Consider the following 288358-nt stretch of genomic DNA (forward strand, 5'->3'; position numbering starts at 1 on the left):
TTCGACTTTTGCGAATGCTACCTCCTAAGTTCTGCTTTCACCTCCTTTCCCCTTCTTTCCCTCTCTCTCCTTATCGAGAGATACACTAATCTGTGCCTGGTCCTTTCTTTCATCATCACGTCTCTCCTTGTCCCTTGGAACTGCGGAGATAAGATTCTTCTCCTGATCCTTCCCTTTATTTTCATCACTACTGTACGTAGGTGACTCATATGCGGGGTTGCTATACCCTGTGGCTGCCTTAAGCTCTCTTAATAGGTAGAGTCCCTCAGGCTTACTTCCCTCGGTTTCTGTTTCAGGCGGGGCAGGTGGCGTGGTAGGCGTCTCAGCCACCTCCATACATACGTTTAATATCCAGTCTGCAGGTGGCTCTTCCTCTTTCGACTGTTTGAACATTTTCCAAAGTTCTAGAACAGCAAGGCGTTTCTCTAGTTTCTTGCCTGTATATTGCATGCAAGTAAGTCGTCATATGCTGCAAGACGGCTTTAGATAAGGACCCATTTTGTGGCCACGGCATAAACATCTTGTGGGCGGTACCCTTAACCCACTCAGTGCTGTATTTCTTAAGCTTGGGTGCATGTTCCGGCAGTTGTTTACATAAGTGTGCTAATGGAGTAATGTCTTCCATGCTTAGATCTGTTTCTAACAATGCTTTCATGCAACTTCACCACTCCCAACAATATGAGCAAGCACCAAATACTGCAAGCTCCAATCCAACTTTTTCCCGCCAAACTTTTATACCATCAATTTCAGTGCGATCCTCTCTCAACTATAGCATCGCGTAAAAACCCTACTTAATTTAAAAATACAAGGAGACAAAATTCCTTACATGTGACATGCAGCAGAACACGTAACACAGACAATTGACAGACTAGCCAGACACCAGCTGGACACAAATATCTCTGCCTTCTAATTAATACCCCGACATGGAGTTTCAACGAACTCCTTTTACAACGTCTTTAAACGTGGTAGTAGTCTAGTCGTCTCCTATTATGTGGGCTCTGAATTCACGTTTCCTCTGACCGCTATATTAAAGCGCAGGAATAAGGCGTATCCTATCTCTTCATCTGAGGTGTCCGCCCTGGTATATTCTCTCTTCTCAGGTGTCTGCCCTGGCAATCTCTGTTTTCTCGGGTGTCTACCCCGGTAGCCGCTATTTTTTCAATTATACCCGAGTCATTATCCCCTTATATATACATATACGGTCTTCTCTTCTTCTGATTATTTTGTTTTTTCCGCCTTCCACTGTTACCTGTTCCCTTACTTGTTCTAACGCCTATAACATTTGCCAAAGCATTCCATTTTTTGTTTCACTCACCGCTCGCATCGTTCCTCTCTGGATCTCGGGATCACCACCTCCGTTATCGCCTTCTTTAGTCTTTTGCCTGATCCACTGCCCGTAGGAATGGAAGGGTTTATGTTTTTAAAACAGGTCCCTTCAAACCCACTGCAGTTTTTTGGAAAAGTTTAAACTATCATTGTCCACGGGAAGCTTCACAGTCTACTCGGCCAAATGGCAAAGGACTCGTGATATTGCCAAAGACCTAGAGTTACGTTGTGTCGACAGTCAATATGTGTCTTATCAATAATCAATAGTTGATGGTCAAAACCATCCTCCTCGTTACCAAGTGTACAGGAGGGCGGAGAGACCTCTGACGGGCCCATAGGATCAGATCTCACCCTTAAGTACTTTAAGACGAGATAGCTGCACCTGGAGGCGGATGGGGTGCAGGATTCTCTTACTCCAACACCACGCAAATAAGGACAACTCAATGGTTTGGCAAAGGGAGTCCATTTAATGACAAGTACAAAAAACGGGGAACCGATGGAAATCGCTGCAACTCCCAAAATCTTCATTCAGACAGCAATAGTTATAGCAAATTCTCGTCATCATTGATGTGTAACACTCATAAGGTTGTCATGCAATTCTATTGGTTAAAAAGATAACTTAGGTATAGGTGCTATATCTGTATATGGTAACAGAGTGTGAGGATTGGATAATTCTTATTGGGTGGGCATCTACGCCCATCCCTCTACATCACTTGTGCTCAACGTCATTTCAAGTACAACATCTCATTGGTTCTACTAGCTATAGGACCCCAGATTATTTGGTCCATTGTGATTGGGTAGGTTACACCCCTAGGTATAAATCTCCACTTTAATTAGCAGCATGCAGAATGTTCACCCAGATGCGGTGTGCCCCACAATTCACCCTGCCTCCCTTCCATCAATCAGTACTTTAGGGCTATGTGTCAATTAGTTGGCTGGGGTTGGCCTCGAAACTGTAGCTTCTTATCAGGAAAAGTTATGGCATCCTCTGGTTTGGGTGACATCAGACGTTGATACCTTTTCAGCTTGGCTGGTCACGTGTTAGTACACCGTGAATCTGCTTCATTTTCCCTCTATTTGCATATTTGATTCTCCCTTTGGCCTCGCCACCTGCCTGGGCCTCTTTATCTCGACCTTCACGGGGCAGGCTGCTTTGCTCTTAAGTTTCGTTTTTTCGAAGTTGCCGCTCTCCTCCCTTCCTGGAGTTGACCTCGAATTCCCAGGCATGAGCTGCATCTTGCTAAGTTTCAATTCCGCTGTTTCTTCTAGTTTAGCTGGAGTATGAATCTTGGCCTGTTTGACCCCTACCATCCTGGGCTTAATTCTGCTTTTGTAAAATGGAGTCGCACTTGTAAAATGTGCTTCATAGAGGTAGGTGTAGTTGCCGCTTGCCGCTCTATTCTTCTACTAAGCATAGCAAGCCATACTGTTTTCTTAGCTTCTTGCGTTCCGAGTCTATTTACAGGTATTAGCTAGTTGCATATTTTCATCTTACTTCATGGTTACCTTTCTTTATATGTCGACATTGTTTCTTCTTCCACGTCCCTTACATCATTATTCTTTACATTTCGTCCTTGTGTGTCATCTTTCGATTGTCGTTTATGTTCCTCTGTACGTCTGTCCGGGCTCTTGTGTCATCACCATTCGCCTTCCATTAAGGCCCTTTGGGTCTCTTCGGGGACAGTTTGTAAGTAGTCTTCATTTCGTGTCAGCTGCTGATACGGTTGTCTCAATGGGTACCGTGCTGCCCATGGTTGCCTGGTTATCGGCACTTCAACAGGTATTGCTCTTCTGATGGGCACTGGGCAGAGCCCTAGTGCAGCTCTCTGTTGGTTCATTTGCTCCTCATACGTCACATATCTGGGTGAGTATGTTCCTGGTATTTCCTAATGGGTGGCTGGAGTGTAGGCCATATCGGGGACCTCCTCTACACTCTCCATCCAAGACATGGAAAACTGGTGTAAAGGGTATCTGGAAGATTAAGGTAAAGCACTAAGCTTCACATTCTGGGCATGCAATATATCTTTTAAATAAACACAATTTTCCACCTGCGGAGATTCAACAGAATGCAAAAACTACAACCAAGCATTTTTAAGGGAATATTGGGTCACTTGACAAAACATGCAAGTCTGGAAAATGGAACTGAAAGTAGGTCTAAAATAAAGTGTTTAAAACAGCCCAATTATTTGAACTTAAAATTTGGAATTTTATTTTAACTGAGACGTGGAACTAAAAATATAATGGCACATGTCCTGGACACATTTGGAAATAAAAAATGTGTACTATTTGGTTTGTCGACCCTGAAATGATTAAAACCATGCTAGCCTTATTTGTATGTTCGTCACCTGCAAAACAAATATTTGTATTTAGTTATTATTACACACCATAAACGATTTGGAGGGCAGAGTAAAGTAAATTATGTTAGGCATTAATGAATTAATGAATTCTCCTGTCTTAACTGCGGGGGTCATAGTTTTGGGCAGGTCATGGAGAGACTTTTAATCCCCAATGTATCATCACTTGGAAATGGCATCCTTAGACTCGTCCAAGCTGGAGGACAGAATCTGTTGAACTCACGGGCAGAAGCCCTCATTTTGTTCCCGACTCTTAATTGGTGTTTTCAAATATAACACTAAATCATAATGAGTTACAATGTAAAACCCTCCCAAATTCCTACCTCCTCCCAATTCCCAAGATACAATCCCCAAGGAGAAATGTGATCTATTGTCCAATGAGTTCACAAGTAAAACCAGTTAAAGGCATGCTGCCTCGTTGGGAAACGCAACACCACAGAATCCTTAGTGGAAAGTTAAATGATGTCAGACCTTCTAGCATGAAATCCAAGAGTTACGAATAGCATGTGTCTTCCTCTCCATTAACAGCACCTCTCGTCAGTCATTGTCATGGGCGCTACTCCAGAGGGGCCAGGACTGGCCCAGCGCCCTCGGAAGCAGACCCGTCTTCCACTACTCTGGACCCAGCAGACCCCTACAGGGGCCCTTTGGACCGTGTCCTGGCGCCTTTGGCACCAGGCTCATGAAGGGTTTCAGTCCCGGCGCCATAGGCGCCGGGCTCATATTGATAAACAGTGTAATAATGCTTGGGTGGACTTACCTGAGGCAGACCATGCTGCATATTTACCCAGAACAATCCAGTCTGGTTGAAGTCCCCAGCCATCAGGGCTGGGAGGAACTATTCCCTCCATTCAGGAACTCTTTTCTTACCTGGGTGGAACCGGTGGAAGAACACACACTGGAAGCACTTCTCTGCTATTTAAACCACGCCCGATGGAAAACACGTGCTTCGCGTTATTCTGCAGCAGCAGCAGCAGGACGCTCACCGAGTCGGCTCCTGCATTCCAGGTCCAGAGTCATCTTCAGCTTCCGTGCAGCAACCTGTGGATGAAGAAGGACACAGAACAATACTTACCAGATCCCAGAATCCAGTCACCGGCAAAACCTGCAAAGAATAAACATAAGGTTAGAAAAGTGCAACTCGCTCGCAGCCACGCCCGCTTACCTGATCCATCCGTGATTGCAACGGAGCTAACCACGGCCTTCTCTTCGGCAGCTTCTCTGCACCTGAAAGGCAAAGGACATAATTAAAAAGGGGTTCGGGTGAAGGCAGTCGCATTCATCTTAACTTACCAGTTCTTGCACGCGCAGTAGCGGCCGCATCAACCTCAGCATCCCGGCACCTGAAAAACAGGAAAAAGACATTATTTGAGGTGCCATTAAAAGCGGCCAACGATCATTATACTTATGTGCATCGGCACGTGCAGTGGCAACGGATATAAAGCCTGCAGCATCCCGGCACCTGAAAACTAGAAAAAGGACATTATTAGAGGTGCCATTAAAAGCGGCCAACGAACATTATACTTACGTGCATCGGCACGTGCAGCGGCAATGGAAAACTACGCCCACAGCATCCCAAGGCCTGAAACAAAGGAAAAGGGACATTATTGAGGTGCCCATCTTTTAAAGCCTAAAGACTACAGTATACTTACAGGCATCCGCTCGTGCAGTAACGGCGGCATCGCTCTTCGGCATCCCAGCACCAGTGCCACAACTAAGGCCGCAAAAGACTTGAGCCTCAACACTGAACTCATCCAGTGACGTAACTGGAATCCACGCACCCCTGCACCAGACGCAGGATGGAGAGCTCAGCATTTATACGCCTAAGGTGAGAGCTCGCCGAGACAAGTAGAAAGCTAGGCTGTGGGAGAAACTGGCGATTGGTGGGAGAAGGAATCCCATCAAACGGTGATTAACCCTTTTTCTTCCACCTGCAGAAAACTTACCCTGCAAGTCAGACATACTGTCAAGGTGCAGGCCTTGGGATCACTTAAAAGGGGGTCTGGAGTGAGTTGTGGACGTGGTCCACACATGGACAAACACGAAAAACTCCAGCGCAAAGGGATATTGCCTTATCGAAGGCTTCTGTGCCCTCTCTGCAGGAACAAAGGCCTACAGACTTCAACTCCCAGCAGGCTCTGGGCCAGAAACTACAAAACCCCACCCACGTCGGGTGGAGCTCATCCGCGCATGCGCGCGCGCACGTTAGCACGGGGCTTGTGCTCGAACTCCCGAACGAAGAGGACGTGTTCACTGCAGCTCCGAGGAAGGGGATACACGCGAGGGGCCACGCCCCAGCCAGCCATCACTCGGGCCCCTCACACGCCTGAGATAAGTGCAGCAAGCGCAGGGGAGCAGCTACAGCAAGAGCTGGGAAAGACGCGCTGGGGCAGCAAAGCCGCGATCAGGGGCGTCCAGTCAGGATTCTCTCACGCGCAGCAGGGCACACGCAAGGGGGCATCGCCCAGACTCCTCAGTCCCCTTGTTCAGCAAAAGATAAGTCCCGTGCAAAACTCAAGCTGAGACTCGCGCAAGACTGGCACCGAAGCGCAGCGACCCCACGAGCAGTGCAAATTATTGCATGCATAACTAACCCGTGCATTAGCTAAGGGAATCGCTATTGGGAGCACAGCGGCGTGGCTTGTACAGAAGTCGCACTGCGCCACATGCGGCTAGCGGCATGTTTATTATTTAATCTTCGTGTGAATAATAACACGTGGATCAGCATTGCGGGGCCACGTGCGGCTTAACCGCATATTCGGGTGAAACTCACTCACGGGGGCATATGAGTTAGAGCGTGGGGGTGCATGAAGGAATGTCGTTGACCCACTGATGCATCTGTTGTGTGTGTGAAGAAACACTCACAAGGTAGTAACTCATAACTCTCTTTGCAGCATTTATCTGCTCCGGAGACCGGACCTGAGAGTGCGCAGGCAGGAGGCCAGCACTCAAAAACAGAGATAAGTCCTTTTGCTCTAATTGCCTCATTGATGACAGTCTGTAATGTGGGCATGTAATGTATCTGTAAGGTTGGAATGCATGTTTAATTGTTAGTTTGTATTTACCCTATCATCCCCCAGTCCTGTCCACCTTCCCTCTCCTAACCCTTGTTCCGGTTATCCTGAAAAAACAGTTCCTGTCCAACCATCGATTCCCTAACCCTCTTTCCCCGCCGGGGTCTCGGAGGTCTGTGTAAGCTGTGACTTGCAGGCACTCGGACCGCGGAGGGGGTGGTTGGTTCGTGCCACTCCTGCGCTTGAAGGTTGGAGCCTGACATTCGATAAGAGGAAGCCCAGTCCAGAGAGTCGTCCGAGCTCTACGCTTCTCAATTGAAGAAACGATAGCAGCCCAGCCGAGATCAGCGCCTCTGTGGGAATCAGGTGAGCGTTACAGAACGCGAAGCCCACTAATAACCTCCTACCCAGGCGCTATGGAAACTTCCGACACAGACCAATTGGCCCAGTTATTAGGGGAATTAAGAGCTGAAGTTCATGCTGCCCGCCAGGAAACGAATGCCCTTAGGAGGGAATTGATAATATCAAAAGAACAAACTGATGATCTCGCCAGACAGTTATTACAGACACAAGCGGGGCAAACCCCGCTACCTAATTCAGGAGGGAGCTATATCCCAGCGGCTTCAGCCAATCCTGTTCAAATCAACCTACCCGGAAATGTGCCATTGGCACCGCCTGAACGCTTCTCTGGTGACCCTAAAAGGTTTGCGGTGTTTATAAATCAATGCCGATTGCACTTTCTTTGTAGACCTGCAGCCTTTCCAACTGACCAGACTAAGGTAGCCTTTGTGCTTTCGTATCTTAGCGGCAGTGCCGCTGATTGGTCGATCCCTCTGGTTACACAGGATGACCCGATCCTTCGTGATTTCCGACCTTCCAGGCAAATATGGAAAGATTTTTTGCAAGGCATTCCCAGGGGCAGGCCCTGGACAACAAACTCCTTTCCCTACAACAGGGCAATCAAGATCTTTTGGCCTACATTGCATCATTCAATAGGCTAATTGTGGAAAGCAGATGGCCTGAGGACAAAAGAATCACGCTTTTTCACAGGGGTTTGCGTGGCCAACTCAAAGACGTCCTTGCCCAGGTAGTGAATCCTCCTCAGGATTGTTCAGAGTACATTGATTTGGTGGTCCAATTGGATCACAGACTACAAAACAGAAAGGCGGATCGATCCAGGTTTGAAACACGAGTGTTCCCTAAGCCTTAAAGTCACACCAAAGGAGTTGAAGCCGTCAAACCTATGCAAATTGGGGTTGTAAAGGGTCCCCTAACCCAGAAAGAACGCGACAGGAGACGACAAATGCAACTATGTCTCTATTGTGGAAATCCAGGACATTTTCTTCGAGATTGCCTGGTGAAACCACCTAAGAAGACAGTGGGAGCTTCTGATAAGAGTTCCGAAAAGCCTGAGCCGGGAAACGACCTCGCCCGACAAGTGTAGAGGTCCGCTTGCCGAGCGTAAAAACCAGTTCTTTGACCTCGCACTTCATAATGCCAATGGTCCTCGTAAACCCAGAGCAACCGGATCGTTTGCATGCAATTAAGGCATACATTGATAGCGGAGCAGTTGGAAATTATGTGGACCGCGAATTGGCTTCCAGGATGAACTTACCTCTTTGTCCAAAGGTGGTTAAAGACGTCATTACCACGGTGGATGGGATGGAAATCGCCTCCGGACCAGTGACCCATACCACTACTGAAGTGACGATACTAGGCCAAGAGGGGCATCAGGAGGTAATTGTGTTCGACGTGATCAAGGCTCCTCAATTCCAAGTAATTCTAGGGATTCCTTGGTTGGAGAAACACAATCCTCAGATTGATTGGCGAGCAAAGACGATAAAGTTCCCAGAGTGCACACCAACTTGTTATCCACGACCCAACATTGGCCTAGCGTCAGTAACGGCTGATGGTCCACAATTACCTCTAGAGTATCGAGAGTTCCAAGATGTTTTTCAAAAACAGGCTAACACCTTGCCACCCCACAGATCATACGATTGTCAGATAGATTTGCTACCCGGTGCAACTCCCCCTTGCAGTAGGATTTATGCCCTTACCGAGCCTGAGAACCTTCATCTGCGACAGTATTTAGACCAGTACCTGGCCAATGGCTTAATCCGTCCGTCGAAGTCCCCTGCATCCTCGGCTCTGTTCTTCGTACCAAAAAAAGAAGGTGACCTCAGAACCTGTATAGATTATCGTGCTCTGAACCAGATAACAGTAAAAAACCGGTACCCCTTACCTCTGATCCCGGAACTCCTTGACCAGGTAAAAAACGCCTGTATTTATACTAAGCTTGATCTCCGGGGAGCTTATCACTTGGTACGGGTCAAGGAAGGAGATGAATGGAAGACGGCCTTTCGCACTAAGTATGGGCTATTTGAATACCAAGTGATGCCCTTTGGACTATGCAATGCACCGGCCGCCTTCCAATATTTTATGAATGATGTCCTCAGAGAGCTCATTGATGTCTGCGTTGTCGTCTACATAGATGACATTCTTGTGTACTCATCTTCAGAAGCTGACCATCGAAATCATGTTAGGACGGTCCTTGAAAAACTTTGCCAACATAAACTTTTTGCCAAGCTCGAAAAATGTCTTTTTCATGTCACTGAGGTCGAATTTTTGGGATTTATTCTGACACCCAAAGGAGTCCATATGGACTTGAGAAAAGTAGACGCTATCCTCAAATGGCCGTCTCCTACTTCCGTGAAAGGCGTTCAAAGCATGCTAGGCTTTGCCAATTTTTACCGTAGATTTATTCCAGAGTTTTCACGAGTGGTACAACCCATTACCGCCCTCTTAAGAAAAAATAAACGCTTTGAATGGTCCGCAGAAGCAGAACAAGCCTTCCAAGAGCTAAAGGCTAAATTCACCTCAGCGCCAATACTGAAACACCCACGCCCGGACCTCCCTTACATCGTTGAAACCGACGCCTCCAGCTTAGCAATGGGAGCAGTCCTATCACAAAGAGATCCAGAGGCTAACCAACTGCATCCTGTGGCATTCTGGTCTCGGAAGTTCTCAGCGCCTGAGATCAACTACACCATCACAGACAAAGAGCTTCTAGCGATTAAATCAGCCTTTAAGGCATGGCGGCATTATCTCCTCAGGGCCAGACACACCGTCACAGTGATCACCGATCATCGAAATCTGCAGTATCTGAAAACTGCCAAGGCTCAATCCTCTAGACAGCTTCGCTGGGCTCTATTCTTTGCTGAATTTGACTTCGTGATCACTTATCGCCCCGGAAACAAGAACGGCAAAGCGGATGCTCTTTCCCGAATTGGAATGGGAGATAACGTTGCCCATCCAGAACCTGTACCAATAATTCCTGAACAAAGGATCGTGGGTCTGATTTCTTCACAATCCATTGAGGATATTGAAGAAAAAACTAAACAACTTGTAACCTCACCAGACCTACTGAACTGGTTACAAAAAGGAAAAGATTTCACCGTAAGCAATGACTTGCCTTATTTCCAAGGACGATTGTTCCTACCACACGCCGATTTACAAAGACAGGTAATCTCCTGCTATCATGATTCATTAATTGAGGGTCACCCTGGCATTGCCAAAACCACAGAAAAGGTGAAGAGACACTTCTGGTGGCCTTCGTGGAGAAAAGACATAAAGGAATTTGTGATGTCCTGCGGTGTGTGCGCTCAAAACAAGGGTCAGAAGAAGAGGCCGGCTGGTCTTCTGCAACCATTAGACATCCCACCGTGTCCCTGGCATACCCTTTCCATGGACTTCATCACAGACTTACCCTCCTGTTCCGGGTACAACACCATTCTTGTTATTGTGGACCTGTTTTCTAAAATGGCCCACTTCATTCCGCTAAAAGGCTTACCTTCAGCATCAGTCCTAGCCAAAGTATTTCTTGAAAACATCGTCCGGCTACACGGCTTCCCGTCAGTACTAATCTCAGATAGGGGGAACCAGTTCATTTCCCACTTTTGGCGTAGCTGTTGTCGATTAGCTCAAATTGATGTAAGACTTTCGACCAGCCATCATCCCCAGACCGACGGGCAAACCGAGAGAACAAACCAGACTCTCGAGCAATATTTACGATGCATGCTACAACAGTCGGAGAGTAACTGGAAGGACTTCCTTTGGATAGCTGAATATGCTTACAACAATTCAGTTCATTCGGGTACCGGGAAGAGTCCCTTCTACATCTTGTATGGGATTCATCCTCGAACCTCCAACCTTGATCCACCTCAAGATCTTGGAACACCCGCCGTGGATCAATTGCACACCGTTATTACCCAAGCTTTTAAGGAAGCGACTGCACATCTACAACAAGCTAAAGAGAGGTACAAAAAAGGAGCAGATCAACACCAAAGCAATGCTCCTCAATACCAGGTTGGGGATCAAGTCTGGCTGTCCACCAAACATTTATCGCTTAAAGGGCCTCGCACCTTCAACCCCAAATACCTGGGACCATATCCAATTACGGCCATAATTAATCCAGTGGCCGTTAAATTAGAATTGCCAACCCATATGAGAATACATCCTGTATTTCACGTATCTCTTTTGAAACCCATGCAACCTGGAACCAGATTGACCAATCCTCCAGAGCCCATTCAAGTGAATGGGGAGCCCGAATTTGAAGTAAAAGACATTTTGGACTCTAAAATCATCAGATCGAAGCTATTCTACCTAATCGACTGGAAAGGCTACGGACCTCAGGAAAGGTCATGGGAACCCTATGACCACGTCCATGCTCCTCGTCTAGTCCAGAAATTTCACCGAACCTTTCCCGATAAACCAAAACCCCCGGGGAGGACAAGTTTGGGAGGGGCCTTGAGGGGGGGTGCTGTCATGGGCGCTACTCCCGAGGGGCCAGGACTGGCCCAGCGCCCGCGGAAGCAGACCCGTCTTCCACTACTCCGGAACCAGCAGACCCCTACAGGGGTCCTTTGGACCATGTCCTGGCGCCTTTGGCGCCAGGCTCATGAAGGGTTTCAGTCCTGGCGCCATAGGCGCCGGGCTCATATTGATAAACAGTGTAATAATGCTTGGGTGGACTTACCTGAGGCAGACCATGCTGCATATTTACCCAGAACAATCCAGTCTGGTTGAAGTCCCCAGCCATCAGGGCTGGGAGGAACTATTCCCTCCATTCAGGAACTCTTTTCTTACCTGGGTGGAACCGGTAGAAGAACACACACTGGAAGCACTTCTCTGCTATTTAAACCACGCCCGATGGAAAACACGTGCTTCGCGTTATTCTGCAGCAGCAGCAGGACGCTCACCGAGTCGGCTCCTGCATTCCAGGTCCAGAGTCATCTTCAGCTTCCGTGCAGCAACCTGTGGATGAAGAAGGACACAGAACAATACTTACCAGATCCCAGAATCCAGTCACCGGCAAAACCTGCAAAGAATAAACATAAGGTTAGAAAAGTGCAACTCGCTCGCAGCCACGCCCGCTTACCTGATCCATCCGTGATTGCAACGGAGCTACCCGCGGCCTTCTCTTCGGCAGCTTCTCTGCACCTGAAAGGCAAAGGACATAATTAAAAAGGGGTTCGGGTGAAGGCAGTCGCATTCATCTTAACTTACCAGTTCTTGCACGCGCAGTAGCGGCCGCATCAACCTCAGCATCCCGGCACCTGAAAAACAGGAAAAAGACATTATTTGAGGTGCCATTAAAAGCGGCCAACGATCATTATACTTACGTGCATCGGCACGTGCAGTGGCAACGGATATAAAGCCTGCAGCATCCCGGCACCTGAAAACTAGAAAAAGGACATTATTAGAGGTGCCATTAAAAGCGGCCAACGAACATTATACTTACGTGCATCGGCACGTGCAGCGGCAACGGAAAACTACGCCCACAGCATCCCGAGGCCTGAAACAAAGGAAAAGGGACATTATTGAGGTGCCCATCTTTTAAAGCCTAAAGACTACAGTATACTTACAGACATCCGCTCGTGCAGTAACGGCGGCATCGCTCTTCGGCATCCCAGCACCAGTGCCACAACTAAGGCCGCAAAAGACTTGAGCCTCAACACTGAACTCATCCAGTGACATAACTGGAATCCACGCACCCCTGCACCAGACGCAGGATGGAGAGCTCAGCATTTATACGCCTAAGGTGAGAGCTCGCCGAGACAAGTAGAAAGCTAGGCTGTGGGAGAAACTGGCGATTGGTGGAAGAAGGAATCCCATCAAACGGTGATTAACCCTTTTTCTTCCACCTGCAGAAAACTTACCCTGCAAGTCAGACATTCGATAAGAGGAAGCCCAGTCCAGAGAGTCGTCCGAGCTCTACGCTTCTCAATTGAAGAAACGATAGCAGCCCAGCCGAGATCAGCGCCTCCGTGGGAATCAGGTGAGCGTTACAGAACGCGAAGCCCACCAATAACCTCCTACCCAGGCGCTATGGAAACTTCTGACACAGACCAATTGGCCCAGTTATTAGGGGAATTAAGAGCTGAAGTTCATGCTGCCCGCCAGGAAACGAATGCCCTTAGGAGGGAATTGATAATATCAAAAGAACAAACTGATGATCTCGCCAGACAGTTATTACAGACACAAGCGGGGCAAACCCCGCTACCTAATTCAGGAGGGAGCTATATCCCAGCGGCTTCAGCCAATCCTGTTCAAATCAACCTACCCGGAAATGTGCCATTGGCACCGCCTGAACGCTTCTCTGGTGACCCTAAAAGGTTTGCGGTGTTTATAAATCAATGCCGATTGCACTTTCTTTGTAGACCTGCAGCCTTTCCAACTGACCAGACTAAGGTAGCCTTTGTGCTTTCGTATCTTAGCGGCAGTGCCGCTGATTGGTCGATCCCTCTGGTTACACAGGATGACCCGATCCTTCGTGATTTCCCGACCTTCCAGGCAAATATGGAAAGATTTTTTGCAAGGCATTCCCAGGGGCAGGCCCTGGACAACGAACTCCTTTCCCTACGACAGGGCAATCAAGATCTTTTGGCCTACATTGCATCATTCAATAGGCTAATCGTGGAAAGCAGATGGCCTGAGGACAAAAGAATCACGCTTTTTCACAGGGGTTTGCGTGGAGAACTCAAAGACGTCCTTGCCCAGGTAGTGAATCCTCCTCAGGATTGTTCAGAGTACATTGATTTGGTGGTCCAATTGGATCACAGACTACAAAACAGAAAGGCGGATCGATCCAGGTTTGAAACACGAGTGTTCCCTAAGCCTCAAAGTCACACCAAAGGAGTTGAAGCCGTCGAACCTATGCAAATTGGGGTTGTAAAGGGTCCCCTAACCGAGAAAGAACGCGACAGGAGACGACAAATGAAACTATGTCTCTATTGTGGAAATTCAGGACATTTTCTTCGAGATTGCCCGGTGAAACCACCTAAGAAGACAGTGGGAGCTTCTGATAAGAGTTCCGAAAAGCCTGAGCCGGGAAACGACCTCGCCCGACAAGTGTAGAGGTCCGCTTGCCGAGCGTAAAAACCAGTTCTTTGACCTCGCACTTCATAATGCCAATGGTCCTCGTAAACCCAGAGCAACCGGATCGTTTGCATGCAATTAAGGCATATATTGATAGCGGAGCAGTTGGAAATTATGTGGACCGCGAATTGGCTTCCAGGATGAACTTACCTCTTTGTCCAAAGGTGGTTAAAGACGTCATTACCACGGTGGATGGGATGGAAATCGCCTCCGGACCAGTGACCCATACCACTACTGAAGTGACGATACTAGGCCAAGACGGGCATCAGGAGGTAATTGTGTTCGACGTGATCAAGGCTCCTCAATTCCAAGTAATTCTAGGGATTCCTTGGTTGGAGAAACACAATCCTCAGATTGATTGGCGAGCAAAGACGATAAAGTTCCCAGAGTGCACACCAACTTGTTATCCACGACCCAACATTGGCCTAGCGTCAGTAACGGCTGACGGTCCACAATTACCTCTAGAGTATCGAGAGTTCCAAGATGTTTTTCAAAAACAGGCTAACACCTTGCCACCCCACAGATCATACGATTGTCAGATAGATTTGCTACCCGGTGCAACTCCCCCTTGCAGTAGGATTTATGCCCTTACCGAGCCTGAGAACCTTCATCTGCGACAGTATTTAGACCAGTACCTGGCCAATGGCTTTATCCGTCCGTCGAAGTCCCCTGCATCCTCGGCTCTGTTCTTCGTACCAAAAAAAGAAGGTGACCTCAGAACCTGTATAGATTATCGTGCTCTGAACCAGATAACAGTAAAAAAACGGTATGCCTTACCTCTGATCCCGGAACTCCTTGACCAGGTAAAAAACGCCTGTATTTATACTAAGCTTGATCTCCGGGGAGCTTATCACTTGGTACGGGTCAAGGAAGGAGATGAATGGAAGACGGCCTTTCGCACTAAGTATGGGCTATTTGAATACCAAGTGATGCCCTTTGGACTATGCAATGCACCGGCCGCCTTCCAATATTTTATGAATGATGTCCTCAGAGAGCTCATTGATGTCTGCGTTGTCGTCTACATAGATGACATTCTTGTGTACTCATCTTCAGAAGCTGACCATCGAAATCATGTTAGGGCGGTCCTTGAAAAACTTTGCCAACATAAACTTTTTGCCAAGCTCGAAAAATGTGTTTTTCATGTCACTGAGGTCGAATTTTTGGGATTTATTCTGACACCCAAAGGAGTCCATATGGACTCGAGAAAAGTAGACGCTATCCTCAAATGGCCGTCTCCTACTTCCGTGAAAGGCGTTCAAAGCATGCTAGGCTTTGCCAATTTTTACCGTAGATTTATTCCAGAGTTTTCACGAGTGGTACAACCCATTACCGCCCTCTTAAGAAAAAATAAACGCTTTGAATGGTCCGCAGAAGCAGAACAAGCCTTCCAAGAGCTAAAGGCTAAATTCACCTCGGCGCCAATACTGAAACACCCACGCCCGGACCTCCCTTACATCGTTGAAACCGACGCCTCCAGCTTAGCAATGGGAGCAGTCCTATCACAAAGAGATCCAGAGACTAACCAACTGCATCCTGTGGCATTCTGGTCTCGGAAGTTCTCGGCGCCTGAGATCAACTACACCATCACAGACAAAGAGCTTCTAGCGATTAAATCAGCCTTTAAGGCATGGCGGCATTATCTCCTCGGGGCCAGACACACCGTCACAGTGATCACCGATCATCGAAATCTGCAGTATCTGAAAACCGCCAAGGCTCAATCCTCTAGACAGCTTCGCTGGGCTCTATTCTTTGCTGAATTTGACTTTGTGATCACTTATCGCCCCGGAAACAAGAACGGCAAAGCGGATGCTCTTTCCCGAATTGGAATGGGAGATAACGTTGCCCATCCAGAACCTGTACCAATAATTCCTGAACAAAGGATCGTGGGTCTGATTTCTTCACAATCCATTGAGGATATTGAAGAAAAAACTAAACAACTTGTAACCTCACCAGACCTACTGAACTGGTTACAAAAAGGAAAAGATTTCACCGTAAGCAATGACTTGCCTTATTTCCAAGGACGATTGTTCCTACCACACGCCGATTTACAAAGACAGGTAATCTCCTGCTATCATGATTCATTAATTGAGGGTCACCCTGGCATTGCCAAAACCACAGAAAAGGTGAAGAGACACTTCTGGTGGCCTTCGTGGAGAAAAGACATAAAGGAATTTGTGATGTCCTGCGGTGTGTGCGCTCAAAACAAGGGTCAGAAGAAGAGGCCGGCTGGTCTTCTGCAACCATTAGACATCCCACCGTGTCCCTGGCATACCCTTTCCATGGACTTCATCACATACTTACCCTCCTGTTCCGGGTACAACACCATTCTTGTTATTGTGGACCTGTTTTCTAAAATGGCCCACTTCATTCCGCTAAAAGGCTTACCTTCAGCATCAGTCCTAGCCAAAGTATTTCTTGAAAACATCGTCCGGCTACACGGCTTCCCGTCAGTACTAATCTCAGATAGGGGGAGCCAGTTCATTTCCCACTTTTGGCGTAGCTGTTGTCGATTAGCTCAAATTGATGTAAGACTTTCGACCAGCCATCATCCCCAGACCGACGGGCAAACCGAGAGAACAAACCAGACTCTCGAGCAATATTTACGATGCATGCTACAACAGTCGGAGAGTAACTAGAAGGACATCCTTTGGATAGCTGAATATGCTTACAACAATTCAGTTGATTCGGGTACTGGGAAGAGTCCCTTCTACATCTTGTATGGGATTCATCCTCGAACCTCCAACCTTGATCCACCTCAAGATCTTGGAACACCCGCCGTGGATCAATTGCACACCGTTATTACCCAAGCTTTTAAGGAAGTGACTGCACATCTACAACAAGCTAAAGAGAGGTACAAAAAAGGAGCAGATCAACACCGAAGCAATGCCCCTCAATACCAGGTTGGGGATCAAGTCTGGGTGTCCACCAAACATTTGTCGCTTAAAGGGCCTCGCACCTTCAACCCCAAATACCTGGGACCATATCCAATTACGGCCATAATTAATCCAGTGGCCGTTAAATTAGAATTGCCAACCCATATGAGAATACATCCTGTATTTCACGTATCTCTTTTGAAACCCATGCAACCTGGAACCAGATTGACCAATCCTCCAGAGCCCATTCAAGTGAATGGGGAGCCCGAATTTGAAGTAAAAGACATTTTGGACTCTGAAATCATCAGATCGAAGCTATTCTACCTAATCGACTGGAAAGGCTACGGACCTCAGGAAAGGTCATGGGAACCCTATGACCAGGTCCATGCTCCTCGTCTAGTCCAGAAATTTCACCGAACCTTTCCCGATAAACCAAAACCCCCGGGGAGGACAAGTTTGGGAGGGGCCTTGAGGGGGGGGTGCTGTCATGGGCGCTACTCCCGAGGGGCAAGGACTGACCCAGCGCCCTCGGAAGCAGACCCGTCTTCCACTACTCCGGACCCAGCAGACCCCTACAGGGGCCCTTTGGACCATGTCCTGGCGCCTTTGGCGCCAGGCTCATGAATGGTTTCAGTCCCGGCGCCATAGGCGCCGGGCTCATATTGATAAACAGTGTAATAATGCTTGGGTGGACTTACCTGAGGCAGACCATGCTGCATATTTACCCAGAACAATCCAGTCTGGTTGAAGTCCCCAGCCATCAGGGCTGGGAGAAACTATTCCCTCCATTCAGGAACTCTTTTCTTACCTGGGTGGAACCGGTGGAAGAACACACACTGGAAGCACTTCTCTGCTATTTAAACCACGCCCGATGGAAAACACGTGCTTCGCGTTATTCTGCAGCAGCAGCAGGACGCTCACCGAGTCGGCTCCTGCATTCCAGGTCCAGAGTCATCTTCAGCTTCCGTGCAGCAACCTGTGGATGAAGAAGGACACAGAACAATACTTACCAGATCCCAGAATCCATTCACCGGCAAAACCTGCTAAGAATAAACATAAGGTTAGAAAAGTGCAACTCGCTCGCAGCCACGCCCGCTTACCTGATCCATCCGTGATTGCAACGAAGCTAACCGCGGCCTTCTCTTCGGCAGCTTCTCTGCACCTGAAAGGCAAAGGACATAATTAAAAAGGGGTTCGGGTGAAGGCAGTCGCATTCATCTTAACTTACCAGTTCTTGCACGCGCAGTAGCGGCCGCATCAACCTCAGCATCCCGGCACCTGAAAAACAGGAAAAAGACATTATTTGAGGTGCCATTAAAAGCGGCCAACGATCATTATACTTACGTGCATCGGCATGTGCAGTGGCAACGGATATAAAGCCTGCAGCATCCCGGCACCTGAAAACTAGAAAAAGGACATTATTAGAGGTGCCATTAAAAGCGGCCAACGAACATTATACTTACGTGCATCGGCACGTGCAGCGGCAACGGAAAACTACGCCCACAGCATCCCGAGGCCTGAAACAAAGGAAAAGGGACATTATTGAGGTGCCCATCTTTTAAAGCCTAAAGACTACAGTATACTTACAGGCATCCGCTCGTGCAGTAACGGCGGCATCGCTCTTCGGCATCCCAGCACCAGTGCCACAACTAAGGCCGCAAAAGACTTGAGCCTCAACACTGAACTCATCCAGTGATGTAACTGGAATCCACGCACCCCTGCACCAGACGCAGGATGGAGAGCTCAGCATTTATACGCCTAAGGTGAGAGCTCGCCGAGACAAGTAGAAAGCTAGGCTGTGGGAGAAACTGGCGATTGGTGGGAGAAGGAATCCCATCAAACGGTGATTAACCCTTTTTCTTCCACCTGCAGAAAACTTACCCTGCAAAGTCAGACATTCGATAAGAGGAAGCCCAGTCCAGAGAGTCGTCCGAGCTCTACGCTTCTCAATTGAAGAAACGATAGCAGCCCAGCCAAGATCAGCGCCTCCGTGGGAATCAGGTGAGCGTTACAGTCATAGTATGTTAAAAGGAGAGTCATTCTTTGCCCCATAATATAGCACTGCAACATTTAGAAGCTAATGTTAGAGGGTTCACAAGCTGCACATCCATTATTGGGTTGGCTTAATCGTCAGCCAAGGTAGGACCCACAAGGAGAAACAAGAGGTGATCAGGGATGGGATAAGCTATGATTTTGCTTTTTGTGGATCTGGTCTTCAGACAAAAGTATGGCAAATGCAGGCACTCCCACCAGATATTCAGTAGGTAGGTAGGTGCCCTCAGCTTCACACCCACTTCAACTTTGACACAATGTATCCAGATGGAATCTGTGTAATCTGTCTGGAGTATAATGTGATTTAGAAATAATGTTGTAATTGATTTCAAGAACCTGAACACTAACCGTGGATTTTGTAGTACTAGGACATATCTGTTCCCATGTAGCCTCGTCTATTGGTTTCACGATATCGCTATTCCTTCAAACCCTATACTATTCCCTTGTTTTGGAAAACCCTATATAAATGGATCAAATCAAACTCTGCATTAAAGAGGAATTTTGTGTTTTTGTTTTTTTGGAGTATGTTTTTAATATCTATCAGTTTCCTGCATCCACACCATGCAGGTGTGCTGCTGTGCCCAACAAAGTAACTGCCAATATTGTTCTTGATGGTTCTCAGTGATGCTGAGTCCCTTTTTACAATCTTTAGATTTTCTGATTCCTCCCCTCCTAAAAACATCACCCAATTGGGCACATCCTCTTCTTACCCAGGCAGCAAATGCCCTGGTTGCTATCCCAATAATGAAGAATGAGTTTTAGAATTTGCGGGTAACTGAAGAATGGAGCGTGGTCATCGCCCCACTACAACCTCCTCATCCCGGTTGCCCATTGTATTTTTGGAGATCGGGTAAACACTTAAAGATTTAAGGTGGTCCTCCCGGGACAGTCAAGGCAGCTTCCAGATATGTGAGCATGCAACTGCCTACTCCATAAAGACCCATTCTTTCTCTGACACTTTCTTCATCCACGCCTCCAATACTCTGATTTGGGTTGCACAGAAATAGTTAAGTAGCTTTTGGGCAACCCAAGCCCCTTAGAGATTTATGTTGAAGAGGAATGGGCTTTCCTACCCTCTATCTTTTCTTGTCCAAATGAGGATCATGATGTGTGCCTGTAGCAGATTTAAATCCCTGTTGGGTAACTGTATGGGAAGGCACTGGAAATGATAAAAAAAATATGTGGTAAGACATTCATTTGATTATTGGAGATTCTGCCCATCGACAAAAACGCTTAGCTCTGCCATCTGGACAAACTCTTCCCTAATTTCCTCAAAAAGCCTTGGGTAGTTAGCCTTTCATGATTCTACAAATCCACCCAGATACCTAAGAGAGTGCCTAACTCGGGAGAATGACAGAGATGAATTTAGGGCTACCACTCCCTTGTGAGTCGAGTTTAAGGTTAAGGCCACGTGGTGTTGATTTTGGTCATTATCTCCAAAAGATGGAGCGTTGGGTGGGTGATCATCAAAGGTATATGCTTCCCAAACAGGCATATTTTGTGTGCATTCCCTGCTCATCAAGTTCCTTATATGGCATGATGTTCCCTTACTTAGGTAGCAAAGGGATCCATGACTAACACAAAAAGAAAAGGAGAGGCTAGAGGGGACACATATGTTTTGAACTAATCGTTTATGAAGAAGAGGTTGTAAGTGACCAGGGATTCCTACCTTATCCTTGGGAGACTGATCATTAGTGAGTGTCGCGTAGATCACTATTGGGTCAAATTCACATTTTTAAAGAATTTCTGACATAAAACCCCATACCACTACACAAGTAAAGAGAGCGCCTGTACTGTTTGAAAACACTTGACTTAATGGCTAATCATTTTAGTGAAATGTAGAACAATTCATGATTTAGAAAATAGAAAAACTAACCCGCTTCCATCACAAGATCTGCAATTTTTCTGGTGAGATGTACTGCAAACAATCTGGAAGCTCCTTAAGACTTTAAGGCTCCTTAAGATTTGTGGATGCCTTCCCTTCTTCTCTCCTCTGCTAATCCCACAGTTGCTGTGATTGGTGTCCGGGGCCCTTATGCATCCCCGGGGCCCTGAACTCCCACACCCAATCAGCCCAGCTCCCGTCTACCCTCAGCACTTGCATTGGCACACCCTCTGTCCTGGAGGTTCACACTTACACCTAACGCAGCTCTAGGCCATGTAGGACTCTACATTCTTAGCACTTCATCTGTGGCTTGCACATGACCTTGAACTCCCCAGCACTTAACCCCTCTGTCCTCTTCCTTGCTTCAATTGCACGTTTTGAATACTCACAAGGCATAGTAGGTTCCTCCTTTTTTCCTTTTGACCTTTTTTCCCTCTCACTGCTCTTAAATATTGTGTTTTGGAATGTGTTTCACTTCCCTTGTACCCTCCCTTCGCCCTGTGGGTGCTTTGAAACAGTATTTTACTTGCTGTATAATCGCTTAACAATAAAATAAATAAATAAACTTTCACGCAACCACACTCTCATTCATATTGACACATATGTCTGGCCCAAAAACAAATGCAAATTGTGAAATTTTAACAAGAAGAAAAACTTGAAAATAAAAAAATAACAATAATTAGGAAATATAGAAAGTAAACTTAGCTGGAAGCTGAATATTCTAATCAAATCCCCTTATCTGGTGTACAAATCCAGCAAGAGCTGTTAATAGTGAATAGTCTGCACCATTATTCTGTAGAACGTGGCGTGTGAGTGAGTATAACACCTACATCACAATGGTTGTAAAGGTTATAAAACAATGCTCATGCAGTTAGAAAACTCTAATCATGTAAAGACAGAACTAGTTGACTAGTGCCAACTCGAGTTCCGGCCATCGGGATGACCATGACTGTGTGGATCACGTACAGCTTTCTTGAGGGCATGAAAAATGGAAAGCATGGAGGCTGGTTGTAAAAATGATCAGAGATATCTCTGCGGGTGGACCACATGAGCACTCGTGTTGCTCGGGCTGTGCAATACGTCTGGAGAACAGGCTCTTGTCAAGTTTGGTGTGTAGCTGAACTAAAGTGCTGCGTCCGCGGTCAGCTGAATGAATTCATGTGTTGACCCCTGCGGTGCTGCAGGGCTCTACTGGTTTCTAAGCTCCCTGCCATGCACAGCCTGAAAGAACCCCATACCACCAGGTCAAATTCCTTTTCGGGGTTCAATGCCAAACATTCTGCCTTAACCAATGGCCTATGCACCTTGACAATTATATGAAGGGTTTTTATAACATTATTATAACTACGCCTTTGCAAAATATAACCTGATTGTTCTGGGTCCATTAGGAGAGGTATAGAATTCTCAATTCAACTAACCAATAATCTAGTGAATAACTTACCTTTACTGTCAATCAGAACTATAGACCTGTTGTGTCTTTACCCGGTTTGGGGCTCAAGGTGACATGAGCCTTCCTCATATTAATTATAATCATATATGGAGCACAAATCAATTGGTCCTTCCTCCGATTTGTGGATGCATAATTATACTTAACCAGAGTCCAAACACTACATAAATTAACAGAAATACAACTCTGTTTTGAAGTAAGCCCAATTGATAAGGCTTGCTTGAGAACTATCAACTGCACAAGTGTGGTCTTCATAACAAGTCAGTAGAGACGCATAGCTGGAACTTTACCAGATGTATGCTGAGCAATCTGCATGTTCCAGGTGTCATCTTACCCAGAGTGCATTTCTTTGTTGTTAGAACCAGATGCTAATTTGACATAGGGACAATTTGGCCGGACATCTTTCTGACCCAGAATGTTTAGACACGCTTGTTCAGTTGAAAAAGTTTACCCTAGGTCATCGTGGCACAAGCAGAGACCAATATGGATGGTCCACCGTAACATGGACTTTTCAACTCTCTCTGTATGGCCCGAGTTGTAGGTGATATGTAATGGAAGAGTTGAATTATATTGTCTAAAGAGTCCATTTGCTTAAGCATCCTTGTTGCAGACATTATTTTTTCATTGGTGCTGAAGTCTTTGACTTTAACCAAAATGCCTCGGGTTGGTGCCTCTGGGTTCCTTCTGATGTGACGAACCGTGAAGGCTCTCTGTATGGAAATGAGAATGTTAGGTTAATCTCTAAGAAACAAGAAAAACATTCCCTCTGTCAGTTATTGATATTCTTTCCTTTGAGACCTTCAGCGTTTGATGTGAATATTGTCTCTGCTGGACTTGTTCTCAGTACCTCCTCACATATACATGATTAATTTAACTGTGTCCCAAAGAACTGACCTCAGAGGAGATGTGCAGAATTCCTTCACGCATGTTTCTTAAATCATTTTCACAAGCATCGACCCTGACTAGTGAGTCAATTTCTTTACCGTTGTCAATGAGGGCATGAATGAGATTTGCCCTGAGATTACCCTGCTCCATCTGAATGAAGGACGTGAAGTGGTTGTTCAGTGGGAGGAGAGAGTTCTCGAAAACATGTCCCTTGAAGGCACCATTGTTTCGGGTGGAGTCCTCAGCAGCAGACATGGGGCCATCATTGTCTATAGCCTCACATGGAGGTCCAACCACAGAGTTCTTATGCTTGGCTGCTAACAAAGTAGAGCTGTTCAACGCCACAGCCTTCTTCCCTTTCCTGGTCCTTCTATGCACACAGCAAATTGGGAGAATAGTCCTATTCTGCTTCTCCAGGTTTGCGTTGTCCCTTAATTAGAGTAGGCCTCGTCTCACCATGTAAGTGACCTTGAGAAATATGCTTCCTGCAGTGAATGGACTTGTCACCAACACCTGATTCACGCCGTAACCACTGTTGCTTGTCCAGGTAGTTTGGAGGTAACAGATCTAGACCCCACCAGCATCTCCATAGGTGCCCCACTTCAATGACACCAGATGGACCCCAACCTCGCAACCACAGTTCCCCACTCCTTTTACAAGTCTCCCAGGGTAGGCTTAGCAACCCCACACTGTCTTTCGAGTTTAGGGTTACATATGATATGATATGACGTGGCATTTATAACGCACCTGTACACAAGTGTTTCTAAGCATGACAAGACAAGGAAGGGGAAACAAGGGAGGAAAAAATAACGTTCTTACTGGGCCTTGTGTCATACACCTTAAACCTCAGCTAAGAAAACGTAGCTTGGTATCAGCTCTACCTCCTCTGGAAAGTCAAGCCCTTCTCCCTCCAGAGTGCTTTAGATCCACCGTTCAAGCACTGGTCCTATCCCACCTGAATGGAGGTAATTACCTCCTCGAAGGCCTCCCGTCATCCTCCCTTGTGTCCTTGAGAACTGTCCTACATCCCGCTGCACGCCTCATCAAGGGTCTACACAGATACGTCCACATCACCCCAGCCCTCATTGACCTTCAGAGGCTCCCACTGCACGCACAAATCACCTTCAAGTATTGCTGCATCATCTATAAGGCAGTCGCCCTCAAATCACCCAGCTACCTCGCAGAGAGACTCAGCATCTCTGGTGGACAGCGCATCACCAGAAGCCAGGACACATGCAGACTTGAAATTTGCTGCTGCAAAAAGGAAAGGACCAGAGAACAAGCCTTCTCTGCCTATGCCCCAAGACTATGGAACCTTCTTCCCATCAGCAACAGACTCGCCCCCACGCTCCTACAATACAGAAAGTAACTCAAGACCCACCTCTTCAAGGAGTCTCTCCTCCTCAACACCTAGGCCATCACGTTTGCCTCTTGAGCGACCTGACTCGCTAGACTCTGGCCACCCCTCTCCTCCCCGGCACCCGGTGCAGCAGTACCCCTTCTCTGTGCCCCTCTGTATCCTACTCCCCGCTGTATATCTGTTCTGATGTTACCTCTGAAAAACTCTCCATGCATCTGTACAGTTGAATACCTCTGTTAAGTGTTCTGTTGTGTATCTGTATTGTTGTATACCTCTATAAAGTGCTCTGTTGCTTCTCGAAGCTAAGTCCGAGCTGAATAAATACCATCATAATAATAATAGTAATAATAATAATAATAATAAACAATAAATAAATGATGACATGCAAGACTGGAACAGAGAACTGAAAATAGGTCTAAAATAAAGTGTGTAAAACAGAGCAATTGATTGAACTTAAAAGTTGACATTTTAGCTGAGACGTGAAACAAAAAATATAATGGCACACTTAAAAAGAAAAAAGTTGTACTATTAGTTCTGCTGACCCTGACTTGATTAAAACCACACTAACCTTATTTGTGTGTTCATCAATGCAAGATTACTGCCTCTGTTGACCCCAGTGCTGTGGCGAGTCCGGAAATACTTGTGCATGCCCCCATCATTGCCCACAGTGACAGGGACTCCGGCAAGGCACCAACCCATGATCTAACATCAACCTCCTCAGATGTGTTATAGAGGTCCCAGTGCCACAATCTCCCTGTAGACTCATGCTCATGAACCATGAACTGTGTTGGATAAATGGCAACCTCTACACTGTGTGACCACAAAAGTGATGGGTGGAAGGTTTTGAACTAATCTGTACCCCTGGCAATCCTCTGGGCAACCTTCCACACCACCGTTTTTTAGCCCGTCTGCGCCATTGCAAAAAGGGGTCCAGCCATATGCAAATCAGTCAGGTACTGCCACCAATGGTAGCATTCCAGCCCGAACTGCTAGGCCAGGTCCCCTCTGCACGGAAACACAAGCAACCCCAGACGTGTTTCGGCCTTGTTGGGCCTCCTCAGTGAGGTGCAGCTTGGTTCCCTATGGTGCAGCGAGTAAGGGACCCATGTCTGGGCATACCCTCTCTCACATAGTGAGACAAACTGTGACCACAAAAGTGATGGGTGGAAGGTTTTGAAATAATCTGTACCACTGGCAATGCTCTGGGCAACCTTCCACACCACCGTTTTTTAGCCCGCATGCACCATTGCAAAAAGGGGTCCAGCCATATGCAAATCAGCCAGGTACTGCCACCAATGGTAGCAGCCCAGCCCAAACTGCTAGGCCAGGTCCCCTCTGCATGGAAACACAAGCAACCCCAGGCATGTTTCGGCCTTGTTGGGCCTCCTCGGTGAGGTTCAGCTTGGTTCCCTATGGTGCAGCGAGCAAGGGACCCACGTCTGGGCATACCCTCTCTCACATAGTGAGACAAACTGTGACCACGAAAGTGATGGGTGGAAGGTTTTGAACTAATATGTACCACTGGCACTGCTGTGGGCAACCTTCCACAGCACCGTTTTTTAGCCCGTCTGCGCCATTGCAAAAAGGGGTCCAGCCATATACAAATCAGTCAGGTACTGCCACCAATGGTAGCAGCCCAGCCCGAACTGCTAGGCCAGGTCCCCTCTGCACGGAAACACAAGCAACCCGAAACATGTTTCGGCCTTGTTGGGCCTCCTCAGTGAGGTGCAGCTTGGTTCCCTATGGCGCAGCGAGCAAGGGACCCATGTCTGGGAATACCCTCTCTCACATAGTGAGACAAACTGTGACCACAAAAGTGATGGGTGGAAGGTTTTGAACTAATCTGTACCACTGGCAATGCTCTGGGCAACCTTCCACAACACCGTTTTTTAGCCTGTCTGCGCCATTGCAAAAAGGGGTCCAGCCATATGCAAATCAGTCAGGTACTGCCACCAATGGTAGCAGCCCAGCCCGAACTGCTAGGCCAGGTCCCCTCTGCACAGAAACAAGCAAACCCAGACATGTTTTGGCCTTGTTGGGCCTCCTCAGTGAGGTGCAGCTTGGTTCCCTATGGCGCAGCGAGCAAGGAACCCACGTCTGGGCATACCCTCTCTCACATAGTGAGACAAACTGTAACCACAAAAGTAATGGGTGGAAGGTTTTGAACTAATCTGTACCACTGGCAATGCTCTGGGCAACCTTGCACACCACCGTTTTTTAGCCCGTCTGCGCCATTGCAAAAAGGGGTCCAGCCATATGCAAATCAGTCAGGTACTGCCACCAATGGTAGCAGCCCAGCCCGAACTGCTAGGCCAGGTCCCCTCTGCACGGAAACACAAGCAACCCCAGACATGTTTCGGCCTTGTTGGGCCTCCTCAGTGAGGTGCAGCTTGGTTCCCTATGGCGCAGCGAGCAAGGGACCCACGTCTGGGCATACCCTCTCTCACATAGTGAGACAAACTGTGACCACAAAAGTGATGGGTGGAAGGTTTTGAACTAATGTGTACCACTGGCAATGCTCTGGACAACCTTCCACAGCACCGTTTTTTAGCCCGTCTGCGCCATTGCAAAAAGGGGTCCAGCCATATGCAAATCAGTCAGGTACTGCCACCAATGGTAGCAGCCCAGCCCGAACTGCAAGGCCAGGTCCCCTCTGCACAGAAACACAAGCAAACCCAGACATGTTTCGGCCTTGTTGGGCCTCCTCAGTGAGGTGCAGCTTGGTTCCCTATGGCGCAGCGAGCAAGGAACCCATGTCTGGGCATACCCTCTCTCAAATAGTGAGACAAACTGTGACCACAAAAATGATTGGTGGAAGGTTTTGAACTAATCTGTACCACCGGCAATGCTCTGGGCAACCTTCCACACCACCGTTTTTTAGCCCGTCTGCGTCATTGCAAAAAGGGGTCCAGCCATATGCAAATCAGTCAGGTACTGCCACCAATGGTAGCAGCCCAGCCCGAACTGCTAGGCCAGGTCCCCTCTGCACGGAAACACAAGCACCCCCAGACATGTTTCGGCCTTGTTGGGCCTCCTCAGTGAGGTGCAGCTTGGTTCCCTATGGCGTAGCGAGCAAAGGACCCACGTCTGGGCATACCCTCTCTCACAAAGTGAGACAAACTGTGACCACAAAAGTGATGGGTGGAAGGTTTTGAAATAATCTGTACCACTGGCAATGCTCTGGGCAACCTTCCACACCACCGTTTTTTAGCCCGTCTGCGCCATTGCAAAAAGGGGTCCAGCCATACGTAAATCAGTCAGGTACTGCCACCAATGGTAGCAGCCCAGCCGGAACTGCAAGGCCAGGTCCCCTCTGCACAGAAACACAAGCAACCCGAGACATGTTTCGGCCTTGTTGGGCCTCCTCAGTGAGGTGCAGCTGGTTCCCTATGGTGCAGCGAGCAAGGGAACCATGTCTGGGCATACCCTCTCTCACATAGTGAGACAAACTGTGACCACAAAAGTGATGGGTGGAAGGTTTTGAACTAATCTGTACCACTGGCAATGCTCTGGGCAACCTTCCACACCACCATTTTTTGGCCCGTCTGCGCCATTGCAAAAAGGGGTCCAGCCATATGCAAATCAGTCAGGTACTGCCACCAATGGTAGCAGCCCAGCCCGAACTGCAAGGCCAGGTCCCCTCTGCACAGAAACACAAGCAAACCCAGACATGTTTCGGCCTTGTTGGGCCTCCTCAGTGAGGTGCAGCTTGGTTCCCTATGGCGCAGCGAGCAAGGAACCCACGTCTGGGCATACCCTCTCTCACATAGTGAGACAAACTGTGACCACAAAAGTGATGGGTGGAAGGTTTTGAACTAAACTGTACCACCGGCAATGCTCTGGGCAACCTTCCACACCACCGTTTTTTAGCCTGTCTGCGTCATTGCAAAAAGGGGTCCAGCCATATGCAAATCAGTCAGGTACTGCCACCAATGGTAGCAGCCCAGCCCGAACTGCTAGGCCAGGTCCCCTCTGCACGGAAACACAAGCACCCCCAGACATGTTTCGGCCTTGTTGGGCCTCCTCAGTGAGGTGCAGCTTGGTTCCCTATGGCGTAGCGAGCAAGGGACCCACGTCTGGGCATACCCTCTCTCACAAAGTGAGACAAACTGTGACCACAAAAGTGATGGGTGGAAGGTTTTGAAATAATCTGTACCACTGGCAATGCTCTGGGCAACCTTCCACACCACCGTTTTTTAGCCCGTCTGCGCCATTGCAAAAAGGGGTCCAGCCATATGTAAATCAGTCAGGTACTGCCACCAATGGTAGCAGCCCAGCCCGAACTGCAAGGCCAGGTCCCCTCTGCACAGAAACACAAGCAACCCGAGACATGTTTCGGCCTTGTTGGGCCTCCTCAGTGAGGTGCAGCTGGTTCCCTATGGCGCAGCGAGCAAGGGACCCATGTCTGGGCATACCCTCATTCACATAGTGAGACAAACTGTGACCACAAAAGGGATGGGTGGAAGGTTTTGAACTAATCTGTACCACTGGCAATGCTCTGGGCAACCTTCCACACCACCGTTTTTAAGCCCGTCTGCGTCATTGCAAAAAGGGGTCCAGCCATATGCAAATCAGTCAGGTACTGCCACCAATGGTAGCAGCCCAGCCCGAACTGCTAGGCCAGGTCCCCTCTGCACGGAAACACAAACAACCCCAGACACGTTTCGGCCTTGTTGGGCCTCCTCAGTCAGGTGCAGCTTGGTTCCCTATGGCGCAGCGAGAAAGGAACCCACGTCTGGGCATACCCTCTCTCACATAGTGAGACAAACTGTGACCACAAAAGTGATGGGTGGAAGGTTTTGAACTAATCTGTACCACTGTCAATGCTCTGGGCAACCTTCCACACCAACGTTTTTTAGCCCGTCTGCGCTATTGCAAAAGGGGGTCCAGCCATATGCAAATCAGTCAGGTACTGCCACCAATGGTAGCAGCCCAGCCCGAACAGCTAGGCCAGGTCCCCTCTGCACAGAAACACAAGCAACCCCAGACATGTTTCGGCCTTGTTGTGCCTCCTCAGTGAGGTGCAGCTTGGTTCCCTATGTTTGGGGATGCTTGTGGTCTCGTGAAGAAGGGATGTGACCTAGCAGTTCGGGCTGGACTGCCCCTTTTGGGGTGGGGCCAAGCCTGATTTGCATATGGTCTTTCCCCTTCTGTAATGGCTTGGCAGGCGAAGAATGGTGGTCTGGGGTGTTACCCAAAACAATGCCAGTGGTTAAGATTCATTCTAAACCTTACAGCCATCACCTCTTTGTTTTTGCTTTGTCACCCCGAGTGGGACGGGTATGCCCAGACGTGGGTCCCGTGCCTGCTGGGCCTAGAGACCCAAGCTACTCCTCACTGATGAGCCCCAACAAGGGCGAAACATGTTTGGGGATGCTTGTGATCTCGTGCAGAAGGGATGTGACCTAGCAGTTCGGGCTGGACTGCCCCTTTTGGGGTGGGGCCAAGTCTGATTTGCACATGGTCTTTCCCCTTCTGTAATGGCTTGGCAGGCGAAGAACGGTGGTCTGGAGGGTTGCCCAGAGCAATGCCAGTGGTTAAGATTCATTCTAAACCTTTCAGCCATCACCTCTTTGTTTTAACCTCCACACTGTGCTATTGCGCTCCTCACGGGAGATTGCTGTCACTCTTACTTCTCTGTGGAGAAGTGGGTCTGGGATACCCCTGAATATCCGCACTTGCTGCAATTCCATTCCAGTAAATGGTGGCATGCTGACTCAAAGTACCGATGAGAGCCCAGCAGCAGCGCTCACTGTTCTACTGGATTAAATCTGGGATCACATTGTGCTTCTTTCCTGTGCATTTCTCGCTATCTTTGGGTTAGATGCCTGCAAGCGCCATGCTTATGCCTGATGTGTGTGTCTGGGTGGAGGGGAAAGATCCTTACTGTGCCACCGGCCTGGTGCCCTTTAACATCCGGCAGCAGACAGCTCTGGCACGGTCAGTACATCAGAGGAGAAAAGTGGCTGCGGGGTCCATACACTATTAGCAAGGGGGAGGCAAATCATCTCATGCCGACATTTGTCAGGTTATGTTTATGGGTCTTGTACCACATGCTGTCACCACTTGCGTGGTGTCTTGGCGCTCATGCGGATCTGCAATGGAAGGGTGTTAGGAGGTTGTTAGTGGGGTTGAGAGGGAAAATAGCAAGAGAGCTTGATGTTCTGTTGGCAGCTTCAGTTCAGAGAAACCGGTCATTGAGCGTTGGTGCGTATTCAGTCAGTAGCCGTCTTGTGGTGTTGAGGTCTGGTTGTATATGGTTTGGTTTCATGTTGGGTGTTGTGAAGTGTGTGCGATTTGTGGTGCAGTAGAGGTATGGTTGTGTTTAGTTCAGAGTTTGAAGGCGAGTATGCAGAATGGTGAGTTTTTTTAGCATGGTTAGTTCGTAGCAATACATTTCCTACCCCCAACCATTCATCTAGGTGTGACACCTTAATGTTCCCATTAATCCATCTAAGTGGGGTGCATTTCCTACCCCCAACAATCCATGTAGGTGAGGTACATTTCCTACCTTCGCAATCCATGTAAGTGTGATACATGTTCCCAACAGTCCATCTAAATATGTTACATATCCCACCACCAACAATCTAAGTGTGAACTATCTAGTGTGACTTATTAATGTTCTGAACAGTCTAAGTGTTGCACATTACCTAGCACCAAAAATCCATCTAATTGTGATAATTGTTCCTACACTCAACAATCCATCTAAGTGCGACACAGTAAAGTTTCCAACAATCCATCTAAGTGTGGTACATTTCCTCCCCCCAAGTGTGGTAAAATACAATTCTCTCTCATGTTCTTTTTTTGCCTTTTTGAAGTAGATTGTGGAATTGGTACATCACCTGACAGATAAGGGCAGGAAAGGGGACCTACTTCCCAATTAGAGTAACAAAAACAATCATTAAGAATGTTTACGTATGATGTACATCCTAACATCACAATGATCATTGCATATTGGTTGCTCAATGTATGTTTCTTGACATAATTTGTATAATTGTTTTATCTTATTTCCCTAATTGGCACGATATTAATATGAAATTAAAAGTCGGTAAGTGTGCAGAACGATAAATGTTGGCGACATAAAGAGCGGACATTTATGCTTTGAATTAAATTACAGAATGTGTGAAGTGGCACTATACAGACACAGCGCCAATATATCTTGTTAAATTTCTCTCAAACTAGTCAATGCCAAAATTATGCCATTTCACTGTCATAAAAAGCAATGAATAAAACGTTTTAATTGTTCCCAAAATAGACATAGGATTTCAAATTTATTAGGATTAGTGACATTAGAAATCAGTATATGGATTGGTAGAGAAGATAAATACATCTTTGAAAAAATATGCAAACGGATTGGGTGAATATGTGTTAAACCTAAAGAACATTTTGTGTTAATTGTTTTAAATGTTTCCTGCTAACATGACTGTGATCCCTCCATTTAGTTTTTTCCATTAGGTTTCATTATTAATGTGTTGTGATAGAACAATTCTTGGTGCTATCATTTTTTTGTGTCAATGAGAAATAGAACTATAAAATGTATTTAAAATAACAGTGGGGCTAATGGGTTTTTGGGGAACAAAGAACACATAAGTTAAGTGCCTTGCATTTGCTTTTTAAATTGTAAATTATGGTATCTGATTGAAGAAAAACATTTGCGTAATACTGATTCAATAAATAAAATGTGCTTGGAAAGGAAGTTTTAGCCATATACGTGCCAAATCATAGAATTCCGTGCAGAAGTAGCGCAAGCGCCTGGCGCAGAGAGGGAGAGTGCGCCACGCATGCACCAGGCGCAGAGAGGGAACGTGCGCCACGTGTGCGCCAGGCGCAGCGCAAAACAGCATTTTGGTGGACTGTGTATTCATGGCTTTCCCGAGCCATTTGCATCCATGGCGCAGCAAAAGTCCAGCAGCGCCAGTTAGCCCCCAAGAACGCCCCTTGCGCCAGAAAAAGCCATAGAAATCTCCAATACGGCACAAAGGACCGCCGCTAACCCTGGAGCAGCATACAGCCCCCTACACCATATTCGCATAAAAAACAGCTTGCACGCCGCTGGCGGCAGCCAAATCGCCCACAGGCAGCCCACACCACAAGGGACCCCCATCACCCGTGACCATGCCCGCAGGCAGCTCACACCACAAGGGACCCCATTACCTGTGACCATGCCCGCAGGCAGCCCACACCACAAGGGACCCTCCATCACCCGTGACCATGCCCATAGGCTGCCCACACCACAAGGGACACCCCATCACCATTCACCATGCCTGCAGGCACCCCACACTACAAGGGACCCCCCCATCACCCGTCACCATGCCTGCAGGCAGCCTACATGGCACCATACACCGCAAGCATGCCCCGACTCATGTCCCCCACCCCACCAGTGACGTCAACCTGCAGGCAGGCCCCGACTCATGTCCCCCCACCCCACCAGTGAAGGCAACCTGCAGGCAGGCCCGACTAATGTCCCCCCCACCCCACCATTGATGGCAACCTGCAGGCAGGCCCCAACTCATGTTCCCCCACCCCACCCATAACGGGAACCTGCAGGCAGGCCCCGACTCATGTCCCCCCCATCCCACCAGTGACGGCAACCTATAAGCAGGCCCCCACCCATGTCCCCCTGCCCCACCAGTGACGGCAAGCTGCAGGCAGGCCCCGACTCATGTCACCTCACCCCACCAGTGATGGCAACCTGCAAGCAGACCTCCACTCATGTCTCCCACCAAACACATTGTCACAACATACAATCATGCAGCAAATGTCAACCCAAATGCCAGACCACACTGCCCCCCCACAGTGCAACTCCACACCCATCCATTAGCCCCACTTCCCAGTACAGGCCCCATGGCATGTTATTCACAAAAGCACACATGAATGCACCCAAAGACATGCCCAATATGGCCCCACCGCAGTGACACATGACTGAGCCAATGACAATTGCCACATGCCCCAAACAAATGACTACAGACAACACATAGATTGAACTGCATGAAAATGTATTAACAAAAGCAAAATACACCAAATGAAAATCAAACATGAGAAGGAAAATTAAATGAATGCAAAGAGAAATGAAATCCAAATCCAAAAAGAAAATCCCAAAACGTGAAAATCCACAAAGTTCTCTTTGTCCAAAGTAATGTTTTCCGTTCCAAACGTAAACCATAAAAAACCATTACAACATGTGAACAAAAAAATCAAAAAATCAAACGAAGCCCAACTATATACAATGAAAGGATGAAGGGTCCATGATCCCAAAAGTCTGAATAATGTACGAAAAAACACCACAAAAAACAAACTACATAAAAAAGTGGAGCAATGTCCATGGACTCCAAAGAAAAAAGAAAAAGAAAGGAAACCCAACACTAAAGAACTATTTACAATGGCGGCGGGCTAGTCCTACGGCTCACCGTTGTTACCAAGAGTTTTGGCCATGGCATCATCGAACTCTGTGTCTATAGCCCAGAGGCGGGACTGTGCTCTATCCTCGAGGGCTCGCAGGGACGCCGCCATGCTCTCCACCAACTCCCTGCGAGTCTCCTCGAGGAACTCTGTGCACCTCAATACCCGCCGCATGGAGTTCTCAGTCCTGACCATGGTGAGCCATGCCCTCTCGGCCCGCTGCCACTCTGCACCTATTTGCCAGCCCATCCGCTGCCACACGGAAGACACACTTTGTCCAGGGCCCTCCTGCCCTCTGGCCGATGCCTGCCCCCGTGATGTAGTTGACCCTGAGTCCTGATGCCTCCTATGTCGAGCCTGCTGCTGCCTTGATGCCATCTGCCTGTGCAACCACGACTGCCTCCGGGAAGATGCCGACCCCCGGGGCCGTCGTGCACTTGCCCTGCTCGAAGGTGTCTGCACAACCTCCATTGCCAGGGGTCCTGTTGCTGGGGTGACCACCTCTGCTGGACTCCCGACTGCCACAGGGATGGGATCTCCACTAGCCTGGCCACGGTGGCTGGGGTAGGTCCACAGGGGTCCCTGGTGGCATCTGAGCCAGAAGAGGAGGAGGGGTCACAAGAGCGCCCAGCACATGGAGGAAACCCCCGACAATGAGCCATCCTAGCCAGTCCAGGATGGCACACACCTGTTTGTGATGATATGCGTGGTCCTGCCAGGAAGCACGCACATCATCACGAATGACCGTTGTGCGCATCACGATACCGACTAGGACGGACTCAACCCTGTCACGGATTGCCTCATCCGCAGGTAGAGGAATGTCAGTTGAGGTGTACCCTTCCCCTAACTGCGTACGGGCCTGGACTGAGGCATCTGTGCCGGTGCAGAGTGATGCAGTCTCAGGAACTGGATTAGGCACAGGCCCCACCGTGGCGAACTGTGCTGCTCCAGCCCCAGGACTGCACCATTTGCACTGGTGGCATCACCCCCTCCAGCTCCTATGTGCAGGTCTGATGCGGCCTCCTCCTCCACCTCAACCACCACCGACCTGGATGCCTCTGCACCGTCTTCCACACAGGATTGCCCCTGTGGGGGCTCACCTGCCCCTTCCGCTGCAGCCGTGGCACCAGTCCCCTTGCTCCCGGAAGATGATATAACCTGGGAGGGTGACTGGGCCTTGCGTCTCTGCCTGGTGGAGGCATCCCCGCCGCTTTGCTCCACAGCGTCGTCTCCGCCCTCTTCCTCAATCGCCGCTGTAGATAGGGAGACATTGAACACAAGCATCAGGGCACTGAACAATAGTCTGCTAGACACAAAGCAATTGCACATGAGTGTCACTGGCAAACGTCACTACCATTGTCACCCTCCACAACACACGGGTCAGTGCAAGCAACACACATGCACAAACAAGCATAGCACGTGCAACAGACATTTGCATCCATGTCCAAGGCACTGTTGGAACATCAGAAAGGGGGCTGAACGTCACATGCATCATGGGACATGGCGATCACATGCACACCCACCACCGGACAGTCATGCATCTGGTCATGTCGACCTCCTGTCACAGAGCTCACATTGGCAACTGTGCCGCATCAGTCAATCAGGCATTGAGATGGCCATGTGTCATGCATCCATGGCGATTCCCAGTCACACACCCACCACTCAGACACACGCACATGTACACCGTGCACGTCCATGAAGGTGACATAAGGATCCATGTCTCACACTCCAAACATGGCAAGTACAGACACAGGCATTAAAACATGTGTGCGTCGTCACATGCTGGTGCACATCATGCATTGCAACATAGACACCATTGATGTGGAACACGCTTGACTGGACTCACATGCAGCACTGTCATGTCCCTGCACACAGACATACATACATGGGGAATGCAAGTTTGTTTTGTTTTTTGGGGTGCCTGAGCGTTGCCTGACCCGTCTTTTTTCACCAGGGGTCACAGACAGCCTCGCAGACAGCTACAAAACCATTATATTAAAAAAAGACAGTCACAAGGGGGCACAGGGGTGCATCTACCATCACGTACCCTGCCCCCTTCACCCCATTGGTAATAGTCTATCTGTGCCATGATTGTGAGGCCACCAAAGGGAAGGGTGGCAAATCTGGGCGACCTCCCAGGGCTGGGCGTGGTGAGGCACGTGACCGGGGTGGCCAGGTAGTCCAGGAAGTCCAGGGAGGCCAAGGTGGATGTGGAGGGGGTGTGGTCAGGGTGTTCCACAGGGGCAAGATGTCCAGCCACATGCTGGGACAGCCACGCCACCACCCCCAACGGCTCAGGGAGATACTGCTGTTGCAGACATCCCCGGCGCACATCTGGCCCCACAGCCAGTGTCATCAGCTGGCACGGGCCACCAGGTAGTGGAAGCTGCAGGTGCAGCTACGGCAACCACTCCCATGCAGATTTTCAGGTCAGGAAGGCCAAGCCCCATGTGCTTAAGGTTTCTGTGATCAATTCACATGTATCTGGGGCAGTGGTGACATCTGCTGCCCCGAGTAGCCAGGTGGTGGGAGCTGCATGGGCAGATGCAGCCAACACCACCCCGGCTGTTAGTCTGCCAGCCAGGACTGTGTCGGTCACAGCCCTTGGCACTGAGGCAGTTGTGCTGCTGGGTCCTGGCAACAGCACCCAGCAGCCAATGACTCAAGTCAGGCCTTCCATCCTCACGCCATCGACTACTGCGATAGGCCACTCCACCAGCCCACTGCCCCTAGTGAAGGGCGGCATTAGTCACTCAGGGTCCGCACAACCCGCAAAGAGGAGGAAGTGTGTTTCTGCACAAGAGGCTGGGACTCCAGACATGACTCCGGCCTCCGGCACGTCAAGGAAGAAGTCTTTCAATAAGGAAGAACTTAACTTCCTTTTGGGCTACATGTCTGCACAGGGTTCCATTCTACGCCTGCCCAGCGTCAGGTCCACTGGCAGTGCATTGCGGAAAGTGTCAGTGCCATGGGATTTGAGAGGCACAAAGCTTATGATTGCTACAAGCGTTGGACCAACCTCCGACGCTGTGCAAAACAAAAGCGGGCCGCTAATTACACCTTCACTCTGGTGACTGGCAGTGGACCACCACCAGAGGAGGATGAACTCACTCAGCACAAGGAAATCGCTGCAGAGTTCATCACCGAAGGACTAATCGAGGGAGTGGGAGAGATGCCGGATTATGATGCAACGATCGGTGAGTGTTGATGCGTGTGTGTCCAGATCATGTGTGTTTTGCTTGTGTGATGTGTTGTGATTGACTGCCAGTTCAGGCTATGTATTCATGAGTGCACATGCAATGCTTGACTGATGAGTGCTTGTCGTGATGCAATCTGCATGCAGGCCATGTGCTGCACACAGGGGCAGTCCTCATCACCACACATGCACCCTACTTACATGCAAGTCACTCGGCAGCCTCTCCTGTCCATGTTCAAGCTCACTGACATGTTTGCATATAGCCTGTGGTGTTGTTACACTCAACTCCTCTTTGCTTCTGGTTTCTCTCCCCCTCTCCCCTGCTGAATTCCTGGTTGAAACTGATATTGCACTGGTTAGCTAGCCACCCTTCTGATCCCGGGCCCAGGCCCCGCCAGTTGCACACCTGCACTGCTACCCTGTCAACCACAGCACTTGGTGACTGTCTCTGTATCCCTTCAGTCCCCCTACCAGCACTTATGTCTGCACTTACCTTGCACTTGCCCCAGTTTGCCGTATTTGTATTTCTCTATTTATTCTTTTAAACCATGTACTGCACTGTCCCCCGCTTCCCCCTTGCTCTTTTCCCCTTCCCCCTTCCTATGCACGTGAGCGATATGAATGACACTGGGCCTAGTAAGATCATTGTCTGTCTTCCCTCTGTTCCCCCTCCCTTGCACCGTCGCACCTTGAAACACTTGTGTAGAGACGCATTATAAATGCCATATCGTATCATAACACTCGGCCTATGTTGTCACATGACTCACAGCTATGTGAGGTCACCCTGCAAGCTGCTCCTCCTCACGGGCATGCTTCCTTGCCTCTACACCACCCTGGAGCTCACTTTCTCGATGGTACTGGCGATTTCCATGTTGGACTTCTGCAATGGCCTGTTCCCCATTCCTGTGTACATGCACACTTCCATCAGCAACCTTGCCAAACCTGTACTGTGGGGTACATCTTTTGTCCTTGATGCAGGGTGTCTCACCTGGACCGTGCAGATGGCACAGGCTCACAGTGGACATGAGTGTTCATTCATGGACCATGTGCATTCCCTGCAAGCCCCTATGGGTTTGTGACAGGCTACTCATTGTACTACATCTCTGGTATTTTATTTGTCTCATGGTATTTGGTCATCCATATCATGCTCACTCAGGGTCACTTCCTCATCACGCACATGTTTAGGATGTCCTTGTCTGTCTCGAGCACAGGCCTCCCTCTGTTACAGCCACCCTGCCTCTAGGCAACTGGTGTTGTGGCTTCTGTGTGTATAAATGTACTTCTGATGGTTCCTCATTTGTCCAGCTTTCTGTCCCCCTCTCATCGGCTGTAGTCTCAGTTGACTGAGATGATGCAATTGACACCTGCCAACACTGTCTGCAACTTCACAGTACTCTGGTCAGCCATTCAGAGCCATGCAATGCCTCTCTGCCATTCCCCAGGGGGGGGGGGGGGTGAGGAAGGGTTCACTGTATCCCTGTCGAAATTGATATAATATTGTTTCGTCTTCATTGTATATGTTGGCCTATGCCCAGTCACTTTGCGAGGAAATCCGTATTGCAAGGTCGTGACCTTAAGTTAATCAAGCCTCCATTTTAGGTTAAAGCCCCCATTTTGGTTCGTCGTGCAAAGTCACCCTGTGGCCTAAAATGGCCGACCTGTGTTCTCTTGTTCTTACTTTAACCTCTTCAACCTCTGTAGGCCAGTTAATGTCCAACCTGCCTGCAGGCTACATGTTAGGGTCATGTAGACCTTGTCCTTTGTTGACCTCGGGATCAGGGGATTATTTGAATCGACGATGTTAACCTACAAATATACAAGAACAATAATGCTATTTAAACATGATATGCGAAACATCTGTTTGACCTGCATTGAAGCAAATGTGTAAAGAGTGTAAAGTCACATCCAGAGAATAATAGTACTTGCTAGTAAATGTATTAATAAGTAAACCACATGCACGAGATATGTAAATTAGGAATGAACCTGGCGCGAACCCTAGCCCAGTACATGATTAACTCGTAAGAGGCTGGACATCGTTACAAAGAAACTGTGTAAATATGCTGATGTCCAGCTAGCAATTCCTGTTCACTGCTCACATTGAATCTGCTGGTGGTCTCTGTGAAGTACTGACGGCCAAATAGCTATTTGTGTACTTTGTTTTGTAAACTGTTCAGTGTTGCAATAAAGATTCTGGGAATCTTTACAAGCCCGTGTTGGTGTATTTCTCTTTGCATGGTGTAAAAGCCTTAATATTGTATTTTATGATTCCACAGATGGCGCCCGAATAGGGACCCTCAAGATTGACTTTGTCTCGGTGAAGGTTGGCTCAGCTATCGGACCGGGATCGGACGGTGTCGACAAAAAGGCCCCTCTGGACGACAAGCGAATTCCTCGACAGAACAGCACGATCCGAGCCCTGAACGGTGAGCTGTAGGCCGAGACGACGTCTTGACGAGGGTCCATATATCGAGGTGGATAAATTTGCCGAAATCACCAGACACGTGGGTCCTTAGATTGTCCTTAGTAACCCGATCGGGCCTCTCAGTCCTTTGGTCAGGTGAATCGTGACCCGATTCTTAATTTAACCCTGACAATTTGAATTTGGCGCATTGTACTCGCGAGCACAATTATTTGACCAGGTAACACCAGAATTCTCATATGCCTGGGAAATTGTCTGCCTGTTTCAGGGCATTATTCCGCAGCGACAGACAATCTTTGGAAGTTAGCTGCCCCGCACCGCAGGAGGGGTCGCCGACATGTACTATGTACTGTAAGAAAGGCTTTGGTAGTATAGCATTTAATGATATTTGGCACAGAAAGACCAGACATAACCCTACTCTTCGGTGGCCAACCAATGGTAGCTTTGAAATCCTTCGGTTAGAATATTTAGAGTCTGTATTGATAAAGAAACAGGCTAGACCTGCAGCATTTGACGCATTGCACAGTTGGAAAACAGAAGCTTTGCAGCAACAAAAGAGTAGAGAAAAACATATGCGTCGACATATGACGAATGCCGAAAAAGCACTGTCATATGATCAAGATAAACAATTGGAATCAGTTAGGAACACGGACAGGGCGTTCCAATTAGGCATTCAGAAAATGTACCGAAAGATGTTCCTACGTCCGATGAATTGATTAACAAACTTTTGCATGAACGAAGGCCTGATGCCTCTGCGCCACCCAGGTACGTCCCTCCTCCTGGTGCTTTGCCTCTACCTGTCGTTATTCCTCCTCCTATAGCCCCCCGGTCCTTCCTATAGTTCTTCCTGTTGTTCCTCCAGTCATCGCTCCTTTGCCTGCCCCCTTGCCTCCACCTATTGACATTCAGACTGTGCCTACTCTTCCTCTTCCAAGTGATTCCGCATCGCTTGTAGTAGACCAGGGAGCGGGATCAAGGGTTGTGACTTATAATACTGTGTCCCCAGATAAAAAGAATGAATTAATTGCTTGGGCTAAACATTGTATGGACAAGGGTGAACAAGCTGATGTTTTTTCCACACTCGAAAATCTAAAACGTATTCCTGAGAAAAATGTTTTTATTGAAGGACTAGGAATTCATTTGAGCATAATGGGGAATAGATTAAACGATGTAGATCTCCCACAAGGGTTATGGGATTTGAACACCTTAGCGTTGTCTAGGGATATTGCAGAGAAAGTATATGAGCATGTCAAGAGGATTTTTGTGTATAGGAAGAAGTTGGAAGAGTTACAGAATGAAGAAGCAGATGGTGATAGCTTAGGCACTATATTCTTACAGAAACGGTTTTTCACCTCGCCGTGAATTGGTAGGTGAGGAAGCGCAAATTTGTACAAAGGATGCGATAAGATGGATTTCGGATATGTCGATAACTCCAGATGAAGTATATGACAAGTATGGTCAGTATACGTTAGAAATACAAAAGAAAATGATACAGGTTATGGTAGAATACCTGCAGGATGAGTGTGTAAAAAGAAAGATTTGTTGTCCCGCAGAATTGTTGGGTGTTTATAAGAGAGCCTTTTCGATTGATACCTCTTCGACTGCCTTAGCGCTTGATTTGGCTCTGTTGCTTAGTAAGCGTTCGGAGCTACCTACTTCTCAGTTGCCTATGAGAGAGGTCCCTCTGACATTTGTCCCAAAAGTTGAGATTGCGGCCGATGCTGCACGAGGTATAGTCGCTGTGGACATTCCTGCACATTATGTATCGCAGTTTGTTCACGTCCCGTTCTCGAGACAGGAAGTGAACACCATAAAGCAATCTATTCCTGATATAAGAAAGAATCTGACGGGGTTCTATAAAGAAATAGAGTCAGTCTTACAATCATCGGTATTCACCTTAAGCAATATTGATTTATTATTTCCTGTACTCCTGCCAGTTGATTTGTGGAAACAGATTAGGACTGTAGATGATGTACCTGGGTTAGGAGATACATGGGATAATATGGTTAGGCTCGACAGAGAAAGACCAGCTGGAGAGAGACCGCCCAAGTGATATTAACTTTGCCTGATAGGATTATTGTAAAGTTGACAACCATAGTTCCTGAAAAAAGAATTATTTGGGACAAGCATACGGCCTGTGTCCAAGGAAAGTCTGAGGGTGCTACAGAGTTCTTCAATCGGTTTGAACAGGTATTTTCAGATTTCAGTGGACAAGACTAAGGCACAGAATCAGGGAAAAGGCTGTTTGACGACAAATTTGTACGTGGATTGCTGCCTGACATCCAGTTACAGATTATGTCCTCTGAAAGCGCTTGGCCGAAGTCTCAATCAGAAGTACTGCACATGGCTCAGTACTATGAAAATCGTGTGAATAATGAAAAGGAAAAACTTCAGAAAAGAAAGGGTGACCTGAAAACAAAAGTACTATTACAACAGATTGTTAGAAGCCCTAGAGGAGGTAATACGCAATTTAGAGGTCAATACGTTCCACAGGGAAGTACCCCCTGGCTCCGGTAACCATTAACCAGTGTGCCTATTGTCGACAGGAAGGTCACTGGCCCGCACAATGTCCGACCTTGCAGCAAAGGTCATTTGGGAACATGGGTAGAAGATCCAGAGGTCGCCCTGGTGTAGGAGGCCCTGGTAGAGGCCAGTTTGCACCAGAATCACAGCAACCTTCTTCACAGGATAAACAAGTATCAAGTGTGGATAATAGAAACATTTTTGATCATCCTTCTGCCGCGTACCTCTCTGAAGAACTTCCTTTTGATAACATTCTGTTTCGTTAGGATTCAGATAGCTAAACAAACTGCCACTGATTTTAGTTCAGAAATGTATGCTGTCGGGGAAACTGTAAATGTCTGCATCTTTGGTGAAAGTATTGATTCTGTAAAAAACATTCAAGCAGATGCTACTTTAGAGGAGACCAAGAAATGGGTCGAGGGTACAGGGAGATTGGATGGTGATGGGTGTTGGGTGGACAATGTTGAAGGAAAATGGTTACTCCCTGATGCCTATATTACAATGATAGTCATTATGGCTCATGGTCCGACCCATGTCTGTGTGCGTAAATTGACTAAAATGTTACACAGTGTATGGGCCAATGATAAAATCTTCAAAATTGCGGAGCGCTTTGTCCAAGGGTGCATGGTCTGTTTGCAGCACAATGTAGGAAAAGGTACCTCGACTCCTAGAGGAAGTTTCGCTCCACCTTCTGTTCCATTTGAGGTCATCCACTTTTATTGAGATGGAACGTTGCAACAATCTTAAATACGTGTTGGTTGTCATTTGTGCATTTAGCAAGTGGGTTGAGGCCTTCCCTGTTAGAGATGCAACGGCCATAACCACGGCAAAGACTCTGTTGAAAGAGTTCTTTCCTAGGTTCGGGCTGCCGAGAGTCATCTGGTCGGATAAGGGGCCACACTTTATCGCTGCTGTAATCCTACAAATATGTGAAGGATTGCAGATTGATAAACGGTTCCATTCAGCCAGACATGCCCAAAGTGCCGGATTAGTGGAAAGGCATAACGGCATTATAAAGAACAAGCTCGCTAAGACATGTGCTGGCACCAAGTTAAAATGGCTGGACGCCTTACCGATCGTGTTGCTGTCGATGAGAACAACCCCTCAAACTAGGACTGGTCTCTCTCCCTTTGAGGTGGTGATGGGGAGGCCTGCTAATATTTGGGGTATGCCAAAGAGTCGCTCATTGCGGGATGTAGAGAATGTGCTTCTTTCAGATTACTGTAACAAGTTGACTAAAAATCAAATTAATAAAGTTTTCGAAAGGTCGTCTTGCCTTGCACCTCGGTGGAGGGGTCCCTACCAGGTCCTGCTAGTCACCCAGACTGCGGTGCGGGTAGCAGGGCGGAAGAACTGGATACACACAACGCACACCAAACGGATCCCGCAGCCCGTGCCATACGATACAGAAGACACTGAATCCCTTTCCAATGCTGTAACCAATGTGCCCGAAACAGCAACAACCAACAAGAGAGTATCGGAGACTGTTTCAGAATTCGTAAGGCCAGACAAAACGGCCATCTTGTTTCCGCACTCTCCAACAGTGGTACTTCCGGATCATCCATTTTCTGATCCCATTTCCGTTCACTCGCCAACTCCAGTGGAAAGTGACAACACACTGCTTTCTGATCCTTCAGCACCGGAAATTGTGAAATATAATTTACATCCTAGAAGATAGACGTACGGCACGGTTTGACTGTGCGATTGGAGAAATCATTTGAGGGCTTGCCTTTTAGCCCGACTATACGAAAGGATTCTGTTGGCTAAGGGTTGTGGAAAAGACATTGAGATGACGCACTCGCGACTGGAGTCGCCAGCAAACAAACAATTGGTGTTTTTCGATTGAAGACTACGATGCCTGCACCCTCTACCGCTCGTACCGAACTTTTAGATAAATATGTGACTAGCAGAGACAATGAGCAAGGGTTTAAGGGGACCCCGAAAACGTATTGTTGCCTTTTTTTTAATAATAACTGGGTTTTTAGTAACTACTGGTTTTGGGTTGTGGTACCTGGAGGAAGCATATCCGCTAGAGGACTTTTTACCTGTTGAAAATGTATCTGTTATACCCACTCCTTCCGTGCAATTGCATACCTTTTCGCCTAGAGATTCTTCGCATAGACGGAACTATCAGAATAATACTCTTTTGTTAATAATGAATGGCACTCATGCAATTTTTAATAGGACCAACTGCTGGATCTGCTCGCATTTACCACAACATGGGGATAAGGGGCTAGGTTGGTACATTCATCCTTTACCTTTGACAACTGCTTGTTATGCTTCTCTTAGAGCACTATTCTTTGGCCGTTGGAATGACAGCATCTCAAGGAACTTTGATGGTACAAATTTGAATAGTTTTGAAAAACGTGTTTTGATGCCCCTGGGATGCTCGCTTTTTGCAAATAGGAGTAAGACAAACGTTGCTTCTGTTAGGCCCTCTGATAGATTGTCTCGTCCTTTTCAGTCTTTGATCTCTTTCAAAATGGCTCCTATAGGCAATAAGGATGCCACGCCTCCGTCTTATTCTGTTAACCATAGCCCCGATTCAGTTTCCTTCTGCATACAGAGGAATGGAACACGGTCAATGGGTGATTTTAGAAGTTGCGCCAATGTTGCAAATTTGACTAGTGAGAACAGACCTCTGTATGTAGGTGAACCTGTCTATTTTGTTTGCGGTAATGAGGCATTTTCATGGTTGACCAGGGATTGGCAAGAAACTTGCTATTTAGGGATTCTATTACCTGGGGTATTTATTGCCAGTACTGCAGAAATTTCGAAGACTCGTCCACGACGAAATGTGAAGGGGGATACTCCAGCGCAAACTCTAGGAGACATAATGAAATCCTTTGTGCCATTTTTTTGGGCAAATTATGAATTCAGAAGATATCAGGGGACTAGCGAGAGTACTGGAGAGAACCATCAACCGGACCACTGATATACTCTATAATATGACGTTAGAACAGAAAGCGATAAGATTAGTAGCTCTTCAGAACCGGATGGCATTAGATGTCATTCTGGCTGAGCGCGGAGGAGTATGTAAATTAGTGGGGTCCGCTTGCTGCATTTACGTACCAGACTCCTCTCCAACGATCTTTAGGACGATCCAAAATCTACATGTTCTTAGTTCGGAAGTGCATGTTCCTGAGGGAAACTGGGAACTTAGTGCATGGTTTTAGGATCTCCTATGGGCGTGGGGATGGAAGTTGCTTTCGGCCTTGCTGATTATTTTGGGTAGTTTACTGTTCCTTTGTTGTTGTATACAGTGTCTCCCTGGTATATGTTCAGTATTAGGGGGATGTTGTGCGCAAGCAACAAGTGTATTAGGCCATATAATATACGCCCCAGATAAGGTTTCCAAGGAGTACGTGTTGAAAGAAACTCTAGTGTCTGATCTAATGGCAGTAGATATGTCTGATAATGATTCGGGGTACATAGACATTGAAATGTGGAGTTAGTCGTAAAGTGATCGAAGGTAGTTTAGTGCTTGGCATAGGCCAAAAGGAGGGTTTGTCTAAACTGATATAATATTGTTTCGTCTTCATTGTATATGTTGGCCTATGCCCAGTCGCTTTGCGAGGAAATCCGTATTGCAAGGTCGTGACCTTAAGTTAATCAAGCCTCCATTTTAGGTTAAAGCCGCCATTTTGGTTTGTCGTGCAAAGTCACCCTGTTGCCTAAAATGGCCTACCTGTGTTCTCTTGTTCTTACTTTAACCTCTTCAACCTCTGTAGGCCAGTTAATGTCCAACCTGCCTGCAGGCTACATGTTAGGGTCATGTAGACCTTGTCCTTTGTTGACCTCGGGATCAGGGGATTATTTGAATCAACGATGTTAACCTACACGTATACAAGAACAATAATGCTATTTAAACATGATATGCGAAACATCTGTTTGACCTGCATTGAAGCAAATGTGTAAAGAGTGTAAAGTCACATCCAGAGAATAATAGTACTTGTTAGTAAATGTATTAAGAAGTAAGCCACATGTACGAGATATGTAAATTAGGAATAAACCTGGCGTGAACCCTAGCCCAGTACATGATTAACTCGTAAGAGGCTGGCCATCGTTACGAAGAAACTGTATAAATATGCTGATGTCCAGCTAGCAATTCCTGTTCACTGCTCACATTGAACCTGCTGGTGGTCTCTGTGAAGTACTGATGGCCAAATAGCTATTTGTGTACTTTGTTTTGTAAACTGTTCAGTGTTGCAATAAAGATTCTGGGAATCTTTACAAGCCCGTGTTGGTGTATTTCTCTTTGCATGGTGTAAAAGCCTTAATAATGTATTTTATGATTCCAAATCCCTACAACCCACTACCAACACTTTGCACATGATGACTGCTCTTGCCCTTACACTTCCGTCATGTAACGAGATTGACATCACCACGTTTTTCTTTATGTTGATAGTTGAGGACGTACACATGTACTGCACTGCACCCACGCACTTCTGAGCCATGTTTCACCCTTCAACATGCCTTTTCACTTGTGTGATGTCAAAGAGACCAGGCATGTATGTATCCATGTGCCTCCCTTCACTGTATTTCAATGCACTTGCGTTGTTGCATCCTGTGACACGTGTACTTTTTTAAATATGTATTTTCTCGTAGTGCATGTTGACATGCATTTTACATGTGTCATGGACAGTTCTATTTAACTTACTGCTTTGTCTATTTGGGGATTCTGCCATGGATATGCTACATGCTATCTCTTTGTTGCCATCTGTCATTTTTGGCTAAAATCTATGCCTGCCGGAAGGTTCTGTGTGATGCAGGTTATATGCAGTACATGTGTGGGCTTCACATTTGACACGCATCCATGTCTGCTTTCAGGGTCCCCTTCCATTTCATTGCCACTGCATGCATGCCAGAGTTTGTGTTGTATGTGACATGGCTGCTTCATGTGTTGGTTGTCAATATTGTGATGTCTATGGGCCTCATTACGAATCCGGCGGTAGCCGAGGCGGTAAAACTGCCTGGTTACCGCCGGACTCGTATTACCATTCCGCCTCCGTGATTCCCGGAATTACCGGGGCATTACAACCCTGGTTTTCCGGGAATCACAGAGGCGGAATGGTGTTAATCCCCATTCCCATTGAGTCCTATTGGACTCAATGGGAATGGAGATCATGGAAACACCGGCATCATCTCGTTATGCTGCCAGTGTTTCCTTGTCCAGCTGCAGGCGGGCAGTGTTAAACCCGCCAGGTCAAACCTGGCGGGAACATCACCTCCCGCCTGCAGGAGACGGGATCAGACGGTCCGGAAACAACGGTGGGGCGGTTTTACCGCCACCGTTATTTCCGGACCGCCTGATTTGTAATGAGGCCCTATGTGTCTGATGTTGAATCGGATGCTCATCAATCCATGCCGTCAACGGTGAGTGATTCTGCAGTGGATCCTGATCTGTCTGCAACACCTGCAGTGGGGGTAGACCCCTCAATGGGCCAGTCAGTATTGAAATGTCCGCCTGTGTTGGTTACAGGTGCAGGGTCACGCTCCACACCAGTTGCTCCTGTTCCTGGGGCAGCAGATCGATGGAGGAATGCAGTCCTGCAGCCACAGGCAGTGCCAGCACAGCAAGGACTACGTCTCCTTGGGCCCAACAGGTGTGGTGTCCAGCAACACGGTGGCCGTGCGCCACCGGGGAACACTGGGTGGGAGAATGTCATGTATGCCATTGCAAAGCAAAAGGGGGGAGCGACTGAGATGTTGGCTCAAGGCATGGAACGTGTGGCCGATTCCATTCTCCTCCCTGATAGGCAGTTGGAGCTCCAGCAGCAGGCACCGCAGTCCAGGTGCTGCTCACTCAGGCTGGGCACAGCGGCCTCCAACAGGGCCCACCAGGCTGAACTGGTGGCTCTGCGCACAGATATTGCTGCTGAGGCAGAGGCCCACAGGGAAGCCCTGAGGGACGATAACACCTCACTCAGAACTACTCTGGCTGCTCTCATGATGAGGCAGACAACACGGATAGAACAGAGGATGGACCAGCTGGAATGCACCATCTCGGCTGAATTCCATGCAAGCCGGGAGGAGGTCTGTCTGTCACATGAGGGCTCGCAGGCAGAACTTCGTGCTGCACGTGAGACCTTGCAGGAGGAACTCCGTGTTTCACGTGAGGTGCTGCATGGGGACCTCTGTGCCATATTCCTGCAGAACCAGGCTTACCAGGCCTGCATGCTTGCTGCCGTGAAGGGGCTTGCTGGGGCTATGAGTGGTCAGGCACCTGTATCATGTGCACCTCCTGATGTACAACCAGAGGGTGACAACGACGACGAATCTCTCACTCAGGTCGGCCCGTGAAGACCATGAGCCTATGGAGGATTTTTTTTTGTCTCAACATCAACACATGTGGGTGTTGAGGTGCAACCTGCACCTTCCCCCTCCTGGGTGCCCCCCCCATCCTCCTGGGTCGACTATGGCCATTTTTATTTTTAATTTTTTTTGTGTATTGTGCATTCATGTCACAGTGTGGTGCTTTGTGGCATCCAAAGGCATCCACTGTGTGTTCTGGCTGGGCCCATAAAGGCTTGTCTCGTGTTTGTGGCTTGGCGTCCAGACACATATGACACTCCTGTTTCCCCTTTCCATGGGCTCGCAAGGATGGCACTGTGTGACAGTAATTTACACAGAGGCATTGGACTTCCGTCATATATGCGGACAGTCTGATGTCCAGCATGTGTATACACCTCTAATGGGGATTCATGATGGTTTCTCCAGTGCATGGTTAGACTGCATTTTGGTGAGTATATTGTTGACTATGCATGATTTCATGGTGCTTATTCATGTATTGCCTTGACTGTATACATTGTTGATGCACTTCATGCTGTATGCGGTCCCATGCCCCCTTTGGCTGTCGAAGTCACTCTCATGTTGGAAGGGGGACGTGTGGTGGCAATGTCACATTGTGGCACTTGTGCTATGGTGATTCGTCAATGTCTGACATTGTCACTGTTGGGTCCTGTGTTCATGATATGTTATGCTGGTAAATTGATAGTCCTGTGTTGGTTTTGCTTATGATGTGTCACGGGATCGGCAATAGGTTTCCTTTGCAGATGTGTCCACAATGGAGTAGTTCACATAGAAAATGTACGCAACACTGAAGGTTCATGCATTTCCCATGCTAACATGCATTGAATAGCCCTGCAAACACCCCCCACAACACACACAACACACCCCTACCCCCAACCCCAACACCACCCCAACATCCCACCCCGCACACACTACTTGCCTTCTAAGACATGCTGTGTCTCTGCTGCACAAGTTCACTTTGACTTTTTAGATCGTGTACTGGCACCACTGGCTAATGTTTTTGCTTTGTTTTTTTATCCAGCTGCAGGGGTTTCCAGGCCGCAAACGGCACTCACTGTACAGTGTTGTGTAGTGAGCGGGGTGTTGCGGGGACACCCCCGCAGCACCTGCATTTTCTTTTCTTTTTTGGGATGCATTTACATCCTTTTAGTTTAGGTTGGATATTTTTTCTCACTCTTTTCTTCAGAGTCCATGTCTGAGGGAATTGTCTGTGGCCTGTTTCCATTTGTGACAGTGCACTTTGTGACTGTTGTGTCAAGTGTTGATATTTGTATTGAAGTTTTCACATTGCATGCCATGGCATGGTGTGTCAATTGGGTGACATGGGGTTGAGGGAGGTTTAGGTGACCTACCAGCATTTGGTTGTGCTATTTTGCATGGGGGTGAGTGGAATCTGTAGCTTGCATGTGTGCCTTTTGGTCACACAGGATTGTGTTTAAGTGGCTAGGGATGCACACAATGCTGCAATTCTAAGGACACATTCTCAGGGTGTTAAGGTTGTTACAGTTGACTGTCCCTTTGTCATCATCAATTGTCACCTGGAATGTGCCAGGCCTGTATGCACTCCGCAGGGGGGGTTAGGTGAAAAATGGAGCCACAAGCTGGCTGCGGGCCGCCTCGCCACGTGCCCTTTCCCCTCCCATGCGCAGCGGGCGTGCATGTGGTTGGGGATGTGGGGGCTCCACCATGTCCAGCGGTATGCTCCGCCGGGTTGCAATGTTGTGCAGGACACATGCTGCCACAATGATCCTGCACACTACTGGGGGTGCATATAGTAGCTGCCCAAGAGAGCGGTCAAGGGAGCAGAAATGTAACTTGAGCACTCCGAATGTGTGCTCCACTATGCCCCTGGTTGCAATATGGGCTGCATTATATCTTGTAACAACAATGGGAGTCGAAAGGTGATCACCTTATGCGAATGGATATTTCTCCGCTGGGAAGGGTGCAATGAGCTAAAACGTGGTTGTAGACCCTACTGAGTGCACGAAATCCCATATAACAGGGTATTTCCCCCATGTTTGTTCTCAGTAGAGGGGCTCCTACACTCTTGTTGCATTTCTTTTTGAGTTAACTGGCCTTTCCTTCCCCATCTTGAACTGAATACATCATCAAACGGTATGCCAACCGGGCAATATGTATGGTTCTTTACAATCTGGGATTCGCCTGGTGGATGGGTACGTCTACACACAGTAGGAGACATACATTAGGATATCCTCCTTACCTTCAATTTCCCCTTTCTCGCCCATAATGCACATGCCCCTATGCTGCATTGACCATCAGAGAATAACTAATACCTGGAACCCTTTATTGCCTATAGGCAACACCCCGGTACAGAACACAAATATCAAATTATGAATCGGGTTAGTCTAGAGTTTAACTAGAGAAAATGTTGAGGGCAATTTCAGGCTTGAACATGTTTTAACAGGTAACACAAACTGTCCAGAACTGCCCCTTACCACACTAGAATCTTTACGTATGTGGACCGTATGTGTCATTGCCCCCTGTGTAGTATAATTATCTCAATGAAGACAGGAGCCTCTGATCTGGTGTAGATGTATTTATTTACTCAACCAGATTTATGCAATATGCACCCAACGTGAGTGCATTAATGATAAAGGCCAACGGGCCTAAAGTAGCAGAGAGAAAGTTCCTGTTGGTCCAAGTGAAAGCCGTGTAAGGAGCGGGCCCCCGTAGCAGGAGGGCTATGTGGGACGCACCTTATCGCGTCGCCCGCTCGTCCCATCATGCGCGCGAGGCGCGCGGGGGCGGAGCTTGATGCAGTGGCGAGACCTCGCGAGAGCGCGGGCTCTCGCGATGTCTCTACACATCTCCCCTTTTCAAACGCAAGTCAAACTCATTGTAAAACATAGTCATTATATCTCACCGGTCTTCTGTATTCCCTTCTGGGACGATCAACAGTCCGGGTGAAATTCTCTTGTTGCTCCTGATCGGGATCTTCACTCAATGGTTCCAGTTCAACTCTCTCTGTCGTCTCCTTCTGGTTCTCCTTCCTCGCCTGCTCCGAAGTCCCTTTCGGTTTCCGCCGGTGGTCTCTCTGGTGTCTTCGCTCTTCCTCGATTCTTTTGGTATAATGCTACCCTTTCTAAATTCCACGCTCGCCCGTCTTCCGTGCGAATGTGGTTTGCCCCTTTGTGAGTCACTCTGATGGGTCGGCTAAACCGAGACCCTGTGCTTTGTTCTTTCTTCGGTAACTGGATTTTAACCAAGTCTCCCTCTCCAATGTCTGCCGTCTGCTTTGTCCTTCTTCTTCGATCGCTCCATGATTTCATGCGTGCCTTATCGCTTTCGATTCTCCAGACTACTTCTGCCATGTCCACCGCTTCATCCTCTCGTATTTTTGACAACCATGGTGGGATCAGCGTGGATGCTGCACTCCTCCCTCTCAACATTTTGAACGGGGATATTTGGGTGATCCCATTGGGTGTGAGTCTGTGGGCTGCTATGGCCTCCTTGGTAATCTTGAGCGGGTCCATGCCCGAAGCTGTCGCCAAGTGGATGGCGCCCTTTATGAACCTGTTGGCCCTTTCGACAAGCCCATTTGCTTGTGGGTGATACAGGGCTGCTTTCTTTTGTTTTATGTGGTTTCTTTTTAAGAACTCCATGTCTTTTGAGACTAGTTGCACCCCATTGTCGGTGACTACTTCCTTTGGAAGACCTTCCCTCTGAAAAATTTCTGTAAGTACTTCTATAACCGTTGCCGTGGTTATGTTCGGGACGAACGCGGCCTCCACCCACTTGGATAGGTAGTCAACCAGTACTACACCATACCGGTGTTCAGGTGCCATTGTTTCCAAAGGTCCTATGAAGTCAATGCCGACCTTTGACCATACCGCTTCTGGAATTTCTGTGGGTATAAGGGGTGCTTGGCGAACCTTGAGTCTCTTGTCGCTGTTGAGGCATTCATGGCAACGTTCTATCATGGATCGAATTTCCTGGTCCATGGATGGCCACCAGTAGGCCTCTCTCACTCTGCGACGGGTCATGGTGTTTCCCAGGTGGCCCGCGTGGGCTCTACCTAGGATGATTCTTCTCATTCCTGTGGGAGGAATAATCTGGTCTGACTTCATGATTATTCCCTCCGTTTCCGATAGTTCATTCGACACCTTCCAGTAGGGTCTCATGCCCTCAGGTAACGCCTTTTCACTTGGCCAACCTTCCTTTGTCCATTTGCGGATCATGGCCATGGTGGGGTCTTTTCCATCTTCCTCTTCCCAGTGTCTCTCACTGAGTTCCAGGTACTCTGGCGCTCTCACGTCCATAATCGATGCTACTATGCATTCTCCATGGAGGAAAGTGGTGGCTTTATCCTTGCCCTCCGGCAGTCTCGACATGCAGTCGGCTTGTGAATTTTTCCAGCCTGAAATATGCTGGATCTCGAACGTGTACTCTTGCAGCTTGGCTGCGATGCGTGCCAATCTGGGCGTGGATACTTTTGTGCCTCCTGGGCTAAGCATATGGATCAAGGGCTTATGATCCGTCACCAACTTGAATTTTGTGCCCCATACATATGTCCTGAAATGTTCCACCGCCCATGCGCAGGCCAACATTTCTTTTTCGATGGTGGAATAGTTCTGTTCTGCCTCTGATAATGCTTTCGATGCAAAGGCCACCACATGTTCGGTGTCGCCTTTCTTTTGTGTTAGCACTGCTCCCAGTCCATAGGCACTGGCGTCGGTGGTGACAACTGTTTCCCACGCGGGATTAAACGGTTGGAGGCATGGTGCTTCTACGATGTGCTGCTTTATCTTCACCATTGCTGTCTTTTGGGGTTCTTGCCACACAAATTCCGAGCCCTTTTTGAGAACTTCTCTAAGGGGTGCCGTGGTTTTGGAAAACTTTGGTATGAACTTCGCATAGTACTCAGCCAGCCCCAGAAATGACCTTACTTCCTCTTTGCTGACTGGTTCCGGTGCTTTAATGATTGCTTGTATGAGATTCTGTTTGGGACTGATCCCTTTTTCTGAAATCTTATATCCTAAGTATTCAACTTCTTTGACTCTGAGCAGACATTTCTCATAGCGCAACCGCACCCCTGCCTCTTGTAGTTTGTTTAAGGCAATTCTCAACGTGGCATTGTGCGTCTGTTCATCCTCCGCATAGACGAGGATGTCGTCCTGGAAGTACACTACGTTTTTGACTTTCTTCAGCAAGACGTCCATCATGCGTTGGAACGCCGACGCTGCCGATGACAACCCGAATGGCATTTTGGTGAATTGGTATGTGCCAAATGGAGTGATGAATGCCGTGAGGGGTTTCGATTCGTCATGTAGCTGTATTTGATGATATGCATTCCTCATGTCCAGTTTCGAAAATATCTTGGCTTCTTTCATTAGCAGAATGAGTTCATTTATGCTTGGAAGGGGGTAGTTATCAGTGACGACTTCCAGGTTTAAGCTGCGTAAGTCTATGCATACCCTGAGTTCTTGTGATTGGGGTTCCTTTATGAGCACGACAGGGCTCAGCCATTCAGATGCTTCGATTTCTTCTATGACGCCCTCCATTTTCATCTTTTCCAGCTGACTTCTAAGGGTATCCCTTGCCGTGGCTGGTACTGGCCTCACTCGGTGCTTTACAGGGACAGCATTCTTTTTGAGTATTATCTTGTGGAGAAATCCCTTGATGTGCCCCGGCTCCTCTGAGAACAGAGTTGGGTAGTCGCTTTTGACCACGGGTCCTCTTGTCGCCCTGACTGACAGGACTTGTTCTTCAGTGCTGGGATCCAGTCTGATTTTCAGCTTGTCCTGGTCGTCCCACCCTGCTGGGCCTTCATGACTGAAATAGACCCTGGTCGTGGTTTCCCTTCCTTTAAATTCGACTTTGGCGTTGATGTATCCTAATAGATCGACTGACGCCCCTCCAAACACTGTGGGTTTGTGCTTTGTTGTGAGCACTTGCACCTTTTCCTTTCCCACCATGTCCTTATACGTGCGAAGGGGGAGGATCGTTAGATCGGACCCTGAATCCGCCATGACCCTAGTTTCTATTCCATCTATTTTGATCACGCAGTGGGGCTTCTCTCTCCTCGCTCTTATGCTGTTAACCATGATGACAGTGGGTCTCCCTTCATTGTCGGAGGATGACTCTTTCTCCGGATTGCGATCTGCATTGAGGCTGGAGACTTTCTTGTTCCTCCACCGACACACGATGGAGAAATGGCCAATGCGTTTGCAAATGGAGCACTCCTTGTCTCTGGCTGGGCACTCCCTGTCAAACGCCAGGTGTTTCGTGCTGGTGCATCTGTGACACTTTAGGGGTTCTTTTCTGTTCCCTCTCCCTTCTTTCGTGTCAGCAGCCAGCCTCTCTCTTCTTGCATGGTAACCCACTGCTTGTATTTCTGCCGAACTCTGGGCCCCAGTAAGCTCCTTACGTCTTCCTGCCGTTTCTTCGACTGCCCTGGCTATCTCAATCGCTTTCTCCAACTGCAGTTCTTTTTCAATTATAAACTTATCTTGGACCTTCCGGCTGTTAGTGTGGACGACCAACATGTCACAAATGAGACTCTCCGCGTTGTTGCCAAAGTTACACAGCGCCGCTAATTCCCTCAGCTTGGTGACGTAATCGTCGACTGGTTCAGATATTTCTTGCTTTCGTGTGTAAAACCGTATTCGGTGGAGCACTGTGTTCTCTTTACTGGCAAACCTTTTTACGATTCTCCTGACCGCCTCCTTGAAAACATCGTAATTGTCGCCAGCCACTGGTATCGGGGTGAGACTCTCGAATATTCTCTGTCCTTCCACCCCCAGGGCATTTAATAGCATGGCCCTGCGCCTCACCGCGGAAAACCCCGCCCCTCCTAGGGCCTCCACATATGTCGTGAATAGGGGCTGCCATTGTGGCCATGGAATGGCAGGCCTACCTGGAGTCTGGAGAAATGGCGGCGGTGGCGTTGCTCCTTGCATGTTCTTCCGTGGGGTCTGGTGGTGGTCCTCGTCGCCAATTTATGTAGTATAATTATCTCAATGAAGACAGGAGCCTCTGATCTGGCGTAGATGTATTTATTTACTCAACCAGATTTATGCAATATGCACCCAACGTGAGTGCATTAATGATAAAGGCCAACGGGCCTAAAGTAGCAGAGAGAAAGTTCCTGTTGGTCCAAGTGAAAGCCGTGTAAGGAGCGGGCCCCCGTAGCAGGAGGGCTATGTGGGACGCACCTTATCGCGTCGCCCGCTCGTCCCATCATGCGCGCGAGGCGCACGGGGGCGGAGCTTGATGCAGTGGCGAGACCTCGCGAGAGCGCGGGCTCTCGCGATGTCTTTACAACCTGCTATAAAGTCAAAGGCATCGAACCCATAATTAAAGAAAGGTAATACATGATTTCAATTGGAGCTGGCCATGATGAAAAGGCACAATAGAAACCCCTTCACAATGTAGACAAGCATAATTCCAAGATCAGGACTAGATCTTATCATATGCTGATCGAATGGAAGAAAAGAGCTTTGTTCAAAACTTCATCATGATGGCCAACAATACAACAACTGAGGCATTCAGAACAAACTCTGCAATTAGCAATCCCCAACACACTAACACTTATCCTGTACCTTATCTGGAATTAGCTAACAAGTTAGCTATAGCATTCCAGGAAACTGTCAAACTCAAGACTCACTCTGACTAAACACCATGTCAGACCACCTATGGCGACCCAGGCCACTGTACACTTTACTGTCATGTGTTGATCCCTAGGGCAGACCATAAGCAGCCAACTCTCAACGCTAAACTCACACACTCCCTGAAAGCAGTTAGATAAACACCAATAATCCCTATATACACTTGTAATCATTCTGCTCTTCCCAAAGGTTGTAGTGTTCACTTCGCTAGCTCTCTATTGTAGGCAAGTATGCATGCAAGGCAGCTATTTTTTACATCTCTTTGTTGATGCATGCTAAACCTGCGGTGTTCTCACACACACCACAAAATGCAATTGAGATGAATGGGTCAAAATGAAATGAAACAATTTTTTCATCAAATTTCCTTTCCCCTTTTAATGTAAAAAAAAACACAGATCTGCGATTTCAGTTAGGTCATCACAAAAACCCTTTATTCACTCTGCAACATCGCTGCTGGAGATTGATCCAAGAACCAACAGAGTTCCACCATGAAATCTGGAGAGTCCCCAAGCCTTCTTTTAATAGCTTATATAGATTTCATGATCTCATAGTGGAATATAAGAGTACATGAACATTTCAGTGATGTCAGGGAACGAAATAACATTTCTTGAAATTGAAAATGTTATTTTAATGAATACAATAGTCGTCTGTTCTGTCCTGAGCACTTGAGGTTGTATACTATACCAGAAGATAAGCATAAAAAAGAGGGGGGTATGTTCGGTTAGTCTGATATAACTTGGCTTTTGAAGTTGAGCATGCTATTCAGCAGAAGCAAAGGAACATTATCACTAAGTGCACTCCTTACAACTTCACCTATGAGTATGGTCGATCTAGCTAGGTCTGTTTGTGCAGCAATTTCAAACGTGCATGAGTATACATATTAGAAAAAACAGCAGGGTACACCACGAGCTTCCCACCTCTACCACACACCAGTACTGGGTAAAACCTACTCACAACAAATGGTACAAACCATTAAATGCAACAGAAGGGCCTCATATCAAAACAGACATATTTTAATATTTATACATCAGACAATATGCTGACATAAAACATATAAAAAAAACTACTATATGCAGGTGTAGCTTGAAGAGCAACACAACAACACCATGGGAATTCACCCACAGGGAGAGCTGTTTATAAATGAACTGCAAAGATTATTCATTTGGAGTAACGTGATGTTAGTAGTAGTGACTTCAACAAAGTAACAATGTTTATCCCACATGAATTAGGGCAGTATCAAATACAGGTATTCATCCAACATGGATTAAGACAGCGTCTACACTTAAATGTGTTTCTGGGACAAGGAACAACACTTCTGTGGTCTAACTTTGGTTAGTGCAGTTCCGAGACCCGTCTTCAGGACGCAGAAAAGTAATGGCAGTGTTCAACTATGGTGCCTGGAGCCTGTGCATCATAGTTAGAACCTACAAAACAGGTAAAAACAAATTCAATTAAAAAAAATGCCTATAGAAAAACGCAACATGCTATATGCATTATGCAGAAAGAGAGTAGGGATACCACTGACCTGGTAAACAATTTATTTTTAGGTGTGGCGGGAAATTTATTTAGACTTTGAGATTAACCGTCATGTACATTCGGCATCTAAAGAAGTCCATGATTCTAAAAATGAAATAAAGTGGACATCAGGCATGTCTTTGTCCTTTGAAGCCAATCATAGAGTTTGTATTACTTGTAGGAAAAGGTATATTAATTACCAGATTTGATTTGATGATTTCTAAGTCGCGTTCCCTCGGCAGGAAAGTGCAAACAGCATTACCCATAATGCATCATTTGTCCTGTAGGGTCACAAATACAAGACACGGGACACCTATTAGTCACCTGTGTCATCATTGGGATTATCAAAATATATACACCGCGGTGAAAGCCACTTACTTGCTGTCCGCATGTCATAATATAAGACAGGAAGATTTCTCAACTCGTGTAACTGCACGAAATTCAACGCGCGGCCAAGATGCTATCAGCCTACATTTTGGACACTCGCACCGCTGTGGAAATGGAAATGAGGAATTTTTTCAGGTCCTTAAGGCTTAAATACTTCTTTCGTAATGCAAAAGAAAGAATATCTCAAGAAGAGAATAAATCTGGGTTAAAACTCACTTCCTATTTTACACCAACGACAATGATGATCTCCCCGGAGATCCTTACCTTTGAAAATAAAATATTAAGAGAACTACAATATCTTTTTAAAAAATAAAAATCAACATGAAGACAATATGTCTAAGATGGAACGGAAGGCATTGAAAGACCTAGAAAACAACTCTTCTTTCGTAATAAAGCCCACAGAAAAGGGGGTGGTATTGTGTTATGGGACACCACTGCATACAATACCACGGTTAACAAACAATTGGGAGATGTGAAATTTTATTAAAAACTACCCAATAATCCCACTTTGGCATTACATGCTTATGATCATAAATGGATCTGTAAGGATGAATTTGCCTTTCTGACTAAGGCGAACCCGATGATGCTGGCCTTTTATGTACTGCCCAAAATGCATAAGAATGCAGTTACTCCCCCTGGGCATCCAATTGTGTCCGCAATTGGTTCGCTGTTAGAACCATTATCCATCTATGCAGATTCTTTTCTCAGACCTTTTGTCACAAGGATGCAATCTTACATCCAAGACACTACTGCGATGATCCATATCATTTTACAGGTTCAGATGGGAGCCCATGACATTCTGGTGACACTAGATGTCGAATCTTTGTATACTAATATCCCACAAGATCATTGTGTAGAGGTTATGCACCAATATCTAGAAAGAAGGACAGACCAGGCAGTACCCTCCAATTTTATTGCTGAGTGTATTAGACTGGTGTTAACTAAGAACTTCTTCTTGTGCAGTAATTCGTTCTACCAACAAAAACATGGCACATCCATGGGAGCGACTTTTGCCCCAGACCTAGCAAATTTATATATGGACCATTATGAAGAAAACACCATCTTCACGCAGACAAATCCCTTCCACGGGCAGATCACATCGTGGCATCGTTATACTGACAATGTGTTCATGCTATGGAACGGTACCCAAGGAGACCTTTTTGACTTTGTGACATGGTTAAACAGACAAGCGCCAACCATGAAATTCACAATGACCTTTGACAACCAAAGTATTGCATTCTTAGACCTCATGATTTTCAAAAAAGAGGGCAACATACTAGGCACCACCTTATATAAAAAGCCTACGGGTAAGAATACACTCTTGCTTTTTAGTACCTTTCATCCTCAAAGCCTCCGGGAGAATTTGCCCTATGGGCAATTCCTGAGGATTCTTCGTAACTGCAGCGAGATTGATGACCTCAAAAAAAATAGCAGTGAATTAAGCACGAAATTGCTCAATAGGCTATACCCAGCAAGGATCATAAAGAGATCAATGAAACGTACTCGGAACATTAACCGGGACATAACTTTGAATCAACAAAAAAGACCACATGAAGAGAGAATCACATGCATCTCCTCTTTTTCACCATTGAGTAATGACCTTAAAAGGACTATACTAAAAAACTGGAAGATCATCCAAACTGATGACTTCAGGCCAAATAGCCCTAGGTTTGCATTTAAGAGGATGCCTAACCTTCGGGACAAATTGGTTCATACTTACCCTGTGAACAAACCAGCCAGACCTACTCAAACGCCACTATGGGACTTACCGCCCGTACTCGGCCACTTCAAGTGTGGACAATGCTCGGTATGCCATCTGACCAATAACATCAAACAAATTGATCTAAATGGTCGTATCTGGAAATATAAATCTTTCTCGAATTGCCTGACGAAATGGGTAGTCTATGGGATAAAATGTCCATGTGGGCTCCTATATGTGGGTAAAACGATCAGACCGGTTAAACAGCGAATTGGGGAACATCGATCGGCAATCAGAAATGAAACACCAGATAAACCTCTTGTGGCTCACTTTAAAGAAGCTAAGCACACAAGTGAAGATATCTTCTGGTTTGTTATACAAACAACCAAGGCGCACCCACGAGTCAAAGACTGAGATTTGGCTCTTAAAAAACTTGAACAAAAATGGATATATGACCTTAAAACAGCTCAGGTTGGATTAAATATTGCTGTGGAATGGAACTTATTTGCCCACTGATGTGATCAGTTACCCAGTGGGTCAAGCACCAAGGGCATTTTAACTTTGCTGCCCAGATGATATTTATATTGCAGATCCAAAAAATTCTTTGAATTATTTATTTTCTAGAATTTTTAATTGAATCTTTTTCTATATTGGTTGTCGCCCTTACCCTCCCGCTTATTATCGTGGTAGGTTGGGAAACACATGGATGTTGTGGCACATGTGCGAGCTCCCCTGCACCTTTTTGATATCTGCTGTTTCGGTGTCAAGTGTGAAATGCCTGATTAGTATTACCAACATTCTATAAGTTGGGCTGTGTAACTGGTTTTGGTATGTATTTGCAAACCAAGTGGTTGCTTGTAATCACCCATACATTGGTGACATAATATCAGCCAAGCTTCTGGGCAGTTCCTGACCACTGCATGATGGTGTTCTGCTCTGCTGCAAACACTACGAGGCACTGTGCGAACCGTCTATAGTGTTTAGCATTATGAAGGGGTGGGTTAGGATAAGTATGTATCTTGGTCTTGGCTACCAAGTGCATGTGGGTGCACTCTGGTGTGCTAACAAACACAAGTTCAGCCGCTAAGGGCTGCCCAAGTGTCTGCTGCTTTTCGAATGAATACATTCTTAGGATTTTAATGGGTTTTCTCCGTCTGGCAGGTGCAGGTATGTTTTTTAAAATACTGGAGGGTGAACACTTTATTCTCCAGTGGGTTCCTCTTTTTTTATATATGCATTCATACAAATTGAAGAATTTTATTGGACCCTTAGTGTTCAATAATAGAGGTTCCTAATTCGGAAAAGCTGCCTGTGCTTTTTCCATGGGCACTAGGTCAGGTCTTCCAATAGCCGACCGGTTTCTGTGGTAAAGAGTAGTTACACCACATTCCTCAGGGATTTTGGGAGGCAACAATGTGGGTGCCTTGTGGGTTACAATGGCAGCGTGGTCTGCATAATTCAATAGCCTCTCCCTGTACGGATGACTGGAGGGGTGGGGGGAAAAAACAAGAGGGGAGGGCATATTAATAAATAAAATGGTGCCCGCCTTTCTAGTCTTAACATGTGGTTATTATTAAACACACTGCACATGAATAGTACAAAGTAAATGGAAGGGATCTTACCTTTTCCATGTAGCTAGTAGTTCTGTGCACGGGAGGGTGAGGCAGCCTGAGACCTAGGGGCCAAACATAGTTGTCAATATCGAGTTGATGTGCGTTCACTCGCATTTGTAGGCATAAGCGAGATGCATATTAGCATACTGACATCTTTTTAGAAAGATGGCAGTATGTCATTCATGAACCAAGATTGCAAGTGATTTGCCGTGAGGAGATGGCCGCGCACTGGCGTGCCATCTCTTTCACCTGCCAGACGGAGAAAACCCATTGAAATCCTAAGAATGTATTCATCCGAAAAGCAGCAGACACTTGGGCAGCCCTTAGCGGCTGAACTTGTGTTTTTTAGCATGCCAGAGTGCACCCACATGCACTTGTAAGCCAAGACCAAGATACATACTTATCCCAACCCACCCCAGCAAAGAAACTGTGTGTTCCTGAGTGTGACTACAGTATTGGGTAACCCACAGTAGGAAAACCCACAACAGTCCCTTGTGTTTTGTATAGCATTATGAAGGTCCAATCGCAGGACAGCGGGCTCTTTACAAACGAGCCGCGCTCAAATGAATAGTCCTTTGTCTATTTTTACATGCGACACGGAATCCAAAGATGCCGATTAGGTGCGGTAAAGTAAGCGCCTTTCTGCGAGAGAATAAGTCTCCCTTTGAGGTTGATCTCAATTTATATTACTGAAACTAAGGGGTAATACCTGCTTTTCTCTCATGCAGGCTCATGAAAAGTAATTACAGATCTGCGGATCACAGCGGTGCGAGTGTCCATAACGTGGGCTGATAGCATCTTGGCCGCGGGTTGAATTTCGTGCAGTTACACGAGTTGAGAAATCTTCCTGTCTTATATTATGACATGCGGACTGCATGTGTATATATTTTGATAATCCCAATGATGACACAGGTGACTAATAGGTGACCCGTGTCTTGTTATTGTGACCCTACAGGACAAATGATGTATTATGGGTAATGCTGTTTGCACTTTCCTGCCGAGGCAACGCGAGACTGATTATAAGAAATCATCAAATCGAGTCTGGTAATTAATATACCTTTTCCTACAAGTAATACAAACTGTATGATTGGCTTCAAAGGACAAAGACATGCCTGATGTCCACTTTATTTCATTTTAGAATCATGGACTTCTTTAGATGCCAAATGTACATGACGGTTAATCTCAAAGTCTAAATAAATTTCCCGCCACACCTAAAAAGAAATTGTTTACCAGGTCAGTGGTATCCCTACTCTCTTTCTGCATAATGCATATAGCATGTTGCATTTTTCTATAGGCCTTTTTTTAAATTGAATTCGTTTTTACCTGTTTTGTAGGTTCTAACTATGATGCACAGGCTCCAGGCACCATAGTTGAACACTGCCACTATTTTTCTGCGTCCTGAAGACGGGTCTCGGAACTGCACTAACCAAAGTTAGACCACTGAAGTGTTGTTCCTTGTCCCAGAAACACATTTAAGTGTAGACGCTGTCTTAATCCATGTTGGATGAATACCTGTATTTGATACTGCCCTAATTCATGTGGGACAAACATTGTTACTTTGTTGAAGTTACTACTACTAACATCATGTTACTCCAAATGAATAATCTTTGCAGTTCATTTATAAACAGCTCTCCCTGTGGGTGAATTCCCATGGTGTTGTTGTGTTGCTCTTCAAGCTACACCTGCATATAGTAGTGTTTTATATGTTTTATGTGAGCATACTGTCTGATGTATAAATATTAAAATATTCCTGTTTTGATATGAGGCCCTTCAGTTGAATTTAATGGTTTGTACCATTTGTTGTGAGTAGGTTTTGCCCAGTACTGGTGTGTGGTAGAGGTGTGAAGCTAGTGGTATACCCTGCTGTTTTTTCTATTTTGATTCCTCCAATACCACAGCCCCCATATAAAAAAGAGGAACCCCCTATTGCTCAATTCTCTTCTTCACTGAGTATACATATTTACATGTTTACTTTTCACTGTGCACCATCCAAAACGTATACCAACTGAAAGGCCAGTTCTTACACAACAGGACTGTGTACAACTAACATCTTCTACACATCATAATATAAAATTCAGATATATTTCTTCCTTTCCTATGCCAACTTCGACTCAAATTGTCTATAAATGAAAGTTGTTTCAGTTGTACTATAACTGTATGATGAAGATACCAGTGTGATATTGAAAGCACGCAGACACAATTATGGAATTATTAGTTGCTTTCTAAAAGAAAAAACATTATTATAATTAGTTATTTATAACACGCTTATACCGAAATGATTCTAAGCCGGGATCTGGTGTTCAAACCTGTGTTGCTACGTGTTGGCTTGCTTCCAAGGTCAGGAGCTATCCTCCCGGCCCATGAAATTCAAGGTTTAAACTGAGCAAAGACATATCTGCCTAGCTAACCTATTGAAGCAATCAATTGGTTTTGATAGTACAACCCATAACAGTTTTTTGCAATGCCAGTTCTACAGTGGGATGGGGCATACCTCCCTCAAAGCTGTTGTAATTACATCCCTGCTCTAGAAACCCAGCAAAAAACCTTTGCCCTAATTCCAATATTCCATTTCTCATAATAAAAAAAACCCTCTGGAAAAGATCACCTCCATTCAACTAAAGAATTTCTGGCAAATCTAACATAACTTTGCATGCCAAGCAATCACACAGCGGATCAGAATGCACTGGTCCTACTGGTATCTCTACATATTATCCCCACCAAAAATATCTGTACATATGGTCATTTGTCTCGCCATAGGTGATATTGTTGGGGGGGGATAATTTGTGGGAGCTGGGGTTGCGGGGGTGTCCCCCACCTATTTAAAAATAATGGAGAGGTTGCGGGGGTGTCCCCCGCAGGATGCATGGGTCAATATTGCTGCAAAAATATGGCGATATTTTTGTATCACGATATTTTTGTGGGAATTATTAACACAAGGAACCGTACTACTTGAATTTTCATCACCATTTGATACAGTTCACGACCTGCTATTGGATTAACCGAGAAACACCACTGGCATCCAGGGCCTTGCCTTGAAGCTGATCATATGTTGTCTGCAAGACCAGTCCACGCAAGTAACTTCATGTGTTTTCAAATCCATTGCGAGTCCTCTGAGAAGCAACGTACCTGGGGGCTCTATCATCTCCCTGGGTAATGTAATGTCTCTGTTACATCCGAAGCAGAGTTCATTGCGCTTTACCACTACTTTCCAAATGTACCAAGAGGAGTCACATGACTCACAGACATTTCACCAAAGGGCACTGATAATATACCTATTACATCCTGACTACAAAGTGTCCTATCCTAGTGGACCATTTGTGTTTTAGTGCAGAGAAAACTGTTTCGTTGATTTAATCCTGTTTCACTACCATAAAAATGGACAGAACACTGGGAATGGCCCCTCCTCGAACCCAAGAAGCTAAAAACGTGGGCATCCTGTTTGAAAACTTGCTCTCATGCATTCCTTAAATCAATATGACTGCACAGAAGACTAATTGCTAATTCCAGGTGACCATGACAATCTTACCTTGTTTTACAATGTCATAGAAAATTGCTGCAGACTAGGCTGGATTAACTGGGCCTCGGTAAGTAGCTGATGCATGGACTGTGACTTCTGCTGAATAAGGCAGCAACATTGTCATTTTTCAATTGAATCTTGTGATACAATAACCACAGCCTTGAAGACCCTACATTTAACTGTTAAATACGTGTCGTACTGTACTACCTTATTCTTCATTTTCTGTTGTCATTCTTTACTATTGTTAATTTACCAACTGTTTATGTTATTTTTAATCTGTAACATTCTGTTATGCGCCCATATACCCCAGGGTTTGGTGCACTTCATAAATCAATAAAACAAACAAACATTGGCTCCCCAGTGAACAGATAAACTAATTTTAAGATGCTTTGGACCTCATTACGAGTACATTGGTAAAGAAAGCACAATTCTGTGGTATGGCAATACTGTTGCCGCCATCCCATGCGGTGGAATTAGCACCATTTTAGGAGGCCACAGATGTGTTGTGAAAGGTTAGGTGGGTACGGTAATTCTCGTATTTCGAATTACTGCCAGTAAGCTATCGCCATGAGTCAATTTCTGCAAATTGCAGTGGAATTAGAATTATCACCAATAGAAGCAGAGAAGTTATTGAATTGCAATGGCATCCATATTTGTGTGGAATTATCAACGGGACATAGAATCATCTCAGGAAAGGAAGTTGAGCAGAGGCCATCTTCAAAAATCCAATCCAATCCAAATCATACATTTCCTTTACCCATCCAAGGTAGGAGGCAAATACTATGTCAGGGAGAAATGGCAAATCATTCATTTCAGGTATTGGCAGATAAGGTGGTATGGCATGCAGAGCAACTGTTTGGCGGCCATCTTTGCAAAAGCTCGTAAATAAGGAACACAGTGGTGGTAGTCAGCATTGTGCCTAGCGACACAGAGCACAATAAAACATGAGGGAATGGCTTGAAGGCCATTGTGCGCTCCTTTGTTGCACATGATTGAACAGAGACTGTTTCCATAAGCGGAGGCACGGTGGAACCAGCGAAACTACAGCCATGGGTAGAAAAGGTCAAAAGCAGCCTCGACATGCCTGACCAAGAAGGAATTGGAGATGCAGGGGTTTGAGCATTCAGCGATGTGGACCCGGGTAAGTACATGCAAATTCCCATGTGAAAGTGCAATGCCAAACACACCCATAGGCATTCTCACATGCATGTGATTGTGATGTCTATGGTGAGACCCCATCAACAATACTTTGGGAGCAGTCGTGAGGGTGCAAGGAGCTGACAGTTAGACACATGAAGAGAATCTGGGGTAACTCCGTGAATAGCTGAACTGACATTGCAGTGTGCTGCCATGCAACCTGAAATTGCCTCAGTACCGTCCCTGACCACTTCTTCACACTCCAAAGCAACCACTAGAAATCCCAGCAGACACAATGCAAGGCAGACCATCAGGCCCCTATCTGACATGTGGCCGGCATCCCTATGCAGTGCTCGACGAATGTCAACATGTACTAACTACATTTCCATGCATGCCCCAATATCAAATGGGCAGGAGCCAGTGTACACATCAAAAACATACATCATGGCACACGCTACCATAATACCTAACTGGTGTCCACAGACATGGCAGTGGCCATAAGAGCAGACATCACCCAAAGGGGTCTGCCGAGACATATGTATTGTTGAAGATTTACAAACAAAATAAAACATCCATATGGCCACTCATAATCAAGTCTATTAAGCACATAATAATGCATACCCAAAGCCTTTCCAAAGAAAACAAGAGTCAACTGAGGCCAAAATAGGCAGTCCAAGATGACCATATTGTGTACAGACCCCAATCCATAAAAAGCAGGCCGTCATCCACAGACCGAATGCCTGAATACAGATGAATGGCCATGTCAACAGGGCAAGTGACAGCATGTCACAACTCTCCCAACATGCACTCAATGCAGTCATGGAGAGGATGACAGTAGCAGCAAATCTGGAACCTCAGTTACACCAACAACCACCTCAGTCACCATTTCATTCACTACCACTATGGCAGCAGGATACAGGTCTGGTGGCCAAACCACTGTGAGCAGCAAGGGAAAACAGCCATCCCTGTGGCAAAGGCCCCCAACCCAGCGACCAAGGAACCTGCAGTGCGTGTCTCCACTGAAACACCTACCACCATTACAGGTCCTACATTGCTGCTGGCTTTGGTGCCCAAGCCCCCGCTACTTAGGGTTTTATAGAGATGCCAAGTAAAGCACTGTTCCCATGGAACCATCTCCAGCAGTGCCATCAACAACCGCTGCATGTGAGGACCAGCAAAGAACTGCAACATCCATGGACACCACCAAACTGCCACCTAAAGTTCCATGAATGCGCCTATGCACTCATTCCGTGGACATTGGTGAAGAAGCCACTCCCCATCCTTCCCTCTTCCATCTCCACACAAGTCCCTCACCCTTATCCACTGCTCAGGTGCCACTGTGGCAAGACCATCAGGTATCTGACATTCCTCATGATGATGATGATGATGATGCAGCAGATGAAGGGGCAGTAGGTGCAGTAGGTACCTAAGGTTGCCATTATCCGGTGACCACACAGACCCTGGCCCACCATATCGGACAGGCTGATCCAAATATAACAGGGCAGGAAACCATGAGGCCACTTGCAGAGGAATAACTTGCAAACTTACAACAAGCGAGATGTGGTTCAGGGGGCATGACACAGAATGACACAAACGTTGGACCACCAGTGCTGGTGGATGTCACAGGAAACGTTTGCCATTGCAGTGGCACATCAGAGGATGTGGGAGACTACTGTACTGAGGCCATCTCTACAGAGCAGGAAACATTGATCCATGCTGTGATGTGCTCTGTCTGCGACACACACACAGAGCTCAGTGGCAAGCAGAATACAGCGCAGATCACAGTGCAAAACCTCCTAGCATAAACCACCTGTCAATCCAAGAAGGGACAACCGCTCCTGGATGTACCTCTGGATGAGGTTGATGGTGGTGGAAGGGCATGGGTGTTGGGAAGGTAGATGGTGAGATTGCATTGGAGGTGGAGCTTTGGGTGAGGAATCAGAGGTTGGGAGGGAGGGCGTGGATGTTGGTGGTGGGAAGCTCTGGGTGTTATTGGATTTGAATAATTACTTTGGTGTTGCACACAATATAATATCAATGAATAGGTACATAATGGTTGATTGGTGGAAAAGTATATGTTCCTAAAATAATTGTCAATGATTTATTTGCAAACAAGGCGCACCCCTTTCCTCTGCATGGTCACCAATAGGTTGCAAGAGGCAACCTTCATCATCACCATAACTGTCTGTGTCATGGTTTGCAATTTCAGATTGAAGCATGAGGCACACAATGACAATCTTGCCCACTTCATCAGAGCTTTATATGAGACCCCTAGCCCAAGTCCAGTCCATGCATCGGAACCTTGCCTTCTGTGGTCTGAAAGTATGTTCTGTCAAGACGGTATTACCCAAATTTCTCGAACACAATTGTTCAAATTACCTTATTGACCGAAATTCAAGGGTCCAAATTGACCTTTGCACAATTGACCGTATATATATATATATATATATATATATATATATATATATATATATATATATATATATATGTATGTATATATTTATATATATATTGGTTTGGTTTTATATATATGTATATATATATATATTTATTCAAAAGAATGTCAGGAAAAAATGCACAATAAACAATGCATGTTGCCTACAACTTTAACCAAAGCTTTGCCCAAGCACTCACGACCATTAGCTGAGTTTAAAAGTTTCTTTAATTATCAAAAGTAGTGCACAAAATCATTTAAAAAAGCATACAAGGCAATGTCTAGTCAGCCCAGGCATGAAGCAGCACTCACCCCAACGGGTGGAAAAACGCCACGCATTCTGCTCGACTTGCGAGCTTCTTCAGGCTTATAGTTGATTCCAACTACTGAACTCTCATTTTTAAATAGCCTCGCAGGCCGTGTGTTAGGCTCCTCCCACTTTACAATTACATGTCATGTGATCACCAGTTAGGTATATTCTACAATAGAACTCTATGGTTGAAGTCGATGGTAAATCCACCACCTTGAAGTATCCAACCATTTTAATGCAATTAGTAAATACATAATGCTTAAAACTGGTTTTTATGGGCCAACTAAATAGTTAGCCAGGACATGCGATTAGAAAGTCTCGGAGGAGCCCAATCTCCATGCCTAAGCGATAATGCAATGCAGCAATAATATTATGAGATATTGCGCAAGTGCGCTACTGTAATTTTCGTTACGTCACCTTGAAAGAAAGAAATTTCTCCAAGGTGTGGCAAACAATCCGCAAGATGGATTAAATGCAACAAAGCGACCGCGGCTACTACTGCCAGGCTTTAGCTGTTTCCTGCTCGCACAGAATGTGAACGTAATTTAAAATGTCTCAGTGTATTTATAATGAAAGGGGAATATACTTTTCAGGCTGAAAGCAGTGCATGATGGTACTGCTAGTCCAAAATTCGCCAACCTCATGCAAGTGCATGATTGGTGAAATAATGCGTCAAACATGATAGGAAAGTGCTAGTGCATATCATCCTATGTCAAGTAATGCAGTATTAATGTTATCACGGTTTCAACGTGTATAAAGTGCCAGTGCATTGATAAAAAACGACCTACATTTTTCTCTTAGGGACAAATGTCCTTAATGCTTTACAACATTGTGCAGCGAGCACGCTGAAGCCTGACAGTCTATTCTGACTGATCCAATTAATGGACGCTTGATACTAATACGCGCCCAGCATAACATACAACATTTCACAAGTCAATAATTCATTATTAAAAACCGTACAAAATGGTTCTCAATCAAAATGTGTAAAAAAGGTGCATAAAAGCTAGAAAAAGGGTTAGTGTTTCTAAAAGTACTTAGCATCTAGTGTAAATTGAAGTTTCGACATGTTGTCGCTAGATGAAAACAGTGCAGAAAACAAATGTAGCATCACTTGCTTAATGGTTACAAGGACAGAATTCAAGGGAGAGATGAATAGTAAGTGTGGATAAATGAAAAAGCATGGTTAATCATATAAAAAGACATATAACTCTGAATCCACATTCAAACCATTGGGTTTTAAGGTATCAAATTTACAGATTAGCTTGGCTTCCAATTGGCGTAGCTTCAATTCTCTATTGCCAAGTCTTCTGTGTAGTGGTATGTGTGCTAGTCCCACAAAGCTCATTTCAGATGCATTGCTGTTATGTTTTTCACCAAAATGTACCGCCAGTGGGAATGTCGGATCTCCATTTTTAATCGCTCTGTAGTTTTGCAAAATTCGCAATTTCAGTGGGCCTATGGTGGATCCTATATAGTGTAATCCACAACTGAATGTGATCATATAGACTACAAAATTAGTTAGGCACGTTATTTTTTGCTTATATTTCCACTGTTTTCCATTCACACTAATGGGAGATTCTTTAGAGACATGTTTACACATTTTGCATTTACCACATTTCTTAAACCCCACAATTTCACGATTACCAGGAAGCCAACTAGATTGTGTTACTTCAGTTACCACAGTACTTGGTGCCAAAATATTTTTTATCGTTTGAGCTCTGCGGAAGGACACACTGGTTTTAGGCTCTAATACTTCACACAGATCTCTATCAGTTGTTAATATATTCCAGTGTCTCTTCATGATTGCTCTAATATTTTTGGCTTGCTGGTGCTGTGGGGCTAGAGCGGGCTGGGCTCTACAAATTCAAAGAATGTCAGGAAAAAATGCAGTATAAACAATGCATGTTGCCTACAACTTTAACCAAAGCTTTGCCCAAGCACTCACGACCATTAGCTGAGTTTAAAAGTTTGCCTATTACTACACAGCTGCCAGGATAGATCTCTTCAAGTTTACGCGAAAACTGAAGCTCACCAAGTTCTTCTCAACTCAAGTTGGGCATAAAACGAAAAAGAAAGATCTAGACACAGAAATTGCGTCCATTTTATCAGAAAAAGATATAGCCACTTTATCATGCATAGAAGAATTGGACTCTACTCCCAATTCTGAAAACATGAATATAGAGGCAATGGATGACAATATATTGGCAGAACGGTATGGTATCAATACTAACATGAGCTGCTTTAGCAAATTTAAGCCTATATCAACCTTCTGCCCCAATATTGAATGTAGCCCCATTGATATTTTTGAAAAACTGGTGATGAGAGACCTGAAGAACCTATCGAATTCAACCAATATGGAACATAAAAATCTTAGATCTACACAAAGATGTGCGTTGGAAATATTGAAAAATGACCGCAACATAGTAATTCAACCCTCAGACAAGGGAGGTAGTATAGTTGTCATGGATAGCATCAGCTATTTCAAAGAAGCCAAGAGACAACTGGATGACACCTCATGCTATGAACTAGCGGATAAATCAATTCTAGCGATTACCAACAATGAATATTATGAATTACTGTTCCATTGGTGTGAAGCAGACCTATTAAATGAAGATGAATATCATTTCCTCAAACATGCTCATCCCATCACCCCCATGATCTATTTTAATCCAAAGATTCATAAGACTTTGATGGATCCTCCAGGACGTCCCATAGTGTCTTCAATAGGCAGTCTTTTAGAAAATACGTCCAAGTTCCTGGACTATTTTCTTCAGCCATTCGTGCTAAGTCTTAATTCATATATTCGAGACACATCAGATCTTTTATTGAGATTGAACGAGGTCAATTGGGAGCCCAATTATTTTCTTGTCTCCCTAGATGTGGTGTCCCTGTACACCTCTATACAACACCAGCATGGATTGAATGCATGCCGCCACTTCTTGAACAGCAGATCTGTGAGTTATCGAGAGCACAACAAGATGCTGCTAGATATGCTGAAATTCTGTCTGGAACACAATTTTTTTCTGCACACTGAAGCCATATATAGACAAACCCAGGGCACTGCTATGGGGTCCTGCATGGCGCCCACTTACGCTAATCTTTATTTGGGATGGTGGGAAACGACAGTTGCGTGGAGTGAAGAGCTTGATACATTTACTAACCATATAGTGATGTGGCATCGATTTATTGATGACCTGTTCCTGATATGGGATGGCACTGAGAAAGATTTAGAGAAATATATCACTATCTTCAACACCAATGCACTTAATTTGAAATTAACTAGTACTGTTAGTAAGGATGCATTGGTTTTTCTAGACGTCTCCCTACGCATTGATCAGAATGAATTAATAACCACTTTGTTTAGGAAAGAAGCGAGCTCTAATTCCACGCTTCATGCTCGTAGCCACCACCCAGTAGCTCTTAAAAAATCAATTCCCTATGGAGAATTCCTTAGGGCAAAGAGAGTATGTAGTAAAGAGGCAGATTTCCAGAAAGAAGCCAAAAATATAGGCAACCGATTCGTGTACAGAGGATATTCGAAAAGTACAGTGACAGAATGATTTGAGAAAGCAGATCAAAAATCGAGGAGAGATTTATTCAAACCTAATCCGAAACCTAAGAATGAAACTATAAGATTCATAACAGGTTACTACAACCAGCAAGCCAAAAATATTAGAGCAATCATCAAGAGACACTGGAATATATTAACAACTGATAGAGATCTATGTGAAGTATTAGAGCCTAAACCCAGTGTGACCTTCCGCAGAGCTCAAACGAAAAAAATATTTTGGCACCAAGTACTGTGGTAACTGAAGTAACACAATCTAGTTGGCTTCCTGGTAATCGTGAAATTGTGGGGTTTAAGAAATGTGGTAAATGCAAAATGTGTAAACATGTCTCTAAAGAATCTCCCATTAGTGTGAATGGAAAACAGTGGAAATATAAGCAAAAAATAACGTGCCTAACTAATTTTGTAGTCTATATGATCACATGCAGTTGTGGATTACACTATATAGGATCCACCATAGGCCCACTGAAATTGCGAATTTTGCAAAACTACAGAGCGATTAAAAATGGAGATCCGACATACCCACTGGCGGTACATTTTGGTGAAAAACAGAACAGCAATGCATCTGAAATGAGCTTTGTGGGACTAGCACACATACCACTACACAGAAGACTTGGCAATAGAGAATTGAAGCTACGCCAATTGGAAGCCAAGCTAATCTGTAAATTTGATACCTTAAAACCCAATGGTTTGAATGTGGATTCAGAGTTATATGTCTTTTTATATGATTAACCATGCTTTTTCATTTATCCACACTTACTATTCATCTCTCCCTTGAATTCTGTCCTTGTAACCATTAAGCAAGTGATGCTACATTTGTTTTCTACACTGTTTTCATATAGCGACAACATGTCGAAACTTCAATTTACACTAGATGCTAAGTACTTTTAGAAACACTAACCCTTTTTCTAGCTTTTATGCACCTTTTTTACACATTTTGATTGAGAACCATTTTGTACGGTTTTTAATAATGAATTATTGACTTGTGAAATGTTGTATGTTATGCTGGGCGCGTATTAGTATCAAGCGTCCATTAATTGGATCAGTCAGAATAGACTGTCAGGCTTCGGCGTGCTCGCTGCACAATGTTGTAAAGCATTAAGGACATTTGTCCCTAAGAGAAAAATGTAGGTCGTTTTTTATCAATGCACTGGCACTTTATACACGTTGAAACCGTGATAACATTAATACTGCATTACTTGACATAGGATGATATGCACTAGCACTTTCCTATCATGTTTGACGCATTATTTCACCAATCATGCACTTGCATGAGGTTGGCGAATTTTGGACTAGCAGTACCATCATGCACTGCTTTCAGCCTGAAAAGTATATTCCCCTTTCATTATAAATACACTGAGACATTTTAAATTACGTTCACATTCTGTGCGAGCAGGAAACAGCTAAAGCCTGGCAGTAGTAGCCGCGGTCGCTTTGTTGCATTTAATCCATCTTGCGGATTGTTTGCCACACCTTGGAGATATTTATTTCTTTCAAGGTGAGGTAACGAAAATTACAGTAGCGCACTTGCGCAATATCCCGTAATATTATTGCTGCATTGCATTATCGCTTAGGCATGGAGATTGGGCTCCTCCGAGACTTTCTAATCGCATGTCCTGGCTAACTATTTAGTTGGCCTATAAAAAACAGTTTTAAGCATTATGTATTAACTAATTGCATTAAAATGGTTGGATACTTCAAGGTGGTGGATTTACCATCGACTTTAACCATAGAGTTCTATTGTAGAATATACCTAACTGGTGATCACATGACATGTGATTGTAAAGTGGGAGGAGCCTAACACACGGCCTGCGAGGCTATTAAAAACGAGAGTTCAGTAGTTGGAATCAACTATAAGCCTGAAGAAGCTCGCGAGTCGAGCGGAACGCGTGGCGTTTTTCCACCCGTTGGGGTGAGTGCTGCTTCAATGATTTTGTGCACTACTTTTGATAATTAACGAAACTTTTAAACTCAGCTAATGGTCGTGAGTGCTTGGGCAAAGCTTTGGTTAAAGTTGTAGGCAACATGCATTGTTTATCCTGCATTTTTTCCTGACATTCTTTTGAATTTGTAGAGCCTAGCCCGCTCTAGCCCCACAGCACCAGCTCATTAATGAGGCAGAGCGCAGTTTTGAGGCCAATTCCCGTTTTTTCAAGATATATATATATTCACATATATAATGGGGGTTGCGGGGGTTGCGGGGGTTCACCCTGCATATATGTAACAATTGACCTTCACAATTCGGTCAATTGTGCAAAGGTCAATTGTAATTCCAACAATTGTAGTTCGAACAATTCGTATACAACCGTCAAGACGCTGATCCGGGAGTCTGCATTTTTCTATTTTGCCTCCTGCACTGTTACAGAGTTCTGAATGGGAGTCATGAGCCAAGGTAGGTGGAGATATCTTAAGTCTCCTCCAATGGAAATGATTTTGTATTAGTGCATTGACAAGAGATGTGAGTAGAACCCCTAAAGCAGCAACACCCTATGTTGACTATAGTTGTCCTTTACTCCATAAAATCCACACAGCATCAATCCCTGCAGAAGGACCTATGCCATCTTTCATGCCCTCTTTACTTTTTCCCAGGGTCAGTTTCCTATTACGTATTTTACATTCCCTCGGAGGGAGTAATAGGCTGATTTGCAGAGATGGCCTGGTGCCCTAATAGTTGTATGGTGTTCATTTGGTTAATTTAAATGCCTTCTCAGATTGCATTGCATAACCAGAGTTGTTTGTAGGAGCACTTGGTCCATGCACATCTATGCAATCCTGCACTCACACTGCTAAAGTACAAGACCTGCCAATTCATCCATGGTCATGAATTTCGATGGGTTGCATTTTTGCATTGTGGTTAATTCCAAATATTTACATCTCATTTGCTCCAAACACATTGTTCTAGATTCAACGTTCATGTATTATTTGACTGTGTATATGCTCGGTAGAATTGTACTATTATGGTCGAATGGACTATGAGGCCATGTCACTAAGAATGCTAGTCTGCCCTATACACATGAATACACTTTAACTGGTCCTTTCCTGAGCACGTTCCTGGACTGCATAGTATGTTATTAAGTGCCATGTGGGGGTTGTAGTTCTGACATTGCTACTATGTGGAACTGAATGCAATTTCTAGTAGGCTATGGTCTCATTCAGATTTACATGGCCAGGTGGCATCAATTGTATTGCTGGCCCAGAACCAAGTGGTTAATGTCCTTCCAGTTACTGGTGTGGATTCCCTGGAATTGAGGGAGTAAAGGATAGGCATTCTTATGTTTTCTGATGATGTTTTAGTGATATCCTAAAATGTTCATGGACATACTTCTGCAAGCCTGTATACAGGCACGCTGAAAGATAGGCATGATGGACAAATGTCCCTTTTGTGGTAATAAAGTAGAGACCCTACAACATTTTCTGTTCCTGTGCCAAGCTTATAAGAACATCTTGGGCACTTGGCAATTTGGTTTCAGACAGGCACATGGGACAGAGACAGCGTTGTTAGATTTGAAGGCAAATATATTGCAAGCAATGGATCAGGGCAGTATTGTGTTGTTAATGTTACGGCAGCTTGTTAGGGAGAACTCCCAGGCAAGCAGGTTGGGCTGCTATGAGTTCGCAGACTCCGAACTCATGGAAGGCCTGACTCGTTCCCTTTCCCAAAAGGAACTAAGGTCCAGACAGGTAGCAAGTTCAACTGTGGTTTATTACAGAACAACAAGCCAACAGGGATAGCACGTGGATAGAAGTCCAGGCGCATACACTCGCTGAACAATGGCTTGCAGGCCAGTTTTTAGGCAAATCTACATCACAAAAGCATCACAACCTGGGCCCTTCTCCAGAAAACCTATTGCCGGACCTGATTGGTCCTCGAGTAGTAGTCCCCTTATTGCGGTTCCTATAGAGGTTATTCTACTGGCCCTCCCACATCAAGTGTCTGGCCTGGATCAGCCCCGAAAATGTCACTTTCTACATTGTTTCAGTATATGGACCCAATGATTGGTTGGTGACCCCCCCGTTACCCATCTCTAGGGCCACGAATGGTGATTGGCTGAGCCACTTGCCCCCAGGCCTGGCACTCAAGTTGGTTCTCAGCTTGGAGTGTACCTGTTCAAGGTAACATGTGCAACTTTGTGTCTGCGTTATACTCGTGTGTGAACCACCTTTGCCTATGAGAGCACTCATTTCCCATCGTTTGGCTTTGGCTCTGGTCATAACACCTTTGTTGCCAGCCTCTGTCCAGCCCATGAGATTTCTGCTCTTCTCAGCCGTCAATTCTTGGCTCGCCATCAGCTCGGCCAGACCATGTGTCCAGAGACCGCAGTTGTGGGCTTCTGGGCTCTGAATTAGTTTGAATTTAGGAGATTTATTCGGGCCTGCTCTTCCAGTGTTACTCCAGGTCAGGGGGAAGAATGTTGCCTGCAACAATGCCACCATGACGAGAGTCCTGCTCAATACATGGCAGCTCCCAGATTCGTGCTGTAGTCAGTTTAGCTTTAGCTTTGTGGGCCTGTTGTGGCCTACTGTGTCTTCCTGAGCCATAGTCTAGTCTCCATCATATGTGATTTTCCATATTCTGTAGGTTAATTGACCCTGGCACTTCGACGTCCCTCGGAGGTTGTGCTCTGGAGGGTTGTTTGCATATAAGCATCTGCAAACATTAACACCATCTCTTCCTTGCTTCTTGTGGTTTCTGTGTTGCTGCAGCAAGCTAGTGACAAATATGTATCTTCCTGTCCTCTAGCTAATAGAACTGTACGCCTGTGTTCTTCGTGTAATTGGGTGCATGGTTGTGTCCCGAAGTGCAGACGACATGTGTGCTTCGTGTCTAATGCTACAATGTTGTGTTGCCTCTAATGGCTAGATGCATGACTTCCTGGCGATTTAGTTGAGACTGTACATGGAGTTGTCTTTGACATCGTCCTGCAGGGTTTCTTCCACCTTGCGTAATGTTCGCACCGCTCTGGGGTGATAAGATTGGCTCAGAGAGTACCTTTCGTTGTACTTGTCCATCAGAGGTGCAGTGGGGGAGCGGTGAGGGTTTGTGCAATTAGTGGCCATATTGTCTGTGGCTTTTCTTCCGGTTTGGGTGTTTGACGGATTGGGGGGACAGGGCCTGATTTCAAACTTTCCGCTTCAGTCTATCAACTGCATTTGGTATGGACGACCATACTATTCTGGTTGATAGGTTAATACACTCGCTGACTTCATGGCATCAGCAACAAATTGGGCAGAGTCATTTCTATCCGACTGATCAGCTAGGGTATTCAGGACTACTGCAATAGCTGATGTGGTCAAACTACCATATGGTGTTCCATAAGTATCCTGTTTATCGCCCACACTGTATAATATCTTCACCATGCCATTGTTCGAACGCTGGATAAGAGGGGGTCATTTACAACAACTACGCTGACAACACACAGTGCCTGATTCCCATTTCAGGAGACTGTGAGAAGGACACAGAACTCATCAACTAAGTTTACTCCCTTATTAAAGAATATGGCCCTGAATGACTCAACAGATTAACTAAACTATGTGCTGAATGTGACAGCTTTACTGTGGCTGGGTGCACCATTTCAGTGCATTAAAAAGTGAAAACCTTGGCCATTATCCTTGACTCTGAGCTGAGTATGAAAGTGCAGGGGAACAATATAGTTTCGACATCTACCTATTATCTCAGACTGCTGAGACAGCTTTTCTAACAGGAGCTGCACTCTGATAGCCAGAACATTAATTGGTGCTAAACCCGACTATTGCAGTAGCCTACTTCAAGGGATCAACAAGGGAAGGATTGCAAAGCTGCAAATGCTTCAGAACAGTGCAGTTTGCATGATCAGGGTCTAGGTAGGAGGGAGCACGTATCAGAAGCCAGGAATGCACTGCACTGGTCACCAATGGAATGCAGTTTTCTGTTTCGAGTTTTGACATTAACGCATAAAAGCCTTTGTGGCATTAGCCAAGCTACCTCTCAAAAAGCATCTCCTGGCTGCCTGTTTGCAGGACCTTAAGATCAAATTTTACAAACCTTCTGTTTGTCACCCAAGCAAATATGGATGCTTTGAGCGAGCAAGCCTTCTTTACAGCGGCCCCTCAATTGTGGAATGTTCTGCCATCAGATCTGAGGGGCTGTAGGTCCCCATCAGTGTTCAAACGTCTCCTAAAGACTCACCTATTTGGCATAAGCACTCAGTATGCCTTTTGAACTTTGTCTCTGATCAGGCTTATGTTGTCTTTTGAATTAATGTATGTTTATATGTTGTACGTTGTTATGAGCGCTCTGATGGCCACAGGTTTGCTTGTCTTGGTGCTATATAAATAAATTAAATTAAATATAAGAGAGTGTATGCAAAACTACAGAATTCATGATCTGAGCAGCGCAGAGGCTTTTTGTAAAAGTTAGAACTATCTAGAAGTGACATTTGCAGTCTGCACTTTCCTCTATCACGCGCGATCAAAACACACCAGAATTTTAACATTTTAAAAGCTCTTAATTGTCTTGATGAAACTGAATATGTTTTTGTTATTATGTGATGTGCCTATGAATTGAATGGAATGTTTATGCAACTGCACTTTGTTCTGCTGTAATTTCTTTTTGCCCTAAAATGTGTTATTTTAGGAGATTTTAGATGTATCACTTTTTTGGGTGTTGAATCTGAATTCAAGTATGAAATGCCATGAGTTGAGGGACGCACTGCTATCATCTTTTATTGTTTATGACAAGTTGTTTTATTTTTGTTAGCTGTTCAATTATGTACTTTTCTGTGTATACTTGCTGCTTCAGTAGGGCAGTGGGTTATTGTGCATGCCATTTACATACTTTTATCGTACATCAAATCCTTTTGTCCTTTTCTTCCCAAATCTTTCCCACCACATGCAACATTTGTTTGTGGCACAGTTCTATACTCAAAATGTAGGTTGGCTGTCCTCTGGGGGTGTACATAAATCCCAGCAGTGCTGTTGCCTACCACCAATACATCCTGGGCGGAGCCAGGAAAACGAGCAAAGTGGTGAGTCAATGTCAGGTCTGTCTTACAGTACATTTTGTATATTCATCATGTGCCTGTTTCAGGTTCTGTAACACCCCCCGCACCCCCCCCCCCCCAGTGTAGTCCAATGCTTGGGGAAATGTGCAATGCTGTAGAAGCATCCTTTGTTGGCATTCACCTCTGTTGGGGTGGAAGGCAGCGGGATATGCTGGTGTGCATGTTGCACTTTTGCACTGAGAAATTATTCCAGGCTACACTGAATGTTGGCTGGGACATGCCATGCAGCATTCCAACAGTGTGATGCAATGCCTCGGAGGCACATAAATGCAGGACAAACACCATCTTCAATGGGGGAGGCGAGGTGGCAGTTTGGATATTAATCCCACTGGTGGGGTCATGCTGTATCAGGGTGCGCTGGTCCGAGATGGTGTCAGCGTTGAGATGGTACAGGGAGATGAACTGCCCATCAGTGAGTACTCAAGTGGCACAGAATTAGGCGTCCCAATCTCTCCTAATCTTGGGCTGTGGTGATTTCCTTTGTGCCTCCTGCATGCCCCTGCAGGTTGATACAGAGCAATTATTTGTGAATGTCAGTACTTGTGTCCGGTAGGGGCTGCACGTTGGTGGGAATTGAGTTAGGTGAAGCTTTTGGGGCAAACTAATACGGTCAGTAACTTTCCGAATGGTATTGCTAATGTCTTCTCGTCGGGTTGTTCTTGAATACATTGTTGATGTGTACTGCTGAGCAATCATTTTGACGTTTTAATTGCAAAATAGGGTGTTTATACTTAAACCCTTGTATATTTCTGCATCTGTTCCTGCGGAATTGATGCAATAGGAGCTGTTGATCTTTTTCTTCATTGCACTTTGTAGTATTTATTTTACCTTGTTTGAATGTAGGTCTCTCATTTATCTGCGCATGCCTCTTATGCATGGAAAGCGCTGCAAACTGCTGGTTTTCATAAAGCTGCTCAGACCAGTTCATGGCGTCCCACTTGTCTTTGCCTCTTTTCCTCTTTGTCTTCTACCATTTCACCCATTCAGGACACAAAGTCTCCCAAACTCTCAAAGGTACACCTTTGAATTGACTAATGTATCTTTATTCCCCTTTTGGCTGTCATGTGCTAATGGGAGGGCCTTCTCTCTTGTTTGATATCCCAGGGCTGCTCAATGGGAGTAGCAAATCTATAGTAAAACCTCTTTTAATCTCTTGTGGTGGTCCAAACACAAACACAGTGTAGGAGGACAGAGATGTGCTGGTATGCTACCAGATTCTCGATACATTTTGCAGGAAAAGGCAAAATTGCAGGAAAGACATTTCATAAAGGGAAGAAAACAGAAATAAAATCACTCCCTAAGGTCACCTTTGGCTGTGCCTGGCCCTCACCAACACATAGGCTCCTGCATCAAACCAACAGCATATAGTTTAACAAGCCCCAGTATAGTTTCCAATAGGGCCTCATTAGCTGAATCACTAATTTAAGTGGATTGAATTAATTGCTACTGCTAGTCGACTGGTCCAATTTTCTCACACGATTGAATACTTTTCAATGCATATTAAAGCACAAGCAACTACCGAACAAAGATGACCTTCTTTCACCTACTAATAACACGACATATTGACTATATGTGAAATTATTATGCCCCAAAATGTAGTGTTCAATTATGGTGGACAAATGTATGTATTAGAGTTAGTTAAAATGTTCTTGTAAGCTCTCGTGTGCAGTTAATTGTTGCGTGGGAGATGCTGTAGTGCAGTAAGAGAACATTTAATTGATGTTAATTTCCCATTTTAAAGTGTATTGTCAACCTTTCATTTTACACCAGGTGTAGAAACAAGAAAAAAAACATTTGCATTTAGTAATTTCACAACTTATGTTGTAAATACAACCACAGACAACAGAATCAATGGCATTAGCTATCTGTCCCCACACAGCTGTATTGTTTTCTAAATTGTGCAAAATAACACAGGAATATAAACATATAAGGCCAGTGATAACCTCCCTATAGGCAGTGCTCTTTTTAGGCAGCCTATCACTTTGGCGCTGATTGAAGAATGTACACACAAAACTTCTACAGAAAATATAGACCGGATTCTGAATTTTTGGGGAAGGTTTTGTGTGGTTTACTCAAGAGGACGAGTTTTAGGCAAGGTCCCAAAAGGTACGTTTTCCCATTCATTGTGTCACAACTACCAATGAAAGCAGTGGACGGATTTATGTCAACTATTCAAGAGGACTTTGTGTCTTGCCTGACTCTCAATTCTTTTGTGATTTGGTGCAAATCCATCCAGCGGTTTCTTTTCAAATGACTCAAAAGTAGGCAAACATCAATTAATGATATCTGGGTTCCCCTCCTATGGAGCAGGAGCTCCTTCACTGCAGGAGCAGTGACCCCGCTTCGGAATAGAGTTGGGGATTCCAGTTCCAGCGCGAGGTAGGCTTTGTGGCACTTATGCCACACCTTGCGCTCAAATCAGCGTTTTTTTTAAAAATCAAAACATCGCCTTACAATTCTCTGTATGTGACACCTAGGCATGCTAAATCATTTTCGTGGCCAGAAAATACCCCAAAGGATCCAGCCGAGCACATACTCCGAGCTACCATTGCCACACACGAGGTTGCCCCAATGAAAATGGCCGCCGGGCTTTGCCGTGCAGCTGCCTGACCTGCCCCTGCTTCCTGATCCTGGCCGGATCACCCATTGGCCCACACTCCTTCATAGCAGCCAATCGGGCGCCGGAAGGCGAACGCCGGACCATCCCACGAAGGAGCACACACAAAGGAGCAGGACCTGTCCTGAGCCTGTCAGGAGCATGGCTGGAGGCTAGGCCGGAACCCCTGCTCCTTGATCACTACATCGCCAGCCCAATAAGCTATGATTTAATCCATGATATGGTAAGCGTAATAACACGCTCCTTAACTCTAGTATTATCTAGCCATTTGTCGCTCCAAAATAACTCGTATACTGCTCAGATATCGCCAGTAACACTCTCCTTTGAGTGTCTGCAAAAAAACCCCAAAAAAAAACGACACTATCATGGAACACTATACCATCTCATGGTTACCCGTCTTGACTATAGTCACTGCCCTGCAAACTGTACTTACTTTGAACATGACCCTATGTGCACCCTCGTATCAATTGGCACCTTCTGTCTGCATATTATAACCCAGTCCCCAAAAACGCTGTAAAGCTAGGTGACTCCCCATTTCTCAACAGCTGTTGCTTGCACATGCCAAAGTTAGCATTTGCCACTTTAACCTCTATTGCGATTTTCGATTTTTGGTTAACACTTACTGCTCAATTGATACCTGCCATCTCTACCCTAGTGGGATCTATTGCTTCAAGGTGAACCTGTACTGTTTGATTTGCATCTGTTTGCACATGTCACCTTAACCCAGTCTTGCCTCTACATATTGCCCATGCCAGACTGCCCTATTGCCTTATCTAGATTTTTGATGGCTCATAATGCATGCATATCCTGCCTACAGGTCATTATTGCTTGCTAGCCACCAGTGCTCCTAGACTACCTCCAAGTGCACCAAACCAATCCGCTTTCTTCTATATAATGTCCGCCTCTCATGCTGGCATAGCACTGCCAATGCATGGTCAGCTCCTTTACAGTGCCTACTGATGCTCTGTCATTGCCTGTGCAAGAGATACACGCCTCAAGAGCACTGAGACGACCTACTCCCTTAACTGAGGTCAGCTCCTCTCCCTGCCCCGCGACAAGTCCATTGCCATTGCACAGTCCAAGAGACTTATCCTTCCATCGACCCAAGTCCAAGTATCTCTCCCAAGCACCAGACCAATTACCCTCCATGAACATACTTGCTATAACTTCTTAGCATGTCTCCCCTGTTTATTTGCCTGTCTGCCTGCTCCTTGCTCCTTATAAATATTATAGTACTATTCAGCATGCCACCCCAACATCCACTCAATATGTATTCTACTATACCTAACATTAAATCTTCCAGTAGCTCTCCTCCAGATATAAATGGTATAAGTGGTGACTCACTTCCAGTGCTACCTAATAGCCGCCCTTGCCTCACCATAGACAGGAACTCAAGACTCAGAGCTAGACTAGCTAAAATCTACGAGCCACTCGACTCGCCCATTTAATGCCTCAAAGACTAAGATCCACGACTACTAGCCTAAACACCCCTAAACCCAACTCATCTCAGAATGACCACCCTAAACCCCCTCACAGTCCCACCACTCTGAGCAGTACTAAAATAACACAGGAATCTACTCCCACCACAACTACAGCGAGACCTAAAATCAAGGGAGCCCTGATTAACGCCAGATCGCTAGTAGCTCATGCAACTGAAATTGCAGACCTGATTCTTAAAGAAGACCTTGACTTCCTTGCTATCACTGAGACTTGGCTCCATCCGGCAGCTGGCCCTATGCTTATGCTTGCAGTCCCAGAAAACTACTCCATCCTGAGACAAGACAGACCCAACTCTAGAGGAGGAGGTGTGGCCATTATCCATAAATGTAGTCTTACTATGAGATTGGCTACCACCATCAATGCCCCCTCTTGCGAATTACTCTCAGTTAAAGTTCCCATTAACAATGCCCAAACTCTTAACATTCATGTGATCTATCGCCCTCCAGGCCCAATAGGCACTTTTGACGAGGACATTAATACCATCCTCTCCACCAACCTTAAAAATTCCACCCAGGTACTCACCCTTGGAGACTTTAACATGGGCTTCAATGACCCAGAAGACCAACCTGCCATCACCACGCTTAATACGCTTACCAAACTAGGATTCACCCAAAGAAGCATGAAACCTACCCATACCAAAGGTTGAATACTCGACTGGGTGGTGGTCTATAACTGTCTAGCTAACATTACCGACATTTCACCACTTGCTTGGACTGACCACCACCTGGTATCGTTCTTGCTCTCCACCACTAGACCTCCACCTATGCCGACCAGCAGGGCTCCACCCACACTCATGAGAAATAAAAAGAGTATCACTGTGGAGCGACTCATCCCGAATTTACTCCCCACACTTAATACACTCCCTGACAACTTGGACCCTGAGACTTTGGTCGAAGAATACAACAAAATTATGTCCACCTCACTGGACTTAATCACCCCTCTTAAACCTAGACCAAGCAAGCCCAAAATGCATCTGAATAAATGGTAAACACCATTCCTTAAAAACTTAAGACAAAAAAGAAACTGCAAGGCTACTTGGAAAAAAGTCCCTTCAGCAGCCAATAAAATCAAACTCACTAAACTAGCGGCCTTGTACAAAAAAGAAATCTTCCTAGCTAAATGTACATCCTTCGACTCCCGTATCTCCCAAGCTAAATCAAATATGAAGGAATTATTATCTATCCTAAAAGAAGTAGAAACCCCCATAGCACCACCAGATACATGCATTAAAGATAAGCATTGGTGTTCAGAAATCCAAAATGCTCTAGCCAATAAAATTGCTACTCTACAAAACAAAATCTCCTGTAAAAAAGCATCCTTGAATAACCCCTACCAGGCCAAACCACCTGGAAAGCAGACCTCAAGAGAAACCACCCGCTTCAACTTCACTAAAGTGACCGTACTTGAAGTTGAAAAAACCATCCTGTCTTTGAAACCCTCCAACTGCCAGGGAGACTTGTGCCTGGCACAGTTTATCAAAGACGCTGCCCGCGACTTATCCCCTTTCATCACAAAGTTAATCAACGCCTCCTTTTCTACCGGATCTATCCCAATCAATCTAAAACAATCCTGGGTACTGCCTCTTCTGAAAAAAACCACACTCGACCCAGCCACTCCCACAAACTATAGACCCATAACGACTGTACCATTTCTGCTAAAAATTCTGGACAAGGTCGCCTAGGTACAAATACAGAAGCACCTGGAAGAACAGCACCTGCTAGGAGCCAGACAATCAGGCTTCCGTCCCCAACATGGGACTGAGACGGCTCTTATTGACCTTAAAACACAGATCGACATGCTCAGAGATAATGGCCAAGCTTCCCTACTCCTCCTCCTCGACCTCTCTGCAGCATTTGACCTGGTCGACCACTCTGTCCTCTGCACACACCTACACACATCAGCTCACTTCTCCGCCGAGGCCATCACATGGATTAGATCATTCCTTAACAGCAGAACCATGAGGGTTTTTTCACCCACAGATGCAGCAGACCCCATACCCATCACTTGTGGTGTACCACAGGGATCCAGCCTCTCCCCCACACTGTACAATATATTTATGAAGCCCCTTTTTGATGATTTGGATCATCTCGGTATCACCTACACTAACTATGCAGATGATACCCAGATCCTCCTTCCGCTTTCTGGAGATTATGGGAAGGATTTGGCCTTAGTGAATAGGGTGTACATCATCATCCAGGCATGGATGGCCACACATGGACTATGCCTGAATGATGATAAAACCGAACTCATCACCCTGGGCACTTCGGCTAGCCTAAAGAAACTAAGCCCTGCCTATTCATCGTTCGTGATCGATGGCAACACTATCAGGGTAGGACACAAAGTTAAAACTTTGGGCTTCGACTTAGATTCCAACTTCTCCTACAATAGACAGGTGAATTCATTAGCCTCCTCCACTGCCTACACATGCAAATTGATCCATGCAGCCAAACCCTTTCTATCTGACTACAGCTGCTTGACCCTTGCCAGAGCCCTTAAATTGTCCCGTCTGGACTACTGCAACGCTCTTTATCTTGGGTCCTCAAAAGCTACCACTGGTAAATTACAAATTCTCCAGAATAACGCTCATAGAGCAGTGCTAGGCATCTCTAGAAGGGACCACATCACAGTATAGAGCCAACAGAACAATTGGATATCCATCAAGGATAAAATTCTCCTTAAAACTGCTTCACTTACCCATAAGTTCCTCAATAATGCTGCTCCTATTTACCTCATCGACAGATTTCACAGACAGACATTTCTGAGACCCACAAGATCAGTATATAGAGGATGCCTCTCTGTCCCCAACTACAAACGCTCCACCATAGGAGGCAACAGCTTCCCAGTAAAAACCGGCCAAATTGTGGAACTCCCTACCACCAACTCGAGAATGGACTTACCTTCCGTTCCAAGATCTCTTGGCTGAAGACGCAAGCTATCTAATACTCAGAGTCCCTATGTCTTCAATATCCCTGGCCAATTGTACATGATGTATTCACCTGTGTTAATTTGTATATTTGTATATATTCTTGCCATTTTTTTGTGCTCATGTGTATGTACATATTTTCGTTGATGTAACTAAGTTTCGCAAATCCATGTTACTGCTGCGCCCTGTTACCTTAGGGTATTCTGGCGCATTACAAATAATAAACAAACAAAAAAACCCAGTACAATCTGCATACCTACTTATAGGATATTAGCAAACTGTGGGCTTGGATTTGTGGACCTGTTTGCGGTCCCAGTAAGGGGAAACTAGATAGACTGGTTGAAAAACAATACATCTGATTGGTTGGGGACTTGACAAATGTTTCCACCAGTTGCCACTTTGATACAAAGCCTTTTAGACCGTCCTGCAGACCCTCTGCTAAAAAACGTGGAAAATGAGCATATTGTCTTGGCGGTTCCCATGTACCTAAGGTGAATGGGTGTTCACCCATGTAGAATATGGCCCAGAAAATGCAATAAACTGTAGGGTTATTTAGCCGAGCTTGCAGACCCAATTGCAAAGGCCATGCATGCGTCTTTGAGGACATTGGCCTTGGCCTCAGACTACAGCAAGTGGCAAACAGACCTACAATTGAGGAAAGTGGCCTCATGGCCACTGGCAACTTGGTAGAGCCTGGAGCACAGTCAAAGGCCACGTTTGGTGATGTGGTGTGAGATGGGGCATTTATTTTATTTATTTATTTGTAAGGTGCCGTAGCCCGCAGGCATCAGGGCGCCAAAACATAAACACACAGACGATAGGCAAAACAGGACAGCAGGTGGAGTCATCACCATGGCTTAGTTGAATAGAACGGTCTTCAATTTCCAACGAAACATATTGAATTCCTTCAAAAGTCTGAGGTCTAAGGGAAAGGAGTTCCAGACTTAGCAGCCACAACAAGGAAGGATCTACCTAAGCTGTTAGCAAGGTTGAATGTAGGGTTTTTAACCAGCACTATGGCCGATTAGCACAGTTTTCTTGGGAGATCATAAGGAGAGACAAGCTCTTTGATGTATGATGGGGAGTGCTGCGTAGGGCCTTGTGGACAAGTGAGGCTACTTTTAATTCTAGGCACGCAGTGACAGGAAGCGAGTGGAGATCTCTACGGCTGTCTGAGATGTGGTCTCTTTTAGATTTCCTTTTTAGAATGCGGACAGCATTGTTTTGGATCTCTGGTAAGGCCTCTATATTCTTCTTATGAGTCCCAATCAAGAGCGCATTTCCAAAGTCAAGTCTGGGTAGAATAACTGCCCGAGCCACAGATGAGCAGTTGGATTCGGACAGAAAGGGGCAGAGGTTCCTCAGCAGCCTGAGGTAATAGGTACCGTTTTTCACGATTTCTGATTAACTGGTTTCTGATTAACATGGGCCTCAACGCTAAGCAGAGTGTCCAGGTAAGAACCTAAAGTCTTAACACTCTGAGACCTGGATGGGGCATCCATGAATGTGGAAAGACTGATATTTGGGACCAAGCTTAGATTTTGAATGTGCAGTAACAAATGTCAGAAGCTCCGTTTTATTCCCGTTGAGACACATCCAGTTGGTGTTCATCCAGGCTTCGGTGTGACTGTAGGTGGTCTGAAGTAGGGTCGCATCGTGATGGTAATCTCCTGTGAGTTCAACAACCAACTGGGTGTCATCAGTGTAGCTAGTAAAAACAATTTGAGCTTGTCCAGAAGGTAGCAAAAAATGCCAGATTTACAAATTAAACAGCAGGGGTGACATGCACGCTCCCTGAGGAGCCCCACAAGAGATGGGGGCGAAGGGTGAAGTGGCATTGTCCCAACATACTCTAGAAGAGCGATGTGAGGGGAAAGATTGAATCCATTGGGTGGTGTCCAAGTTGCAATGGCCAGTATTTTTTACGGTAAACAATAGTCGATCATGGTCTAGGAGGTTGAATGCGGCCAATAGGTCCAATAGGACCAGCATGCTGGTGTGACCTACGTCAGAGATTCTCAACATATGAGTTAGAAGGTCCAAACGTGCCGCATCTGTGCCATAGTGGGGCCGAAAACCGGACTGCCAAGGGTGCAAAATATTCAATTTTTCAATAAAGGCTTGAAGTTGGGTGTTGGCACATTTGTCCAGTATTTTTTGAAGAAAATGGCAATTTGTGATGGGGCGCAGGTTGTTAGTTTATTTTAAATCTAGACCGTGTTTCTTAATCAGTGGGGTAATGGTGGGCTTTTAATGGAATCGGGGACCTGATTATTAGCAAATGATGAGTTAAGTTAACTAGTGCAACAAAGAAAGGTGCAAAGATTTCTTTATGATACAACATAAGATTGGGTGGGACAATGGTTTCCGGACACTGGGAGGGGCACAAGGAGGACAAAATGTTCATCATGTCTGAAACAGTGATGGATGTAAAATTGAATATGCAAGTACTATCTTTAGTGTCTGTAGAACGACGGGGAGACCGCATTGGCGAATCTTTAGGTGGTTCAATCCTAATTCTAGAATGTGTATTATCCACCTTTGCTTGAAAAGCACATTGTATTTCAAGACACTTTTGCTCATTAGAGCCAATGGGCATGGAAATAGTACTAGGTTTCTCTAAAGATTTCATAATATCGAAGAGCTTTTCCTTTTTGGTATTATTGCTAGCCTCTTCAATCTGCTTATTGTAGAAGTTTTCATTTGTTTCGTAAATAGCTAATCTATAGACTTTTTCTAGAGCCTTTCATAGACTTCTATTTTCTGCTGTGTGGCATTTTAGCCACTTTGTCTCAGCTTGTCTTTTATCTGTTTTCATCAGGCTTAGGTCTTGGGTATACCAAATTCTTATGCGAGGCACTGCTTTATTCCTGATGGGGCTGCTTTTTTCCTTATGGGGCTCCTTTATCCAGCATAGCGCGCATCACTTGAGTAAAGTGGTCAGTTAATATGTAACAAGGGTCTAGATATGAGGTTGAGGTCATGATATCATCCAGACAATCTTCCAGATCTTCCACCGTGACTTTTTTAAAGTTACGTTTCTTTACCATTTTCACAGGGTTATTACTTTTGGAAGGTGAATTTTGAATAAGGATATCAAAAATAATGAACCAATGGTCAGACCAGTTGCAAGGAAGGGTATCCACAAAACTAACTCTGAGGTTCCTAGCCACTACCCAGTCGAGAGTATGCCCTTTATTATGGGTAGGTTTGTCGTTGAGTAAATTGTAGTCGACAATGTTTAGTGTTTTTTTTTTATTTTTCCAAGCCAATTGCTTGGCTGTCAGCACTGTCATTACACCATCTATTGAAATACCTGACTATCAGTGTGGAGCAGTTGGGGCCATGTAGTCCATTAAGAATTTGAACAAGATAATCCTCAAAGTTAGGCATGTCTATAGGAGGGTGGTACACTAACACGAAGTTAATACAACTATGCTCCGTAGGTGCCATTTTAACATGCATAATTTTGCAGTTAGTGTAGGAATAAGGTGATCGGAATAGTTTCAGATGGTCTTTGGCGATAATGGCTACCCCTTCCCCATTGCCTAAAGGGCAGTTCTGGCAGATCGTTGTGTAGCCTGAAGGTGAGGGTAAAGCAATTATTGGGCCACTGGTCATGGCGGCAGGTCAATTGCCCATGGACAAACCATGGGGCAAAGTGGCCACTGTTCCTTTCTTCAGTTCTAAAACAACCATAACTTTGCCAATGCCATGGAGTGCTCATGATACCACATACACCAACAAAAATAGCAGGTATGTTACCAAACTTCAACAGCGATATATATATATATATATATATATATATATATATATATATATATATATATATATATATATATATATATATATATATATATATATTTCTTTTTTTAAGGGCCTATGGTCTGTTTATATTTCATGTGAAGGTTTAAAGAAAAAAATAATAACATGTATGCTTTCTTTTATATTTCATATGAGGAACAACACAAAAAATACCCCCTTATAAGCATGTATTGAGTTCCCACAAGTCCACACACAACCTTAATTCTCCACTAGCCTTCTTCACTTCCACCAAAGGGGACACACTTTCCACACACACAGCAGGTTCTATCACACCCAACTCTCAATTTTTTTAATTCCATTTTCACTCCCTCCCTCAACACCATTGGAACAGGACATACTTTTTCAGCTGCAGGAACACTCCCTTCCTTAAGAACAATGTTATGCTTCATACCCTTTAAACTCCCTATTTCTTTTGAAAACACTTTGGGGAATCTCTCTACCATGTCACATTCCCGATGTGTAGCACTTGCTCTTCAGTATTGGGGTCTAACCTTATCTTCAAACCCCTCTGTTCCCTCCACCCCAACAGTGTTTCACCACTCTTGGTGATGTGCATTTTTCCATGGGTCTCTCTACCCTTGAATTTCAGATGCGCAACAAAATATCCAATGCTGTCTATTTTGCTCAAATTATATCCTCCTGGCTTTTGTCAGAAGGTAACAAGTCACAAACCTTCCCACCCACCTCCTTCTCATACACATCACGAGACATCAAGGACAATTCTGCTCCAGAATCTGCCATCATCCGAACACTCCTCCCTTCCACCATCATTTCTGCAAATGGGCCATCACATTCATCATCCCCATCACATTTGACCATGTTAACAGTAGTTACTTCTACTTGTTCATCATCATCATCGTCCAATGACTGTTGTGCTTCCTCATTGACATATAATGCCTTTTCTACTTCCCCCAATGGAATACGTTTTGCAACAGTTGGCATAGTGGCCTCAGCTTTTGCACTTGGAACATGTCCCTTTCCTCCCAGGGCACACGGGCGACATGGCAAAATGGTTTGCACTGGCACATCGAAAGCAGAGTTGTTCCTCCATTTTCTGCCCTTTTGGCTTATCCCCTTTATTATTACATGCTTCACGAGAGCCTTGCCCACCTGCTCTACCCCTCTTTTTCCTTCCTTTACCTGCACCTTTTCCTTGTTCCCCCACCCTCAATATCCCACTGGAGTTGTTTTTATTTTGCTTTTTATTTAGCTTAGCCACAACTGCCATAGAATGTGCTACCCGTTTGGCAACTGTTACCACTTCATCTAAATTTGGCTCATCTTTGAGCCACAGCTCCTCCCTTATTTTATCATTGCAGCAATGGCTCATTAACTGATCCTTAATATGCTCTTCCAATTTTTCACCAAATTTACAAGAGAGAGATAAATGCAGAGACAAAGCAGTTCCTCAACTGTCTCCCCTCCTTCCTGCACTCTCACTCCAAAATGTTACCTTTCTCAAATGGTGCTGGTTTCAATGTTAAAATGTAAGTCACGCTTATGCAAAGCTGCATCAAATTCATTGCACACACCCCCTTCATCCCATCCTCGTCGGCCAGTGTAATAAAGGTGACACCACTCTTTAGAAGTCAGGTTGACAGTAGTAATTTATTCAGCAAGTTCCATGCAGCAAACCCCCACAGCACTGTCAGCCACTGTCTTCCACTTCACCAACTGCTTTTTCCAATGATAACATATCCTTCTAGGGCGTACTGCTGTATTCCATAGGGGTTCCATTGGAACACAGAAGCTGCACCCAGATCTAGGCACAATACAACACTTACAATTATAAAAATGAATTAGAACAACTGATTTCCCTGCTGAATTACCATATGGAGAAACTTCATTAAAAGAGCCTGTTGGTGGCTGAATTATGGTTGTTTCATGTAAGGGGACCCACAGTAATGATTGATTTATAACTGCCTTTACACCACCATCGGTTTTCCCTCTGTATTTAACATAGGTAAACATCCAACCCTGAATTAGATTGACAATAATTCTGTCATTATCGGGCAAATGCCACTCATATCACAGTTAACCCCCCAAAACGTAATGAACACGCAATTTCCAGATGTTTTGAAGCTCAGAGTCATGAATAAAGTTCTACAAAGATTGGTTGTCACTTCTACGTATAAGAAATAACCAGTACCAAATGTGGTGGAAGATTCTTTCACATTCTTTCTACCCACATGGTATGGTTTTAATTGCCACTGCAGGACGAAAGTCTAGTAGAAGCAAATGAGATTATTTAAGGATGGAGGATACGATTGTTGGGAAGGATCACAGGTACCATGTGCAGGTGTTGATGGTTAGATTTCTCTTGAAAACATCAAATAGCGCAGAGGGAATGCCTAGAGAAAAAGGTTACATTTTGTCTCATTTGAAAAGCACATGGGGCGAGTCTCTTGCCTCCAACTCGAAGTGCCAGCATTATTCTTTTGGTAGATGATTTGCTTTAAACATGTAGGGGAAGACTGGTCCAGGAGACCCCTCTCGCCTGCGTTTTCTCCCCAGGTGAGGGCTATGGCTCATTGGGCGTTCCCTCGTGCCACCCGGGCCCAGGTGGTGGAGGGCTCACCCGCTGGAGACATTGCCCACACGTATTGATTGCCCATACAAATTTAGCTAGGCCCAGAAACCATTTTTTGTCTGGTAAAGATGGTGTGAGCTCAGCGCACTGTAGCGCGGCCCCCACCCTTGGAGAGTCTCATCCCTGTTGCCGCAGCACCCTGGCAGATCCGCTGCGAGCACGTTCCCACGAACAAGACGGACATGAGCTAGCGCAATACGCTAACATTGTAACAGTTCACCTCCCGCAGTGTACTATCACTATCAGCATGACCCAGCCAGCAGGCCTGAACAATGAGAAGAACGGTAAAATGGTCATCTGATGGCAGACAGTCTTAATATATATCTATATAGTAATGTCAAGACCACTTGCAAAGTATGCTTCTTCCACAAAATCTCTTATATTACAAACGCCTGTAGAATGTATTAAAATGAGAGAGCATGCTCCCATGATATAAGCAATGGCGAGCTCACACCATTACAGGTGGATGCTAATAATAAAGGAACGCTCCAGGGATCTGTTTGTTGCGTTTATCACTGGGCAGCCTACCTCCCATGGTTTTGCGCCATAACTAAGCTAATGCTGCTAGAGTACACGAGAAAGCGAATGCAACTATACTATGAACTCATGTAAAGGATGCGCGAGAATGCACTTATCATGTGTGTATGTCTAAGCCCCTTATGTGCCACCACCGTCACGTACAGTGGCGGGTCGTTTTCTATGTACTCCACCGACCCAACTACTACCTCATTTACTGCGAATGTATATGCATGTAACTAAAATACTGTAGCTGCTAGAATATAATGTACAAATATGGTGCTCGGACTGGGTATAATCGAGACACATCCAGCAAAGTTTAAATGCATGTTTTGAAGCGATGTTGAATAAGTATTATAGAAAGTGTTCAAATGTTTGTGATGTCTTTACCTACATTCAGCAACACACGAGGGAGATACCTTTGTGAATGCGTACAAGGCCATTTCCCCCTCCCACCCTGCGAAGGCTGCCAAGACATGAGAACAGAGGCCCGCTCTGCGCTATCCCACCTCCCCCGACCGGACTGGAGCCGCTTCAAAGATTTGTAGCCCCACTGCAGCACCCAAGGCCGCAACCAGCCACCTGCATTATTTACAGCACAGCAGTAAACCTTTGTCTAAACTCACGCGCCCCCTCGTAAACCCCACAACCCACCGGACCGTCTTAGACTTATGGCCCTGTGCAATCAGGACACCCAACACTTTGACAACACACAGCGGAACATCCATAACAACTTCTAACAAGACAGAAAGACCTGTACCACCCGTCCCAGGCCCCGAAGCTTAGCCCCTCGACCTATGGCCCCGGTCAGCAGGACACGGGTAACCAGGCCTCGATGTATTACCTCCAGACCCCTCACAAGGTGCATTCCTCCTGTGTTGCATTAACCTATAAAATAACCTATTGGAAGATTTACTAAAGAGAATAACACTGTAAATGACTGAATGACTGCGGTGTGCATGGCCGAGGGCAAGTAAGTCAGGAAAGGCATTCATCTCTGCCACAGGCCGCCTTGGCACACCAACACCGCCCGGATGAACTCAAGCCGACCTGCCAGGCCCAGCCCAACCCACGAGGGTGACCAGTGACGTCCTCCAGCCAAGACCAACCACGCCGCAGCAGCACCTATAGTTAGTCGTCGCCACCCAATCCCAATGAACTTGTGCCCCCTATAGTATGTAGGTTTTGATGACGTTTTTTGTAAATATATACGCCTGTCTTTGCTATTGTCAGACAGAGCGCTCTCGGAGTTTGCAGAGTTCTTTGCATGCCCAATTCTGATTGATAAACTCCCATTTACGCTCACCCGCACTCTGTCTTGGCCTTATTCCCATTTTGGGAGAGTCCTTCATTGTCTCTCATTGCGGGGAGGATCGTGCTGTTTGGGGACGCTTGCTTTCAGTGGTGACCCCGATAGCGTGATTTTTATTCCTTCCTAACTCCTTATAACCGTCCCCTTTTGGCACGAGAATCTCCGGTCGAAAAGGGATACGCACGGGGAGCCGGCTCAGGGAGGCTGCCCGCCAGCGGCGACCGGTACACTAAGAAGTGCGCACTCAATAGAGAGGGGGTACGGGATCCCGGTTGAAAAATCCCCTTTGAGTACCGCTCGCCGGAGCCGGGGCTGACTGTTGAGCTGACGGCGACACTGCCTGGACGGACCCAGTTTCGGAGAGTATCGGTTCAAGACGGGCACGTGAGTACTGAGTGCGAGCGATTTTAAAGGGAGCGGGGAGAGAAGTGTAGGACAGGAAACGAAGAGGGGGTACGCAGATCTACTAAGGATCATCTTAAATTTTCCTTGCTTTTTCTTTGCATATGGCCATTAGGATTAAGAGGTGAATACGAGATAAAAGTGACGAGAACCTAGCTCCGAAAGGGGGTGGAAGGCGGCGCCGCATAGTGCTATCTTGACTAGTACTGGGAATGAAGAAGTGGAGTATAAAATAAAAATGTTCAGCAAAAGGGGACACTGAGAGTACATTAGTGACCGCTATTACTTTTTTCCTTTCTTTTCTTTAAGGGTAGGGGGAGAATAAAGAACTGTGATTAGCACAAACTTAGGGAGACAGTAGGAGAAGAAGAGTCCTACTAGAAAGGGGGGAAAACAGGTTAATATCTATATACATACGCATCCAGATATTCAAATAAGACGAACAGGGACAGCCGGCTAGGGAGGAAAGGGAGGGCAGCTTGAATGGTGAATTGAGTGGTGCCAAGGGGTGTGTGCACCTCGTATGTGCTAGAAGACATTTTTGATGTTGTGAATGTGTAAAGCGGTTATACATGCATAATAGTTAAATGGTCATGGTAAGTGTGGTTGGATAAAACTTTTTCCCTTTTAAGACAACGTCAATATAGTGAAGTGAGTGAGTACCTTTTTGATTTCCAGGCTGACATTGTCAAAATAAAGGATGGGTTGCTCTTGTATGTGCCCCCCAAAGAGAACAGAATAGACATTGTGTACGGCCAGTTTTGTATTGTGCAGTCAGGGGGGGGGAGAGCCCAAAGGGACCCAACATTGAATGTGAAGTGAAATATAAAGAATAATATTGATGCTACATTTACATTGTAGTTGCAAACACACTGAGACACACCAGCACTAGGAGGGCACAGAGATGGGGGCTGAAACACCCTTATCACATATTTGTAAGAATCTCCCGGGATACGTGGAGCGGATTAAAAAATATCACGACCAATGGGTGACCGAGCTAAAGGGGGAGGGGTTACCTCAGATTTGGCCCGAGGGAGGGTCATTTGATAAAAGTGTTCTGGATACGGTGGCCACATGCATTTTTCTAAAATACAAAGGAAAGCAGCTGCAAAATAGGAGGGAAATATTAGATCTTTGGAGGTTATTTGAAGAGATACCACCGCCTAAAACACCAGCATTAAATCCTGATCTCCCGTCCACCACAGACAATCCACTACTAATACAAAGAGATGTCAAAGAAGGGTCAAGTGTAGCGCCACCAGTAGAGGTAATAAGTTTGTACCCGATATTAAAGAAGCCTGTGCCCGCAGAGGGGTACAGTGACCCCACTTACATACCTCCCCCGAAAGATACTACACCCCACCGGCCCACGGCACCTCCGCCATATGAAAGCACGAGGGAGCGAGCCCAGGCAGGCACACAAAGGGTAGATATAGAGAAGCTCACAGATGATTTAGAATCAAGACTGACGATAGCAAAGGATGAGCTCTCGAGGATAAAAGACATATGCGAACGAACAGCACTAGATGCAACTAGATCAGGGCGTACGTCCAGAGCACCAGGTGAAAATAGAAAGCCCGAAGAGGGGTGGAAAAAGGGCGAGATTCTGTTCAGAATTGAGGAAGAACCAACGCGAATAATAGAAGTAGGGCCCCGAGAGGGAGATGTTGTAAACGAAGAAAGGCTTGGGGGAATTAGAGAGGAATTGCTGTGTGATATAAGGGACGAGTTAGAAGAAAGCGACAGGTTGAGTATGGCGATGGGAGGGGGAAGCGAGGGGGAGGAAGGTACATGTTCAATGAGAACCCTGGATGATGAGTGGACGGGGCGACTAAGGAACAGAGTGGGAAAAATGGCATCACTGGGAACATCAGCAGCCACAACGGGTCCGGACGCAACGACGAAAGGAAGGTTACAGCTCCCGTTGATACACAGGGGAGGAGGGAGGCCTAATTATATCCCATGGGCACAGATGGACAAAGCCAATTTATTAAAGCTATTGCCCCCGTTGTCAGGAGGGGCAAGTAAGTGGATATATGCCTTTGAGAAACATACTGCTGGGGTACCCCTAGCCATAGGAGATGTAAAAAGTCTACTCGTATCAGCAGTGGGCGATCAGGCTGAAAGGGTATGGGTTAAGGCCGGTTTCCCGGGAGTAACGCTAGACTGTGACCGCCATGATGGGGCCTCCTTTAACACAGTGCGTGCTAGGGTGTGGGATGCCTTACGCAACACATTCCCAGATACACCGGACCTACAGTCAGTGATGCAGTGTACAATGAATGACGGGGAGGAGGCTATGGATTACATTTTTCGGGTCCAAGAGATGTGGAGAGCAGAAACGGGCACGCCCTGGTATCAATCGACATCTTTATTTTATTTTATTATAAAGAGAGGGCTCCCAAAGGAAGTGCAGAAGGCGCTTGACAAGATAGCAGGTATTGAAGCAAAGGGATGGCCAGAAATTCAGAGCATAATAGTACACCATTGTAAACGAATCAAGGAGAGGGAGAAGGAGGTGGCGCAGAAAAGATTGGCAGACGAGGCGAAGTTAGTACAGTCAAAGCTAGTGAAGGTTGCAGCAGCAGTAGCCGCGCTCCCACACAGTAGAGAGGGAGATGATGAGGAGGAGGGGCTGATAGCACTCCAAGGAAGGGTGGCAACTAATTGGGCGGGAACAGCACAACGGCAGTGGACTGAGCAGGAGCAAGGTGGAAGCCCACAGTGGCAAGAGTGGACCCCTCGAGGGGGACGAGGTGGGTACAGGGGCCGGAGAGGAGGCGGACAGGGGTACGGGGGAATGGGAGGAAACGGATGGCAGGGTCCCAGGGGCCCCCAGGGGAGTTGCTGGAACTGTGGACGATGGGGGCATTACTCCAGGGAGTGCAGAAGTAGACAACACAATGGGTTCCAGGAGGAGGAGACATATGGTCATCCACACCCAGGGAGCCCATATGGTCTCCCAATGGGACAGCAGCAACTAAGAAACCCCGGCCAGGGTACCACGGGCCAGCAGCAGGGACACCAGTATAGGACACAGAACCACCCACAAAACAATGACAGTATGCAATACACGCCAGGTAACCCTTTCGCGACAACAGCAAACGGGGCCCCCACGCCAGCACCTTATAGCGGCATGTCAGTGGTTTCAGGGAGTGTCTTTAATGAAGGAGGGGCGATGAGACACCCCGCATAGGACAGCCCACAGAGAACACTTGCGTGTCCAGTTCTATCCACCACCTACAATGCAGCAGAGGAACCATTGGTAGGGGCGCAGATAGGAGACAAGCAGTTTATATTCATGGTAGATTCGGGAGCGGAGAAATCATGTATCAGAGAGGGCCGATTCCCGTTATCTAACAGGAAGTTAGAGACGCAGGGGTTCTCTGGGGCTGTAATTGAAGTTCCTTACACAGAAGCATTGGATGTAACAGTAGGGGGTAAAACTGTAAAAGCACCCTTGCTGTATTATGAGCATTCGCCCATAAATCTATTAGGGAGGGATCTCCTAAGCAAACTTAACATGACCATATCATTTACCGAGAGAGGGATAGTGTGCTCTACACCCGGGATATGCCCCTTGCGTGCAATGTTGGTAGTGCAAGCCTACACAACCACACAGGAAATACGAGGGCTGCCACAAAATGAGGAAATGTTTATCAAAGGGCTGAAGACTCTGGCCCTCATAATTCCCGAGCTAAGAAGCATGGACTGGAGGATTCCGGCGGAGTTCCTCTTCCGCCCCATAGTATGTCCCAACACAGCACCAGGATCAGTGGTATCATTAGACTTGCACGCTGTACAAGTGTCAGCAAAGAGGATCGCTGTGATTGGAGTGGACGAGGAAGGGTGTGAGTGGCGCACAGTGCTGTGCACAAACGCCAACATCGCCCTACGAGAGGTAACAGATGAGGATCTCTTTTCAGACACGGAAGGGGATGGTGAGATAGTAATGGAAATAGCGATGCCCTGTGACATTTTAATACAAGCAAGGGAGACCCCCGTCCAATTGATGACAGTGGTAGGAGCACCACCGTCATTTTTTGATGACGACATGAGGCTCGTACCAAACAACTTATGGACAACAGGCCCCCATGATGTGGGACTGTTGCATGGAGTACAGCCTGTGGTAATAAAGCTAAAGCAAGGAGCAATTTTACCGCGAGTTAAACAGTATCCTTTGTCTCATGAAGCTGAAGAAGGGATAAAAGAGACAATAAATGCCCTACTAGCACAAGGGATAATAGTGCCTTCAAACTCCCCATGTAACACCTGTATTTATCCAATCAAAAAAGCAAAAGGGGGGTCTTGGAGGATGATACAGGACTTACGCCCCCTCAATGATGTAATTCAGAAGGAGTTCCCTCTAGTCCCGAACCCGGCATCAATACTATGCAGCATGCCGAAAGAGGCATCACATTTCACAGTAGTAGATTTGAAAAACGCATTTTTCTCCATACCCCTGGCTGAAGAGAGTAGATACCTTACCGCCTTCACACTGGGGGGTAAAAGATATGAACATTGCAGATTACCACAGGGTTACTGCGAGAGCCCGAGCATCTTCAATCGCGTATTACATGAAGACCTAGGAAACCTATCAGTTGAGAGCACCATTATTCAGTACGTAGACGATTTACTAGTCTGCGCACAAAACGAAGAGAAATGCAGAACAGATTCCATAACATTACTGACTTTGCTGGCCAACAAGGGGTACAAAGTGGACAAGGGAAAGCTACAATACTGTCTGACAGAGGTCCTGTACCTAGGACAGCTGATTTCAAGAGATGGGAAAAGAATAATACCAGACAGAGTAGAAGCCATAAGATCAGTAAGAGAACCCACAACAGTAAAAGATATGCAGACATTTTTGGGAATGTGCAATTACTGCCGAGCATGGATATTAGATTATGCGGCATACACCAGGCCCCTATTACAAGCATTAAAGGTGGCCCAACAGGAGAACAGGAAGATGGAATGGACGGAAGAGATGAGTTCCTCTTTCCAAACATTAAAAGATTTGATTTCAAGCGCCCCAGTACTCGCAAACCCTGATTATGGACGCGAGTTTTACCTATTCTCACACTGCAAAGAAACACTGATGACGGCAGTCCTGACACAAAAAACGTCCTTAGGACACAAGCCATTGGCTTACTATAGTGGTACTTTAGATGCCGTGATGCAGGGCCATTTCGCGTGCGAGCAATCACTCGCTGCAGCCGCGTTCGCGATTGAGAAAAGTGCCACCATAGTAATGGGTTGCCCGGTGACATTGTTTGTGGAACATTCATTATTTGCAATATTAGAAAGATCAAAAAGCACACTGACCACACAGCGGGCGACAGCCTACGAGATTATATTGTCCAGTGCCAACATCCATATAGTAAGATGCAAGACAGTGAACCCCGCCACATTCATTACAGAAGCGTGCACGCTCGAAGACATGCGGAACCACGATTGCGCAACCTACACAGGAGAAAGAGGGGAGGAGACAGTGGTGTGTGAGAACGCTCTAAGCGAGGGGGAAGTGTACTTTGTGGATGGGTCCGCATCAATTGACGTGGACACGGGAGAAAAACACGTTGGCATGGCAGTAGTGAGGTTAGAAGACGGTGAGTATGAAACACTGGCACAATACCGCCTCCCATCACATTACTCCGCACAGGCAGCAGAACTGATTGCGCTCATAGAAGCGCTGCATGCAGCAAAGGGTTGTGCAGTGACAATATACACAGACTCAGCTTACATGACAACGACAGTACATGGAGGACTGGCGAGATGGGGGCGTAGGGGATTTAGGCGGGCAGACGGAACACCAGTACAGCATGCAGAATTGTTGAAAGAGTTAATTGAGGCCCTGCAAAACCCCACTGCAGTAGCAATAGTAAAGTGCCAAGCACATACGTCCAACACAGATGTTGTGTCTTTAGGGAACGCAGCAGCGGACGCTGCCGCCAAGGAGGCTTCCTATTTTCAGAAAAATGACACAGGTGAGTACATGATTAAGAACAAGAGAAACGACGAGACCCCAGAAGGATATAATATGATGCCCATACCACAAATAATAGAATTACAAGAAGGAGCCAGTGCAGAGGAAAAATTAATGTGGACAAAACGAGGGTGCAGCAAGTCAGGAACAGACCTGCTGTGGCGGCAAAATAACTCGGGGAAAGTGGTAATGCCAATACAGCTATTAGAGATTGCATTTCAACAGCTACACTTCCCTGCACATAACACCAAACAGCACATCGCAGCAGAAATACAGGAAGAATGGTTCGTGCCCTGTCTCCAGGAGCATGTGTCTCGATTGGCAATGGAATGTACAACATGCCAAATATACAATTCAGGAATGACATTACGCACTCTCCGGGGAACAATTCCTAAACCCATTGGCCCATTCAAGGAACTACATATAGATTACGCAGACATGGGGGAAAGGTGTAATGGCGCACGGTACATGATCGTGGTTGTGTGCCCATTTTCAAGGTGGGTGGAAGCAGGACCCTGCGCACGACCCGATGCCAAGAGCCCCGCCGAGTTCCTAGTAAGGGAATATTCCCGCGCTGGGGAATTTGTGACATGATTCGCTCAGACAATGGCACTCATTTTGTGAATGAGCTTTTTAAGGAAGTGACTACATTATTGGGAATAAAACATAAATTATGTTCAATTTATCATCCTCAAAGTAATGGCGTAGTGGAAAAGATGAACGGACTGTTGAAGGGCAGGTTATCAAAACTATGCTTCTCATTAAAGAAGAATTGGATTTACTGCCTACCCCTTGCGCTATTTGAATTAAGAAACCAGCCAAGCAAAGACCACCATTTGTCCCCGCACGAGATCGTGACTGGGAGACGGATGAACACAGCACATTCACCACTGCGCGAACACTCAGACGCTCACAGAAGCGCCGCGATATTGGGAGATGAGTTCACAGACTATTTAAAGAAATTGACAAGGGCAGCGCGCGTGATATCAAAGCAACTCTCCCCACCCTTCACTAGAGAAGAGGGAAATGTAACAGGCGCTGTCACGGAGCCAGGGCAACAGCTACAGCTAATGCCAGGCGACTGGATTTATGTCAGAAGCTTTGTGCGTCGGTGGAATGCACCACGATTCCATGGCCCATACGAAGTAATATTTTGCACGCCCACGGCAGTAAAGGTCAAAGGGTTGAGGTACTGGGTGCACTTGACCGATGTACGGAAGGCATATAGCAGTACAAGAGGAGGTAGATGAGGAGGCACAGACAACAGCAAACGCTGCAACTGAGCAGAATGACTGAATATGAACTTGTGTGTATGTGTTGGTACTAAACTTGAATAAATGCACAACTGATAAAGATACAAAAAAAAAAAGGAAAATGTTTTAACTTTTATCTTGTTGAGTGTGTATATATATATTTAATGGAATGCCAAATTATAAGCTTGTATACACCCTTGTCTGTGAATACCCCTCCCCGTATCCCCACCCGCTTCCATTCCCCGTCACATGTATATTGGCACTGATGGTGCTAGCAAAATGTTTACATGTATGCACTCAATGCACTTTTATATCTTAAACAGGAGCTTCCATGGCATCTAACGGGCAGCCTGCAACGGATAGATTTACTAGAATTAGAGAGTGGTTAACTGAGAAATGCATATATTCGTATGAATGTGGACTATCTGCATGCATCGTATTGTTTTTTACATTGATGTTTGGTCTGGTTACATACTGGTTCATAGCGTTCATCTCTATCGAGATGAACGAGGGGGGAGGGAACAACACAACTACTGGGACCAATACAACTGCAATTGTCAATGCCAATACAAGGGAAGGTGATTTTTTGGTATGGGACGGAACTAAACTTGTGTGGGGCTACTATACTACGCCATCCAATGTTGTCATCTCACAAGATGGAGGGCCAAAGGGTAAAAGGCAAAATAACACACTGTCCCCACCTGAGATGTCTAATTACAATGCTCACAGCTTAAACGACCGAAACCCCTCTGCCATATCCTGGTTGTATAACACCCCCACCAGCCAACCTGCCCCCATGGCCATAGACAATCAAAGAATGAAAGCAACACATGAAATATTATATGATGACTGGGTGAAGGGGGGCGGGAAGGGGAAAGGGGGGTCTGTTTTGCCCTTCGTTCAGGAGGTTGGGAAGCGCCAAAGGAACAAGAATAACAGACGGAAGAGGGAAGCAGGGAGGAGGAAGTATGATGAGTACTATGGGCTAGGTCTAGATAAAATGGAAGACCCACGACACCCCCACCAAACAAATAAGTGGTATGCAGATATGAGTGCCACAGCTAAACAAACAACAAACGAGAGCTGTTATGTCTGCTCCCTTATTCCTCACGCATCAGGTACACCCAAAGTACTGTTACCCAAAGAGTTGCCAATTATAGACGCCCAATGTCTCCTTCATCTTACGTTATGCAGAATTAAGAACACCTTCCAGGCACATGAAGTGACTTTTCAAATGCTACAGAACGAGAAAACGTGCTACCCAAAACCATCAGGGGTTGTATGTCTGCAAGAACCGTTTTTTGTAATTGGAGGGACACTTTTTTCTGACAACAAGTGGAAGGACGAAGAAGTAATGTGTAAAGCTGAAGCACTGAGGGGTGTGGCACCGGTGAAGTTGCAATGGATAGAAGAAACGTGCACACCCGTATGGAAGGAACACATTTCAAAACTAACCTGGGTTACGCCCATCGAAAAGCCTTTCAAGCTGCAGAGTGAAATAGACTATGAACTATGTTTCGAAGGAGAAGGGAGAACGTCCATGGGGACGAACAAGAAGTGCAACAAAACCCTCACCATCCCAGATCTAAGAAAAGGGACTGCGGCCCTTATGGACACATACTGGGTATGTGGCAACCAGGCATACCTACACCTCCCCCCGTCGTGGAGTGGCAGCTGCTCAATGGCCACTCTGCACTCAGCTCTAATGGTGATACCAGAAAGCCACATCGATGGAAGCAAAAGGACACAGGAACGCACGCAACAGAGTGTGGCCCAACCAACTGCAGAATCACAAATGTATGTCCTGTCTTCCGGAAGCAAGGGAGAGGTGCTAACCCGTCACAGACGAGCATCAAATTACATCTCACAGGCATCATCAGAACTATTGGCTCAGATCCCAGACAAATATCGATTATTCAGCTCAGCAGAAACATTTTTTGCCTCACTCGTATCAAGTGTCCAAGCAAGGGCAAACGCAAAATGGCTCCAGATAACCCGTTGGGAATTGATTCAGCTGGCAAACGACACTGAAGAAGGATTTAACATAATAAAGGTCGAACTAAGAGCTTTGCGACTGATGACCATGCAAAACAGGTATGTCCTGGACCTGTTGACGGCAATGGACGGCGGTGTTTGCCGAAAAATAGGAAGTGCCTGCTGCACTTTCGTACCTTCTGAAGACGCAGAGAACGGCTCCCTGTCCCATGTGATCGAAGCAGTCCACAACCTAGGAGAAAAAATGAAGATGGAAGGCGGAGCAGAAGATAGTACATGGTTCGATAACATCTTCTCCTGGGTCCCCTCATGGCTTGGAACAACTGTGAAATTTTTGATGCCAGCTGTGGTGTTCCTCCTTTTGATTTTCTGCCTGTGCCAGGTGGGTCTTCGAGTCTGTGCTAACGCAGTACCAAATGGTGCAATGATGATGGTGACAATGGGCAACTCACACGGTACAATAAAAACAATGCAAGAAGCACAAATACAAACAGGGATAGATAACACACCCAGGTACCAATTGGTGCCCATGTACCACGACAAGGATATTGTAGATAAGCTGTGGCACACCACCATCAAAGAGCCCCGCATACTAGAATGGTACGAGGAAGTTTGGGTAGATTTGGAGGGAGATGGTGGGTGTATATATCTCACGTGTACTCCAGATGAATACGCCAGGAGAGGTGAGAGCTTAAGGGGGGTGTGCAGAGCATGGATGCCTATCAAAGGAACTCCTGCATGGGATGAGGCGGTTATGGACGAAGCAGAATGTAGGAGGATAGAAGAGCTAAAGAATTCGTTACTTAAGTAACGAAAGGGGGGAAATGTAGGGGAAGACTGGTCCAGGAGACCCCTCTCGCCTGCGTTTTCTCCCCAGGTGAGGGCTATGGCTCATTGGGCGTTCCCTCGTGCCACCCGGGCCCAGGTGGTGGAGGGCTCACCCGCTGGAGACATTGCCCACACGTATTGATTGCCCATACAAATTTAGCTAGGCCCAGAAACCATTTTTTGTCTGGTAAAGATGGTGTGAGCTCAGCGCACTGTAGCGCGGCCCCCACCCTTGGAGAGTCTCATCCCTGTTGCCGCAGCACCCTGGCAGATCCGCTGCGAGCACGTTCCCACGAACAAGACGGACATGAGCTAGCGCAATACGCTAACATTGTAACAGTTCACCTCCCGCAGTGTACTATCACTATCAGCATGACCTGGCCAGCAGGCCTGAACAATGAGAAGAACGGTAAAATGGTCATCTGATGGCAGACAGTCTTAATATATATGTATATAGTAATGTCAAGACCACTTGCAAAGTATGCTTCTTCCACAAAATCTCTTATATTACAAACGCCTGTAGAATGTATTAAAATGAGAGAGCATGCTCCCATGATATAAGCAATGGCGAGCTCACACCATTACAGGTGGATGCTAATAATAAAGGAACGCTCCAGGGATCTGTTTGTTGCGTGTATCACTGGGCAGCCTACCTCCCATGGTTTTGCGCCATAACTAAGCTAATGCTGCAAGAGTACACGAGAAAGCGAATGCAACTATACTATGAACTCATGTAAAGGATGCGCGAGAATGCACTTATCATGTGTGTATGTCTAAGCCCCTTATGTGCCACCACCGTCACGTACAGTGGCGGGTCGTTTTCTATGTACTCCACCGACCCAACTACTACCTCATTTACTGCGAATGTATATGCATGTAACTAAAATACTGTAGCTGCTAGAATATAATGTACAAATATGGTGCTCGGACTGGGTATAATCGAGACACATCCAGCAAAGTTTAAATGCATGTTTTGAAGCGATGTTGAATAAGTATTATAGAAAGTGTTCAAATGTTTGTGATGTCTTTACCTACATTCAGCAACACACGAGGGAGATACCTTTGTGAATGCGTACAAGGCCATTTCCCCCTCCCACCCTGCAAAGGCTGCCAAGACATGAGAACAGAGGCCCGCTCTGCGCTATCCCACCTCCCCCGACCGGACTGGAGCCGCTTCAAAGATTTGTAGCCCCACTGCAGCACCCAAGGCCGCGACCAGCTACCTGCATTATTTACAGCACAGCAGTAAACCTTTGTCTAAACTCACGCGCCCCCTCGTAAACCCCACAACCCACCGGACCGTCTTAGACTTATGGCCCTGTGCAATCAGGACACCCAACACTTTGACAACACACAGCGGAACATCCATAACAACTTCTAACAAGACAGAAAGACCTGTACCACCCGTCCCAGGCCCCGAAGCTTAGCCCCTCGACCTATGGCCCCGGTCAGCAGGACACGGGTAACCAGGCCTCGATGTATTACCTCCAGACCCCTCACAAGGTGCATTCCTCCTGTGTTGCATTAACCTATAAAATAACCTATTGGAAGATTTACTAAAGAGAATAACACTGTAAATGACTGAATGACTGCGGTGTGCATGGCCGAGGGCAAGTAAGTCAGGAAAGGCATTCATCTCTGCCACAGGCCGCCTTGGCACACCAACACCGCCCGGATGAACTCAAGCCGACCTGCCAGGCCCAGCCCAACCCACGAGGGTGACCAGTGACGTCCTCCAGCCAAGACCAACCACGCCGCAGCAGCACCTATAGTTAGTCGTCGCCACCCAATCCCAATGAACTTGTGCCCCCTATAGTATGTAGGTTTTGATGACGTTTTTTGTAAATATATACGCCTGTCTTTGCTATTGTCAGACAGAGCGCTCTCGGAGTTTGCAGAGTTCTTTGCATGCCCAATTCTGATTGATAAACTCCCATTTACGCTCACCCGCACTCTGTCTTGGCCTTATTCCCATTTTGGGAGAGTCCTTCATTGTCTCTCATTGCGGGGAGGATCGTGCTGTTTGGGGACGCTTGCTTTCAAACATCTTCATAATAGTCCAAGCTGTGCAGTGGAAAGTTAAGAATCTTGACTCAGCTGCCGAGGATAAGGCTTTTTATTTTCAGGGGGCTTGCCACATGTCTAACTATTCATTTAGAATCTTGAGGGTTTTGTGTCTTGATATTCGGAAGGGGGTGTGAGGATCATAACTTTGGAAAAGAGAAAGCATTCTACCCCACCCAAAGGTATGTGTTGAGATAAGCCATATTTGGCAGTTTAGTGGGAAGTTGTCAATTCTGACGGTTTTATTATATGAAGGCGAGCAATACTTTATGTGGGTCATTGTTTGTGAACTAAAATGAATGCCTTCCAGGAAGCAATGTATCTCCTAGGATAATTACCTTATCAGATAGCTTTTTATGAAACCTATTCACTGCCCCTAAGACGTATCCCATAGGAAATAATTTAATTCCCAGTGCTCTGAGGATTAACGTACTAAGGAGCATGATAATGCTATATTGATTAATGGGTACTGTTTTGACATGGATCCAAAGGGGTGAGGAATGTCCTCTGGTTTCTCTTCAAGGCATCTAACTTAATGGCAAGCAATGGAAACAGATGGTGATGGAAGGAATTGGGGGCAGGTCATGGTATCGCTGCCCCAATACCGCACCCCTTCTTACTATTCCGTTGGAGCAGAGAAGGGCTTTGAGGTGGGAGTTAGGGGAAAATATCAATGGAAGAGTAGGGTTCAGGGGGTGTCCCGATTGGAAATATTGGATGAAAAGCATGGATCACTGATATGTGTCCTGTAAAACGCACCCCCTGCAGCAGCGAGCAGACAACATCAATGGTGGATTCAGAGGTACCCCATCTGAGTGGCTTCTATGGATGCACCCAAGCGCTGATCAGCATTAGTAGGGACGTTTATCAACCAAAAAAGAAGAAGATTTCGATAATAGAAGGTAGGTGACAGGAAATGGGGAGATCCAGCCTAAGGAGATGTGGAGTGGCTGCAGAGTAGTGTGGTGATGGCAGAGATGGCTGCAAACCCAAGAGCAACATGATCCAAAGTATGCTTGCCCTAGTCAAAGAAATGAAGTCGATTTAGGCCGCCCAATGTTTTTTGATTGCTGGAATTCGTATTGCATGGTGTGCAGCGTTTCTGGTTTTCTTGTTTGATAATAGACATTTTGTAATTATTGAGGCAAAGGGCAGAAGAATAAATTGGTCACTCTCATTAGTAACATGAATATTGTATATTTGATGGTAGGAGTAATTGTCATCAACCACACAAGGATAGATGTTTGGAAGACCACTTAAGAGATAGGTCCTGATCGGTTTGGATTACTAGCTTCTCATTACAGTCATCTGAGAAAAGTGTCTTTGGTGAAGTGTCAGCTCAGTAATTTGACTTTGAATTGTCAGATGGTGAAAGCCTGCACTTCATAAGTTCAAATCCCAATCAAGGATGGCTCAGCCCTTGAAAGATTCTGTGGGAGGTTCCTCAAGAATTTTGCTCTTGACCCTTTCGTCGAACGTGGGTGATAAAAACAGCTGTTATTACAGAGCATAGAAGCAGGTGGAACCTGGCATGAAGCCCTATATTACAAAAAATGTATTATTATGGCATTATGTGTCTTATTATATGTTGTAATAGTCTGGTATTCTTTGTGTCTTTTCTATTTTTGCTGAATACAAACTAGGAGGGGTGACTGATCGATGGATTAATCGAGGAATCGCATGCATCTTATGATCGAAATTTAATAAGGATATGGGTCTGCAGTTGGATGTTATTTGGGAATCTTTACCTTGCTTTGGAAAATGGCTTTGGCAGTCGTACCTGGGATTCAACATTTTGAGCAGATCCAGTAATAATAATCTGACAGTTTCAGAATCAATATGTAAAAGGCATGCATGATTGCATCGGAATCTGGCACCTTTTCTATATGTTTGGCAGTGGTTGTTTTGTCTTTGCATATGAGGGCATCTAGTATGGGTCTGTTTGTGGTATGGTTGACATTGCATTGTCTTTTTCTAATATTGTATTTATTAGTTTTGTGCAAACATTCCGAGATAGCATTCCACTAATCAATTAGAGAGAAGTTATTACCCAGAAATACAATACAGTAACATCAGATGTTCACAAAATCAACCATCCATTCGATCTTAACCTTCCCCGCTAGCTGATACCTTACTGTTCTCCTCCTTGAACCCGTAACTGCATGTGATTGTCCACGGAACTAAATCCCTGGGATCCGCACCCCTTCCCGAAACTCACAACCTTTCCAACCCTCAGGGCCCTCATCATCACTGCTCAGTCAACATTCCTCCTCACAGCGGCATCAAATCAGGAGAGGAAGTTAGTATGTTTAACAATTGTCTCCAATCTAGGACCATACCCTCCTATGACTCCAAATCCACATTAGTATGCAGTATCTCCATCTCTGCCAGTCCCCATCTCTTAATATCTGTGCCCCATTGTTGCAAGAGTAGCCACTTGAACCCTTCCAAGATATTGCAATCTTACATTTGTATGTTTCCCCTTTTTACCCCGGGGCAAATTCCCAACTAAACATATCTTTGATGTGCGTTGTAATGAACTGCGAAGTAACATTTATTCTATCCACCACCTCCCTCCAGTAGGTCTGGATAATTGCACATTCCCACACCACATGCCATAATCCTGCTGAATCCCGGCTGCATCTAGGACAACTATGTGGCAAGTGTTTATTAATGGCATGCACCTTTGCTGGTCTCATATATACACTGTGCAGAAAATTATATTAAACCAGCTTGAAGCGAGCATTTCTCGATACCTCCTTCACCTGTTCCCACATCCCGCACCCCTCCTGGTCTCACAGCACTTATCACTTTTCGGCTTGGATTTTACTGTCAACAACAGGGGGGGAGGGTCTTCCATTGACCAACGTCCCATAGATGGTTGAAACCAGTCCCTTACATCCCCTATCTCAAGGAGAGCTTGAGGTAACATATTCGTTTCAGGCTCATCAAGAATGCTATCCCATAATTCCGCCATTCTCCTTACCACCCTGCCAGAAGACAGAGAGTGTCCCTTTATAATTCCGTAATTGCACGACCATTACTCGAATGTAAATAAAACTCTATACTTGAAAAAATCCCCCATATTTCTGCATCCCTTAGTCTGCAAAGTCAAAAGACTCTTATTTCTAAGTGTGCTTAAAATCGTAATGTCTAAAGTGAACGGTAGTTCTGGGCTATAACCACCCATCATGCAAAACTTCAGAGATACCCATTTGCATACTGATTGCAAAACATTGACTATGCATTTGTTCTGTATGTCACCCATCAGCTCCCAAAACCTCAAAATCTGGTACTGCCAGTCCCTCTTCCTTGTGTAATCCCCACAGAGTCCCCAACGCCACCTTACCTGTTCACCTAAACAGTACCACTATTTTAGTACCCAACATTCAAAAGATTATGGCCCTCATTACGACCCTGGCGGTAAGGGGTTTACGCCAGCGTTAGCTGCGCCGACCCCTTACCGCCAACTACGAGTTTCCAGAGCGCCATGGACATTTTTCCGCCCGCTTTTTGCGGGCGTAAAAATCCATGGCGCTATGGGAACTCGGCGTTAATTACGCCACCGTAGTGTACGGTGGCGTAATTAACGCCTTCCCCACTCCCATTGAGCCCTATGGGGCCGAAATGGGAATGGGGAAGGGTAAATGGGACAATGGGGACTTACCGCCCCGCCAACCTCGGAATGGGGCGGTAAGTCCGCCATCCGCCATGGCGTAAAGGGACTTTGCGCCATGGCGGAAAAGTCCGCCGATGGCGGAAAAAATCCGCCAGGGTCGTAATGAGGGCCTATCTGTTTTATCATATCAGGAATAGTAGTAAGTAAATACAACAGTCTAGGTAGAATTACCATTTTACACAATGAGACTCTTCTACAACAAATGTTTCTTCCACTTTGTGAAAGATTTGGATTCATAGATATTTAAAAGAATCACATTTCCATTTTATTTGCATTGTCTTTTAAATAGTTCTCTAAAAGCTTATTCAGTGGGTTGGTGATTCAGATGATAAGTTATGATTGAAGGTTTGTAGTGTATCAGCAAAGTTGCAGTTTTGGTGATGAGAGTACCTCTTGCGGTATTGAAGGAAGCAATGGTCCTGCAGGCTGATTATTATTTCAGGTAGTTATCTAGTAAATGTGCTAATTTATTAGTAAAGCAGAGTTGTTTAGTGTTTTGTGCTTGAATCCATACTTCTGCTATATTATTGATTAGTTTAGTGTAATTATATTTGAGAGATTTGAAGTGTACAGACATTGTATTGGATTTAAAAAACATGTCTAAAATCTATAAGTCTTAAATCTTTTTTCTAGATATTCTATTTCTTTTTTAATAATATAATTTTCATAAGCCAATGAGTGTGCTTCCTATGGAGGGTTTCATGGCATCCCAGATGATTGTGAACCCGCAGGCCCTTTAAGCGAGGTAGCGCTATATGGGATGGGTGGGGATGCAGATCCTACTCTGACATCAATAATAAGACCAGCTCAGGTAGTTGGCAAAAACATAACTGTTTTATATGCAATTGTCTAAAACAGGGAGTACAGCGGACATCAACGGACATCTTACAAGCATTCTCAAACATTTTGCATAAAAAACACATTTATATAACAAAATTCGTCATCACTGACATCATACTATGTGGCAAAATAAGAAAACCTACTTGAAGTTGTGCTAGACTTAAGGGGACCATCTAGGTATACTTTCTATAAGGGATAGGATTATGATTGGATCTCTAAGGTCAGGTGGACAGCTATGCCCACCCCTAGTGCAAGTCATCTTCCAAGTCATAGAATAAACAACGTTTCATTGGCTTTCAAACAATAGCTCTCTCTCTGCTACATGGCCCTCTATGATTGGTTGGCACGCTTGTACCCTTCTTGAGTATTCCACTCGCTAGCAGCACACAAGCTGGTACTCCAGGTGCTTGTGGGTTGGCTTGTCCATGCCTTCCCACCCAATTAGCCCACCATCCATCATCTCTCCAACTGTCTACCATTAAAATTGTCTTTTGAACTCGGCCTTGGAAGTTTCACTGTGCCTGAGAATAAAAGGGTGTGTGAGCACAGCCTTATCTCTAGTCTCATTGTGTTTTGCCCAAAGTCTATTTTCATCTGGACCATGTAGCAGAAGACCGCGGTTGAACTCCCTTTCTTCATATTTAATACATTTAAATGAATAAGACTTGGCACCCATAGTGTTTTTCCATTGCACCTCAAACAGGAGCACATCTCACTTCTCACGTTCATTGGATCTTCTCAAATAGATGACTAGTTTCTTGGCTGCCTCAACCCTTGACACTGGGCAGACAAGCCTTCTCAAATCTTCCTTCATCGTCTGCTGTTTTTCTTTGTTGCGCCACACTACCAGTCCTTTTGGTCGTGGGGTTCTTAGTTTACTAAAAATATGCCATGGAACATCCAGATTCCAAACATAAAAATATATATTGGCGGCACCGCCTGCAGTCTATTCACTACGTATAGCCAGCTCTGTGATTACTTAGTCTACTTGCGTTTCGGCATCTGTCCAGTTATAAAACGATTTGCATTTTCTTCAGTGCTTTTCGCATGTGCAATCTTCATTCCCGCACATGCAATGTCACTCAATTCTTCACTTCGCCATCAGAATCTATAAGGTCTATATACCTTCTTCATTGGCATCTCTTCTGGGTGCATCATTTCTGCTTCATGTAACGTCACCAGTCTTCTCTTTCACTCATCTTCACACTTCTTCCGGAATTTGCTTCAGAAGACTGTCATTTCCTCGCAGATACATCATGTGGGGTTTTCTCAATGGATACCTTGTGTCAACGACTCTTTGTGGTATAGGTACCATCACTGGTTTTGCGCATGTTGCAATTTCCAGTTTCAAACATATAGGCAAAATGGGGGCGGGACTTCCGGTATAGGCATTTGGCGCCTCCTCTACAATAGTGTGCACATTTGAAAAACATTGTCTTGAAAGAATCCTTCTAGAATATATTAATGTATACACCATATCTGCTGGCAGATAGTTTGAACATATTAATCAACAAGAGAATTCAGGCTTGATCTGAGAAAGAAATCGCCTCTTTTGTTGGATTTGAGGTTTGGGGAATGTATGGGCAGTTGTTGAAGAGGAATTGTAGTCCTTAATAGCGCTGGTGCAAAGAAGAGAAAAAGGTGAATTATTGATCCATTGGATCGTTCATATTAAATGCTTTTATAAGGATTGACATTTCCCACCATGCTGACTCTACAACCTGGCAGGACTAGTGATAGGAGATTTGTCCATAAATATTCAAAAGGTACATGTTGGCTTCCTCATTATGCAAATAACAGAGAAGCAGTTCCTATCATGTGAAAATAATTTAAAATTCCCCTTTTTTAGATCAATTAATTTACCGTTATTTTGTTGACTGCATTAGACAATAAGGACATGATCTATATTTGTTTTGCATTTTTCTTTCTTCTTTTTCCCTGTTGGACTTTTTTGGATGTAGGAAAATGTCATCTTTCAATTCAGAAATAGTTTCTGCTTGGTCGGATGATTGAGTTCTGTCACATTTAGTAAAAGTTAGTGTGGACCATTTGGTGACATCTTTGAGGGAAATATTTTGAATAGGTGACACTTGGTGTGTGAAATCTTGGTTTTCATTTAGAAAAATGACTTGAAATGCTTTGAAGATGAACAATGAATAAAAATGTCTGAAACATAAACCAAGTTAATCCATATAAATAATGACGGTGTCCAGTGAAAGAAATAACTCAAATTTAAAAATGTGTGGATGTCGACCTTCCAAGCCACCATACAGTAACACGACTGTATTAACGTATACCAGCACATTACTGCCCCAGCCAACTACGAGGTTGCCAGTGAGGAAGTGGAATGACTTCCAGCTAAGAGTTGGAGGTCATTCCGCCACCTTAATGGCAAACATCACCGGTATTACAGGCGCTAGTAAAATTGGCAACTGTAATACTGGCAAAATCCCCCATGGAGTCCAATGGGTCTCCATGAAATGGGAAGTTACACCAACTGCCGCCACTCATAATCCGGTCCGCATTCCACTGGACCGAGTGGTGGTAGATAAATCTGTTTGCCAGTATTCTGGTGGATTTACCACCAGAATACCAGCAAACTTGTAATGAGCCCCAAAGTCATTCTAAGAACATCATAAATAACCAAGGCCCAACCGGAAGCATTCATTACTTGGAACATCGGACAGGGATAAATGTACACGATGCAGCTATCTCCTCTTTTCTATTATTAATGTTATTGCATATTTGGGAAATAGTAAGTAACCGAGTAATCAATTGAACAAATAGGAAAGTACATAGGGTGCAAGTAAGCAAAATGTAATTACGACCCATTTACAGTCCAGTCTGTATTACTGGACAGCTAATGCTCCGTTGAGCATTTACAAATTTTGAATAGCATGCTAAGTTACTTACTGAATGAAAGTATTGATAGGAGTGGTTATGGTGCAATACATGCTTTGGGTAACAATTGATATCTATGAATGATTGTTGAGAACAAGTACAAAGTTCAAATGTTTCCTTTAGTAATATTAAATAGATTACAAGTTAGTAATAGCAAAAGGATTTCATGTATAACCTTGTTATGTAGGGAAGGGATGGTATCACAAGTATTGACACTGACACAATGGATACAATTTATAAAACCTTTATTGATAATGTTGGGGTTGAAGAAACTCCTACTCTGCCCTAGTCTCGACCATCAAACGATAAACAAAACAGTCCTAGTGGAGTCTGATAAATCAGAAATTGCCTATACTAACAATACCTAATGCCTTCCCTATTTCTTGCACAGAAAATGTAAAAAGGAGAAAATGTGTGCAAAAGGAAAAGTCAGTGCTCAAATGATAATGTGGCTGAACCAGCTCTCCTCCCCACGTTAGGCTGCATGAGGTAAGGCGATCCTTGAAGGCAGGATGACACACTATGGCTCAGTTTCCAACACAGTGCACAGTTTATAACCGTGGGTCGAGGCCTGAATGACCTTCCATGTTTAAAGTTCCTTACTCTGGCTTTCAAAATAATGTTTCAACCAAAACGTTCACAAAGGTCCCCCTCTGCCGGGCTCAGACCTCTCACGATAGAGTCCACACAAATTTGCTAGGGGACTCCCTTCCACAAGCTTAATATACATATCGGGTCTGCCTCCATCGGGCTTGCACCACCTTCAGATGTTGAAGTCTTTCGAATGTAAGTGTAACGCTCACCTGGTTCCCCCGGAGGCGCAGGTCTTGAACTGGCGAGGATACTGTCTTCAGTGTTAGGCGCAGGGTTCGTTTTGCTCCCGGACTGGGCCCCCTTCCAACCGACAGTTTAAGCTGAAGAGTGGGATGTCTGCAAGGGTAAACCAAGGTATTAGTGTTTGGAAGGTTTGGAAAGTTCCTTGCCCCTCTCGCCCTTTCTTTCCCCGTGGAACTGGGTTGATATTGCGCTTACCTTATATAGGTAATTGCCGGGCTCTCCATCCTGCGTCTTGTGCAGGGGCGCTGGGTCCAGTTGCTTCACTGGATGCGAGCTCTGCCTCTTGATAGCAGAGGATTTGCTGAGAGCGAAGACGCCGTTAATGCACGAGCGTGCCTTGTAAGTAATAAAGTTCCTTTTAGATTGTTCTCTTCTCTTTCAAAAGTCTTAAGTCTTTAAAGTCTATGGCCCTCATTACGACCCTGGCGGAAATCGAAAAACGATGGCGGAAATGCAACACCGCCATCGAATAGCGCTCGGTGCGATTAAGACCCGTCACCGCAAAGTACGATGCCATTAGCGACACCGCAGTGAACGGCAACGCTAACTGCACCAAGTACGCGCGCGCCATGCCAAACCGCAAATACCACCATGGCGCAACGGTACGCAAATTCTGACCCCAGCGGACATGCACCTAACGCCATCAAGCACGGCGGAAAGTACCATTCCGCCATGGCGAGAAGTACGGCATCGCGAACCAACCGTAAACGGCCCTACTGAGTGCCTGTACACCGCTCCCTGGCCACATTGTACAACTCCCCATAGGTGCAATGAAGCCACACAATGCAACCAATGAAATGTACAAGTCATCCATGCCTGCCAACGAACAAATGAATCTCAAGAGGGGCCAATGGGAGCTGCAGGGCACAGATGGCACGAATACAGAAGCCACACAAATGGACATGACCTCAGTCTCCCTCCAAGAAACGCACGCAAACACAGGCACCTGTGACCAGCCATATTCTGATAATCACATCATACCACCAATCCAACTGGCTGACCGGCATCTGTTACACAAAAGCCATTCCCCCGCCCCTGAGCATCACATCATCAAAACAGTCACATTGGCAGCCCTCATCCCTGACCTCACTGGGCTTCGTAGGCAAACGCGCCCAGCACAGTACCACGCAACTATACTCCGAAGCTGGAACCCAATGCAGATCTTCTCACAATACATCGCTCCACAAATAGGAATATGACACATCAGCTGCAAAGAAGAACGCTACACGGTTCATATCAGAATAGGAATTTAATGCACAACAAATTCACCAAGCCCATACAGCCATCAGGCCATGAACTCCAAAATACATTTCACCATTGTGGGCTGCATCCGCAATAAATGACCAGCTACATCTCGTGTGACGCCCTGTACCCTCATGGCACACAGGGGCTACATTCTCGTACGAAAAGGCAACATGGAAGCGCCTCGACCCGCAGGGCCGTCCCAATAGGGAGGCACTAGTCCAGCTGAAAGGCCGAAATGTTGCTCCTAGCCACTAGTACTGCGTAAGGGCATGTGGCCCATCGGCGATCGTCCCATAAGATCGTAATGCTGCTCCACTGATGAACACGAAGCAGCAGGTGTCGGGAGTAAAATCCATCTGCAGGAGTGGCATACAGATGGCAGTGGCAAAAGGGGAGGAGATACCTGTCACCCAAACGAAATGAAAAAGAATAGTATGGCCATCAGAACTACATTTGAATTACTCACTTCAATGATCACACCAAATCCACAGCCATATGCATGCTAGCCCACTCCAAAGGATCATCACCAACCAAAAACCACTTGCGAATCATAACTATCTATATCGAGGTGAAAACACCATCACAAACGCCTGCTTCCATACTCACATGACATGTGAAACTTCCATTGAGTCTGTGCGTAATGCAGCCTGCAAAATCCACTGTGCCCCAGCCCGTAATTCCAGTGTTGTGAAGCAACATGTAATTGGGAACTTCCGGCCTGATCGCCCACTTCGCTATTGCGCATCCCATACTATTCATATCAATCATTGCATCCTCGCCATGGCCCCTGTCCCAAGGACATTGAACAATAGAACGTTATATTTGCAGTCAGACCTGTGGGCATCTCCTCGCCGCTAGCTGAAAACCGAAAGCGCCGTCCTTCGAATTCCTCATTTGCAACATCACGTCGAAAAGGCACCTGTGGCCGCTCGAAATCACAAATTAATCCATCTAGTGCGGCTGTGTGTGAAAATGGCAACTGCCTTCACTCACAAATGGGACGCCCCGCCCGTCGGTGAACCTCGGTGCAGTGTTGCATGAGGGTCCACCGTTACTCGAGTACTACGTTCCACTGACCCTTCACAAGTCTGTTCGCGACTGCAAAGATAGCATGTGAAACAATGGGACCAAAGCAGAATGAACATATCAACCAATGTAACACTGCCATCGGGTACAAATACATGATTGCAATGGCAAGATGCCATTCGTCGAATTGCAGCGTTGTGTGCGGGACGTGCTCGCCCAAAGGGGAGAGCAGCTTGCACAGGTGGAATGAATCACCACAGGTGGAGGCCATACAGCCTGGAAACACATAAATTGCACACCCAACCCCCTCCCACAACCACACCCACTCCGAAATGCTACCGGCAGGACTAGCCATGTTGGCCCTGGGGGACCTGATAGCACTGCAAGTACTCCAACTTCAAGAAGAAGACGAAACTGACTACAACCGGCCGCACGGAGGAGACGCAGGAGGAGGAGGAGGGCAAGGCAGGGCCGGCAAGGGCCACCAGCACAGCCACTACCACCACGCAGGCAGCCCGCAATCCCACGCCTCCGAGCACATCCGTTCGACCTCACTGATGAGCAGATCCACACCCTCTACCGTTTGGACCGGGACACCATAACCGCCATTGTGGACATGACACAGGCTGACCTTGCCAGCATGATAGATAGCCCAACCGCCATCCCACCCCTACTGAAGGTGGTGTCTGTACTACACTTCCTGGCCACAGGCACCTACCAGCACACAGTCGGACAGTTGCATGGCATTTCACAGCCACTGTTCTCACGGACACTATTGCAAGTGCTCGATGCCCTCCTGAGGCACGCAGACGACTACATCTCTCTACCACGCTCGGAGCAGGAAATTACAAACACAAAAGTGGGATTCCATGCACTTGCCGGCATACCGGGTTGCATTGGTGCCATCGACTGCACCCATGTGGAATTGGTCGTCCCACATGCCATGGAGGCCCAGTACCGCAACCGAAAACAATTTCATTCTCTAAATGTACAAATGGTGTGTGACTCCAACAGGATCATTACACATTGTTGTGCCCGATTCCCTGGATCAACCCATGATTCTATGGTCTTGAGGAACTCTACAATACCACGCTACATGGAGCGACACGCAGGGAACAGATCCTGGCTACTCGGTGAGTCTCATTTCAAGCATGATGATGTGGGGTATGTGATGCGCCAATGACCTAGCAGGAAGGGGGGGGGTGCGTACGTAGCAATGGCATTCCTCAAACATCCTTTATTGTCCACATACAGGTGATGCCGGGTATCCACTGAAGAGATGGCTCCTTACACCACTCCGGAACCCACGGGACCAGCATGAGGAGGACTACAACCATGCCCACTCACGTACCCGTGTAGTCATAGAACAGGCATTCGGCCTACTGAAGACTCGTTTCCGCTGCCTCAGCAGGTCTGGCGGGGCACTCCTGTACCGCCATGAGAAGGTTGCAAAGATGGTCATGGCATGTGTCATGCTACACAACATGTGCGTACGTAGAAATGTGCCCATGCCCCCTGACGCAGAACTGCAAGCACCTGAAGATGGTCATGATGAGGGTGGGGATGTGGCAGCACCTCAAGGAGTCCCCGAGGCACAGGAGGGCCGTGACATTCGTCAGCATATCATAGATGCATGCTTCTAGCACTCACGCCTGGTGGCTGATACATGGACACGGGACTTGTGGCACTGTGTGTGTCTGGGACATGCACAATATGGACTGTACGCATATAATGGCCTCGAACACAAAGATCAATGTCCACACATCTCATTGGATAATCGTGCATTGTTTATGGCATATGTGAAATCATGTTACACACCCCATCGACCCGCCACCCAAGTGAGCCCAACACACCCCCTCCACCCTCCTACCTCCCCCCCGAACACCAGTGTCCATAGATGCTCATTGTCAGTGGGCAGTCACTATTGCAAGCCCCCTCTCCGGCTATCAGGGGCACCCCTGCCTGTGGAGCGCAGGTTCCTCCCTGATCTACGTTGGGGGCTGCCCTGGACGGAACTTGCAACGGATGATGTCTCTGCCTGCTCACGTCCATGCATGTCCCTAAGGGTTTGTGAGAGCTCAGTGAGCACACGGCGCACAGCGGCAAGTTCGGCACATACGTCTTTGGACGTCGCATGCAGTTCCCCCCTCAGGCTCTCGGTGCTTCTCTCCATTTGTACTCTCAGGCTCTCGGTGCTACTCTCCAATTGTGCCCTTAGTGTCTCTGTACTTCTCTCCATTTCTGCCCTAAGTGTCTCAGTTGATGTTTCTATGGCTGCCTTAGTACCCCCACATTCATCAGCATGGTCCTTGAGGAGCGTGGCCAGTTGCTGCTGTTGCACGATTACCTGGTCGAGGGACTGTTGCCTCTGCTGGGCCATGGCCATTTGCGGTGGTGTCACAGAGGGGCTGGTCACCTCATGTTGCCTTGCCACAGGGCTTGTGGGGGATGGCCAGTCGTCGTCTTGTGGGTGCCCCTGCGTGGTATCCTCATGGTGTACGGGATGGAACAGACAGGGGGATTGAGACAGGTCATGGATGGATCTGACTTCGACATCCCCGTTTTCTGTGTCTGAGCATGCTGCCATTAATGCAGTGTCACCTATGGTGCTGCTGCCACCAGAAGCAGTGCCTACTGTGGCATCCATTGGGGGGACCTGTGGTGGTGCTGTTGTGGGCATGCTGGCTGCTGGGGTGCCTGTTGGAGTTCCCTCCTGTGTGCTGCCACTTGATTTGTCCTGCTGCCGTGTCTTGATGCGTGCAGCTGAGGTGGAGGGTCTTTGGCCGTCGGTCTTGGCCCTCTTTGCAGGTGTGCTGGTAGGGGTGTCCTGGAGCTCGTCGTTTGAATCGGACCCTGTGGTGGAGTAGAAGAGGGCGAGCGTTATTGATGGGTCTGTGGGAATTGGAATGGCAATGTATCACATGCATTGGGGTGGTACCTGAGGGTGATTTGGGTTGGGGCCTTGGAGGTGGTTTCTTTTCTGTGTGGAGTGAGGGTGCAGTTGTTTTGCAGCCTGCAGTTAGGGTGTGCCTGCTGCACGTGTAGAGGGTGTTTTTAGGATTTTTAATTATTTATGTATTTAATGTGAGTTTTAAAGTGTGCTATCGGGCCTATGTATGTGGCCGTTCTCCTGGACATGTGTTACTGTTGCACTATGTGGACACGTGGTACTTCACATGATTGGAAATTGTGGTTTTAGCATTGTTTTATTTGGGACACCTACCTGATTCTTCGGATGTCTGCACTCCTTTCTCCATCCCTCCGACTCCCTCGATACTCTCCATTCCAATGGTGGAGGCACAGATTTCTTCCCAGCGGGTCAGCTTGATGGGTGATTCCGATCCTCCCCCGGTAGCTGTGGCAATGTTGCGGTTGGCAGAAAGTATGCTACGGACGCGTATCCGCAAGTCGTCCCATCGCTTTCTGCATTGCTGTGGGTTGCGGGGTGCGGTCCCCACCGCACTTACCCGTTGTGCCACCAGGGCCCATATGGCCTTCTTGTTCGCAAGTGCCGTCCTGGTCATTTGCGTGGAGAAAGACGATGGCAGCATTCTCCTGGAGGGTCTCTGTGAGCACGGTGAGTTCCTCACGGGAGAAGTGGACCTGCCGCTTGCGGTCGCACGCTTTCTTCGCTACTTTTCCCATTTTTCTTGGTTTCACTAGGGTGGATGTCGGGTTGGGATGTGTCTCAGGGTAGTATTTTTAATGGTTGTGTGGAAATAGTGTTTTTATAGGTGTACGGCGTGATGTTTCCCGTTCCGGGACCATGTTTTTACTTCCGTTTCCGTATATTTACGGTCACCGTACTTTCCGATTGCCGCTAATTGCGGTGACTGCTAAGAGGGGTGGCGGAATTGCACCTAGGGCGCCGTACGGCGGCGGTGTGGGCCGTTTTGGGGTCATTTCCGCCATCGCGGACTTTGCACTTCCGCCATGGCGTGGTGCTCGTGCCCGATGGGTCGGAATGAGCCGCACTTTGCTCCGTCGTGCAATGGCGGAAACGCTATTTACGCTATGGCGGTCCGGTCGGTTGCTTTCCGCCAGGGTCGTAATGAGGGCCAATGTCTTTTCCCTTTTCAGATGCTGTGGCGATGAAGATTATCCTTCTAATGGCACGTAAGTAGAGAGACTGTTCTAGCGCTCTAGAATGCACCGTAATGTCTCTTTTGTCTTTGCAGGTGCCGAGGAGCCGCGCGAACAGATTGGAAGCAAACGTAACACAGGTGAGCAGTCTTGTAACTAAGCGTTACTAACCGAAATATCTTGCCTTGCAGGTGCCGGAATGCAGCGCGAGCTGAGTTGGTATGGGCGTACCACAGGTAAGCAGACTCTGTAGTTAAATATTACTGACCGATGTTCTTTCTCTTTGCAGATGTCGGATGCCGGAAGAGAAAGGCAGAAAAAGGCGCTTCGGATGCTGCCGTTGGATTAGGTAAGTAGATTCGCTGCCTTTGCCTTAGCCTAACCTGTGCCCTTGTCTTGCAGGAGCTGCAGAAGACTGAAGAAGACTGAAGGTTGGATCCCAGCAGGTTATTTTGTATTCACAGGATCTGGAGCTGGAGGTTTCCTGGAGCTGACACAGTGAGCGTCCTGCTGCAGATGCAGAATAACGCGAAGCACGTGAAACCAATCGGGTGTGATTTAAATAGCCTTCTGTAGTGCTTAGGCGTCTTCTTCCACGGCCCCACCCAGGTAAGAAAAGAGTTCCAGATTTCTAGAAGAGTTCCTGTGTTCTGCTTCCAGGGTGTGACTCCTGCTCCACCCAGACACAAAAGTAGTCCCAGGCAGAGAAGGATCAGGAGACCAGTTAGCTGGTAAGTAAGCAGCATGGTCTGCTACAGGTAGGTCCACCAAGCACTCTTACCTAATATGAGATATGAGCCCGGCGCTTCCAGTGCCGGGACCGGTCACCATCATGAGCCTGGCGCCACTGACGCAAGGACAAGGTCCAAAAGGTCCCAATCGGGACTGGCTGGTTCCTGGGATCAGAGTTATGGGCCTGCTTCCAAGGTCGTGGGGCAAGTCCTGACCACTTGGAAGCAGGGATCATGACAGTAAGTGGCTTTCATTATAGACCACTGCAGAACCAATTTAATTCAACGTTCACTATTTACTTTCACTCTGGCTGTTTGTTCGCCCTTTTGTTTCAAACATTGCACCTTTCACTGAGACTTTCGAATGGGCTACTTCCTTTCACTGGACCACTCCATTACTTAGTATGCCTTATCTTGCAGCTGTATTTCACTTTAAAGTTCATTCACGGGTCTGGCTTCCTTCGCGTTTCATCCACATGCCTGCAGCGTTCACTTTAAAACACAACGGTCCCTCAGGTTGCTTGCCAACCCACTGGCTGTGTACGCTTCTTTTTTGTTTGGCTTTTTTCCGATTTTCAAGTCAAGGTTCACTATAGTACATACTGCCATTCCTTATCGTCCACTAAGACTGGTAATACTTGAGCAATAGCTGCCGATTTATACTACCATGGACCTGTATTTTGCTATGTTACTATTCCAATGCCCCTAGAAATGCCTAATAACACTTGCATTAGCATGACCTACTTTGTTGAGCCCTATAGCCTCATACTGCCTACATAACTTACAGATATTTGTGTTGAGGACCCTCTGATTGTACCTACGTGCATTACCCCAACTTAGCACTGCTAGAAACCCAATTTATAAATACTAAATATGTACTTGGTGGCACCTGTATTATGCTTAAATGAGTTTAAACTAAACACCCATGGTACTTGTTAGCATGTGGTAAGCATTTACGCCTATATTGTGTTATCTGCTCACCATAGCACTGCACCATTTTACACCCATGACTAGTTACCTGTACCTCTGATACCAGAAAACCATATCGCTGCCAATCAGTTAGAAGAGTGTGCTTACCCCCATGGAACCTTTCTGCCAACCCTCCCATCCTCAAATGGCCATCACCAGTGCCACCCCTGCCCTCAGGCATGGAGTACCTAGTCTCCAAGACTACGACTGGCCCATGTCTAGGCCAACAATTAGACACACCGCACACCCAGTAATTGTTAAAACTGGAATATAGTGACAAGAAGGTAAGGCTCCTCTCACCATCTGCCCGCTGCATGTACCGAAGGAAACCACTGCCCCCTGGGATAATTTGTACCAAGGCACACCCAGCGCTTGGCAGTGTGTGGAAGCATACATGCAGGTCAGAAACGGCCTTGTACGTCTCTATTGCCTACGCCATACCCTTACCCCATGCCCTACTCCCTTCCTCCCTAAAGCCTCCCCATTTGCAGTTTCCTTTACGCCAATATCAGATGATTGGCTATTAACCAGTTACCCCAGCCCCACTGAAGTCCTAGAACACTCGACCAGCAACACCACCATCACCCTAGTAACTAGCCCTATACCTGAGCCCCTCTCATCTTTCCAAACTAATCAGCCAACCACCCCCACACAGTTCCAATAACCTTTATCTATGCCTACCGAAATGCCCTCCGAGCATAACCCAATACCACCCGTAAAACGACCACACCCCTTAAACAGACATGCAAGCTGTATACTCGCTCCAATTGTTCTGATACAGCAGCGAATATAACTGCACAGCCAGCAAACACTGCTTCATACACAGACACAACTTGTCTTGTGTGCCCCAGCATCACAACATTAGTAACCCAGCACTACAGCACCATACCCGTACTAGGACCAGCCAGACATGCCAGACTTTCGTCACGAACAGGCCAGAACTACCATCATACCTACCCCACTACCCTCACTCCCACTGATCCCTCACATACCACTAACATCATACTGTTATACACACGAGCTAGCATATTACATGATGAACCCCTCTGGCCACAGCAGGAGCAAGGGATGATATCACCCAAGGTTCCCATCCTAATAGCCCCCACCACCACTGATTTGGATTCCCCACTTCACACAACAGCCTCCAACACCAGACTCAAAGGTGCACTGTTAAACGCACGTTCCATAGGAGCACATGCCACTGATATCCACAATTTACGTCTGGATCATAATCTAGACTCCCTAGCTATCACAGAATGTATGGCTACAACTGGCTTCAGGCCCATCTCTCGCACTAGCCATCCTCCCCAACTATACTATCCTCAGGACAGATCGCCAGGATAACATAGGGGGTAGAGTAGCAATAATCTACAAAATCACTATGCAGTTTAGATCATGCCCCATTGATCCAGTTCCAGGATTTGAACTCCTGCTCTTGAAGCTTGCCACAGACCCGAAAACCACTTTTAATTTCTTATTCATGTATAGACAACCTTATACCACCAACAAACCCATACTTCACATCCTTTGCGCATCACTCCCCTCTTGAAACCACTGACCAAATGTATTATTTTAGGAGATATTAACCTTGGATTTGACGACAAACATGACCGTAAAGCTACTGTCCAATCCTCGGCCCTCCATGACCTGCACTTCACACAAATTGCCAACGCTCCAACTCACACTAAAGGTAGAATCCTCTATGCAACTATAAACCTAGAATCCATCTCGGATGTTACCTGGTCTGACCAATTCTTAATACAATTTTACTTCCACACCATGAAGCCACAAGACTTACCACTGGCCAGTCATAGACCTATTTCCATTAGAAATACCTGTAAGCTCACAGCAGAAAATCTCATCCCTATACTCACAGACGTGTAGAAGACCCACTCATCCGCAGATACTAACCCCGATAGCATAGCCACGCCTGCCTCAAAACTACCCTCGACCCAGTATCCCCTCTCACATCCAAAATCCAGCACAAACCGAAGCTAGTTAACTTCTGGTTTGATGAAGAACTGGTACTCCTACGAAAAAAACAAAAGAGCCTTGGAGCACCTACACAACAAGAACCCCTCCAACAATACAGCTTTTGCGTTTGCCACAACCACTAAAATGTACAAATCGACAGTGGTAGCTCATAAAGCAAATTCCCTTAACACCTGCATCACTAGCGCCTCCTCAAATGCTAAAGAATTATTCTCCATACTTAAGGAGTTAGAATCTCCCATACCCATTATAGCATCTGCCCACTCAGACAAAGCCTGGTGTACCACCTTTCAAAATGCACCGGCACACAAAATCCTTACTTTGCAAGAGAAAATAAATAACAAAAGAAATGTACTATCCAGCAGAAATATGCCTTCTCACTTACCTAGCATTAATACTGTCACTTTGGTACCCCAATTAAAATTCAGTAACGTTTCCCAGGATCAAGTCTTGGCTACCATCTTCACCCTCAAACCCTCCAATTGCAAAGTCGACAGTTTCCACGCCAGGTTGGTCAAACTATGTGCACCAGCCATAGTGCCCATTATCACAGACTTTACCAATGCCTCATTTACATCCACCTCAGTCCCGTCCGACATCAAAGCAACCTGGGTAACCCCACTTCTCAAGAAACCTCCCCTCAACCCTGCTATACCTACCAACTATCACCCTATCACTACTGTTCCCTTCCTTCTGAAGACAATTGACCAAGTAGCCTATACTCAAATCCAACACTTCTTGGAAAGCAACCAGCTGTTAGGAGCCAGACAATCATGTTTCCGCCCTAAACACAGCACGGAAACAGCATTTCTAGAGTTATAAATCCAAATGGACAGCATCTGAGAATCAGGTAATGTAGCCATCTTACTCTTACTTGACGTCTCAGTGGTGTTCGACTTGGTAGACCACGACATTTTGTGCCACACTCTGGCTGAAAACTTTCGTTTTTCTCCAGAAGCCACCCTTTGGATCAAATCCTTTTTATCGGAATGAACCTCCACAGTCTTTACTGGCGATGAGGCTGCTGATCCTATCAAAGTACCTTCAGGTATCCCCTATCTCCTACATTGTACAATACTTACAATAAATTACTTTTTGCAGCACTTGATGTCATGGGAATCATCTATGCTAACTTTGCTGACAACACCCAGATACTGAGTTCCATCGCTGGAGACTATAAACAAAACACAACCACCATCAACAACATCTATGCAATCATCCAAAATTGGATGGCCACGCACACACCTTTGCTTAAATTATGAGAAAACAGAGATCCTCATCGTAGGCTCTCATGCCTGCCTAAAATCTCTGGGAGATAGCTACTCTGCCATATATATTGACAGTACCTCCATCTCAATCCCGAAAGAAGTTAAAACTCTAGGCATATACCTAGATGCTAACCTGACCATGACCAAGCACATTAATGCCCTATCCTCATCCACTGCCTATACCACAAAACTCATCTCACTTAGTCGACAATTCCTCATTTCTCAGAACTGCCTTACCCTAGCTTGAGCCCTCATCCTCTCAAAACTAGACTACTGTAACATAGTGCTACTGGGTACCAAGTCCACTAACATTTCGAAACTACAACTACTTCAAAATAAAGCCCTAGAGGAAGCCCTTGGCTTAAAACGGAATTACCACACCAGAAAAGAAACTCATTGGCTCCCCGTCAAAGCAAGAATCCAATTTATGACCCTGATTACTGCCCATAAATGTATCCTTAATGATGCTCCCATCTAACTGAATAACAGTATAAACCAAAAGGTATCCACCTGTTCCTCAAGCACCAGCACTGCCCTACCCTGAATGTCCCCCGCTACAAGAGCAAAAGGGCAGGAGGCTCCAGCTTCACAGTAGTTGCACCATCACTTTGGAATATGTTACCGGCCCACATTAGAAATTAGCAGTCCCACCAGCATTTTAAGAGCAAAAGGGCGGGAGGCTCCAGCTTCACAGTAGTTGCACCATCACTTTGGAATATGTTACTGGCCCACATTAGAAATGAGCCCTCCCACCAGCGTTTTAAGAAAACAATCAAAACCTGGCTCTTTGACAAATTTGACTAATCCTAATCAAACTTGTCAAGCACTCTAATTTACAGAATCTGAATGTACTGTAAGTAGCCCAACCCTAAGACTGCTTAATTTCATTATCATGTTGATACCCAAGGTATGTATTTAACCAGTACCTATGATTGTAATTATCTAAGTATTCTCTATACCTCTGTTGCCTTTGGAGTTGGAGTTCCCATTGCATTCTATATTGTTCGGGTCCTTCTCGATCTCCTTCCTTTGGGCCCGTTCCAAGGAGTTCTGCGATGCAGTCACAGATATCCTCTTCTGATCATAGTTGTATCCTGCTAGTTCCGTGCTCGAAAGTGAGGGAGAAGGGGTATCCCCACCTGTATCGGGTGCCTTGCTCTTTAAGCCACTTCGTCAGTGGATTACAGAGGCGTCTCAATGTCAGGGTGATCGAGGATAGGTCCTGGAAGATGGTTATCTGGGCTCCACCAAGGGTGAGGGGGCCTACAGATCTGGATTTCTCCAGTATCCTGGCTCTGTCCTGGTATCGGTGGAATCTAGCGAGGATCGATCTTGGGCCGCCAGGTGGGCCTCCGGCTCTGTGTATTCTCTCTGTTTTAAGTTCGTTGATGTCCTCGTCCGCCGTCAAGATTTTGATGATGTTGTGGATTGTTTTTTTGAGGTCTTTTTCCGTTTCCCCTTCGTGTTTATAGAATGCCAAAAAAACGCAGGTTGTTTCTTCTCTCGCTATTTTCCAAATCATCCATTTTTAGTCAAAATTCCTCCTCTCTTTTCTCAATCTCTCGTATTCTGAGGTCCATTTGAGTTTCGAGGGTGTCTATGGAGGCTTGATTATTCTCGACTCCTTCTAATCTTTCCTCAATGTTGTCCATTCTCTGTGTTATTTTATCTATTTTACCACCCAGGTTGGCACCCATATTTTTTATTTCATTCAAGAGGGCTGCTATGTCCCCTTTGTTGGCTGCTGCACCCACCTCGGAGGCTTCCATTTTCTCTTTGGTCTTGAACCCTGGGGTTGGCTGAGGTGGGATATAGGTGTATCTGGCCAGTCTTCCCTTAATGTTCATGGGGTGTTTGCGGGGCCCAACCCTCTGCACTTAGGCGTGCCCGGATGGCTCTAGAATGATTCCAGTTTATTGGCCGGGTGTCAGCACTACCGTGTGGGCAGAGGTCTGATTGATGTGGGGTGGGTAGGTATCTGTGGTTGACCTTACGCACCGTCCGGCCTGCTTGTGGTCATGAGTTGCTTTGGTCGTCTGCCGAGTCCTGGGTGGGTGCTGCTTGGACTTCCTCCCAATGCTTGGTACAGCTATTTATTCTGAATAGCCTATTTTGCTTATGGTCAAGTGGTACACTTTGCTCCGGTGGGAGGTATCAATCTGGTTTGCTTCGCTCCATTGTTATTTTGTGTTCCTCATTGGGGCCCTATATGAGTGTGCATGGACCCGAGCATAGGTGATCCTGTCCCTTCTTTCGGGTGACCACTCCGCCACCCCTTGGACAATGTGGGTGTGTCGACTGGATCTGTGCACATACCAGTGTTGGGGCTCGATGGTAAACAGGTGAAGGAACCACCCAGTGCCTCCACAGTCCTTTCCACCTGTGCACCGATTACAATGGCACATAGCTTCCCACTTTGCGGCTCTCATGTAGGCCCACAGATTATCACACAAACGTAGATGTACACTTTTTCTTTTCACTCGTACGCTGCCCGCACACGACTCATGTGAGGATCACAACGTTCCGTATGGAGGGGGTCTGTGCACCACTTGTACTAAGCGAGGGTGGGTGGGGGGAGACTCCAGAGGTTTGCCACTCACCACGCAGGGACCAGGGATATAATCACTGCATATCGCGTTGTTCATGGCAAGCGTTTCACAATAGTTCCACGCTCTGGGGCTCTGGGCAGGCACAAGTATCCAGCTGGGGAGGGGAGTGAAACAGGGGAGTGAAACAAAGCCACGGTCGTCCTCCAGTACCTAGGACAAGCGAAGGCACGGCACGATCTGTGGGAGCGTGGTACAGCCACAGCGGCTGTTCCTGGGGGCAAGCAGGACTCACCGCCAGCCGTCCTTCTCCCCTGTTATCCGGTAGCGCGTAGGATTAATGCTTCTTTAACTCAACTGAGGCGGCAGTCACAAGGCTGATGGTCTCAGTGAGTGTTTCACTCCGGAGCTGCCATTCGATTGATCATGGAAGTCCTGTGAAGATGAGGCATGCGGTCCACCTCGGTGCAAAGAGTTTGGTGCCACAAAGAAGACTCAGTGATGAGTGTAGGACCAGCCGCGGGCGTCAGGTTTTGGGAGATGCTTTGGCAGTCCTCTGGCTTGTCGGTGCTGCGGTCTCAGCACGTACCTCGGCATAGCTTTGGCGATCGGGACCCAACCATGGGTCGGACTGCGGACGTTTTTGTCAGCGTCTGGTGGCAGGAAACCCACCGGTGGACTTTCCTCGGTAGCCGACAACCTCGACTTTCTCCAGCAGGACAAATCGCTCGACGGTGATGGCAAGGGAGCTCATCGTTAAAATGTTCTTAGTCAAAGGTGGAGCATTTTCCTAAAGAGTCTTGATGGACCCTTTCACTGGTCGACAGCCTTTCGGTACTGGCATCCAGGGTACCTCGAAGAGGATCAGCTTTTGCATGATGTTCCCTTGTAGCTCGGGGAGAGGTCTCCTAGTGAGGTTCTCTCTCAGATCAGTCCTCGACAGACTTGACAGCTTTTCGATTTCGTCAAAGGAAAGCAGCAGCAATTCTTCTTCTTCCAGCTGTGCTTCAAGGATAAGCAGCTTTAAGTTTCAACTTCAGCTTCTGAACAAATTGGGATGCGAGAGCTCCCCAGATAAACACATCTGTCGCTCATTCACTCTGGTTGAGCCAGGCTCAGTCAGCTAATCGCAGAGAAGGTCATTCATGCAATCAGGCAGCCAATCAGACTGACATGCATTCAGGATATTCACTTCCATCCAGACACCCATAACAAGGAATGTGGATTAGGGCAAGCACCCAGCCTTTCAGCACACCACACTGCATTCATGTCAGTTTCAAGCAGGGCTGTCTCATTCATTGTGTCACACACACAGAAACCAGACACCCATAACATAGAATGCTTATTGGTCACACACGCTATTCAAACAGGTTCCATCCCAAGGCTCTACCCATGACATACAGTACCTGGGAATGCTCCAGCCAGTCTGGCCTGGACATCCCCACAATGCCATATATGGTTCTTCCACCAAACAGCCAGTCAGGGGAAGGGAGAGAGTCAGGGTTTCCCAGGAACTTGGGAAAACAAGGTAACAGGCAATAGAAATTGTTAGGAAAGATTCCCATTTATGTGAAGTTTTCACTCCAGTTGTGTACTCCCCAACTTTTGCTGCTGTTTAAACACCATAGTCTGACTTTGCCAGTGGAGCACAGCCTTCAGCTGCACTCCCGTGGGCTTTTTCGCTCACTTTATTATGGGGAAACTGACATGCCCTTAAAGACAGTCAGTACTGGGAGACTTTGTTTCCCTGAGTCCTTTCCAATGTTGTAACTTTCTGCAACATGTTACAAGTGCACAATGTACCTTACAGTACAGTGTGCTTGGGTCTCCTGTAACTTCCAAAGGCCCTAGACACCCTCGAAGGATTTTTTATGAGAAGTGCATATGTGTCTTGGACAGGGCTGGTGGCAGCTTATCTTTTCATGTATTTTTAACCCTTTCTTGCCATGCAAACCGCCTTTACCGCGGTTGGCACAGAAAGCTGGCCTGGCTCAAAAATGGTCAATGCCACAAGGTTCTTTGTCCTGCGCTTTGGCCATTTTGCCCCTTCACCTTCTCCAGGTCAAGCCGACCTGGGTCAGTTCTTATTTCGGCATGTATTCTCCCGCGAAACGCCAAGCTTTCGCAAGCTTCTTCTTGCCTTGTGTGTGTGCTTCCAGGATGTGGGTTGGATTGTCTAGTTCCAATACACATCCTGGGTGCCAGAGAGTCTGGTGTGCTGTGAATGACTGGGACCACCGTGGTCCGTGATTGGTCCACGTCTGTTGTGCCTGTATGTGAGTAGATCTCCCACTGGGTCCTCATCATTTTGGCGCGAGCGAGATTCTGAATAAGAGAGGGCTCTAAACACCCATACCAGGTCGATCTCTGGAGTTCTCACTGAACAAAGGATAGGATCCAAGTATCCTGAAACTTAGAAGCCCAGTCGAGGAACCGCTGGTGACCCGCTGGAAGATTTGGCACCCTGAGCCCACAGTTGTCCCGCTGGACCCCTCTGCATCTGATCAAAATAGAAGGCCTGCGAAGATGCTTCAGCCCAATAGAATAGTGGGACCAACTATTCTCAGCACCTTCATCGAACCCTGAAAGTAAGCATTCTCAGAAGTGGCTCGGACCCAACCAGTGGGTTGACCAGCTTGCGCAGGATCTTTGCTCTGACACCGCCGCCGTTTCGAGGAGACCCATGTAACTTAGGACATCGCAAGCTCTGTGTTCAAGGCACTCTCACACTGAATTTTGTACACTTGGCATTCCCAGGTCTGAAGTAAAGAGAGAGTACCCGAACCAGAGTACATGTGGTTACTGTGTCACCCAGCTGTGGTGACGAACTTTGCGGGTGCCTTGCTGCTCTGCCCCTCTGTGCTATGAAGCCTGCTACAGTGAATCTGGCCTGATCCATCCAGCAGGACCGGAGAAATCACCACTGTTTGAGAACCAACGCTGTAACTTCGCTGCTGTAACTTCGCAGCTGAAAGCCGCATAACTGCCACATTAGAACCCGCAACCAAAGTGGGCTCGACACCCGAAGTTTGATCTTGAGTGTGCCGGGGGTCAGTGAGTACTTGCAAACTTTACTGGTGTCACCTAGCGCATCCACTAATTTTTGCGCACAAGTGTCCCCTGAGGGCCACTCTCCTTTCCACAGAGAGCCTGAGCTATCGAACCATTCCCAACTCCTGGAACCTGTTCTGCCCTGTTGGGGAGACCCTGCACGAATAGCGGGAGCTTAGTCTGCATCACCTCACCCACCTTCCTGATCTGCTACAGACCCTACAAGAGACCCTGGTTTCGCCCTTCTGCACTATCGCGTGCACCAGCACCTGAAAGTACATTTGAGCACTAGGCTCCTCTCAACGTAAGGACTGGACTGCCTTTCAGTTAGGTATGGAACTTTGCAGAACTTTCTAAAGATAATTTGCACTGCTTGCTTCCTTCCCTTACAGGTTGTGGACCCATTCTGTGCGTTTAACCCTTTAGGCCACTTGGTCTTGTATATATGTATTGTAGTAGGATCGTATTGGTTTAAAAATATTACTGTTGATAATTACTGTGTGTTGAAACTCAAAGGCCTTGAATACATCTATTTGTATTTTTAATATATATACACACCTGACTGGGAGTGATTTGTAAGTGTCCTTTACTCTGTGTGTTCATTGAGGTCTTTCAGTCACCCACACCCCTCCTGAGACCTAGTCTTGACCGCTGCCAATGCTACCTTGATTGGTCTGGCTTGTCCAGAAGGTTACCCTGTTCCAAGAAACTAGGCCGGCCTTCTGAACCTCTGCCCACCTGATCAGAGTTCAGAAATCCATCTTAACAGAAATCAAGAGGCCACAGGGGCCATCTTGCCTTCTACCAGGAATCCACTGATTCATATGGCAGGGCCTGGGTATGCCAGGAGTCCCAACTGGACTACTGTGCAGAAAACAACACAGAACACACATGATAAGGGAGTACAGGGCAAGGACATGGAGTCCGTGTCCCTCCAATGCATTTCCAGCATCACACCCTTCCTTCCACCCTATGAATCTCCCTCACCAAAAGGAAAATCCAACAACCCCTCCACATCTGCTAAACCTATTAGGAAAAGGAGAAGACAGATGGAAACAAGAAATAACACCTTGGGAGTACAAGTGGGGTAATTAAGATGCATTCTTCACCACAACATAACTGTCCCCTTTATCCTGAAAATGTTCTGTATAACATTCTTATGATTTCTATACCAAACTACAACTTCCATGATCCCTGTTTTCACTATAGAGATCAACCAGTGTTAATTCATTTCTCAAACCCACTTTCTAACAGATTTAATTCTTACCCTGAGACATGAAACTACCTTTCCCAAAATCCACAGATGCCATTTGACCATCCCAATGTTAAAAGAGGGATCAGCTATTTTCCACAATATCATCCAACCCCTCTTCCCAATTATTCCTCACCATACTGCTATTTTGGGACACTATCATTCCTGTTCTGTTACCCCTTTGTCATTCTCCACATGTATCAAAAACAATCCACACCACTTAAACCCAAACCCAGTTGCATTGGGAAACCACATCTCCCAGAATCTCTATTCTCCTGTTGACTGCCAGAGTACTCCACTTTCACAACAACACACCTATTCTTCTTTTTCTGACAACAAATTATATAATCTCTCTAAAAATCCATGAAAACACTACCACTCCCACAATCCTTACATTCCCACTGTTATGGTAAGGAACGGAAGGACAGATCATGGACACTTTACCTTTTGTGAGTTGCCTTGGCTCTTCTTCACTGACAAGAGTCAGGCAAGTCAGGCTAAACAAGCCCAGAAAACACACCTGAGACTTGTTAACTCTGCCCACCTGGATAAAAGGCAGAGATCAGAAGTACACGCTGAGCAAGGCGAACAAAGCGGCATAAGAGCAGTGCGCAGCAGGAAGAGGCGACCCTGGATGCAGAAGCGAGTTGGTGAGGCGGTGCAAGGAAGACTATGGCCGACTATGGCCGTACAGGAGGGTTGTGATAGAGGCCTCAAAGAAAACTCCTCCACTTTGTTCAAGGATAACCAGCATCTCCTTTGGGTTAACAAGCGATTTGGAAGCAGACAGCTGCTTTGGTATCAGGAACCTTGACCTCAAAAGAGAGAACCATGATAGAATACATTGTATGCCACCGGTGAGTGAGAAGTGTTACGAGAGACCGGTGTGCATAGTTTGAGAAACCTGAAGGTGTCTCACCCGCTAGTCCCCGGAGATCTGTCATGCAGGTGGCCAGGACACGGCCTTTGCTATTGGATCCAGTTCCTGTGGGTGGACCAGTGGGGCAGGATCACCTGGATGAGGGGTCTTCAGGGAGTGGAAGTGGGACACCAAAAGTTGAGACGCAGTCCCCCCCCCTTCCTTGTAATACCTTTTCCCCATCCTACCCTGTAGGATATTTAGAAGCTCTACCCCCACCCCCCACCCCGCTTTTCCGACATGAACATTTTCTTACTCTATAACAGACAACGCACTAACACCACAGCCGTTTACCTGACATGTCCCAACACACGGGTCAGGCAGTGTCAGGCAATTGACAATAACCCCACACACCTGACAGCCCTTTACCTTCCCCACAGAGATAAAAGGCGGAGCACGAGAGCACACTACGAGCAAGGCCAAACACATGAGAAAACAGGTACATCAGACCAGCAGTTCAAACGGAAGAGAAAGGTGGCGAGACCTGAAGGGACGATGAAGGGGGAACTGGCCTTTCCCTTTTCAAATCAGACCCACAAAGCCTCCGAAAGAGAAATCATAAAACCGGGATTCACAGCTGCCGTCTGGAGTAATCAATGTCAACAGTGCACGGGGCCTCCAGCATTGACAGCAGAGGCAGGGAGGCATGCTGGCTACCATGGTACCATCATTGACTCCAGAAGCAAGACAAGCAAACAGGTTCAGCACAGCCGGTGAGTCGGGGGAAGCTGATAGCAAAACACACTGTGTTTGAGCCCAAGGTTGCAAGTGGCAACATTGTATGAATGCAAGGACCTTGGGAACAAAGAACCTGTGTGTGTTTGAACTTTGGGGAAAGCCCTGACAAAAGCCAGCTGCAGAGTTGTCAGGCGCCGCAGCAGTGTTCATTCGAAGGACTCTCGCTGGCCCCATTTGTTTTGTGTTGAAACTGCAAGCAACAAAAGGCACTAGGAAAGGGTAGCATGAGGTGTCAAAATGGTCCTACAAGGGTCACATCAAATCCCTTGTACAATCGAAAATCTCTGACCCATTGCCAAGAAAAGGCTAGGAAGAGGGAAACCACGCTTTCTGAGGAGATGAAGCAAATCATGAACTGTGTTAGAAATTCATGAACTGTGTTAAAGATGGCTATGTGAACGCGACGGAGGGATGTCAAAGGAAAAGTTAAGAGAAGTAAATCCTGCATCGTGTTAGTATTGCTATACAGAGTGAAAGGCCGTAGTGAACCCGGCTGAGGGCGGCCCACGTTGCAAGAAGGATCCGAGTCCGGCAGAGGGCGATCGAAGGGGCGAAAAGCAATCACCCAATGTGCAAGATCACCGAAGGAACTTTTGTTTGTTTGTTGTTTTTGATCCAGCACACCTTCAAAGACAAGAGACTTTGTGGAAAGAGACCTGGCCCCTGAAGGTTCTGATTTTGTTGAATGGAATTTGGAGCCTTGTGCCAGAGAGGCCCAGGAGTGTGCTGCGCTCAGGAGTTCCGCCTCGTCCCATGCTTAAAACGTAGGGGAAGGGAGTCCCAGCCATACCATCCTGACTTATCATTTTGTGAACATTTCGTTCTATTCTGGTGAACAGTATCCCACACTCTTTTGTAACTTAGTGGCAAGGATTGGCAATAGGTTTTTTAGTATAGGCCCTTTTTATTTGACATTACGCCACTAGCCTTATAATTTGATGGTTGTAGCTTGCTCCCATCTTAGCTTTAGGTTTAGATTAGGTTTTATTCTCACCCATGCATCCAGTTTAATAAACACCCTTAAACTGTGGTCACTTGTGTCTGTCTACTGTTGCCACTATGAGTTCCTTATAGTAGACAATCGAGTGATAAACTTGCAGGAGAGGGCTGAGTGTGTACCGTGCTATTGCGAGCGAAATCAAGAAGTTTGTACATAGTAACGCTGAAGCGAAGGCTGCGTGTGTGCCAAGAAACCACCAGAGAAGCAAAGTGAACAATCGTGTGAAAGAGAAAGAGATATAATAACGGGGTGATCCGGTGAAAGGATTTACCTTGTTGAAAGTCTCTGAGCGAACAATAGCAAAGGAAAAAGTGAAATTACGAATAGCAAGAGGCCATAGGAGAGGTCAATGAAAAGTCAGTGATAAAGTGGTCGTGTGAGGGAAAGCGAATGCGAAAGACACCTCGTACTGTCGAAAGTCTTTGACAAGTGTTGAATGTGAACTATTGTTGAGGCAAACGTGAACCTGATCGAGGGATGCCGGGAGGACTGTGTTATTGGAATTGTTCTTATGGCAAATGAAAACACGACTGAAGGATGCCATGGAAAGTTGGGAATAGTGAATCCCACATTATGAAGGAAGTTTGAGCCCAGCTGGGAGGAACCTCCAAAATTGTGAAAACTGAACTGAGTTAACATCAAGGAACTTTAGAACCGTGAATTTGTCGACATTGACTAAGGAACTGTCTGAGCTAAAGAGCCAAAGCTGGGTTGAAGTGCTAGCAAACCAGAGTGTGCCCCACTGCCAACAATTTCTACCTACCGGAATGCCTTTAACTTGGGGAAGGGAGTTAATACTGCCATATCCAGCTAATGTGATATTTGCTTTGAGACACATTGCTCTTTTTTCTTTGCTCCTTGAAAACCTGAACACTCTTTTCTTTGAGATCACTATCCCCATTATTATTATGAGAAGCTGTATTACTCCTGTCACTTTCTTTTGTATTAGACAGTGGGCAGGAAATAGGTTTATTTAGTTTAGGCCTTTTAAGTTGACTAGACTGACCAGGACTGTCTTTTCATTTGTGTTGTTGGTCGAGAATGCTCCCATTTTATCATTAAGGCAAGATAAGCAAACTGTTGAATAAACATCCTTGAACTTGAACCACTTGTCTTATATTCTTACTTGTGATACCATGCCATCCTTACACTACCTTGTAGCTTTATTGGAGTGCATTGTGACTCCCTGCAGCCATAGCTATAGTTAATTGCAAGGGGCACGACCTCCCCCAGTCCTTCATTGCCCTAGGAAATACTTTAGTTGATGGTGCAGCTCGCTCAGTGGTACTGAAAGGGCCCCTGGCTCCTAATGAATGTCTTGTTGTGTTGGAGTTCCATGGTCACCCATTCCATCCCTTCCCAGTCTGGCGATTCTCCAAGATTAAGCTCTGAAGACTGAGAAGATGACCTGGTGCATCATAGGTATAGCCTGGGAATAGACTCCCTGTGGTGTTCACCTAACAGCTGCCTGGTGGGGTGCAAGATACTACTTCCTTATTGAGTTTGTGAAGATCATGGGGTGGCCCATTGAAGTAAAAATGTCATGACCATGTTACTCCTGGATAGCCCCTGGTTTAGCTTCCATAGCCCAATATTACTGTGAAAGCTATGTAACATGTCTTTCGTATTAATATCAGGAGAGCAGTGCATATGAAGGTATCTGCATGTTCCGTACCGGAAGGTCAATTTATATGCCTGCAAATATACTTCATACAGCGCCCCTCCTCTATGACTTATCCTTACTGTCTGGTTTTGGTCGATGTATTCTCAGGGTGGGTGTAGGCTCACCCATGTAGAAAGGCAGATGCGATCACTGTAGACAAGTAACTGCTCGCCGAGTTTATACCTCGGTTTGGACTGCCCCTCAATATTGACAGAGATTGAGGTACCCATTTTACCAGACAGGTCATTAGTGAAGTCTGTAAGGCTCTAAGAATAGTACACCAGTTCCATTGTGCTTACCACCTGCATTCTATCATGCACGTAGAACTCTGCAACAGCGACCTTAAATTGAGACTGTCTAAAGTGTGTAAAGAAACAGGGCTGAAGTGTCTGAATGTGTTTCTGTGTGTTTTGCTACCTGCCCAGAGTGCCATGTTACAGCTCCTTTCTTCCCGTGGGAGCTGCTGAAGAAAACTGTGCTGCTGTGTCTTCAAGGATTTGGGCTTAAAACACCCAGCCTTATGCAAAGTGTTGCAAAGTGTCCGGAAATGTTTCTGTGTGTTCCGGTGTGGTGCAGGGGAACGAGGAAAAGTGAGTAATTACATCAGTCGTTCCAGATTACGTGCCCCCACGACTCTCAACGTACCCCAACGTACCTCACTCGAAAGTAAGGTAAAGTGACAGACCTTATACTGTACCTGGAAATGTACTTGGAACTGTTTTAGTATAATATGCTGCAGTCTAGGAAGAGCCTTACACCATTGTTTCATTGTGCTTGACTCACGCTTGGAGTGTGGTGATCAAATGGTCTGTGGGTGGTCCAGATTTGGGATTTCCTCTCTTTTGACGGCTTGTTCTCTTAGGGCGTGTCGCTTCTGGTCACAGCCCAGACCATGGGTGAGGAGTCGCTCCACGTATGAGGGGCAAGTCACGCCTTAAAAGTGAGGCAGCCTTTCTAAAGAAATCAGCCCTACCTCAGTCGAGGGAGGATACAGCACTGGACTTTGAAATTGTCTACCCAGTAAAATTGCCCACGGGTGCAATTATGGAAGGGTGATGTGTCACAGTGAACTTGCATGGTGGGCTAGAGGCAGTTGCTGCCAATGCGCTGCAACCAACTCTGGCCCAGGTGGACTTTGTTGCTAACTCCCTTGAAAGTGACCCATTGATTGCTTTCCCGATTCCCTATGGCACTCTAACGCCAGTCGCCTTGCTCAAAGGGGCTGATATGAGTAAAACTCTACTGGAAACAGGGCTTAAAGCAGTTATGGGGAGCCTAGAGGGAAATACAATTGACCCCAGAACTACAAAATAGAAGCATGGGACTGCATCCTCCTCCCTTCACCTGAAAAGAAAGCTCTCTCAGAGGGTGATAGTGACTGGTTAAAAAGGAAACGTTTCTTCTTTAAAAAAAAACCATTGGGAAATAGACACGAAGCTGTCGATAATGAAATAGATGACCGGGTCCTGTTGGTGTCGGCAGTCAGGGTGGAACAGAACATACAGTGGGGTGTATCCCCTTCTTGCCCGGTGGCAACACATTTGCAAACAAATAAAGCTCAGCCCCTTCCTTCGAACAGTGGAGGACGCCCAATGCCCGGGTGGCTCTAAACTATCTAATAGTGAAAAGGGCCACATGACTGGTAAGAATGGCCTTGAGGTCTGCATTCTCCTCTCCTATAGGGCCCGGGCAACCAAAACTCACCCACCAATGGTCAAACCATGTAAAGCAGCTAAAGTTCAAAATGTCTGCAACAAGGATTTAATGGCATTGTCTACGAAGGAGGCTGAAAATACACAGTTCACTCTGGAGCTCCTGAGTGAAGAAATGAGTAGTCACCAAGAAAAAGGGGACGGGTTAATTGCAGGCTCACATGTCGGTGAACCTTTTGAGCCTCACATTCTCTTGAGCGACATCGCTATTGATGGTGTCCGGGTGGTACACCAGGTTACAAAAAAGTAGCCGGCTCCTTAAAAGTGGAGAGGTCGCAAGTTTTGCATATTCATCAACTGCTGTCATCCTCTTCAGAAAGCTCAGCATCTTCTGAAATCTATACCCCCTTGAGGGTGGTGGATGGTAGAAGACTGAAAAGACGGGCCCTGTATAATATGTAAAAATAACCCAAAAGAAGAAACCGGTGGGGGAAGAGGGGAACATGGTCTTCATGTCAGCTCTGAACATAGCTATGGTCCCATTCATAAAATTGTACGAGGTTTTCAACAACAGCCTAAAAGACCAGTCCACTATGTTAGTCATGATGTACTCAAAGCTGATTGTTTTGCAAGGCTTTGTGACTTCATCCCAGGGTGCATATGAAAAAGCATGGAGGCAAATGCATACTCACTCAAAACGACATTGGAATCTTTGATTCAAGAATGCAAAAAAAGGAAATTACTCAGATAAGAGTCCGTGGATGTTAGTTATTGCCCTGAACCTAAGGCAGAAAGGAAGAAGAGCTTGGCCGTAGGGCCCATGGTCCCCTGTGATGGGCCGGGTCGCAACCTGTTGGAGAGTGGTTCTGCAAAGGTATCCCCCCAGCTCAGTAAGGGCTCTGCCCCAGGGTCGGTGACAGCGGTCCACAGGTTGGGAGACCAGCCCTGAGGAGAAGTCAGTCGAAGAGTCGCCCTGTTTCTACTCCAAGTCAATTCTGCCCGAGGTCATTGAAATCATGTAAGATCGGAATCCCTTGGAGAGGGAAGTGGACAACCATCTCCATAAAGAGTATTCCATTTTTGGCAAGAAAAAGCTGAAAAAATCAACATCGAGATGCTGACAGCTCCTGCCTGGCAAGAAATCAAAAAATGAACCACCAGAAAAAAAAGATGTAATGGAGCAAGAACAAATTTGAGGAACCTATCTCTACCCAGTTCCCCAGAACAGACCAGAAGGAGCAGACCTGATGAAGGTGAAGGGGGTGCAAAAGCTGAATGGCTGCAATGCCAAGAGCTTGTGATCAACCAGGCCGGTGCAATTTCTGAATGCGAACCATCCCCAACAGATTCAATTAAGCTGCTCCGGAGTATTTCACACACCTCCTGGAGTCACAACGTACAAGAGGACGATCTGACAGTCCCTGCTTGTGCTGCATTGTCGGCAACCATCTGAGTGGTCTCTCAGGCATTGACGGTGGGTTCAAACCCCGAGACCACTCCACAGTTTTCGGTGGACAAAGCTTTTTCTCACACAGAAACATCAATTGAGGTTGCATCAACGGAAAGAAATACCAAGGGAAAGGATGGTGCAATACTGAAACACAATCGTGCGGAGGCGGACAACAATTGCTCCATCCTTCCATGTGCCTTGGAACCTTTCATGACGCCTGAACAAAAGTGTCAGGCCCTGTCAAACATACGCATAAGGGCGTTGAATTCACCTCATGAAGAAGCCTGCCCCGCTGCACACCTGGCACTTGGAAATCTATTAAGCACAGAGGGAGCTGGGGCTTTAGGATGTACAGCGGTGTCCATTTGTCCGGTCTCATACATAAAAATGGCACCGGGCAATTTGAGCAGTGGTGCCCCTAAACCCCCCATCCTCTCCAGCTATCGGAGGTGTGTGTTGTGCCGGTTAGGGGAAAAGATCCAAATCCATCGTGCGGCTAAAGACGGGGTGCATATTGTGACCAGCCTAAGTCCCTGAAGGATCTCAAGAACGGGTATGTCTGGAACGCTGCCGGATGATCTTATCCTGAATAGATACAACATCCTAAGACTTTTTCATTACATCCCTAAACTGCGACCTATTGAAACCTGGGACATTGACCTTGTGGTCTTTCCTTACAATAATTGTGCAGATAGAGTGCACATAGACTTGGCAACCAACCACGTGAAATGTTTATTATTGGATGAGGCTGTGGGTTTGCTTTCTTTGGGTTTTGATTTAACAAATTTGGATGATACTTGGGCCGCACAAGTGGGGGATGAGGGAACGATGGGCCATGGAGCACGGGGGGGACCTCCACCAATTCACATTCGCGGGGGACAGTGTACACTTGAGGCGTCGAGGAATCCCATTCTAGAGGAAGATCAGTGGATGAACAGCCCTCTCAAGTTGCATGTGGGTAAAGAGCTCAAGCCCATAATATTTACTGTAATGGTGGGCAATAGTTTGTCACACTAGAGAAAAGTGATTACGGGGGAAAACGTCAAACAGGGGCCTTGACCACATTGCCTCTTGGGCTTGGGTTCCAGAGGCTTTATCGGTCCAAAAACCAAAGAACTAAGATGAGAGAGGAGGAGAGAAACCATAAGCAAAGAGGTGCTTCCGGAACCGGAGATGGTTCTCCTCAAGTTCCAGGGGGGCAGGGAGGCTGTTCCAGAGGGAGGCCCCAGCCGAAGAAAGAAATCTACCACCAACTCATTGATTGGAGAAGCAACTGACCCAAATGAGTTGGAGGCAGATGAGCGAAGAGCTTGAGAAGGAAGATATTTAGGAAGAGAGAGTTGAAGGTATGGAGGCCCCAGGCTCCAGAAGGCCTTGTGGACAGACAGTACAGAGTGTTTTGAACGTAATCCTCGCAGCCACTGGGAGCCAGTGCAGATATTTCAGTCCTGGAGTGATATTATTCCTAGGCTTGTGGCCAAAGACAAGTCTCTCAGTCCTGTTCTGGATGAGTTGTAGAGGCAGAGAGTAGAAGCAGGTAGATTTAGAAAGAGGCCGTTGCAGTAGTCCAGCCTAGAGAGAACCAGAGCTCTGGAGACAGTGAGCTTCTGGGGGAAGGAGAGGAAAGCAAAAATACCTCTGAGGAGGTGCAGCTGGTAGTGTGACTTCATAGAGACGTCAGAGATGTGAGGAGAGAAGGAGAGTGTGGAGTCGAAGATGACCTCGAGTTTTTTAGCCTCACAGGTGAGAGCTGGAAGAGGCCCAAGAGAGGCCGACCAGAGAGTCACAGGAAAGGAGGGAGCAGATGTGCCGATGAGGAGAATCCCAGTCCTACTGGCGTTAAGGCAGAGATCATTGGCGGCACACCACTCCTGGATAGCAGACAGACAGTCAAAGATGGGAGAAGGAGAAGTAGTGGTGGAAGGGGGCCTGAAAATGAGTTGAGTGTCATCCGCATAGCACTGAAAGTTGGGACAGAGAGCAGCAATGCGGTGGGCAAGAAGTGCCAGGTATTGGTTGAACAGCCAGGGAGAGAGGTTACACCCCTGGGGAACACCACAGGCAGAGATAGAGGAGAGGAAGGACCCAAGTTGGACCTGGGAGGGTCGATCAAAGAGGAAAGAGGTCAGCCAAACCAGGGACTGATCAGTGATACCCAGGTTATCACAGAGATGGTTGAGCAGGATGGCATGGTTGACTGTGTCAAAGGCAGAAGAGAGATCAAGTAAAATGAGGACACAGGAGTTGTTGGAATCGAGGTTGGAAAGCAGGTCCTCACAGATGTTCAGGAGAGCAGTTTACGTGCTTCTGGCAGCTCTGAAGCCAGACTGATGGTCATAGAGACAACCAACAGATTCAGTGTGAAGATTAAGCTGGGAGATGGCCAGCTTTTCCAGGAGTTTGCCCAGGAAAGGAGTGATGGAGATTGGGCAATAGTAAGCCGGGCAGGACGGGTCGGCAGAGGGTTTCTTAAGAAGAAGGTGCCCAAGGGAGTGCTTCAGGGGGGAAGGGAAGACCCCAGTGGTGAATGGGTGGTTGCAGAGTCAGCCAGAGCAGGGGCCAAGGTATCAATATGGTCCTTGATGGTTTTAGAGGAACAGGGGTGAACCTGTTATGACAAGACTTTCATAAATCGGACTTGTCTAGAAACCTCGTCAGGGGTGAATAGGGGAAAGCAGAGAAGGTGGGAGGAGAGGAATCTGAAGAAGGGCCAGAGGAGGAACAGGGAGTAGAGGGGGCAAGGGGAGAGGAAGAGAGAGATAGCCTTTATTGGAACCCGGTGTGAACCGAAAAGTTTATGGATACTTTTGCAGACACTTTAAACAAATGTCTGGAAGCCCATCCAGATTCTGAGATCGAAGTGTGTGGCGACTTTAACATGGCTGACTTTGAAGTGCTTGGAGGTAAGAGGATGGGGGACAGATCTGAGAGGGGGTTGTAGGCCCAAGAAACCCGCAACAGAAATGTACATAAACTCAATGGCCTGGTAGCAGGGGACATCCCAGGGAAAGCCACATGGAAAGGTCAGGGCAGTCCCAGTACAATTGATTATGTTTTTTGGATCTGAGAGACTCCTGGGGCTTGTTAAAAGGTTTGAACTGAGAGATTCCTCTAGAAGCGACCATAACATGTTATATGCTTGTTGGTCTACCAAGCAGGCCTCACCCAAACAAAGATTTTTCCCTGGCATGGAGGTTAATCCCAGGCGTAACAGACTCCGAATGACATCTAGGGAAATCAAGATTCTCCACAAGAGATTATGGGGATCCAGGAAAAAAACAAGTGAGTGGTCGGATGGGGTTGATATTAACTACCCCAAAATCCTGTTAGGCTTTTTTCAGTGGGGGCACGCCCGACTAAAATTGACTTCCTTCCGAAACATCCCTTTAGTGGGGATGTCAAAAATGAAAAGAGGATCTTGAGAGCTGATATTAGACATCTTGGAGGACCTGAGAGGAAACACTGTCAGAAATATTGCAACTGGCTGAGAAGGTTTAAATGGAGGTTAGATCTAGCTGACTCCAAATCCATGCTAGCACAGATGAAAAACAAAATGTTGCTGAGATGTGGAAACTGATAAATTCAGGGGGGTCGGATCCTAGAGCGATCCAAGTGAATGCGGTTTCTGAACAGCATTGGTTGAAACATTTTTCTGACCTATTCGGGTGCCAGAAAAAGGGGTGGATTCTCCCCAAACCTCTAACGCGAGCCCAGGGTCCTTGGAATTCAAAACAAATTATATCTATCAGATAATAACCAAGGCGAGAAATTCACAAGCTCCAGGGCCGGGTGGTCTTACCAATACAATGCTTAAAGCTGAACCACAAGCGGGGGCTGATTTGCTTTGGGTGCTTCGTGGGAAGATTGAGCAGCAGGGGAGGGTCCCAGACTCATGCAAAGCATCTATAATAGTGCCTATTTTTAAAAAGGGAGTCTGGGACAACCGTACAAAATACTGGCCCATTGCATTGCTGGACGTCATCAGCAAAATGTATGCAGCACTGGTATTAAAGAGCTTGAAGCAGTGGATTTTGAACTCTGCAAACTTTTAAAACAGATGGGGACTGCCCTAAATGTATTCTTATTGAACATCTTGAAGACTAAGAACTTTTCGAGCAAAAAAATATATACCTGGCGTTCGTCGACCTCGAACAGGCCTTCGACTCGATAGATCACCAAATCGTAAACCTGGAGCCCGCTGCTGGGAAGAAAAAATCTAGACCCGCATGACATTTAAACGGGGAATGAATAGAGGAGACCACCTCCTTCGTCTATCTGGGCATGTTGATAAACATAAGCTTGAATGATGGTCCAAGGATTGCCCAACTGAAAACAAGGGTAACCCACCTGGCATCACAAGCACAAATCTTGTTAAAAGAATGTGGTCACTTTTCTATGACCCCGGTGATCCAATTCTACAAGGCCATGGTGATGACCATTGCCACGTATGGCGCCAAGGTTTTCCTGGCTACGGACTTTGTATGGTGGAAGGCACTGGAGGGTAGGTTTTGGAGGAGAATGCTGGACCTTCCAAGGTGCACACCAATGGCAGCAATCAGGTACAGAAAGTGCAGAATGGATCCCCCAACCCGAGGTTTTAAGATCCTGAATGAGGACCTATAGGGTAGTAGTGAACCTATTTTAAACGTGAAGGTGTTGGGAGCCTCTGAATCAGATCTGTTGAGTCACCCTGAGGCTACTAAAATCAAGCTATGGAAGAAATATTGGTTGGACACTATTTCAGCCAGTGAGCAGTACAAGACCTATTGCAACTTTAAGGTGGAATGTAGACAGAGGAACTCCATCCTGAGTTATCTGAGGCTATTCCCATGCAGTTTAATGTAAGCAAGATTTCTGACTCAGGCTGAATCTACTCCCAACAAAGGAGGTCTTGATAAATAGGAAAATGTGGTAGGAGTTGGATGTCAATTGCAGATTCTGTAAAAAATCGGACACTAAAGAATCTCTCTATCACCTAATGTTGCGCTGTCAGGGGCTGATTGAGAAAAGAACACTACACTTGGGCAAAATACGCAACAGCCTAACCTTGCTGTCTCCAGATGAATAGTGGTGTAAGCTCATAAGTGGAGAAAGTGTGAGCAAAACCACTGCCTTGCTTAGATTTATGGATGACATTTTCCTGGGGTTGGCCTAACACGCATAAGGGATCTCATGGTGGTACGATGGGCAGTGAACAGGGTTGTACCCCTGGGGATCGACATGCACAAGGGCTGGTCAATAAAGGAAGTGGTTGTTACAGCTATGCTGTTCGGGACAGAATTAAGATCTTATGTGTCATGGGAACGTTAGGGGCCTTATGAATGCTCTTCTTTCCTTTTGTACACATAAAATAATTGGGGATTTGTGGTTTGTTGATTGGTTTTAACTTGTTTTATTGTATTTAAGTGAAGGGTGGATTTGTGGATATTGTTGTGTTTTTAACTTGGTTTTATTTGAATTCAATGTGAAAGGTTTCTTGTAAACCGAACACTAATAAATAAAATTTTTAAAAAGAAGTGGCCCCACTTCTAGTTTTGTTAGCTAAGAGAAATGACCCTCAGCCTAAAAATAGATTGTCCATTAACGCAAACCTCACAGGACGCCGAATGAGAATGGGAACTGCCCCACCTACAGCTCCCTGAGTCAAAGGTTTAGCACTAGAGGATGACACGTTAATTCAGCTCTGTTGCACGTTGATTAAAACGGTTAGATCTCTCCATGCACAGGTCCGCGAGGACCTGCCTGAACCAACCGCGGGACCATGCCACCCTCTGCCGTCAGGACACTGGGTCCTGGTGAAGATCCAACAGCGGAAGTCAGCGATTCAACCGAGGTGGCACTGTCAGTTTCAGGTTCTTCTCACTACAAACTCTGCTGTCAAGTATGATGGGATCCTGGCCTGGATCCACACGGCACACTGCTGCAAGGTCCCCACTCCAGCCGATGGCATCGCCACTGAGAGCACCGATCTTCCTCAGGCATGCACCAGACCTGCCGAGACCACCAACACCACCTTCTATGATGCCACCAGCCCTGTGCCGGTGCCAGAGTCACCCTGTGTTCCTGGACCAGAACAAACTGTACCAGAGAGTGAGGGCAATGAACAAAGAATTACAATAGACCAGTTGTGAATCAATACAATTTTAGAAGTAGTTCAGGTAGGGATAACCTTTCCCTGTCTTTCACTTATATAGGCGGCTCATCACCACCGACTTGGGATAGTACACCCTCATATACAGGGAAAGTTAGAGTCTGTGCAGGGACAGCTAGCCAGTTGTTAGGTTGATTAAATGAAGTTATAGTCCCTCTCTCAATAGTGTTTTCATGATATGATTAGGACACTAGAGAGGTTAACATGCCCTACAGGCCCTTCAGTTTGTTTTTCTGTTTCTTCAGCCAGTTCATGCTGGTGGCTTTAGGCATTAAGCATCCACAGACAATATACATAACATTGAAATACTAGTACTACAAGCAGGAGGCATGGGAAGTACAAGTGCAGAATGTCAGAGAATAATTATCTGGCCTTTGCGAAGGAGCTAGTGGAAGGAATCCTGGCAGCTCCCTCACTACTAGAAACCTCAACAATTCCCCAGACAATTATAGAAGGTGACGAGTGGAATTAACTTGCGGCCCTAAGTAAATGTCTTATAAGGACAGAGCTCCATGGAGCCCTTATGAGAAGAATATTTGCGCTCACACACAGCGCAGAATGGTCTCTTAATACATATAGAGCTAAGAATATTTTTGGAAAATATTAAATTCAGGAAAGATTGGTCCTTCCTAGCAAACAAATTCACAAGAAACTGGCTAATTTTGATAATTAGCACAGGACAAAAAGTATCAGAAGTCCTCCTATGACAGATTCTACACAAACAAGATGACTCAAAACAAAAACAATGATTGACCACTGCAATGGAAAATTAGAAGAACTAGACACTGGAGCTCATTACGGGTCCAGCGGCAACCGTGCCAGTGCTACCAATGGGTTGCCGCCGGACCCATAAATATTTACCGGTGCCTGACCTCCGGGTGCCACCAGGGGACTACAGCCCTGGTGGCCCAGAAAGTAAGGCACCAGTAAAATGTTGTTCCTCATTCCTATAGGGACCACAGAATCACTGGCATCGTTGCTAACAGTGCCAGTGCTTCCGTAACCGTCTGCCTACTGTTTAGGCAGGAGTTTAACCTGATGAAGAAAATACCCAAATTGAAAAAGGGCACTAAAACCTTCTCTCACGAGAAAGTTTATCAATACACTACAGAAACTTACTACACAGAGATAAATCAACCTGACCAAACAAGAGTCATCAATAAAGGAACAACCAGAAATGGAATAAACAAAAGGTATAGGATAAACCCAACCCCAGGGAATTAGAGCTTTTCAGGTATCAGCTCAGAAGAGGACAACAGGGCTGTACATCAAATCAGGCACAGAACACCAGCCGAAACAATGGAGGTGCACAAAGGAATATACACTTTCAAACAGACTTACAAGCTCAGCACAATGCACAGAATCCCACTGCTCCCCTTTTCTACGACAGAGGGGCCAAGGCAGGTAAGAACGGCAGAACAACCCCCCCCCCTGCATCACGAGGAGCAAAGGCAGAGGCAGGTTCCTGCCACAGAATTATCAGTGGTAAACATTTCTACATACGTTCTGAATGCAACAGAGATCGATGTGCTACAGAAAGGCTTGTCGTTTGTACCTACAGCAACATATGATCCTTTCACAGCCAGATTGGAAATTGCAAAGCTCCTTAGGAAAATATGGCAAACTATTTTTGGGCAACAATGATACCGGAACTGAGAGGGACACAGCAGGTCTACACACTCCCCCCACTTTCTACCCACCAGGAGGCAACATCACAGTAGAATCAATCACATTCGAAAAGGCCCTATTCAAATCTTTGGAACGACTTGAAAAAGACCACAAACCCAGTTTCACCAACTGCTGTAAAAAAGAGATAGTGGCCCTTATAGGCCTTTCTAACAACACTGAGATCACAATCAAACCACCAGGTAAGGGTGGTGCTGTAGTTATCACGGACTCCACAAAGTACAGCAACATGGTAAATGCAAGTGCATTTACCATGAGGATAGAGTGAGCTATATCCCATTAGTGACTGACCCAACCTCCACACTGAGGATTCTTATCAACCCCTTAGTGAAAGAGACACTTGCAGAGGGATGGATCAGTAGAAAACAAGCAGAGTTCTTGACGCCCAATAACCCGCGCATACCAGCTCTGTGTGTTTTAATGAAGATCCACAAGGGAATTGTTACCCCACCAGCAAGACCCATAGTGTCAGGCATAGGGCCACTCCTAGAACTCCTCTTGCAGTTTTCTGACTTTATTCTCAAAGGAGAAGTTTGGAAGAGTAGATCCTATGTAAAAGACACCACATCCATGCTGACTCTCCTGAACATCAAAACCATTTGATGCTAACACACAATGGCTAGTTACTCTTGACATTGAATGTCTGTATACGAAGATCCCGCAACAAGAAACACTAACAGTGATTCAGAAAGTCTTTGAAAAGTGTAGACCCCCTCTGGCTGTTCCAATCCAATTATTTTACATTTTACAGAAATTGTACTGACCAACAATTTCATTGTATACAACAGACAGTTTTACCAACAAGCATCAGGCACCGTGATGGGAGAAACTTTTACCCCCAGCCTTGCCAATATATATGCAAGTGCCTTTGAGGAAGACATGATATATGAAAATAATCCCTTTGCACAACATGTAACTACGTGGCGAAGGTACATTGATGACATTTTTATTATCTCACAGGCAGTGAAGCACAACTGCTTGTTTTTTTTTTAATTGCTAACCATAAGGAACGCAAACTTACACTTTACAATGACAAAAGCAAAATAGCAATCCAATTCTTAGATCTATGGATCTCAGTAGAGGAAGGGGTCATACAAACCATGGTCTTTCACAAACCCACAGACCGCAATTCCTTATCAAAATTTGACAGTTATCATACCCTGAGCTTGAGACAGAACCTACTGTTTGGGAAATTCCTATGTTACAGAAGAAATTGTTCCAGCAAGCTTGAATATGAACAACAAGCAGCGCAACTGAGTACTAAACTAAGGGCACGAGGATATCCTAAAAAGATATGTCAGGCAAGCAAAAGGGCAGGCAACATACCAAGAGAGGTAACATTACAGCAACACCATCGACCCAGCACATCCAAAAAGGAAATCACAGCCGTTCTGAGAAACTACCCATTGGTCAACCAACTCAAAAAATAAATTAATCCACTATGGCCGATGCTCAATGTGGGAGATTATAACCTTGAATGACCTAGGTTTGTAATAAAAAGACAAAAAATATGTGATTATCTTGTACGCAGCTACCGACAAAAAACAGTGCAAAACCTTGCTCAGATAACCTTATGGTCCACTGAACGGGCAATGGGACATACACCTTGTGGTGCTTGCTCAGTATGCAAACAAACATGCAGAAGTACATCAATAGACATAGGTTGGACCACTCCATGGTTACAAAATAGTTTTACCAATCGCAACTCACTGCATGTGGTGTACCTAATTATGTGTCCTTGCAACCTCCGATATTTGGGTATGACAGCCCAGAAGATCAGGCAGAGAATTGTGGAGCACAAATCGTGCATCCGTGCCAAAAAAAAAGACACCGCCAATGGTGGAAACATTGAGAAAGAGATTTTAAATGGACAATCATTGAACAGGTCAAATTGCCACCAAGTAGTGGTGACATGGGCTGACTTCTGCTGTTAATAAAACAAAAGTGGATATTCAGATTAAACACAAACAAGAATGGTCTCAACAAAGGTATCCCTTGGCAACACTTAGCCATAGCATGACTTATTGCTTTAAATGACAGTCAATTTTTCACCTAAATTTCCTCCCTGAATTTAAGTGTCCCGCTCAGGTGTTTCAAACCTCACCAGCTAAACTGCTCACTATGTTTCATGGTACCTATAATCTTCATCAACTCTGAGTCCTTCCTCCTCATCTCAGTAGCACAGGCATTATAGGTTCTGAAGTCCATCATGTTTTTGTCTTTTTATATTTAATTAACTTTAACTGATTTGTGAACTGAGAGTTTTGAAGTTTATGGGAGGTTGTGAAAAGAGGATGTGAGTTACCCTTGTTTTTAAAACCTCTATATAAGGCAGAATCATAACAATTTGGGGTTATCATATTTACTTCCTGAACCTCCAATGTACCAACTTTATATTGTTTAGCAGACTTTTCCTACTCTGTGCGTTGGGTAGTTCTAGGAGAGGGAATTGTAAATGGACAGCATGCCATTAGGTATTTGGGTATTATGGGAATCTCATCCTCAAAAGAGGATGAATGCTGCGTCTCTCCTAGAAGAGTCACCAATTGCCCATGACAGCCTCCCATGTGATCCTCCCACACATTACCACCCCCAGGGTTAGGATCAGGTAGTAGATGCCTTCCCCTGGCCACATGGGAGGAAACTTTAGGCTGGGGTTTAGTGATGATTCAACAGAAGTCATCAAATTCCCGAACTAAGATTAGATGCCACTGCTGTTTTGTCGCATGCATCTATGAGTTTTTGGCACGGTGCTATCACTAGTTGGTCTTCCTCTTTGTGACCATGACCCTCATATTCGTCTGGGTCTGGTACTTGCAGATGTAGTAGTGCATATAACAGTAGCCGGAGCCTGAAACTTTCGAACATTTAAACTTTGAAACATTTGAACTTTGGAACTCTGCTTCTCAGTCAGTGACAACCTACAAAGTCTGACAGCCTGAGTGACAGGATTGTCCCTATTCATGTTTCTCCACCTGCACCTAGAATCTCACTGGACCCAACCAACTCGGGTGAACGTCCTCCACATCACAAACTGTCCCTCAGAAAATACCGAAGATCCCCAGTACTGGAAGAATCCAAGGAGAGGCTCACAGAATGCACCATGTCTGTATATATCTCTGTTATTGTAGTGATAGTAAGACTGTTGGATATTTTGTCTTTGGGGCTAATTCCTGATTTGGCAGTATTTTAGTATCGTGGTATTTTGGCAGTAAATCGGCCTTACCATTGGTGGTAGTTTAGTATTACCCTATTTTGGTAATAGTTCAGAACTATCTTATTCTGGTGGTAATTTAGTGTTTGTTTACTTGGATGGTAATTTTTTGTGGTGTCTTATTTTTGTAGTATAGTGGTAATTTTAGCGGTGAGCATACCTTCCATCAGACAGCCCTATGATAAAACAAACCTTCCCTCTTTATAATTATGACCCAAATTTGGCTGACAATAAAGAACCTTTGGACCTGGCACACTTTCAGGGAACCCAGTAAGATTATACAGAATGCAACTTATTGCATGTAGCTCATGTTACTGATTTATTTACATCAGTAACATATGTGCCTTGGAGGGCACCGCTTTCTCTTCAGCATGCAGAGAAAACCCATTCACACACACAACCTTCTATATTGCATATGTATATTCTTCCTTGTTTCCTAAATTTACCTTTGGTGGGAACAAAAGTGGTAAATGTGTTACCACTGTGGTGAAATCATCAAAACCTCCCAACCAACCACTCTGCTGAGTTCTGGGTTTTAGCAAAATGACTCTGACATCAAGGTGTGGATGAGTAACTTCTTTAATCAGTTTCCAAATGTAACATCCAGTTTCTAGAGTCATTATTCATCAGATGGTAAAGTCCAGTTCTCATAGACAAGTACCGGCATCCTCTCCCTCAGGATACATCTCTCAACTCCCTCAAGAGAACTCCAGTCACACATAAACATTCTAACCAGTAACATTCCATTGTCAATCATGACACTCACTCCAGATTCCATTAGGATGCAGGATAAGACCAGATCCTTACATAGCTCCCCTCCTTATAGATATGAAAAAGACAACCAGTTAACTCAAGCATAACAGCTATAAACAGCACACACAAACACCCACAAGTTCGATGCACATGCATCATCTCTCCAAACTAAGAACATTCTGCTAACCACTTCCTATATTCCATGAACATCCACACCGCCGTGTGACACAATTACAACCAATGTCCCTTCCTCTTTCTACTAAGTGAAGAATAGCATCCAAATACTGAAAACCATTAATACACTTTACAAACATAGAAGCACCCATACCTCTCATCCACATCTTAACTCCAACGTCCCCCAATAGAACACACACACAACTCCCTCACACCTTTCAATCGCAAACTGGTATGTGCCTCAACACATACCATCTCCAACTAGGCTGAGTATCCCTGATACTCGGGTATCCACTTCATTACTCAGTGACTCCATTACCCCAATTGTGCCCATGTTAAAAGTATTCCTCAGTACATCAAACTCCTTTTTGGGAGAACCCCACTTCATACACCCAAGCAACACACAAACATCAATAACTCTGCTAAAATCCTCAGATTATCATGACAAATACTGTAAAGTTTCTAAGCACAACAACCATTAACTTTGCTTAACCATCAGCACATATACACTTTAACATAACCAAACTCTCATTAATTCTGCATTATAAAAGTCCCAAAAGTCCCACCTGTGTAGAAAAACATTAGTGCAGAGAAACTCTAGTTTAGTTTCCACATACCAAACTCTAGCAATACTGACTACGCAACCTAGACTTCAATAAAAAGTCCATCTGTGGAAGGAAATGTGTGTTAGTTAAACATGCCAGTAACACTCTATTCCACTACTAAGCATTTGTTAACAGAGGCCACGGCTTTTACACTCCATCCGTGCACACCAATCAATATCACGCACCACCACTTGCAACAGGCCCCCATCACAAATGTTCTTAAAACACAAATACTGAGCAACATTTCAAAATATCACTAGAACTACGCATGTTTCAATCACTTACTTCAAAAATGTCACTTTAAACCTCCTTTAAAACCCTTCACATCAGGATTTAAATCCTGCACACCCCTGGCTGACTGAGCACAAACACCTTTGAAACCTAAACTCAAAACAAAATTTGTAAACAAAAATTGTAAACCTTGTTCTCTGCTCCTCAGCATTCGACCACTTTGATGGAGCACCCAAATATCTGGACAACATATCCCACAAGAAACTACAATCATCAATTTCAAGCTCACACTCTCACACACTCACGCTCTTTAAATGTTATACAGTCATCAGATGATATTGATCACCAAACTGAACTTAATCTGCTATTCCACTAATAAACAAATCCTCAAAAGCAAAGAAAAACAAATAACTCTGCTGTTCCTTGCTCCTCGTGTCCACATCTTTAAACAAACAGTACCTTCGGGGACACTGCCCCTCCTCGTGTCCACTTCATTAAACTAAAATACCTTCAGGGACACAGCCCCTCCTCATGTCCACATCTTTAAACTAAAAGTACCTTCAGGGACAAGGCCCCTCTTCCGGCTCAATGATGCAGTGCTCTGCATCTTTGCGATACTGCTTTCATAACAATGCGACAGCAGCACACCATAATCCGATCCCTACTTCAGAGCGCAGACTCTTCCAACGTCTCCTTTTTACACTCTTAACAAGAAAACCTCCTACACAGCGCAGGCCGCTCCCTGCACTTCTCGCTGGCACACATTTTGCAAGTGTGTCACTCCGCCTGAAAACAGGCAGTTCCAGAGCCTGATATATGCATCCTTTTCTCCTCAGCAAAGCCAGAATTAAGAGCCCCTTCCAGCGCTGTAATGGGCTCTAACTCCCTTATGGTGCTGCTGCATATTGGCTCCGAGCCCCTTCTTAAGCACATTTGTGACTCCGAATACCTCCAACTGTGCCATGGGCTCCAAGACCCCAAGTGTATTCACGGGCTACAAGTCCCTTAGGTGCAGGTACGGGCTCCAATCCCTCTCAAACGCTGCAATGGCCCCCAGGACCCTTCTCTGCTCCAGGCGCTTTGTACCTTCGCCCAAACCCCTTCAAAAAAATTTCCCTGTCACTTCTTGGCGCAGCTTAGGTTCACAACCTTTTCTGATGCTGCTGTCCTGGGCTCCAAGCCCCCAGCTGCGCTGCATGGCTTCCTAATAATCCGGGTGTAACTTAAACCGCCAGGCCTCTTCAAATTGCTACTGCCTTGGGCACCAATCCCTCCATGTCGCAGCTTGGGTTACCAACCCCTTAAAACCGTCTTTGGGCCCTCAGCCCTGCCAAAGTCTCTTGACTTTCTCTGTGCTTGACCTGTCTAACTACTGACAGACCAGCTGGCCCCTGGCTTTGGTGCATCTCCTTATTTTCTGCGCCTGTGCCCTTTGTGCTGGGCCCTTCTGCGCCTATAGCATTAAGCGCTCTTCCTACCTGAGAGAGAGGGTCTTCCATTGTTTGGGGGGCGGTGCTTGTCTCTTCTTCTGTGCTGTTCCCCCAGCACAACCAGCATCCTCGTCGCCAATGTGGAGTTCTGGGTTTAGCAAAATGACTCTGACATCAAGGTGTGGATGAGTAACTTCTTTAATCAGTTTCCAAATGTAACATCCAGTTTCTAGAGTCATTATTCATCAGATGGTAAAGTCCAGTTCTCATAGAGAAGCACCGGCATCCTCTCTCTCAGGCTACATCTCTCAACTCCTTCAAGAGAACACCAGTCACACATAAACATTTCAACCAGGAACATTTCATTGTCAATCATGACACTCACTCCAGATTCCATTAGGAGGCAGGATAAGACCAGATCCTTACACACTCTTTCCCCTTGAAACAGTATTCATTAGAGGCATGAAATAAAACCAGAAAATGCACCAGCTTTGCTTTTGTTATGATGTTTGTTCTTATTATACACAAAGGTAAAATGTTGCATCTCATAATATTACAGTTACATATATTCTTACCAACAGCAATCACAACTTCGACCCTCTAAAAGATAAAAAGAGAGAAAAACACAAGCACAGGGCAACATGGAAGAGTCTGTAAACGTGTGCAATTTTTCTTTTAAACAAATGCAGACAGAAAGCAACAAAAATAAAGCATTTTGTTTTATAACCTAGCACCCTCAGCTAATTGATCGCATGTCACCGATCCCACATGCTGCTCAATTAACTTGACTTACAATTATTTTGAAGTCTGCTTCTATGTTCCACCTGCATCTCTTGCTGCCGGAGCTTATCTGCACGACCTCACACAGCCCACGGACAAAGCCCTCGGAATTCCAGTCACTCTGAAGCCAGGACAACACTCAATCTGCCCTGTCTTCTAGCTTTCTTCAAGCTGCAGCGCCCAGAGCACCCCATCCCACAGTGTGCAGATAGCATCCGAATCTCAGACTGACTACACCCCCCAGCTCAGCTGCTTAAATGTCCTCTGTCCATCACACATTAACTCAGCCTTCCCTGACATGGTTCTAACACCCACAGACTTCTACCAATCACATTACAAGGGCCTGCATGTAACTATTCACTTCCTATGAGAACAATGGGAGCTTTGGTTATGCAAGAAACTGTTACCCATCTAGTTTCCTACTGTGCATATTTGCTCTTCTCCATAGAAGAGCACTAAAACCGAATGAATTTTCATCTGTGTTTACCAACTGCATTACAATGTTAATTTGGGACAATTAGTTTGTTAATGGGCTTTTGGTTAGTATATTCTGTTACATAGGTTATTTCCACAATGCAGTTTGTCACAGATAGATATACTTAATTTGTACATATGCACATTGAAACCCTGTCATCCTGTTGTTGTTTTTTGTTATGTAACCCTAATGTGACATTTCACCTGCTCCATGTAATGTCCCAACTCTTCTCTACCTCCAGGCTAATCCCATTACCATGCTGAACTGTACCCCTAATTTGCACCCAATTTAAAATAACTGCCTGTTTCATTTAGTATTTCTAAAAATGAACATCCATTTTACTGGCTGCTACTGAAACATGAACATCCATTTTACTGGCTGCATCTGAGAAAAGCCGCCATTTGCACCCATTACGAAATGGCTGCTTTTAAACACTGCCAATAAAACACCCATTTTGCTTCCCTTAGAATCTGTATACATATGCTGTTATTTGCATGAATTAGCCTGAGTGACAGGACTGGCCCTATTCAAGCTTCTCCACCTGCACCTTGAATCTCACTGGATCCAACCAACTGGGGTGAACGTCCTCCACACCACAAACTGTCCCTCAGAAAATACTGAAGAACCCCAGTACTGGAAGAATCCAAGGAGAGCCTCATAGAGCGCACTGTGTCAGTATATATCTCTGTTATTGTAATGATAGTAACTCTCATGATTTTTTCCTGTGTAATTGTGTCTGATTGTTTCCACACCACATGTCATGAGAATGAGGATCCAGATGGACACCCCTTGGCAGTATGCCTGCATTTACAACCTAACCAATTGCTGGGTGTGTGCCTACCTACCCCATGATCTGTCTTCTTGATTTCTCATCACACCCATTCCTTTCCTATTGAGATACATCTGTCTGGATCTGAAGCTGGTGACACAGGGTGTAGTCCTTGGGCACTAATTCGCACCTGGGTTTCAACTGACCCCCACATTTCTTCACCTCGGAGCAAGTACAGGTCAAACCAGCCGCTCTTCATCTATCATCTGTGGTGACTTGTCTCCTGCGTTATACCAACTCAGGGTCTCTATACATGGGAACTAGCAAATGGCGACATTACATGTCGACCAACCCTAGTGATTAATAATGTCACTTTTGCCTTTGTCCCCAGATTTTCATTCTCCCAGTCTGGGTACTCCACTTATTCTGTAACTTACTGCATCTGCTGGGCTAAAGCTTGTCCATGGTTGCCGATCAATTTGAGTGGGAGCTGTTACAATGGGATATATCTTATCTGCAGTGCGACATTTCCCTATGCTTCCTGGTCCACCCCGTTCCTAGAGGAGCACTGATTGGGAACGCTTAGTTGCAGGGGTGGTATATCAAACAGAGACCGGATTGACTTGTCCGGTTTAGTCAAAGGTATTGCCAATGGCACCTCTGCATCATTGTCCTTGCTTTACCACAAACAGTTGGCAATCCGAACCATTGTACTCCATACCATATGGCTCTTGATAGCATTATAGCCTCGCAAGAAGGTGTCTGTGCAGTCGTAAAAAGTGAATGCTGAACTTTTATACCAAATTACGCAAGCAATATCACCAATGTCATCACTCAGATATGACACACTGTAACCCTTCTACACCGTAGCGCTGAGAACACCTTGTCCTTTGGGTCTTGGATTGTAGGGTTACTAGGACCGGTAGGCACGTCCATTGGTCAGATCCTGCTCATAGCCGTAGTAGTAATATTATGCTTGTCATGTCTGTCAATGGTCTGTAAATGCCTCTGTCAACGAGCAATCAGTTCATGTTCTGATGTTTCCCAAACTGTTCAAATAATGTATTGTCAAGTTACTGAAGACACAATTCGCTATGATATTCCTGGTTGGGAGTTGTGCTCCATTAGAAATGTGTGTAAAGAGACTGAGAGAAGGTCTCATAGGAGGGGACTGTGGAGAAAAGTTAAGTAACAAGTGTAAGGGTGCAGAAGGAAGGCTCAGACACAAAAGTGCCATATTTATGGCTATAAACCTTTATTAACCAATAAAAGGATGGGGAAAATGCCTCTCTATCCCTAAATATTATGGGTGGTTTCCCTGCCTCAAATGAAACTAAGGAATACATCAGGATTGCAAAATGAAATGTCTGTTACCGTCATGTCCCAAAAACCTATTTCTGTCTCTAACACTAATAACCTAGATCAACTGCATAGGGTTACTTCCTTGCAAAGTAAAGTGTTCATGATAACTCTTGCAAAAAGAAAAGTTCCCAATGTCTTAGGTGGCCCAAAAGACAAAAGAAATGTTCGACCAGGTAAAAGGCCCAGGGTGCTAGGGGATTTACTCCTTTACCCTGGATTCCTTCTGGTTATACATTCCTTTTCTTTGGGTCCTAAAGACCCTGTGTCTTCTCAAGTATATATCACTGTATTTGATATCTTTATAAGGGTGTGAGTCCCAGCCTTGAAATTATTTATAATACCAGCTTGGTGTATTTCCTTGCCAAGCATGGGTTTTTCATCAAAACAGTCTCTCTTGTCTTCAGGGGCCCCAACACTTCTATTCTTTAACTCTCTTTTGGGTGCGAATCCCAGAATCGCGATGGTTGAACATAATAACTTGGTTCACTCTTACAAGTATATGTCCAGCTTGGTTCACTCTCCTGCCAAGCGTATGTCCTCTCATGGACTGTCTTTACATCCTTCATGGTCCCAGACCCTCTTATTCTGAGGCTTCCATATGGATGAAGGACCCAAACTTGCACTGTTCTGTTGCAATGGCTTGGTTTACTCTCCTGCCAAGTATGTGCCCCTTTCTGCAGTGTATCTGCTTTTTATTTAGGGTACCAGAACCCCTGTCTCTCTTATTCTTATGTGTGTGCAGGTTGCAGACTCGCAGTGCTCTGTTGCAATGGCTTGGTATACTCTTCTGCCTAGAATATGCTTCCTTCTCCACTTTCTTGTCTTCTCTTAGAGTCCCAAACCCTCTCACTCTCTTGTCTTCATATGGGTGCGGGTCTCAGACTCACAATGAATGGGCGCAATAGCTTGGTTTACTCTCATGCCAAGCATATGCCCCCTTCTGCACTCTCTCTGCTTCTCCTGGGGTCTCTGACCCTCTCACTCTCTTGTTTCTGTTGCTCCCTGACACCTCCCAGATCTTCAGCACCTTCAGGTCTGCCCACATACGCGTTTCCCTGGTGCATGTCTTCTAGGCAACGCTGCTTCCTTCTGGGGCTCTGGTAGTATTCAGTTGCTTGTTTTGGTTGGCGGTGGCCTGACCATCAGTTTCTCTTCGGTTTCTCGTTGGCAGCCACTCCGGCAGTCGCTTCGAACTTCATAGGACAGGGCTTTGCTTCCTGTTGGGTTCCCGGGCTTTAGGACGCCCGGAGGCTCATTTGGGCAGCAGACAAAGGAGCTCCTCTTCTGCTTGCTTGCTCGCTCCCGAGTCAGCTCTGTGCACAGCGACTCAGTTTCCGGGGCATCGAGTCGCGTCTGCCCAGCTTCCTCACTCAAGTACTACTCTTCCCATCTTGTTTTCCCTCTACCTTTTTGTAATCATCATACTCCTGATCCTCTTCTTCGTCACAGTAGTCATGGTAAAGCTAAACAAAATACCTCCCATGTAGCTCTATCATACTGAGTGGTTTAGCCTTACAATAACATATCTTAGCACTGCCTGGAGAAAGGTGGGGGGGGACTTGATTTAGGGTAGAAGGGAGGGTCTAGTAAGGCAGTGGGATACCACGCTGGGAATCGCATGTCACGGTTCCATCTTGCCATGATTCCTTTGCTTCACCCTCTCCCCGGCAGAGACCTTCACTCCGTTTGTTCCAGCCTGGGGAATCCCCCTTCTTTTGCCGTTGGAGATTGCCATGGCGACTCGCTGCCCATAGAGCATGCACACGCTACTCTACAACGGTGCGTTCCACTGCAGCACGGTTTGCGGTTCGGAATAGTCACATGACCGGCCTCGCTGCTCCGCAATGCAAGGTCCCCCCATTTCGCTCCCATAAGGCACTTTCAGTCATTAATCAAGACGCTTCTGATTGAGGTTAGTGCTTTTGTAGTATTCTACCCAAGATTCGAGTTTCCGATCTGAAGTTTTCCTGGTACCGGACTCCATCTGCCTACTGAATTTGCTCTGTCTGCTGACCGGAAGGAAATTGAACCTAACGTGCTTGTTCCGCGGACTGCCTTTGCCTTCTGAATTGTTCTGTGTCCTGACAGCACAGTATTGAACCCAAACTGCTCGTCCCACGGACTGCCTCTGCCTTCTGAATGTGTTCTGTCTCCTGACCGCACAGTATTGAACCCAACCTGCTCGTCCCATGGATTGCCTTTTACTTTCCCACTAGTGTTGCAGTACTTTTGACCCTCTGCTTGAAACCTTACACGAGAATACGCTTAAGTGCACAGAACTATGCAATGATTTCCTCATGCACCAATCCATTACGAGTGCGTCACTCGTGCCGGCCGGGTTTCTAGTTCCTTCCTGGCCCCCCACCCCTCTTTTGCCTTATGTGTTCGATTGCTTCTTGGAGTTTTGGACACCCTCTTCCGCATCACTTTTCCTCTGATTGTTTCCTACTATGGCTCTCTAGGTAAGACCCCATGTTTTGTCAAGCCTTCCTTCTGTAAATTGGTGTCATAGGAAGTTACGAATGACTCCTGTTGTTTCATAGGGGTGAGAACCGAAGTGGAAGTATGACTTACATCATCCAGAAATAGACAAAGTCCGATGCCTAGACTTGTAAGGTTAGTTCTCCTGCCACGTATTTCCAGTAGATCTTGATTCTATAACTTTATTCTAAGACCTGCTCCTTTCTCTTGCAGCCTGGCGCACGTCTGGTGGTGTTTGCACCTCCCTGCTCTTTCAATTGATTTACTCCTCTGTTCTTGTGTATTCCCAATGACTAGAGGGGCCTTTCATTGGAAAGAACACCCTCAGTGAGGAGACTTGGGCCAAATCTGGTTCAAGTTACGCTATGCAGCAGTACCCAGTCCACCTACCTTCTGCTCTAGACGTGGTGAGTACTGACAGACGTTCCTAATCCCATGAGAGGCTTCCCTCTCCCATGTGATCCTCCCTGACGCACCACCCTCAGGGGGACTATTGTACTGTGGCTGCAATGCCATGGCCCCATGTGAAGGATCTCCCCCTCGGGGAGAAGGGACATCATCCTCAGATTTGTCTACTCATGTATGTACCCCCCTGCTATAAGGATACTGTATACCATTATATTCTGTTTGCCACTCACCATGTTTAAACCACTGTCTCTAGCTTTCATAAAATGAGATGTTAGATTGCATTGCGTATGTCACAGTTAGAAAAGCGTTTTGCCCACTGTGAAAGAATGCTTGCCTTCACTATTCACGCTTCTGATGTATACCCCTTCTAGCATGGCTAAGCGGGTTCTCTGCTCTTGATTTCATACTCAGACTTTAGCTGGTGGAAGTCATCATATTGCAAGGACTCTTGTCTGCCTCAAAGTGGGTGTGAAGTTTTAGGGAGTATATTCACCTTGGAGTAATATATTACGCTATGCTGTCTTCACGGATAACACTACCTAGCACAGCAGCTGGCATCAATGGCCGCATAATGAGGTTTTGGTCTGTGTCAGCAAAATGTAGCTAGGTGTGACCTTGCCAGGTTGTGACCAACCACCCTTGCCTATGGAAATCATGTATTCATGTGGTTATAAGAGAACAGGTACAGGAAGGAGGGGGGATCACTTGTGTCAACGTCCTGTGTTGCCGTTGGTTATGTGTTTGCTATTGCTTTACTAATAAAGGGTTCACTAATCTGCCAGAATCGTAAGTGGTCTTTTCTTCCATCACATGTGGAAGCAAATTATCCTGCTATTCTCACACACCCAGACAGGTCATGATAACCCAATGCTCAGAGCTCACCAATTTGGTTTCAGACAAGTGTCTCACATGCTAGGCATGATGGTGCACACATTGGACCAGTGCAGTCGGCCTCAGAGATAATCAAAAACACAGATCTACATTCTAAAATGGCAGACAAGCTAGACATAGACCTGGGCCAGAATTGTGAACTACCTCAACCCCAGCTGTACATAGGGAAGTAGTGAATCACAGAGCCATTCCATCAGTGTTCACTTGTGCAAACGCTCAAGTTAAGGGCCACCCTTGGAATGTAAAAACCCTCTACAAATAATGCCAGCCACTATGGAAAAGTGTGTGTTGCAGAAGGTTCGACTTTGGAGGAGGCTGGAAGCTTGAGAACAGTAGAAAAAGCAGAGGCTAAGGAGACGGAAGAGCTGGAGGAGGGTGGAAGTGGAGAGTTTAATGAGGCGGTAACATCCAGAGCAGTGACTGATGTTAAGCAGGTGGTAGTAGTTGGAAAGACACCAGAGGAATTGTCAAGAGCAAATGAAAAGATGTGATAGTCACAGGAGGAGGTATATACATCAAGGGTAAAAGTGTAGGGATGGTGGTGGTCGTATCAGAAGGAAGGGCCCCGAAGGAGGCAGGTACACTAGTGGTAGAGGAGGAATAGATAGAAGTGGTAGCAAGAAAGGTCTGGAAGTACGCACTACCACTGAAGCAACAGCAAAGAGGGGAGGTGTTTATTTTTATCATTTAAAGCATGGAACTAGATCAAGAGTGTGGGTAGCCAGTGTTTGGGCCAGCATCTCTTAACAGTAGCACAGTACTGTGAGTTGAGGTCTGTGTGTCATTATGTGCATCAATTGGGATTAGTTCTTGGTCAGGTGTTGTTGAAAAATCCATGTTTTGCAAGATTTTCATAGTTGGAGAATTTTGGGGGCATTCCGAGCCAATACCAGGAACAAGTTGCAGACGGTGGGTGCATGAAAAGAGAAGGATAGTTTGCTGATCCTCACTTTTCAGACGAGTTGTGATTGAAGCCAGTTGGTTGATTTGCTGAGGAGTGTAAGCACCAGATTTGTGTAGCTTATCCTCCAGGTATGCTGGTGTGCTAACCGTGACCACTTTGTAGATGATTCATGCAGCCTTGGACAGTATCCTGGCCTGAAGAAGAAGCCAATGTATGTGTCATTTCTGATTGACACGTGCCACTACATCTTCCAAACACCCCGGCAGGCCCCCTGCTACACAGCTCACTAGTCCTGCCACCCATGTATCATTGGAAAAAGGTGCTCCGTCCATTTTCAGAAATGGTCTTATTTTGCAACAGGCTTCTTCTTTCTTCTTGGCACATTCTTCAGGATCCCTGTCCGTTATTACTGCTTGGGCCATGTGCCTTTGTAAAAGACTTCATACTCTGCGCATAGCCAGGTGTACTAAACATTGAGCTATAAGAGGCAGCATTTCTTGGGGGTATAAACAACTTGGATGTGCTCGTCGCATGAGGGATCAAAGAGCATACATAGCAGCTCTTGTATGATCCCTCCCTCCCCACTTCGTGCATGTGATTATACCAAATGTTATCCAACTTGGGGTGATGCACATCTGCCACAGTATCCAGTATTACCCCTTTATACTGATTATATTCTATCTATGCCTCACTTCTCTCCTGGTTCGTGTCATCCCCAAAGATAAATCTGTGTTGTTTTCATTTCAATAGCTCCCCTTTATATGCCCCAACCACATAAAATAAATACACAGAAACACTATACCTATTCCATAAAGAAAACAGCATATACAGTATAGCACATATAGTACACACCGGTTATAGTGTGGAATGCGCTAGGGATAGAATGAAGAAGAAAAATATGCGGGAAAATCCAAACTTCTCATTATTGTATAGGGAATGATCAATTGTAATATTGTATGGAAACGTGTTGCAAAGTATACTTTAATATTACTCAATGACTTGTTCATTCTCAGGAAAAGGTGGAGCAGTGGTGAGTGCTTTTTGAACATCAGATAAGCAGACCCATTACCTCAACTCCTTCACTCGAACTGCAAATGATGTAGCAAAGACAACAGTAAACAGCCCTTGGAAATGGTGGTTGTTCCAGCGCTGGATGAAGTTCCTGTAGAAGATCTGGTCACCGGAATACATCTGAGGCACAGGTAAGTCCAGTGGATCCGCTTGCGATTCTTCAGCTGTATCTTCTCTTCTTGGAATAATCTGTTGAGACAAAATCTTTATGCTTTATGCTCCCTCAAGTACCCCTGAAATTCCTCCCCCAATATACTGACTGCCCTGTGAGCATCTGAAGCTTTGCAGGTAGGTGTAAGAGGTGTGTCCATTCTTTGCCCCATCACTGTCTTGAGCAAGGGCCAGTGGTGACCTGAACTGGGCTGCCTACTCAGGCTAAACAAAGCCAGGCGGAGACAGTACAGCCAGTTCCTCCCTAACGTAGTACATATTTTGACAGTTTACTCTGCAACAGTCCATTTAATTTTTCTACAATACCTTTGGCCTGCGGATGATATATCAAGCACAGTTTGTGTCGTATCCCCAATTGGGATGCAATCTCTTTAAGCAATTGATTAAAAAAGTTAGTTCCATTATCAGAGTTTTAGAAACTCACATATCCCCCAGTGAGAAAATACATTGCAGACTAGGAATTTAGCTGCTGATTTTGCATCTGGTTGTACGCAAGGACCAACCACAACCCAACGGGAGAACAGGCATACTTCAACAATAAGGTAATGGTAGTTACTGCACCTGTTAAGCATGTCCACATAATCAATGTGGAGTTCCCAGAAAGGTCCAGCTGCCCAGTCTGTCCAGTCCTGTAAATATAACACATTGTACAATTTGCTTCAAACTGGTTGAGGTATTCTTGTAGGTTGGGGCATGCACTGGGTAATGCAGCTGCTCAAAAGCAAACATAACCAATTCCTGCGGCATTACTACTTTACCTGTAATGCTTTGTCTCCATATCAAATCAGTTGGGGCCTGTAAACATGCCCTTTTAACCCACAGCTCTTTCTCTTCCTGGGGCACCTGACCTTGTAACTCGACATTTTGCATGAGCAGTATTCCAGTATATGGAATAGCTGATTTGCCACCTCCGGTTATGCAGTGACATCTGGGTCCTGCAAACAAGCCACTTCTTTGCTTATCTGCTGCATCATTGCCAAGTGAAACAGGTCCTTATTTTGGGTGTAAGCGGTGCATTAAACCACTGCTACTAGTGTGGGGTGCGACAAAGCATAAATCAATCTCTCTAAAAAGCTGCATGCTGCACAGGTATGCTCTATGACCTTCAAAATGCCCTCCTTTTCCACCTGGACAACCCTGAATGTACAGTGGTGGTTACATAGTCAGAATATATGGTGACTAAGCATCCTTGGGATGCTTCCAATGCTTCAATTAATGCAATGGGTTCTGCTACCTGTGCCAAATAGTGGGCTGGTAACCTTTTTTGAACTTCAACCATATATACCTCATCTACAAGGCACACAGCTGCTGCACCTGTGTCTCTCTGGCCAGTCTCCTGATCAATCATTGATGACCCATCATCGAAGAGGACCTCCCCTTCTTCAAGTGCATTCTCCCTTGCTCATATTAAATCATCCTTAGGACATTCATATCTGACACAATCATGCACTTCCTCACCTTGTTGGACAGGTATTGCAAAAAAGGTGGTTGGGTTCACTGGGTGGAACCTCACAATGTGAATGGATGGTCCTGACAAAATTACTTCATATGCAGATGCCCTTTGTGTGGATTTAGATCACTCAAGAATCGCAAAAACTGCATGCTCTACATATAATGTTACTGAGCAACCCAATTGTTGACGACTTTTCAATGGCAAATACTGCAACAGACAGTACCTGTTCACAGGGAAATTGACAGTGCATCACTGAATCTAATATTTCACTGTAATATGCTGGGGGTTTGTGTCCCATGGATGTGTGCTGGGCCAGCACTGCAGCCATGAGCTGACCATCGGAATGTGAGAACAAATAGAATTATTTGGTATAATCAGAGGTCCCTAGTATTGGAGCATTACTTATGTCATTTTTCAGTTCCTGGAAACATGTTATCAATTCACCTGTGCATCTGAGTATCCCTTTGCTTTTCTGTGCTTCCTTCAGTCCCTGCAGTAGATGCTTTGTGTAAATAGAATAGTCGAAAATCCATGCTAAACAATAGTTACACAAACCCAGAAACTGTTGCATTTCTTTAACTTTAGTGGACCGTGGTGTATTCTGTACAGTAGCTTCTCTTTCTGGGGTTACTCTTTTCCCTGCTGATAATATTATTTGTCCCAAATATACCACCTGCTGACAGTATTGCATTTTGTCCTTAACCACTTTGTATCCGGTGTCTGCAAGCAGTGTTAGCAGTTAATTGAATCTGCTCTACATAGGTTTTCAGTTGTGCTTCACACTAGGAGGTCATCTACATATTGATTGACAGTGCTTTGTACATGTATGTTGCCCAAATCCATGTGGCGTACTCTGTTGAAAACGTTGGGGGACTCACAGTACCCCCGGTGTGTTAGAACATTTACTATGATAAGTAAACACACTGAGATATTGAGAATCGGGCTGCAATGGAATGGAAAATAATGCATTTTTCAAATCAACAACAGTGAAGTGTGTGGCCTCAGCATATATATTGCAGAGGAGCGTCGTGGGGCTCAGGACTACTGGGAACTCAGCTTGAACAATACTATTCAACAGGGGTTAATCCTTTATCATCCTCCAACTTGACCCTTTTGCTTTTTTGACTAGGTATTTCGCCATGTTACACTGGCATTCTGAAGGTATTATGATGCCTTGGCTAACATGAAATTTGTAGAAAAAAACAAATACATGAAAAACAAAGGAGAAATTATCACATTTTTTGGACCGAAAATGGTAGGTATTCTTGTATATGTACAGTAAATAATAGGTGAGGGGTGGGGTAAGAGTATAAGTTGGGGAAGGGTGGGGTGAGTATGTGGTGAGGGGAGTCTCCCCACATTCTCAAAAATAAAAAGTAGAACAAGCATAAAGTAATTCATGGTCCAAAAAAGTAGGTTATTTCTCCATTTGTTTTTTTTTATTTGATCATTTCACATAATTGCTGCATGTATTACCTCATCTGCTTCCCTGGCCAATGGATACTGCCACACTCTGTGCAGCACTGCTCCTTGTTTAAACTTTATTCGTACAACTCCTTTACTCTTCAAGAGCCATACATCATGGATAATGTCTGTCCATGAGGTGCTGGGTACCCTTAACAAGTCCTCCTATAATTATGCAGGTAAAGATTTGGCAATGAGTATGGGGCAAGGGACATTCCTATGCTTGGTCATTATTTGCCATGGGATACAAATGTCCAGTATCCTCTCACCATCATTGTCAGCGTCTTCAAACAGCTGCCCATCTGATACCCCACTCAACGGTTGAGCTGGGTCAATACACAAAATTCTGTGCCACTCATCTACATCTTCATAAGTCACTATTAACACTTTCTTGTAGTCCGCAATCAACACCCCCTCTAAATCTTGAGTGATAATGGCATAATCTTGGGGAACTGCTAGCCTAAACAAAAATTCAGACGGCAGTCTCCATGGTTTATTTCTAATGCCTGGCACCCAACTCAACTTGATGGTTGCTCCATGAGATTGTCATGTTTAACTTGCTCAGCAGGTCCTTACCTAATATGTTTACTGGTGTTGCCGATGAAAACAATAGGGGGGCTAACACCTCTTTATTACCTACCTTTATTGGCAAGTCTTACATAAATTCAACCGATTATGTTGCTCCAGAGAACCCCTGGATGTCCATTACTTTTCCTGATAAGGGGAAGCGCCCTTCCTTTATACCAGATTTTGTTGCACCTGTGTCAACCATGAAAACAAATGATGTGTTGCCTATCTCCACACCAACCAAGGATTCCTCTTCCGGTTTGGCGGTGACTGACAGGACTGGGCAAATCAGGGCTCTCTGTAGGCTGTCTTGATCTGGATTGGTGTTCGACCCTGGGAATAGGAAGGGGTTACCACCCACCATACTCGCCCCTTGATGCTGTGTTACTGTGCTGTGCGGAAAGGCATTTGTGTCCCAAACATGTGTTGCTGGCTGTTGTGTTTGTTGCTGCACATACACTATTGTAGTATTGGATGCTGGGGGTTGCCTCTGTTGTGGTTGCATCTGTTGTGGTGATGACAGCTGATATTAATACTGGACGGTTACCCTTGCTGGGGCACCTGCGTGGGGACTGAGACATACAGGGTGCTTGGAGGCATCATTCTGTACTGTTGTTGATATAGAACCGGGTCCGCAGCTCCGCTGGGATATGCACAGGGATCATACGCATACGCTTGCCTGCTCCTACACTCAGCCCATTCTCCCACATGACCAACATGTTCCTGGTCCACCAAATCTCGGCCCAATTGTAACGCTCACCTGATTCCCGTAGAGGCGCCGGTCTTGACTGGGCGTATACCGTATCTGCAAAGGTGATGTGTAACACACGGCTGGCTCTTTGGGCTGGACCTCTGTGCACTGTATGTCTGACTTGAAGGGTAAGATGTCTGCAGATAGAAAATATGGGATTAAGGAACTGGGTTATTGAATGTCTCTCTCTTCTTCCCTTTCTCTTCTCCTGCAGAACCCCAAAGGTTAACGCTCTCACCTTAGGTAAGTGAACGCCGTGCTCTCCATCTGCCTCAGGGCAGGCGGCTGTAACCAGTTTCTTCACTGGATAAGGGGAGCAGGCCTCTTGACTTCAGAGGACTGCTGTCCGTCGTTTACTGCACGAACGGTAAGTTTCGAGTAGTTCTAATGTCTTTAAAGTCTTTAGTAATGATGTTTCTTGTTTTGCAGGGTTCCGGCGATGGCGGATGACGGGCTGAAGTGAGTTGAAGATGGAGCCCGTGTGATGAATAGAAGCGCCTGGAAGCACGTAAGTAAGCGCTTGTTGCCTGCTTCACGATGCGCTCTGTCTTTTTATTTTGCAGGTACAAGTTCGGAGCGGCTGCAGAGTGCCGGAATACCCACTGGGTTAGATGTGGAAAGGAGTAATGGCACGTGAGTATTAAAGTTCCCCAATGTCTTTAAACGCACCTTGTTTTGTCTTTCAGATGCGGGATGCAGCGCCGAAGGCCTCCGGAGCGTGCGAAGAGTTGGTAAGCTTTTGTCTTTCAGATGCCGGAATGCAGTGTGAAGACCTCCGGAGCGCACGAAGAGTAGGTAAGCCTTTGTCTTTCAGATGCCGGAATGCAGCGCGAGGCGTTGGTGACAGCCGATGGACCAGGTAAGTGAAGAGCTGTCACTGAAGACCGTAATGCTAACCTGTTCTTTCTTGTCTTTATAGGTGTTGCTGAAGACTGGATTCAGGATGGTAAGCCTTTTTCCTTAGGCCCAGGATCAGATGCAGAAGACACGATGAGCGTTCTGCTGCAGAGGATGCAGAATAACGCAAAGCAAGATTCATCCATCGGGTGTGGTTTAAATAGCCTCCTGTAGTGCTTAGGTGTCTCCTTCCACAGCCACGCCTAGGTAAGAAAAGAGTTCCTGCTTTCCAGAAGAGTTCCAGTGTTCTGAATCTAGGGAGTGGCTCCTGCCCCACCCAACAGGAAAAGTAGTTCCAAACAGAAGAGGATCAGAGGCTCAACTGGCAGGCAAGTAAGCAGCATGGTCTGCTGCAGGTAAGTCCACCCAAGCATTATGAGCCCGGCGCTTCCAGCGCTGGGACTGGGCATATTTATGAGCCTGGTGCCACTGGCGCCAGGACTGGGTCCAAAAGGTCCCAATTGGGACTGGTTGGCACTCGGAACCTGGGTTATGGATCTGCTTCCAAGGGAGTTGGGAAAACCCTGACCTTTTGGAAGCAGAGATCATGACACCAATACTGCCAAATCCTCCTCCTGTACTCCTTCATCTTTCATGACATCCCCCTCTACCTCATGGGGCATTTCCCTGATAATCCCCCTGATAGCCTTGGTTGGATCTCCTTACAATGCGGCAAACACATTTTTCATACCTCCGACCACCACTGTGATGCCTGCGGTCTGCCTTTAAAGTGATATATCCACTTGCTCGCTCCTGCTGCAAGCAATGGCAGTGCCTTCATCAAGTTGTTTCTCTCCATATGTGGCATAGGCACATACTGTACACTGCCAGGATCCTTATGTAACAATGGAATCTGTATTCCACCTGCTTAGCCGGTAACGTTCTTCCCCCTTGCTTGCCCTTCACCTCTGCCAAGCTGCCTTGTTGCACTCTAAATCTTGGACCCCACACAGTCTCTACCCTTGGTGCCACCCTGGGAGGCATCTCTCCTCCCTGTTCCTCCTCTGTTCCCCATTCCTCCTCCTCTGCTACTCCTGCATCTACATCTGATCTGATTAACTCATAATCTAAACTATTGGCATGTTGTAGTTCCTCTCTATTCCGCTCAACATTACGGCCATCATACTGTGTTTCAACATGCACGTCCCTAATGGCGGTACTGTCAATTTGAAATCAAATATCACCCACTATCCATTTATCAGTGCCTATTGGCCCTTTAGCCCTTCTCCACATTCTTGCATCACTCGTGCAAGCTCTGCCTCGCTCCTTCGAAGCAATGTTTCTAAATCTCTCTGCACCCTGTTCTCAGTCTCCATCACTTATGGGTCACACGTGGCATTCACTGCTGAGAGCTGTGAGATTTTGTTTAGGTGGTGGCGCTCTCTTTCACAGGGCTGCATAGGGCACATAATCAGGATTAGTACGGCTGCAGCAGCTTGCATGGCATACCCCCACTGTGGGGGTGGCAGGGCTGTGGGGGTTGTGCGTGTTTCAGTGGCTGCTGGGGTTACACAAAGTGCGGGGTGACACAGGGAGCTGGTATTACAAGTTCACCTCTTTTAGGGCCCTTGGGAACATCTTCCAAATCCTCAATCATTCAACTAAGTTCAAGAATGCCCTTCCTATTTCTCAGCTTTCTCCTCTTATATCTCGCCACTAGATAGGTGTACATTTGGCCCAGAACATCTTTATTATTTGTTACTTCTTTGGGCCATGATTTATATATTCCTCCTCTCGTATCAGCGACCCACTCATGATGGTACTTCATAAGTGTATCGCGATGCAGTGGGAGCGCAGTGCACATGTAATTGAGTGGGGTGAGGTAACTCATAATTACGTCCAATTCTGCACTTGTAATAGTCTTTTGCTCCCTAAACAATGATCCAGCAGTGCCGATCTACCCCACCCTCCCAATACTGACCGCTCTCCCCGTCCCCCTCCTCTTTATATTTGCCCCACAATTATACACCACACCTCTCTTCACACATTTCAACAACCATCACTCTACACTATAACAATTTCTCCAAAACACCTTAAAGTCAATAAAACTCAATTATATACACAATGGTTTAGACCCTTCCTCAGTCTCCTCTTTGAATCGAGGGAATTTACCTCCTCACATCCCAGGTCTGCAATATAATTAACCTACACAACAAAATTGCACATATTTACACAATGGTTTATACCCTTCCTCTGTCTCCTTGCCTTGGGACAAGGGAATTTCCCCGCCTCACACTCCCTTTTGCTGAGTGGAGGGATCCCAATTCCGTCATATACTGGACATCTACTTTTATTTGCAGCATTGCCTTTCGTCCGCAATGGAGGAGATCCCATTTTCTCTCCTCTTTTTTTTCTCACACCTCTGGCCACATATATATATATTTCCATATACATGATATATTGCCACAGGGTCTTTTTCACTCCAGACACTCCCAGTTCCTCACTCCACTCACACTCTCCCCTCATTGTTTTCTACCACAAAGGTTCACTTTCATCTATGTGTTCGCCCAAGCTCCTCCGATATAAGGGCCCATCAATGGCCTGCACAACTGGGAGAACCGCCCCACTCAAAGGAGCAGGCAAGCCTTTTGGCAACACGGCACCTGCAAGTCATGCACAGGGGTCTTGTCACTGCAGATAGGTACAACACCCCAGGATGGGTGGCTGGGACACCTCCATCCTCACGGAGAGTCTGGGATCACGTCAGGGTCACCAATTTGTAAAGAAAATAGCAACCAAAAACCCGAACAGTAAAATAATCCAAGAAACTAAAAGATCACTGTACCAACTTGCAAAGGAAAACAAGTTTTATTACATGCAAAAAAGGTCTCAGACGGTCCTGTAGAACCAAACTGACACAAAGCTCATCATGCCCCAAACGTTACATGTTATATAGCAGCAAGTGCGCAGGATAGTTGGCTGGTTGGAGAACACTATCTGCATTCTATTTGCTGCAGTTATTCTTGTCTTGAGAAACAAAGTCCTTCCTCTATCTCCGTTGCTGCTGGGAGGTGATGCATTATAAAACTTTACTTCAGTCTCCAAGCAACGCAGAGTGCGCAGGAGTGTTGGCTCTGTTGCCTGAGCGGCCAGGGCGGCCCGTGTGACTAACGATTCCTGCTCTTGGACATCGCACCTTCTGGTAGCCTGTCCCAGTCAGTCTCATATGGAAGCGTTGAGATTCTTTCTGATGTCGCGCAGCAGACAACAGATGAGATCTCAGGTGAACGGTTTCACCCCAAACCCTTCAGTACTGACAAATGATCACTGCACGCATCCCCCCTTTCTACGGATTCTCATAAACAAGTCCCTATGACCCCTATGAAAGATGCGAAAACCTAGCTACAGGACTCGAATGGAGGGGTAGAGTGCTTGGGTCTCATGCGTGTTTTGAAGTGGAAAAAATGCCAGAAGAAAATACAACCTTGACTATTTCCTCAGGGATTGTTGCCGATGCGCTGAATCTGAATGAGATACCATTGATAAAATCAGTTGAGGTGCTGACTGATACTCCTCAGAGATCTGTTATTCCAACTAAGAAACCTTTTGACCTCACTGATGCAGAGATTTTGCAAAGTGAAAACACGCTTAAAGAATCAGTGTTACATGAACAAGCGACAGATTAAGACTTGGAAAATGACGTCTCTGTTCCTACTATTCCTGGGCCTGTTACTCGGGAGGTGGTTTCCCTTTCGCCACCTAAACCTCAAGTGGATGATCTTGAGCCCCAAACCACCATCTTGAGGCAGACTCCCCCCTTCTCATTCCTCTGAAACATTACTGGAAATTTCTCCCCCCCCCCACTTACCTCCTATTTAACAACCATCTCCCCCCAACCCCCCGGAGATCAGAATAGAGCATCCTGAAACAATGAACCGGAAAGAGGACGAACCAGTTACATTGAATGAAACCTCTTGTGCTTCGGCCCGAACAAAGGAAGTTCAAACAAATCAATGTGCTCAGAATGGAGCAATCCTTCCGGCTCCTTTCCCCTCTACAAAGTGTGAACAATGTATTGTCTGAAGTATCTCACGCAGCGCATTGCAAAGAAGAGACCTTACCTTCAAAGTGCTCTCTGCCTTTAATCTCCTTTTCTACGGAGAGTTGGACAATACATCCTTTTCCACCTCTCCCTCATGCCCCAGAGACTCAATCTTTGGAGCATTCAATATTCTCCCAAAGCCTCACACACAAGACAGGGCTTCTTGCCCTCAACATTCAAGACACAATGCAACCTGATGGTGGCCCTTACCATCTCACTGGCCTCTTTTTTGAAAACTCAATGAGAAGATGAACGAAAATGTGAAAGATCAGGCTATCCTGCTTGCTAGGGTTCATTCCAAAATCATATTTATTTAATTGTTTGTTACATTTATGCAATCCAAAGTCTGACCACGAGGTAGAATGTGCGAACGTCATTCAGAAGAAACTGCAAGATGTCTTGGACTTGAAGAGAGCCGATAAAACATGTTTACTGAACTCTGTGCTGGCACTGCTCCAACTTAAATCCCTGGTCCATGATAGGAAAGGGGGGCTTTGTGACACAGAACGGTCGATAACCCTCCTGTGGACAATGACTGCATAGAACTGTCATCACCTCAGGCCAACGGAGGGGTTGTAGGTCATTTGGTCAAAAACCAAATGATCGAATGCCATTTGATGGAGAGTGAAATGGTTGAAAAAATGGTCGATTTTTTTTTTAGGGGGGTTCACCCCCCCCCTCAACCCCCTTTTTTCTATATATTTTTTTTTTTTACCAAACAAAACTAAAAAAGTATATAAATAAATAAATAAAATTCGACCATTTTTTTTCCGACCATTTGACTTTCGATCAAATGTTCATTCGATCTTTTATTTTGGACCATTTGACCGGACACCCAACGGAGAGTCATATAATAAACACGACACGGCTTGGAGTATTACAAATGTTATCCAACAGGACCTCAGGGGCAACCTTCTACTGTAGGTATCAACAGAAGTTAAAAAGAGGCAGCAAGTTTTTCTCCCAGGAACACCACAAGCGAAGGCATGCTATCTCGTGCCCTGCATTCTGTTCTCCCTGTACTTCCTGAGTCCTCCCATGGATACATGCTCATCAATAAAACCTTTTCTGATATTCCATCAGCTCTGTATCAAAAATCGCTGCAATAACAAAAAAAATCTAAAAATGTACAGATGCCCAGCAATCAAAATGGAAATAATGACTGTGCATTTATAAGAAATCGCTAGGTGCCTTGTGACCCTACTACCCGGAATGAGGTAAAAATGGTTTCCCAAGAGGGAGGCCCAATAAAGGGTGCTTCCATTGACAAATTTGCAAGTGCTCACGCTGAACGTCTACTTGCACCTGCTTCTATTTCCGACCAGTCAACGTCGGACTGCTTAAATTCTTCCACCTATACGTTAGATGATGAAGAGCGTAGTGCTGATGGAAAATGATCACGCAGCCAGCCTTTGCGACATGTCAACCTGGGGAAACGCCCAGTGAAGATTCTTCAATCCACGGCCAACTCTCATGCTTCTGATGGGGATCCCGGTGCTAACTTCATCCCTATCGACCAATCTCTCAGTCTGAACTCTAGGAAAATGCACAGCCCTTTTTTACTCTCAAGGAAAAGCGAGAAGCATTGATCGTTAAAAACAAAAACCTGATGAGGCAGGCCGGCCCAATTTCAGATCTAACAAGACCTTTTGGCCTCAAACAGGCTGTTAAGGGTACACAGGGGCCATTTAGAAAGGAATGTAATAATATAATGCAGAGCAATATGAACTGCCATCAGGAACTGTTCATAAAATAATCAGGATCTTGTAGACTGCTTCTGGATAGACGGCTGTCAACGGATGGTGGCCTGATTATGAACTGGCCAATGTGATGTTGCTCTTACATCAAATTCCACTCTTGAGATTTCTGCAATTGGAAGACTTCAGTATATAGTGGAGTTTCCAAATGAAAGCTGCCATGACAGGGTAATACTCCATTTAAGATTGAATCCCTGTTAGAAGTGGCATATCTAATTCTGCCAATGGGATTCGATCTTACAGATATGCCAAAGGGAGGCCTCTGTCACACCCTAAGATCGTGGATCCTGGAATCCCATGTCAGAGTTATAACTCCTCTGTGGTGAAGAGAGAGCGTAAATGTAAAATAAATGCAGGAGTTCACCGATCGGATCAGCCACTATCACTGCCACTTGTGACAAGGCCCAGACTGGCAAACGAAGGTACCAAATGGTAGAATTGACAATCACTGTGAACAGGAATGACCAGAATAAGTGTATAACCTACTACCCGCCTAATCAACAACAAAGGAAAAACAATGTAAGCAAGCCCTTGGGCCACCCTAACACTCTTCATTCTACTTCCAAATGACAACAAGGCACTCCATGGCATTTAGCTTTTTTGGAACACCAGGGGCACTTCACATCTGTGGGCAGATGCAACGATTCTTTCAGGTCTGTTTGACGTCATTTGCCTACAAGAAACGTGGGTAACTATGCCCCCGACCCTTGAGAGCTATACCTCTTTTCTCAAAACTGCCTATAAAAGGTATGAGAAGAAGCCTCTCAGTGGGCCTGATCACCTTTGTGAAAACTGGAGCAGGGATTCGAGTCATAGACGCAGTGTGAGAAACCTCAAGGTGTCTCACCCGCTATCCCCAGTGAACTGTCATCCAGGTGGCCAGGATACAGCCATCGCTTTTGGATCGAGTTCCTGGGGGTGGACCAGTGTGGGAGGATCACCTGAGTGAGGGATCTTTGGGAGTGGGAGTGGGACACCGGATGGCGAGACGCAGTATCCCCTTCCCTGCAACATCTTTACCCCATCCCACAGGTAGGATATTTAGAAATCTAACCCCCTCCATCCCCAACACGAACACTTTCTCACGGATAGTTCGCTATGAGAGAGAACAGACTAACTCCCGAGTGGTATACCTGACATTTCCCAATACAATGGTCAGGCAGGGTCAGGCAATTGCTGACCATCACACACCTAACTGCCATTAAACTTCCCCACACGGATAAAAGGCGAAGCATGAGAGCACACTCTGAGAAGGCACACCACACGAGGAAGCAGCAGTTCCAAGATGGCAGTTTAACATGAGGAGAAAGATGGCAAGACAGAAGGGGCTCGCAAGGAGGGAAGTGCCCTTGACATTTTCGACGAGGAACTGTTACTTTCATGAACCCCTCAGAATAGAAAGGTGTAAGACCAGGAAACCAGGTTGTAGAATCCTGCATTGTGTGTCGGAGGTACCATTCTCCCTTCTGCTTCTATAATCAAGGCAGGGAGAATCGCTTGCCGCCATGGTACTGTCCTTTGCTCCTACAACAAAGCAGCGCCAGTGAAATCAACACAGCTGATGAGTTGGGGAGACTGACACAAGACCGGCCTGTGTTGAAGCCAAAGTTGCAAGCGGCAACATTGTATGGTGAGCGCTGAAGCGAACATTTGATGAAACGCTTGTGACAACCAAAGTGAGTAAAAATGGAACAACATATGAGTGATTGAACTTTGAAACCAACTTACGATAACCTTGACAGAGTGGTCTGGCACTGCATACATGCTCATTCGAAGGTCTCTGTAAGGTATCCTACTGAGAGTTGAGAAAGGTGAAAGGCTTGCAAAGAACTGTACATCAAAGTGGTCCTGCGACGGGTCAAGCAAAATCATGTTTACAGTCTAAAGTCTTCGATGTTGATACTGCCGGACAAGTTAATGACAAAATGGAAAACGTTGGTCTGAGCCCGAACGAGGGAGATCAATTGAATAAATTGATAACAAAATAGAAAAAGTTGGCCCAAATGAAGGATATCAATTGAAAGCTTTTGGGGATAAAGCAAGTTTGTGTTAAAGTGAATTAAATTGGTCTGAGGCCGGTGGAGGGAGACTGATTGAACATTGTGTTAAAATGGATCTAAGCCAGAATGAGGGGGATCCGAGGTGAATATTGAATCACCTGAGAAATTGAGTATGTGAAATTCTGAGAGGAAAATAACTTAATGTTTGTTCGTCGTATCAGCCCTCTGCAAGAAGAGACTTTGAAAGGCAAAGAGACTTTAGAAGGCCCTGATGGTAATGTTTGAACTGCACACTCGGGCTAGTGATGCCAGAGACTTTGCTAAGCTCGAGTGTACCACCTTATCCCGTGCTGAAAACGTGGGTCAGGGAGGCCAACGGCCTGAACACCTTGAAATATCATTTCTTGAACACTTCTTTCTTTTATTTAACATTGTTTCCCACAATACTTGTATTTTGAGGTGAGGATTGGCAATAGGTTTATTAGTATAGGCCCTTTTATTTTGACAAGACCACTATGACTGCGTTATTATTTGATGGCCGTAGCTTGCACCCATGTGTAAATTTAGGATTAGATAGGCCTTTTCCAAACCATTTTTTGATGTTCAACAAACACTCTTGAACTGTGGTCACTTGTTTCCGTCTTACTGTTGATATCATGCCTTCCTTACAGCAGCCAGTCCTATTCCCTTCTTGCAGACCCTGGTAATCACTATTGAGAAAGATGAAGGAGGTGAGGTCCAATGTGGCCTGATTTTTAACGTCTATTGGAGCCCAGTGATACTAACAACTGAGGACTTCACGAATGCAGTATCAGATGCAATCGACAATGTAACTCGGTATTGCAACCCTCACTTTGTAATTGTAGGAAGGGACATAAATTGTCCTTGCATATAGACAAGCAATAACTTGCGATCCCCTCAGCTTAATAGACCATCTACTAGATCTATTAGAGCTGAGAAGTGGCTAGAGATTATTAATGCCAAAGGTTTGCATATTGTAAATGGACAAACCATGGGTGACATCCCAGCTAAGACCATGTGGTCAAATAACCTTAACTCCAGTATACTGGACTACGTTTTCATCTCTAGCTTGATAAATCCGAATGTCTTGCTGCAGGAAACTAGGGATCATGCGTTGCTGAAACTAACCTTGGATGGTAAACGATGACTAGAGCAAGACATGCTAGTTATGAACATTGATACAACCCAGGGGGTCAATCGCCTTAGGCTGAGAAAGCAAGACATTTGTTCTATAGGTAAACAATAAGCCAATCAAGTATGAGGGGAAGATCTGAACTAGGTGCCGCTTCTGTTGGAATTTATGGCTACGCCTAATTAGAATTTGACAACTGCTCCACCACACAAGCATAGCTTTAACACAGCAGTTTAGCAACAGAAGAACCTTATAAATATAAGAACTGGATGGCTCTTAACAAAGCCTTGCTTCTGCAAGCAGATTCTGAACTTATGCTTGCAATCCTCATCAAAAAGGATGTAAAGACCATGTGGCAGATGCTTAACAAGACAGTTATTTTGTGGACAGCTTCTCTGGCCAATGCCGTTTCTGAAGACGCATGGATTGATTTTTACAGCAAATGAGGGGACCAATGAATCGATGGATGATAAAAGTAACCTGGGTTGGCCATTCCAGCTGGACTACTTAGATGTGGAGTTGCTTATCAGAAAAGCCAATCATTCTAGGGCACCAGGTCCTGATGAAATTACTAACAACATGATTAAACAGACCCCAGAACTCTGGATTCCTTTTATTATGGACTTTTTTAATCAGATAATGAGGAAAGCTGCAATCCCGGGATCGTGGAGAAGGGCAATAATTGTTCCAATCTCCAAAAGGGGTAACAGATCGGATCTGTCCAGTTATCGACCAATCACCCTACTAGATGCATTGGGCAAGTTGTTCGCCGCCTTCCTTCTAAAACAACTTCAGACTTGGATCAAGACAACAAAGATAGAGGACCCAAGACAAACAGGTTTTGTCAATGGTATTGGAACCGACTTGAACCTCTTCTTGCTAAATATTTTGAAAGGAAAGGCCTTTAATAGCAACCCAAAGATCTACTTGGCCTTTGTCAATTTGAGAAAGCATTCGACAGTATCGACGGCCAACGACTTTGGAAAAAAATTGAATCTTGGAATTGCCCGGTGCCTCTTTTGGCAGCTATTAAATCTCTTTATGAATCTACTAGTATCCAAGTGTGACTGAATGCTGGGGGCCTTCTGAAAACTCCCATCTATACCTTCAGAGGCTTCACACAGGGGTGCCCCCTAGCCCGGATTTTGTTCAATCTATTTTTTGTCTGATGTAGGCGAATCGTTAGCCATGGTGGGAGCTTTCCCCCGGAACATTGGAGACGAGAAACTGACAAGAATACTCTATGCTGATGATCTTGTGTTGATCGATATAACTCCCATATGCTTGAAGAGACTATCTGCTCTCATCGAGTACTTTCAGAACAACAGCCTATCAACGAACTCTATTAAGACATGCATCATGGTCCTTGGACCGTAAAGCAATAGACCAAAGCCTGCGTTTAATTGGTATGTTGGTCATGAACGGCTGATGAAGACAGCCCAGGTTACATACTTAGGGGCCCTCATTAATAAAACCAGATGTGCTGAACCCCGCCAGATGTCCTTGAAATCCGGGTTGAAAATACTGACCAGTCAAGGCAGGATGATCCCAAAAAAGTATGGCAAGTTCTCTATCTTGCCTGTGCTTTCTTTCTACAACTTGCAAGTGATCCCCTCTCTAATATATATAGCTGAAGGATTTCCTCGTATCCCTTGGGAACTTGGCCCTCGCTGGAAGGTACTTTTTGGAATAGAATCTTGAGGCTCCCAAACCTGCTATCGACTACTTTGATTAGGTATGAACTGGGGCTCACTTCGCTACAAGCACAGGCAACATGGAAGACATTGGCCCTCTTTCAGAAGTGCATGCTACCTACACCGGCAGTTCCATTTCAAGATCTGGGGTGAGATACCAAAATATCTAACCAAAGCTACCATGTGGAACAGAAATCAGTTTCAATGCTTGAAATTTGATCCATTTCCAACAAACCAACTACTGCAGATCTACCGGAAATCCATGCAGTCAAGATGTAGATTCTGCTTGACTACAGAGAGAATAGAGACACTAAAACATGTGACACTCTTCTCTCAAGGCTTGAAGGACTTAAGAATAAGGCATATGTTTAAATTAATTGAAGATCGTAAATTGATGGAGGTGGATGAAAGTTTGACTTTTCTCCTGAAGGGAGACAACATAATGACTACGGTTTGTTATTTTTAAAGTAGGCATTTGAACTAATTACCTAATCCATTCTTTGTCTCAGGGTCGGACTTATTAATTTTTTTAAATGGTCTTAGATGTAAAAGAACAGGAAAATGCATGATGTATGATAAAGTTTGAAATAAACCATGAATCATTAAAAAAAAAAGAGATATAGCAGTAAAACGCAAAATCTGAATACATAGGTTACAAAGCCATCCCACCATCCTCATTGGCTACCACCTATGGAACATGCTAATCTCCACTATATTCCTTGGACCGCTTGGCCACTCCTTATCTAAACCTACTCCCCTGTAGACGTCGTCCACTACATCGTAACTACTAAATACAGATATGGGATTCGTTCCTGAAATATTGACACACTAATAAATCGTGATCATCATGTGATGTGCACCCCTCCAATCCAGACACGTTCAATGTGAACTGGCAAGGCCAACTCTGCTTTGATAAGACAATAGGCCAATAGGCCTTCTCATTATAGCAGATGCCACGGCGAACACAAGCTGCACCCCCAACCTTGCACAGTATTTATTGGCATCACCTCTATACCTCCTATCCCAAATCATGGAACGTTCCAGACACGGTTCCCCCCTATCGCCTTGAAACGCCAGGTGCCCAGTAATGATGTGACCAGGGCACCACCCTGACATCTGAATTTCAGGGATTTATTTGCTTTGGTTGTGTTGCTACTTATGATTCAAATGAGATGACTACTCCTAGGCTAAGGGCAGTAGTGCTCTAAATGATTGACGGGCCTATTGCCATCACAAACCTCATGCCATGTTTTCATACATTTTGCCTTTGAAGTGTGCATCCCTAGTTGCCCTCCTTACAGCTAACATTCTGTTCCCACCATGTTCATGTCCAGCAGCTGATACAATTAGCTTTTATCTGCACGACGCAGGTGCCTCTGACCTCGGCTTCTCTCACGGGGGATGGAAAGGGGATATGTCTTGGGACTGAGCTAAACAGAGCTGCAGCTCTACATCCGTGCCTGCATTCTATTCTGTTCATCGTGTACCAGGCCTTAAATCCAATATGGCGGCACTCCTGCCATGTTAATACACTGACGTTGCTCCTATCACAATACCTTTCTGACTCCATTTTCCACCTACTACAGCTCTTTCATCCCACCTCACTAAAAACATATCATCTACAACTACCAAACACAGGGCTTATACAATGCCGTACCTATGGCCTCTGCAAACGCAACAGTAATATATTTGTTTCTCCTTCTGTGTTGCTGTATGTGGGTATCTAATGTGTGTCAAAGCTAACCACAAGTGATATGTGCGCCTTCTGCCATGCCAAACTCGTCATCCTCACACTGTGGTCCACGCTAATAGGTTTTTCTCAGCCTGACCCTTTTTGCCTGGCTGGGACGCTGTACATACATCCCAACATTGGCTTTGTCCAGAGAATACAGCCCACATTCTCTTGCCCCTAATGTCCCTGCTGCAACTTCAGATCTCTATGTGCCTCCGTCTCCTCCTGCACCTTCATCTCTATCTGTGCCTTCACAACCTCCTACACCTTCAGCTATCTCTGCATCTCCACCTCCTCCTGCAACTTCCCCTCGCTCTGCATATTTGCTGCCTCCTGCTCCTTCAGCTCACTCTGCATCTCTGCCTCCTGCTTCATCCTGCACCCCCGGAGATCTGCCCAGGCTTTTATAGAGTCTTGGTCCCTCACCCTGGGTCAGCCTTCCCCCTGGGGGTTGCAGGTATGCTTGGTAACCATTTCTTTGATCCAAGCTCTTCTTTTTCTTGCAAGGTTCACCTGAAAGTAAGACACTAGAAAACAGTGCTTTAATATGAATTCATTATCACTGGTCCACTAACCTTGAGCAGATATTTTGACTACTCTCAAATGTCATGAAACTCTTAGATGTGAGATTCAACCACAGCTCCTCTCCTTCAAAACACTTTCTCCCCACTAGAGTCCCAGCCATTTTATTCTACCGGTAGTACCTGCTAGCCCCACGCTGGCAGCCAGTCAGCCTTAGTGTGACCCGAAAAGGTGAGACCATGCCTGGTGGCTCTCAGGGTGTAGAGTATGTGCCTGGCAGAAGCACTTCCACAAAGGAGATATCCACATCTGTGCAGCAATAGGCAGCCCAAGCTTTAAATACGGTGGGCACCAGACACCCATTACATACTTCAAATAGAGACTTATGTTTAATACTTAGATTTATGTCCCTATGTAGTCTGCTAGGTGCTAGTAATCAGTGCGCAAATGGCACCTATGAACAAGCCTTCTACACTCCTCTTAAAGCAACTTTGCGGTGGCCTTGCTACTTAAATAGCCACAGTACCAAGGTAGATGTGTTGCAGTGTATTTAATCAAGTTATTGAACACCTTACATCATAATCTTAGACCAACCACCTAATTCCACCAAATTTTCCATGGCATGCTGGTTTCTTCTCATAGGAATACCCTACTGCCTCCTAACTCCACTGTATAATCTAAAATCTTCAACATTAATCTGTCACTTTCTCCACCGTCCCTATCTACACCGCCTATGCTCTGAAGCATCCAGGTGCTGCTGTGGTGGCATGTCAGCACACAATGTAAACTACATATATATATATATATATATATATATATATATATATATATATATATATATATATATATATATATATACACTAAAAAAAACTTTGTTAAGGGGACGTTATGGTTAAGTTGCCCTAACAAAAACCTGTGCCCTCCACTTCAAAACCTATTCAAATGTGCATAGCAGTGCACAATGGTGCAGCCAGTTATGGTTGCTTAGCCTACCATAACTGGCGAATTTCAGGGGTTTTTCGGTTTTACTTTGAACCATAATGGCACATTTGGTTAAGTTTTGTAGTGGAGGGCACAGGTTTTTGGTAGGGCAACTTAAGCATAATGTCCCCTTAACAAAGTTTTTTTTTAGTGAATTGTACGGGTTTTTAGTAGGGCAACTTAACCATAACGTTCCTTTAACAACATTTTTATTGTAACTGAATTTCACAGATTTACTGAAGGGGAACCTAATCATAACAGCGCGTTAATGACGTTTTCATGCTGAATATACACTATCAGCATGTGATCTTGCAGATATGTAGTATAGTTTGATTACTTTACAAACATATAACGTAGACCATACAGAACCTCCTCGCTATTGATATTGTGAAGGCACAGACTGAGCACCTGTCTGCGGGCGGACAAGGTCATCACTACCAAAACAGTCAGGGGCCATCTGAAATTGTACTAATGTGTCACACAAAAAATGTTCAACTTTGAGAAAAGATACAGAAAGACATTATAATTACTAGTAAATAAATAGAGAAACCTAAACGTCTGAAACAAAAACCATGCATTTAATGACCATGTAGAATGAAATGGATTGTACCATAAAAAAAAAAGGATGACTCCAACATAAGTACCTCACAGAAACTCTGTAGGCAGGACTGACAGTAGACACATGCACTTCAAGGAAGACAAATTACAGCAAAAAAGTATGTTAACTTCATTTTTCTTATATAAGTGTGTACTTTTTTTGGTATAAGGGGCAGAAAAATTATTTCTTTCTGTTCTTTTCGTACAGAAATGTGTAGTACTTTGGAGTGGCTGGAGGAGAATTTTCCGCATGGGGAAATGTCCGAAGATAGCGACAGTAATGATACACATTGCTATGCATAACCAAAATAATGTTCACTATTTTATGGCCATTTAACATATACATATTTATTTGTAGCAGACCAGCAGAAAACAGAAGAGAAGCCGTCAAAGGACACAGAGGAATACAGGCTGAAAAGGATAGAACGTAAAATGGAGACACTGAATGACAATTTTAATAGTTTAAGGGAATTTGTGGAAGAATTTGTTAGAGGAAAAGTACGCTACCACTGTCCTACCTGTACCTGCCCTCCTTCTCCATTCCCCAGTGAACCGTCCCCAAACCTTCAAGAAGAAAGTAGATGTTTTGATGAAACATCCATACCTTCTTCCCCACACAAATCATCTCCTCACAATCAGCCCGTGTTGAACCCTAATTCCCCTATATTCGTGCCAGTGTCCGCATCCCCCTGTGTTTCTGTTGATTAAAGTGCGTGTAATTTTTTAGAAAGTGTTTGTATGGTTGTTGTTGAATACGGGTTAGAGAAAAAACATTTTTTTTAAAAAAGACTTAAAATGTTCGTGAACAGCGCACCTGTTCGAGTTAGCCATAAGCAATACAATGTGGATGTTCTAACGACAATACACCTACCCGTACCAATGACAAGCAAGATGGAACTGATCTTAGAAGGCACCATCTGTGCATGTTGTGTGTAAAGTAACAGAATGGGACATGCTAAGGACATTATACCTCTCCATACGGCTCAAAAACGAGATAAAACATGTTCCTAGAATATAGAAGGTAGGCAGGATGTATATAAATGAGGCAAATTGGAAGTGTTCTAAGGACACTATATCTGTCCGTATCGTCCGCAGCAAGATGGAACCGTCCATACAACAGGCGCGGTGGTCGGCGTGTTCGTTATCAAACAAAATGGAGGTGTCCTAAGGGGACTGGACCTGTCCTTACAGTCATCAGATCAGGTACGCACATGCGCAGTACACCCATAAGTACTGCGAACATCCCGCCTGTCCCTAACTGTCCATCTCATTTGTGTTGCACTTTTAATTAGATGCAGGACCCGAACACTGTCTGTAGAACAGTGGTGTGCATGCGCACGTGCGTTAGTCTGCATTTGCTGTTGTGCGGGCATGCTTTTCCCTTGCAAATGTGTACACGACGTCATCATGTGACCACACCCACGCTGAGCGTGTGGACTAATTTGCGCACTTTGTCTGCTTCCGCAACACATACATGGGAAAGTATTTTTCAGTATAATATCACCATTTGACATTTCCCATACAATAGCTCCACCTGTGAATGTGGCGTTTACAATTTTCGGAGCGTTTTATGGTTAGCAATTTGGTCACGAGCCACATCCTTTGACCACTATAATTGGCCACACCCCCAAGGTCATCTTCATTGTGCTTCTGGCTATAACAGTTAGAGTTGTGCTGCCTTTAGTACTGTAGCAACCATTTGACAAAAAATCCTTATGGCATCCATGGCTGCTACTGTTGCATTACCCTCAGCACCACCCCCAAACCCTCCACTGCCACCACCTCCCCAAGGGCCTGCAGAGGGATATACAGGTGAGGATGTCGAGATCGAGGAAGAAGAGGAAGAAGAGAATGAGGTGGAAGAACTCTGCACTACAAACACTCGGCGGGAGTCGTGGGTGTGGCGGTTGTTTTCCGTTTATGAGAACATACCGAAAGCACGTGTGAACCTGGTCAAGTGCAACCAGTGCCAGTTGGTGCTGAGTCGCGGCAGACCTGGTGCGTACAGCTTTGGTACGACAAGCGTGGTGCCATGTGAAGAACGTAGTAGATTGAGTTCCTCCACAGCATCCTCCGTGTCCGATCCTCTCACCACAAGAGACACTCCTGTGGGGGAGCACATTCCTCCAGCTGCGTCATAAGCCATTCACGATGCTGTTGACCCTTACCTTTCGAGGGTCACAATATTGTGTATGTACTGTGACGCAGTACTCTGCAGGTGGGAGAGTCTTCAAAGTGCTTTTGAGGCTACGGTCACTGAGCACGAGAAGAACTGCGCCCTACCTAAGCGAAGCCCACCCTATATCTTTCTCTCTCCACCTGGCCCTTCTTATCCCCGTGGTTGGTGTCTCTTCCTTACCCTCCCGTGCCCTCCTCACCTAGTGTATTGTGTCCATAAAAGCAGTGAACTGAAAAGTTATAAAAATTTTAAAAAAGGCTCTTTTCAGAGCCGCCTTTCTCAGTTTAACAATAGAGCTTTGAAGTGACCGTTGTAGGCCCCCTCGCTTTTTTTGATAAGTCCACGAACAGTCATGAGACACACAAAAATGGTGGGTGCAAGCAAAGCAAAACCAATGTACTTTTCGCTGGGAGTAAGTGGTGGCTCTGAAAAGAGCCTTTCGGTGGTGTTGAGTGTGCTTCAAAAACTGTAGGGTGGAAAAAATGGATTGCCAAATAGGTGACTGTGATTCCAAAAAAAGTTGCAATGCATGTTGTACATTGCGAAGAAAAATTTGATTGCCAGCATATGTGATATGGACTCCATCTCTGCTAAATATGAAAGAGCTGCGAAACAAAACGTTTTCATTGTGGCATGAGGACATGCCCACATCTCTTAGAAATGCACAAATAGCCTTATTCACATTGTGCCGCGCTTTCTCCATTTGTGGGCCAAATGCAGATGAACGCAGTCACTTATGTCTTTGAGCAATACGGGAAAAAACTATTTGGCAATTTGGAAACATGTCCATGACTTGCGCAAGTCCTTCCTTCATTGCACATTGCAAAGAAATGCCAGAAACATGGCCTAAACTATTGCCTCCGCAAGTAGATCAGGATGACGCTCTGTCTGTAAAGTAATGCAGAGAGGTACCAAGTCCAACCACCTCATTCCGCGCACACCATGCCAGTGCACTTCCACATGGGGAAATCCAAGATCTGCAGATAGATCGCAACTTTCCGCATGCACCTTCAGCTAATGTATCACAAGTCTCCCAAAATCCAGATAATCTGTTTTCGAACACACAGAGCCATGGCTGTCTGGTCTCCTGTCAAGGAAAAGAGGTTCTGACTAAATATCTCTGTACAGAACACACCCACTGACCTTTAGTGGCCCATCCCTACCTTCGCACATTCTCATTTGCATGCGTCTCCACCCCAAAATCCCCATTGGTAGAAGGCGGCGCCTGCAAACTACCGCCATGTTCACGGACACGTACAGGAGCAGAGCATGATGACTGTACATTTAAATATTATTCCCCTTTTCCTCTTGAAGGTGGGCTCTGAAAAGAGCAGTTTTTTGGGTTTTCTTTGGGGGGTAAATGCCTTACAGACACCTGTTATTTTTCTTTTTTTTGTCAATTGATATTGTTTGTTCTTACTTTACTCCTACAACCATTACAGAAACTTCTCCAAAGCAAGCCTCACATGCCAAAAGAAAATGGTGTTTCCCAAAGAAGATAACGCAACACCATCTGCTTCAAAATAAGCCGCATTACTGGGAACAATGTTCTCGTGGCTGCAGAAAAACATACCAGCACGTAAAATAAAATCACACATGCCGCGATTAATGTCACACCTCCCAATATGTTGATCGGGAAAGAAAACAGAACGATTGTCCCATTTTCCAGGCAGTAACCCAGAAAAAAATATTTTTGCAGTTGGAAAGATGTTCATGACTGCCTCAACCAACTGTTCCAAATCTTTCAACAAAGTATGGGAACTCATGTAGCCCAAATGGCAAGCACCGTAGTGCAAAAGTATCACATGAGGAGTGGTCATCGTTCGCATCTCGATGCAAACTTGGAGAAGTGCCGCAACATTGCGATCAGTCTCAGCGCTCCACACCACCTCCACTCTTCTCACATCAAAATGATGTGCCACATGCCTACTTTCGGCATACAGCTGTAAACCTTGGACAAAAATGTCTCCAAGGACCAAAACCCTGACCCCCTGCGCCTCTGCCATCTTCAGTATACGCACCGTCTTTCGCCACAAAGGAACAATGTGAACATCTGATTCGCTGATGCCCACAGTCCCCTTTCCATGCTCGATTTGCTGTAGATACCCGTATGTGACATGCCCTACCCGCGGACAAGCGGTGCCTACGTGCGGCACGTAACTCTTAGCCAGTCCTTCTACCCTTTCCACATCACACGCAATTCCATTTCCTCATTGGACACAGCTAAGCAGACACACAACCATCCACCAATCACATTAACGATCCCTACATCTAACTCCGTCATCAAAAGTTTGCACTTCAAATGTACTATTGATCATTATGAATGCAAGTCGCATATCATTCCAAAGCACCAACTTCAAAAACTACTGTTCAAGTGTTGCGGATTTCTACGTACAGCTCCATCCATGCGCATATGCATGCGTATAAACTACAGGTATGCATATTTTACTCAGAGAACATGTGCAACCCTTATGATTTAATTTAAAGAAATTATTACCACTAAATCTGCATAGGCAATGCATACCAACTGTCGTCCTTTCAGTACAAGATGTCCGATTTTTCATTAACAAACCGCACTACTTCTTACTGTCTCCCACATAACTTATACATATGTTAGAACCCTCCCTTTTCAGTGAGAAACTCGATTTTCCATCAGAAAATGGCACCATTTTTTACTGTGTAGCGTCTACATAAATGCTACTTCCAATGCGATCGTATGAGAAAAAGTAAATGCTCCCGATTGCTGTGGTGACATCTCCCTTCGAGGGTCTCCCGATTTTTCGAAATCGTACTTATAATGTGAAAGTACAGATTTTTTCCCCATTTACTATACTGACCTATCGCTTACAAACCTCTCTGCCATAGATAACACAGCTTAAAAGAAACAAGACATTTTCGTAACCCAAAAAGTGTACGCATTTCTGAAGCACGTGCAACTGACATACTGCAAGTAACATAGAAAGGCAGCACATAGTACAGCGAAAAGCATACATGCACTGTGTTCAAATGTCAAAGAAGAATACTGCGACGAAAAATACAACATTAATGTGTACTGTAACATCACAGCTTTAAACACACACAGTTACTAACTTCTTCTTTTTACAATCACAGTAAAAACTACTCTCCTGAAAATCAACAGCATCTACACTGCAAATGACACATCTGAAGAAACCTGGTCATTCTGCAAAAAAATGTAAGTACAGTACGACCTTTATATTCTTACTATTCCTCAAACAGACTGTGTGGGTTATGTATTTAATTTGTGCACCAAAGCAAACAGTGATTTCTGAACCATTATACCCACAAATCGCCATTTACTGAACAAAGAATAACAGGCAGAATCACTCACAAAACCCTGTATGTTTGGAACTCAAATAACATACAAATCCCTTAGAATGTTAGTACTAGAAAACAAATAGCTGTTTCAATTTGATGCCAGTACGTTCACTATTAATGCTTCTCCTCACCACTAGCCCACTTTCTACTCTCATCTGAAGCACATAGTAGTAGTATGCAAACAGAAAAGTAGACTTCCCAAACCATTGTAAGAGGCCAATGCACATTCACACACCACCACAAAGTGCTTACCCATCAAACTCATGCACGCAAGCACACAGCACACATACATTGTACAACAGACCAAACCATGCCTTTTTTTTCCAACAGACCCCAAAAAATCCCTACCAAAAAGCAAGTTTGTAGAAAGGAACACAGAAGTAGAGCAAATAAAAATAAAAGTTTCCAACCTAACCATCCATCTGTACCAGAGTTTGTAGAGAACATTGGAACAAAACAGCTAATACATTTGTTTACCCAAACAAAGCAAGCCTCAACTACCGAAACTTTACCTCCTCCAACAAAATGTGGCACGAAGCACAAAACTCTTCACAAAAAATCAACTACCAGTATCGCTAACAATGCTCCTAATAATCCTGATATAGCAACAGGAACCTATAGTAAAAAAATATTTTTGCAAAAATGTTTTGCCAGAGTCCTTCAGAATCTTATAAGAGGACCGAAATCATCCTCACCCCTTAAAACCTACCATAAAAAAAGAATCCTACAAGCTCTTGTGGACAGTGCAATCCTTCTCAAAAGGAAGTTGTTTATATTGGTGTTAAATAGAATGAAACCACTAACAAAACTAAATACCAAACTGCAAAAGAAACTTATCAATAAACGGAATGTGAACAAATATAACTTCTTACATATTTGTGGAGGTGAATGGAGTCACACTACAACTACAGAACCATATTTTAATGAAGAAGCATACAAACAAAATCAAACAAACAATTGCCATCCACAGCAGTGGAAGAGGATATGAAAAAAATCAATAATACCATCATGGAAGAAGAAACACTGCTTAGAAAAGTATCCCGTGAAAACTCAGAATTACCTCTTGATTCGACCGAATCAGATCGTCCAGTATACAAATGGCCGTGCACGTCAATGTGTGCTGTTCCTAACAAATCTTTCAAATCTTTATGTCAGTTCCTCAATCAGTATGTGACAGGTAAAGACAAAAATAAAATGAAAGTGCTGCAAAATATGGATACGTGTCCAGTGCGCAAATATACAGGACTGCAAGGACATTCATTAGCCTGCATTTCTGGACCTATTTGCAAAAGCACCTTCCATGATATCAAACGGATATCAATACATCATTCAAATGTAAGAAATCTAGTGTATAAAATATACTATGCTAAAAGTCCAGCTTCAGAATTAGCCATTTTAAATAACACTCTTCTGCATGGTATACCCAAGTATCTACAAGAAGAAATTGACCGTATCTAGAGAAAATATTTTGGAAGTGAAAGTCACTTACACAATGCAATAGTTTTAGAACAGACTACCAACATTTCTGCACATAGTAACCTTCTATTACACACATACAAAAAAGAAATACTAACATTTAAAAGTGCATCGGCTGAAATACCAAACCATATGTGTGTGTGTTGCCGCAGAACGTTTTACAAAAGGAACACAAAAAATGTAGACATAGCATACAAAATACAAGACAATGAAGATTCCAAGTGGTTTGAATTAGCTCTGTACCTTATAGCCAAAAACAAATATGAAATAAGTGAACCCCTAATATTTTGTAGTTACTGCACTACAAAACTAGACAACAACCAAAGTCCTTCACGTTCTATCACAAATCATTTGGAATTGTTCCCACTACCAAAAACCTTGCAGCAACTAAATTTGTACGAGAGCATCATAATTCAAACAGTTCATCAATTTCAAGCAATTATACGCCTTAACCCAAAAACAGCAAAATTACCTCCCTCTGAATTGGTGAAAGGCATTCATGGCAAAGTAGTTTATTTGCCATTAGATCTTACAGAAAATTTGCACACTCTAGGAGTGCAACGTTCAATAGAGCAATCTTTAATTGTGTTGGTAAATGGTGTACCAACCAAAGCCAAACAAATTTGGCAACAACTTGTGGACTCACATAACGTTAGACAAGCCTTGCAATATCTAAAATACAATAACGAATACTACAAGGAAATAAATATTGAAGAAAGCTTAAGGGAAACAACTGCAATAATTGAACAGTCACCAGAAACTGGACAATTTGAACTTCTGGATCCTGCTGCAGTATCCACTCTTTTGGACCAGTACACAATTCATCCATTGCATTCCAATTAAAGCATAGATGATGCACTAGAAACTTACCAAATGCGACAAACCAAAGGTTCACCAATGAGCATATGGGAAAAAAGTGTAGACGCATGTGCTTTTCCACTGCTATTTCCTACTGGCAAAGGTGGAAGGTACGATGATAGACCCACTCAAATTACAGCATCAGAATACCGCTCATTACGAATGTATTTGCAAGATCCCAGGTTTAGACAAAATGTGGAATACATATTCCACCTACTCTTTGAAAGTGAATTAGCAACCCTATGTTACAGAGTTGCACACATTTTGAAATCTGGAACCCACTTTCAAAATATGTCAACTACACAATTAATACAAAAAGTACAAGAAAAAGATGAAGGTTTACAGTCAAGTATAACAAATTTGTTTGCAAACATGCGTGGTACAAAAGAATACTGGTTCCGACGGCACAGAGACGTACGGTGTATGATCAGAAACCTTGGACCACCGACTTGGTTTGTTACACTAAGTTGTGCAGAATATGCATGGGAAGATTTACATGAGTTCCTATGCATATCAAACAACAACAAAACCAACATACATTTATTAACACCTGGAGAACTTTGCTCTCTAGATCCAATTAATGTGTCAAGATATTTCCATCATCGTTTCATTGCTATGCTACACTTTATTTGCAATAAAACTGTTCCTCCTCTCGGAGAAGTGCAGCACTTTGTTTGGAGAAAAGAATACCAAGCAAGAGGAGCACCACATATTCACATGCTTTTATGGATCAAAGGTGCACCTAAATTTGGTCAGGACACTGATTCCACAGTTTTGCAGTTCATCCAAAAATATGTCGCATGTGAAATCCCTTCACAATGGATACATAGTGACCTGCACGGGCATGTTTTACAATTCCAAAGACACAAATGTGGCAAATATGTCATCCGCAAATACAAAAACAAAGGGAAATACTACACCAAAGGCCGGTTTGGTTTCCCTAGACCAGTTACAGAAACAGGTGAAGTGAACAACTTCATGTCTTCAGTTCGACATAGTGTGAAAAGTAAATCATCTAAGAACACGTACTACATAAAAAGAACCGAAGAATGTAAATATATCAATGATTACAATGCAATTATTGCCCTCTTATGGAATGCAAACATAGATGTGCAGTACATTGCAGACAATTCCACTGCTATTGCACAATATGTTACAGCCTACTTAACAAAAGCTAAAAGAACAGAGCTTCAAGACCTCTGGGATGCCTTATCATCAGACAAAACACTATCTCAGAAATTGTACAGCCTAGGCATAAAAATGCTCTCTCATAGAGCATGTGGTGCCCCTGAAGCGGCAGATCGTTTAACTAGTACTGCTTTGTACGGAAAATCAGACAACATAGTATGGCCAAGTCTTGGTCCTACTAAATCTAGTAAAATAGTTCCAAAATCATATGAGGACATAGAAACAATTGCCAGAAATGATCCCAACAGCCAAGATATTTTAAAAAACAATTTACTGGACACATACTATCCGAACAGGAGTAGCACTTTGGAGAGCATGTGTCTATACCACATCGCTCAAAACTTTTCATACAAAAATAATATAAACCCTGATGAAAGCAAAGGCAGATATACAGTCACAGATTGTGAAGGCCCCTTAGTGAAACTTACAAAACAAAGCCTAATTAATCATGTTAAATTGTCATTAAAAAGTCCTCAACAGAAAGAACTGTATTACATGTTGCTACTACAACTTTTTAAACCATGGAGAAAAGAGGAAGAGATACTAGATAAGTATGACTGCTATGAAGATGCTTTCAAAGCAAATGAAAGTACTATCACCGATGTGAACTTCACGCAGTACAAAGCAATGTTGCACAATGAACAGCAACACAAAGAACTTCAGGCCCAACTAGATAAGGACTCTTCCGACAGTAGTCAACCTTCTGTAACAGGAAGTCAAGAACCACTAAGACAGCCACTAATAGCAAATGAGACAGAATTAGCTATGACAGAAGTGGAAAACACCATGTGTCACTATCAAGAAAATATAGAAGACTTAACTGTACAACAAGCAAAACTTAACAAAGAGCACCGCACCATTTTTGACGACATAACAAAACAGATTGCACATGGTGTACAACACGAAAATAAAGAATGTACCTGCCAAAATTACAAACCAATACTGCTGTACATCAGTGTTGAAGCTGGGTGAGGAAAAACATTCTTAATCAAAATCATCAGCAAGTTCCTTCAGCAATTGACAAACAACAAACTATCAGCTTTTGTAACTGCCCCCACAGGTTTAGCTGCCTACAACATAGGCAGTGTCACTTTACACCGATTACTACTTCTTCCAGTAGAACACCAAAACAAATTAGACTACTAAAACCTTCTGCAGAAGCTGCAATGGAACTACACAGAGTATTAAAGCAAATGAAAATGCTACTAATTGTTGAAGTGAGCATGGTCTAATGTTCGCTTTGATTCACCTCTGATTGCAAGAAGTACTTAAAGCAAACTACGAAGAACTCTTTGCAAAGAAACACATTATCGTTTTCGGATATCTTCTACAATTGACACCAGTGAAAGGGGAACCTATTTTTAAAACCGTAGGACACAAACTGTGCCGTAAAACTGTTGGCAGTATAGGAAATGTCAACTTTTGGCAACATTTCCAATACAGAGAATTAACAGAAAACATGCGGCAATCTGCAGATCTCACTTATGCCAACATCCTAAAAAGTATTACAGTTGGTGTACTATCTCAGGAAGCACAAGCAATATTGAAAAAGCGGCACATTCATGCACTTTTTCGGTGATAATGCATGTGCTACTGATGTTATGGAACAATTAGCGGACAAAAATGTTGATTGTATGGCCTTAATGCCAACTCTTGCAAGCTGTGTCAAAATCAATGAAACAATGTTAAATAAAGAAATGCAACCAATAATTGAAATTTGTGCCACAGACAAACTAGACATACATGGTATGACCCTACCCATGTGTGAGGAAGCCACAACAAGACTAAGTAGTTTAGAAAATTCAATATCCAACACAGCTGGGTTGGAAAAAAATATTAAAATTATCCTTAAAAATTGTAGAGTAATGCTGAAACGTAACCTTGACGTGGAGCAAAGGCTAGTTAATGGGGCACTGGGTACAGTTGTTGGCTTTCAATCATACCCACGTGACAGCAACATTCCGTTTGTCAAAATTCGCTTTGACAAACTTTCAGAAGTGAAAAGGATAGGGCGCTCAACTGCTCGATGCCTTCTGTTCAAAGACATGTATGTACGTAGTGAACAATTTTCTCTAACTCTTGCATATGTAGTCACCATTCATAAATGCCAAGGTCTTACCCAAGACAAAGCATTAATAGATATCTTTAAAAAAGGCATGAGCTACGTAGCACTATCACACTTACGTACAATTGACGGTCTATTTCTAATCACTTTGATGCAAATAAAGTGTCCGCTGATATTCCTTGCATCTTGGAATACAATAGACTGCAGTCACTGTACACCCCCCATCTGAAACAATATCCAGTTTCAGAAAAATTAAAACGTGGTTAAAGAAAAGTAATTCTATCAGAAATGCAACAGAATCTGATTGCAAATCCTTCAAAGAAAAGAAAAGAAGGAAAAGGTTCATCAATTACCACAAGCAAAGAAGAACCTATTAGGGAAAGTAAACCAGGTACTTCTTCCAAGAAGGAAGAGAAACTCTGAAAAAAGCACTCTGAAACGGAACTAGCTGGTCCATTCAAATTTTCAAATGAATGTGGTTTAAGTTGCTATGCAAATGTAGCAATGAATATTCTATTTCAATTGCCACCAATGGTTAACAATATTTACTTACACAGTACAGACCAATTGTGTTTGCAAATGTTAGTCCTTCATAGAAATGCAACAAACAATCCTTACAACACATACAGTGTTCATGGAATAAGACACGAATTGGACTACTGTGCTGGAATGGTGAGATTCACTATAAACACACAGGAAGATCCACAAGAATTTCTAATGTACTTACTACAAGTACTGGAAAACAAAAGCATACCTATAAAAGAAATCTTCCAGATTTCATAGATGTGGAAACATACATGCAATCTCTGTAGTAATGTCATACAGGAACAAATCCCAAATGAGCGATTTGTGTATGTATCCATACCTAATTGTGAATCCATTCCATTTCAGCAACTAGTACAGAATGCAAACCATGCCAGATTATGTCCAACTATGTGCAATTCAGACAATCGCTCCACCTTAGTGATACAAAATCATAGAAAGTAAATAATACTTATGCTGCTACGTTATAATGCAGATGGTACCAAAAACAACTGCAAGCTCACCGGATTCACACACGGTCAAGTGTCACTGGGAAAGAAAACCTTTACAACAGTAGGTATAATCTACCATGCAGGAGCTACAAACAATGCAGGTGACTACACTGCATACATTAAGAAGAAATGTGGATGGATGGAATGGAATGATAGCACCATTACTCTGAAGCAGAGATTGCCAGCTAATCTTACAAATGCGTATTTAATCTTCTTAAAGCCAAAATTTAATGACCAATGTCTACTTCAGCATTACCACTCCCCACAGCCACCTGACTGATGTTTCATAGTACGAGTGTACCGATGCCTGTTATATGCTGCAGTAGTTGTGGCCACAAGCTACAGACTTGGGTTTAAGCCCATAGATTTTTGAATGTATTGGTATGCAGTGTATGAAATCCACAGTGGCTTACAACTGCAGTGCTTATAACTTTGTTTTTGGGTGCATGGCCTTCAGGCATGCACCAAACACTAAGTCCTCGCCACAACTACCACACCATATCACGGCCATTGTGGCTTGTAACAGCACTTCGGCCATGCAGCCAAGTATCTACACACTCTCCACAACCATTTGACCCATAAGCAATACTACAATTGTATCAATTTCTGTAATATGCTGCGGTGGTTGTGGCCAGGGCCTAGAGTCTTGGAAGTATGGCCTAAGGCCATGCATCCAAGACTCTACGCCCTGGCCACAATCACTGCAGCATATTACACCCATGGTCGCTTACACAGGAGTGACACACCCATACAATGAAACATTATAAGTGTAGCATGTACTCAATTTGTACCCAGGACTCTAGGCCCTGCCCACACCTGCCAGATATATAATGGAATGTGTGGCTATGATGTATGACTGTGATATCCTGGACTGCTTGTGGGCAGGGTCTACACTCTTCGGTGTATGGCCTACCGCCTGCAGCCATGCACCCAAAACTGAACGTCCTGGTCACAACTAGCGCACTATGTAAAATTCATGTTGGCTTATAACTTTAGAGTTGACAAGTGTGTTCTCAGGTGCATGGCCTTCGGCCATGCACCAAAGACTGCAGATCCTTCCCACAACCACCTGAGTGATGTGCGGTAGTAGAGGTTCAGCAATAGTTGTAGTATGCTTCAGTGGTTCTGGCCAGAGGCTAGACTCCTACCTGTATATCCATACCTATTACAATGTATGGGTGTGCAGTGGCTAATACCTCCAGTGGTTATTATTTTGTTCTTAGGTGCATGGCCTGCACACTCCCCAAAACCATCTAATCGATAATCAATACTACAGGTGTATCCATGGGTGTGACATGCTGCGGTGGTTGTGGCCAGGGCCTACAGTCTTGAAAGTATAGCCTACGGCTATACATCCAAGACTCTAGGCCCTGGCCACAACCACCACAGCATGTCACACCCATGGCGGCGTACTAATTAATAGCACACCCATAGGAGAAAATAATGTAATAACGGCATATACTCAATTGCAATTTCCACTAACACCACGCAAGTCCTTACAACAGTTTCAAGGTGCCTGGGCGCAGCAAGGACTGAAATAATACCCCTATTAAAACCCTCATTTTCTGTATGCACAAACATTCAGAACAAGGCGTGCATAGAGAATACAATATTAACACCTACCGCCTGAACAAATACATTTTTTCACCCATCTCTTACAGTGTGAATCACCCCAAGCACTATGACACAGAAAAATTGGTTTCGAAATAGCATGTTGCCACTGGTCGCCGCTGCGCTGTCGGCGGATCCAAGATGTCGGGCGCATCCAAACAATCTGACGCACAACACGTCTCACTGCAGCCAATCGACAGAGACGTCGCATGTGTCCGCGGTCATGACTCCAGCCCCTTAGCCAATTGGTATCTTGTCCGCCGAGCGGACATAGATATCACTAATTTTGTGAGACCTACTTTTTGGTCATTTTAAAGAAAAGTACTGCACGGATTGTCACCAAATTTACAAAAGCACGCTTTCAGGACCAAGGCCCTGCCCCTGCCGCAAATTTGGCGAAACACCATCCAGCGGTTTGGCCCATAGCCGTGCACAATGTTTTTCCCCCATTCAGTCTATGGGAATAAAAGACATTTTGGGACCCCCCCTATAACTTTTGCACCCGTGGACCAAACGTCACCAAACTTTGCAAAAAAATTCAGAGTGGCCCATATGCTTTGCAAAGTTTGGTGAGGATTCGTCCAGGGGGAGCAAAGTTATAGGCCGCCCAAAAAGTGCTCTTCCTATGGAAACAGCAATTTAACCATAACTACTGTGTAATATTAATATATATATATATATATATATATATATATATATATATATATATATATATATATATATATATATATATATATATAGATATATAGATATATATATATAGAATGATGGCAAGTTTTAAGTGCACTCCCGGTCAAAGTCTCAAAGTGTAGCAGTCGTCAGGCAAAGAAAAACAGCAGCACCATGAAACTGAAAGATAAAGTTAAAATCTTTTTTTTATTTAACTTAACAAAATGTTTTAAAAAATACACGGTGTAGCTCCAAAGCAGTATCAAGGAGGCAGCACTAAAAGCTGACACGTTTCGCGACACCTAGTCGCTTCATCACATAGCTTGGTCATTGTTTGGCATACATAACATTCCTCCTTTTTTCCAAACAAACATTAACAAACATGGTGTGTGCCAACCTGTGATTACAACTGTGTCTTATACTGCCACTATGTGTTGTGGTTCTACCACTCATAGGGGCTGATTCATGGAATTATTTACGCCAAAAAACTGGGATTTGTGCTCCATTCTGCCCGCAAATCCCCATTTGTTAAACATGGATTTGCGGGCAGAATGGCGCAAATAATTCCATGAATCAGCCCGATAGTCTTTTTGTCTTTCTGGAGGTTTCGGTGCAGTTCTTAAAGCATAGCGCCCACCTCTGGGGGCCATCCCCTGACTCTCATTCAGTTGTGACTCACCTTCGTTGTTCGGACCTGTCTCACCTGGTTCGCTCAGCAGTTCGTCCATTCCAAAGTTCACGCTCGCTTCCCCCTCAAAATGATGGTGCTCGTCCTCAACTTGCAAATCTGTCTCTTCCGAGGGTTGCTGGTCTCCGTCAGTCCACAGTTGTCGTGGCACCTTCTTGAACCATGAAGCATTCCAGGTGATCTGTTTTTGCCCCCTTGTGGCTGTTATCATAGTTCCACGTCTTTGGATTATGGTCCAGGGGACAGAGTCGTACTGTGTGTCCAGCTTCGACTTGGAAGGGTTTCGCAATACTATTACTTGATCGTCAACTAGGTGTTTGGACTTCCTGGCGTGTCTATTGATGCACATGTGTTCATTCGATACAGTTCTTCTCTGGTGAGTGCGCTCACTGTCGTAAATGTCTGCACCCCTGCTTGGGCGGTGTGGGATGGATGAATTTATTATCATTCCATACATGACATCGGCTGGTGGTAATCCTATGGTGCTGTGGGGTGTCACCCTGTAGTTTCTTAAGAACCTGTATAAGTCCACCCTCCAGGGGCTTGAGTTTGCTCGGGATAGGCGTAGCACTTTGTTAAGGGTACGCATGAACCTCTCCACGTCTCCGTTGGCCTGTGGCCATCTCAGCATTATGGTGATATTGAATGTTGCGGTCATCTAAGTATTTTCTGAAGTCTTCCCCTTGGAAAGGTAGCCCATTGTCACTCCGGATGTGTCGCGGAAGGCCATTGGTGGCGAATATCTTTTCAAGAGCCGGTATTACCATCTCTGCTGATGTGGATGATACAATCTCAACCTCTGGGTATCTTGAGTGGTCATCAATGGCTACTAACAGGAACGTGCCCTCCTGGACTTTGCAAAAGTCAATACTAATGGCGTCCCATCTGGAGGACCCTCGCTCTGCCGCTTGTATTGGTTCAGGATTTGGCGGTGCGCTCGTGATTTGACATGGGAGGCATGTTGTGATAAGTTGCTCCACTTTGTCGTCTATGTGCGGGAACCATATGCGGTGTCTGATTCCGGCTTTGGTCGTTACTATGCCCTGGTGGCCTTCGTGCACCAGCGCTATGATTCTGTACTGTAGACTTGAGGGGATGACTATCCGAGTCCCTCTTAGTATGAGTCCTTCCTTCGTGACAGACAGGTCTTGCCTTACTGTGAACATGCCAGCGAGGAACTCTGGCCTCGGCTGTGCGGTTATGTACGTTCCGAAGGAAGGATTTCCATTCGCCAGAGATGACAGAATCTTTGACCAGGTCACAACATGGGTTGGCTTGGGTGGCCTCCACGATGTCTTTGATGCCGATTGCTTTGGCCTTCATTGTGTGAACGACTTGGCAGATGTGTTCCTTGGTTTCCTCAGCCACATGCACCTCCCCAGGCGTGACCACTCTCGGGTGCCTGGACAGGAAATCTGCTGGGTTGCCGCTGCCAGGTTGGTATGCCAACTCGAATTCGTACTGCTGTAGGTGTAGCAGCCACTTCCCTATTCTGGCTGGAGGGTGGGATGAGGAGTCTGTGAATATGGGTATGAGGGGTTTGTGGTCCATGTAAGCCTTGAATTTGCGGCCGTACATGTACAGGTGAAAATGGTGACAGCCCCACATTATTGCAATGGCTTCCTTTTCTACGTGTGAGTACTGTTGCTCCGTCAGGGTCAAGGTGCAGGACGCATATGCGATTAACTTCGATTCTCCAGTGTGAGCCACTTGGACTAAGATCGCCCCAAGGCCAACGGGGCTGGCGTTGACGTATAGTTCGGTCGACAGTGTGGGATCGTAGTATGCCATGGTGGTGTCGGCCGAAAGGGGCACTTTGATTTGTTCAAATGCTTCCTGGCAGGTGGGGCTCCAGACACATTTTGTGTTGGACTTGGTGAGTTACCTCAGTGGCTCGCACATAGTCGCCAGGTTGGGGATGAATCTCCCACAGTTCGTTGCCATCCTCAAAAAGCTTCGTACCTCAGTGGGTGTGGTTGGGGAAGAGGCAGCACGGATGTCTGCCACTTTTTGAGGGTCAGCTGAGACTCCTGCGCTGTTGAACATGTACCTGAAAAAAAAGATCTCCTCCTTCAAAAATGTGCACTTGTCCTTGTGAATTGTTAAGTCTGCACTCTCTAGTCTGCTGAGTAGCATGTCCAGGCGACGTATGTGCTCTTCCATATCGCTGGCATGGATGAGAATGTCATCGCTGACATTGAGTACCCCCGGGATGCCACATATCACCTCCTGTATGGCCTGCTGGAATACTTCGGCTGCTGAGGAAATGCCAACACTGAGCCATTTGTATTGGCGTAGGCCTAGGTGCGTGGAGAAGGTTGTAATGTATCTGGAGTCCCGGTGGAGTTTCAGTTGGTGGTATCCAGCATTGAGTTCCACTTTGGAGAGGTCTGTTATGATTTTGTCGAGTGTGGGGGTGATGTGTCGCTCCCGTCTTGATTGCTGCAATGGGGAGGCGCATGTCAATGCAGATTCTCACCTTTCTGGGTTGTTTTGGTTTCTTGGTGACGACCATGGGTGACACCCACGGTGTTGTTCCAGTTACTTCTTCAATGATGCCCGCTTTCTCGAGTGCCCGCAGCTCCTTCTCGAATTGGTCTCTCATGTGGAATGGTGTTCTTCTGTGGTGCATTGCTCGGGATTGTACGGATTCATCGATGTGGAGTTTGATGAGTTTCCCTTTTAGACATCCGATGCCTTTGAGGAGGCTCGGGTATTTGTCAAGGAGGCTGGTGATGTCTGTTGGATCTGTCACGTCACAGATAAAATATATTAGTCCCAGGTCTTCTGCCGCATCTCGGCTCAGTAGGCATTCAATGCCTGCGTTTACGACATATATTTTGGACTGCAGTGTTTTGTCGCCTCTGCTGGGTGTTGTTCGAAAACGTCCTAGTATTGGTAGTGGAGTCTTGCACCCATAGGCAAATAGCAGTGTGTCTGTCTTTTTCAACACTGGTGGGGGGCGTAGTTACCTGAACACGGTCATTGGCATGACGTTGACTGACGCCCCAGTGTCTATCGTCATCTGGGTTTCTTGGCCTTGAATTACCACTTTACATCTCCGTCTTCTCTGTCTTTTCATGGGCGCTGTGCCTCTGTGGTCGAGTGCTGAGACTAAGTATATCTTTCTTCCCTTCTTACATTGTCCATTCTCTGCTTCCTTTCGTGAGTCGACACCGTCATCATCTTCCTCATCGGTCGACGGGTTGGTCGTTTTGACACGGCGAGCACTGGCCTTTTTTCTTTTTCTTCCAGGCGCTTTAATCTTGATGTGCTTGGGGGTGCTGGGTTGACCCTGACGATCTGCGAACCCTTTCATAGTGGTCCTTCCGGCCACCTGCCCTGCACGTGGTGCCCTGAGCTGGGCAATTTTGTTTTCCGTGGCGTGTTCCTAGGCACCAACCACATTCAGGGGGTCCTGGAATCCTTGACTGCCACCGGGGTGAGGTGTTTGTGCCGCTGGGCGTGTCTCTCGGCTGTTGGCGGTTTGTGATTTGTGCTATCGTTGCCATCGTCGATGTCGGTTGGAGTTTCTGCACGGTGGTGTCCATGTTTGCTGCTCTGGCATGCAATAGCTCCCTCTGGCATCCGTATTCAAGGATCCTTGCTAGGGAGATGCCCTTCTCGCTTAATACCATCCTGCATAGTTTTTCCGAGTCTAGGCCATTGATGATTTGCCATCGGATTTCTTTTTCGACGTTATCAAATTCCCATGAGTGTGCGAGTTTCCTGAGCTTCGTGTGATAAGCGTTGAGTGTCTCGTCTTCCAGTTGGATGGTGGTGCAGAAAATGAAACTTTCATAGTCCGGGTTTTTTGAGGCATGAAAGGGGCTGTGAGAGCGTCTTTGGCCAGCCAATAAACGTCTGAGCCATCTCCGATTTCAAGTGAGTTGAATATGCGCAAGACTTTGTCACCCACATTGAGTAGGCGGTGCAACCTCATTTTCCTAGGTGTGGTGACATCCTTGCAGTCCAGGGCCAACTGAAAAGGGATCGGTGTATGGGTCGAAAGGACCGAACGCCATTGTTGTCTCTCCCTGCGATCGTGGGTGTGGCGTTGTGAGTGATAGGGTGGCTGCGATTCTTGAAGGTGTGCCAGGCCTAGGGGTGGACAGGCCTTCTGCTATAGTAAGTGGATGTGAGGGCCGTCTTGGGCAGGCGTGTGCTGAATCCCCTCACCTCAGGAGAGCGTAGATGGCGTTGCTGATATGTCTTGGCAGCTCGGATGATGGTTGCTTGGCTCCAGCAATGAGTGGCAGGGAAAACAAACCATCTGCGGCGTATTGCTTGTGTTTGCTGTGGGTGATTCTGATTACCAACAGTATGTGATGGGCCACTGAGGGTTGATAAGCGCGAATAAAGGAGATATATATTATAATTTTTTTATGGTGGGGGATGGGCCCCCCACCGTGTTCCCAAAAATGTGCCTGTGCCGAGGGCTTGATTATATGGGCGTTACGTGTTGTTGTGCGATCCCGTTCTCTCGTCACCAGTGTTGTGTGCTCCTCCCCGGCCGATGCGTCGGCGGGAAGAAGTGAATGCAGGGCCATGTGGGCTAAGGCCCCACTGCGCTGCACCAGCTGAATTGAGACACGGACATGCTTTGATTGCAGTGTGCCCGAAACTGCCTGCGCGTAATGGGGGCAGAGCTTTTATTCAGAGATGCCTTACGTCACTGTGTGGTGCGACGTAAGGCGTATATAACAACTTCTTACTGGATGACACTAACGTATTTCTGATACAATTTATCCTTTCTAGGCATTTATTAAAACCAAAGTGGCAACTTTACCTCCTAGTCTCCAACATTCGTACTGAGTGACACTGATGTATTCCTAATGTTGAATGCGTAAAATATACCGTGGGGCAGTCACGTGCGATATGTGCTAAGGTCTATACGAAAATGCCTAATACATAATAGCACGTAGTGAGACGAGTCCCAATTGTATACATTGCACAATTAGAGGCAATCATGTGTATTTGGGTACTCCTGGACTCATTAAATTAGCCTGTTCTAAAGTTCTAAAAACGTACGACATGTCACTTACATCCCAGACTTCTCAGAGTGTTGCACCAATGTGTAAACACCATTTATAAAGTGCTCCGTGCTCACATTGCTTATTTATGGCATCCAAAGCTAGCAACATCACTTACAAACACTTGTTACATAAACTTAGCAGACACCCTATTCAGCGTTTAGTACTCTTACAGATAACCTTACCTCAACAATTGGTAACAGCATTATATGCAATAAGGAAAATGCAAATGATGTTCCAAAAGGGAACACCTAAAAAGCATAGTGCATACCTGATAATATCCAGACTCTGAAAGAATACAGGGCCGAAAATACACAGTGCATACCTGATGATAACCAACCCTGAAACAAAACAGGGCCGAAATACACATACAGCAAAACAATACTGTCTAATGACAAAATAGGGCTACAGTCATGCACTGCCATTACTGTGGTTGCAAAGGATGTTGAAATCAGGGCATGTTGTCGAGAAGTATACTCCATCTACCCGATAACTCCGATGGAATTACACAAAAGTCCTATTAATAAAAATAAAAAATACCATGCAATGCAAGATTATGGGTGGACAATCAATTCACGAGTTTATAACAACAGCATTTACGAAATAGCACAATACAGGATAGTCTAACATACTGAACAAACAAATGATCATCATGGGCAAACACAAATCGGACAGTTAAAAACAAGTAATAATACAAAATACAAAAGGAGAGAACAGGATTCCTGAGAGAAAAGAAAAGAAAGCAAGCAAAAGGGGAGAAAATTGCAGTAGATTCACAATAGTCATTGCATTGGAAGCGTGTCACGTTATATTGGCTACTCAGCACCGCCCCCTTACTTAGTCACAATGCAGGGCTTTCATACGCCTAAAAATGTGTACAACTCTTCGTCTACATTGTGTCCTGTTGGATTTTTAGTTTCAAAGTCCACAATACATCTTGTTTCCTGCTGATGTAGCATGCATTCCTTATCACCTCCTCTAGGTCCCAGGACCACTCGGTGTATCCCTAAGAAGGAAGAACCATTGAATTTTCCACCATGTGTATCCTAAAAATGTTTTGCCATGGGATATGTGGCATCATGATTCTTAATCGCACGAACATGTTGCAAAATGCGGACCTTCAGTTTACATTTAGTGCTCCCAATATACCACTTGTTGCATGTGCATTTAAGTACGTATACCACAAAATCAGATTCACATTTGATCTTACTATTTATCTTGATAGTGGTATTCAGAATGGGATGTTGGTATGAAGTACAATTGTTAGCATATTTGCAAATTTTACATCTGGTACATTTATGGAACCCCAGAGTCACCTCGTTGAGCCATGTCTGTCCTGCATTTGAGTATTCATCCTCCATAAAACTGCTAACTAATGTATCTCTGAAGGATTTGTTCTTGCGAGAACACACGGTGGAATGGGTCCCTAGACCATGATTCAGATCAGGATCTGCCATTAGCATTTCCCAATGCCGTCTGAGAATCTTCTTAATCAGAGTCACAGACCTTCTGTGAGTATAAGACGTGTGACATATTTATCTTCTAATATGTCATCATTTTGTCGATTTATGGACAGGAGTAATGTTCTATCATACTTCTGGGCCTTGATGTAAGCTCTTTCGATTACCCTTTTGGGGTAAGCTTGTTGTAAAAATCCCCATGCTGTGATTTGACTTTCCCTGTCAAATGCTTCTAATTTTGAACAATTTCTCTGTAGTCTTATAAACTCCCCATACAAGATACTCCAAATCAAATTCTTAGAATGACAACAGGTAGCATGTAAAGGAGTGTTAGCTCCTATAGGCTTATGATGTAGCTTACTTACTAGACGATCATCTTCGACAATGACAGCCACATCCAAAAAACAACCGACTTGGAGCTATGTGCTTCTGTGAATTTCAAATTCAATTAATTTCTATTGAGTCATTTAATGAAAATCCAACAATTCCTCCTGACTACCTCGCCAAATAATGAAGAGGTCGTCGATGTAGCGAAGCCACATAATGATCTTATCCGTATGGTTTTCATTCTCTTCACTCTATACATTGAATTTCTCCCAGTACCCCATTGATAGATTAGCATATAAAGGGGCAAATGTGGAGCCCATGGCTGTCCCTTGAACTTTTCTGAACTACTGATTGTTAAACAAGAATATGTTATTGGTAAGGCAAAGCATGATAATTTTGAGCACCATCTCTGTGTGTCTGAGATAATTCAAGGATCTTTTACTCAAAAAGTACCTGCAAGTCTTCACTCCACACTTATGCTGTATGGATGTGTACACAGATTCTACATCCATTGTGGCCAAGATGTATTCTGGGTCCCAGGACAGGTAATCTATTTTGGAGAGAAAGTCCTTTGTGTCTCTTAAGTAAGATGGGCAAGTAAGACAAACATGGAAATAATGTTTCATCGATATACTTTGACATGTTTTCAAGCAGTGAGCCAACCAAGGTGACAATACGTCTACCCGGTGGCCTATGCAAATTCTTAAGGACTTTGGGAAGAAAGTAAATGTTGGGAACTGTAGAATGGCATTTGAACAAAAACATGCAGGCGTCCTGTTCCAGGATTCCTTTAGTTTGCCAGGCTTTGAGAAATGTGTGCACTTTAATTTCCAATTCTTTAATGGGATTGAGAACAAGCTTTTCATAGCAGGTCTTATCATTCAACTGTCTGTCTGCTTGACGAATATAGTGCCTCCTATTGACAATGACGATGTTGTGTCCTTTGTCTGACGGCTTTATGCTACATTGCGTCAGCCGGTCCAGTTCCTGAAGGGCATTCCTATTTCTTTGTGAAAGAGTAGCTCTCCAATTTTTGTTTGCCTTGATTCTGATAGCTTTGAGATCCTCAATAACCAAACTCTGAAAAGCTTCAATAGTGCTGCCTGGTACAGATGGGGGATTAAATCTTGATTTATTTTTCAAACTACTTCTTTTGTACCACTCAACATTAATGCCCATTTGGCCGAAATCACTAACTGACATCAATATGGCAATCCTTTTGTAAATGAACTAGAGCAGTTAGTGTGTCAAGGTCCTCAATAGGATTGTCGGTCTTACCTTGCTGCACCGTTGAAGGTGGTTTTGAGTAGGTATTTGTGCAGAAGAACTTTTTCAGCCGTGTTTTGCAGACATAATGTTTGAGGTCGATGTGGGTTTGTACATAGTCGAGACCAGCAGAAGGGCAACAATTAGGACCCAGACTGAGTACTTGCTGTTGCTCATCAGTCAGTATGTGATCTGATAGACTGATCACATGCATTTTCATATTTCTTTGTTTTAATGCCAGTTCATCTACTTGCCAGAGCGCAGAGACCTGCCTTGTTTGTTTCTTCCCCCTCTTCCTTGTCCACGAACGGTGTTGCCCCTCTTGCCTGTTTGCCTGTTCTCCCATCTTGACATAACAGGCGCATTTCTTCTAAAGAATGTAATATCACTGCTGGTTCATCATTCTCACTTCCAGTGATGTCAGATTCTGAGGTGGAAGGAAACCTCACTGGATGATTCGGTATCATTGCGGGGTACATTGGCAGAAACGTTTTTGGTCTGTATTCCTAAACGATCAAACCTGCGAGCAAAAGTATATAATTGGCTGCTCTCATAGTCCTCCTTGTCTCTTAGGAATTTCCGTTGTTTTCTCTGTTTACTTTCTTCTTCGAAAGCTTTTAAATTGACTTCTATGTTACTTTTCAATTTTTGTCTTCCTCACTGAGGTCCAATTGTGTGAGTTTCTCTTCCATCTCAGTCATTTTACCAAGTATCTCTTTCCAATCACTGCCATCGTATTTCACAAGTATCTTCAAAAATGTCTTGGAACATATGTTCGTAGCTGTCCCCCATTCCTCCAGCATCTCCTGATCCTGTTCATCAAAGGATGGTGTGGTAAGAATTCGTAGGCCTATCAGAATTCTCTCTACATCAATGTAGTTCTGCAAGGAGTGTTGCTCCCACCACTTACTAACTTCCTTTTTCTGCAATTTCTACAGTTCCTTTAACAAAGAAATTTCACTTTTCTCTTTAGTTGGAATTGTGTCTGGCTTACTGCCAATGATGCTTGATTTTAATGTCTCAATGAACAAAGTAAGGGCTTGTTCTCTCTGGTCTGCCTCCCGGATGGTGTGCAAGCTCATTCTCAGTAGAATGTAAATACACTAAGGTCCTTAGGTGCTAGGAACAATGGCGCTTAACAGTCACTTGTTATATGTGTGTTGGCTGGTCGCTGATGAAAAGAGAACATTCAGTATTTCTATGTACATCTTAGCATTGCAAGACTCAACAGAGGATTATGCGGGAAAGACTCCAAATTGGAGTAAAGTAAGACTACCGCGGCAAAGGGGCACAAAGATGAGTGCACTTACCAATGGGCGACGCTGTCCCGTACACCCTCCGGCGTATCAGGTCCACCTCACCCACAGCAAGCACACCCTCCAGGGTTCTCTTCACGCAGCACAGTCATAGCACAAAGTTTGCATAATCCAAGCAGCAGCAGGACTTCTCGTCACGAAAGGCGAACAACAAACTGTGGGCTCATAATCCAAATCTTCAGTTGGTGCAAATTCCCTGTTGCATTCGCAACAATGAGAAACAGTTTTGATCTCTATTCGCCAGAACACTGGCAAGTTTGACTTGCACTCCCACTCGAAGTGTCAAAGTGTAGCAGCTATCGGCCAAGAAAAACAGCAGCACCATGGAACCGAAAGATAAAGTTAAAATCTTTTCTTTATTTAACTTAACAAAATGTTAAAAAATACACTGTGTAGATCCAAAGCAGTATCAAGGCAGCAACACAAAAAGCTGACACGTTTCGCGACACCTAGTCGCTTGATCACATAGCTTGATCTTTTTTTTTTCGCCCATTTAACACGTGTTCAATACATGATAGAAAGAGAAATAGGTATTTCGTATTCACACCAAATGCATTGCCCCATGTTTATATCCATTGCAAACATTGTCCCTTGTTAGTGTTTATAACATAGTCAGTGCTAAAGAAAACTAGCACCATGCAAATGGGTAAATAAAGCCTACATGTCATCAGACCGATATACATACCGATGTCCACATGCTCAAAAGTTTGTCCTGATTCACTATAACAGTATCATAATTATTGTTAACTATACTCTGCATTGACTGAATACGCGAGATGAGTTTACACACAATATATCATATAACGTTACTGCATGCATTCGGACATTCCAAAATGGCAGGTATTGTCGTATAAGGTGCAATTTCTCTAGGCATTTGTTAAGAACCAAAATGGCAAAAGTATCTTGCATTGTCTGACTTCGTACTGGATGACACTAACGCATTTCTGATAAACCTCATCATTTCTAGGCATTTATTAAAACCAAAGTGGCATATATATATATATATATATATATATATATATATATATATATATATATATATATATATATATATATAGATACATATATATAAGAAAAGAAATAAGCAATGTTTATGCATGTATAACAAACTATAGCTGAATATTGACAAAAGGTTGGTGAGTGAAGAATACAATATAAGAATTATCATATGGTAAAGCAAATTGAGATAAACCTAAACATTTCTATTTTAACATGTGAACATTTATACAATAGCCAGGCGAGCAATTAACGTTGAAATATTCGAACATCTAACACATTCTGAACTAATATAAGGTATGAGCGGCACTTACGTGAACAGTTTATTAAAAATGTGCTTTAATGACCTGTAGAAATTTTTTTCATAACAATAAGTGTTACCAGCTGATTAAAGAAAAACAACTTTGCTATATCATTATACATCTAAGCGCGCCACTCTAACCCTGGACTGGATTGTGCATTAATTATTATAATTGTGCCATTTGTACTTAAGTGCAGTGAGCCTATCAGCAGCAAGATGTAATAATATCTCACCAGGCAATATATAAATCTATGAACTTAATCAACGAACTCTAATGGAAGTCATCACTGCGCCAGTGGTTAATTAATAAGGCAGCCATAAAGACTGGGTAGAGGCAGCAAGGGGCTAACAATAATGTCTTCTCGTTAATTCCTGCCTATTTTTTACATCGCTCAGGTTGCCATATTGGACTTGCACTTGCACTTTCCTTCCCTTTTAAATATGATTAGGTCAAGTATCAAAAATATTTTTTTATAATTAATCTTTGGAATTTATGACTGCGTAACATTTCCTTGGTACTTGAATTGTAGTTCCTATGTCTATTTTGATATTGCAATTGGGTTGGATTTTTAACCATACCATATGTGTTTTTATCTTTGCAATTTTGCACAAGACATATGGTCTAGTCCATCAAAGTAATCAGATGTCATGTATGCCAATTTATGCTGCTATTTTGCGTATCTGCACAATGCTAAACCGGAGGCCAGGTTGAAAATCTATCTACAATGACACAACCCGAGTTGGCCCTTTTCTTTTAATCTACATGCATATGATGACATTACACTTCCTCTGAATTGATTGATTTATATAAGCTGTTGGCTGTTTGTATACAAGACACAATCTGACTTAAGTCAATGTACTAGGCTTTTAACTAAAATGCTAATTCAGCTTGGCTTTGTTTTTTAATGGTAACATATGGTGGAAATTACGGTACATTACGGCTGTATGGCAGGCAATAGCTTGACCTTCCGTTCCAAGATGGCCACTGTTGAATCACTTTGTAATTGCACCTTCATTCTATAATTGACATAGAAGATGGACTACATACCTTTTAACCATGTCTTTGTTCTTTGTTGTGTTACGTGATCAAGCGCTCAGTTGAGCGTGAAACGCGTTGTAAGCGGGCCGTGCCCACAGGCGTCCTGCCTCTGTTTGTGTATGCTGTTTCCCCAGCCTTTTGTTCTGTGCATTTTGCACAGCTAAGAATTTATTAAATATTTATCTCTTTTTCTACCTACCTTGTGTGAGCTGCGCTTTTCCTTTCCTTTTTTTGGAAACTTTGTTGGAACTTTTCCAAACTTTGTTGGGTGCACGGAGAGTGCGGTCCCTCCCCTCTCCTCTCTTTCTTTACATATATATATATATATATATATATATATATATATATATATATATATATATATATAGATACATATATATAAGAAAAGAAATAAGCAATGTTTATGCATGTATAACAAACTATAGCTGAATATTGACAAAAGGTTGGTGAGTGAAGAATACAATATAAGAATTATCATATGGTAAAGCAAATTGAGATAAACCTAAACATTTCTATTTTAACATGTGAACATTTATACAATAGCCAGGCGAGCAATTAACGTTGAAATATTCGAACATCTAACACATTCTGAACTAATATAAGGTATGAGCGGCACTTACGTGAACAGTTTATTAAAAATGTGCTTTAATGACCTGTAGAAATTTTTTTCATAACAATAAGTGTTACCAGCTGATTAAAGAAAAACAACTTTGCTATATCATTATACATCTAAGCGCGCCACTCTAACCCTGGACTGGATTGTGCATTAATTATTATAATTGTGCCATTTGTACTTAAGTGCAGTGAGCCTATCAGCAGCAAGATGTAATAATATCTCACCAGGCAATATATAAATCTATGAACTTAATCAACGAACTCTAATGGAAGTCATCACTGCGCCAGTGGTTAATTAATAAGGCAGCCATAAAGACTGGGTAGAGGCAGCAAGGGGCTAACAATAATGTCTTCTCGTTAATTCCTGTAGGCATGCAGTGTAACAGCCTACGCCGTATTCGTCTTCGCATGGGTAAACATGCAGATGATACAAAAGCACCAGTTAGTAGGTTAATAATACCAGAGATCTGCTTTCCTACACTAGCAACAGATTTGCGCTAACGTGAATCTGGGGTGATGTTACGAAAAGCTTGCATTGGTGCAAGTGCAATTAATCCTTGGGCAAAAATTGCCCTAGTGCAAAAAAATGTTCTTTGGATACATTTTTGTATCGGGGCAAAGGACTAGGACTAGGGCAAACATTGCCCTGGTGCAAAAATGCATTGAAAGAATATGTTTTTTGCACTAGGGGCATTTTTATCTTAGTGCCAATTGTACTTGCACTGGTGCAAAATGTCTGTAATCCCACTCACGTTTCAATGCATTTTTGTACCGGATACACATTTCACACTAGTGCTAGGCCAAGGGCAAACATTGCCCTGGTGGGACAAGGCATTGAAAGAATGTTTTTTGCACTAGGGCAGTTACTTGAACTTGCGTCTGTACACGCCACAGCAAGGTGATAGAAGTGCCATTGTTCATAGAATTGCAGAGTTCTGTTTCTTAAAATGTTGCACTAGTGGGTTTAGCCTCTAGGACCTCCTCATGGAGGAATTATCACCACCAAGTCAAAAGGTGCATGTTTGTGCCTGCAGTTAAATCATAGATATACCAAAGCAGGCAGGAAAAAGGGCTGATTGGCCTATTTTCCCATCCAACCTGCCATTCCCGCCGAGTGGTCCATGGAATGGCTGGGTGCGGATGCCTCCAATAGGCAGAGCCGTCCCACGCAGTAAGAGTTGTTTGTGACCCACATCGTCGTGGGGAGAAGGGTGCCCCTGGTTCCTGCTGCACCACATGGGTCTTGGCAAGAGCCAGATTTGCCCTGTGTTTTGCCCCCCTGCACAGCTAGCTTGGTAAGGATTGTCAAGGCCTGGCGGTGCCGTGGAGGCAGCCAAATTGGCATGGTGCATCCCTCCCATGCTATTGTGGCCTTACTCTTTTCCAGGGATTGCGAGCCTCCACCTGGTACTGCAGGGTTTGCATAGTGGTCTCCATGCACTGCCCGTTGGTAGCATGCCATACTTCAGAGCGATCTACTGCCACCTGATATAATAATGAGGCCCTTAGTCTTTACTCTTTATCTTACTATGGGTAGGAACCACAATATTCAACCAACTAATAGTTTTGGGGACATTGTCCTAAGGTTCAAAGTCTATGATATCTAACGTTGAAGAAGACATGTTCGTAGACAGACTCAGATTTGAGATTAACAAGATCTCTTCAATCCGGATGGCCTTTTCTGAGGTTATCAATAATTCCATACTTACTGCCAGGGCTGATATTTTACCTGAGCTGAACATTTGGTAAGGCTACCACAAAACATTATAAAAAAGAGCAATTCACCAGACGGGGAAAGTGCACAGGGCCATTTCCCACCTTTCACAAGCAAGGACGGTCATGAAGCTATCTCCAACTTTCTCTCCCTAAATACTCCCCTGCTGCAGCCCTCCGATCCTCTAACTTTAACTCTGTGCTTGTCAAACGCTTCTTCAAGCAGAGAGTGGGGGGCAGGTCTCTCTCTTCAGGGGGCGACTCTCTTTGGAACAGCCTCTCTGCCCCTCTCAGACTCGAGCCAGACCTCCTTAAATTCTGAAAACTACTAAAAACTCTGATTTTCTCTCTCTCTTTCCCTCCCTTGCTAATCATTCCTCTGCAGCTGAGACTGGCGGCCTGGACCTTCATGCATCTCACAGGTTACCAGGACCCAGGCCATTATACACCTTCACCAGGGTCGGATTGGGTCGTCGGCCAATCGGCCCGTGGCCGATGCAAAATCATGGCTGGAGACCTGGGGGCCGGTTCCTGAAGACCATGTGGGCCGGTTTCGGCCCAGGCATGGGCTTCATTGTGAAGCCTTCACACTTCAGGAACCAGCCCCCAGGGCCTCGACCTCGCCGGACGGATGGATGCAAGTTGCAAAGGATCTGTAAGTAAGCAATTTACAGATCCTTTGCAATTGCAGTCCTGCGCCCGCCGCCGCCAGCCCGCCGCAGATGCAGAGAAAGGTAACACTCAAGTGTTACCTTTCTTTGATAAATGCGGCGGGCCGGCGGCCAACTGCCGCGGCCCGGCCGCGACACCCTGGCGCCAGCAGCAGTCAGTGTTACAAAACACTGGGAGGGAGCGGCAATGCTGGGCGGAGCTGCCTCAGCCCGGCCTGCTCCCTCCCAGTGTTTTGTATTACACTGGAGCCAGGCTGCAACGTATTGCGTGGGGGGCATATCATTTTTGAAAAATTGCCTGCACGGCACCTTAGGGAGTTTGGGGAGGTCCCACCCTTGGGCTCCTGCCATGCACTGGCCCCGCAGGACACGCTGGGCACAGACTGGTGACACTCTTCTCTGAGAGGAGGGAAGTCCCTTTCTAGCTGGGCAGATGGGGTGGTGGAGGAAGTGGAGGCTTTATTGAAAAGGCGCGCGTTCCCCTCTCGTGACATTACCTCGCCGCCCCCGTGCTGCCTTTATGGTCCAGGTACAGAGCGCACGACCCGAACTCGGAGCAGTGGGGGCGGAGAAGGCAGCGCCAGTCACCTCTCCCTGCTCACCCCTTCATGAAGTTCATGGAGGTTTCTCTCTAGAAGCCCGAGAATGGCAGCTCTCAGGATCCCGCTGGTGTGCCTGGTGCTCCTGGCTCTCTCCTCCGGCGGCTTGGGTGCATGTACGGTGTTCAGGGATGGTCTAGGGTGGGCCACCGCCCCCAGTCAGCCCAGGAGGGCACAGAGCAGCACTCAGGCAGCAACCAGCCACCCAGGCCAGCCTGCCGGCACAGAGGTGAGGGACCCATCATCAACCACCCACAGCCCAACACCACCACCCCACAGGCCCGCGCCACAGGCTGCCTGCCTGCTGCTACTGGCAGCGGAGAGAGAGGCAGACGGACCTGCTGAGAGGAGGTGAGATCATACTAGTAACCATTCCAGTCTTGCTTGTGTGATGACAATGTGCTGCCAGAGGAGGGTACTCCCCGTCCCCGTTCACAATGACTAAGTTTGAGGATGTGTGCAGCTCTTGATTTCCACATGACAATAAGTGCTTGCCATGCATGCATATTTAACAGCTAAGAAATGTTGTGCTCCAAATGTAAGCATTTCAAGTATGATATTTGATTTGTTACCAGTCCATGTAATGCAGCTGGGGCTAGATTCGTCAAAGTGGTTTGAGGTAAAGATTTTGCCGCACTTGGAAAGCACGCAGCAACATTTGCCTGCCAAAAAAAGATGTTTTCAGAGGCTGTGTGTGTGAACTCATTTCTAGAAAATGGGAGATCTCTAGAAAATGCTTTGGGTCATTGGCTGTCCGGCCTGTCCCATAAAAGGCCAACACTGAAAGGGTCACCACGGTCATTCATGTTTGTTGTTCGACGGGGTGGATGTGCACCGCAGCACAAAGGTGGCCTGTTGGGTGGAGGGAAGGGACCTGCGCTCTAGTCCAAGTGTAACATTAGGAGACACTCCTCCTTACATCCTTCACTGGGGGTTGGATGTGTTCGAAGGTGCCCTACATTGTTATTTTTTGCAACACCCTGGCAGCTCTGCCTTCTTCGGTGTTTGTTCGCTCGCCGGGGTGGTCGGTCAGTGGGTCACCCATAAAAAGCGTGATTTATTGGCTCCTGAGTTCTCATCCTTTCTCCTTCCTGTTGCTTACACAGGCGAGCTCCAGTTTCCTGGTCTTTCCATCCACTTAACATTAAAATGACAAGCCGCAGAGAGGTGTTGCTAAATGCATCAATGAGGGCACATGTGTTCAACAGATCTTCATGTATGTGGTATCTCTCTCTTGTGATTAGTAAACACGCTCCAGTATAAATGGGCCCAAGCAAGAAACATTCCTTTGAAAAACGGCTCACATTTTTGCAAAAAACATGCATTTTCCATAATATTTTAGCGAATGTAAATGATAACTGATGACTTACAGTAGTAATACACCGTACGGACTACTTGAGAAATATTTGACAATAGCACATCAAGTGGCCATTGACTAGTCTTCATTTGTCCACAATGAATGAATGCTTTGTTGTAATGTGTCTATTTTTCCCATCTCTGGCATGCTGTTCAGGATGTTTGTTTGCATGTATCAGGTAATGAGTGATCAGAGTATGGGATGTCCTGTGAGTGTGCTGCTTTGCCTATTTTGCCAACCTCTGATCTGAAGCCTGAAAAGTAGATGCACGCGGGCTCGAAATGCAGCCATATTTGCACCAGACCTGCAGATGAACTTAACTGGTCTGCCGTTAAATCTCAGTTACCAGTTTAATGGTATCCACCAAATAATAATTGCTCATTTTACTATATCCGATATGATAGCTCAGTGGGTTGAGCGCTCGCTACTGCGATGTGTGTGTGATCTGCAGGTGTGAATCCCAGCAAGGCCATCTCAGCCTTTCATCCTTCTTAGGTCGATAAATGAGTACCAACACAGGTTGGGTGATATTGTATGCAAATTTGTTCTATAAAAAAGAGCTTAAGCGTAAGTGCTATACAAAAACATATTATCATTTGGCCTTGGACGATTGCTTGCATTCACAGTAATTTGACAATATGGATCTATACAGATATTAATGATACATATCGTGATCCATTCTTGTATGCAAAGTTACGATATTTTATGAGCTGTGATGTAATGTGGGAAACTCATGAACGCTCCATAAGTAGCATATTCTGTAAAGTCGTGAATTGACACGATTCACAGATGATGGTTTGAGGGCCACTTTTGTGAGGCGAGGCGTGGGCCACTTTTTTTTCAGTGTCCGGGCCTATTTCTTGTCCCAGTCCGACCCTGCCTTCACTCCCCCATCCCCCAGCACCCCACCCTGGCATTCCTCTGCCCTTGCACTTGGCCAGCTCCCTTCTCCCCTGGCACCCTTCAGCACATCCCTCCTGGGCTCTTACTAGCACTTGCCCATACCTTGCTCCCTTTCCTCCCTCCCCTATCTCCTGCACTTCCTTTCACTGCACTTGCACGTCCGAATGTTACAATGCCTAGTAGGACCACATTTGTATACTTACTGTCCTTTGTTCTGTGGGATGTTCTGACCCACTGGCTCTACCCTGCAACATCACTGTGTGTTGCTTTCATCAAAAACAACAGAATGGCCGCCGAAAAGCCTTATGTGCACTAGAAATCAATGGGAAGTGCGCAGGGAAACCAGTGGTGCCGCGTAGAGAGCAGCGCAGTGGCAGGACCAACGGAGCACCAGCCGGGGGTGGCGCGAGCGCCCCCCCGCTGAGCGAAGCACCGTGCCGACCGCCAGACAGGCCCGCGCGGCCCCCCACAGACAACGCTAACAGGAAGACCGGCAACGTTTAAGCACACAGGGCCCCTGCACAGAAGTACGAGAGGAGGCGGAGGCACCACCAGCTCACCCGAGGAAACGACAGGACAGGAGACTCAGAGATGAGAGCACTCGCAGAAGCGCCCCCCCCCCCGTCTCCTGGGTACCCAAGGCCAGAGACGGGGGTGTATAACCAGCATAGCGCAGGCCTACGGTCAGCGGAGCACCGCCCCACCCCACCCCCATCTTCACAAAAGAATATTAAAAGTGAATAAGCCAGTGGGGACACCGCGGCCAACCGGGTGCGGGCATATGACATTATAAAACCCTGTGCAATCCTTACACCCAGGACAGACACGGGAGAGGCCATAATACGCCCCCTCAAACGAAACAGCCCCACGCACATTACAGGGGCCCGACTCCTGCAGCATAAAGAGAAAAGACAATACCAAACAAGACGCGGGGGCCCACGTGAAACCGTCACAACACTACCCCCCGGGAGACATCCAGGCACGGCACAGACCCCCGCAAGCAAGGAAGATGTCATGAGCGAGAGGGAAAGGGGGCGCCTCACAACCCACACCACAACCCAGCAGGCAGGACATGAACCTGCTCCAATTGTGGTCCTCGGAAGCATCGGCGACCCAGAAAGACAGGGCAGGCGAAGAACCCTCGTTGGACATAAACCCCACTAGCCAGAGCACCCTTCCACCGTCAAAGGACGATATGCGGGCCTTATTCGCGGAGCTCCAGGACAAGTTCATGTCCACAGGCCAGGACCAATTTACCACAATGAGGAACGAGATGAAGCAGGTGGTACAAGAGCTGAAAGTAGATGTGGCCAAACTGGAGGAAAGGACTGACACCATGGAGAGAATCGTACAAAATATAGAGGAGGAAGCGAAACAGAACAGTGAAACACAAGAACATCTGGTTAGACTCACCCACAACCTAGAAATACAATGTGAGGATCTGGAGAATCGTTCCCGCAGATCCAACATCTGCATCAAGTATGTGCCTGAATCGGTGACAGACAAAGATCTCAAGAGTGCGATACAAGAAACAGAGAACATTGGGATAGACAAAGTCCACAGGGTGGGTCCGAAAAGAACAGGCGCCCCAGGGGAGAGACCACTGGACGTACTAGCGGCACTCACATCTTACCCACAAAAGGAACTGATTCTAAGGAAAGCGAGACAGCTGGACCACATTAGGATGAACGGAGTGGAAATACAGTTGTACCAGGATTTGGCCTCAGCGACACTTCTAAAAAGGAGGGAGATGGCCCCATTAGTGAGGGTGTTGGTGGCAAAAGAAATCAGATACAAATGGACGTTCCCATTTGGTCTACTTTTTGAGTGGGAGGGCAAGCAGAGAAGAGTGACCACCTGTGAGGAAGGCCTCCATATAATGGACATGCAAATGGAAGAGACGGATATGAGAAATGCCAGGTCAAAAGGGGACCCGCACAAAAGGCCAAGAGGATGGGAAGTAATACGATGAAAGAAGAAAACAAATGGATGGGGGAAAGCAGGGAAGCCATCAGGGGACCAATAGAGAAATGCAATCAGGTCGGACGGCTCACCCACCCGAGGGTAAGGGCAGAGGAAGAATAATCAAAACCTTGGATACCAAGAGCCATGAGGCCCGGCGGGGACCGGGAGGAACACTGCTTAGGTCGAAGGATGACGCGGGGTTTAGGACTCCCTGCACAGTTAATCCTGAGTTATGAGAGGGCAGGGAGCGATAGGCGCAACGCCATAGCAACCATAGGTGCCCGGGCCCTCCTCGGGATAGAAGTTGAATTTATGTTAACAGTTGGGGGGGAGATGGGCAGTTGGGGGGGGAAACAGGAGGGGAAACTCCGGAAGAAGGAAGGGACCACAACAAGCTGGAATGAAGGTTGAAGCAGTAGACTAGACGGGATGGGGATGCTTAGAATCTATTCACAAAATGTAAGGGGGCTGAACTCGCAGGTGAAAAGGAAACAAATTGAGGCTCTGGTAAGAAGGGAAAGGGCGGACATTCTGCTTCTCCAGGAGACGCATATTAAGGCCCAGGACAAAAAGAAAGTACACCTCAGAGGTTACACGATATGGGCGCAGGCAAATGCAGGGGAAAAAAGAGCAGGAGTGATGATAGCAGCAAAAGGGGGTCTGGTGGCAACCCTCAGAGATACCGAGTTGACAGGGAAGGGAGGTTTGCATTTGCCAATATATCAATAGAAGGTTACAGGCTCACCCTAGCGGCAATCTACTCGCCAAACTCGGGGCAGGACGGATTCCTCAGAGACACCCTGGGGAAACTAGAGGAATTTGCAAAGGGCGAGATTATATTGGGGGGAGATTTGAACTTGGCCTGGCAACCCAGTCTGGATAGGAGTGCGAGGGGAACGCAGGCGCACGGGTCCCCATCCAAACAACTCAAACAAAGAATGGAGCAGATGGCATTACGAGATGCCTGGAGAGAACTGAAGGGACAAGATAGCGGATTCATGTACTACTCACACGTGCATAACACAATGTCAAGGATTGACTATATCTGGGTGTCGGTGGGATTGGTGGGGAGGATTCAGGGTATCGAAAAGGGATCGATAGCACTATCAGATAATGCCCCGCTATGGCTCGATATACAGACCCCCGGAAGGGGGAGAGGCCTCTGGAGATGGAGACTGCCGCCCGACATTCTAACGGACCCGGTGCTGGGGGAGGAACTAAGGGACAAAATCAAAGAAATCTTTGAGCTAAATGACAATGGTGAAGTCCCACAGGGGTCAGTATGGGAAGCCTTTAAGGCAGTAACTCGGGGTCACATAATAGCGCTAAAAGCCGCCAAAGACAAACAGCATCAGGAATGGGAAAGATCCCTCGAGAAGAAATTAACAGAAATTCAAGGGGAGGTAACTACCCATCCCACAAGAAGCCTCAACAAAGCAATGAAACACGTCCAGGGACAACTAGAGAGGTTCTGCAACAAAAAAGCAGAGAAATCCCTCCTCTACTTTAAACAACGATACTACATTAGGGCCAACAAGGCGGACAAATACCTAGTAAGACAACTCAGGGAAAAACAGAAATCAATGACGATATTGAACATCAAAGATGCACTAGGACAGTCGCATACAAACACAAAGGATATAGGGGATGCATTTGAAGCTGTCTACCAAGAACTATATACAACAGAGCATCCAGATGAAGAGAAACAAGATAAGTTCTTACAATCTATCCCCATACAGACAATAGCAGAAGAGGCCAAAAAGGGTTTAGAATCGAGGATCACAGAAGAAGAGGTCCACAAGGCAATAACGGGCCTTCCAATCTCAAAGGCACCAGGCCCGGATGGATTTACGGCCCTGTTTTACAAAAAATATGCAGACATATTAGTTGCGGTCCTGACAAGGCTACTCAACACATTCAAGGACATAGGAAACGTAACCCCATCCATGAATGAAGCGAAAGTCCTTGTGTTCCCTAAAACAGGTAAAGACCCCACTCTCCCCGGCTCATACCGCCTGATAGTCCTAATAAATCTGGATGCGAAAATATATACTAGGGTACTGGCAGCCAGACTATCACCCCTCCTCCTGTCCCTGATAAACACAGATCAATCAGGCTTCATCCCAGGTAGGCAAACACACGACAACTTAAGAAGAGTAACCCATCTGATAGAAAAAGTAGGCATCACACATACACCAGCAATACTACTCTCATTAGACGCCGAAAAGGCATTTGACCGTATAGAATGGTCCATCCTTTTCAAAATACTGAAGCACATGGGATTCGGGGAACATTTTATAAATATGGTAAAAGCCAATTACAACTCCCCATCGGTTAGAATAGCAATAAATGGAAAAGTCACGGATAGAGTGGAGATCTCAAGGGGCACGAAACAGGGAAGCCCCCTCTCACCCCTGCTATACGCTATATTTTTGGAGCCCCTTCTAATTAAGATAAGGGAATCGGAGGGGGTAAGGGGGATAGAGATGGCGGGCAGGCAAAATAAGGATATAGCATACGCTGACGACATGCTCCTAGCACTGGAAGACCCCGAGATCTCTCTACCGAGAACCATAGAAACACTGGATGGAGGAATATGGGAGGATTTCGGGCCTGAAGATAAATAGGAAAAAATCAGAGATTATGCCCCTGGCGGGAAAAAAGGAGTCGCTAGAAACAGCGGCAGGCCTCCTAAGTCTAAAAACAGTAGAGGAAGGCATCAAATACCTAGGGGTGACACTCCCGCACAGGGTGGACAAGATCTATAAGTGCAATTACATACCCCTCCTAAATAGAGTTAAGAAGGATCTAGAACGATGGTGCCCACTCAGGATCTCATGGTGGGGAAGAATTCAATCAGTAAAAATGAACGTACTCCCCAGGGTGCTTTACTATTTCCATGCCCTCCCTGTAGCAGTCCCCGAATCCTTCTTCAAAGCTCTCTCCAAAGCAGTATCGCAATTTGTGTGGAACAGGAAACCCCCGAGGGTCGCCAGGGCCATTCTCACGGCACCGACAAAGGCAGGCGGAATGTCCCTACCACACTTCAGGAAGTACTATCAGGCAGCTCAACTCTGGGTCCTGAAGGAGTGGTTGGGGGAGGACCAGCAGATGATCTGGGTAACACAAGATAGGGCGGTCGCCAGGACCCCCCTGGAGGACCTACTGTGGAAACCTAAACAACACAGACACCTGAATCTTTGAGTAAGTGAGGTCATGAGAACCACCCTTAACGCCTGGGATGTCCAAACCAGAAAGGAAATCATGACTACTCCATTGGCTCCCTTCACGCCGAATTTGCAGGAATTCACAGTTCCCACCAGGACAGGAATCTGGTGGCTTTGAGAAATGGGAAGCAGCAGGATGCAGGAAAATAGGAGAAATGATCCAAGACAAAGAAATTCGAACTTTTGCGGAATGTAAAAATATGTGGAAGCTAACAGAAACGGATAGATACAAATATGAGCAGATAAAACATTGGCTAAGTACACCAGAGGTCTTCCAGGAGGCCACGAGAGATCTCACACCATTTGAGACGTACATAATAACCAACCCAGGTGACAAAAAACTGGTGTCGACATTATATAATTTCATGAACACCCAAGAAGAAAAAATTAAGTGGACATACATGAGGAGATGGGACGCCACGCTAGGGGAGGAAATTCCCAGGCAGCAATGGGAGGAACTGTGGGCAGGCATCCCCAAACTCACCAGGGCCGTCCAAACCAGATAAATGTGGCTGAAAATAAGTACACAATGGCACTACATCCCTGAGAGGCTCAAATCAATGTACCCGGATACGTCGGATCGCTGTTGGAGGGGGTGTCCGGACGCAGGAACATGGAGACATATTTGGTGGGACTGTCAGGGAGTGAAGGGCTTCTGGAAAGAAGTGCAAATGGAAATGTCAAAAATATTCCCTGAAGCAGACCAAATGGGAATGAGGGTGTGGTTTTGCAGATTAAAGGACCCACCGGCCAAGAGACTCCACAAAGCACAATGGAGGAGCTTTATGGGCGTAGTCATCGTGGCATGGGCAACGATAGCTCAAAGCTGGAAGAAACGAGACCCACCACTGGTATTCACCTGGTTACAAAAGGTGTGGTCCCAAATGACCATGGAAAAAATCACGAACCATCTTCAGAGCCAAAACAACTCCTTCATGAGGGAATGGGGATCTGTGCTGGAATACTTGAAATCAGACTATATGGAACAATGGTGCCCACACAATATCAAAATATCAGACATATACAGCACGTAAAAAAGTTCCTAAAGAGAAAACCTATGAAGACCCGAACTCTTCCGGGGGTGGAGGGGGTGGGCAGGGAGGGGAGGGAAGCTGGGGAGAATAATGTGTTGATGTTTATTCACGTGTAAAATAATAAAAATATGGTTAAAAAAATAAATAATCAAATTGTAGAAAAGAAGAGACTTGCCATCAAAAGCCATATAGGTTGTTACAATTCAATTTCTATGTTTTAAAAAGACTGGAATGAAGAGACTTGTGTGGATATTTGTAGAAAATGTAATTTTATTTTAGAAAAGACAATTTTAAGCAGTGTTTAAAAGTGAACTAATGCAGCTACACTGGACTTCAAAGGCATTCCACAGTTTGCTGAAACAAAAGCATCTTTCCCCCTGCTCTCAGCTCAGGAACTGGCATGGGGTGGTTAATGGAGGTGGGAGGGGATTTGCTCTGCTGCTCTGGGAAAGAGACAATAGGCTTCTTGAACTGAAAGGAAATGCAAATTTGGGTGTCGACAGAAAACAACGTCAGCCTTCTGACTTGTTGTCAGCATACTGTTGTACTTGTACTCCACTGCCTAACTTTCATCCTGTGGAGCCAAGAAAATTGTTCTACCATGCTCTGTAAACGTGTTACTACTGTAAACTTGTAACCTCTGTAACCAAGCTGTAAGCCCTCTTGTCACATGCGCCCTGCTACCACAGGGTCCTGCGCGCACAATAAATCAATAAACAAACAAACAAACAAACAACTGCTGGCAGGAAGAGGCTTAGGTTGCTCTGGCCCAGCCAAGCCTTGGAGGCGGGGACAGACAGTTTTGTTTATTATGAAAGCACCGAAAAATATCTTTTTGAAAAAGACTCATAGAAAACTGAACAAAATTGGTAAAAATCTGTAAATATAGTGTTGTTAAAATAAAATTTCTGAGACCGGACCATTAAAATGTTGATATTGTAGAAATTGTGATCATGCTAGGAATATGAAAGTTTACAGGATTATGCCCAGATGTCATGTGCATGTGTATGGAAAAATGTGTACAGATCTGGCACTGGGTAACCAACCCAAAGCGCGAAAAACTGTCAATTTTGAACCGAAACTCTCAAGAAGATGGGACTCAGTCGGATACGTGCTTTATTAAATATGTGATATTGTAAATATGCTTTCTATGAAAAATAGATTTAGAAACAAAGGGGAGGTTTTTCCCTGAACCATAAACACAGCATCATCATGACACATCATGACACTCTGGTTGCTTCTCAAATCAGGGGAGAGGAAATTCTCTGACCAATCGGATTCCTAGAGGTTGGGCTTAGTATAATTACCCTACCCACCCCTTTGGGAAATAGATAAAAAGGGACTGTTTAGGACCTAGACATACACACATTCACCCATCAACTGATTTACTGGCGAAGTGTTCTGCAGGAGAACCCAGATCCAGACTCCAGAACTCTGAAAGCAGAAGGCCCAATCCCAAAGCTGAACCCTTCTCAGCTTGGCCTTTAAAATCTTGCAACCTGATTTTAACCCCAGACTTCCAAGGGGCACATCAAAAATTGAACAGCCTGGCTGTGCTGTTTTCTGCTTCTTCCAGAACCCAGAGATCCAAACCAGTAGAGCAGAGCTGTAACCAGATAGCTATAAATCCAGAACCAACCCGTCAGATCCAGTTTGGAGGCTGTGCAGAGATCCAGTGCCGTGCTGCATGCAGAACCGGGTGTCTGAGTCCTGTCTGATGGGCTAGCTGTCACAGAGTTCCCCCCTTCTCACCTGCGACTGATCCTTGCTGGACTCCGTGGCCGGTGTCTTCTTGCGGACAGGCCTGGACTTGAATAAGGACGAGTGAGTCTCTTCCAACTCCAGCGTGCATTTAAGATTCCGGGATGCAGCAATCCGGGGATCCGGGAAATGAAGAAGATGTGCTGATGGCGCACGAGTCCAGGAAGCAAGAAGAAAGGGAAAGGGGCAAGGAATGGAAGTAGAAAAGCTAGGAACCAGGAAAGTAATATAGCGAACTACGGAGCACAGGTCTGATCGCTACTTGGCAATAGCATTGAGATGCGTGGAGCCGCGGGGGTGTGGTCTATTAGTAGAATACGTTACATCCAACGTATAGACCGCGGAAGGCGTGTCACGCTGGACGGCCATGTTGGGAGTGTCAGGGAATGCAAGGCCCGTTGCGATAAGGACGAGGAAAACCAAAAGGGGCGCGTCCTGTGGGTCATGACAGCATGGCTCCTCCGAAAACCTGTTCCTCCAGGTTTGCCTGGGTGTATGATGTGGTATCTTCTGAGCAGTCGAGGGATATTCAGATTAGAAAGTGGTTCCCAAGTTCTTTCACTGGGGGGATATCCTTTCCATTCAGCCAGGTATTGAAGCTGACCCCGTTTATACCTGGAGTCGCATATCCGGGACACTTCATATTCCAGTTGATTGTCCACCACCACAGGAGTGGGTCTGCAGGAATTCCGGGAGGATTGAATGTAAGGTTTTAATAAGGAGGTGTGTGGGTGAATTTTTTTCCAGGATTCTGGTAGCTTGAGCCGGTATGAGACTGGGTTTATAATCTCCTTGATGGAAAACGGACCATAATACCGGGGGGCCAATTTGTTTGGCCGTAGATGTCGGGGTAGTAATTTCGAGGACAACCAGACTTGATCTCCAACTGAATAAGAAGGCCCGGGTCTTCTTTTGGAATCCGCATATCTCTTGGTCTGTGTTCTGGCCTTCTCTAAGTGCTCTTTGGTCTCCTTATGTATGTTTATGAGTGTTTCAATCCAAGAGTCGACAGTAGGTACCGGTGTGGGTTGTGGAAGAACAGAGGGCAGAACTGATGGATGGAACCTTTGGCTGCAATAAAAGGGACTGGTCTTAACTGCTGAATGGTCGGAATTGTTATAGGCGAATTCAGCCACGGGTATCAGGAGCGACCAGTCATCCTGAACCTTAGTGGCAAAACATCGAAGATATTGTTCCAGAGTCTGATTAGCACGTTCTGTGGCCCTGTTGGTTTCAGGGTGATAACCTGATGAAAGAGCGCGTTGGATTCCTAATATTTGACTGAGGTGTTTCCAGAATTGTGAGACGTTTTGAGGTCCTCGATCGGAAATTATCTTGGAAGGAAGTCCATGAAGAAGGAATATGTGCTCCAGAAAGATTCCAGCCAGTTCAGATGAGGACGGTAGCTTACTGAGGGGTGTGAAATGAGCCATATGAGTGAACAAGTCAATGGTGACCATGATGGTGGTGTACCCTCTGGAAGGCGGTAATTCCACAATGAAGTCTGTAGCGATAAATTCCCATGGCCTTGTTGGCAGTGCGGGTTGTAGCAGAAGACCCGCCGGCCTCTTGTTGTCATGTTTATTCTCACTACAGATTACACAGGCTCAGACGTATAGTTGTACGCAGTCTTCATTTTAGGCCACCAAAATTGTCTTTGTATGAGGTGGAGGGTGTTGGTGATGTCACGATGTCCGGAGTGAAGGGTATCATGACAGAGGTTTATTATTCTTTGTTTTAATTTTTGTGTAGGAATGAGCAGAGCGTTGTCCTTGAACAAATATCCTTCCTTGGTTCCATTGATTCTTTCTTGAAATATTCTTCCAGAGTTAAGAGGATTGGGTTTGTACTCAAATTTCTTCCAGGAGATTGACTGCTTGAGCTACAAAAATCGTGTGGTGAAACATCTTAGCATAGGCCTTTTCTTCGGTAGTTTCATAGTCAGGCCTTCGAGATAAGGCGTCAGCAATCAAGTTTTGTGATCCAGGAACATGAGTGATGTGGAACTGGTACTGGGCAAAGAAGAAGGCCCAACGAGCCTGACGACTGTTCTGACACTCTAATGACTGTAGAATTTGAAGATTTCGGTGTTCCGTGCGGACCTGGACTGGATATCTAGCTCCCAGGAGTAGATGTCGCCACCCAGTGAAGGCTTGGCGTATGGCTAAAAGTTCTTTTTCCAGGATGGAGTAGTGTGCCTCACTGGGAGTCAGGGTTCGTGAAAGGTAAGAAATGGGTTGTTCTAGTTTATCCTCAAATTCTTGCTTCAACACCGCTCCAATGGCGTAGTTAGAGGCATCCGTTTCCACAAGGAATGGTTGATTAATGTCGGGTAGGGCTAGAATGGGGGCTTGAGTAAATCTTGTCTTCAAGAGTTGGAATGCCTTATCTTGCGGAATAGACCAGACAAAGGGGGTGTCTTTCTTCAGGAGAGCAACAATCGGTAGAACAATCTCAAAGAAGGTGGGTATAAACTTCCGGTAGAAATTGGCAAGCCCCAGGAAGGATTGAACTTGTTTCACGGACGTGGGAGCAGGCCAGGATAATATAGCCTTTACCTTTGAAGGGTCCATGCCAATTCCCTCTGGAGTAAGGATGAATCCTAGGTAATGAACAGAAGCAACGTGAAACAGACATTTCTCGTGTTTGGCCAAGAGTTTATGTTCACAGAGTCGTTGTAGTACTGCCTTTACATGCTCTTCATGCTTTAGAAGTTCCTTGGCTTGGAGTAGACAAAATGTCTTCCAGGTAGAAGTTGACGAAGAGGAATAGCATGTCAGAGAACACCCTGTCCATAAAATGTTGAAAGACTGCTGGGGCATTAGCTAATCCAAAGGGCATGACCAGATATTCAAAGTGACCAAAGGGTGTTCTGAATGCTGTTTTCCATTTGTCTCCTTCCCGGATACGAATCAAATGATAGGGACCCGGGAGGTCAGTTTCGTGAAAATCACAGCGCCTCTGACCGCTTCCAGGATATCCGAGATTAAGGTTAAAGGGTACCGGTCCTTGAGGGTGCATTGATTTAATCCACCATAATCGAGGCAGGGTCTGAGTTCCTTAGTATCCTTCTTAGGAACAAAGAACAATGAAGCTCCGGCTGGAGATTTTGAAGGTCTTATGGTGCCATTCTCAAGGTTGGTATCCAAGTATTCTCGGAGGGCCTTTTTCTCAGGTTCGGAAAGGATGAACATCCTGCCAAAGGGAATCACTGCTGAGGGATCTGTGTCTATGGCACAGTCTTCAGGCCTGTGAGGGGGTAAGGCCTGGACTATGGCAGTTGAGAACACATCAACAAATCCCTGATAGGCTTTAGGAACCTGCACGATATTGGAAACCATGAGAGGTGCTTGATGGTCTATTGGTGGTTCTTTGGAAGGGTTCAAGGAGGGATCCAGGATTAGAAAGTGAGACATACAAAACTCTGAGCCGAGGAATAGTTATCCTGCTGTCCAAATGATATACGGATTGTGTTTCTGTAACCATGGCATGCCCAGCACCATGGGGTAATTAGCTGACTTAATAATGTCGAATCGAATCCGCTTTTGGTGGTGGTTAATTGAAAGCTGGATCTCTTTGGTCTGCAGGCTTATGGGCCCCGAAGTGAGGGGTCTTCCATCAATCGCTTCCACCGGCTGCTTGATGCTTCGTGTTTCATATGGGATGTGGTGACTAAAAACCCAATCTTGATCAATTAATATTCCCATAGCCCTGCAGTCTACCAAGGCCAAAACAGGATAGGTCTTATTCCCGGAGGTTGATAGGAAGGCCTGTAGTATCACTAGATTGTTTTGTCCAGCAGAGTTCAAGGATGGAATTGATGTGGAGCAAACATCTCTCTCCCGAAGCCCTGCTCCATCTAGGATCGGGAGTTGGCGTTTCCCGAACGCCGGGGAGGGGCCAGAGGGCATTCTCTAACCAAGTTTTTGTCTGAGGCACAATAGATGCACAACTCCGTATTAATCCTTCTCATCCTTTCTTGCAGGGATATGGGTCCACAGAAGGCTCCTATCGGCATGGGTTCTGGTTCGGTGACTGATCCTAGGTTTGTGTCAGATTTGGAGGTACTCTCAAAGGACACCTTCGGAGGGTTTCCTCTAGATTTTTTCTTCTCTGCCTTCCTTTCCTGGATGCGAAAGTCTATTTGCATGGCAAGGTCCATAAGAGCCTGGAATGAGTTTGGTCGGGCCACTCTGGCTAACTTATCTTTAATCTCCTCACTTAGTCCTCTCCTGAAAAGGGTAAAACTTGCCTCCGGAGACCAATCAGCTTCCTTGACCAATTGGTTGAATCGGGTTACATACGTGAGCACATCCTGGGATCCCTGCTGAAAGTCTAAGAGGCGTTCCTGGGCACTAAAGACCTGCTCTGGGCGATCAAACATGGTCTTTAGGGCCCGTATGAAACCATCATAGTCATCTAGGAGAGCGTCGCCAGAGTTAACTAGGGGTGTAGCCCAGGTTAAAGCATTTCCGGAAAGGTGAGAGATTATGAAACCCACCTTAGCCCTGGGAGTGGAAAAGTACTGGGCTTAAATGTAAAGTGAAGGGTTTTTGCCGACCCATCATATTTGTCAACAATGCCGCCCAGTAACATACTTTCTTTTGCAGCTGAATCACGGGATAGAACTAATTGCTTGAGAGCAGCGTTTTCCGCCTTTAAATTCTGCACCTCGGTGGTTAATTCTTGCATACCTCGCATCAGGTCCTGGACGGCCGCTTCCATGTTGACTTCGAGTGCGGTCGGTAGGCATCTCAAACTGTCACGGAGGTCCCCCCTTCTCACCTGAGACCGATCCTTGCTGGACTCCGTGGGCAGTGTCTTCTTGCAGGCAGACCTGGACTGGAATAAGGCTGAGCGAGTCTCTTCCGACTCCAGCATGCGTTTAAGATTCCGGGATGCAGCAATCCGGGGATCCGGGAAACGAAGAAGACGTGCTGATGGCACACGAGTCCAGAAAGCAAGAGGAAAAGGAAAGGGGCAAGGAATGGAAGTAGAAAAGCTAGGAACCAGGAAAGCAATACAGCGAACTACGGAGCACACGTCTGATCTCTACTTGGCAATAGCATTGAGATGCACGGACCCGCTGGGGTGCAGTCTATTATTAGAATATGTTACGTCCAATGTATAGACCGCGGAAGGCGTGTCACGCTGGACGGCCATGTTGGGAGTGTCAGGGAATGCAAGGCCCGTTGCGATAAGGACCAGGAAGACCAAAAGGGGCGCGTCCTGTGGGTCATGACACTAGCAGAATTCCAGTCCAAAACCTTTGACCAGATCTTTGACGGGCCGATTCCAAACCAAAGTTGTGAGTAGCTAGCATAAAATTGTCCATAGCCAATCTCTTAGCTTTAAGTAATCCAATCCCAAACCATTCTAGCATATCCATAACTGCATTGTAGAATCTCTTTTGTCTGTTCTGAATCGTTCCCTCATCCAGATAGTCCTTTGTTAATTGCAGTGATAAAATCATCTTTGCGCTGATATATTTGCTGAAGAAAGGCAAGCATCTCGGCAGATAGAAACCATCCGGGGGCGTCACTGGCTTCATAGACTCCCTAGTGTAAAAATTCTTTGTTTGTAATATTCAAAAGCGCATCTTTCATTTGAAAATCTTGACTCTTGAAAAAATCGACCTCTACTAAAACCTTCATAACTTCTGGACCGTACATGCTAGAAACGAAATTTAAGTGTCAGATTAAAGTTAACATCCGTCGCTTTCAAACGAACCAATAACTAAATATTAACCATAAATATTAATAGTGTTATATCTAGATGTTGTTCAAATTCATGAAAGTGTGATATAAATATATATATTGTTCAATTCATAAAATAAATCTTTTAACTTTGCAAAACAACCTTCTTCTTGGTTCAGTGAGACCGGGGGGCGGGGTGATTCAAAGAGAGGGGTGTGATATAAGGGTACATCATTCAGAAATAAAAGAACTTTGGACATAAAAATATATAATCAAGGGTTCCAGCTGGGCATCACACGCTAGGCATTGATTTAGGTGGAGTGCTGGGTTGAAACCACTTACAGTTCCCTCCCCATTTGTCTTGTGGCACCTGGAAATACTATTTTGTTGTATAGGTGCCTTACAAATGCTCATTAAATAAAAAAGAAATGCATGGGTATCTATGAAGGCAGAACCATTATAGATTTGGCAAACAAAATAATCACCATAGCATGATGTCTTAACTGAAATGTAGTTCTCATACTGATTTAACATCCCTCTCACTTGAGCTGCAAGAGCTATTTCAGTTGTACAATGTCTTAGATGGTCAGGGTCTTTAATGAAACAGAACATCATAATTTCAAACATTTCTTAAAACACACACATGCACACACTTCTTTTTTCTTTAATTTTGTGTGCCAAGAAGTCTCTATGTGCCTCATCAGGGGTTCGGCTAAGCAGCACAAATGCAGCAGTAACGTTATTACCAACCCATTACCGCTTCGCCGAATACTGAGTTTGGGCAGAAAGTGGGAGCTTTACCTCAAGCTTTTTGCTGGAGGTAAAAACCTCCCCTTTCTGCCCATTTTCGGCCTATCAGCTCAGGCGCTAATTGCGCCTTTACTGCCCCATAGAGTAACATCCTTACCACAACTCGGGATTCGGTGCTAATATGGCTGTACCGAGTTGTGGTAACGCTATTTGCGTTGGCGGTATCCCGGCACATTTACCGCTGGGCTATGTCTTTTAAATGCACCTTGTTTTTTATGGCAACCTTGTATCATCTCCTGATGTTGCCATCCACATTGCTAGCGAGAGAGAGGAAACATCACTGGCTTACAGAAACTGAGTCTCCATCAGCTTCTTGGCAGTACGCCCTTCAAATGGCATACATTACTCTAATATGCCTTTGCACTGCCTCGTATGGCAGATGTTGTCATCATGTGCCCAGGTGCCTCCACCTCATGGATGCAGTTTTTCATCTATCCAAGTCATTCCATTATGTGCAAAGGGGATGTCACCCCATACGTGGATCCTGCCCCACTCCACGCCTTCCCGCTTAATCCTGACAGGGTCACAATGGGTCTGTGCCCTAAAATCAGGAAGACGGGGAGTTAAGAATTTGAACGTGGGGAGCTGAATAATTGAATAATAGATTAACATCCTAGAGCCTCTCACCAAGTATACAATTGTATAGTGTCATGTCACTTTCTCGACCCTGACAAGAAAAATTTAGCCAATTGAAAATGTGAATTTTTTGAATCAATGACATGAACGCACAGTGCATGTTCAGTAACACAAAGAGTACATCGCCAAAGAAATCTTGAAGTGAAATGACACACGCATGTAACTATCTGCCCACAAAAGGCTCTGACAATAAGACCAGAGTGGGATGGGTGGGTTGAGCAGAGCACCTTCTTTTGGGCTTATCAAGTTTTCAGGGGCCGGCATCCTCTGCATTCCCAATATCAGACCACTGTGCCTTGTGAGTCGGTTTGGGGAGAGTAGGAGGGCACACAGAGCGGTGGGTGTATGCTTCCAGAGATTGACAGCAGGCATCAGCACAACAAGGATTTGAAGGCCACATCAGACTTAATGGTTAGCCCTGTTGCTTCTGCCCCCTCCCGGCCCCCGTTCCCCACTCCTCCTCTATGAGGACACATATAGTACAACCCAGGGGGACTAAAGAATAACCCCCAGAGCCATTTTATGGAACTATTGCATGGGAGCATTTCAACTGTTATGTTATTTTGCATTTATGTAGCGCCTTATGTATCAATGGTATGATCTCAAAGCGCTGGTAGGTTGAACGCCCTTGGGAACCTTAGTTCAAGTCAGTAGAGAGAGAGAGTGTAGTAAAGTGCGTGGGTGCACCGGATGCGTGTTCAGCTGGTGTGGTTGTTGTATGATAGCTGCTTCTTAACTGTGGGTGTGGTGCTGAGGAAATCAGTTGCATGTGTTTCGTCTATCCTTGAAATGTAATATTTGCGAACGCAGATCCAGTAAACCACCAAACCAAACTCCTCCAATAAATGACGAATAGAAATCGCAGCACCGTGCATTAGAACTATTTTATGAGAAATGTTTTAATTCCGCCACGACAGAGTGCAGCATGGAACGCTCCATGCGGGAAAAGCGACGGCGTCCCCACCCACATACGAATTGGATTTGGGCATCAAGGGCGCAACCCTGCCTGGATTCTTACACCTAACAAAAGCACTCGCTGAACTCGGGGCAGGACGGATTCCTCAGAGACACCCTGGGGAAACTAGAGGAATTTGCAAAGGGCGAGATTATATTGGGGGGAGATTTGAACTTGGCCTGGCAACCCAGTCTGGATAGGAGTGCGGGGGGAACGCAGGCGCACGGGTCCCCATCCAAACAACTCAAACAAAGAATGGAGCAGATGGCATTACGAGATGCCTGGAGAGAACTGAAGGGACAAGATAGCGGATTCACGTACTACTCACACGTGCATAACACAATGTCAAGGATTGACTATATCTGGGTGTCGGTGGGATTGGTGGGGAGGATTCAGGGTATCGAAAAGGGATCGATAGCACTATCAGATAATGTCCCGCTATGGCTCGATATACAGACCCCCGGAAGGGGGAGAGGCCTCTGGAGATGGAGACTGCCGCCCGACATTCTAACGGACCCGGTGCTGGGGGAGGAACTAAGGGACAAAATCAAAGAAATCTTTGAGCTAAATGACAATGGTGAAGTCCCACAGGGGTCAGTATGGGAAGCCTTTAAGGCAGTAACTCGGGGTCACATAATAGCGTTAAAAGCCGCCAAAGACAAACAGCATCAGGAATGGGAAAGATCCCTTGAGAAGAAATTAACAGAAATTCAAGGGGAGGTAACTACCCATCCCACAAGAAGCCTCAACAAAGCAATGAAACACGTCCAGGGACAACTAGAGAGGCTCTGCAACAAAAAAGCAGAGAAATCCCTCCTCTACCTTAAACAACGATACTACATTAGGGCCAACAAGGCGGACAAATACCTAGCAAGACAACTCAGGGAAAAACAGAAATCAATGACGATATTGAACATCAAAGACGCACTAGGACAGTCGCATACAAACACAAAGGATATAGGGGATGCATTTAAAGCTTTCTACCAAGAACTATATACAACAGAGCATCCAGATGAAGAGAAACAAGATAAGTTCTTACAATCTATCCCCATACAGACAATAGCAGAAGAGGACAAAAAGGGTTTAGAATCGAGGATCACAGACGAAGAGGTCCACAAGGCAATAACGGGCCTTCCAATCTCAAAGGCACCAGGCCCGGATGGATTTACGGCCCTGTTTTACAAAAAATATGCAGACATATTAGTTCCGGTCCTGACAAGGCTACTCAACACATTAAAGGACATAGGAAACGTAACCGCATCCATGAATGAAGCGAAAGTCCTTGTGTTCCCTAAAACAGGTAAAGACCCCACTCTTCCCGGCTCATACCGCCTGATAGTCCTAATAAATCTGGATGCGAAAATATATACTAGGGTACTGGCAGCCAGACTATCACCCCTCCTCCCGTCCCTGATAAACACAGATCAATCAGGCTTCATCCCAGGTAGGCAAACACACGACAACTTAAGAAGAGTAACCCATCTGATAGAAAAAATAGGCATCACACATACACCAGCAATACTACTCTCATTAGACGCCGAAAAGGCATTTGACCGTGTAGAATGGTCCATCCTTTTCAAAATACTGAAGCGCATGGGATTCGGGGAACATTTTATAAATATGGTAAAAGCCAATTACAACTCCCCATCGGTTAGAATAGCAAAAAATGGAGAAGTCACGGATAGGGTGGAGATCTCAAGGGGCACGAAACAGGGAAGCCCCCTCTCACCCCTGCTATACACTATATTTTTTATAGCCCCTTCTAATTAAGATAAGGGAATCGGAGGGGGTAAGGGGGATAGAGATGGCGGGCAGGCAAAATAAGGATATAGCATACGCTGACGACATGCTCCTAGCACTGGAAGACCCGGAGACCTCTCTACCGAGAACCATAGAAACACTGGAGGAATATAGGAGGATTTCGGGCCTGAAGATAAATAGGAAAAAATCAGAGATTATGCCCCTGGCGGGAAACAAGGAGTCGCTAGAAACAGTGACAGGCCTCCTAAGTCTAAAAACAGTAGAGGAAGGCATCAAATACCTAGGGGTGACACTCCCGCACAGGGTGGACAAGATCTATAAGTGCAATTACATACCCCTCCTAAATAGAGTTAAGAAGGATCTAGAACGATGGTGCCCGCTCAGGATCTCATGGTGGGGAAGAATTCAATCAGTAAAAATGAACGTACTCCCCAGGGTGCTTTACTATTTCCATGCCCTCCCTGTAGCAGTCCCCGACTCCTTCTTCAAAGCTCTCTCCAAAGCAGTATCGCAATTTGTGTGGAACAGGAAACCCCCGAGGGTCGCCAGGGCCATTCTCACGGGACCGACAAAGGCAGGCGGAATGTCCCTACCACACTTCAGGAAGTACTATCAGGCAGCTCAACTCTGGGTCCTGAAGGAGTGGTTGGGGGAGGACCAGCAGATGATCTGGGTAACACAAGATAGGGCGGTCGCCAGGACCCCCCTGGAGGACCTACTGTGGAAACCTAAACAACACAGACACCTGAATCTTCGAGTAAGTGAGGTCATGAGAACCACCCTTAACGCCTGGGATGTCCAAACCAGAAAGGGAATCATGACTACTCCATTGGCTCCCTTGACGCCTATTTGCAGAAACCCACAGTTCCCACCAGGACAGGAATCTGGTGGCTTTGAGAAATGAGAAGCAGCAGGATGCAGGAAAATAGGAGAAATGATCCAAGACAAAGAAATTCGAACTTTTGCGGAATGTAAAAATATGTGGAAGCTAACAGAAACGGATAGATACAAATATGAGCAGATAAAACATTGGCTAAGTACACCAGAGGTCTTCCAGGCGGCCACGAGAGATCTCACACCATTTGAGACGTACATAATAACCAACCCAGGTGTCGACATTATATAATTTCATGAACACCCAAGAAGAAAAAATTAAGTGGACATACATGAGGAGATGGGACGCCATGCTAGGGGAGGAAATTCCCAGGCAGCAATGGGAGGAACTGTGGGCAGGCATCCCCAAACTCACCAGGGCCGTCCAAACCAGAGAAATGTGGCTGAAAATAAGTACACAATGGCACTACATCCCTGAGAGGCTCAAATCAATGTACCCGGATACGTCGGATCGCTGTTGGAGGGGGTGTCCGGACGCAGGAACATGGAGACATATTTGGTGGGACTGTCAGGGAGTGAAGGGCCTCTGGAAAGAAGTGCAAATGGAAATGTCAAAAATATTCCCTGAAGCAGACCAAATGGGAATGAGGGTGTGGTTGTGCGGATTAAAGGACCCACCGGCCAAGAGACTCCACAAAGCACAATGGAGGAGCTTTATGGGCCTAGTCATCGTGGCATGGGCAACGATAGCTCAAAGCTGGAAGAAACGAGACCCACCACTGGTATTCACCTGGTTACAAAAGGTGTGGTCCCAAATGACCATGGAAAAAATCACGAACCATCTTCAGAGCCAAAACACCTCCTTCATGAGGGAATGGGGATCTGTGCTGGAATACTTGAAATCAGACTATATGGAACAATGGTGCCCACACAATATCAAAATATCAGACATATACAGCACGTAAAAAAGTTCCTAAAGAGAAAACCTATGAAGACCAGAACTCTTCCGGGGGTGGAGGGGGTGGGCAGGGAGGGGAGGGAAGCTGGGGAGAATAATGTGTTGATGTTTATTCACGTGTAAAATAATAAAAATATGGTTAAAAAAATAAATAATCAAATTGTAGAAAAGAAGAGACTTGCCATCAAAAGCCATATAGGTTGTTACAATTCAATTTCTATGTTTTAAAAAGACTGGAATGAAGAGACTTGTGTGGATATTTGTAGAAAATGTAATTTTATTTTAGAAAAGACAATTTTAAGCAGTGTTTAAAAGTGAACTAATGCAGCTACACTGGACTTCAAAGGCATTCCACAGTTTGCTGAAACAAAAGCATCTTTCCCCCTGCTCTCAGCTCAGGAACTGGCATGGGGTGGTTAATGGAGGTGGGAGGGGATTTGCTCTGCTGCTCTGGGAAAGAGACAATAGGCTTCTTGAACTGAAAGGAAATGCAAATTTGGGTGTCGACAGAAAACAACGTCAGCCTTCTGACTTGTTGTCAGCATACTGTTGTACTTGTACTCCACTGCCTAACTTTCATCCTGTGGAGCCAAGAAAATTGTTCTACCATGCTCTGTAAACGTGTTACTACTGTAAACTTGTAACCTCTGTAACCAAGCTGTAAGCCCTCTTGTCACATGCGCCCTGCTACCTCAGGGTCCGGCGCGCACAATAAATCAATAAACAAACAAACAAACAAACAACTGCTGGCAGGAAGAGGCTTAGGTTGCTCTGGCCCAGCCAAGCCTTGGAGGCGGGGACAGACAGTTTTGTTTATTATGAAAGCACCGAAAAATATCTTTTTGAAAAAGACTCATAGAAAACTGAACAAAATTGGTAAAAATCTGTAAATATAGTGTTGTTAAAATAAAATTTCTGAGACCGGACCATTAAAATGTTGATATTGTAGAAATTGTGATCATGCTAGGAATATGTAAGTTTACAGGATTATGCCCAGATGTCATGTGCATGTGTGTGGAAAAATGTGTACAGATCTGGCACTGGGTAACCAACCCAAAGCGCGAAAAACTGTCAATTTTGAACCGAAACTCTCAAGAAGATGGGACTCAGACGGATACGTGCTTTATTAAATATGTGATGTGAATATGTATTATTAGCAAGTTGGTGATATTGTAGATATGCTTTCTATGAAAAATAGATTTAGAAACAAAGGGGAGGTTTTTCCCTGAACCATAAACACAGCATCATCATGACACATCATGACACTCTGGTTGCTTCTCAAATCAGGGGAGAGGAAATTCTCTGACCAATCGGATTCCTAGAGGTTTGGCTTAGTATAATTAGCCTACCCACCCCTTTGGGAAATAGATAAAAAGGGACTGTTTAGGGCCTAGACATACACACATTCACCCATCAACTGATTTACTGGCGAAGTGTTCTGCAGGAGAACCCAGATCCAGACTCCAGAACTCTGAAAGCAGAAGGCCCAATCCCAAAGCTGAACCCTTCTCAGCTTGGCCTTTAAAATCTTGCAACCTGATTTTAACCCCAGACTTCCAAGGGGCACATCAAAAATTGAACAGCCTGGTTGTGCTGTTTTCTGCTTCTTGCCAGAACCCAGAGATCCAAACCAGTAGAGCAGAGCTGTAACCAGATAGCTATATAGCTATAAATCCAGAACCAACCCGTCAGATCCAGTTTGGAGGCCGTGCAGAGATCCAGTACCGTGCTGCATGCAGAACCGGGTGTCTGAGTCCTGTCTGGTGGGCTAGCTGTCACAGAGTTCCCCCCTTCTCACCTGCGACTGATCCTTGCTGGACTCCGTGGGCGGTGTCTTCTTGCGGACAGGCCTGGACTTGAAAAAGGATGAGTGAGTCTCTTCCAACTCCAGCGTGCATTTAAGATTCCGGGATGCAGCAATCCGGGGATCCGGGAAATGAAGAAGATGTGCTGATGGCGCACGAGTCCAGGAAGCAAGAAGAAAGGGAAAGGGGCAAGGAATGGAAGTAGAAAAGCTAGGAACCAGGAAAGTAATATAGCGAACTACGGAGCACACGTCTGATCGCTACTTGGCAATAGCATTGAGATGCGTGGAGCCGCCGGGGTGTGGTCTATTAGTAGAATACGTTACATCCAACGTATAGACCGCGGAAGGCGTGTCACGCTGGACGGCCATGTTGGGAGTGTCAGGGAATGCAAGGCCCGTTGCGATAAGGACCAGGAAAACCAAAAGGGGCGCGTCCTGTGGGTCATGACAGCATGGCTCCTCCGAAAACCTGTTCCTCCAGGTTTGCCTGGGTGTATGATGTGGTATCTTCTGAGCAGTCGAGGGATATTCAGATTAGAAAGTGGTTCCCAAGTTCTTTCACTGGGGGGATATCCTTTCCATTCAACCAGGTATTGAAGCTGACCCCGTTTATACCTGGAGTCGCATATCCGGGACACTTCATATTCCAGTTGATTGTCCACCACCACAGGAGTGGGTCTGCAGGAATTCCGGGAGGATTGAATGTAAGGTTTTAATAAGTAGGTGTGAAAAACTGGGTGAATCTTTTTCCAGGATTCTGGTAGCTTGAGCCGGTATGAGACTGGGTTTATAATCTCCTTGATGGAAAACGGACCATAATACCGGGGGGCCAATTTGTTTGGCCGTAGATGTCGGGGTAGTAATTTCGAGGACAACCAGACTTGATCTCCAACTGAATAAGAAGGCCCGGGTCTTCTTTTGGAATCCGCATATCTCTTGGTCTGTGTTCTGGCCTTCTCTAAGTGCTCTTTGGTCTCCTTATGTATGTTGATGAGTGTTTCAATCCAGGAGTCGACAGTAGGTACCGGTGTGGGTTGTGGAAGAACAGAGGGCAGAACTGATGGATGGAATCCTTGGCTGCAATAAAAGGGACTGGTCTTTACTGCTGAATGGTCGGAATTGTTATAGGCGAATTCAGCCACGGGTATCAGGAGCGACCAGTCATCCTGAACCTTAGTGGCAAAACATCGAAGATATTGTTCCAGAGTCTGATTAGCACGTTCTGTGGCCCTGTTGGTTTCAGGGTGATAACCTGATGAAAGTGCGCGTTGGATTCCTAATATTTGACAGAGGTTTTTCCAGAATTGTGAGACGTATTGAGGTCCTCGATCGGAAATTATCTTGGAAGGAAGTCCATGAAGAAGGAATATGTGCTCCAGAAAGATTCCAGCCAGTTCAGATGAGGATGGTAGCTTACTGAGGGGTGTGAAATGAGCCATATGAGTGAACAAGTCAATGGTGACCATGATGGTGGTGTACCCTCTGGAAGGCGGTAATTCCACACTGAAGTCTGTAGCGATATATTCCCATGGCCTTGTTGGCAGTGCGGGTTGTAGCAGAAGACCCGCCGGCCTCTTGTTGTCATCTCACTACAGATTACACAGGCTCAGACGTATAGTTGTACGCAGTCTTCATTTTAGGCCACCAAAATTGTCTTTGTATGAGGTGGAGGGTGTTGGTGATGTCACGATGTCCGGAGTTAAGGGTATCATGACAGAGGTTTATTATTCTTTGTTGTAATTTTTGTGTAGGAATGAGCAGAGCGTTGTCCTTGAACAAATATCCTTCCTTGGTTCCATTGATTCTTTCTTGAAATATTCTTCCAGAGTTAAGAGGATTGGGTTTGTACTCAAATTTCTTCCAGGAGATTGACTGCTTGAGCTACAAAAATCGTGTGGTGAAACATCTTAGCATAGGCCTTTTCTTCGGTAGTTTCATAGTCAGGCCGTCGAGATAAGGCGTCAGCAATCAAGTTTTGTGATCCAGGAACATGAGTGATGTGGAACTGGTACTGGGCAAAGAAGAAGGCCCAACGAGCCTGACGACTGTTCTGACACTCTAATGACTGTAGAATTTGAAGATTTCGGTGTTCCGTGCGGACCTGGACTGGATATCTAGCTCCCAGGAGTAGATGTCGCCACTCAGTGAAGGCTTGGCGGATGGCTAAAAGTTCTTTTTCCAGGACGGAGTAGTGTGCCTCACTGGGAGTCAGGGTTCGTGAAAGGTAAGCAATGGGGTGTTCTAGTTTATCCTCAAACTCTTGCTTCAACACCGCTCCAATGGCGTAGTTAGAGGCATCCGTTTCCACAAGGAATGGTCGATTAATGTCGGGTAGGGCTAGAATGGGGGCTTGAGTAAATCTTGTCTTCAAGAGTTGGAATGCCTTATCTTGCGGAATAGACCAGACAAAGGGGGTGTCTTTCTTCAGGAGAGCAACAATCGGTAGAACAATCTCAAAGAAGGTGGGTATAAACTTCCGGTAGAAATTGGCAAGCCCCAGGAAGGATTGAACTTGTTTCACGGATGTGGGAGCAGGCCAGGATAATATAGCCTTTACCTTTGAAGGGTCCATGCCAATTCCCTCTGGAGTAAGGATAAATCCTAGGTAACGAACAGAAGCAACGTGAAACAGACATTTCTCGTATTTGGCCAAGAGTTTATGTTCCCAGAGTCGTTGTAGTACTGCCTTTACATGCTCTTCATGCTTTAGAAGTTCCTTGGCTTGGAGTAGACAAAATGTTGTCCAGGTAGACGTTGACGAAGAGGAATAGCATGTCAGAGAACACCCTGTCCATAAAATGTTGAAAGACTGCTTGGGCATTAGCTAATCCAAAGGGCATGACCAGATATTCAAAGTGACCAAAGGGTGTTCTGAATGCTGTTTTCCATTTGTCTCCTTCCCGGATACGAATCAAATGATAGGGACCCAGGAGGTCAGTTTCGTGAAAATCACAGCGCCTGTGACCGCTTCCAGGATATCCGAGATTAAGGTTAAAGGGTACCGGTCCTTGAGGGTGCATTGATTTAATCCACCATAATCGAGGCAGGGTCTGAGTTCCTTAGTATCCTTCTTAGGAACAAAGAACAATGAAGCTCCGGCTGGAGATTTTGAAGGTCTTATGGTGCCATTCTCAAGGTTGGTATCCAAGTATTCTCGGAGGGCCTTTTTCTCAGGTTCGGAAAGGATGAACATCCTGCCAAAGGGAATCACTGCTGAGGGATCAGTGTCTATGGCACAGTCTTCAGGCCTGTGAGGGGGTAAGGCCTGGACTATGGCAGTTGAGAACACATCAACAAATCCCTGATAGACTTTAGGAACCTGCACGATATTGGAAACCATGAGAGGTGCTTGATGGTCTATTGGTGGTTCTTTGGAAGGGTTCAAGGAGGGATCCAGGATTAGACAGTGAGACATACAAAACTCTGAGCCGAGGAATAGTTATCCTGCTGTCCAATTGATATACGGATTGTGTTTCTGTAACCATGGCATGCCCAGTACCATGGGGTAATTAGCTGACTTAATAATGTCGAATCGAATCCGCTCTTGGTGGTGGTTAATTGAAAGCTGGATCTCTTTGGTCTGCAGGCTTATGGGCCCCGAAGTGAGGGGTCTTCCATCAATCGCTTCCACCGGCTGCTTGATGCTTCATGTTTCGTATGGGATGTGGTGACTAAAAACCCAATCTTGATCAATGAATATTCCCATAGCCCTGCAGTCTACCAAGGCCTGTAGTATCACTAGATTGTTTTGTCCAGCAGAGTTCAAGGATGGAATTGATGTGGAGCAAACATCTCTCTCCCGAAGCCCTTCTCCATCTAGGATTGGGAGTTGGCGTTTCCCGAACGCCGGGGAGGGGCCAGAGGGCATTCTCTAACCAAGTGTTTGTCTGAGGCACAATAGATGCACAACTCCGTATTAATCCTTCTCATCCTTTCTTGCAGGGATATGGGTCCACGGAAGGCTCCTATCTGCATGGGTTCTGGTTCGGTGACTGATCCTAGGTTTGTGTCAGATTTGGAGGTACTCTCAAAGGACACCTTCAGAGGGTTTCCTCTAGATTTCTTCTTCTCTGCCTTCCTTTCCTGATGCGAAAGTCTATTTGCATGGCAAGGTCCATAAGAGCCTGGAATGAGTTTGGTCGGCCACTCTGGCTAACTTATCTTTAATCTCCTCACTTAGTCCTCTCCTGAAAAGGGTAAAACTTGCCTCCGGAGACCAATCAGCTTCCTTGACCAATTGGTTGAATCGGGTTACATACGTGAGCACATCCTGGGATCCCTGCTGAAAGTCTAAGAGGCGTTCCTGGGCACGAAAGACCTGCTCTGGGCGATCAAACATGGTCTTTAGGGCCCGTATGAAACCATCATAGACATCTAGGAGAGCGTCGCCGGAGTTAACTAGGGGTGTAGCCCAGGTTAAAGCATTTCCGGAAAGGTGAGAGATTATGAAACCCACCTTAGCCCTGGGAGTGGAAAAGTACTGGGCTTAAATGTAAAGTGAAGGGTTTTTGCCGACCCATCGTATTTGTCAACAATGCCGCCCAGTAACATACTTTCTTTTGCAGCTGAATCACGGGATAGAACTAATTGCTTGAGAGCAGCATTTTCCGCCTTTAAATTCTGCACCTCGGTGGTTAATTCTTGCATACCTCGCATCAGGTCCTGGACGGCCGCTTCCATGTTGACTTCGAGTGCGGTCGGTAGGCATCTCAAACTGTCACGGAGGTACCCCCTTCTCACCTGAGACCGATCCTTGCTGGACTCCGTGGGCAGTGTCTTCTTGCGGGCAGACCTGGACTGGAATAAGGCTGAGCGAGTCTCTTCCGACTCCAGCATGCGTTTAAGATTCCGGGATGCAGCAATCCGGGGATCCGGGAAACGAAGAAGACGTGCTGATGGCACACGAGTCCAGGAAGCAAGAGGAAAGGGAAAGGGGCAAGGAATGGAAGTAGAAAAGCTAGGAACCAGGAAAGCAATACAGCGAACTACGGAGCACACGTCTGATCTCTACTTGGCAATAGCATTGAGACGTACGGACCCGCTGGGGTGCAGTCTATTAGTAGAATATGTTACGTCCAATGTATAGACCGCGGAAGGCGTGTCACGCTGGACGGCCATGTTGGGAGTGTCAGGGAATGCAAGGCCCGTTGCGATAAGGACCAGGAAGACCAAAAGGGGCGCTTCCTGTGGGTCATGACACTAGCAGAATTCCAGTCCAAAACCTTTGACCAGATCTTTGACGGGCCGATTCCAAACCAAAGTTGTGAGTAGCTAGCATAAAATTGTCCATAGCCAATCTCTTAGCTTTAAGTAATCCAATCCCAAACCATTCTAGCATATCCATAACTGCATTGTAGAATCTCTTTTGTCTGTTCTGAATCGTTCCCTCATCCAGATAGTCCTTTGTTAATTGCAGTGATAAAATCATCTTTGCGCTGATATATTTGCTGAAGAAAGGCAAGCATCTCGGCAGATAGAAACCATCCGGGGGCGTCACTGGATCAGTGGCTGTGCTGTTGTGTAGCTTGTGGCTTCATAGACTCCCTAGTGTAAAAATTCTTTGTTTGTAATATTCAAAAGCGCATCTTTCATTTGAAAATCTTGACTCTTGAAAAAATCGACCTCTACTAAAACCTTCATAACTTCTGGACCGTACATGCTAGAAACGAAATTTAAGTGTCAGATTAAAGTTAACATCCGTCGCTTTCAAACGAACCAATAACTAAATATTAACCATAAATATTAATAGTGTTATATCTAGATGTTGTTCAAATTCATAAAAGTGTGATATAAATATATATATTGTTCAATTCATAAAATAAATCTTTTAACTTTGCAAAACAACCTTCTTCTTGGTTCAGTGAGACCGGGGGGCGGGGGTGATTCAAAGAGAGGGGTGTGATATAAGGGTACATCATTCAGAAATAAAAGAACTTTGGACATAAAAATATATAATCAAGGGTTCCAGCTGGGCATCACACGCTAGGCATTGATTTAGGTGGAGTGCTGGGTTGAAACCACTTACAGTTCCCTCCCCATTTGTCTTGTGGCACCTGGAAATACTATTTTGTTGTATAGGTGCCTTACAAATGCTCATTAAATAAAAAAGAAATGCATGGGTATCTATGAAGGCAGAACCATTATAGATTTGGCAAACAAAATAATCACCATAGCATATGATGCCTGTGATGTCTTAACTGAAATGTAGTTCTCATACTGATTTAACATCCCTCTCACTTGAGCTGCAAGAGCTATTTCAGTTGTACAATGTCTTAGATGGTCAGGGTCTTTAATGAAACAGAACATCATAATTTCAAACATTTCTTAAAACACACACATGCACACACTTCTTTTTTCTTTAATTTTGTGTGCCAAGAAGTCTCTATGTGCCTCATCAAGGGTTCGGCTAAGCAGCACAAATGCAGCAGTAACGTTATTACCAACCCATTACCGCTTCGCCGAATACCGAGTTTGGGCAGAAAGTGGGAGCTTTACCTCAAGCTTTTTGCTGGAGGTAAAAACCTCCCCTTTCTGCCCATTTTCGGCCTATCAGCTCAGGCACTAATTGCGCCTTTACTGCCCCATAGAGTAACAGCCTTACCACAACTCGGGATTCAGTGCTAATATGGCTGTACCGAGTTGTGGTAACGCTATTTGCGTTGGCGGTATCCCGGCACATTTACCGCTGGGCTATGTCTTTTAAATGCACCTTGTTTTTTATGGCAACCTTGTATCATCTCCTGATGTTGCCATCCACATTGCTAGCGAGAGAGAGGAAACATCACTGGCTTACAGAAACTGAGTCTCCATCAGCTTCTTGGCAGTACGCCCTTCAAATGGCATACATTACTCTAATATGCCTATGCACTGCCTCGTATGGCAGATGTTGTCATCATGTGCCCAGGTGCCTCCACCTCATGGATGCAGTTTTTCATCTATCCAAGTCATTCCATTATGTGCAAAGGGGATGTCACCCCATACGTGGGTCCTGCCCCACTCCACGCCTTCCCGCTTCATCCTGACAGGGTCACAATGGGTCTGTGCCCTAAAATCAGGAAGACGGGGAGTTAAGAATTTGAACGTGGGGAGCTGAATAATTGAATAATAGATTAACATCCTAGAGCCTCTCACCAAGTATACAATTTTATAGTGTCATGTCACTTTCTCGACCCTGACAAGAAAAATTTAGCCAATTGAAAATGTGAATTTTTTGAATCAATGACATGAACGCACAGTGCATGTTCAGTAACACAAAGAGTACATCGCCAAAGAAATCTTGAAGTGAAATGACACACGCATGTAACTATCTGCCCACAAAAGGCTCTGACAATAAGACCAGAGTGGGATGGGTGGGTTGAGCAGAGCACCTTCTTTTGGGCTTATCAAGTTTTCAGGGGCCGGCATCCTCTGCATTCCCAATATCAGACCACTGTGCCTTGTGAGTCGGTTTGGGGAGAGTAGGAGGGCACACAGAGCGGTGGGTGTATGCTTCCAGAGATTGACAGCAGGCATCAGCACAACAAGGATTTGAAGGCCACATCAGACTTAATGGTTAGCCCTGTTGCTTCTGCCCCCTCCCGGCCCCCGTTCCCCACTCCTCCTCTATGAGGACACATATAGTACAACCCAGGGGGACTAAAGAATAACCTCCAGAGCCATTTTATGGAACTATTGCATGGGAGCATTTCAACTGTTATGTTATTTTGCATTTATGTAGCGCCTTATGTATCAATGGTATGATCTCAAAGCACTGGTAGGTTGAACGCCCTTGGGAACCTTAGTTCAAGTCAGTAGAGAGAGAGAGTGTAGTAAAGTGCGTGGGTGCACCGGATGCGTGTTCAGCTGGTGTGGTTGTTGTATGATAGCTGCTTCTTAACTGTGGGTGTGGTGCTGAGGAAATCAGTTGCATGTGTTTCGTCTATCCTTGAAATGTAATATTTGCGAACGCAGATCCAGTAAACCACCAAACCACACTCCTCCAATAAATGACGAATAGAAATCGCAGCAGCGTGCATTAGAACTATTTTATGAGAAATGTTTTAATTCCGCCACGACAGAGTGCAGCATGGAACGCTCCATGCGGGAAAAGCGACGGCGTCCCCACCAACATACGAATTGGATTTGGGCATCAAGGGCGCAACCCTGCCTGGATTCTTACACCTAACAAAAGCACCCGGAATCCATGAGGATTCTTGTAACGACCGTCGCTGTCTGTGTGTGTGCATCGGTATGCCCGCACAGGGGAGATCAAAGAGATCAAAGTTCATTTAGAGAAGACCAAAGGTGGGACATGATCAAACTCTGGTGGACCCCATGTGTGGCTGTGGCACACTCCCCTGTCCACTCCATCGGATTCACTGGCAAAAAGAACACTAGGACATTTTTATTTATTTATTCATCTATCATTGTTTAAAGTGAAGACCTAGCTGGAGAGCAGGGGAGCACTGTACAGGATGTTGGTAGCCAGAGTTTGGGATGGCGTCTTTTACCAGCAGTGCAGTACTCCGAGTTGTTGGGATTCGTCCACGGTCAGGTATTATTTAAAAAACCATGTTTTTAGAGCTTTGTGAAATTGGAGCACCGTGGGGCATTCCGAGCCAGTACCAGGATTCAGTTGCAGAGGGAGGTTGTGTAACAAGGGAGGGATTGTTTGCGGGTCATCTCTTGGAGCACGATTTGTGATTAGGCCATATCTAGTAATCACAGAGTAAGTCATTTTTGGAACCCCCATGATAAAAGCAAAGTGTAAAAACAAAGGCGTAAGCGCTTTATGCTATGCTTTTACAGACAGGGGGATTTTCATGCTATTGGAGGCACAATGGCGGCATGGAATGCGGTATACAATAAAAATGCCCTCATTTTCTTTCTGCCTTCAAACCACACATGGATTACCGCCAATCTGTATATTCTCAACACCAAGGGATTCCTATGAAACCCGCCTCACTTCACCAAACCTATTCCGTGCATCAGCTAAAGCTCTCTTCAGCCAGACCTAAACAGGAAGCCATGGAAAAGGAACAAGCGCGACGCGTCACGTGAGGAAGAGCTGGGAGAGGAATCCAGCGTGGTCAGCCCACGTCGCCAACAATCACTTGAGGTTTGTTAATAGACCCTTGAAAATAAGGAATGATGAGGAAATGAGCCCAATACACCAAGGCGGCTACGGCTTCTCCGCCATTTCATGCCTCCTGATTTCTCACCTTAGGAATTCAGAGCTCTTTCATGATTAGCTGGCAGCGCAGTCGCTCTGTGGGATGCATTCATGTTTTTCAACTTTATGTTCTTTTTATAAGCTACCATCAAAACAAAGATGTCTTTTTTTTCATATGCTGCAAACATATGACAATTTGCTCGGAATGTTTTGCAAATCATAATTGTGTGGATTATGTTGGCAGTTTGGTGTCCAGTTGGATGGTGATGTGGTGTGCTATGTTGAAAAGTGTGCTTACTGCGCCCATCACCACTGTGCTGGTCTCATGGCGCTGACCCTTGTCCGAAAAGCTGTTTTATTGTGCCCCCGCCCGGGGATAACCATTGTACTGGCCTCATGGTGCTGACATTTGTCCAAAACTTTAATGGCTGAAATACACACATGCATAATAGCACCTCCAAATTCTCCCAAATTTGGACTGTGGTCCATCCGAGGGCGTTCAACCAACAAGCACGTTGAGACAATAATTATGGTGAAAGGCGCTGTACAAATGACAAAATGAATGAATGAGGTGGTGTATTGTGCCCCCAGCCGCTGTGATTCACACTGTGTTCTATAGAAGAAAGGAGGCTCTGAGGGGAAAAGAAGTAGTGTGTAGGATTCCCTTTTATTTGCCTGGCACAGTGAGTACAGAGGGGCAATAATGCATTAGCTTTCATCATTGCACAGTACCCATCTACAGCTGAACAGTTAGTAAGCGAGGCAGCCTCTTTGCAAAAAGAACCACTCGATGAGAATAAACACACCGCTTTAACTTTCTGGCACAACCATGCAATCTCTTTTGACTTGTGTAAATAACACAACATTTGCATGTAGTGACTGCTTACGATTGTGGCGGTAGTTCAGTGGTGAACCTGTTAAATTACCACAATAATCATTTATTGTTACTGCCACCCAGTCCCATGGATTCACCCTGGGATTAGAGTGAGGGCAAGGCAGTGTAAATCCTCATTTCTGGAGTTCATAGGACTACATGGGGATTTTGCTTGCTTCAGACATTTTTTCAAGTAACGCAATGGGTGCACCACTGGCATTTTGCTGGAGGTTAATCCTCTAATTTTCCTCCAAACTCGGGATTCAGCAGTGCAGTAAACATGGCGGTAATTCCATGACTGCCAAAAACAGTGGCAATAAGGGAATTTCCACCACTTTTTTGTTGCTGAACTCGCAATAAGTAACAAACTGCGTTTTTCCAGATTTCTTCCACTTCCAGGCATTGAAATCGTAAGGGCTATTAATGCTCCCTTGGTTATCCTCTAAGAATAAAGGGATTTATGGGCAGAGATGAGATTCAAACTCATGCCTGAAGGTTCCACACAGATCTTTACATTAGTCACAATGTTATGTTCGAAATGTACAGCAAAGAAAGCTTTGATCAATAAATATTTAAAGTATGATTTTAGGCACAAAAGATAATTCTCTGAACAGGGCAACGTGAATTGTTGCATAAACGGTCTCTTAGCAATTGTGAGGGTTCGGCCAGAGAACAGAGTTGGGGTCAAGATTTCAAAGAAGGAGGTAAGAGAAGTGTAAATTGTAATGTATACAGTGCTCAATTGCTAAGATGTTAGCATAGTGTACAAGTTGGGATATGTATTTGGGTGATCATATTGAAGATACTAAAATGTGACAACATCAGCAGATTCTAATGGTTTGAAAGAGGAGGTGAAGGCTCGATCGATCGGTGTAGGGAGCCCGGCGGATATGAATGAAATCCCCAGATCTGATAGAGGTTGGGATTGTTGATACTGTGTTAGTGACCAGATGTGTTGTCTCAGATGCTGGTGCTAGCTCTGCCTATCGTGCCCCCAGAAGCACACCCAGAAGTGAAGGAACTCGATGACAGTTCTCTAGGTTCATGAGTTGAACAACGAGAAGACAAGGGCTGCAGGGTGGCCAACAAAATGGTTTTGTAGGTCACTTTAGAGATGGCAGTGCATCAAAAAAGGCCTGCAGTGTGCACAGTTCGATACAGTGACATTCACATCTACTCTGCTCCCGCCCCCCCCACCAATCAATGCTTTGGTAACATTAGTGGCAGATATCATTTTAACACATATACAGCTCAAAAAGTAACAACACTGTAGGACCATTTTGTATGCAGGACACGGACCGGTTAGAGATCTATTCAGGCCCTATGGGGTAAAAGATATGCAAACCTGCTAACTTGCATATGTATTCATGTATTCAACAGAAGTGGCTTCACAGAAAAGGACATTGAAAGGACCCTCATCACTCTTTGATACTTAGTGGCATCATCGGAAGTGGCATTACAAGAAGATGCCATGAGTAAAATAAGAGGCAAACAACTTTGTGGCGTGAAATACATGAATGGTCACCATTATCATAATATACCAGCAAAAATGACAGCAATGACAGCACTCTCATCAATTATTGAAAATCAATGATCCTGTAGGTCGCTGTTCCGATTCGCTTATCGCTTGATGTGCTTTGCACTCTGTAGTAAAATGCACTGAGAATGGGCATGTGTGGCTGGCTGACATACCCCGAAGCATACGTTGGGGGGAGGCGAGAGTTGGTGTGCTGCTGCATACTGGGACCTAATGTGCTCTCTCCCCACCTGTTGCCTCACTGTGGCATGGTGCAGCTTGTTGCGATGCATTGCGGCGCAAGTATCCTAGAAACGTGCATTCTAGGGTTAAGGACTGGTCCTTCTACAACCACACTGATGTTTAACTGATTTCAGGCAAACGTCTCCTTTCTGAAGGTGCAGAAATCTGGGGAAAGGGATAGGGTTTCCAAATGTCACATAGCCAGTAATGTCTGGAGGGTCTGAACAAGTAACTATGCAAAATGTGGTGCAGATTGGTGAAACGGTGTGGAATTGTATAAGGAACAATGCTTCCCCAAGGCACAAATTTTGACTTGTGCTGAAATCCGGGGAACGGGGTGGGGATCCTAACAGGTAACTATGCAAAATATGGTGCAGATTGGTGAAACAGTGTGGAATTGTATAAGGAACACTGCTTTGCCACAAACCCAGCCACCCACACATTTTCACTTTTATAAATATAGATGAGGCAACTTTATAGTCAAGCAAGCCATGTGTGAGGCTTCTTTATAATAACATATATTAGTATATGCTAAGAACTGAATCACTTACTGAGACTCCATATGAGACACAGATTAAGTGATTTTCCCAGGATCGCCTACTGGCCGAGTGGTGAAACCGGGATGTAGGCAATTTAAGCACTTGACCACACCTTCCTAGGTTTAGTTAATATAAAGATTTATTAAGGTTTTTTTGGGGGGTTTCATGTACTTGTTTACAGCAATGCCTTGAAAATAACACACAGTAATTAATGAACTAGCCTTCCATAATAAACCAACCTTACATTATATAAATCACCATAGAAGAATGTTGAGCAAGAAGAGAATGGCTTTAGCTTTATTTCCCCATTGGGGAGGTCGGGGGGCACACTCAGCAGGGCTGGCAGAGGAGACTCATGTTTTGTGTTAAACCACTGGAGGCTGCTACGTAGCTTCGACTTTGGAATGATACAATGTCGAAGTCGATAAGAAGAGAAGCAGGATCAGGAAATATAATAGGCGCAGTTTGGATTTCTGAAAGTTCCTCATCTCCTGTAATTATTATTATTATTTTTTTATTATTTGCATTTAATCTGTTTAGATTTTTACAAAGACGTTTTGTTCTTGAAGAGGAGTTTTTAGTGTTTTTATTATGTGTTCTCAACGTTCTCGATGTAGACCAAGAAGGACAGGATTTTGCAAAAGAAAAAGAAAAGACTTCAGGCAGAGGAATACTAGAGTAATTATTTTTATAAATGGCAACATCAATATCCCTACAGAAACTGTGCTTCACTGTGCATGTGTGGCAGGGATTGTACTCATCAGCTATCCAAGTCTGTTGTCCTCTGTGCCTCTCCATGTATCCTGGTAGTGTGCTGTTGCGGAGGACCATGATGTCATGGGTGGATCCTGGGTAGCGGGCACATCAGTGGCTGATGATGAGGTTAGGGCTGCAGGTCACCTGCACGTTGAGGGAGTGGTAGTACTTCCAGTTCCTGTATACGGTCTCATGGGCCTGGGGGGCAATCAACGCAACATGGGTACAGTCAATGGCTGTTAGGCAAGTTGTGCAATGACATGAAACCTTGTCTTAATGTTGTTGGCCTGGGTGGTGGGCAGTGCAATATGCTACTCATGGTTGCTTGCACTAATTCTTCAGAGAGGTTAATGCCCCTCCACAAAATGACTCTCCTGCCACCACTGACCATGAATAGTTTATAATGCCAGTGTCCCCTGAGGATCTGCCCACCATGCTGACACCGAAAGCTGCCTTTGCCACTGGCATGCACATAATAATGTTATTGGACATGCACATTGGTGGTTGGTACTTTTGGGTGCCATGGGAGAGGCGCAGCCCCCTCGGTTTATACACTAGGTGAACGATGTAAGGTTTGATTTGCTTAAAAAGCAAACTAATATCATTCACCTAGTGCAGAACATGGCATGCCAAAGCAGCAGCATGATCATTATGTGCATTTCCCATGTGTGGTGGCTGAGGCTGGCCCAGGAATAAGGGGCATGGGTTGCACCTCGTTGGGGAGTCATTTTGTGGAGGGGCATTAACCTCTCTGAAGAATTAGTGCAAGCAACCATGAGTAGCTTAGGAACCTTAGCTTATGTAGATGATGATGTTGTGTTTTTCCACCTGGGAACATTTTAAAATGAATATGTTAAAATGGTGGATTTTACTACATGATTTTTAAGGAAACTGAGGCAAAGCGTCATACAATCCAGTAGATGTCATGTGACCAACAATACACCGAAGCATTTTACAACATGTTCCAGCATTGTCGTTGTCAGTCACTTTCATGTAGTTGGTGTCGAGTCAGGGTCAAACAGAAGAGGAGCTACGGTCTTGAAGTGTCTACTCAAGCTGTGCAGATTGGTGGTTACCAGGTCTGGTCCTGTGGTCGAGGATCGATGGTGTTTCAGCTGGTACCAAGAGGCGCAGGTGAGTCAGTTCAATGCTGAGGTTTGAAGTCCCAGTTCGGGGAACACCGGGGTCAAGTTGATCGACTCACAGGAGCAGCTGCGAAGCAACTGGGGTTTCATATGGGGACTCAAGCACGGCAGCTGTACTGTGTAGTTCGAGCCGAGGCAACAACGCGCTTCAGCTTGCATGGTGCAGCAGTGAATAGGGTCGAGCAGCGGACGGTGGTTCTGAGAACAACAGGCACAAAAGGGCAGTGGCTAAAGGTCCAGCTGGATCGCTCAGCATCAAGGCAATGTTCAAATCTACCAGGTGCTGTCAGACCCACTGTAGGGTCTCAAGGACCAATGTCAGTCTGTTTCTCCAGCTCCCAAACACGGGGAGGCTGGCACACAGCTTCCGGGTCTTAGGCAACAGGGTGGCAGACAAAGAAGCAGGCTTATGGGCCAGCAGCAGTGTTCAGCCCTAATGGTCCTTGAGGATGGTTTAGTTACAGAGCTTGCCTTTGCCTTTCGAACACCTGCCTTCACCTCACAATTGGAGGACTTTAAAAAGGACTGCTCTCTCAGCAGGGTCCAACAAAATCTTCACAAGTTATGATCCAAAGATGCTTCAAGATGATTCAAAGGAGTGGTGGGAGCCCCTTTCTTTTAAAGGCAAATGTCTCCAGGGGACTGATCTAAAGCTGGCCTGCTTTAGGGGTCCAATCTCCGCCATTGAAATGAATGCACCTTGCCCTTTTGATGTCACACCCAAAGTGCTTTGCTCCAGAGGAAGTGGAGAGCACAGGGAATAGAAAGAGAGACAGAGAGATTCAAAATGGTGGAAGTCTCCTTCCCTTGAACATAGTTCCCCTGACTACTCTAACTCTGCCCCTTCCCTTCTCTCTAAGAACACATGCCTTTAGAAATGCAGCACCCGATGTGAGGCATGAGTCTCTGTGCATGGGTGTATCTCTTGGTTTCTGTTCCCAGGCCAATATCCTATGGAGTGGCTGTTCTGGGGGAATGGGGTTACCTGCCCTTACAAAGGAACAAAGGGAAGCAATCCCCCAAGGCTATAGTCCTATTACTACACAGGGGTGTGCCTTGTTTGGAAGAAATACACATAATCCTTCCACAGCTGAACTGGGCACACAGGGCTGCCACGTGCAAAATCAATTTAATGTGGCTGTGATAACTGAGAGATGCTGGCCTGCATACTCTATCTCAGCGATGGCTTATATGTACAGTTTAGTGTGCCAGCAGGACAGAGTCTCCAGAGTTATGAAGCTTTTGGAACAGGGGTGCATATTTCTGATGCAGTGCCTGCGTGGCAGAAATTTGGATGTCAATGCAGCTGTCAAGAGGGCACTTTTGACCTCTGAACCTGCTCTCTGCCACTGGTAGAGCGGTTTCTGTGAATCAGGATACCGATGCAGCAGGACACAAGTACATACTATGCTTTTGGCTTGGAGTTTATAACAGGGGCATCTGATACACAGATTTCCCTTCAGAGATGGAATTACCTGCATCATTTTATTACTTAATAAAAATAAAAAGAATGCCAGGGCTTTCACACACTTGCCAGATGGCAATTCAACAGAGCCACAGCAAAGGTATCCTGCATTTTCCATCTCCCCCACCAACTTAACCCACCAATTTCAGAAAGGCCAGAGCACCTGGAGACAAGGCAAATGGCACCTGTGCGTGGTATTATCCCAGCGACAATTCTATCCTCATTTCTATTTCTTACCTCTTCATATATTTCCTTTTCAATCCATTTCACATCTTCTTTCTTCCTTCTTTGCTCTTTCCCCCTATTCCTTTCTGTCCCTCTTTTTTATCCTGCAATCCTCTGCCTGCCGCAGTAAAGTGCGATGGAAAGGAGGGCATGGGAGCACGACAGCCCAGCACATGCAGGTTATTGGGTCACAGAATTTGGGGATGGGAAGGGCAGATGGTGTTAAAAAGCATAAGCTAATATTAAACATGTTTTACAACCTAAAATGATCTAGGGAAGAATGCACAACTATTTACTGGATTAATAATTTCAGTCGTAGCAATTGAGAGGTGACCACCACTTGCATCCATATTAGCTGGGTGTCTCTGATACAAGGTCGATGGATCACAATCGAATGTGAACACATCGACTTTTACAGTCTGGACGTGCATGACACAAATAAGGACCATAACATTTTCTGGAATAAACACCCGGTGGTGATCCTTTGTAAACATTATACAATGCATTATGTGCAGACAATTGACACGTGTTTTCCATCTCCATATGATCTCTCAAGGTCTATGTCAGTGTCAAAACATGTTATACACTTCTAAGTACTCAGGTTGATAGCCATTTCCTGAGTAAATGCTGTCAAAGAAAAGGAAACTAAAGATAAACCAGAAAGCGCTTTGTAATCTCTATCTCAATTTGAGAGATAGCAGTAAATCATTTCAATTGCCTATATCCAGCTGGTTAGGCCAAAACAATGCTAAATTCTATTTCTTAAAGAATTTTGGATAACAAAGGGGAACCCAGTAATTACCAGCAAGATCATTAGATTAGCATATTAGCATTACAGGAAGTGATGTCATTTGACCCCACACCAAAGTGACATCACGAGAAGCGATGGAACACGACTGTTTACTCCTTCACAAAACAAGAAGTGGCATCACATATCATTGTTTCTAAGTACACTATGAATGGTATTGTTAAAATATCACTGTACGTGATATACATTTCATACAAGAATGGATCACCATATGTATCGGCAGAAAAAACATGCTATAACTGCAACTTGCGAAAAGCAAAATGCATAGTCCGAAATGGATTCTTATTCTACTCTAAATGCTGTTTGGAGGATTTTGTCTGTATAGTGAATTTGAAGTGTTTAAGAACAGACTAAATCAGTGACTCGCCCCCTGAAGCGTGCCTGAAATAAACCTTTAATGAGTCTAGCAATTATTGTTGTGATTTCCAGAAAGACAAATTATTTTTTATTCCTATTCTTTTTTATTTAGGGTCTCTGCTCAAAGTGTTACACTTGTGGAACCCCCTGTTTTTTTAAGAAACCTGAACAAGAAAGCCAGCCACTCTAGAAACAAAGAGGAGCTTCATTTTGTAAAAAAAAAAAAAAAGAAAGAAAAAGGGTTAGCAAGGGAGACCACAGGGATAGCAAGGGAGGCCTCAGGGGTTGCAGGTATGACCCCTTGCAACCCCTAAATGAAGTCCCTGACTGCCCCATGGTAAGGCTCTTCTGCTATTACAGCTGCAATGGGAGTAGGTGGGGAGCCTGCCTCTGCCCATGTCTCCCTGACCAGTGGCCAGGGTGATAATATCACAAAGGGAACCTTGGATTGCAGCCTTTACAGGTGGCCATGGCATTCAGCAAAGGTTTGCTGGTTGGCTAGAGAGTTGAAAGCAATGAGAAGAAGAAAGGTGAAGGAGAGAATGAAGGTTTCTATTTGGTTAGATACTGGAGTCCACAAGCTCATGCGGCCCAGAACAAAACCGCCCTAGCAAGAATAACCAGAGCATACATACTGGAAATCAGAAAAATCAAGAAAAAATTATATGGGAACAGAATCCAAAATGCTCGAAACCCGAGCAAGGAACTGTATAGAATCATCTCTGAATTCAACTCCCCGGCTTGCTACAGCACCCCCACACCCATCTCCCAAACCCTATGTGACACCTTATCATTACACTTCTACAATGTCGCTATTGACAGACACTCCGCCATCATCTCTAAATTGAAATACATTCCCCCGCCCCCTACCCACTCACAGGCCGATCCGCATAAAAAAAAAAAACCTTGATACAAACCTTCAGCTCTTTCTCTACAATTTCACACCAGGAGTTCCTCTTGCTCCTAGCACAAAGCTGCCCATCAGGCTCTCCTGGGGACCCGCGCCTGTACTCCTCAAAAACATCCTAGCCTCAACCTGTGCAGGCAGTATTGCATGCTCAATCGTCAACCACTTACATCAGGATCCTTCCCGGAAACCCTAAAACCACCTATATTAAACCCCTTCCCAAAGAAACTACACTCAACCCTCTCCTCCCCCAGAACTACCGGCCAATCTCCAACACACGCTTGATGGCCCAACTCATGGACCGCACAGCATACATGCAGCTTGGCCTATTCACTGAAGCCAACAACCTCTTAGACCATGTGCGATCGGGCTTCAGACCGCTCAGAGGAACAGAAGCCTTCCTTGTGTCCATTTGGGATGGCCTAAAAGGAACAGCTGATGCAGAAGGCTGCGCTGTACTCATCCTTCTTGACCTGTCTGCAGCCTTCGATACCATCGATCACACTACCCTACTAGACAGGCTACAAACACTAGGAATCAAAGACACTCTGGATCCCACTTTTATCGCTCACAAATTATGCTCCTCCACGTCACGACCAGTAACAAAAGGAGTCGCACAAGGAGCATCCGAATCCCCGTAATCTTCAACCTCTACCTAAAACCTTTGCCTGCAATCATCCACTCCCACAATCTTACTTGCTACAACAATGCAGACGATGCCAAGATCATCCTTATAATCCCCAAATCGCCAAGCTCCCACAGTCCAGACCTGTCATCATGCTGCTCGGATATCGACCACTGGATGACTACAAACCACCACAGCCTCAACCCTGGGAAAACTGAAATCCTAATCTGTGGGAAAACGGCGCCCCTTCCCCAACTGATTCCGTGGTCGCAATCACTTGGACCCACACCGCCAAAATCCAACTTGGTGAAAAACCTCGGATTCACAAGCTACAAAACCATTATATTAAAAAAAGACAGTCACAAGGGGGAGAGGGATTGACTTATCCCTTTCCCAACACACCATGTCTGTATCTAAAACCTGTTTCTTCCATCTTGCGATTCTCAGGCATATTTTCCCATACCTCACCTATCCTCACCATTTCTCGGCCATCAACTCCATCATCCTCTCCCGCTTAGACTACCCAAACTGCCTTTACCTAGGGGCACCAGCGTTTCAACTAAGGAATCTGCAAAGAATCCAAAACGCTGCAGCTTGCCTGCTCATCAACCTGCCCACCAGAGAACACATCAGGCGTACACTAAAGGTCCTCCATTAGCTCCCGATTGATCCACGTACTACCTTTAAAGCCATGGGCATCACCCACCGGCCCATCCGCAACACTTGCCCAGAATTCCTTCAAGACAAAATCCAGCGCTACCACTCCTCAAGGAGTCTCAGATCTTGCACAGCATATTGCCTAATGGTCCCACTTCACAGCTCCTCCAGACTGAGTGTATCTGCATTCTTCGTCCAAGTACTGATCATCTGGAACTCCCTACCCCTACACATTCACAATATCGAAAATCACCTGAAATTCAGAAAGGCCCTCAAAACCTGTCTTTGCCCTGCCTCCTCTTGAAACCCTCTGTAAATATTGGAGAGGGAGGTCTGTACATCTGCTCTCTATATGGTAGAGGAGAGGCACAGAGGACCCCTGCCAAGATTCTCTATTACGGTAGCAATGGACGAGCAATCAAGGCCTAGCTTCTCAAGAGGTGATGCAGGCTGGTTCTTAAGTACAGTGTAGTACCCACGCCCCCACAAAGGAATGTCCACATACTGTATTAGTTAATACACAGTCTTTATATAATTAAGTTCAAGGTTATGTACACAATCACAATAACTCACTTTGTGCTCAGTGAATCTACAATGGCAAATATATACAGTTCTAAGTGGTTCCACAATTATTATTGGATTCCTTTACAGTGCATCAACTGTACTCTGGTAAATTTCACACAAATCAATTAATAGAGGTAACCAACAATAGACATAGGAAGAAAGCAGTTGGTTAGAACAATTGGCAGAATACTGGCCCCGTTACCTAGACACAGTTCTGTGTGGAGATCCCCCCACCTGGGCAACCTATAAATAAAGATATCATACAAGCCCAGTCCATATATTATTCACAAGAGTCTTATTTACTTCTAAAATAGTTCTACCACCCCAATGTACCTGGAATAACAGAGTTTGTCGCCAGGTCGTCGATGGATCCTTCTTGAGCGGCTCCCTTTAAGGCAGGAGCCACAAATCATCGAGATCCCACAAGGAAAAGGGTTGAACGACGACAGTGAGAAGGCAGCTTCCTTCCTAGCATTGCTCGTCGACGACGGAGCGTTGGCGTCCTGCAAGGAAGAGGCGTGAAGGGCACCTCAGTGACGAGAGTTCAGGACTGCAAAGAGTTTGAAGAACTGTGGCCCAGCAAGGGCATCGAGTCGTCAGCATCTCTGTGGTCTTTAGGTGGTGGGAAATACACCGGCGGATGCTCCTCGGCACGTCGGCGGCTTCGGCTTTCTCCGGCGGGACAAAGCAGTCAATGGTGCAGGCGAGAGCATCCTTGGATCAAATATTACTTAGGCAAAGGGAGCACGGCGTCGACAGTGATGAACAACAGTGTCTGGGCGCTTCTTGTGATTCCGCGGTGGTCCCCAGCTCCGGTCGGCAGCCTGTCATAGGTCTGTCTACCAGGAAGCACTGGCAAAGATTAGCAGTGCACAATGGTCCCTCGTAGCTCGGGAAGAGGGCGCCTAACCAGGTCCTCTCTGGGTCAGTTCTTGTAGACACAGCAGCTTTCAGATTGGTGAAGTAGAGCAGCAGAAAGTCTTCTCTTCCAGCAGGGCTTCAAGGTTAAGCTTCAGTTTCAACTCCAGTTTCTCTTCAGCTTCTGAACACTTTCCAGTGGTGAGAGGTCCCCAGATATACTATTCTGTCTCTCATCCACACTGCTGGGTCACACTCAGCAGCCAATCATACAGAAGGGCATTTATGCAGTCAGTCAGCCAATCAGGCATACAGCGCATTCAGGCCATACTCCTCCCTCTCAGACACTCACAACAAGGAATGTGTATTGGGACAAGTACCCAGCCATTCAACACTACACACTGCATTCATACCAGTTTCAGGCAGGGCTGTCTCAGTCATTGTGTCATACACCAGAAACCAGACATCCATAACAAGTGCATATTGGTCACACACTCCATTCACCCAGGTCCCACCCACATCCACTCAGGGGGAAGGGACAGAGCCAGGGCTTCCCAGGACTTTGGGAAAACAAGGTAACAGGCAATAGACAGCAAGAGGCCACACAGGCCATCTTGTTTCCAATCAGGAATCAACTGATTCCAATAGCAGGGCCTGGATATCCCAAAATGGAGGATACTCAGAGCACCTGTCAAATTCAGCATGGAGCTGCCACCAGCCCATACCCTGCTCTGTGGGCCACATACACTAGGGGCACAGGGTTGCACCCCCACCCATGGGTGCCATAAGGGCATCCCATGGGTCTGTACACCAAACCAAAAACAGGAAGAGCTGCACTGCCAGGAGTCCCATATGGACTCCTGAGCAGAAAACAATACAGAACACAAATGAAAAAGGACTACAGGACAACGACAGGGAGGCCCTGTCCCTCCAATGCATTTCCAGCATCACACCCTCCCCCTCTCCAAACTACGTTGCTGAACCCAAAAAACATTCCTATCCACCAATTACAGCACGGATGCCAGCAACGTTTGCAGTGGCTCACTGTAACAAAATATCACCCTCCACATGCACAACAACACTTCTACCCATCAATAGCCCAGGGATCCCAGAAGCTTTCGCAGAGGCACCCCATAACAAACTTTCTCCCTCCCTGTTGTTTCCCTTCAACCCCTATCATGCTCCCTCATCCCCTGTGCCCTCGCAGACCAGGACCCAGCCTCGCTTAGACTTTCGCTGCAGGGAGACCACGAATAGCGACACCAGCCATCCGCATTGGAAAAAGAAAAAGAACACTGCAGCCGAACTCCATCCAAGCAAATGGTATGTATACCTTACACCACATCTGTGGACACAGGTCACAGGCATGGCTACCTATCCATGCTACATAGAATGCAGCTATGGTTTCGCCATTCCGGCCTAGCAGCACACATAGCCGCCACACTGAAACCCCTGACATACCTCAACACCGCTACCACTAGTATACAGCAACAAACAACGAAAATCAAATTCGGTCTAGCTGGGCACACATTGAATCTTCAGCAATAGCACTCTATCCTAAACCACCAACAGCGCCCACCCATGTGCCTGACTTTTGGGTTGCTTATTGGAGCCTAGCCAGCCACCTAAATCCTAATCCAGTGAAAATACATCAAGCATCTCTTAATCTAAACTATTAGAACCTCCTACACATGAACTTCGGTCCAACCACAAAGCGCATTGAGACCATACAAATGGGGAAAGAGTGCTATATAAATAGCGAATACAATACAATACATAACTGTCAGTGTGCGATCCCAAGACAGCTAGCTACATGGAAAGTGTTCTACTTCTCAGTGCCCTCTCATTGCTTTGACCAGATATATTGCAAACATGTTGACCCTTTCAACAGAGGCCGGGCTGTGCAAGGCATCATATATTTCCAGATAAACTCTGTTCTGTGCATATAAGTTACATTCTCTGGCCAGTGGCCTACTCATGTGGTAACCACATATCAGTGCACTGTGCTGCCTTAAATTGCTGCACTATAGCAGAGTGGCTGTAGATGTAGCTTTAATGGGTAGTTCCAGGGTAGTTGGCAGTCATGTTCATGGTGATGTTGCTTGCACCTCACACCCCTCTGTGCATTTACTGTATGCCACTGTCCCCTGTTCCTTTACAAGTGTTCTATGTCTGCAGTGGTGTAAGAGCCACAAGGGTGCAATCAATGTCAGCGAACAACCAAGGATCACACTAATGTCATAAAATGCTGCACCATTTCCACCATTACATGTGCATAAGGAGGAATAATTAAATATGCCCATGCAAATGCAAGGATCACACTGAGGATCTTGTTTGGTGCCTCAAAACTGGGAATATTGGGAGATTCATGCTATTACTCCACTGTTCCTCTAGAAGGAGCCAGTGGCAACAAAGTGCAAGTCTGCGTCTAGCTTCACTATTGGTGTTTTGGAATGTCATTGCATTGAGGCCCACCTCCCACTGTTTTGACATTTCCAGTAACGCCTGAGGGGGGGGAGCAGTACTTAAAGATGTACTTTTCATCTGCCAGTTCAAAAACAGAAACCCCCCTCATATAAATCCTTGTACTGCCCCTCTTCAGGAGTCGATGCAGCAGTTTGATGGCAGCCAGATCGGCTGTTTTGGAAAAGTACACCTGATGCAATGTGTTGGCCTTTTAGACTGTGTTGTGTTCTGATTGTAGTCTGATGGGTCCATGTGTTTTTACCGACCAATTTTTCACTGTAGATTTTTTTACTACACATTCTTTACAACATTTTACAAGCACAATGAAGGTGAAATCTCTTTTGCACATGATCGGTGTTCGTGTGCATCTCTGAGATGCGCACTTCTGAGAATGCAGCAGGTCTCTTTCTTGCGTGTTTGTTGAGCATTTCTTGCATCTCTCAGATTTGCAGCAAAAAGGTTTGAGAATCTGACCCAGTATGTTCACAGTGTGACAACGTCCCATGGCGGACTTTGCAGATGAACAGTGGGGTGGTCGAATAGGCAAGGTACCGTCACCAGCTGGACCACCCGCATCCTGTGTCCCTGCTTAAAGGCAAGGCATGCTCGCAATACCTACAACCCACAGAAAACAGCTAACATTTCCACTAGTCCTCTCATCAGGGTCCAAGGAGAGCCCAGGGACATCGAAACCAGACACAAAAACACCAGCATAGGGAAAAGCACATCTCCACCTGGCCCGGTTCAAATGACCCGGGCCGGAACAGGCACAACCCAAGTCAAACAGGGAGGCCAGCCCAGGAGGAGGGGTAATGTTACTATAAAGGCCAGAGCCCTCAGTGTATGATAGGAGAAGATATGAGGACGAGCTAGGAGACAGAGCCTGGAGAAGTGAAGAAATAGGAGAAACGGTGCTAGGTAGCTGATACTGAATGAACTGGAAGACTAGATGGGGTATGCAAAGATTTACAGGATCAGCAATTATATGATATGATATGGCATTTATAACGCGCATATACACAAGATTTTCAAGGCGCGACAAGGCAAGGGAGGGGGAACAGAGGGGAGACAGACAATGATCCTACTAGGCCAGTTGTCATTCAGATCGCGCAAGTGCATGGGAAGGGGGAATGGGGAAAGTGCGGGGGGGAGGGAAGAGGAGGGGATAGTGCAGTGCATGGGATAATAGAATAAATAACAATAAGTAAAAGTACGGCCAGCAGGTGGAAGGGTAAGTGGAGACATCAGGTGTCAAGTGCTGGTAGTGGGACTGTAGCAATACAGAAAACAGTCCCCAAGTGCGGGGGTTGCCAGGAAGGCAGTGCAGGTGTGTGTGACTGGTGGGGGAGGGACCTGGGCCCGAGAACAGAGGGTGGCCAGGTAACCATTGCAGTTTCAGTTTCAGCCAGGAGGTCAGCAGGGGACCTTAAAACAGCTGTTTGTTGTGCTCTATGAAACCGAATGAAAATACATTTCTTTTTGGAAACTGGAAATCGAATTGGCAAGTGCTTACCACTCATTTTCATGCCACAATATTATAAGTAAACCCAGTAGTATAGTCTCTAAGTGATATCTCTATGGGCTTCATCATACGTTTGGCGGAGTGTTAAAATGTGACAGTAACGCTATTATTGCCGCATTACTGCTTACCTCTAGCTTTGAGCTGGAGGTAAATCTGTAGAGTTACCACCCATTTGCGGCACTATAACCACGCCATGTATAGTGCTGATGGTAGTTACGCCCCTCATGCCCATTTGAGTCCTATGGACTGAAGAAAAAATGGGGACTAACAGCTTTCCGCAACTCATGATCCGACACTAATAATGCTGGACCGAGTTGCAGTAACACTATTTGTGGTGGGCCTAATCCTGGCAGATTTACCGCCAGTATAGTGCCCAAAATTAGTGATGAGGCCCTATGATAATCCAAGAGCAGTCTTCATCATAGTCATCACTACAGTTATGCCATTTCCTTCTGACTTCATAGAATCCTAATCTGAAAATGAACCTGATTTCATCCTTTCTGGGGTAAACCTGCCATGAATTTATTGGGTCCAATCATCTGATACTGGTATTTTAAGATGGCAATCAATTGGCTACTTTCAGATAATTCCACCCTACTGTGCACAATTTCTCAGAATAATAATTGCACAATTTCTAATCATTACTTTGAAATCTTTTTGACTGGTAGTTACTTGGCTATTAGAATACCCTCAAGCCCAATAAAGTTCTTTTGACTTTAATCCATTTTGTGTATAAAAATTATCATATTCCATTTTCAGGTCATTGCAGGCCTTAAGAAGTCACAGTGTTGAGCTTCATACATCTGTGTTGGATTAACAAATATGTGTTAATCAGCATTTATTTTGTAGCACAGACTAAATTGCTTTAGTTGGCACACATATATCGGCTGTATAGGCTTGTGTGAAAGCACCGGTCCAAGGGCCATGTACAAGGTATTCTAAGCTATTCTATCAAGCCTTAGCCATTAAGTGCATGAAATGAGTTCAACCAATTAGTCGGCTCCAAGAGAACATGTCTACTATCTCAACCTAAAGGATCCAATCTAGTTTGTCTTGCTAAACGGCAGAATAAGTAATTTAGTATTGATGATGCTCAAAATCCAATATCAAATAGCATCTTCCTAATTCACAACTTCACTAGGAAGTCAGCCAGAATGAGTGCAGCTGCCTGGCATTGATATCTAAAGAACAAGAGGTGGGTAATAGGGTGACAAAATAAAGGATGCCTTTGCAGTGTTGGTGCAGTTAAAGGAGGCGGTGTAAAATACTTTCAACCGGTTCTATAAGAAACTCAGTTTGAAAGAGGGCTGCACTACGGAGGCAGCTATTGACCACTACCTAAACATACATGCATAAAAGTCTCTTCGAAGCCACACAAGCAGCCTGGTACCTCCTATTGCTGAAGCAGTTCTTAAACAAGCTATTCATTAGCTGGATGTAAACAAAGCTGAAAATGTAGATGGGTTACCTATTGAATTATACTAGGCATTTAGCTCACACATTTCTAGTCTCCTACTTCAAACTATCCATACTCTGGTTAAAGAACACAATATTCCCTCTTGTTGGAATACAGCCAATATTACAGTATTCAGGAATGAATTCGGAGGCCTCAGGTCCTAAAACAGTACAATGGATTTTCTAGCAGACCCTTTAGGAGGAACCATTTTATCAAGTTCAATCATCCACAGTGCTTCACGAAATTAGATTAAAAAGAGAACAAGCATGTGTCTATATTTGGATGGATACATTACATCTGTTCAATTTACTTTCAAACTGGTATTACACTTTGCTGTGGCATTAAGGCAATCATTTCCATTTTAATGTCAGCCAAGTGTGGGCATAGAATATCTGGTGGGTAATTTATTACATTTCAACTCCTTTATATCTTGCAATTAGATCATGCATTCAAACTCTTGTGAGCAACACTTGCACAATAAAAGATCGTAAATCGGTCCAAAAAAATAGACAAATTATCACTTCAACACTATTACTCAGGTTTGATACAACATACTGATTGTCAGATGTTTTCTATCAGATAACTGAGGTTCTGGAGGAAGAGATTACATTGGAACCTTTACAACAGTTTCACAAGCTAATGTGCCATACACTAATTCCAGAAAATTCTAGAAAGCCAATCCTGATTGATCTTCGTGGTTCTAAGATATCTGTCTCATTATCCTTCCATTTTAACCTCCATGTCATTTCAAGACTTGTAATCACTAGATCCTAGCTCCAACTTAGTCCACCTACAATTGTTCAAATTGCTACCTGAAAGAGTTGAAATACTCGTACAACAAAGAGCCTGCAATTTCTCATCAGGGAGATAATGTAAGTAAAGATAACCTCAAAGGATTGCATGTGATGGTTTGGCTGTCAGAAAACAACATACTTGCATAACTGTGCTGTTGGGGTTGATTGTTAATGGGTTCTTCTTTCAATGAGGTATGAAATCTCTTAATGATATGTTTCCCTCTGATGTTCCAGGAAAGTTTACTTTTAATGGCCATTTTGGGCAATCCACAATTGACTATTTTTACGTTTCTGTGCAACAACGAAACTGAAACACAGTTTTGAGATTTTCACGTCTGAAGATGCATGCAGGCCCTTTTCTCATACTTATGGTTCTCATTGTACTGGGGCTTATAGCAAAATAATCCTCATGCAGTTTTAGAGGGCAATCTAACCGCCACTAAGAAAAATATTGGGTGAAACCACGTGGATCTCAAAACCTTTAATCCTAGGAGGATTTCTACTCGCTTAGGCTACGTTAAACATTTCCTTTTGAGAGTTATTGACCTATGGAGGGTTCTAAAAGAATTGCATTCTCTAATGGAGTGGATTGTTAGTTACGTACTACTGAACTAAGATCATTTGAAAGTAATGTCGAAGCAGGATGGTTCAACGAGGTATGCAAAGAAGCCAAGAGGCAATTGCTTATTTCTCTGAAATCAGCACCAAAGGATAGGAAGCTTATACAGCAGCATAGGGAAAAAGTATTAAGATTGCTCGTCCTCATGCAAAGTTGGATCGGCAGATTGAACCTGATTAGCGGGAGAGTCTAACTCTTGAAAATGTTGGAATTTTGTAGCAGATCGACCAAAGCAAAATGCTTTGGCTACCATGGAAACAAACGTCCTTGAGGACAGGTAGGTTACCCATGCTTCTGTAGTTGGATCACATCCATAGCATCATCTAACCTGACTCCCAAGGTAATGGTGGGGAAAAATGTTAAAACATGCTTATTTCTGCCATTATCATTTTTGCTGCCTAAATCTGAAGTGGCAGCCTAATCCCCACAGAGCAATACATCTCCAGGCTCAGATTGTGTCCTGTGCAATTTATGCAAGTGAACATTTGATATGTGGTTCCATTATTTGGTAATATCTTTAATTATATGGTTAGGCTTCTATGTGAAGTTATTTCTAACCTAAAAAGGCGATAGAGCTCACACTAGTGGATACCGGCCAATCTCTCTTTTCGAATACTCATTTAAAGTATTTGATAAGTCAGTTCTAAATAGACTTCAGCCATGGGCGAACACAAATAGAATTCTGTCAGCCGCCCAATTGGGCTTGGACAGGGCTTGAGCACACCACATCAAAGCTTAAATGTATTTGGTCGTGGTCAAATACATTCTTCTCAAACAAGAACCTCTATTTGTTGCATATGTGTATTTGGCCACCATCTTCCATTTTATAGACCGTAGGATTCTCTGGAAACCTCCTTAGGTATGGGCACCAAAGTTGATCTCTTAAGGGTTGTGTTTGTTCTCCACACACAACACTCAGCTAAAATAAGTTATGGAGCAAGGTATGGAGCAAAAGGAATAGTTTCTAGACCCCCTGCCTGTATAAATGTGGGGTCTGTCAGTGCGGTGTATTAACCCGAGTTAAGGGATGTTTCAGATGGGTGACATGATGATACGAATGGTGACTTACACAGATGATTGCATGTTGCTGGCCTAAGCATCCCATTCATTACAAACTTGATTTACCAGATACACTGATTATGGAAATACTTTGGAATTAAAGGTCAATTCTGCAAAGTAAGCAATTAGAGAATTAGAGAATCGAAGTGAAGAAAACAGTCCATCCTATGATTATCTTGGTAAGTGGTTTGCCTCAACTTTCATCATTTGGACAAACAGGCTGCCAGAATGGCTCTAACTGGTGGAGGAATATTCAAGGTTACTAAGGGGATAATTCATAGAATTCAGCGCACAAGTGGCGCACGCGGCTGGCGCACAGTGTGCGCGTGCGAATCCCTGCGCCAGCCGCGTGCGCCAAAACCCATTTCCGCGCACAGCGTATTCATGGATTCCAGCCACCAAAACCAGCCGTGGCGCACAGTGGCGCAGCAACCTTGCAGCAGCGCCAGTTACGCCCCCAAGAACGCCTTCCGCGCAGGGAAAAGCCATCAAAATCCCCAATCCAGCGCAAAGGGCTGCGCTAACCCTGTACCAGCACGGCAAGCGGGCTACGTGTATTTCAGGGGTTCGCGTGAAGTTTCTCACGCGATCGGGCCTGGGGGAGCGTGCTACGTGTATTTCAGGGGTTCGCGTGAACTTTTTCACGCGATCGGGCCTGGGGGAGCGGGCTACGTGTATTTCAGGGGTTCGCGTGAAGTTTCTCACGCGATCGGGCCTGGGGGAGCGGGCTACGTGTATTTCAGGGGTTCGCGTGAACTTTTTCACGCGATCGGGCCTGGGGGAGCGGGCTACGTGTATTTCAGGGGTTCGCGTGAAGTTTCTCACGCGATCGGGCCTGGGGGAGCGGGCTACGTGTATTTCAGGGGTTCGCGTGAAGTTTCTCACGCGATCGGGCCTGGGGGAGCGGGCTACGTGTATTTCAGGGGTTCGCGTGAAGTTTCTCACGCGATCGGGCCTGGGGAAGCGTGCTACGTGTATTTCAGGGGTTCGCGTGAACTTTTTCACGCGATCGGGCCTGGGGGAGCAGGCTACGTGTATTTCAGGGGTTCGCGTGAAGTTTCTCACGCGATCAGGCCTGGGGGAGCGGGCTACGTGTATTTCAGGGGTGCATGAGAAGTTCCAAACGCGATTGGCCTGGGCGCGTGTATTTCAGGGGTGCGCGGGAAGTTCCACACGCGATTGGCCTGGGCGCATGTATTTCAGGGGTGCGCGGGAAGTTCCACACGCGATTGGCCTGGGCGCGTGTATTCCAGGGGTGCGCGGGAAGTTCCACACGCGATTGGGCTGCGTGCGGGTATTAGGGGTGCGCGCAAAGTTTCACACGCGATTGGGCTGCATGCGGGTATTAGGGGTGCGCGCAAAGTTGTACACGCGATTGGGCTGCGTGCAGGTATTAGGGGTGCGCGCGAAGTTTTACACGCGATTGGGCTGCATGCGGGTATTAGAGGGGTGCACGCACATTTTCACACGCGATTGGGCTGCGTGCGGGTATTAAAGGGGTGCGCGCGAAGTTTTACACGTGATTGGGCTGCGTGCGGGTATTACAGGGGTGCACGCACATTTTCACACGCGATTGGGCTGCGTGCGGGTATTAAAGGGGTGCGCGCGAAGTTTTACACGCGATTGGGCTGCGTGCGGGTATTACAGGGGTGCGCACGAAGTTTTACACGCGATTTCAGCAGGGTACGTGTATTTCAGGGGTGCCGGGGAGTCCTACATGTGATTTGCCAGTGTGGGTCCTCCCAGGTGTTCCCTGTACACCCTCCACGGCCCCTGCAGGCAGCCCACACCACAGGGGCCTACCCTGCATCCCTGGTCATGTCCCGCAGGCAGCCCACCCAACATGGGCATGCCCCCCAGCAAAGGCACATGTCTCCTTGCACCAATGATCACCAACTCATGTCCCCTTGCACCCCCACCCCCAGCATTGCGGGGCACCTGCCAGCAGGCCCCCACCCATGTCTCCCAGCACCCCCACCCCCCCAGTCACCAGGGGCAGCCTCCACCAGGCCCCCACCCATGTCTCCCAGCACCCCCACCCCCCCAGTCACCAGGGGCAGCCTCCACCAGGCCCCCACCCATGTCTCCCACCACCCCCACCCCCCAGCAGTGCAGGGGCACCCACCACCAGGCCCCCACCCATGTCTCCCACCACCCCCACCCCCCAGCAGTGCAGGGGCACCCACCACCAGGCCCCCACCCATGTCTCCCACCACCCCCACCCCCCCAGTCACCAGGGGCAGCCTCCACCAGGCCCCCACCCATGTCTCCCACCACCCCCACCCCCCAGCAGTGCAGGGGCAGCCTCCACCAGGCCCCCACCCATGTCTCCCACCACCCCCACCCCCCAGCAGTGCAGGGGCACCCACCACCAGGCCCCCACCCATGTCTCCCACCACCCCGACCACCCAGCAGTGCAGGGGCACCCACCACCAGGCCCCCACCCATGTCTCCCACCACCCTCACCACCCCAGTCACCAGGGGCAGCCTCCACCAGGCCCCCACCCATGTCTCCCACCACCCCCACCCCCCCAGTCACCAGGGGCAGCCTCCACCAGGCCCCCACCCATGTCTCCCACCACCCCCACCCCCCCAGTCACCAGGGGCAGCCTCCACCAGGCCCCCACCCATGTCTCCCACCACCCCCACCCCCCAGCACTGTGGGGCACCTGCCAGCAGGCCCCCACCCATGTCCAACTCATGTCTCCCACCACCCCCACCCCCCCCAGCACTGTGGGGCACCTGCCAGCAGGCCCCCACTCATGTCCCACTCATGTCCCCTTGCACCCCCACCCCCCAGCACTGTGGGGCACCTGCCAGCAGGCCCCCAACCATGTCCCCCTGCCCCCAGGTCCTGACGATACACAATCATGGCAGTAATGGGCAGCATACCCAGCACAAACACCCAGCCAAGGATTGCATCCACCCACATAGCAAATGCAATTACATGATACAACCCCAATGGCAAGTATGTAAATGAACACATGTCCGTCACACACACATACACAATGGGTGCAAGTGAATGTCAAAACCCATATCATGACATGCATGAAACCAATGAGAAAATACCACAAAAGAAAGTTATAAAAACATGTATCCTCGAAGAAAATGAAGTAAACTAATCAAACATACAACAATGGGGATAACAAAATAAATTGTCCATGTCCGATAAGTAATGTAAAAATCCAAAAAACAAAGGAATCCAAAAACTAATGTTGTCCAAAGCAAAATCATGGTGAAAAAAAATAAGGAAAAACCATTGCCTCATGGTGAACACAAATATGAATCAAAAAAATGTATTTTAAAAAATCCAACTATACACAAGAATATTCCAGGGTCCATGAGCCCAACACTATAAATGAAACCTACTACTACCTAATAAAAAAACTATATACAGAAAAGTGGCCATTGTCCGAGCGGTCCAAAAAAATCTCAAAAAATAAAGGAAACCTAACACTAACTAACTAAAGAACTATATACAATGGCAGCGGGCAAGTCCTGCGGCTCACTCTGTGATGTTGCCGGCCAGGGCATCATCGAACTCCATGTCGATGTCCTGGAGGCGGGACTCTGTCCTGGCCCCGAGGTCTCGCAGGGATAACCCCATGTTCACCTCAAACTCCCTGCGAGCTTCCTCGAGGCAGTCAGCCCGCCTCAACGCCCGACGCATGGAGAACTCCGCCCTGACCATGGTGAGCCGCTCCTCTTCCGCCTGCTGCCGCTCTGCACCTATCCGCTGGACCAACTGCTCCCACACGGAAGACACTACCATCCCAGGGTTCTCCTGCCCTCCGGCCGATGCCTGCCCCTCTGATCTTGATGGCCCCGAGCCATGATGCCTCCCACGTCGAGCCTGCTGCTGCCTCCGACGCCACTGCCTCTGCCAGCACGACGGCATCCAGGATGATGGAAACCACCGACGCCGTCGTGCACGTGCCCTGCCCGATGATGCCGTCACATCCTCCATCTGCTGGGGTCCAGTTGCTGTGTTGTCCACCCCTGCTGGACCTCTGACTCCCGACTGTGGCAGGGATGGGATCCCCACCGAGCTGGCTGCATTGGTCAGGGCAGGTCCACAGGGGGCCCTGGTGGCATCTGGGCCGGAAGACGGCAAGGAGAACGACTGGCGTATAGTCTCCACAGAGGAGGAGAGGGCCGCCAGATTGGCCGACACATGCAGGAAACCCCCGAACATGGCCGATCCCAATTGGGCCACGTCGGCACGGTGCTCTTCGTGATGACGTGCGTGCTCCTCCTGGGAAGCACGCACGGCATCACGAATCACAGCCGTGCGCATCGCGACCCCAATCAGGACCTTCTCCACACGGCCAGGGGTCCCCTCGTCCGCAGGTGGAGGGGAGTCAGATGACATGGACATCCCCTCTACCTGCGGACGGGCCTGGGACGGGGCATCCCTGCTGGTGCAAGGTGGTGCACCCACAGGTTCAGGGACAGCGACATGCACAGGCCCCTCCACGGTGACCTGTGCTGCCTCCTGCCCCTGCCCCTGGACTGCACCACTTGCACCAGCAGGGATGCCCCCACCAGGCCCCATGTGCGCCTCAGTGGTGGCCTCCTCCTCCTCTGTGGAAACCACCAACCTGGATGGCTCCTCGCCGTCTACCGCCGTAGCAGGCCCCTGTGGGGGCTCACCCACCCCTTCCGCTGCAGCCGTGGGGGCATCCCCGCTGCCTTGCTCCACAGCGCCGTCTCCGCCCTCTCCTTCACTAGCCGCTGCGTAGAGGGAGACATAGAACACAAGCATCAGGGTACTGTACAATGGTCCCCTAGACAGGAAGCAATAGCAGATGAGTGCCACTGTCAAAGTACACTTCCATCATGTCACACCACAACACATGTGTCAGTCCAGGCAAAACACACACAGTGACAGTCATGGTGCGTGCCATGGACATTTCAATGCATGTCCAATGGACTCTCGAATCATACAATGTAATGGGACTCACATGCATCATGGGTCATGCCTATCACATGCACACACTTCACCTCAGTCACATCCATCTGGCCCCGTACACCCCAATCACAGTGCATACAAGGATGACTAGGCTGCATCAGTGAATCTGTACATTGTCACAGACATGTGTCATGCATCCATGGCACTCACAAGTCACAGACACGCAGGTCAGGCACACAGACATGGATACCACATATGTATCTGGCATCAGCACCCATCCCTCGTCCCCACCCATGTCCAGGAACAGAGACTGCCATGCTCTCATGTGTGCAATCTGCACAGGGCTCCCCATGTCGCATTCAAACACATGCAACAACCGTGCGGTTCACACATTACAGGTCGCACATGCATTCCCATGATGTCCCTGCACACATACATGCGTACATGGCCTATGTCACACATGCAGGCAAGTATCAGACAACCAGCACACTGCAACATGCCCTGTCTCACACAGCAATGCTTGGCCACTTACCGCTCAACTCCAGACGGGTCTCCCTCTCAAGGACCTGGGCGTGGAGCGCTGGGTGTGCGCGTTCCAGGACCCTCAACTGGATGGAACCCATGCGGCCCCGGCCCCCCTCCACGAGGCGCCGGGCCTTCATGAGGGTCCTGGACCTCAAGTCCTCCCAGCGCTTCTTGACCTTCTGGATGGTGCGGGTTGCCACCCCCTCCGCGTTGATGGCAACCACACAGTCGGCCCAGATCCTCTCCCGTCCTTCCCTGTTGGCGCGGGACGATCCGAAGAGGGCATCATACTGCCCCAGGACTTGCTCCACCAGGACACCAACTTCGGTGGCAGTGAAGCTGGTGCCCCTCTGCCTCTCTGGCCGGGGGTTGCCACTGGTGCCAGATGTTGATGTGCCCGACATGGCAACCCCAGGGGCAGGAGTGGGTGGGCAACTGGGTCCTGGGGCTGGGCTGTGGAGCGATGTTATCCGAGTCGGGAGTCTTCTGTTCCAGCAGGGGTGGACACAGCAACTGGACACCTGCAGATGGCTGATGTGCAGGCACCAAATGGCAGGGCACGGTGGCAGCAGGCAGGCAGACAGGCAGGCAGCAGCAGATGGCACGTGGGAGGCTGCTCGGGGCACTGGGGAGCAGTAATTCGGCCTTCTGGGCAGGAGCGTGGTCTTCCGTGTGTTTTCGTGTGGCCAGCTTGATACGGAGTGATTTGGCACGTGAAAATCCTGCACGTCAGCGTGAAAATCGAGGAAAGGCCCTTAGCGCGTAAGCGCGTCAGCACGCGTACGCGATTTCATTGGACCAAAGGCCCTTACAGCGTAAGCGCGTCTGTGACGTTTTGCGCACAGGCGTTGCCCTGGCAGGGCTTGGAGATCCCGCGTGCCTTTATGTTCTGTACATGCTTTTCGTGCGGTGCGTGTGTTTTCCATCCGTTGGGGTTCACACGCTATTACTTCACAGCGGGTGTTGGCTACGCGTTCTTCTACACGCGAGGCAGACGGTGAGTGGTACCCCGCTCCCCCAGGCCCGATCGCGTGAGAAACTTCACGCAAACCCCTGAAATACACGTAGCCCGCTCCCCCAGGCCCGATCGCGTGACAAACTTCACGCGAACCCCTGAAATACACGTAGCACGCTCCCCCAGGCCCGATCGCGTGAGAAACTTCACGCGAACCCCTGAAATACACGTAGCCCGCTCCCCCAGGCCCGATCGCGTGAGAAACTTCACGCGAACCCCTGAAATACACGTAGCCCGCTCCCCCAGGCCCGATCGCGTGAGAAACTTCACGCGAACCCCTGAAATACACGTAGCCCGCTCCCCCAGGCCCGATCGCGTGTGTAACTTCCCGCGCAACCCCGAAATACACGTGCCCCGCTCGCACATGCACTATTGCTGTATGTTGCCACTTTTGTAATGCGCAGGGACGCTACCGCCTGCCTTCGTGTGGCGGACGTGTTTGGGCTTGTGCGTGTCTTTCGCTGTGCGTGGCTTTGCCCTATTCGATTCCATGAATACGTGTGGTTCGGGTGCGTGTGGGCGTTCCGTCTGCTTCCCTGCAGTACATCCCCAGTTACGCCCTTGTTTTCGCGAGTTGTTCCCCATTCCGCGCGTTACGCCCCGTGTTCCGCCCACTTTCTAGTGTATGCGCAGAGGTTGTGCGCTTTCACTGTGCGCGTCGCGCACGTCTTTCGGGATGTTGCAGTGACGTGTGCGCCATGCACGGGTTTGGCGCACATCCCGAGGAAGACACGCGCAGGGACTTCCATGAATCGCACGCGTGCGCCTCTTTTTTTCCGCTTGTGCCTGCTTGCGTCTGCTTGCGCCTGCTTGCGTGTAGATTTTCGGCTCACGTTTGTTCCATGAATCGGCCCCTAAAAGTGTTAAGGCTCAACCAAGAAAAATGATGATGGGAGCATATGGGGATAACGCTGCCTCGATAGCTATGTATGGTTCAAGGGTGTTGGGCTTTGTTAAGGGTCATATGCTTCAATTGTTTAGATTTATTTTAGGCCTTTCCTGCACAGCCCCTTCTTACACTGCTCACAGAGAACTTGGCATTAGGTTTTTGGAAGATATTGGGACGTTTAAACCAATATTATTGTTGTTTAATTAATTATTTACCCCAAAGCTACCTTATCAAAGCCCATCGTAGAGGGAACAGGGCATATTGATAGAGTAAATTATGTTCCCTGAGTTCCATTTCTGAAAAATGTCAGCTGCTTTATTCATACAACTAACTGTGTCATGTTAGACAATAGCCTGGTTACTGAAATCAAGCTACAGCTCTATCAAAGTGGGCAGACTGAGCTGGTGGTTAAAGCCACACGCAGAGTCCTTGAAGTGATGTTGGATCCGAATGAGCGCCAACTGTATCTGGAGTTATGTCCTTTTATATTTCAGAGACTAATGCTTAATACGCTATTTTTTTTATGCATTGCATATTAAAAGTGTATCTGGTAGATGGGGCACTATTGAATTACCTATGCAATTTCTGCTTTTTTTCTGGCAGCATATCGATATAAGGAAACTAAACGTATGAACTCTTTTGAGATGGGAACCTTTTTTGACAATGCAGAGCATTCTTTCTGTTTTTATTGATGAGAAATCATCCAAATTCTACTTCGGCGATAGCTCCTTACATACAAATTGCACTTTATAAGAGGATTCTTTCCAAGGGTGACAATAATGTAGCATTATAGACTGAGGGAAGGGTCATTATCGTGGGATAGTGGCCCGTCACCAAGTTGTGGGAAGAGGTATTAGCTCAAGAGATAATTAACCCTGCTGTGGTCTGTAAGGCTACACTCCATGTTTTGGAGTTTTGATGGTGAAGTAGAAACGTTACTTTAATGAAGTACATAGGCAAACTGAGTTAGTCAATTTAATGTGGTTTCTTTGGTGTTTAAATAACCAGGTTATTTACATAAGTCAAGTAGTTTATTTACAAACTTGGATAAACTGTAGTGGGTTTAGCATGAGCATGCATTAGGCATCTTGTAAAAGTAAATGGTGTATCTATAAGAAAGTGAAAGCATATGCCTATGTTTTAATTGTCTCTTTGGTGTGTTAAATGGGATGTTGCCACAAAAAAGGTCCTCCCAGAGAGGAAGTTCCTTGTTGAAAGAAAACCTGTCTGGAAATTGCATTGTGGTTTCCCTGTCAGCGTTTGAAGTCAGAATGTTCAAAATTCAGTCATTACCAGTAATAATTAACTGCTCTATAAACATTCTGATTGGTTGAGAGGAGGCTAAAAAAAAATATCCATTTGCTAATATGTATATGTAATTGATCGCTTCGTGATCGTTTTTTTGTATTCATTGGTCATATTAATTGCAAATGCTATTAGATAATGTGATTTTAGTTGATGTGTTATTTTAATCTATTGAAATTTAAAATATTTGTAAAAGTTGAAATACTGAATAAAAATGCATAAATAATATGTATGCAAAGCCATTAATTCTTCCTTGGTTTTTTTTCTGATCGTTTTATGAAACTGGTTTTTATTTTCTTTCAAAATTGAAATGTTTGCTGCTGCTTGTGGATTTTCTTTGTACTGTTTTCTATACGGACATACTTTTATGGGCTTTCATGTCCGGGAAAACATTTTGATTGATTGCTATTGTTTCTTTCTATACATTTTGTTTCTTCTTTTGTTCTCTGCCTCTTGTGTAGTCCTTTCTTCGCCATTTCATATATCACATTCTGATTTGACTTTAAAACAGAGTATGCTCTCTGATACATTCTGTCCAGTTTAAGTTGAACAATAAAATATATTTAAAAAATAAGTTTAAAAAATGTACAGTGTACTAAATAAGATTACACGCTATTGAGCAGACAAAGCCGGTCAGGTGGCACAAAGAGTAGAGCGCCTGCTTGACATCCGTGCAAAGCCTGCTGATGCAGGTTCGAATCCCGGCGGGGCCAAACTCAGCCTTTCATCCTTCCGAGGTCCATTAATGAGCACCGCTCACAGTGGGTAATAATAAGCAGCCCTCAGATACCTGAGGGTTCGTAGCGCTATATAAATGACTAATTATTATTATTAAATGATGATCCGCGGCTGGGTAGTGGCATTTCTGCTAAGCATCCATGCCTGCGGAATACATGTTGGAATAGTGCATTTTTGTTGGTGTGATGCACTGTTCACATTTCTGCATTCCAGAAGAAACTTGACAAACCATAGTAAAAGCTGACAAGAAGCAGAAACCTATTGAAGAAATTGTTTGAAGCCCAAACACAGTTTACCCCTCTGCAAAGTATGCCTACCGAGTTTTGATCGTGCACCAAAGATGGTGAGCTGTTGTCGAAGATATCCCTGGTGATCAAAGAGGTTAGAAAAAACCAGGATGAAATAGCTAGCAAATTGTGATGCTCATTGTGTAAATCTGACCTGCTGGAACGGCATCTGTAGTTCAAATAGGTCAGTGTAATTAACGATATATGGAGAATTACCTCCCTAGAAGACATGCAGAGTGCCATGGAAGACAAACTGAGAACCCTGACCCCTGTCCTTGAAATATGGCCCTATCCCCCATGAAGGAATAAGCAGGAAGGACACTAAGCAATAACATCTGCTTTTTATGGTGCAAGAGAATGCAGAGACTGCAACTATTGAGAGCTTTGTGGAGCAGTTGATTAAAAGGGTCTTTCCACTGGTTTTCACAGAGCACTTCAAAGTTGGAAAAGGTGAAAGTGCCCATAGACCTCTGGTGCCACAGACATCTGTTGGTGCCCATCAAAACCAGACCATTGTTGTGATTTTCAACTACTGAGAGGGCAGCCAAGAATATTGTAGAAGGGGTATCAAAAAATGCCATTGTGTGTCATTCACCTGATTTCACTATCATGGTGCAAACAGCAAGACAGCAACTTGCAGCAGTGAAGAAATAACATTACTTCACTTTGTAGCAGTGAACGAATATAAAATTAAATATGTGAGAACAATATAAAACATGCTAGGCTAGAGAGCAAAGCTCAAGATCATGTCAGTGACATCGCTCATCCATGGTATTGGACATTTTTAGGAAGAAACTACCCTATTCGGAAAAGGAAGTGGACAGCAAGATCAAGTAAGGCATTAAATGGGTAAGAGGAGGGCTTTCAGACAAGGGGTGCCGGGCTACACAGAAGATCAGTGTGCAACACAGATATAAATTAGGATCTGAGCAAACAAATGGCAGGTGGGACTGTGAGATGGGCTTGGCGGTCTTGTTCTCACATGACAACCCTTGAGCGATAAGGCCAACGTTTCACCCTTCCAAGACTAGGTGCACAAAGAGGTCTTCTTTCTCAATGTTTTCAATATTGTAGTGAGTGCTGGAGCTAGGAAAGGCATGCCACTGCATTATTGAAGCAACCACACCACTAAGTTAGGGGCTGCGGGTCATGTTGCAGTTATTATTGTGACGAGTGTAATGCCTTTATCCACAAAACTACTTGGTGGAATAAGGAATATAACCATGTCAGAATGTTTCCCTGTTTTGCCATTATTTGTTTGCAGACAGAAATCGATTTTGTAGGGAGCTTAAAAGCACCCCCTCAAGAGACCAGACAAGATAAGTGGATCAGAGCCAGGAAAATGTGAGTGGCGTGTGGTCATCTGTTTGTCAATATGGGCTTCGTTGGATGGGACTGCCAGTCCAAAAGGAACTGAGAATGCACTGGTAAGGAAAAGAGGAAATGTGTCAAGACGTGATCAGGAACAGAAGATTCTTCCCATCTAGTGCTATACTGCATGAATATAGTTACAGAGTTCCATGCATTGATTGAACTAACTACAGACTATTCCCCATGAAAGAGTATTTTGAGGTTAAGTCGGTTCAAGAGATTTTGTACGGACGGGGATTCCCAGAAACCTGTTGGAGATAATTAGCCATGCTACTGGGAGAAAATAAGAGGAGCAACCTGATAAGTGGCCTTTGCCCTTGGAACCATCAAGGGTGGAATAGTGATCTGAGACTTGGCAAGGGAGAATGCAAAGAGGGTAAATATAAGTTGGGTGCTACTAGCAGAAATAGAGCTATGTGCCAAATACCATCATCTTTTGCATCCACCCTTTTCAGAGTTGAGTTGGGGAACACCACTCGCAGCATTCACACGAAATACCACTGGAGGTTGTATGAGTTAGATTTTCCAAATGGAAATCTGGCAATTGTCCCCAAAAATATTTCATTTTCTTTTTTCTATAGAAAACAGATTAAAACAGTTTTTGAATTGGGCCATTGTAGGAGGGTTGCAAGTGACTTTACAAACTTTATATAATCAAATATGTGTTGAGGTTCTCCTGAACTAACACCCCCCACGACAATCCCACCCACATTTCTGGGACAAGAAACAGGTTGTTTTTGATATGAGCATTATATTTCATTTAAAATAATGAATCCAAATCAAAGGTGGGCCTCTAACTTTGTCCTGTGGAAATCACCCACAAGATTCTTTACAAATACAGGAAGCTTGGCTACGGAAGAGAAAATACGCTGCCTGATATTGTCTTGCTAGAACTGAGATTCACAATACCCACAAACATCCATTTGAATAAAAACACATTTTAGTAACTATTCTAGACAAATATATATTCTTCTTCAGGATAACACATTCAAATGTGCTGCTGCTTATTGGCATTACTTTTGCATATAAACAATGTCAATATTCTCATCAGAGATTTACAATGTGTGCTTCACTCCATTTCCTCTCACACAATCAAACACTGTTGGCATCAGAGAATGTTTTTACGATATACATTTCCCTTGAGCCTCTCCAACACCATCCACAAATGCTGGCGTCAGAGAAAAATATGCATTGCATTCACATAAAGCGTTCGAATTATAGGGATAATTCTATTCTACACGTATTGTACAGTTGGTTTCAAGTTTGGACATGTATGTAAAACACAGGGTGTGATATACTACTTTGGCTACAGACTTGGGTTTATAATAGAAGCTTTTATTTCTGGAGAGCGTAAAATCTCGGTGTATTTAAAATATCACACGTATGAGGAATCACTTCATTTCTACTTGGCATTAAACATCTGCTTAATGCTGAGTTCTTTCTTTTCTGCTCACTGTTACTTGCCGCTTGTTGCCAGGCACTCGAGGGTTAACGAGTGCAGCCCCCGCCGTTGGGTAGGCGGAGCTATTGTATTGGGGAGCGGGAAGGAAAGTGGGGAGTTCTGGGTAAGGCGCGAAGGTGCCAGTTCCTGTTAGACATTGGATGAATAAAGAAGTTGTTATCTCCACTCCGTGTGCGCGTCCTCCTTAATGGCCCTTCCACGAGGGTAACACTGGCGACGAGGCCTTCCAGTGCGCACCACGGAGTCCTCCTCCTCCTTGGCAATCCGCCATCTCCGTGCCTCCATACTCCGTCCGTGGCAATCCGCCACACTCGTGCTCGGCAGGCCCACCGGCTCTTCCGCCGCACGCACCTCCTCCTGCCCTGACGACGGCTGCTCACTGCCGCCACGCGCATCTGCGCCACCACATTCCTCCTTCCGCCACACCGAGAGTAGACCACTGGCCCTCCGGCACCCGAAGTACGCCACAGCCTGCCCGGGTTTTCTCCCGACGAGCTACCATCACCAGCCGTCATGAGCAGAAGGGGCTCCACCTCTGGGTCCGGGCCCAGTTCACCTCAACTACCCCGCGCCACACAACCAATTCAACTACGCCTACCCCCACCTTTCACTATGACCCCGCAGTCCACGAAGGGACCGAGATGGACTGACTGGATGGAGGATTTTCAACATTACGTAAGGGGGTCTGGCGATGGCGAATCTCCCAACATCAGGGACATTTTTCTCAACCTGGTGGGCGGAGAGATCAAAACCGTTGTGAAAACGATTCCTGCTGCGGAACAAAATACGTTCAAAAACTTGATCAAGGCGCTGGATAAGCTCCTCATAATAGAAGTCAACCGCGACTGTGAACGCTACCTGTTCAACAAGTGCACCCAAATGCCGCAAGAGACGGTAGATGAGTTTATCACCCACCTACGGGTAAAAGGAGCGAACTGTCAATTTGATGCGTATTCACTAGAAGAAGCCATAAGACTGAGGGTCATCGAAGGGTGCCTGTCTCCGGCCCTCAAGAAACAGCTCCTGAAGAAACCTCTCACCATCCAAGAGGTGAGCGAACTCGCCCGCATACACGAAAGGGTTGACGCCCAAGCCACATCCATGTGCAATCCGGCCCACCCCAAACTGGACACTGCTGAGATTGTTGCGGCGTTGCAGCCATCCCGCCTAGGGGACAGAGGCTCGCACCCATACAGAACGCAGCCCACGCAAGTTCCCCGCCTACAGCGGCAGTGTTATCGTTGTGGGATGTCATTTCCCCATGCCGGAGCGTGCCCAGCGCTATCCCAACGATGCTCAAATTGCGGAAGAGAGGGCCACTTTCACTCCGTATGCCGAGAGGGCATACCATTCCCGCCGGCAAGGCCCCCAACACAAACCAGGACGCCCTTCCGTCCGCCGTTCCCACAATACAACCAACCCAGATACAGCCATCCAGGAGTGGAACAGAGGCGGTACATCAGAGCCATCGATGAGTATCAACCCCAGGGTTACCCGATGCAGCCTGAACTAACAGAGCAACCAAAGGTTCTCACCGACGAATATGACCATCCACCGATAGATTTCGGATACGGGACCGCTTACCACGATGAACAAGAAGCGACATACGATCTGCCTTATGACTTGTACGACCAAGACGAATTTGTCAACATGATACATGACACTGAAGAGGCCAGAGAGGCCCCCAAAATCCCTGTCAAAATGGGCAATCACCTGTTCCTTTTCATGATCGATTCAGGCGCCACCGTCAACATCATGGGCGAGCAGGAATATGCCAGGATATTGAACCCACCAGCACTGGAAGTCCCCCGCTCCAGAATCTTCCAGTGGGGTGCCGCAACGCCCCTACAGACAGTGGGATGCTTCACACAACGCTTTTTCCTGAACGGCCGGCAGATTGACACGACTATCCATGTCATCCGGTCGCTCACCAAGAGCCGGTGCCTCCTCAGTTACCACACGGCGTCTCGTCTGGGACTAATTGAAATCCATGTGAAATCGGGAGACATCATCGCCGCAACCTCGGACGGCCAGAATCCGAGGGACTCAGTCGGCACTGTCACGTGCCATCAACCACAAAACGTGATCACACAAGCTGACATTGCAAGTGGTTTCCCGAAGCTGTGCAAAGGCCTGGGCAAGCTCAAGGCCCCCCCCATCCGGCTACACATTGACCCCTCGGTGACCCCAGTTCCCCAACACCCTCGGAGAGTTGGATTTCACCTGCAGACGGCAGTATCGGAGGCACTTCATCAACTACTGTCCGACGGCATCATCGAACCCGCTACCGGACCGACGCCATGGGTATCACCCCTTGTGATTGTGCCCAAGGAAGGGGGCAAGATACGTCTGTGTGTTGACATGAGAGTGGCAAACACCGCCATCCAGCGGGAGAGACATCCGGGACCGTGCATTGAAGACATGATCGTCCAACTAAACAACGCACAGATGTTCTCCAAGCTCGACCTCAATCAAGGTTACCATCAGCTGGAGCTGCATCCGGAGTCCAGGCCCATTACAACATTCGCCACCCACGATGGCCTCTACAGATACCGGCGGCTGAACTTCGGAATCTCTTCTGCCGCGGAAATTTTTCAGGTGGCCATTCGGCAGGTAATCAGACCCATCAAAGGCACTCTAAACTACAGCGACGATATCCTCGTGTTCGGATCGACGAAAGAGTCCCATGACCAAGCCCTCCTTGCCACGTGCACGGCACTCCAACAAGCGGGTCTCACCCTTAACATCTCCAAGTGTCGGTTCAGCAAATCGAAGCTGAAATTCTTCGGACACATTTTCTCCCGCGACGGGATGCTCCCGGACCCTGACAAGGTTGACACCATTACCAACCTGAGCGAGCCGCGACAAGTGGCCGAAGTCCGCTCGTTCCTCGGCATGGCGGGTTATTGTGCGAGATACATACCCCACTATGCGTCCCTCACAGACCCGCTACGGAAACTTCTGCAAAAGGAAGCAACCTTCAAGTGGACCCCTGCGTGCCATGCAGCGTTCTCAGACATTAAGCGTGCCCTGGCGGAGGCACACCGCCTGGCATACTTCAACCCGTCGTGGCACACTGAAATTGTCGTGGACGCAAGCCCGGTGGGCCTCGGCGCCATCCTGGCCCAGACCAGTGGGGAGGACATCCACCCAAGTCACGTGATCGCCTATGCGAGCAGGGCGCTGTCCACCCCGGAACTCGCCTACTCCCAGGCGGAAAGGAGAGTTTGGCAGCTGTCTGGGCCTGCGAACACTTCCATAATTTCATCATAGGGAAAAAGTTCACGCTAATCACAGATCATCAGGCCCTGCTGTCCCTGTTCGGGAACCCACACACCAAAATGCCCCCAAGGATCGAGAGGTGGGGCATCCGCCTGCAGGAATACAACTATGATATCATACACCGCCCCGGGGGTGACCTCAACCCCGCTGACTACTTATCACGACATCCCGTCGGGGCGCCACTGACCCGAGAGGGTGACGTCGCCTATGTACAGTACATATCCGCCAACTCGCTACCTCCCGCCATGTCCCTCGAGAGAGTTGCCGCCGTGTCGGCAGCCGACCCGACCATGGCCCTCGCCATCAGCCTCACGTCCGCCAACAAGTGGAACGACCACCGCAGAGCGATGCTGGCGCACCCGGGGGTGTGCAAACAGGAAATTGAGCGTCTAGCCAGGATACACAGGGAACTGGCTGTGAAAGACAACGACATCCTCCTCAGAGGATGCAAAATCGCCATCCCCGCCACGCTAAGGAACGAGATTGTTCACATAGCCCATGAAGGCCACAGGGGCGCTGACAACACAAAGAAACAGCTGAGGTGCCATGTCTGGTTCCCCTTTCTGGACACAGCAGTGGAGGAATGGGTGAGGAACTGCCATGCATGCCAGTGCACAGCCCCTCCAGAACACCCTCCCCCGTTACAATACACACAGATTCCAGAACGTCCGTGGGAGCGCGTGGCAATGGACTTTTACGGGCCGACGGAAGTTGGCGACTACCTCTTGCTCCTCATAGATGAGCACTCAAGGTTCCCGATAGTCAAGACTGTCACCACCACCGCATTCCCACAAGTAGCGGCAGTGATAGAAGAAGTATTCAGCGAGTGGGGGATCCCGAAAACAGTCAAATCTGATAATGGACCACCGTTCTGTGGCCACGAATTCAGGACACTAGCGGAACACCTAGGGTTCAAACACATGAAGGTGACTCCTCGCCACCCACAAGCAAATGGCATGGCCGAACGCTTCATGGCGTCAATTAAGAAAACAAGACAAAGAGCCAGAGTGGAGGCAGCCGACCCTCACCAGGCGTTGTGCCGACTCCTACGAGATTACAGAAATACCCCCCACGAAGCTACAAACAAGACGCCCGCAGAATTAATGCTCCGTTACAACGTGAGAACCCGCATACCTCACAACCTGTCACATGAGGAGCCGCCTGACTTGGAGGTGCTTCAAAAGGATGCAGAGGCAAAAGAAAAAGCGAGATGGGACACCGACTCACGCCGCCACGCGACGTTGCCAGACTTTCACATAGGGGACGAAGTGCTCGTGCAGCAACCAACACTCAAGAAGACAGATCCGCGGTTTGCCCCAAGCCCCATGAGAGTAACCGCAGTCAAAGGCACTATGGTGACAGCGGAGGACCAGCATAGAGCTGTCACCAGGAACTGTCAACATTTTAGACATTACAACAGACGCGAGGGATTAGAATTGCCACAGAGGTCGGTCTCTCCAGAACCGCGAGAGCCGCGGGATGACCCGTGGATTCCCCCGGGAAGAGACCCGGACAGATTGAGCCAGGAAGAAGGTGCTCCGGAACCTCCGGGGCCAAGCACCCTTGACGAGAGACCTCGGAGAGTCGTCAAGAAGCCGGTGAGATTAGTTGAAGAGTGTTGACTCTGATGTTTGGACATATTGTTCGGGGGTGGTGTTGCCAGGCACTCGAGGGTTAACGAGTGCAGCCCCCGCCGTTGGGTAGGCGGAGCTATTGTATTGGGGAGCGGGAAGGAAAGTGGGGAGTTCTGGGTAAGGCGCGAAGGTGCCAGTTCCTGTTAGACATTGGATGAATAAAGAAGTTGTTATCTCCACTCCGTGTGCGCGTCCTCCTTAATGGCCCTTCCACGAGGGTAACACCGCTGTGCATTAAAAAATGCAATGCCGCTGGGCTTTGCATTTTTTATATAGCTTCACTGAGGATTTCCCTTTTTATGTAAACTATTGGCTCCACATGTCAGGAAGTTGAACAACTCCTTTAAATCTGTTACCTTTTCTCACAAATATGGGCATAAAATATCCCCCTGAAAAATCTAGAATCAATTTATGTTTGCTACAGTCAGAGAAATGTGTCCTGCCCAATCATTAATTCTGGGGCACATGATTATAAATACACTTCCACAAAGTTTTCCTTAGAACCCAAAACCCATTCTTTGGCGTACCTAGTAGGCTATCAGGGTTTTTAACTTATTCCTAGCTAGGACATATATGCACAGGAGTCTGTTGCACTCAATTTTGGTTTGTCTTTAAATAAACTGCACAAGTAGGATCGTCTACAGCACCAGGCAATTTCTGCCTGGTAAGCTCTCATATGATAGGTTATTTATAACGCGCTTAATACCCAGAGGTTTCTAAGCGCAGACCCAGGGATCGAACCTGTGGTTCTCCGTATCGTCTTGCTTCCAAGGCGAGCACGTTGCCTACTGACCTATCCTCCCTTCTCAGTCTGGCCACTGCTTTCAAAATCTCTCTTGGGCAATCTGGCTGTGTCTTTGGCTAGATTTCTGCATCAGGCCCCCTCTGGAAAAGGCCTTCTTAACAGGGATTCCCATCATCTACATCCAAGATAGATTCCCACTCTCAGCACTTCTCCTGGTGAACAGCTCCCTTCGTCTGCATATTTTCCAAAATGTTTGCCTATTTTCTGTGAGTTTGGCCTTAAATAAGTGATAAACTCTACGCATGCAGGGTCATTTGATGTGACGTTTTATCATTGGACGGGGTCTATAACTGGTTCTTTGCAGATACTAACCCTCCCAATTATCCTCCCATCTGGAATGTTGGGTCAGTTTGAACATAACTCTACTTTCCCCTCTTAAAGTATGTCATGAACTGCTCCCATTATTGAGGCCCAAATATTCACATTCCCAGGAGAATGCTGAATCCACAGATGTCCTGCATGCCTTCCATGTTCTTGTAATATGGGAAAGTTAATGAAATGTGTAAACGTACTAATAATATGCACCTTCTGATATATTGCACTTGGATTTATATTATGAGCATGCTTCACTGGATTAAAACAAGCAAAGTGTTTCAAAGTTATGACTGATAAAGTGAATTCATTTTGGTCCATGCAAGATCAAAATATTGTAATTCATTTGTGTTTTATTTCTGTGCATTACAGGTCTCCATCTAAGCTAAATATTAACTTAATGGCTGGATTAGACCCCTGGTATCTATGCTAGTAAACAGGCATGAACGGATGGTAATTTATTGGTGAGTCATATATCAAGTGATCTAGGTCTGCCTCGAAACATGGTTGTTTGATTTATTGTGTTATTAAGTAACAGCTGTCTACACAAATCGTAATGACCACCAAGATATCTGGCATGACTTGGCCAACAGTCTTTTGGCACTTTTTCCATTGGAAGAAAGCCTTAGATCTTGTATATAATAAGTGCAAGGCCAAAAGGGCTGGGGTCGGAGACAAATGGATGTCAAGTGAACCTGCATTGTGATTACTCTGACCCAACTTGACCGACTTTCCAGGGGAAGGAGTTTCTCAACAAATCTGATTTGACATTGGACCATCCATTTCTCTAGTGCACATTAACCATGTTCCTCCAGAATTGGGATGTAACTAACATACATCCAGAAAAGCCAAGCTTCTTTGGGTTCCACCTTACTGGGTAGATTCTAACTCTCAGGCAAACTATTTTTACACAAGAACAACACATGTTTAGCTTCTTAGTCTCTCCTCAGATTGTTTGAGCACAAGCTTTGCTAGTCTCTCCTTAGAATTAGCAAGTAATTCTATAGTTACTTGACATCCAGGATTAAAATAGTCTTTGAAAAGAAGACCTTTTCACTGCTAGAAGGGCCTCCAAACGTCATTAGGTCATCATACAATGATAAATTGCAGATTTGCTATTTCATCTTACATGGCCCTGTAGACCCATGAATATGTGCAACTGACACATGCTAAATGGGGACATTATTATAAATGAGAACTAATTTTTATTGTATTCAAAATAATATATTAAAAGGAAAAAATGTGATATTCTTGGCAATAAGGATTGCAAAGACGAATTTCAAAAAATTATTATCATGTTTAAAGTGATAATAAAAATCTATTTTGTAAAAACAAAAGTTAATGGTAAGAGGTTATGCTGTTCAAAAATAGATACATTGAATTTGGGGTGTTTTAGAGAAGTCGAAAGAATCGCAGTAGAATTGACTGTAGTCGATTTTGCTGCAATTCAACTTTGGTAAAACAACACAAAAATAATTTAACATACCAAATCAACCCCCACCCAACCCTGCCCTACTTGCCTTTTTGCTGGCTGTAGCTGCTTCTCCTATACCCCTGAGGCATCAGTTCCATCGCTCTAATACGGGTCAGATCTGACACCGCAGGATCCCTTTTTTTTATTGCTCTTTTTGTGGGGTCCCCCACTTCCAATATCAATGAAGTGATGGTCACCCCTGCAACCCGCAAAAACCAAAAATGATGAACATGGGGAGTGGGGACAACGCTGCAACCCCCGCTGCTCATGTTCGGTATTTTTGGCTTCGTGCGAATTGTACTTACTGAATTTACTCAAATGTACCATTTGTACAAAAACATTCAATCAATGTGGGTATTTCGGATACATTTGCATGTCTTAAAATGGTAGGTTTTGGATACATATTGTTTTTTTGTAAAACCTTTTTGAGCCATAGCTTGTTTTTTCCAAAAACAATGTTGGGTGTTGTTTACAACAGTGACCTACCTTACAGCATTGACAGAGGAAATGTGCATGTCTGTGGGGTTTGGTGGAGAGTGAAGCTGCAATCTTTTTTTACAAAATAGTCACAAAAAGAGGAAAATGGGCAACTGTATTAGGAGAGTGGCAAATATTCAGCAAGGAATGCGTATCTTTAAAACACAGATTGAAAGTGCCATTGCACCTATAAACAACATGCATTTACTGGGCTGCAGCTTTCTGTACTGAAGAAGCAGCAAGTCTGTGGTTTTTCTGTGCAACCTCAGGATAGGTCTGGGAGGCTGTCCCAGAAAGAAGAGGTACAAGCACAGGTCTGCTGAATTGAGCGGTAATTTCTCTAAGTCAATGAAGGTGTCTCTCGAGTCGTAATCTAATAACATGAAATATAGAATTCGATCAGCATATTTCTGCTCCCTTTTTTATTTTGTTGTATTTAAGAGCAAATAGCCTTTTGCTCAATTTTAAAAAAAAGTACATACAAATTTATCATCATAAAATCAATTTCTAAACATGAAAAATATACAATATGTAGTACTATATATAACAATAGTTCATAAAATAAAATAAAAAATCATCAGCATGTAAGACAAATGGGAAAGTAAAGCATTGACCTATGCACTGTGATTCTGTGAGCGTATTCCCAACAGTGAATGTTTAATTACATGAGAGTAACCTAATATCCTTTCTTTCTTTCTTCCTCTCCTCATGGCACCCTTACATTTTCAAGCTTCTGTGCTATGAGTAGCCATATTAGGTATGCCACGGCCGTAATTGCAATGGAGTCTGCCGAAAATATAGCAGACCAGAATTGGTCTGATTGCACACTAGTCCATGTACAACAATAATCACCATAGCCCCTCACATTGAATTCCTTAAGATTAGGACATCCTTTCAGTATATGCCTTCCTTGATGTCTCAATGCTTGATTTGCAAATACGACAGCACTGTGCTGCCCGAGGTATACCTGA

This window comes from Ambystoma mexicanum, chromosome 8 (assembly GCF_040938575.1).
Source record: "Ambystoma mexicanum isolate Mex_15411 chromosome 8, UKY_AmexF1_1, whole genome shotgun sequence".
In the NCBI taxonomy this organism is placed as follows: Eukaryota; Metazoa; Chordata; class Amphibia; order Caudata; family Ambystomatidae; genus Ambystoma; species Ambystoma mexicanum.